Consider the following 286,240-nt stretch of genomic DNA (forward strand, 5'->3'; position numbering starts at 1 on the left):
CATCACCAGTGGCACTGGGACAGGGCAGGAACCAACTGAAACATTTTGGTTTTGGAGAACGCCATTAATCCCCTTCAATGCACAAGGGCATGAGTGAAAGGATCACCAGAGTTTGATTATGAGTGCAAATAATATTCATATATATGTGCTAAACACAGTCACTATATTGCAGTTTTCCACTATGTCACAGCATACAGAATCAAAGGTTTGCATTTTTATGGAATGTATCCAAGGTAACAGCACCACAGTAATACAGTTTGTAATCACACACCCTGATTTTTTTTCTTTTTTTCTTTTGTTTTCGACAAGATAAGCATTATCCCCGACATCCCATGTTGAATTTCTTTTTAAAGTACCGACGCATGCAAAGCATTCCATTCCCAGAAACAATGCAAAAATGAGGTAATAGGAGTAATAAAAAAAATTAGTATTAATTTCTAAATAAATAAATTATAATTAAAAATGCAAAAAAAACCAACTATAAAAATAATTAAATAAGAACCCACAATATCTACAAGTTAGTCATAAATTATGATTGTTAAATATAAGGCATTTAAACTCACAAAACCCTGTAAACTATCAATGTTTTTGTTCCTGGAGTGTGTGTTTCTATTCCAGCTCCTCCTACTGTTGTGTACACACGATTCCAACCCACACAGGAACCTGCAGGTCCTCACGCACCGCGGGATCAGTCACTCACACCGGACCATGGGAGTTTTGGTGCTTTTCTTCACCAATTTTTTTTTTTTTTTTGTCTTTTTCTTTGTTTGTTTGTTTGTTTTTCCTTGTGTGTGTGTGTGTGTTTTTCTTTTTTTTTTTTTTTTTTTTCTTTTTGTGGTTTTTCATCTAAAAACTGTGCTTGTTCATTAGGCAAATAGTAATACTTTCGCGTAGGCTTTAAGAAAACACGCAGTTTGGAAGCGGTCCTCCTTTCCTCCCTGCCCAGCCAGGGGCCCTATGGCCCTGCTCCTCCCCTGCTTTGCCCCCAGCTCACACCTAGGTGCACCAGGACAGCTTACAGTGTCTCTCAGGAACGACGACTTGCTTTTCCTGTCTGTATTATTAGTGTTATTTTTAATGCTGCTCCAATCTGCTGCTGCTGGAGCAAGCCCCATGTGTATCATTGAACCATGGAGCGGGTTGAGTTGAAGGGACCCTTCAAAGCCACCTGGTCCTGCAATGAACGGGGACACCCACAAGTCCATCAGGTGCTTGAGCCCTGTCCAGTCTGACCTTGGGTGTCTCTGTGGTACATCTCTCTGGATGCACCCATGGGTCATTCCTTGCCCCAAGGAGCCCATATCCCTCCTCACACTGGGGTCCCATGCTCATGCCAGGGTGGCAAATATATGTCCCTATGGCAAATATATGTCACCATGACCCTTTGCTTCCTCCCTTTGCTTCCTCCTTCCTACAGGCACAGAAAGAGGGGGAAGAAAGGCTCTTTGATCCCCATGTCACCTCCTTCACTTCTGTTTATGTTGTAAAAACTAGAACAGAAAACATTGGAGGAGGGCACTTCCCACTTATAGCTCACAGGAATTCCACCATCTCCCAGATGGCAATTTAGGGTCATTTCTATGTGAGGAGCATCGCTTGGCTCAGAGGAGCCAGTGCTCAGCTCTGCACATCTTGTTTTTGAATATATGAAGTTTCCACTTCATCGCAGTTGCTCCTCAATATACTTTTTCTGCTATCCCAGTGTGGAAAAAAAAATTAAGTATTTTCTTTAAAAAAAAAAAAAAAAAGGGTAGTGAGTGCTGGTTCTCTGGAGGTCTGTCCTCTGGGTGTCTGTGGCTGATGTATTTGTTTTGAGGGATGGAAATGTCCCGTTCCTCTGAGGAATGCCTCCAATTTTATGCATTATTTTAATGAACATTCATAAATTAGGTTCCATTTTAATAACCGTCTCATTCACCATATGAAAACGGAGTGAAATATCTAACAATGCTCCAACACAGGGCTAAACCAAGCCCTCCAGAAAGCAGCAAACCCTCTAGATCCAGCATTCCCCTACTGCGCCCGAACAACCAATGCATGGGCAATTCCTCACGAGCAACGAGTTTCCTCCCATCCCATTATCAGAGCTGCTCGGGGAGATTCAGCCCTGCAGACTAAGAGCTTGAGCTAATTAAGGGGAAAAAGAAAGAAAATAAAGCAAAGAAGGCTTCCACCTGTGCTGTACATCTGCTTATCCTCCCTACGCTGTGTTTTCTCAACAGGAAGGTGAAGCACGGCGTCTGCATGCAATACAGTGGTCCCCCACTCCCTTTCTCCCATCTCCAAAGGGTTGGGATAGGGGGATGGAAGTGGGGCAGTTTGTCTGCTGCTCTGCCCTGCCCAGTCACAGAGTGAGCAGTCTCTCCAAAGTCGTAGAATCACAGAATGAGTCATAGAATCATAAAACCGTAGAATGCCTTGGGTTGAAAGGGACCTCAAGGATCACCAAGTTCCAACCCCTCTGCCACAGGTTATCAGCCGCTAGATCAAATGCCAGATCAGATTGCCCAGGGCCCCATCCAACTTGGCATTAAGCATCTCTAGGGCCAGGGCATCCACAATCTCTCTGGGAAGGGACAATTAAAGGCCATCAGGTCCCACTCCCTGCAGTGCACAGGGGCACCCAGCAGTGCTCAGAGCCCATCCAGCCTGACCTCGGCTGTCTTCAAGGATGGGGCACCACCACCTTTCTGGGCAGCCTGTGCCAGGGTCTCACCACCCTTATTATAAAGGACTTCCTCCTTATATCTGGTTTCATCTCCCCTCTTTTAGTTTGAAACCATTTCCCTTTGTCCTATTGCAATGTTTCTGAGAAGCTATACCCTAAATCACAGGAGATGTCCAACCCTGGGGAGACTTGAGCCACGGTGCTCTGAAGCCAACCAGCCTCCAGCTTACCATATCAGTAAGATCATTCACAATGGATAACAGAGATCGTGGAGACAGCCCACAGCCTAGCGTGGATTTCAGCATGCTGAGCTACACAAAGAGCAAAGAAACAGCATCCACCTCAACACTGTGCCCCTACAGAAAGCATTCAGCAGCAGCAGAACAGCAGGAACGAAGCATCTCTTTATTGCTTCGTTCATTTCATTTTCAATTTGTCTGTCATTTCTTTTTTTTTTTTTTCTTTTTTTTTTTTTTTTTTTGTTAATGTGTTTTAAGCATCTCTAAATTTGCAACACTGTAAAGGCAAGGAAAGGAAGCACGCGTGGCTGAAGAAAAGAGCGCAACCCTTCTGATTGTAAACAGGATTTTGCTTTTTCGCCTCTTCCCCCCAAGGGTGGGAAAGCTTGACCTCTGCATTCCCCTTTTGCAATGTATTAATCAGGCACCAACATAAGGAATCTATGAAAAAATATTTGGTGCAAATTAGGTAACAGCAACATGTCCACCACAAGATGAGTAGGGCATCAAACACAACATTTCTTAAGCTAACATGCTCCAGCTGCCATCCATAGAAATAGCTAAAGGACCCCTATAACATGTTTCTACGTATTCGAGAGGTATATATACAATCCTCATGAAATGCAGGATTGACAGGCCAGACTACCACAACTAGTTCCTTCATGTTCAACACTAAATCTTCTGTAGCATGGGGTCTCTGAGCTCCGGGAATGCCAGCTCCCTTTCACCAGGCCCGTATCCTGCGCATGTGCAATATCTCCTACCACTAGATATTGTACTGACACCTCCTCCTCTCCCTCTCTAACATGCCTGCAGACTTTTCCTCTCAATCAAATGGCTCAGAAGGCAAAAAATTTTGCTGCAAGGGTTTATGGCCATACGACCTGATAAGGAAAATGGTGTGTCCAGCCAATTCTTTCAGCTGTCCGAGCCGAGCTGTGTTTCAATGTCCACCCTGCAGATTGGGCACTTCTTGCTGGTGGCCAGCCACTGGTCCACGCATACTTGGTGGAAGAGATGCATGCAGGGTAACCTCCTGTGGGAAGAGAAGCACCATCAACTTTTTAAAATCGCAGAAAACCCTTTGGTTTTATAGTCTACGAGCTCATTGGTTTCCTTCTGCATCCCCAGTTAGGAAAAATGTTTTCTCAGAAAGAGTGGTGATGCAGTGGAATCCTTCTGGCTTCCCAGGAAGGTGGGGGTGTCCCCGTCCCTGGAGGCATCCAAGAACCATGGAGACTTGGCACCTGGGGACATAGCTTAGTGCACATGGTCAGGGCGCTGGGGTTTCACTGGATGACTAGTGGTCTTTTGCAACCTGAATGATTCTATGATTTTGTAATTTTATTCTATGAGCCATTAGGCACAGTGTGGATGGAAGAAGCCCAAGAAATCCAGAAAACAGTATCCAGGACTGGGGAATGCAGCAGTGTAATGACATTTGTGCTTCCCAGGCCCTACAGCCTCCACCAGCAACATCAGCAGTAGGTCAGAGATTGTCCTTGAATATAAATCTTCTAGAAAACCCCGTGCCCTCCTGACCTGAGTTGCAGTGACCAACTGCAATCACCAATTATCCTGGCTGGTACTTTTGACATCTCAGGAGTATTAAGTTATGCACTTGGGTTCTTGATGGTTGTGACTTCAGTGGGTTCCACTACTCCCACTTGAGTGATTGGAGTGCTTCAGGAAATGAGCTTGCTTTTCACCCGTGTCACCTTTGTCATCTCTTTGGTGGTTCTCATGAGCAAGAGGGATCCCAAATCACAAGGATCCACAACAAGAGAATCAGAGATTTTCATGACGGCTGGCTAATGTGTGAGGAGAAGCACCAAGCAGTGCCAACTCACAGCTCTTTCACCTATGGTAGCTCAGCCTCCTGCAATTTCTTGGCCCCACCCTCTGTTACAAGCAGAGCTTCAGCACAGCCAAGAGTCTGGAGATCTCTCTGAGGGCTACCAGAGGTTTTGCTGTTGCTCAGAATGGCCCCCTGAAAACATACAGCCTGAGTAACCTCACTTATTCTGCAAGAAGATAGCTCTCTCGTGACCACAAGCCAAATTCCCCTGTACTTGACATCCATGTTATCTTTTATCATGCACTGGTCATCTGCAAAGGCCACACATTGATGACCACGAATCCCAGATAGCTTCCTGAGCCTTGCCACCCACACTTCTCTGACATTCTGACCGACAGTATGGCTTTGGAGCAGGTGATCCATACCCATGAGGTCCTACTGCTCAGAGCTCTACCTAACTATGGCCCTTACCAATGTCCAACTAAGAAGAGTTTTCTTTCCTAAACCCTGAAACAACCCAAGTGAGTTCGTCAGGACAAGAACAGGGACAGTCTCATGAAAGCACAGTGGTGTTATTGAACAAACATAACTCGGATGTCACTGAGAGACAGCCAAGTAGTGGGAAAGGGTCATACCTGACATCTTCTCCATCTTCAAGCATGGACAGACAGATTGTGCATTTCTCATCAGTGTCTGACTCCTCTCCATCCTCTTGCTCAGCTTTACCCTCCTGTGGTCTTCTCTGCAGCAAGAAGAAAGACATAATTTGGTTATGACTTGATTTTCTAGCACTCTGCTAAGCCTGTGTAGCTCACAGGCTTAAAAATAAGAGCTTAGGAGAGCCAGACAAAGCAAAATAGTCACTACCTCGTCTGTTCTCCTTGGGGTAAGGATGGCCCAAAGTATCCCTTGATGGGGACTTCTCCTGAAGATTCCAAAAATGTACAGAATCACCTCTGCCAGTAAGGGCAACCCCTGTGACCTATTGGCACAGCCATGGAACAGAGCTTGCACTTTCAGTTCCTTTCTCTCTTTTTTCTCCAACATATCCATTCCAACTAATAGAATTTTTCTGGATCCACTGGAGATGTGGCCACAGATAAGTGCAACAAAGAGCTGACTCATTTCCAGTGTGGACAGTGCAATATAGCTCCTTGTTCCCGCTCAGCTGGGAATGACAAAAATGAAATTTCTACCCAAGTGAGCAATATTATCATTTTATAATTAGTACAGCCAAAAAATTTGGCACGCACATCCTTACAGACAGATCAGCTCCAGCAGAGTTGTCCCTTGCAAAGGGGAGAAAAACGTCCTGCCAGTGCCACCTTCTTGTAGAAAAGGGTGTGCTAGCATGCGTGAAGCCCTCTTGCTGTAGACACTTCCTTTCCCACTGGGTGGGAGAAGGTTGAGAACCTTTGAAAATTTGACTTGTAATTTCCTAGCCTAGAAGCAAGAATCAGCCAGCTGAGCTACTGCACTGCATCAACCTGGGAATCCCACAGGTTAATAACGAACCAAAAAGTATTCCTCCCTTTTGGGGTATGTTTTAGCTGGTGGTGTTGGTTTGTCAATGCTGAGGATTGCAACCCACCAAAGTCCTTCCTTCTGAGCACTCCACACACACAGCACTTGGCCAACCAAGAGGGTCTGGTGGTCATTTCAGGGCACTCACCTTCTTGTATTTGTGGGGGAAGGTGAATCTCTCAATGGTGTTCTGGACAGCCCCCCGGCTCACACTGCCCAGCCTGTCCTCCAGCTGCAGCAGCTCCTGAAGCACAGAAAAACAGATGGCAAAAAAGCATCAGTGGAAGAACGCAAAGTCCCACCACCCCACTGCCAAGAAGCAAGGCTCCATCCTGCCCTGTCCTTGGTGAAAATGTCTACTGAACCCAGATCAGTTGTAATTTGATGATAGATCTGAGTTTTGGCTCTTGGGCCATCCTTCAAGGGATCAAGGCACAGAGCTGAATGCTGGATATCCAGTAGTTAAGAAATCAGGGTGAAGTTCATTTGTCAGTTTGGAAAAATCAATCATCAATCAATCAATCAATCAATCAGTCAATAAAACAAAGAACTGGAGCACTTTGTTGCCAGACTTGGGATCCAGACCCAAGCACGTGGGGTAGACCATCTTTCACCAAATCCACTCAACAGCTTTGTCTTCTTGGTTATTATTAATTGCTGCAGGTTCAGTCCTGTTCTCATCTGTGACTCCCATGCCAGAAGGCAGGGCCTGATGAGTTTATGCCAGTGCTTGCATGGATTCCCAGGGTTTGAAAATGTAATTATTCCTGTCCCCAAGATACATACTTCATAGCTCTCCCGCACAGCCGATGTGTGCCTGCTTGGGTTCAGTCCCTGAAGAGCAAGTAACTGAAGCTGAGGATAAGGGTAATTTCTGATTTCATGAACAACCTGCAAGAAGCAAGGGAGAAAAATAAAGCCACCTGTGCTAGCGCAAAGAAATCCCTCATGCACCCTGATTTAAATTTAGTGCTTAAAAAATTGAAAATGAAAGAGCAGGCCAGCACCTTCCCCAGTGGGAATCTTTTAATAAGCTAAATTGAACAGAATAATAACAACAACAAAAAGTTAAATAGATGTCCCATAAATGATAACAACCACTAGGCATGTCTTCTGAATTAACTCTTTGCTACAATAATTCCCGCTGCATCTGTAACACTGAAGTTCCAATCTCTCAACATGGATTGGCTTGAAAAGAGATTTAATTTAATTTTTATTTTAAGTTGGTGCAATTTTCTTCATCCAGGCTCCAATACTGAAAGCCTTATAGTATGTACAGATGTCAGGTTCTGACCATGGCCGGTTGGGAAAGAACATCTGTGAGCTTTATAAGGCTGCTTCAAGGATGAGCAGGGTGGCTCAGCTCCAAATGCAACTCCCTGCTAGGAGAAGGACATGGAAATGACCCTTCACGTCTAATCCCACTTCCACTGGTACAACAAGTCATGAAAAACTCAACATGTGTCATCAAGGCTGATGTTGATGGCAAACGTGATGAAGGTCAGTGTGCATGGGGAGGTGCCACCTACCACCAATCCTTCTGCCTGCAGGGAGCCCTGGGATCCCATGCTTTACTCCAGTATGCCATAATAATATTATTACCAATAACTGCTAAGTCTCACATCCTCCTAAGGCTTATGCAGATCAGACTGTGAGTGCTCTGCAGGCAACGGACGACTCTTTCCAGAGCAGCTGAGCTTTTCTTTCCTGTCTCTAATCCAGAGTGCAATGATGCAACATTATCCTTTCAGACACTCCCTCCCACGGCCGGAGATAAGTGGGATTCGCAGGAGACAGGTGATAGAAAGATAGCAGGCTTTATTTTGACTGCCTTCTGGCAGACAATGCATAAAACATTTCTCAGCGAAAGTGCTTCACTTACCATCTGTGTTGAGGATGTGCTTCTGGGGAAGTGATGCATCCGAGGTGTAGCTAAGTAATGCTGATAGGGCTGAGGGACCGGGCGGACCTGGAACGGGGCGTGTGTCAGTCCTGCATCGACACTGAGGTCCCTGTGGGTGCAAGGATGAAGATACAGTTCTGCCTGTCTACAGAGCCCGACAAAAGGGCTCACATCTCTTCTTCCCCCCTCCCCCCCAAAAATGGATCAAGGGGTTGATTTTATGCTACTTAGCATTGGTGGTAGCTAGGGACAGGAGCTATAGGATGCAGTGCGACGATTTTGGTGGCTTCATCAATCCCCAGGATGAGTAGCTCAACCTGGCCAACCAGGTCCTTTCTGTGTCACCGGAGGATGACACAGAGAGGACCTGCAGATGATTACACTTTGCCCAGAATATTTTGCAGCAATAGAGGAATGGTGGGTACTGTTAGGATATAGCTAATAGGATAGGATAGCTGCATCGTACATGCTGATGATCTCCCTGAAAGTGTCCCAACACAGGTCATGGTACAGTTTTGTGAGGAACAAGGGGCACTGCATCAAACTTGGCCTCTGGGATCCCTAGACCTTTTCTTTCTGGGGAAAAAAAAGAAAAAAAAAAGAAAAAAAAGAAAAAAAGAAAAAAAAGAAAAAAAAGAAAAACTAAAAACCAAAAAACAAAAAACAAAAAGAAAGAAAGAAATTTAAAAAAATTAGGTTTTGGGAAATACCTGGATGATGCATCTCTAGAAAGCAGCATCCCACCACCACTAATGCAATAGGACATCCCTGGAAATCCCACTCAACCACGCACAACATGGATGTGTTTTATCTTTGCGAGTTCAGACACTTGATCCTTCCAGAAATTATTCCAGCTCCATCCTGGGATTTCAAATAACCAAGATGCCTGCAAATACTGCAGCACTGCTCAATCCAGAAAGCAGAGCTGAACCTCAAACTCCATTCCAGCACTGCATGGATGGGATGAGAAGATACTTAGCACAGCACCTCCATCTATCATACAATTAGATGGTCCCTTGTCTCTCCAGTCAAAGAATCTCTCAGCAACAAGTACTTTGTATGTCATTTACTTTATCATAACTACCAAAGCTGGCACTCTGATAACCACTGTCTTCATATTTGCCAAGGCAAAGCTAATTAGGGCACGAGGGCTTCTCATTTCAGCCCAAACTTCTCCTCTCCATGCAGGAGAGTAGCAAGATCCATGGCTTACTAAGATCAGCCCAGTTGTGTCTTGGAGCAGCTGTGAAACTGCTGATGCCCAGCAACAGTTAATGGTCATGAGGGGACAATAAGTGCAGAAATCCGTTAGCCAACACGGACTGTATACCAAATAACAACTTTAGGGTGATTATTGATACCCTGTAATAAGTCACCAAGATGGAGTAAAAAGACGGTTTGTCTTTGCTGGCTATGTGCTGGCAAAACTTAGCAGAGGATAAATCACAGCAGGAGACTGGCAGGAACAAAACTGGGGTGTGAATCCACAAGAATGGGTATTTTCCAGCCATTTTTGGAGATTTGTCCCATTACTTAAGACTGTTGAAGATTGGAATGTTCTATTGGAAATGAGGAGACAGTGAGTTCATCCCTGGTGCTGGCATGAGGCATGACCTTGGCTCTCTCCTCTCTGCCTGCCCATATTCCCTGCCTACAGAGTAGATGTGATAACCCACAGGGTGAGATCAGGGACTGAAGGGGTCTCTGAGAGATGAATGGTGTTATTAACTTGCATGAGTAATTTCAATGACAACACTTCTGTTGTGCAGTGGATCTCTAAAACCACATGTAAATGTTCCTACGTGATGCTGTGGGCCAAAGCATAATGCTGGCGTTTGAAGATGAAAAAGCAGAGCACATTTGCTGAAGAAAACCAAAACCAACCATCACCTTCCAGCCTGTGCTACATGTACAGCACTTGGATGCTCTGAAACGAGGTTAAATGCCTGTAGTATAAGGGCTGCCAAAACCAAAAAACAAAGGCAACAGGTTGAATGGTCGTCGCTAGATGTGTATCAGAAAACAACTGAAGGGATGAAATGCGGGTTTCTTTCTTCTTCTCCAGAAGGTTTTAACCTAGGGTTGGCTGTCTGAGATGACAAATCACCAACAGCTCCAACTTCCATCCCTGTTTCCCGTGGCAGTGCCTACCACCTCCTGCCTCCAAGAAAGAGCCGTCTCTGCTCATGCGTTGGTAACACATTAGATGAAAGTTTTTGTATCTGTCACTGGGCAAAATTGTACATGTGCCCCGAGGGGAAGTGAGTCACCCAAATATATACACACAGTGTACGATTTCTGTCATCCTCACTCCTTAGGTTTATAAAGCTATGGAACAACGCAGGAGGGGAGGAGGGAAGAGGAAGGGATGATTAAATGACGGTTTACCAGATCCTCCTAATGATTATAATTAAGCGGTATGCACAGAAAGAGAGGCAGAAAAAAAATGGCTGTACTCAGATGATATGTGAACTGCTTTGCAACCTTATCTGAACAATGTCCCATCGGACAGATTTGTTGCATCGTGTGCCAGCAATAGGAGCACCTGAGAAGAAAATGACAAAGGGATCTGGCCATGCTTTAGGTCATATATTATTACCCTGGAAGGGAAAAATCCATGTGTTAAAAGAACGTTTGCAGAGCAAAGTGCTCAAATGTTAGAAAATGCCATAATTAAGATTTCCTGTACCATTTTATTTTTATCTTCTTGTGCTTATACATTACGATTGTCTCTAATTACATGTGCACATGCTATTTTCTGCATTCAGTGCAGAGAATGGACTTTGCTCAGCTAACAAGCAGCTATTCAGAAGCATGTTTCTATTTTCCACTTCTTCCAAGTAGGGCCCTGTGTCTTACTGAGCATGCTAATGCTCAGAACTTGCTCTGAAAACAGAGCTATCAATCGTTTCCTAGGCTTTACCAGAGTACCAGACATTAAGATGGGAGAATCATTAGCAGCTATTTATCCATGCACCCCGTCCTACGGGGTGGAGAAGCACCATGCTCTCTAATTTCAACCATGGAAAAATTGTGGCTGAATCACAAGACCACATTTTGAGCTCCTGGTGGACAACAGACCTCATTCAGACAGAGGTGCTGGTCTGTGGGAAGCAGACCCTGAGTTTTTCTTTCCTGCAGGCTGTGCCTTGCACCAGGAGCAGGTCCTGGGGAAATTAATGTATAGGTGCGTTACACAACTATGGGTGGAGAGATGTGATGAATGTCAGCGTTACCAACCACAGACTGAGCCTTTAGTGTGTCTTCATGGCCCTCCCAGGGATGGCTTTCCCCATCACACACTCTCCACACTGTATTTGTTGAACTGAACCATCAGCTCTCATGGAAGCACTGAGCCACGAAGGCATTAGCTAACCCATCCAGTCCCCTTAGGGCTTTCCGAGCACCTCATTCAACATACTGAGGAAATGAGGATGACTTACCAGTCTGTACCTTCGGCCAAGTACCTGGGCTGGGGTGCCATGGGCTGTGGGGTTTGCAGTTGGTGGCTGAAGTCAAAGCTGGGGTGCAGACGGTGAGGCTGAACGGACATGCGCTCCTGAGCCCGCCTGGGGAGGAGACCAGAAGTGAGTTAGTGATAGTGGGCACTGCTGAGCTAAGGCAACATTGATAAATGGTGGGAAAATCCAAAGCTTTGGGCTTGTGAGCATGCATCTGAGAGAGAGGAGTCTAGGTAGAAGTCAGGAATGATGGGAAGAGGAGTGCAGAAGCACAGCATTTGTCATCATGGACATGATGCAGACCTTCACTCTTGCCCCTTGCAGCATCTATATGTTTACAGGAGCTGCAACGTGAGAGGAAAAAGAGAAAGCTAAACTTCTTCCTTAGCCATTCTGTGATAGTGGCACTATTTTCTTTTCCCTGCTGTCAGCTCCATAAACAACAGTTACAAGATAAAACGTCTTCCTGGTCCAAGCATTATCCATCATCATAAAGAAGCTGCAGGTTGTCTCATCTCCCTGCACAGTCCATAAAGTCTTGGGGAACCTCATTCATAACAGAATCAGTCAGGAGAAACTGCAGACAGAATTTTCTCCCACCAATATTTCCATGGATGATGGATATGCCAGGCTGGTACCAGCTCCTCCTGCTCCAGCTCTGCTGAGTTTGGAGTGGAAATACATTGAGATCTTTCTAGGGACTTCAGTCTTTTCCCACCTTTGAAGGCACCATCTAGAATCCCATTCGTAGGACCTCACATCCCATGTCTGAAAGGTTTCTGAGTCCCTCCTGCTATGCTGGATGCTTTCAGAACCAGGCTGCGAGGCTGGGTGAGAGGCTGCTGCCCTCCTTCTGCCTGTATCACACTTCCTTCTCTCTGACAGCCCACTGGCTGAGATAACACTGCCAGTAGGCATCAAAGCAACTTCTACGTGGAGCTGTGCTCTGTGGTTTTATTTGAACTGAGCTTATGACTAAGAGATAAATGCTTGTACCATCAGTGCCTCAGCTTTGCACATATTTGCTACCCAATTATTAACTAATCATTAAATCCACCTAAAATCCAGCTTATGAAAAATAAAAGCAGGGTGAGAAGAATCCACAATTTGCAGACAGAAAAGGAAAGAAAAACCTTCCTGTCTGTAGCATTCTTTCCAAATGAGGCGTCACTGCAAAGACTCATCCCCTCATTCTTGGTCTATGGGTACAGTCCATAAATAGCTTCCATATATTTCCAAAAAAAGCACTCCTCTCCTACGTGTTATCTGAGCCTCTCTCTCAAGAAACACTAACAGGATAAGGCCAGGCATCTCTTACCACCTCTCCTGAGCTACAGTAATCCTCCCTGCAGTCATCAGACCAATATGAATCTATGCTGCTTTTCTTGATTGAAAGTGCTCCAAACTCAATGTCTTCATTCCCTCCCTGCTTTGCCTCTCTTCACAGAGCCTGGATCCAGAGGAGTGAGCTCTTCAAGTGAAAACCCAATGGGATGAGTGAATGCCATGTCTCATGTGGTTTTGAAGCAGCAGCTACGAGAAGATGGCTCACTCATTCCGTCTGTTGCTCTCTCTGAGATGCAGGATCACAGCAACATCAAGGTGCTTCCACTGTAACTGATGATGATGTGATGACTGGTCACGTCGCATTGATGACCAGCGTGATTGACTGAGAGATGACACCAGGTGACGTTTGGATATGCTAGGTGAGCACAGCATGGATCCCTGTGGGAGAGGTTCACCCACTGGTGCAACCTGGCATGCAGCTTCCAGGTAGATGTGTTTTGAGAGAACGTGGGTGATCTTATGAAAAGAACCCGACGTTATTAGGAAGTTCTGCCAGAGCTTTGCTGAAGTGACACTGACAGCTTCCCAGCATCACAGAGAAGTTGTGGATGCCCCATCCCTTGGGTGCTCAAGGCCAGGTTGGATGGAACCCTTGGCAGTTGGTGGTGCCCCTGCCCATGGCAGCAGCTTGCATCCAGATGACTTCTAAGGCCCTTTGCAATGCAAAGCATTCTGTGAACCTGTATCTTTATACACTGTAGACCACATTTGGGAAACATAAGACCCCTTACCTGGGATGGGGCATGAGCCGGCGGTGCTGGGCCTCAAGGAGCTGCTGCTGGAGGAGGTATTGCTGGTGTAGCGCCTGAGGTAGGAAGGATGGTCCGGCCACATCTTGGAAGGGCAGGGCTGGCACTGGGGCCAGGGATTGGTGCAGGGGACCGCTATGCTGGTGTGCAGGGGTCATGTGTGGGGTCAGCCCCGGCTGGGGCTGCACCGTGTGAGGCAGGGTGAAGTCGGCGGAGAGCTGAGGCTGGGGACCCAGGTGGAAATGTCGGCAGGAGGTAGCATGGGGATGCTGAGACCTTTGAAATGGAGCACCTGGAAGAGAAGAGCACGGCCGTCACCGGGGCCGGTGAGGTTCAGGGCACCTGGATGCCCATCCAGGGTTGGAATTGGGCACACAGATGTTTGTCTCCTCCTCCGAAAGGCAGAGGGGACAAAGAACAGGTCAGCTAGCGCTGATTACACAGAAAATAAATGTTGATTTTGACTTTTTTCCTCCAAAACTCATCGGAATCAAAACATGGGATTGGGTTCAAAGCTGATTTTGGCTTCAAAGTGAAGTGTGTAACTGCTGGAAACTGATTCAGCTTGTTTTGGTTTGTCTGTCTCAAAGAGAAGAGGAACAAAAGTCTCAATGTTTCAGAGAAGGAAAAAAGCAGTGTTGTCTAAAACTTGTTTCTGTTATCAGCTCAGTGAAGTTTCCAAAGATTGCTGACTTTCCATGCAACTCAAGGTAATTCTTTGCCTGTCTAAAAAGGCACAGAAATAATTCTGTTTCCTCCTGACTGCAAGACACGAAAGGGACGTGCCATCATCGTGCTTTTTTGCTGAGGCCCTTTCCAGCTGATGGAGAGTGGCAGTAGAAAGCACAACATAAGCTGCTGTGAGATCAGCCATGAGACTGGTGGGGATGAAGGGGAAATGAGGTGTGAAAGATATCCACACTGGAGGCTTTTTGCAAACATGTGGCTCTGGCTTTCACCCCCCAAAAGATCTTTGCTTGGATGAGCCTATGGCCCAAAACAGCACGTTCATTCCTACATTCCCAGAGCACTGCCAGGCATTGTGGCAAAAATTTGGCTCTTAAACTAAGGAGAGAAGCAGTTCAGCACTGGAGAATGGGACTTGAGAGAGCCTGTCCTTGATAGATGCCTCCTTGCTGAGGATCAGCCCCAGGACAGGACACCTGCCTTTTTATACATTTATTTGGACCTCATCTTCCTAAAAACCACATAATTGTTGCAATCTTTGGAAATGGCTCAAAATTTCAAGGAATAACAGCACCGTCAGGCACTGACTGCCATCCCAGACATGCACATAGTGCCTTCCCAGCTTTTTCTGCTTCCATCTCCCTTCCATCCAGCACAGGATCTCAGGGAGCCCCCAAGTACTTTCTATTCACATCCTTATGGGAGCAGAAGGTGTACAAAGAGAGCCAGATGCCAGTAAAAGGAAACAATGAGAGGATCTAGCAGAAAGAAATGTTTTGAAAAACAATGCATAAGTAACCGTACACAACATCTCTCAAATACAAACTAATCCTTCACAGTGCCCCTCTGAGAGAGGCAACAGGTAGCAAATGTGTCTGTCACCAGCAGCAGAGCTTCTTAAATTGATAATATCTCATGTTCTCAGATAACTGCATTATTCAACTATCTCATTAATTAAAAGTGCAGGAGGTGCAATCACACCCTGTATTCCTCAGGAACAGAGCTACAAAACAAAGCTCATGAGATGCCTGGTTGCCCCCAGCACAGCAGGTTTTATTTGCTGCCCTAGGGCAGGATCCAGTTCCCAGGTAAAGGATGAATACTGACATTTGGGCCTGCACTTTGTTGGCATACTGCTCAAGCTGAGCAGCCAAGGAGAGGTGCCTTCCATGTTTGTTAACAGAGCAGCTCATGCTGAATGGCTCAACATCTAATGGCCGTGGGTCCTCCCAATGGAAAATAGCTACAGCAAGTTGTGGGTGACCAATTTAACACCACTAAGTCTTCTCAGGGCCTGAAGGAAAGGTGCAAGAGCAGGCTAAAGCATGAATCCCACTGCTCACCCAAAAAGGACAGGCTGTGTCTTGTCGTACAGTGTCAGGCAAAACTGGCTTAAGACAACACAAGGCAATGGAGCTGAGTGACATTTCTCCCAGTTTGCTTAGCCAAATTCTGCAGCACATAAAAGACAAACAAACTAGACTCTCATCCTCTGCATTTCTCTCTTCTCTTGATGCTTGGTGGCAGCTTACCAAGGATTTTTGGCTTTTTTGGTATGTTCTGCGAGACCTCAATCTGCTTTACCAAAACATTTGTAGACTCTTTAATGCTGGAGCCATCATGACCCAGAGGACATAGGGTAGGCAGATCATGCTGTCAGAGCTTTGACCTGACTTTTTTTCTACCATGGCAGGACAGCTCTGTCAAAGGACTTGGTCCCTGGACCCTGTGGTCCAGAAAGCTCAAACCTTGCTTCTGGTATTTGTGTAGGAAGGATTGCATGGCCCATGTATAACCAATATAACATAAAGTAAAAGTCTAACCGTGTTTTTTGGGGGAATTGGGTTCTTTTTTTGGGAGGGGGGGAACTATGATATGGACAGTTAAGCACTTGTTTTAGGCACCAGTCCATACACTTAACTAATTTTTAGTATTTTATCCGCTGGTTCAATGATGTATTTAACTTCATAGAGAAAACACTATCAAGATTTGACTCAGACCACAGGATCAAATAACTCCCACCAATTTACATAATCCACTATCTTGTGTTGTAGCTGCTCATTTTCTAAAGCTAATCCAACTGCTGATGAGGATTTTGATAGCAAAGCTACCAAACAGAGAATATTTCAGCAAATCTGTGCTTATTAGCTGTCATCTAATCATACAGCTGGCATAACCGAGGCAGCTTGCACAACAGAGTCAATCCTTGCCAAACATGGAACTGATGGACCCCAGAAAGATTTGGCAGACAAATTAGCCATGAAAAACCGAATATTTCATACCTGTACTGTCTATTATCAAGTTTACTCTGTTCTGCTCATATCTAGCTGCAAAATGTCTGGCTGGAGAGTTGTTTCTACACGTTGATCTTCTATGGTTTAATGTGTACTATTGGTGATAGGTGGATGGTTGGACTGGATGATCTTGAAGGTCTTTTCCAGCCATGGTGATTCTGTGATCCTGTGATTCTGTGATTCTGTGCACAAGGGCTATGCAGTGTCATCCTTTTGACACTGGAGCACTATTCCAGATAACAAATATTCAGTGACTCTTTATGATTACTCCCCAATCATATTTTCATCCCAACTTAAAATTATTGTCTATAAAATGCTTCAAGAAAATATGATTTTGAATTTAGTATTTTTTTATCCTGTCTGGACATAACGTCTGTGACAACAGAGGCCAATCACCGACTCAAAGTCAGTCCAGATACCTCACTCCATGTTTTGTTTCTACTCTCCGTGACAGTGGCAGAAATGACATTTTCATTTCTCAGCTAAACCTCAAGGACTTCTCTACATCAAAGATGGTGAAGTCAGAATCTGTGTCTATCAAGTTTCAGAGCCTCTAACTGCATCTCCATGAGCCTCATTCCCCACTGCTTGCCCTGGCGGTAATTGCAGGAGGACAACGTTGTTCTTCAAAGCAGAAACCATTTCCTCAACACAATGGACTCCAGAGTTTTGGTCCTCACCCTACATCAGGATTATCCTTCTCCATCTGTAGGATCTGTATGCTCTGTATGCTCTGACCTTGTAGGAAGAGGAGCTGCCTAGCTCTGGGATTGCTTTTGATGACCGATCCTCAAATATGGTTCATCATCATATGAATCATATAGAATTGCAGAATCATAGAATGGCTAGGGTTCAAAGGGACCTTAATGATCCTTTAGTTCCAGCCTCTCAGGCTCTGGGCAGTGTTGCACCACAGAATCTTTTTTTTTTTTTGAAAAAAAGGGTCAGAAAAGCACTTGTTTTCTTTTCCTCTTCTATCAGTTCCTCACTCACCTCTGTTGACCGTGCACATCATTTAACAGCTATTTGGGAACTGCTCAAAATGAGGATGATGGTGTTACAGACTACAGTCTCAAGTTTAGGAGTGATAAATCTGTTTTTGGAAGTTCATCATCTCCTCACAGCTTCTTTCATTTTTCCAAGTCTATTTATTTATTTTTTCCTCAGTTCTACAGTTATATTTATTGTTTCTATAAACTATTTGAAGCTGCCTGGGCCTCTTTTCATTGAAGGATATGCTCTGAATTATTTAGGATTCCCGGGTGAACCATTGCAAATGAGGCAGGCACATACGTATTTTTACAGGTTGGTAGGTGACACTGAATCTCAGAAATGCACTGGTCTGCTACTGGCTACTACTGTCATCAGGGATCCCTCTTTGGCATCAGGCAGGATTTGACTGTGCATAAACACACGTGGATTTACTCAGTATTTCACCCTGAAGGATGCTGGGACGAGTGTGCTCATTAAACACTGATCCATCCTGGAGATGTGAAAGGTGGAGCAGGGGGTACCACAGGCTTTCTAAAATCAAAACCCCAGCAAAAACAATCTCCTCTCCCTCTCCTCATGGCAGGAACACTTTTGGAGCAGTCGGGCAGCTCTCTGGAGAGGCAGGATCAGGCCTGCAGCTCACTGGAGATGGGCATCTCGAGCAGACAGATGCAGCCCAGGGACCGCAGCCACGTTTGTAAGGAAAACAAAATCTGTCCGATGCTGTTAAGCTGCCTGTGATGCTTGTGAATTTTTCCCCCTGGGTAAAGCAACCTGGCCCTGCTTGCTGAGGCATTAGCAGCCAGTGTGTGAGTGTGTATGGGGCCAGGGATGCTGGGGCTATTTATACATCCCCATCCCAGTGTGGTGCAGAGGAGGATGGCAGCTCCTGGCTTCACTCACTGACAAATAGTAGCTCTGCCCTTTGCAATCTGCTGAGCCGGGGGCTGGAGACACACTGTCTTAGCCATTTGGGGCTGATTACAGCCCTTCTCCTGCCCTGGGAAGGCAGATAAAGCCCCCAGACCAAACCAGGCTTAGAATAGCATCACCGCACACCAGGCGCCTGCACTTTGTTTCTCTAGATGTGCCCACGGGTTTGCATTCAAGTCCCCCACACTGAAAGCAACTCAATTGCACATTAGCATCAGTCGCCATGCTTGAAATACAGAAATACAGATAACACAGCCAGGAAATCATGGGAGCAGCTCTGGGTTCACGTAGCCACGGGGGCTCACATCAAATTTACAGACAAGCCACAGATTGCCTAGTGCTGTGAGTTCACGCCATCCATCATATGTTAGCCCCGTGCAATTTTTTGCTTTGTTTTGTTTTGTTTGGCTTATTGAAATGGCTGAATTGACAGTGCATCTGAAATAATATAATATAATAAAAAAATTAATCTCCAGACCAATCCCACGGAGCATTCTGCTGCATGAAAATGGAGTGGGCTTGCACAGATGGAGATATCATGTCACCTCCCTGCTGTTGTAGGACAACAAACCACACGGAGAGGAGATCAGGAGATCAGACAGAGGAGGAAGAGGATGAAAGAACCGGAGGATTTATCAGATTGGAAGGAATCTGTCCCAATTTAAGCACCTTCGCCAACAGCTTTGTCATTTCGTTTAGCAAATGGGAAAATCTGTGCCAAAAATAATAGGCAGCCAGCTCCAACCCAGCCCGGGGTGCAGGCAGCCAACCCACGCGTCTAGTGCTGTGCAGAGAGCTGCAAACCTCAGCACCAGCCCTGGTGAACATTAGGGATAGATAAGGAGAGTCTTGGTCTTCCTAATGGGCTTAACCAGGGACTGAGTCAGGATTCAGCCACTGCTGTGGGCAAAGGGATGGTCCATGTGGCTGGGAGAGCGTGGCTGGACTCTGTGTGGGAACACCAGGATTTGGGGATTCCTGTGTAGTTGTCCTCCCCCTCGTGGTCTTGCATGTTTGCTGGAAACAGGCTGCAATGGATGCAAAGCATCATAAAGAATCATATCTAGATCATATGATTCTATGATTCTATGAAAAGGAAAAAGGCTGAGAGGGGTTGCTTCTCATTGCCATTTGGGTTGATCAATGGGTTCAATGTCATCAATGGGTTGATGACAACTGCCGTACAACAACCCTTACTGAATCCCACCTCTCTGGACCAGCGTGCTAGCATAGCAAAGCACAGCTCTTGTCATGAGCAGAGACTCATGTATGAACCCACAGCTCCCACCACTGCTCTCCTGAGCTTACAAGATGCCCTGTGCCCTATGGACCGCTTCCTGTCTTACACACACTGCCCACAGACCTGGGGTACCCCAAAAAGTCTCCTTCCATACACTGGGCTCAGCATTCAGAAAACTGCTGACAACCAGCATTTCTCAGCACGAGGATGAAAAGAAGCCCTGAAATGATGCTGAGCAGTGGGACACGGTGAAATGGGTGATGAGATATAGCCTGGGTCCTTCACAGGATACACCTTCCATGATTTTCTTTCCTGCAGTCCTTTTCCACAGTCTTCAGAGAGGGGAAAGGGTTTTAGTGAAGATGCTGTTTCACGGGAATGTGTTGAATTCAGCAATGTTTTCAGAGGAGAAAGGAAAAACACTTTGGCAGTGTTGCTACACTTTAAGTCATCTTTTTGCTTTTGTACTTCGCACTAGGTTTTAATTATAGCTTTATTCTAATGCATGGCATTCGAGGGTGTATGTATGCTCTACAGATCATCACACCCAAAAAAAAAGTCAAAATGTGCTGGAAGAGTTTTTTTTTTTTTTCCTAAGATCCTGATTTCACTCCATCACTGCATTTGGGTGCAGTGAAAGAAGGGGAGAAGGTGAGTTAAGGGTAGGGGGCTGCAACATCTCCTGTTTATTTTATGTGCCCTAGAGAGGAAAGGTAAGCAGAGTTTTTGCTGGTTTATCAGTGGGTACTGATTTTCTCTTCTGTAGGGTTAGACTATTAGTCCCATTCACCAAAAAGGTTGGAATATGATTTGGAAGGCCTTTGATCAACCAAAGCAAGAAACCTGGGCTTCCAATGTTTTTTTTGCTTTTAAAGTGGCCAACACTGCCATGTGGAAACGCTCAGCACCTGGTTTAAAGGATGCTTTGCTACCCACAGCAAGCTGACAGGATGTCTGCTGCCCCTTCCAGCATCCCTGCAATCCAAAAACAGGCAAAAAGCCAGAATCACAAAAACAAACAAACAAAAAAAAAACCACCAACCAAACGATGCAAGAATCCAGAGAGACACAGAGTGTTGGGCTGCATCACTCACATATCCTATTAATTCTGCAGCAGTCTGAACCAAACCCTCCACCCAAACACTGCCCTAACCTGGTGGGTTTGAAAGCCAAATTCAACTTCCACCTTCCTCTGGAGATGGTGTTAATGGGGAGAACCAATGCTCTGAGCTGTTGGACTTCATTTAGCCTCACAGCCAGCAGCAGTGATGTGGGTAACATTCCACTATCTCTGGAACCCAAGCATCAGGATGGATGGGAACATTTTCTTATCCAGACTATTTTCCTTTGATGACTTCTCCAGCAAATCAGCCCCAAGAACCAGAACGCATTGACAGATCCCATGAGCTCATCTTCTGGTCCTACAGCATCCCATCCCCCATTTACCCAAGGGTCTTTGCAAGTCAGAGCATCACCATGTGTTGGTTGGAGGGATCATGCCCAGACTAGTTTGCATCACTGGAGCAGTCAGAGATGCTCCAGAGCTGTGGTCCCATCCTGATGAGGACAAGAGATGCTCAGCTGACCTGAACTGAAGGCTGGGGAAACCTGAGGTCCTGTCCTCCCTTGTGCTGGCAATTCCCCTTTTTGCACGCCGTGCTTAAGAAGTCTCCAGCTAAAATCAGAGATCCTGGCAGCCTGCTGCCTATTAAACTTAACATCCTGAACTTCAGAGGTATGTGTCGCTCCAGGAAATGGAACTGTGTTTAAAGAACAAGTAAAACATCAGTATCTCAAGGCAGAAATAACTCCTGCTTTACATTTCTGCGTGCAGTCCTGGCATGAATTAGTGCTGCTAAGCCCTGCTGTAAAAAGACAGAACAGAAAACTACTCAGAGAGCAAGAAATACCTGTTTTATGAGGGTAGATGTAGAGTTATCCATCCAGGAAAATGCATGCTGTGAGCAACTAGCCCCTTCTGTTGGTGCCAGAGGTGGGCAGAGGGGTACCAAGAGGAGAGGATTGATGACAAGGGATGATGTTGAAGGCATTCAAGTGTCCAAGTGGATGCAGACAGCCTCATTTCTCCCTGGGGCTGGCTTCTAATACAGCCCACGAACATCCACAGCCCCCTTTGGGTTAAGACTCAGTCAATGTTTCTGTCATCAGCCTCTCTTTCATGGGGCTCATAACTCTCCACACGAATGCTGTCAGGAGGCCAAAACTTGGCACAAAAGCAGATGGCCCAGATGCAGTTTTATTTGGTAATAAATAGCTTAAATCTCATAAGTCTTCCCACCCTCCCTTCTTCCCCCTCTACCTCCCCCCCATCCCAGCTTATAGATGAAAAATCAGAAAAGAAAAAATATTTAGGGACTCTTCTTTTTTTCCTGTCTTCAGGTAATTTTGGGAAAGCAGCTTATGCTGAAGAAGGGCAGGTTGGTTTTGTTTCAGACACACACAACCTGCAGTGCCACTTCTCATAGCTCTCTCCTTTTTAATACCCAGTCTGTAACAGGATCAATGTCCTTTGCACGGCGCAGTGCTGTTCACACAGCTGAGATTTCCAGGGGTGGTTACAGCAAAGGATGTTTCGATCTCTGGCACATCAAGCCTGATGCTCAGGAAGAGCCAAAACACGAAACTCCCCAGGCTCTTTCAATCAATGTTGGTAACGTTTTGAGGATGGAGTTCTGTTTCAATTGCGTCCCTGTGACATCTCACTTTTCCTGTTACTGAAGTCGAGCACGTTCTCATCAACCCTGGCTGGGGTTTCCATCACACATCTGCTGCATTCTCTACCAGGGCCAACTACTTTCTGGTGGCCATAAAGCCAAAGAAATGCTCCAAGCCCTCAACCTGAGGGTCTGAGCAGGCTTTAGACATCTGCCTCAGCTGGATTTTGCATTTAGGTCAGCTTCAGATGTCAGAGGGTCCCGAGTGAGATGCTATTATTTGAAAACTTCTTTCTCTGTAGGGCTGGGGTTTTTTTTTGTTGTTGTTTTTGTTTTTTGTTTTTTGTCTGTTTTTTGTTTGTTTGTTTGTTTGTTTTCTGGATGCCTGGGAAAGCCGTGCTGCTGTGAGGAATGGGTGCTGGATTAGGTTGCTGCAGCATGGCCTGAGGAAGGCTGTGCAGATGTTGAACTAGGAACGCTGATTCTGCAGGTGCTGACTTCTCCCTGGGATAAGGATCTGGCCCCTCGGAACCATATTTATATTTAATAGGAAGAAGGACTGAAGGTAACCTTTCACGGTTGGAAATTTCCACCTCAGATCTGGACTTTTGACCCAACACTGTGCCTGGAGGCTTCCCATGCTGTGACCACTCCACATCCCAGCAGACCTGGTGCAAGAGAGGGACCAGAATTTTTCTAGTTGAAAGCAAGGCGGATTTTGAGGCGGCTCATCCTCATCCCTGAATGTCTCACTGCCTCTATACAGTCTCCAGAGGGACAGGAACATCTTGGAGGTGCTTAACAGCTGTAACACTGTCTTCCCACCTCTTGTTCGTAAAGAATGCAAGAAAGAGCCAAGCATGAGCCAAGGTTGGGAAAACAGCTTTGTCTTGACCTCAGGAGGTCAGAGAGAGCTAAAATGGGCACTTTGGGGTAGGATGCTGCTTCCAGAATCCCTGCCTGCACCATTCTTGATGGCATGCAGCGGGATCCTTGCAAGATGGAGCATGACCACGGAGAGAAAAGGAGCTCCCCAGAAGGCAACAAGCAAAATTCAGTGTCTTCACATCCCCTAAACGGCTGGGTTTCCAAGGCCATGGCAGGTAGTTCAGCTCCCTGTGCCACTTTATTTTACAGAGCTGCCTCCTCCTATTACATGGCACAGGAGCACACTGCCTGCCTGGCTCCCCAACTGACCTCTCATTATGATTTTTACCATTCCTGACAACGGTTTTGCTAAGCTTGCTCAGACAGAAACATTCTTCCTCTGTCACATGGATGTTGTTTTGTTACATCCACCTCAGAAACCTATGTGCTGCCATTCAGAGCAACAGCAAGCACAGCAGGGATGGGGGCACGCAGCTCACTCCCTTGGAGAAGCCTGTTAGCAGCACCAGGTAGCCACTCTTATCTTGTTTTCCAAAGCTTTTGAGAGACAAAGAAGGAACTGAGAGTGGATTCAGCTCCTGGGGCCACAGGTGCTGCTCTTACAGCAGCAAAGAAATAAAAGGCAGAGCTGTTTGGTCTCATTGCATTTGAGCAGCTTGCTCAGGTTATAGACTGACCCATAAATTGTGGTTTACAGGGAGGGTTAAGTGTCCCATAAATACTGATAGAGGCGATGAGTGGAGTGGGTGAACTGTCAGCAGGGAGGAAGGAAGGATGCTGCAGTGGCAGAATATTCCCTGGGCTTTCTGCATCACTGCTGTGCTCCTGCCAGCAGGAAGGAAAATTTTTAACCTAATCCAGAGCATCCACTCACATATTTTTGGGGCCAGTCACTACCCACCACATATGAGGTGCTAATTTTTCACACTCATTATTATTTTTTTCATGTTTGCAATTTATCATACAGACTTCTCATGGTTTTAATTGGCGTGAGGCTCAGCACCTCTTCACAATCCTGGTGTTGGACCTATAAAGGTGGTAAAAGATCCCATTGTTGGACACTAGGAACTAGACTGGGAAAGAATTGCTGAGCCCAATTAGAACAGCCATCCATGCCAGCACAAGAACCATGGGACTTGTGAGGTTGATTTGCACCATGCTGTTGGAGAAGGCTGGTGGCCCTGGTGAGACACCTGAAGCTCTGATGAACTCTTTCCACAAGATTCTAAGCCCCCATTTAACTGATGCTTCAACTCTGCTTTTCCCAGCTGAGAATCAACACGGTTCCTGCTCTGCCAACATTTAGACAAGACAAAGCCTTTCAAGAGAGAGAGCAAATTTTCAAACCAGCACTGGATCTGGTGCTGTACATGGTGGATATCTCAAAAAGGCCATGCAAATCCAACCATACAGCAGATCCCAACAGGATTGACTGCTCCCACCTCATTGCAGATCTAGACAAGCAGTTAATACTTAATTGGACTGGCTCAATCTCTCCTCCACCCCCAGAAATTCATCCTTGATAATGGCAGTCCATCCATCAGCTGGCAGATGGACAACACTCTGCTTTACAGCTGCTGATTAAACTGGGATGACGATGCTGGGCAAAAGACCAAATTACTCCTAGCCACAAGATCTAGAGGTCCCCTTTGGCTTCAAAACTTTAGAACCTCTCAGATTCATTGTCACAGACTTCACCCTCAAATTTGCTGTTTCTGAAGCTGTATCTCGGACAAAAGGGGTTTGTGCCATTTTTAAACACCACAAGTTTGAGCACACAACAAGAGGGGGTCAGAGCATTTACAACTCTTGGCCTTTCAGAGAGGATGGACTAATCCATGGCAGAGGCTTGCAGCGCAGCACACCACCTCCTGCTTGATATCACCATGACCTTTCAGCTTCTGAGGCCATTTGAAATTTGGCTTTGTCTCTTTTGCAAGGCCCTCCAGAAGATTTTTCATGCCATGGTAAATCATGGCACAGCCACCACAGTACTTTCCCAGGGTGGTGAGAACCAAACTGATTGATAGTCCCTGTTATATGGAGAAGACAAGAGGGAGGCTGGCCTGGCAGCTGAAGTGCTTAGTGGTAAACACCACAAAAAATTGCTTGTACAACCACAGATCCCTCCCATGCAGATCCTTTCCTCACTGCCTATTAGAGATTCACTGGGGACCAAAGCCACTTTAACCCTTTGATCAAGGTCTCCCACATCACCCATGCTTGCTTTATGAGTATCCCAACCCGACCAATGTGTTACCATGCCTTCCAAAGAAGAATAGCAGGGCTGATTTCCCATTAGTAGCAGCTCAACTTCATCAGAGCACCTTCTACAATGTCAACCCTGGATGTTCAAGAAGCATTTAGAAAGTTTTAGCTCCCTTTAACTGGCACTGTGCCTGCCCAGAGCTTCCTCCTGGCTCCAGAGTGACATCTTCATCTGCTCCAGACCAAGAAAAGACTCTACTTTTCCTGCCAATCAGCTGGGATGCTGAACACATTCTCCAGCTGTGCTTTCTCATGCAGCAGCTCAGTCTTGGGAGCTCCTTTTGCTCGACATTCTTGCTGCCAAAAGCATCTTAAATCCGTGCAAGCGCCCAACATCAGCCTGTACTTTCCAAGGGAGCACAAACAGCAACAGAGCACCAGGGATGGTGGAAGATCACGTTCATGCAGTGCACTCAGCTGGATTTTAGCAGATGACTGCCCCCAGGGCCAGGTGGGGACCACAGCAGCACAGTTGCTGCAGATAACACATCTCTGGGTCAGGCAAGGAGGCACCCAGTGGAACAATAGGTGCACTGGGCAGGGATTTGAGGGCACAGAGCTGTGCATCTTTGAGAAAAAAAGGAGAACAGGAGGGTGAAGGTGACAGCTATGGGACTGAGGCATCACAAAGGGTCCCACCAGTTCAGCAAAATCAGACCGTGCCATTCTCCTTCCCACAGCACACAGAAGCCTATCAAGAGTGTGTAGTTTTGAAGTGGCAAAGATAGACCTTTCTAGTCCCACCTGTGACCTCTAAGCCCCGAATATCTTTACCAATTGCTAAATTTAATATATTTTGCTGCCTTCTCAGGGCAAAGGCTTTGCCTTGCTGGGCCAGTTTTGTTTCCATTACAGCTTGCTGGCGTTCAGAGAAACTTCAAATTAAATATCAGTCACACATTAAGGTCAGGCAGCTTGGTTCCATTAACAAGTGGTGAGATTCAGCCTCTGTGTAATGAATGCTGCCCGTGTCTCATAATGACACCAGCCCACGGACTGGGCAGCACCAGCAAGCAGCGATTGGCACCCTGCTGACAGCAGGACCACACCATTGATTTTAAAAGTCCATTCATCTTCTACAAATCGAGATTTCGGTTTTCCTGACCTGTGACAAATCAGCATGAGCCTCAACTGTAAGAAAGAGCCAAGAAAGAAGAAGTAAAGGAAAATACACACACACACACGCAAAAAAAAAAAAAAAAAAAAGAAAAAGGAAAAAAAAAGAAAAAAAAAAAGAAAAAGCAAGAAACAGTTTTCAGCAAGGTTGTTCTGTCACAATCTCTGCCATTCGTTTTGTGAGTGAAGATCAAGGTTTTTCAGCCCGCTTTTATATTCCTGCTTGCCACAAAGAGGGCACAGGTGATTTGAGGATGATTCAAGATCCCCCCTGTTGCTAGATTCATGCATTTTGGGACTGGAATACTTCACCCCAGTCAGCCCCATTGAGTGCTATTCTCCGTCTGGCTTTCACAGCCCAATGGCCATCGACACCAGGACCCCATTGTGCTCTGCACACAGCTGGGATGAGGCTCTGGAGAGCAAGGGGCTGCATGGCAGGGAGATGTCACCTCCTCGTCCCTTCATGGCATGGCTCCAACCAGCAGTTTCTCCCCCTGTTTCTATTACAGAGAGGTATAGCTGCTGTCACCCGTGGGCAAAGGAGGGTCCACTGTTAAAAAAATGTCAGAATAAACTTTTCCTACTCTGTAGAATAATTAATCCAAACCCGAGGGTGCAGCCAGGGCCAGTGCAAGTGGCTCCTTCTTTTACAGCCTTTATTTATCATAGCCCCAGCCACGACTCGAGGTGAGGATGTTCTCCAACACGTAGTGCAAAAACAGCTTGGAGGAGAAATTAACTCGTACTGGGCTGAAGTCAGGGCTTGCTCCATTGAAGGAAGGTGAAAATTTTAGTCACTTGTGACACCTCGTGCCTGTTTTGTGCCCAGCATTTCAGAGATATTTTGAATGTGGTCAGGGTGGGGAAGAGGTGGTTGGGAAGAGGAGGGCACAGGGATTAGGGCACAACAGCACAGAAAGTCTGGGTTGCAGGCTGCAAGCTGTCATGTTGTCATTGCCAAAGCATTTGGGATGTTTACAATAGCTCTTTTACTCTGTAAAATTCATTCTTCCTAAAGCAAAACGTTTATTCCACTTGAGTACAAATACGAGTTAAATGTAGTGAAATCAGCTTAATAGTGTAGTTATGCCTATTAAAGTGACTGTTAAACTAACATTAAGGCATTTCACATTAATTCCCTCTCTGTGGCCCCCAGATCTGATTTACTTCGACAAATCTCCCGCTATTGAGACGTGGCCACAAGGCTCCATGGCTCTGCATCAGATGGCACTACAGAATGTAGGCATCAGACTCAAAAAGTCAAGGTCTATCAGCTGCAGAAGGAAAGCAAACCTACTGATCAAAGCAGCTAGATAAGGATGCCATGCCATCACTGATGGCAGTCAGCTTTTCCCCAGCCCATTGTTTCTAAGCAGATATCATATAGAAGATGTGGCCTTACTCACTTCCCACTATTGCAGTGGGCAGGAAGGGGGACATGCGTGACCTCAGATTGAAACGAAAAAATGTTAAAATCATGTGTTAGAGAAAAGTCTGCATCACTAAAAAAGAATTGACGATTTTGTTTTTCATTCAAAATCTCAGCTTTCTGTTTTGTTTCTAAAAACAATTACTTTCTGAAGAAAGCAGAGACATCTGACCACTTTCTTACGGCTAAATATAGTCCTTCAGTCATCTCCTTTAACATTTCCTCTGTAGGAACCATGTAAAAGAGGATGAAAACCAGATACCCAGCCTTCCCCTCTACATTTTCCCAGGAACTCTGCCTACCAGACAGCAAACTTATATTTTTCTGTTCCCTGAATTTTATACCTGGTACTCTGTGAGATGGATGCTGTGGTATTCTACAGGTGGAGACAGAAATATGGAACACCAAAAGCATTTACTCGATCCCAATGAGGGCCAGAGGTTCTGAGTGGGGTTTTGAGGAATTGAGGCCTGCATGATGTGCCTGCATGTCCATTGCCCACCTCAACAATTGAAGTCTGGTGCTTTGGAGAGAGTAAGATCTTGCTTCAGGCACTAGACCAGATCCATGCTGGTTGGGCACTATGGTGTTTTGGGGACCAGTCCCATGGGGTTTGGGATGCAACTCCCATGGTGGTTGAGAACTATCCCCATGGTGTTTTGAGGACTATCCCTGTGGGGGTTGGAGCCCAGTCCCGTGGTGTTTGGAGACTGTCTCCATGCAGATGTGGCCATGGAAGTGGATCTTCCTCCCCATGCCGTGTCCCCTGGTTTGAGAGGGAAACTTGTGCAAAGTAGAAGGAAAGTGTCCAAAGCTAAGTTTTATGACTGGGAGAAGAAAGATCTCGGCTTTAGCCTACGGGAGATGGGGTGGGAGGAGACAATTGTTTTTCTATTGTATTCTTAATTGCTGTGTCTTGGGGGAATGCTCCATCTATGACTTGCCCAGCTACCTCTAGGCGGCGTATTCCCTCTGGACTGCTGACCTGAGCAGGCAACACCAAGGTGCTGTCATCTCCATCCTTGGATGTATCCCAGCATTGATTAGGTAATATCCTGAGCCACCCTGTTCTTAGCTTGAGACTTGGCTAGAGATCTCCAGAGGTCCCTTCCTACCTGAATTACTCATAATCAGCCAGTGAAAGATGCTCTAGAAAATGCATAAAGCACTCACAGCAGCAAAATGGGGCAGCTGGATATGTGCCTCTGCATTACAGCTCTTTGAACACCAACAAGAATCCCCTCTTGCTCAGCTGCAATGGGTGTGCTTGTGAATGCACGGAGTGCAGGGCATGGCACTTCTGCATCACAAGGACTGCAGATTCTATTCAGATATGGAATAAAAATAGCATTAGGTGCATAGAAGTGAGCTTTTTTCATTTATGCCATCAGTTCGCAGCATTCCTGAATCTTCATAAAAGGCAGAAATAGATTATAAGGGTTTCTTTTTCACAGTGCTCATTGCTGAATCCAAGAACCTTCTGACTGAGTTGAAATAATGCTAACCCATGTAATGCACACTGGTTAGTGGTTCTGATAGAAATAAAGTAGAAGAAAGAAAAGCAGCAATTATAAATATTCAACCCAGGTCTGGGGAAAAATACCATCTGTTTGAGACACAAACCCTGTTGACACCGCAGAGCTTCCAGTTACAAACAAAAAGGATTTAAAGTTGGGATGTGAACTTTTAAGTTTATGTTAATTAAAGCCTGGCGTCTCTAGGACACCAGCTGAGCTGCACACTGCCTTTCTAAAATCTCTCTTGTGTTTTTTGAGAAAGGCAGACTACAAAGCATACGATGCAGTTCCTCCGTTTAGAAGAAGCGCTTTGACCAAGCAAATCAAATGGAGCCCCATTAGAAGCTGTCAGCTGGTTCAGAAGTCACCCAAGATCTGGCAGATTCAGAAACATTGACTCTGAGAGGAGCCTGCAGGTTCTTCCCTAGCTTTGAGTACCATCACACGCAAAGCTTGATTTTTGACATTCTGCACTGGGAGAGCTATTCTTTTTTAGAGTAACAACACAAGCTGTACGGATGGAAATCCTCCTCCCAAGGCCCCTGGGTTCAGGTCATTTACTGCCCTGCCTTAATGGAGTGTATGGAATTCTGCCTCCTGTGATTTGGATAGCAGAACAGTGGTGTAACCCCCCACTAGCATTAACCTGAATAGTTTTAAATGCACAGATGCCTTTGTGTTATGAACGCAGCTTTGGCAGAGATCCTTTTGAGTGCCCCATTTTCTCAGTGAAGGGTTGAGCCTCATTCAGCTGAGATGTTCAGAGCAGCTGTGCTTCTTGGGCAAATGTTTCCTTTTCACATCATTTTGTGGGAAGTTAGCAACAGCCACCCCTGCCCCTGCTCAGCTTAGACGTGGTGGATACCCATATTTCTCCTAACCACTGCCAAGTTCCCTTTGAGTACCCAGCCCATGCTGGGGGCTTTCTCTTCATTGATGCTTTTCCTTGACCTTGTGCTCCAGCATCGACCCAAGAGCTACTCCAGATATAGTCACTAAGGCACTCTTCATCATATTTGGAAAGTCATGTCTGTCAGGTGAAGTCCGTAGAGACTGGAAAAAGGGAAACATGACTCCCACTTTTAAGAAAGGGAGTAAGGAAGACACGGGGAACTACTGGTGAACCTCAATTCTGTGCCTGAAAATCATGGAGAAGGCTCTCCTAGAAGCTATGTTAAGGATGTGACCTGAGACAGCCAGAATGGCTTCACCAAGGCAGACTGTGTCTGACCCATCTGGAGGCCTTCTATGACAGTGACAGCATTGGTGGTCAGAGCAAGGGCAACTGATGTTATCTACCCGGACTTGTGCAAAGCCTTTGACACGGTCCCACATCCCATCCTTATCTCTAAATTGGAGAGAGATGGGTTTGAAAGGTGGATTATGGATAAATGATTGGTTGGAAGGTCAGAGCCACGCTGTTGTGGTCAATGCTCCATGCCCAGGTGGAAGTGGTGACAAGTGGTGTCCCACAAGGGTCCAAGAGCAATGTCTGGGACCAGTGCACTTCAACATCTTTATCAACAACACAAAAGCCAGAACTGAATGCACTGTCAGCAATTTGCTACTGACACCAAGCTGAGTGGCGCAGCTGATTGAACAGGAGGAAGAGATGTCATGGAAGGGACCTGGACAGGCTGGAGAAGTGGGATTGTGTGAATGTAACGAGGTTCAACAAGGCCAAGTGCAGGGAATTGGGTTGGGGCAATCGCAGACGTGTGGGTGGAGAGTGATGTTTTACACTGCCTGCTAGTGTAGGACAAAGGGGAATTGTTTTAAACTAAAAGAGGAGAGATTTAGGTTAGATATTAGAAAGAAATTCATTACTATGAGAGTGGTGAGTTGCTGGAACTGGTTGCCAGAGACCTGTGGATATCCCCATCCCCAGAGGTGCCCAAGGCCATGGATGGGGCCCTGGGCAGCCTGAGCTGGTGGGTAGCAACCAGCCCACAGCAGGGGCTGGAACTGGATGGACTTTAAAGTCCCTTCCAAGCTAAGGCATTCTACAATTCTATGAAGAACAAAGCACCTTTTCTTCAGCTTTCTAATGTCTGGACCTTGGCAAACAATTTGCATTTTTATGTTACTGTTGTGTTCTAGGCTTTTATCCCCCCCAACTTTTTTTTTTTTAAACAAACCACAAATCTCATTATATTTGTTGGCTTTCTCAAAACTCCAGCTTCCTGGTGTGATGTGAAAATGCATGCTTCATGGCAGCGCTAGAAACAGATTTGTCCTTTGCACTGGGAAAAGAAAAAAAATTAAAAAAAAAAGAAAAGAAAAGCAACCAGAAGCTGGGTCTATCCACTGGCTGGAGAGAAGCATTTTGGCTAACTCTGCTCCTTTGAACTTACCTTCAACAGGCTGTATTCAAAGAGGACTCCACAGGGTCCTCCTCAGTGGCGTCAGCTCCAAGTGGGGACAGTTGTTGGGTGCCCTGGTACATCCCTCCTCCCCATCACCATCTCCCTGCCCAGCCCTTGCTAACAAGAGGGACCCAACACCAATTTGAGGCCCGCTGGCTCTCACAATGGCCTGGATGTTACCTCCCCCACCTAGGGATGTCACTTTCCAACCAAGGAACGTTGCTGATGGGTTGGGTTTCTGCAAAGCATTCCCTTCAATACATTTCTTGCTTAATGGCCCTCATTACATCCCTGTTCCCATTGCGGAGACCAGAAGGCTGTGACTGGCTGTGCCAGTGCACCAAAACCAGGAGGTGAGGAAGAAAAGAGCCATCAGAAACACTTCCTCATAGGTGTTTTATAAGAAAGCATCTGGCAACTCCTTCCTCCTAACTGCAGTATTTTCCAGGAGCTAAATGACCAAAATGCCAATGCTTTAAAGCTGGAAGGTACACCCAGTTATGTGAGCAGTCCCATCACTCTGTTCCCATCATCAGTTATTGCAGCATCATTAACAGCTACCCCCGGGGCACAGGATGGAGGCTCATTCTTCAGACTCTAAAAACACAACCTCTTCATCCCTTCAGCTCCCATCTTCTGGACAAAAAATCCCACCAGCAGTGCCATACCCTCCACTCCACCAACACACACATTGCATCACAGTCCTCAAGCATCTCAGATGTCTGAGGGCCAGAGACAGCACCAGCCCTGGGGAAGACTTTGGTCTCTGAGTCAGAGGATGAGTGTGAGGAAGGAATAGTCTGGAAAAACCCACCGCATCCACAGGGAAAAGTGTAGCACATGTTTTTAAAAAACACAGTGGGAAAGGGGAGAAGTGAAGGTGAAGCAGTCAAGGGAGAAGAACACCAAGAGCAGCGCAGGCTAGGAGCACTTGTCTGGCATATGAGAGTTTGAATGTGAGGAGATGCGAGCTCTGACAATGCAGATTTGGCTTCCAGCCTACCTCGTCCAGCTCCCTGCACCAATCAGTGGCACTGAGCACCATCGGCTCTAAGATCTGGGACCAACCTCGTAACAGCATTAGCAAAAGAGCAGCAGCTGTGTCTGCAGATGGGTTCAAGTCTGTGTCTCCCAGCATGATTCATTTTGCCTCCTTCCCGTGGTCCATGTCCCATTTTTCTAAGGTCATAACAGCCCCCTGGCAATATTATCCTCCCCAGACCCTAGCACAGCCCCAGTACACTCCTGCACTCTACAAAAGAAGAACCTGGATGGCATCACAGGATTTTAAAGCTCTTTCTGTTGATTAAATACATGAGATTCCTCCAAAAGCCAACGTAACAACAGGATTTCACAGTATGGGGGCACAGGGGACTGGGGCAGTCCATCCATTTCACGCTTTCCAAGTGAGCAATGAATACTAAGCCCATTTCTCTGACATGAGGAAAATTGCAGTGAGATGAAATGGATGTATGAAATGGAGTATGAAAAGGAATGACTGAAAGATTGTGATGCAATGATTTTATTCTCTGCTTCCAGTTGATGCTGTTTTATTCCTTGCTGTAAGATAATATTCACTTCTGGGGCTGTGGCCTATTTCATCTCAGTTCAATTGAACCATTTAAAAACCTTTTTTCCTCATTTTGCTGAAAAAAACTCGAAAACAATATAAAGTCAGGAAAATAAGTTTTCAGCCAGTGGACCAGAAAATAATCATCATAATCAGAACCAGATATATCTGTTCTCACAGAGCCCCAGCCCCAAGCAATGCAGAAAAGAGACGTGTGCCCTGGGCTGTCTGGTCACCCTTCATCCCTTGCAGGTGGGATGCTGAGGAATCTCAGCCCACAACCCAAAACCTTCAGCCACCTCCTGTACACCCAGACTGACCCATGCTGTCTTTTCCCACCCAAGCCAGATCTACGTGCTTGTAATCAAAATGTCAGATTGTGCATGCCAGTCTGCAGCCCCAAATCGAGTTCGTTATGACCTCCAGGCTCTTCCCCAAGTTTGGCACACAATATACCATTATCTCCTGTTAAATGCAGATGTTTCCTTTTTAGGTCAACGAGGGCTGAGCAAAACAGACTACAAGCCTTGAAATGGGGTTCCGAGTTGTGGGTCACTGCAAACTCAGCACTTCTTCCACCTGGGAGCTTTCTTATAGAATTGCATGCAACAGATTTTAACGATAAAAAAAAAATTCTCATAGATTCATAGAATCACTAAGAGTTGGAGGGGACATTCAAAGGTCATTCTGGTCCAACTCTCCTGCAGTGAATAGAGACACCCACAGTTCCATCTCAGGGCTCAGAGCCCTGTCCAGATTGACGTTGGGTGTCTCCAGGGACAGGCAACCCACCACCTCTCTGGGCAGCCTGTGCCAGTGCATCATCAGCCTCACTGTGGAAAACTTATTCCTTACATCCAATGTAAATCTCCCCTGCTTTAGTCTGAAATCATTTCCCCTTGTCCTATCACAGCGGATCATGAACGGTAGCTCCCCTTCAGAAGCTGAAAGGCCACTATCAGATCTTGCATTTGGGATTTGCTGAGCCTCCTGAAGTTGCCTAAACTCACTGCTGGAGCTTGTCTGGGTCTCTCTGGATGGAATCCCGTCCCTCCGTTGTGTCAAAATGCACCACACGGCTTGGTGTCAACTGCAAACTTCCCGAGGGTGCACTGAATCCCACTGTTGATGTCTCTGATGAAGATACTGAAGAGCACTGATCCCAGTACTGACTCCTGGGGGACACCACTCTTCACTGATCTCCACCCAGACACGGAGCCATTGACCCCTTCTCTGCATGTGTGATCTTGCAACCAATTCCCTGTGCATCAAACAGTCCACCCATCAAATACGTATTTTTCCAATTTGGTGAGAATATTACGGGAGATCATGTAAAAAGCTCAAGTAGATGACATCAGTGGCTCTTCCCTTGTCCAGTGATGCAGTAACGCCATCACAGAAGCCCACTACATTGGTCAGGCAGGACTCATCCCTGGTGAAGCCGTGTTGGTTATTCCATGTCACCTCCCTCTGCCTTAGCATAGCTCCATGGAGGATCTGCTCCATGACCTTCCCTAGCACAGAGGTGAGGCTGACAGGTCGGTAGGTCCTTCCAACCCTAGCAGCACCCTTGTGCACCATCGGTAAGAGCAGAGAACAAAGATGCTCGGTTTTGGCCATGTAAAGCTCAATGCTCTCCCTGTCCCTTCCAGCTCCAAGTGTTGAGGGAGCTTAATTTCAATTAGCTGTTCCAGCAGTAAAACTGAGGTGGCAAGCTGTCAGGATCCGGCCCTCTGGGCTTACCACTGTGGTAATGTGAAACCAGGTTAACTGGCAATATGATGCTTATAGACCAGTGATTCATAATACTGTAGAGTTTGAGGGAAATGTAGAGCCATTCATGATTAAGAAATGGCTCTTGTTTTCTGCTAAATATATAAAATAATCACTCATCCCTTGAGCAGCAGATGCAAATTATACATAGTATTAGCCTCATATGCCAACCACTACAATTCTGGTGCAGAATGAAACCATTTCCCAAGGCTCCAGAAGTCCTTTAATCTGTCTTTTGACGTCAAATGACAAATTTCTTGCTGGGGATCATTAATGGGATGACTAATGAAAGCTGATAAGTGAATTTACAAATGAAATTAAGATATTAACACTACAGGCCATGCAAGAAGAAAGAGAAACGTGGATTTAGCAACAACAACAAGAAATGTGGTAATCTGCATGGGATTTACAGCTCCCTTCCTGCCAGGCACATTGGAGATGTGGTATTTGCTGCCTGGGGAATGTAGAAAGCACCAGACTTGATGGACACCTCTCCTGGAGCATTGGCATCCCAGTACCTTCAGACACTGCCTGAGGTTTATAAAGTCTGGGCTCCTTCCCTCAAATTGGACAACAAATGTCACTCTAGATTGAAGACATGCTGATAGCCTCGTAAAGATCATTAAACCCATACAAAAACAAAATAACTTTAGACTGTGGCTTTTGCTGCCAGTTACTTCTTTTCTTAGCACCTCAAACTACATCCTCATCTTACTCATCCCATTTTAAATCCCAAGCAACTCTTTTAAAAAAAAATGCAGGGCTCACTTTGGATTTGTGCATGCGTAGGCAAGTTTAGATATTGAAAGCTTAGTGTCCAGTCCCATATCCTAGCAGCTTCACCATGAACCTGAAACTCATTTCCAGTTTCTCCTCACAAAAATGTGGGGCTCACAGCTGAGCCTGTGTAAATCTTAGCTCCCACCAGCTGACAAGAAATGGTTGGAATGGATCAGATGCACCAAGGAGCACAAATGAGATCCCATCCCACACTGCACAAGAAAGAGGACTTTCTCTGCTATCAAAAAAAAAAAAAAAAAAAAAAAAGGAAAACTTTTTTTTTATTCTATTTATGCCCAGTTTCCAAGCAGATGTATTCACAAAAGTTGGCTGACTGGGCAAGTGCCTCTTATATCCATGGCTTCCAAAATCACCAAGATCCCTTTGCATATCTCACTGTTTGAATTCTCAGCGTGTCTGAAGGAAGAGTCAGATGCCAACCAGAAGGCAGATAAGGAAGACCAAAGACACAGCTGGGGGGTGGGGGGAGCACATTTGTTGGGAAGGCAGTTTCCCAGTGCCACTCTCCCTTGGAGGATCCCAACACACGGTGTCAGGGCAGGCAATGTGTTTCTGGATGCCTTTTAGAAACTTTCCAAACATGGAGAAGACAAAAGCAGGTTTTTGGAGCAGCTCTATCTGAACCCCAGCATATGGCAGTTGGACACCAGAGTGACTACCAGCATTGGGTGGGCTGTCCAGTGCCAACAATGCTCCTAAAGGTCCCTTCAAAAGAATGCCATATATCAAAAGGTACCTATTACCCAGCTTTCTCCATGGTTAGGAAAATGCCTGCTCCTTGCATGATTCATTTATGGGTTATGGAGGAAGAGATGAACAATAATGGCTCCAGAGCATCACCCGAGCCTTCTGAGGAAAAACAGCATTGGCTGAAAGCACCATCAAAACTGAGAGCCCCCCAAAATACCACCCCCCAAGGCAAGATATTCCCAGGAGCAATCAAATTCAAAGGAAGCTTTTGCTAGACTGCAGGGCTTCTGCTCAGCGAACCTTCTGGACTCCTCAAATCAGTTTCTTCAAAGTAGGGAAGAAAATCCCTGGCTTCAGATAGGTAGAACAAAGAGAAATGTTTGTCAAAAAACCATCTGAAATCAAAACAGATGGCCAAGCTCATCAAATCAGTGGTGCATCTGCGTGAAAATATCAGCAGCCCCTTCCAGACAGAGGTCTACTGATGATGCAGTCACCACAGGGCAGATGTTCCTTGTCAGGGAAGATGCTCTCATCTCATGGAAATGATATATTTCATCTTTTTGGGGTAGATTTCTGTACAGGGGTACCCAGACCTCTCCACACACCCACACCGTGGAGTGCCACTTCCAGGAAGGAGGTGGTTAACCTCATCTCCTGCTTTTCTTTCAGAAGAGGGATTTCTTCCTGCAATCACCAGCATTTTGTGCATCCTGCAGCCCCAACCCACCGTGGTGGCCCTCATTTTGGGGGCCATTATGGCAGGGGCATGAGAAGTTGTGTTTCTTCAGTTGTTCATGGAGAATGCTAGGTCCTTCTCAGAGACTCAGAAATCTTCATACAAACACTTCCCTATAGGCATATCAACACTTTGAAAGGACTGAGCCCACAGCCCCAATGTGCCCCTCAATGCCTCTCCCTTTAGCTGCAACTTCACTGCTTCCATCTTTGCTCCTAACCCTCTTAGCTTATTCACCTGAACCAAAGCAATAATTTTCACTTATGAGCATGCAGCTTCCCTCCAGGAACACTTAAAGGTAAAGGAAAGAAAACAACTGTGATTAAGGACACTTACCAAGAGGGCTGCATAGTATGTATAGCTCAGCAGTGCAACCCAGCTACTGCAGGGGCTGTGTAATGCAAAGGACCAGCAGGCAGGAAAATGGGTGAGAAAAGATTCTGGAGGCTGCACAACTAAGGAGAAGGAGGACAGAAAGGATTAAGCAAAGGGGGTTAGGGCAGAAATGAGTCTGATTTCACTGAATCTCAGCTGCTCTGGGGCTCAGCAGAACCAAGTGCTCCAGCACCCAGTGGTCAGTCCCTACCACAAGTAGTGCTGGTTGCGTGGGCTGAAACATGAGAAGGGGCTTTGTTCCTTTGGAGAATGAGTCTAGCAGTTCCCAAAAGAATGGAGTTTCTCCTTAAGAAGGTTTGGGAATAAGAAAAGACCAAGCAACGATTAAATTGGGATCTCCCACGGGGTCGTGTGTGGGCAGCAAGGGGAACTGTGACCCCCTGCCCAGCCAAACTGCACATCAACCCAAACTGAACCCAGAAAAGGAGAAAAATTAACACTTTCTTCAGTGGGTATAAGCGCAGCTCTTGCTGCCCAGAGCTGGCACTGGCAGGTCCCTGCCATGAGCTCCATGCAGCTGCTGTGCTTCTAAGCACTTCAAAGCTCTGCTCCTTCCTTAAATGACCGCACTGCCTTAAACTCCTCGGTGTTGCAGGGACTTTAAGCTCAGAAGTGATGTTCTGAAGCTTTTTAGAGACCACTGTTTAATGGGAAAGTGATGCTTTGTGTTGAACCTGCGAGCTGCGAGTTCTGCAAATGCACCCAAATAGGATGTTACCCAGAGCGACAATGTTTGGTAATATCACAATTCCCCCAGCTGCAAAGTCATCTCTCCCGTGAGAGATAACAGATATTGCAGATTAATGAGATACAGGGTAAGATCTACTGAAGGTCCCCACACCCCTTTATTTCCAGTATCTTTACTTGCTGCTTTCCAAAACCAGCACACCTCCAAAAACAAGGATCTTCCAGGGATGACATCAGGGAGCCCTAATGCAGAGCTCAGTGTTAAACCAACACATACATGCCAATGACTGGAGAGGGCTGGAGGGGATGTCTGTGCTCTCCACTCCCAGCACTGCACCCTTAAAAGAGCCATTCCCTCCTGTAAAAGCTGTTCTTCGGATGAAGGTGGGCCACGGGGAGAAGATGCTCCCCCCTCTGCTGCAGGGTCTGGTGCAGCAGAATGAGATGAGATTGTCAGGGATGTCACACGGGCTCCCAGGGGCAATGCAGGGTTTGTGGGGTGCAGCAAAACAGAATCACAGAACACAGAGGGAACCCAAGCTAGAAGAAACCCAAAGGATCACCAAGTCGAACCCCTGGCTCCACGTAGCACTGCCCGAACCCAAACCCTGCATCTGAGAGCGATGTCCCAATGCTCCATGAGTTCTAGCTCAGCCTATGAAGGGGCTAAAGGGCTACAGGGAGCTGTAGAACCACAAGGAGCTGTAAGATTACGAGGAGCTGTAAGGTTACGAGGGGCTGCAGGGTTACGAGGGGCTATAGGGCCATGAGGGGCTGTAAGACCATGAGGAGCTGTAGGGCCATGAGGAGTTATAGACCACGAGGAGCTGCAGGGCCACAACGGACTGTAGGGCCATGAGGAGCAGTAGGCTGCCAGGTCTCCCGTCAGCCTCCTCTTCTCTGGGACCAAACCCTGGGACCTCCGCTGCTCCTCAACCCCCAACTCTGCCCCAGCAGTTCCCTAGGAGGGATTTTGCGAGCCTCCCATCTCACCAGCCCTCCCCAGCTATGTTGTTTTTTGCACTTGGACATAACTCATCGCTTTTTTAATAACACACCTGCACAGGGCCTGATCCACGCACGGTCTGGTCCAACGCTCATTAGTCTTTGCTTATTATTCCCCCCAACAAACAGGAATAAGGAAGAGCAAAACACGCCTGCGATTCGTTTCTCTCATCCCTAACCACGATGGAAATGGTGATCATAACCCAAACCTCTTGTGAGACCCCGGCACAGAGACAGATGGGGTTAGCTCCCATTCGACAACATGGCGCTGGAATTCCTGCAGATGTGTTTAAGACCTTTATATAACCCTTATATAAAACCATCTCAGAGCCAGTTTTGCCCATGTTTGAGATTATCCTTCTTCCTGTTGGAGAAAGAGGTCATTCAGAGCAACCACGGGCTGGAAACGACCCACGTGCCTCCGTGCCCACAGCATGGGATTTCTCCCAGGCTTTCTCCACCCGTGGATGCTAAAATGAAGGAAGATGATTTCCTTTGTACAGGTGCCTTCGTGAGTGTCAAAGGAATTAAGCCATTAACGTGCGGATGCTTTTGATGGATTATGAGCCATGAAAGCCTGCTGGGTACTGACTAACAATGCTGGGAGGTGGAGTTGGAGAAGGGGGGAGGGGGGATGTTTCCTCTCGTAGCAATGTGTTTCGAACCAGACAGGTCAAAAATACGATGTGGATGATAAATTGCTCAGTACGAGCTGCCATTAACCCAGCAGCTTTCTGTATTATTAGATCACCCAGGTATCCTCAGAGCGCGTGGACCAAATGGTTTTGCTCTGGATCATTCACAAGGAAAGGAGCTCAGGGTGAACCCACTGCTCCCGCAGGGTTCTGTGGGGAGCTGGGTTTAGTGTTGGTAGTTTCAGGGTGGGGTGGAGGGAAAGGGGGTTCATTTAAATAAATTAAAAAAAAAAAAAAAAAAAAAAAAAAAGCCTCATCTCACGTGGGATGGAGGGGTTCAGTAATCATAGAAATAATAATGATAAAAAGTAATAATGAATTAAAAAAGTCACATCAGAAAATGATCAGCCCCCAACAGGCATGCATTTCTCCCTTCATGCAAGCGAGAAGCACAGCCTCCCTCCTCCTCAGGGCGTGTAAGGGATACATGTGTCACACACGGAGCCCAGCGCTGGCCCGGGGCGAAGATGGAGCGAGAACAAAGGGCCACAGCATACACTACATCCAGGGGAGCAGAGGAGCCCGCTGTTGCTCATACAGGGGGACAGGATGGCCGAACAGGCATCGAGATACACGGAAAAGAAAAGTATGGAGAAGGAAATCATAAAACGGAACAAAACGAGAACTGAGGGTAAAGCTAGGACGGAGGTGGAAAGGCACGGCCTTGCGAAATGATGCATCTCCTGGAGGGATGCTGGGGAAGGCAGGGCGGGCGCCTGGGAACACTTTTGTTTGGCTTTCTAAGGAGGGTGGAGAGGGGTTTTCCTTGCCGTTACAGCAGCAGGGAAGCACAGAGAGGCTGAGATCTGCCTTCCCCTGGCTACAAACACCCGTCCCTGTGGCTGCCTTTGGGAACAGAATGCTACCCCCAGCCCCTCTCTGCTGTTGGGAGCCGTGGCATCCACGTACCACCCTGCAGCCAAAACCTGAAGGGTTTACAGGACCTGGGGAACGAGGCCTGGTGCAGTGACCACTACTTTTGCAGCCAAACTGCCCGCTAACCACAATTATTTGTCGGTGCATCCCTCTGTGCTGTGATATCTTAAAGCTGCTAGGAACTTCCCCAAGCCCACGTTCTGATAATGGGGAAGATGGTGGACCTGGGGGCTCCTGGTAGGAAAATGCAGCCGTGGCATGAAGACCTGGGGTGGCTTTATGGGGGTCTGTGGGAATATTTATAGGGTGCCAGCCTCTGGGACCAGGCACTGCAGCTCCTGCCTGGCAGCAGATGGTGGGCAGGGCACTCAATGCACGTACGTGCCGGACTGCAGGACTAAAAGAGGAGGTTATAGGGTGTTGTTTCTTTCTTTCTTTCTTTCTTTCTTTTTTTATAATTATTTTCCAGGTCCTTTTACCTCTTGTTAATCAAAATCAAAAATGACTCCCCCCATCCATCCGCGAGTCATCCCTCTCCTTTCGGTAGCACTCAGGTGAGGAATGTGTAATGCAACTAAAAATAAGCAGCATCCCCTTCATTAAATCTCTCTGATTAATAACGAGGGCTGGGATTTATGCACTCTTTTTGCCGTTTGGTTTGATAAGAGAATTCTGCATCGGTACTCTACGGACCGTGCATGGCGTGGGAGCATGTACACACAGACTAATGCCAGGATATAGGATGGGGGAGAAAAAATATATATATTTATGTTAAATATATGTTAAAAGCCCCCATATCTGCGCTAGGGGAAGATCCACTCACTCCAACCTCACGATGGGGGGAAAGCAAGGAAAAAATCTAAACAGCAGGATACGACAATAAATGGGAAAACAGCAATAGAAAAAGCACACTAGGTTAATATAGGAAAACTAGTTTCTTTATTGAGAGATCGTATATTAGTATTAGTGGAATCGTGTGTAACAATGTCATCATGCACACAATACAAAAAGGCAAGGCCCACCATGCTATGGAAGGGCAACAGAACAAAAGCAGCGTACACTGAGCAGATGTATAGGCTACAGCACATTACATTTCAGCAGGGTATGTCTCTACAGAGAGATTTACATCAGAAACTAGGTAATGTAAAAAAATACAGACCATGCTTTAGTTTTAGTACAAGAAAAAAGGTGGAGATACACAACCAAAGGATATTCGGTACAGAAAAATTACCCACAAAATAAGAACAGGAAGTAATTCAGCACAGCAGAAAATAATGTTATCCCTGTTTAATGGAAAGCCATTGTGCCGCTCGGGGGGGTTGGGGGGGGGGGGCGTGGGGCCGGGCTCGCACCGCCGGGGCCCATTGATTCCTTTTTCTCTCCCTTTTTTTTTTTTTTTTTTTTTTTGGAAATTTGTCAATTGCGATGAATCGAAGTATCCCCGTCTGCCCACTTTTTTTTTTTTTTAATTTTTTTTTTTTAATTTTTTTTTTTTTTTTTTAATTTTTTTTCCCCCAATATATTTTTAAGGTCTTATCCCCCCCCTCCTTCTTCCCTCTTTCCCTTTCCTTCCACTCCACCCCCCCCCCCCCCCCCCCCCGCGCCCCAGCTGCAGCAGAAGGCGCCCACTCGGCAGGGATTTACAGAGCGATGCCCTCAGCTACACGGATGGCACAGAACACGGCTGGTACCAGCTACACTACGCGGGGAGGGGGGGGGGGGGGGGCGTAAGGGTGAGAAAACAACGGAAAAAAAGAAAAAATAAAAAAGGGGGGAGGGGTGGGGGGTGGGAATGGAGCTACCGAAGCGCAGGCGGGAGCGATACAAGCGGGTATCCCGGAGGTGGAGAGGTGAAAATGAGTGGGGGGGGGGAAAAAAAAGAAAAAAAAAAAAGAAAAAAAGAAGCCCATATCGGGATCTGCTGTAGGACAGGGCACTGAGCGGGGCTCGGAGGTGCAGCCCCACCGCTCCCCATCCTTTCCATTTCCCCAGCCCTCCCCCTCCAAACCAACCCAGTAACACCGAGCGGTGCGGTCCCGGGACGCGAACCCGCGGCCACCGGCGCACGACGCGGTACCTCTGTTGCGCACGGAGCCGAAGACGGGCAGCACCAGGTAACCGACGTGCACCAGGACCATGCTGCGGCCTTCGTGGCGCGCGCGGGCGGCGCGGCCCGGCCCGCCTCGCTCCCCGTCGGTCTCTCCGACGCGGCGCCAGCGGCGGTCCGGGCTTCTCCGCTCACACAAAGGCGACCGCCGCCAATGGCAGAACGCCGCGCGCGCCCGCGGGACACGCCCCCTCCTCATTGGCCGTCTCCTCGACGGGTCACGCCCACCTGGCGGAGAGCGCGGCCAATGGGAGGCGGAGGGAGGGAGGGGTGCGCGCGCGCGGGAACGCGGATGGCGGTCGTTGGGAGGGGGGGGGGGTTGTGTGCGTGCGGCGCGCGCGGGCGCACGTGGAGTGTTGGTGCTCGCGTGTGGTGTGAGCCGTGCACGCATGAGCGCGCGTGTGGCTGGTGGCTGGGAAGGACACGTACTGATGCCCGTGTTCGTGCACCAACTGAGGATACATCCCTTGGATGTGATGCTTGGGGACGGAGGGTTGTTAGGGTGCTAAGGCTAAGCTCGTGGTTGGACTCGATGATCTTTAGGGTCTTTCCCAACCTGAGCGATTCTATGACAGCGTGCCAACACACGCGTGCATGCACCATATACCATGCACAGACACGCAGTCACGCGCACACGTGCAGCTGCTGCCACGCACACGCACATGCGTGTGTGCCCCTGTGCATCATTCATGCAGGCACGCCCACCAGGTGTACACCTGCCATGCACAAAGGCACATGGACGCAGGCAGTTGGTGGAATATTCCTCCTGCACCAGCATGCACATCGACGTGTCACATGCATAAATGCACACACAGGCATGAATATATGCCCTCCTGCATCAGCGCATGGACAGTGGTGCATGCATGCATGCCCACTGCACGTGTACGCACTGTGTACACAGTCATATGCACACACATGCACCCCCCTCCCAGCAGCACACACTGCAGCAGGACGACGGCCTGTTGTGTGCATTGATGCCCTGGTTCTGGCACCTCCAGCTTAAAACAGCGCCAACCAAGCATGGGGTGCAAGCCTTCAGTGTGTGGAGACTTCTCCTTGATGGGCACAGACATGGGGATGTGCAGGAGGACAAAACCCTCAAAAAAAAAAAAAAAAAAATAATAATAATAAATAAACCCCAAATCATTGCAAGGATTTGGCTTTGTTGTCAAATCCAGGTTTTGTTCAGTGACTGAGGAGAAAACCTGTTGTTTTTTGTTAGCTGTTTTTTTTTTGTTGTTGTTGTTAGTTTGTTTCCCCAGGAGAGCAGGGACCCCAGAGGGTGACAAGGGGTGCGTTTGTTACGAGGTGCAGTTGGCCACGGGTTCGCAGCTGTTGCTGTGGGCACTTGGGTCACAGCAGAGCAGAGCATGTGCTGCTTCTCGCCCGTGGGGCTGCAGTCCCTGTGCCGCCCAGGGACTCCACTAATCCCTGCTTAGGTTTATCCGTGTGCTGCATCTGGAGGGCTTCAGCCTCACAACGGAGGCGTGCGGCGGATTTGTCTGTCTGGATTAGTGCATTTGTGGGGTTTTCAGCACCGGGCATCCCTCACTGTTTAACCCTTTCCCTGCTGACACCAGCTGGAAGAACAGGAAGGGTGAGTGTGACCCTTTTTTCTGTGTGTGTGCGCTTTGATGTGCACAAAAAGAAAATACTCTTTTTGCTAAATTTTCACTCCCACCAGGGTCTCCCCCAGTCTCCCTCGTTCCTATGGCCTGGGACAGCAGTTGAGCTGCAGTTGCCAGGGGTGTTATGCCTGGACAGCACACGCGTCCCCCCAGCAATCCAATCCCCCACGTCACACAGATGCTGCTTGCTTTTTGGCATTGAAAATAACTCGCAGCCATTCCCAAGGCAGCTTTTGGGATCCACGGTGATCCCAGCACCACCCATTTGCAGTGTCCACATGCTTTGGCTTGCCCTCATGGGAGGATTGCACGGTGTTGTTTCACCTCCTCTGCAAAACCTAGATGAAATCCTTTGGGATAACAGAGCGGGATCCATCTGTCAACTGAAAAAGCTGATGCACCACCCTCATTCCCACCTGGGATGCCTTGCAGATCTGCATGAAGATGGCCAGATGACGGCCTAGCAAAGAATGCATAAAATTGCTCTTACACCAAATTTTTGTCCTGTGTGGGTACATGATGGGCTTGCTCTGTCTGTAGCCAGGAGCTGCAAACAGGCGTGAACACGAGCATACAGACAAGGCCAGGTGCCGCGTCCTACCCAGCAATGCCATTTTTTTCTGAATTGGGGCAGTTGTTGCACAGTGGAGCTCTGCCCATGTGTCCCAGCAGAGACTTGGGATGGGCATATTGGGATCCTTTTGGTTCTCCTCTGCTCGGAAGGTTGCAGCCCAAGGATGCATCCGCAGCTCGTTCCTAGGGTGCCATCTAGTGCCCAAATTTCCCCAGCGAAAATGTCGGTGGCCAAATTGCATTAAAAACCACTGCGAAGCCCAGGAAAGATTACTACCCTGATTCTCCCTCTCGATGAAGGCATGGAGCAAGGAAGACAGCAGCCCTATAGGATGAGGTTTTAGCAGCCTGAGGCCACTGGAACATCCCCTGGGTGCTTCCATGACGTGGGGAAGGTCCTCGGATGCTCCTGAGAAGTGTGGAGGAATCAATATTCGTTTGCAGTGTGGGAGAGGAACTTCTCAATGTTTTCGATTTGCTGAGTCTTGTCCCAGACACACTGCCTTTTTAAGTCATCCCTCTTTTCATTAGGAAAATGTTGTGTTTTGTAAGCTGCTCTGTGTGTCTTTCACTCCCACTCTTCACCTTCCCGTTGTTTTCTCTGTGTGGCTGCAACTCAACCTAATGTCTTCACATCTGTAGGGTGTGGTGAGCTTAGAACCCAAGGAGAACTCATGGGGGGACTCAATTCACGGGATAACCCACAGGAGGACCCATGCTACAAGCCAAGGAAAACCCATGGGAGAACTCATGGAGAACCTCTGGGAAGAACAAGGAGAACCTATGAGAGTATTCAAGGAAAACCCATGGGAGAACCCAAGGAGAACACGTGAGAGGACCCACAGGAGAACCCGCCTACATCCTTGTCCCAACTGAGGATAAAGCTGAAAAAAAGATGACAAAAATAAAGCCCAAGTGGATTAGGAATGAGACGTTGTGTGGTTCCACAGCTCACTGCAGAAGCACTCTCCCATATCATGTCCCAGGTAGCTGGGTGGCAGAGCCAAGTCACCAAGACTTTACAATGGCAAACTTTCTTCTTCTAAGGGCTCTTGGTAGGTGCCAGCAATGCCAGTTTGTGACCACAGCAGCTTATAGAGATGTGCTGGGGGGACTCAAATGCTTTGTGTGGAGATCCCCAAAAAGTGGCTGGCTGGCTTTGGGGCACACGCCATAGAAAAACACCATGTGCTCCTCAGTTATTAAAAGGAATTCAAGCAATACATGGTCATCTGAGCTGCTCCACACCTTCTGCAAAGCCTACAGACAGCAAAAAGCCGCAGGGCACTTGTAGATACAAAGCACAGCTTGAAATTTCCAGCTCTTATCTTTCTGGAGAGAAAGAGCTGGGAAAAGTACCCTGAACCTCCCAGCACGAAGGGTGACCTCCCATCGCTGTCTGTCCATCCTGATGTTGGGATGGGGTAGGAAACGTGGCACTGAGAGCCCAAGAGAAGACCCAACGTGTGAAGAAATGAAAACAATTTGACAATATACCCCAAATTTGGATATTGGTTGTTATTTGGGGGTTTTGTCACACATGGTCCAGGGAGAGTGTGAACAGATGGAGCTGAATAGGAAGTGCAGCCATGTGGAAAAGCAATGGAATTACCCCTTTGTGAATCTGTCCTGTCCCATGCCAGGCAGGATGAGCTTTGGGTGAGAACACACAGCACACTGCAAGAGGGACAGACTTCTCATTAGAGTCTTAAAAGCATCACTCAGCCCAACCAAAACCAGAAAGGTAGCGGGGAAGGTTTGGGGGTCCTGGATTATGGCTGTCTGTCACTGTTTGAAGCTGTGGACAAAGTAGATGTGATCCTCACTGCACAAGATGGGGTATTTTGTCAGAGCTGCACAGAGGAAACGGGAAGGCACTGGCCAGGCTGCAGGTCTGCATTCTTTTGTGCAGTAATGAAAAATGGATTTTGCAGAGAACACTTCTTTCTTTTCCATCATTTTGCCTTGTTTGCAACAAAGCTGGAAGCAAACACAGGATTTGTCTGCCACAAGTTTGCATTTTGCAGGAGTGCTGCTCCTGACCTTGCAAAGAGAGGAGTAATGGAGCTCCATCCCTGCGCTGCTCTGGAAACACAGGAACTGGAGCCCACAAACTACAGCCCTGAAAAGAAGAGGGGAAATACAACAAGTATGTCAGCAAACTGCACTGATGCACACAGCAAAGGACACGATCTGCAGACCTCAAGGGAAGGAGAGAACTAAACTGCTCAGTAGAGCCTTTGCAGTTCCCTTTTCAGTCTTTACAAGCTGACATCCACAGGCTGTGGGCATTTCCTGGGTGCTGGGGAAATTGCCTCTCATCCCCCCCACATCTGCAGTGCTGAATTTGGGAGTGCTGCAAGCCAATCCTGGAGCTGAAAGGGAATTATTTTGGGGATGTGACAAAGAGAGCTGCGTACCGACCGAAAACGGAAGGAAGAAAAACAAGACAGCACTGTTTAAATAATACACTCTATTTTATTTCGTCTTAAAATAGTTTAACCTTTATGCTACAGACTTGTTTCAAAAAAACGGAAGGTCTCATCTTGCACCAAAAATATATATATTTTTATATATTTATATAACACTCTGTTTGCTTAATTATTTTTATTTTTTGTTTTTTTTTTTTCTCCGAAGACCATTAAATACCAGATGGAAAAATGAGAACTAAATAATGAGTGTCGAGAATAATCAAAAAAAATTTTTTTTAATTTTTTTTTTTTTTTTTTTTTAAGCTACAGTCGCACGTTTCGAACATTTAAATTCTAAGCAATTATTTGTCTTTGCTACAGAAGATCCCACGTTCACTCTCAAGCAATTCAGGAACTGCTGAACCAAGAAGGACGTGAGCCAATGCACAGTGCAGCTGAGGGGAAACCCCCATCAGCTCCAGTGGGTTCTGGATCAGGCCCTGCGTGCATTGGTTCTTGGCCATACAACGGCTGAACATTTCACTTTCCTGCTGAGAAGAGCAAAACTGTCCAGGCACCTTTTGCTCTTATTTTTCATACAAAAAGAATAAAATAACAATAACAACAACGACCAAAAAAAAAAAAGCAAAGTGAAAACACTTCCCTAGCTATCCAGTGATTGTGTTTTTCAGGCCACTACCCTCCTCAAATTTGATAAGGACAAAAAAGAAAATGCGTAGTGTTTTAAATAAAAGAAAACCTGCATCGGACTACAATGCATGGATTGTTGAAACAAACACAGTGCACAATGGGAGGAAGTCTGGTTAGGTTGTTATTATATATACATGGAGGTCACATAATATACAAACTTTAAAAAAAAGAAAAACAGTTTGCATTTTAATGGCAGGCCTACTGATGGGTCCCTGCAGCTTTCATTGAAACTGATCTCTACAAGAACTTCATGGAACAGCAAAAGCCACGAAACCACCATTCCAAAGTTGCAGTTTGTTGCCAACCACACCAACACTCATTAGGTTTTGGTGGTCTCTCTTTTTTTTTTTTTTTTTTTCTCCCTTTTTCTTTTTTCCTTTTTTCTTTCTATTTTTGGCTCGCAGAGAAAAATTGGTGGGAGCCAAATGTATTTAAGAAAAAAAAAACAAACAGACAACACGAAAAGGAAATGTAACTCCCCATGTTGTAAGTATCCCCTGTTTCAGCCATTACAGGCAAAAAAAAAAAAGCAACAACAACAACAATAAAGAAAAACCTGCTGATGGAGCTGTGTAAAATTTCCATCAGGAACATTTCGAATACAAGGGAGTATTTTAATTGCACAACAGACATTTAAAGTGAATATCAACCTGCGTAAGTCTAATCTTTGGTTTTTGCCTGGAGAAAAGGCTCAAAATGACAGATTAGGATAAGAATTTCCATACGTGCTGAAACTGGAGCCCACTGAAGTACACAGTTCTGCTCGTCTCGGTCAGGCAAACAGAGTGTTTCCTGGATTGTACCCTAAAAGCAATTCCAAAACTAGGATAAGAGACGTGAGCTGCAGGGAAATGGTGCAGATCTGGTCAAAGAAAAGACCACAACCTTACACTCTGATCCAGCAATACCGTTTGGGGCAGAGTCTGAAGCACGTGAAGCCTAGGTTGGAGAAGACCTCAAAGATCCCCAAGTCAAACTCCAACGCATCCTCACCGTGCACACTAACCAAGTCCCCAGTGCCACATGTACGTGTTTCCTGGGAACACAAACTCTGTCAATTCCCCAATGGCCCCACAAAATCAGGAAACTGCCCGGGATTAACACTATGCATCTGTTAAAGTGCTGTGCCAGACTGGGACTTCACAAGTGCTTTGAGATGGTCAACGAAAGCAAACGAGCAATAGCAGAAATGAAGACTAGGAGCAAGTATGTCTCCTTTCTCTCCTTTCCCTACTCCAGGCAAGATTCAGAAATAGGGAAAAAGTTTGTATACATTTAAAAAAGCAGGCAGATGCTGGGTCTTTTTATTACTTGTCATGTTCTTGTGCTTTTGCAATGGACAGCTGCTAGACAGTTTCTACTACTGCTGCTCTAAACCGTAACAAGCCGTGGGTTGTGATCAGTGAAACACAGTAGTCAAGTAGACAGAAGAATCAGCACTGAGAAGAGTGTAAACTATAAATTATATTGAAAATAAAAGTCCTTTAATTAGAAGCTGTTCAGTGCATATGTTATGGGCCTTTTGTATTAAAGACAGTCCCTCCTGCGGGTAACACAACCAAATCAGCTCAGATATAAATACTCCTGGCCCAGCTTTCCAAAGTGTTGAATACCTCCAAGTCCACTGAAACCAGTGAGGACACAGCATTTCTCAAAATCACTGATGCTCACACTGCAAAACACTAACTGCTACTTACAAACTCAATATACTGATAAATTAAAAATGTTCTGAAGTTGGAGGCGGGGATGAGTGGGAGGACGTAACTTTGCACACAATGATTTCTTCAAATTAGCACTCAAATTAGTAAATATGGATGTGTTTTAAATTTGGAGCTGCTAAGTTTTAATTCTGGGAGGAATTCTCCTTTAAGAAGGCAAAAGCAAGAAAAAGATCTAAGTGATATTAAAATTATACTGCATTCTTATGGAAATAAAAAAAAAAAAACAACAAACTTCATGAGCTTGAGTCTCACAATGCCAGGAATGGGGCTTCTGAAGCTGAAGCTATGACTTCTGTGCCACAAAAGGAGAAGGGATGGGGACAGAAACACAGTGACACGGCATTACAGTAGATATTTGCGCCTGGTGTCCTCATCCAAAGTCAGGTCTACTACTTCTGGGGGAGAAGACCAATTCTGCTGGGGAGTCCATGATTGTGTTTGCTGAGCGTTAATGTACTGCGAGCCTGAGCCATGTTTCCAGGAAGACACACTCTGGATCACACCTCCCCTGGGATGAACATACCTGTAGCAAGGCAAGAAGCAAAAAAGCATTAAAGCTACTACCGAAATCAGGCACAAGATTCTTAGCTGCAGTGTTTCATCCCTTATGCGTGTTACTGACACGTCCATCCCCAAAATTTCATTGGTGTTTTCCTATTTGCAGGGTCCATATCATCTTAAACAGCCACTGATCTGTAAGTTCACCAAGCTGAGACCAGACTTAAAGTCATCCTTAAAGAAGGGAGAGGGGCTGGATTCTGCCAGTGGGTGTAAATGCATGGATCTCAAGGATCCTGGGGAGTGCTGTCCCACCATGTGCACTGCCATGCATTATTCAGAAGCATTCAGTTGGCAGTTTTACTGGCTGGAACCTTGCAAAGAGACAAACTGGAAGTGAGGCTCAGAATCAACACCATGTTGCAGTAAAGACAAAGTGACAGCTTTGTGACAACAATACAGCAATGAAACTTGATTTTTCTTGGGTCATCATAGGTAAGATTCACAGAAATGCTGGGAAATGCTCCCTGCTATTGGCACAGCCCCACTTCAGTAAAACATTTCAGTGGTGAGGCACTGGCACAGGTTGCCCAAGGAGGCTGTGGATGCCCCATGCCTGCAGGCATTCAAGGCCAGGCTGGATGTGGCTCTGGGCAGCCTGGTCTGGTGGCTGGCAACCCTGCACACAGCAGGGGGTTGGAACTGGAATGAGCACTGTGGCCCTTTGCAACCCAGGCCATTGTATGGTTCTATGATTACAGTCAACGAAATGTATTGGAAGATAAGCATGCACTCAAGTGCCTTGCTGAAGTGCTCATCTACTGATTAGCACGACACTTTTACCTATTGTACTGATAACAGGTATGTGGCAAAGGAAGTGCAAGCTAATAAAGATGAAGTATTTTGTTACACAAACTGATGACAGGAATTAAGATGGTCCCTCCATTCGTATCTGGAAATCTGATGCATGTGCTAGTAAAACTTTGCTCCTTTTGCTCCAGGTTTTGCTCCTCTAAGTGCTGGTGGTGGCTGCGTACTCAAGCAGGACATTTTGGGCTGCTGGTAAACTGTCTCTGACATTTACATTCTATTTAATTCAAACTAGCACAGTTTAGTTTCTGCACATCTCCTGAGGTTATGTTCTTCTATTTCTTTTTTCATCCCTGGTTACAGAAAGTGAAACGGAACGGGGAAGCTTATTCTCAGAGCTCTAATTTATCCAAATGTAAATGTCTCGTTTCCTTCTCAGAAACGCTGTTTAGTTTTGGATGCTCAGAATGACTTTTTCATTACATCTTCCATCTGAAAAATGCTTACTTAAAAAACATATCTGCAAAGAATTAGCAAAAGGAGATGGGAACTCTAACAAACAGAGGGGATTTTTTAATTTTATTTCTTTTAAGCTTTAAGATGGAATATTTTAAAGCATTAACTGACAAGTAAAGATTGGAGCCAAAGCAAACTAAATACAGTGCTCCATCTCAGGGCCTATGGTCCACCCTTCCAAGACAGAACAGTCCTTAACACTTAGGCAAGGCTAATATCTTGTATGTGCAAGCAGCAGCACAGAAGTGTTTGGTGTGGGTACCCCAAGCAGAAGCTTGATCCATGAGAAGACTGTCACAGTTCTACAAGCTAAGACTAAATCTTTTCTCCTTTAGCACCTTAATATATATATATATTTTCCTATACCCAGCAGTGCTGGACTGCATCTACACTATCTGTGCAGGAAACTCAGTCCTGCACACCTTGCTTCTTCCTTTCCTCAAGAAAAGGAGAAGGAATTATGGAGAAAACTCTGTTCCTTCACCAACACACCCTTTTTCTGCTGGTTTTGTTCATATTGCCTTAAGCCAAGCAAAATTCTAAAGATTTTAATCTTTATTTTAAAGATTAAGGGAGACATCAAAAAATGCTTACCGAGGTAGCAGCCAAGGCACAATTGGATTTGCTAACCACCAGCTTGGAGGGAAACCTCTGGCTTTCTTACTCTGATCTAGTTGGAGGCTCTGACCTAACTTGTGTCTTCTTAAGGAGCTGATCTTTACGTTATCTTATCACATCAGCCACTGAAAGGTTGACAGCAGTTTTACTTCTACAATGACCGATCATTTAAACAAATTTAAAACTGTTTAAATGCTTAAAGTGAATATTTAAAATAGCAAGAACCTACATCATTATTTTTGTTTACGTATTGGAACATTCACAGCACACACCTAAAACTGAACTTCTAAAGTTTCCTCATGTCTATAAACTTGGTATCTCAATGTTTGATATTTTAACATTTCACATGTTTTGCCCATTGATATTTGGTATCAAATCCCAAGCTCAGTCTAAACACATATGACATTGATAACTGTTCTATAGAAAAACACATTCTGATGTCATTCTTTTGATGCTGTGATTCTTTTCCAACCTGAGCAATTCTATGTCACCATGACAGAAAAACAGAACAAAAAAAAACCCAAGTCTAATGTTCTCCACCTTTGGGGCATCAGTCATGGATGGATAACTAGAGAATGGGAATTTAAGAATTCTTTCTTTATTAGTTTTGGCAACACAGAAATTCTGATGAAACTAATGAAATACTGGAACTGAACATAAGTAAAAGGAATTCATACCTGGCATGCTCCTGAACTCCAACAATCTCTACTTCACTGTCAGAAGAGGTGATATGAATTTCTTCATTGATCTGGGTGTTACCAGCTGAGGGTTTGTCACTTGCAAGGAAGCCTGGATCCAAACGACCTATAGATGGGACAAATGCAAACAGACACAATACTTAACAGCTTGCATGACTCAGGAATGAGGTGGAGAAGGACTTTCTCAGGCTGACCCAAAAAGACTGGAATGCCATGATTGGAAAAGCTCTAATAGCTCTACGGATGGTGCTGTCACACAGATGTGAATGAGACATATTGTTGTGTTAGGAGCACTTCCCTGCTTTAGATGTAGTCATGCTTTCCAACTGCTGTTTTACATCAACACTAAGAGCTAGATTGCACCTAAACCTCTCTGATTTACAGCAAGATGACAATCAGTGAATCAAATCCAGTGATACTATGGCAAACTACGCCTACAGGATGGATGGAAACATCACACATGCCAGGAAAATAGAAATATGGTGTCTCAAAACAAGGGATGACAGTCAATGGGAAAACAAGAAAACAAAGCCACTGATTTCTGGCCACGCTGCTTCACATTATGTTCCATTATTATTACTATGACAAATACTTGAAAGCAATCTTTTTTTTTTTTTTTTTTTAAATCACAAAAACTCCACAATGCAGCAGGTGGTTTTTCGTGATAGCTCCTCAACAGCTATCCAGCTATCCACAGCTAGTCTGTGTTTATCAAGGACTTGTTTGACAAGAAAAAAAAAGGACACGCTTCTGTTGTCCCCCTTTAGCATTAACCTGGGAGAAGCTGGGGAGCCTGGAAGGAGCTGAGACTGCTGACTGCTTGGGAACAGCTCACATATTGGATTACATGGGGGAAGAGCCATTTGTAGAGCACGACATTTTGAGTTTAGCTGATTACAGTCTGTTATATATTATGTTATATATGCTAGAGGGTGTGCCAGAAATGCTTTCTGATGGCTGTTTGCAATGCTCAGAAAAGGTGGAGGAAAAATAGAGGGACAGAGTGAGCAATCTATTCTCTGTTTTACAAAAATGAAGGCCTTCAGTGCACAGAGTTGGGAAGGAGGCATTGGTATTGGTCTGCCTTTATATGCTAACTGCTAGGACTGATGCATGCCATTCTACAACCTTTGCCCAGGGCAGAAGACAAAGCATCCCTGAAATGAGTCCCAATAGACATTAACAAGAACCCCCAAAGACTGGGCTACTGACACAGCTTTAAGTTCAGACAATAAAGTAATCAGCAGTGGGAAAACTGTAATTAGCAGAGTCAATATTACAACATGTAACCGAGTGTAAATCAGGATTAGAGCAGGCAGGCAGATTTACAGCCTCTGGTCATACAGATTTCATGCCTAATAACATGCCTACACACTTAATATCCTTGCAAGAACATTAGGATGATGCACAACGGAGATGTTTTGTTTGCCCTACAACATCAGCTTGCAAAACAACCCAAAATATTTGCCCATGCACAAAGATGTGATAGTGTGCCCTAGTAAGATTTTTCACATAGATTAAGCTTATGTTGCTATTTTCCCACGGGAACCCATCACGTAACATCTCCTAAGCTAGATGCTGGCTGAAGATTAATTTGGGAAGGAGATGTAAGATGTGAAAACTCCGTTTTCCAAACGTGCAGTTCTAGGCATGGTATAAGGAAAGGCTGGTCCTGACAGACATACAGCCAGCAGTGTAGTGAAGTACAAGCTCTGGGGCAAATGTATGCAGGAAGTAAAAAGATTCGTCCCTACGGATCCCAGCACCAGGAATGAATTTGCCTGAACATGCTCCCATTGGCTAAAGATAAAGAGTTTTCCTGAAGGGATCTGTTTAACTGGCAACCTCGTCCTTGCAGAAGTTTGTGCCCTTGGATACAGGAGGAAGGATGACAAATTTCTACCTGCATCACAGCTTCGTACTCATAAAGAGGAAGGTGGAATGCTGCTTGGTAAGAAACCTTCATTTTTTATTTCCTTACATTCCTTTCTTTCTGCTGAAGTTCCAAGCCATCGGTGCTATGTATCAGGCTTCAATAAGGCTGGAACAACATCCCAGCTACACACTGTTGTGAAGGTAACAGAAAGAGAACCTCTCCACTAGGTAATAATGGAACACTTCTTTCAAAATGTGCCATGCATTTGCATTTGTTTCAGCTTTATGGATGCTGAAAAGCAGCTCAGAGCTACCCAGAGGCTCGCAGTATAGCCTGTATTTAAAAAACAGAGTGAAACACAAAACTCTGCTCCACCACAAGCAAGCCTCCATGTCCTACACATCTGAAAACCTTAATGGTGTACTAAAAATGACTGGCAAGGAAGGCAATCTGTTGGCACTTGGGGCTATGGGGTGAAGTCAATAGAAAACACCCCCATGCTAACATAGCTCTCCCCAGTCTTTGGAGCACCTTGTCTTACTGCGTAGCTCTTTTGTGACAAGTGGAGCTGAGCAATGTTACAAGGTTCATGAACTTCTTTACAGCCTTCCACAGTATTCCTGCTCTCGTCTCCTTGTAGGAAGTTTCAGCCCACTGATACGAAGCCCAATTACAAGCAGCACCTTTTTCCCTTTTGTCTTTAACTGAACCTGGAATGTCCAATTTTCTAGAATATGTTAAAAATGCAGATGGCATGTGGGAAAAAAAAGTGAATGCTTGTATTTTACAGAGTCAAAAAGACAAGAGAGACCCCAAAGAAGATGATTACAATAATTAAAATGAGGTGATGATTGGTTTACTAGCTATTGGCTAGCTGGCTTGTCATAATCAACTATTCAGTAGTGAGAGTAGATCACTGTCATAAGAGAGCAGGAAAACGCTCCCATCACCACTAAAACAAACAAACAAACAGAACAAACCAGATTTCTGAAGAGTAATAGGAGGGGGAGAAAAAACTGTTAAGAAACTTAGTGTCAGAAACTTTGTCAGGTTTTTATCAGTTGGAGTAAAGGTCGGACACTTTCAATAAGCACCTGTACTGTTTTATTGCATAATCCACATAGGGTGCTCTTAAAGCTGTATAAATCACAAAACCATCGAAAGGATGGGAGGTGGACACACTGAGTGAGAAGCAGGAATGAACATCAGAGGAAGGGAGCTCAAACCAACCTGCATCAGCACCCAGCTCATCCAGCAGCCCTCTGTTTCTCCAGGTAGATCCCAGGTCTTGGTTTCCTAAGGAACTATTGTGCTCTTGCACCACTGCAGCTGCCAACAGATTGTCCACGTTTACCACTTCTGGGTCTGAGTTTGTGTCTGATATATCATAATGAGCTACAACTGGAGGTCCATCTGCAAAAGGAGAGAAAAGCAGCTGCTGTCAGACATCAGTATACAGTAAAAAACACCTTTAGAAGTACAATTAAGTTAAGAATTAAATCAATCTCCTAACAAGGCTCTTTAAGGAATGTAAATTATATCAATTATTGAACTTTGAATAATGAACAGTCTGATTACAGAGACATTTTAACTTTTGCATACACAGAAAACACAAAGATGAGGCAGTTGTATCTGTGTTATCTTTTACAGTAGCACATAAACATCTCCGTATCTGACAGCATTACATTTACAATCCCAAAAGGATGGAACCTTCAATTTAAAATAAGAAATGCTGTATTAGAGGACATTAAATTCCTCAAACCATCTAGCTGAAGAATTCTACAAATAATCTCAAGCTACGGCTTACATTGCAGTAGGGCTGATTGAATAAAACTAACTTTCTAATATAAGTGATCCAAGTGCAATAATTTAACACTAACTTAACGCTGCCTTACAAAGCATCTATCCATCAGGGACAGGGGAATTCTTCAAAACTGCAGTGTTCTGGGCTTTGTTTTCCAAAATCAAGGCTAACAAGAAGCAGAAGCATGGTGTGCAGTGATAAATATGCTTTTCCCTAACTGCCATATGTGCTTTTGGCTGCCAAAAATAAGGAGAGGGAAGAGGGAGAGGGAACTGCTTGCATGATTAGTGGAAGCCATAAAGGTGATTTGTATAAAAGCAACGTATCTCATAACTGCCTTCAATAGATGTTAATGATAGTTATAAATAATTTTCTTCTTGAATTTCGTATGTCTCCAATATTTGAATAATAGATGATAACAACGGATTAAGCATTAATGAAAATAAACTGATCTTTCATATGGTGTCTTATCTGTGTAATTTTATTACGATGGCATAGATGGCGATCAAGTGAATCTCATTTCTTGGACAAATCTCACACTCGTACAGAGGCTGACAAGGACATATATGCAAGCGTTTGCACACAGCCTAGAGGGGATGTGGAGTTAGTCTGGCTGGCCTCAATGTGTGTATAAGGGTTCCTTGTGTTGTCAGTGCCTGGGAGCTGCAAACAGCCTTGGACTTGAGTGAGGAGAACACCCCTATGGAGGTGCTCAAGGGCTGGCTGGATGTCATTGTGGGCAGCATGATCTAAGTGATTGGCAACCAGCCCACGGCAGGAGATTAGAGCTCAATCATATCTAAGGTCCCCTCCAACCAAAGACATTCTGTGACTCTGAAATCTATTACTGAGGGGTAACAAAAAGGTGGTTTTGGTCCGTTTGATTACAGTGCTGTATTTTCTTTTTGAGGTGTGAAAATCTCCCACCGTTGGAAAGCACATTAGAAACAGAAGAGGCTCAGAGAAAAAGAAGTCGAATTCAAGGTAAAGATTAATGTAGGAGCAAAGAGAGATTGGACGAATATCCTAATGTTGAAAGGATGCACATCTTGATTCACACACTTTGCCTCTGCTAATTACTACAGTTTATCAATTCAGAGTGGGTGATAGCAGTTGGGGTTCTTGTTCCTCAAATGCCAGAATGAAAACTTTGTTTGGTCTCAGTTGTCAGCCATAGAAATAAGCATGAAATGCAAAAATGTTCTGGGCCAAAGGATTGCACTTTGCACAGCTCCACAGGAGTGTGAGCAGCTGCATGCCTGGGGACTTCATTACATGATACGCACACAGTATCACCCCAATGGGACAATAATGGCGTGCTGAGGAAGACAGGACCTGCAGCACTGCAGAATGACAGCAGATTTCTTTTTTTAAAAATCACAAGGAATAAAAAGAAAAAAAAATGTTCAGAATCATAGAATCACAGAATGGCCAGGCTTGGAAGGACCTCAAGGATCATGAATCTCCAACCCCCTGCCACACGCAGGGCCACCAACCTCCACATTTCATAGCAGCCCAGGCTGCCCAGGGCCCCATCCAACCTGGCCTTGAACACCTCCAGGGATGGACGGGGCATCACAGCCTCTCTGGGCAGCTGTTCCAGCACCTCACCACTCTCACAGCAAAGAACTTCCCTCCAATCTTCCCTCCCTCAACTTCAAGCCATTTCCCCTTGTCCTGCCATTATCTCCCCTTTCCAAGAGTTGATTCCCCTCCTGTTTGCAGGCTCCCTTTAGGTACTGAAAGGCTGCCATGAGGTCACCCCGCAGCCTTCTTTTCTCCAGGCTGAACAAGCCCAGCTCCCTCAGCCTGTCTTTATAGGGGAGGTGCTCCAGTCCCCTGCTCATCTCTGTGGCTCCTCTGCACCCTCTCCAACAGCTCCCTGTCTTTCTTGTGCTGGGGGCTCCACACCTGGACACAGCACTGCAGATGGGGCCTCACAGGAGCAGAGCAGAGGGAGACAATCACCTCCCTGTCCCTGCTGGCCACCCCTCTGCTGATGGAGCCCAGGATGCCATTTGCTTTCCGAGCTGCAAGAGCACACTGCTGGCTCATGTTCAGCTTTTCATCTATCAGGACCCCCAGGTCCTTCTCTGCAGGGCTGCTCTCAAGGACCGCTCCTTCCAGTCTGCATGGATGCCTGGGATTCCGGCCCAAGTGCAAAATCTTGCACTGTGCTGTGTTGAAAGTCTTTGGTCTCGTTTAGAAGGAGCAAATGTCTACTGTTGAAGACAGAAAGAATGCAACGAACTGAAAGATTCAAATCTAAGTATCTGAAGAGCTCTTCCTGGTAAGGTTTTACTGAGTAACTTCTTCTCTGAAATATAATTCAACAAAATATTCTAAGAAAAGCCAATTATCATTAGCAACACACTTCATTAAAGAGTGACCATATTTCTTAAGTTGTATTGCTTCAGTTTTGCAATGAGGTGAAGAAATTCGGGAAAAAAATAATAATAATAATAATAATCAGACCAGACCTGCCTCCAAAACAACAACTCTGTAAAATGACATTGTATTACAAACTTAAAACAGACCCGAAAAAAAAAAAAATAAATGAGTAGTTAAATGCCAATGTATCAAAGACCAATCTGTTCACAACATGAAACACTGATGATTAGGACTGGAAAAGAAATCCTGATAATTAACTGAAAGGCAATCTTTTGCTTTGGAAAAGGCAATTACAAAATAATGGCTTTCCCAGCTCAGGATTGAGCCGGCTGCCCAGCAAATTACTTGTGCAAAAGGATGGTTGAATTACAAGCAGAAGTTACAACTGGACCGAATCATGAGAGGAATGTTTCCTTTCAGTCTTATCATCAGATTCAATGTGAACACGTATAATATGGTCCATAAAAATAAACAGTCGAGTGCAGAAGATACGAGGGTCAAGTACAATATTGACTATTTGACCATTCTGGAAGCAGGTTACCTAAAATTTCAAGACCCATGTATTGCTCCTTTGAGTCTTTGTTTCTCTCACTTCTTACTAATACCTCCGAGAACAGAAGTGAGATTTGATTTAGATAGACAAGTCTGCACAAGTACAATTATATTTAGACAAAAGGCACCAATAGTCTCAAGTCAAAATTGTACCACTCCTACATGTATAATCATGCAAAAATGTATAATAAATGTATATACATGCAGAGTGATATTCTCATCACCTACCCATAGAAATAACTTGTGCGAAAGTCTTCATCAGTAGGAAATACAAGCATAAACTTGTTATCTGTAGCTCCACTCTTGTATCTTCCACACTTCCAAAGAGCACACCTTATGACTTAGCTTAAATTTAGTATACATCAAACAGACAAAAATATTTTGAATATAATTTACATACTGTAATTATATTTGTCAGCGTTACGAGCCACCGATTTAAAGTTCTGCAAACAAGCAAGCTGCCTATTCACAAAGCAACCAAGCAGAGGACCGTTTGTGCTTCTCTCAGCCTTGCCTTTCAAAAGCAGATTTGGAGTTAAAGGACCCTGCTGCCAAGGTTACCCATATCTACCACCAAAGAATGGCCACGGCAACTGCAGCAAGCCTAGAAAATCCAACACTCATAGGAGGAAATAAGCAATAAATGCTTCGGTGTGCCACAGAGACAACAAGATGCAAATGGCAGTGAAGGCATATCCAAAAATCCTCTAAAATGCCTCAAATCCCAAAAGCCTGCTTCCTTTTGCATGCCACAGGGACAGGACAGGAGGGGTTAAGCTAGGAAGACTTCGCTGGCCAACTACACCATCATCTGATGATGTGATGCAAAGCGACGGCGTGGTGCCAAGGAATCTGGGTGACTGGCTTCAGCTGGGAAATGAGAACTGAAAAAAGGCTTTCAGGTTGAAAAGGTAAAAAGATTCACTGAAAGCACAGCCGTGTTTTTTATCGGTTTGTCTTCTGTGGAGCCGCCCTTCATCACAACTGGTTCTTAAAGACAGAAAAAACAAAGGCAGGAAAACAAAACCATGATGGAATCACAGTTTAATGCAGCGGAATTAGGAGGTTTTCTCCTCAGTAATTTAAATAGAACCTTTAGCAAAAATTGCATCTTCTGAGAACTCAAGGTAGATGGAAAATGTGTGTTTCACTGGTGATAGGCTGTAACTCACTGTTAAAGCATGAAATGCTTGAAAAAGACAAGGGCTGAAAGTTAATAAGTACCAGCAGCAAAATACAGCTGTTGACATTTACTGTGAACAGGAGGAGGGAAAGACCGTAAGGATTTATTATTTTTTCTAGAGGTCATCACAGGGACAATGCTTCCAAGTGTCCGATTCTCCCTTAATTTACAGAGCTCATCAAAACTAAACGCAGTGATGCCATACAAGGCGCTGTTACCTTTGTGCTGCAATAGCTGCTTATCAATGCAGAACAGTTTATCATAGGACACGAAGGGCATCAGAACCTGAAATGGGGAATTCAGCCCTGCAAGCTGTTCTGGCTCTTCAGCTGTCTTAGCTTTGGGCACAGAACCCTCAGCTCATCGCTGGATGGAGGAACTCTGAGGGTTCTGATACAGGAATGGATGATGTTGATGGTTTGAATCTCACCATCATCTGCCTCCCATCCCAGCACTGGAGCTGAGGCTTCAGCATGGCACACAACCTCTGCACCGCTGAAGCTCAACAAGATGACAGCCAGCCCTCGGGATGGGATTTAGACTGCTTTACGTACTTCAATTCCTTACATGTTCCATGCAAGCTGAGGAAAAAGACCGATGTCTCCAGAGGACAATCCCAGTGGAAATCACTCCAAAATTAACAGGCTAACTGTGGTGCCTAGAATTGCCCTCTGGAGCCACCGAGTGAAGCCCTGTTTAGGTGTGAACAAAGCTTCCCTGCCTGCAGAAGGGACCATAATAATCACAGTAATTATTACAGCCCTTTATTCTTAACAAAGCTTTCCATTGCTGAGCTCAGAGGGTTCTTAGGTGGCTCATTTTGCCAACGGGGGAACTGAGGCATGCAGAGATGTGCTCAGGACTAACAAGGAGGAGAGCTCAGCACTGCTGAAAATGACATTGCCCTCCAATCACTGAGCTAATTTTAACTGGAAAATCATTGAGTTTAAAAATAGTGCTTGGGAATGCTTTCTTGTAACATGCAAAAGCTAAAAAGGCAGCATGGAGGGATCCAGGCATGTATGCAAGCCCAAAGAGCAAGGGCTGCTTCTTAATTAAGCTGAACTGGCTCTTAAATTTTAAAAAAAAAGAGAACACAGACATTTTAAAAGAATAAAACATCCCCAAAATGCCATCATTTACACCTCACATGGATTTAAGATAATTACATTTGCTTGGAGATTATGCAAAACAAAGAACGGACCTTGATAACCATACATAAATCAAAAGCTCCAATTATCACTGCAGTAAGCAAAGCAATGAGATTTTGCATGCCAGAAGCTAAGATCTAGAGGACTCTACTGTAAGTGAAAAGGTTTGGCAGCAGACACATCCATAAGCTTCACCTGAACAGAATGGCTTCACCATTCAGACTACGGACTAAAGGAACTGCTTCTTTTGTTCCAGGTAGAAATTGCAAACCTGGTATTACTTAAGACATAACCCAGCACTACAGCCAAAGCATCTGCAGTCCAGTGGCATAAACCAGCTACCTCTGCTGCAGTGCCCAGAGGAGGATGAGGGCAGGAGACTTTTGTTGTTTAGCAACATGAAACGCTTCATTACTATTTAGGTTTATTTATTTATTCCAGGTTACAGGAGTTACATTTCAGAATGTACAGGGTTAGGCGAAGAATACATGGTCACTACAATTAAAAAAAAAAGAAAAAGAAAAACAACAGTAGTGTAACAACATTCTCCCTAAAATCATAAGTTGAGAAACAACAACAACAAAAAAAAGATCAATGAATCAATTTCTTTCACAGTTTCCTTCATTTCACACAGTAAACTATAAAACAGTGAAGTTAAAACAACACAAGTTAAAAGTCTGTTCTCAGACTGGATTGCTTATAATCACACCAGAAGAGATCTCAAATGCAAGTCTCACTGACCAACATTCATGTTCTTTCAGGCTTTTTGATGAGCAGATGGAAAATAGCTTGGATTCGTTTCACCAAATTGCACAGAGGGACACAAAGTTATTCTCATTGTGCGTTCAGCAAAGGCACGTGGAGATAGATGGCTGTTTGCTGAGTATCAGCAGTGTGTGATTCGCATGGAGACAGAGCTCGCTTTCACTGGTGCTGCTTAATGACCCTTAATTGTGGAAGCAGACCTGTCACTCAGATCTCTTCCACTGCAAAAGTCATCTCACCCTGCTCTTGCATCTCTGCAAGAACAGGAATGCCCCTGTGTAAATCCCCCAGTGGCACAGGGCAGGTGAGCAGAGGCACCTCTCCCAAAAATATCACTATTTGGAATCAGAATCCCTAGAGTTGGAAATTTGGGGAGTGCACACTGCATCCTCCCATGCATGGCAGGGCTCAGTGCAGCACCTGATCCAGGCTCACCACTGCCTGGCTAGCCTGAGATTTAACACAGCTCTCAAAATCACTTCTAATTTAATAAGCTTGTTTTCCATGTGCCTTCGTTGCTCTGATCCAACACCATGAGACTAATAACATTTCTCAGAAAGACTAGTTTCTAGCTCAGTACTTGCAAAGTACTGTCCATCCTCATCAATCAGCCTGAGGATTTTGCTTCTACAGTACAAGTTGTTCAAGTGCTCTTAATCACACCTCCAGCACTACAGGAGCATCTGCTCAGGAATCCCAACTTACACCTCCCACAAGGCAGGGGCTCCTTTAAAGCACTCTGCATCCAAAAAACCGCTCAGCAAGTTCAGCTTTTAACGAGGTGAAATGCTAGCCCCATTGGGTAGAAGTTTTCTACTGGTTTTAATGGGGCTAGGATTTAATTTCCAATGCCTTTGGTGACGTTTACAGTATGTGATACAGGAAGAAACAAAATACATCAACGAGAAACATCTGTCATAACATAAATATGCTCCAGTTTGCAAAATAACTGCCAGACATAACCCCAGTTCATTGGAGTCAAGATTGGTCCTCCGCTCCTGAGTTTAGCACTCCAATAAAGTAACCCAACAATCCTGCAGCAACACTACAAGACACCATGAACTTCAATACAGGTGTGTACCTCTGCCTGGGTTATTTTGCCATAACACCAAAGAAACAGTCTGTCTGAAGGTCTAAGATGTTGGGTTGTCTTTTTTTTTTCCCCACCACTTTTTGCAATAGAAATACTGACTTGGAATTTGTTTTAAGCTGTGTGCTGCTTTAAAAAACATATATTTATTTCCTAAATAAGCCCTCCAAACTCAACATAATTCAGTATTAAAAATGGTAATCCAGGAGCTTGAATGGGCTACTGGAGCTCTACCTGTTTGCACCAACTGATCTAGCTTGACTCATTTGCTCTTCCAAAACCATAAAATTGCAAATATTTATTTAGGAAGCAAACAAGAAAAGATGTTTCTTTACTCCATTCTGAAGTATAAGACGTAGGAAAAGTATAAAAATTCCAAATTTGATTCTCCACCTCTGGGCAAAACTACTCATTTCTGTATGCTAGACTCAGTGGTTTTGGAGCAAAGTGTTGAGATGTGAACATAAACGTACATTCAAAACCTATCTCCAACTGGGAGTGAGAGATTGCTCCTGATACCCTTCAATAAAGCTGGACTACTTCAATGAAACACTTGAATGGACGAGATCAAAATTAATGTTAAAATTTCAGCTAAATAGGTTCTAACTCCCTGAAAGTTTCTAGTCAAAGCCCTTTGAAAATAAGCCTAAAATGGAAACCACGACAAACCAACCGCAGTCATGTACTACAGTGAGAATACTTCCAGTTCTCCAGAACAAAAAAAAAAAAAAGAAAAGGAAAATCTGAAGTTACCTATCAGGAGCCCTGAAAGCTGCTGGCTCAAAGAGATGCCCAACCTGAAACACAGAATCATCACAGCACTGGCACTGCTGCCTGCAGGGCGCTGCGTCGTGATGCTCCAAAGCCATCCGACGCTCCTGCTAGGTCAGACCATAGGATGCCTGAGCAGACAACGGGGACCTCATCTCAACAATAATAGAGCAGGTATTCCCTAACTCATGCACTGAAGGCAGTTAGGACAGCTGAAGGCTCTGATGTACGTGGTTTCCATTTTCAAAGAAAGAAAGGAAGAAAAAAAAAAAAAGCACAAGATACTGAAGATTGGCAGAGATTTCACTGGCTACATCCCCAAAGTTAATCTCCATTTATGAGATCACTACATAAAAGTCAGTTTAAATCTCAGCGAAAAATAAGTTCAGCAGATCCCCTTCCAAAATTTGTTTGGAAATGCTTAACTGTCCTATATATACTATTTTATTTATTAAAAAAAGTTAACAGCATGCTTACAGAGACACCGAGTTAAAGCAATGCCTGCGCATGGAAAGAAAGCAGTCACTGCAAAAAGCTGCTTCTGCATGCATGGGAAGGCTTGTAAAGTTGTCATGCTTTGAAATATGCTGCTCTTATCATTGTCATAAAGGCATACATAGCAAATCTACGAACAACAGAAGGAATTATTTTTTTTCTCCATATCAGTAAATGATTTTCCCTGAAAGGATTTTGATTTTAAACAAGTGTACTAAATGGTAAATAAACATAAATTAACCCGTGACAGTTTACCCACAGGTCAGTTACAAATGCAGACCATTTCAGATGAGGGAGTTTTCTCCTAAGGTTGTATCAAAATCTTTGTATCAAAATTACGAAGGTCATCTGCAAAGAATTTATTCCAGTCCTTAAAAATTGCCTCCTGCACAGTCCTCCAGGCAGGTCCTCTGAAAGTAACATGGCTCTCTAAGCTCTCTTTTAATGAAGGCATCACGTATTTTAAAAAAAAAAAAAAAAAAAAAAAAAAAAAAAAGGGGGGGAAAAACAATAATGTTGAAGCACCCGTGACAGCGCTGAGAATAAAAAGCACTTACTGGGTTTCCTTTACAGGATTGATCCAAAAACTGCAAATTGATGGAAAAACACCTGCTGACTTCAAGAAGGAAGAAATTAAGAGGAAGATACAGTGCTGAATTCCAACAGAAAGAAAAGGAATTGCACTAAAATAATTAAAAATAAAAAAATAATCAGCAGCGACTGATGTACAAGAACCAGAGCCTAAAGAGACCTACAGTGTTCTCTTTGCTTAAACCATGCCTACACAAAGACTCTCCGCTTCCTTCACCGCAATTTCTATTTCATGTGCATTAGAATCATTTAACAAGTTCTAATTGATGAGAAATGTTCATTTTTGGTAGCTATGGAGGAGTTACTTCACGTGAAGAAAGGCCTTACTGGAGAGGTGAACAACAATCCCTGTTTGTAGCGATAGCAGTAAGAATTAAATAGAGTTTTCTAATATATATTTTAAATTAATTCTACTTTAAACATCACAGTTTTGAGCCTGTCTATTCAGGATAACTATCAGTATAAAAAAATCCACACGATAGCAAGTTATTGTATTATTTAAATAAAACTAACGTCCTGGCATTCCCACTCACAGGTGAATAACAATCTCAGTGGCTTTTCAGCTAGTTTCAGAAGCTCTGGCTCTGGCAAACCACACCTTCAGACCAGCACAGTGCTTACTGATCTGTCTGTCACCCCTTCACTTAAATTCCTGTGCAAAGAACCAACCTGCCCACCAGCAGCCACTTATCTCAGGACTGACACCACTATTTGTACTGCAGCATGAAGGATGCAGATTGCTCATATATACATAAGGAAGCAGCAGTGCTTTGTGTGCACGGGTCATGCATGCACACAACGTACTTTGGGCATGATTCATCTCGCCTAACTGTAGCCCAAAGTTATCTTATCTGTTTGGAAGCTGATAACTCATGGAAGAGGAAGACATTGCCAGGGGATATCCTCTGTAGGCACTTCTCTCTTTCCTGAGATCTGCAGAACAGCAAACCAGACACCTAAAGTTAGAGGAGATGATTTCCACCCAAACTGACCACGTAGATATGTATACATGTGCATATTTTTTGCACACGCTGTAAAGACAGCTGCTTCCATAAATATGCCATATGCAACACAGCAGGGACATTAATAAAAACTCCAGACAAGAAATGATCTACTAAACAGGAGACAAAATGTCAGTTGTGCACATTGGTTATATATAGCTAAATCTTTAGGGTAAGCTTATTTATTACTTCTGCCTGAAAAGGAAAAAGAAAAAATAATGCGTGCCGTATTCAAGCTGCAGAACTTGGGAGTGAGCACAGAGTTAAGGAAATGTTACAGGTCTGTAACTAGTCTGGTTCTCTAGGGTACATCCTTAAATATAAAACTTATTTCCTTACTTAAATGTTTTACCATGCAGGAAGAGCATTTGGATGAACAGTCTGAACGCTCCTATCGTAACAAATGTAGCTGTATGGCTTCTGTAGTATTTAAACAAGGACTCTAACTTACATCTTCCCAAGTCAGGTGATGAAAGCCCACAGCATTTCCCCTCCCACCCCCTCCCTCTGCAGGTGTTTATGTCTGTGCTGGCACATGCACATAGGTATGCTGTGTTTTTGGGTGGTTTTTTTTGTTTGTTTTTGTTTTTGTTTTTTTTTTGTTTTGTTTTGTTTTGTTTTTTAATTTAAACTACATATATATTCTCTATAATTAAAACAAAGTTGCCACGGTAATCAAAGCCAGAAGGGAAAAACAAATAAATATGAAAAGCAAACCTTGTTTTTAGCATAATCCAAAGTAACATCAAGATATATAGATGTAAGTTTATGATTGATTCAAATCAGGCTCTGCAATATTCCCATTCTCTGGAAAGATAGGTGGAAAATTGTTATTAAAAGTCGCTGGAAACTCTAGCGTAGCATCGACATTCTGATAGCCCACGTAAGTATTAAACGACTGCTGAGGAAGTACTTGGCTATCAGGCATCTGCATGAAAGCCCCTGACTGTGTGGTAGGGGGGACTCTTTGGCCAACTAGTTGCATTTTAGGTTCCCTGGGCTCCAGTTGCTGCTTGCTTTCTTCATCCGTGTCAAGACGGGTTAGCTTTTCTATCCACATGCGAAATTTCTCCTCTGTCTGCCTCTGCATCTCGGCAAAGCAGTTCATGGCCTCTTCCAGGACATTGCCTATGCAGTTCCTATCCCACACGGTGCCCCTGTCAAGCAATCCTGGAATTTCCCTGGTCGCTCCTCCAGATCCCCCAGCACGACTGAAGCCAGCTTTAAAGACATTGAGGCCATTTGATGAGACATCATGAAGTAAGAACATCATCTTGTTTATTAAGGCATGTTAGGAAAACAAACTTTTCTAATTGCATCCCTTGGATATTAACACGGGAGGAATTAGCAAACATCAAATTAACTAACATTGTTCTTGTCAAAATAAATAACATTTTGCACTCGCTGAGGTTATAATAAATTTTGGCTTCAAAATTACTCTTATTCTAGAATTCTCATACAATTCTGTCACAAAGATCTTGTTGGTTTTATGAACCAAATTAGCCCAATTCCCTCACAATTTCAATTTTTATTTCAACTGAAGGCATCAGAAAAATCATACAGCATCAGGAGGTTTGCTGCTGTTAAGCTTTGCTCCAATAGACCGCAGTTTTAGCTGATAAATCTGAATAATTACAGGTTACTCAATAATTACTCAAACCCCTTAGTAATGGCCTGATAAATGCACACCAAACAGCAGACAGTAACAGGTGACTGCAGTGCCTGCAGTAGCCAAGCCCAGAGCTTACCACTCTTGGTTTAATTCTGGAAAAAAGGCTCAACACCCATGAAGAGAACACACAACAAAAACACGCACATAAGCACACAGATACACGAATACCATGCTGACACACTGGTGGAAGCAACTTCTGTCGGGTCTCAGTGGAAAACACAGCTACAGGAATAACCCACAGGACAGGTCTGTGACGATGTGGATGCCAACAACAAGCCTCACACACCAACCACGTGTGCCCTTCATCTTGAGAATTACCAGCTGGCCATGCACAATTTCTCACGTGACTTCTTCAAGTCAGTGCAAAAAAAGAGATTGGGCAAAGCTGGAAGGAAGCTGTTCTCCTTCCAGCTAGCAAAAACATTATGACTTTGAGACTACCAGGAAGAACTTTAGCAGCGAGAAGACAAAGCCATCCTTACTATCCTACTCTACATGTCAACTAAAAAACCTACAGACACCACTGCCCTTTCTAGTTCACTTGGGAAACCTCCAGGAAGCAACAAACCCCAGGACAGCTGGGCTTTGGGTCTGTTTGAGACAACAAACCCGCCTGCATGCTATCCAGCATACAAACATTACTGGTGGTAGTTCCAGAATGAGACAAACATCACATCCAACTGCAGAAAGCAGCTATCTGAACCAGTGATTTCATACGTTAACAACGTCTCAGTAAAATTAGTAGAAAACATGCTGAGAACTCACTGCACAGCCTTGCAAAGTCTACTAACAAAAGCATAAGGCACTAACTCTTCAATGGGATTCCACTGTCTATATGAAATTATGGTATCACCTATCAATACATTTTTTTAAAAGCTATTTAAATGAGGTATTCTGAAGTCTTTCAGTAAGCAACAGCCAAACAAAGCCCAATATTATTCTCTTCTTATTTTCAAGCCATAGCAATGCTACCACTTGAGGGCCAGAGACTTTCTATTTAAGACCCTACTTTGGAAGTCTCATCTGTTTACCTGCCAGATAAGCTGGAAATTCAGCATTTCGGTCCTCTGCTCAAAAACAAATTGCCGTGTAGTAATTACCTTCCATCTCCATGTTGGCATTTAACTGAAAATAATCAAGTAAAATAATACCTCTTTTTTCCTAAAATGTAGTTCCTTTTGAATATTAAATGCCTGTTGGCTCCCTAAAACAGAAAAAAATATATATTACACTGTCCACATACTCCAGTGTGATTCTATTCATTCTTCAGTCAGGGATTTATCCCAAGACAAAAGAACTAAACAGGAGTCTTTCTGCCTTCCACACGTTTAAGAGTAGAAACATGTAAGTAATATTAAGCAAGTTTTAACTGCAATTTAAACAAAAAAGTACTATTGATAGTGGTACACGATATAAAACAAGCCAGGCTTCTAAAGTTAAGAATGAATTAGCACAGTCAAAGCTGACAAAACTGTTTTGTCAACTAAAGGGCCTATGTATTGAAAGATATATCACCCTGCAATATAGTTTTTTGTTTTAAAGGCATCACACTACATCCACAATTGACAGTAGCAGCAAAGCAAACTGCTTCAAGTGCTCTTTCTGTGGCTCTACTTGTAACAGGCTCTACCCACTTCTTTACTCATTATCTTTAGTGTTAAGAAAAATTGAGTCTAAAAGTGCATTTCTAATTATTATATGAAAAAGCTAGCATTTATCAAACTGGTCCCATTGCTAACTGTGAGCTTGCAGTCCTACAATTTTAGAAGCTATGCCAAGTCAGTATCACCTGCAGAACAGTACCTAAGAAATTCCCTGCGCTGTCTCTTTATGGGATCTGTTAAATACTACCAAATAAACACCAAAGTTATTTAATTTAAGGGATCAGACAACCTAACAGCTAAGAAGATACACTGCATCTCCATCCTAGTCAGCAATAGTGGACCACATGTAGTCATTATTCTACCTTGCCTTTCCAAATGAGTATCTCACTGCAAATCTCTCATTTGTCCCTTTTATACCATTGTGTGGAACTCCAATAAAACTCATCCCTAAGGCAGATGCTCCATTCAAAGCTCTTTGTGCTCATCTTAAGAGGACGCAAACTGGCTCACACATACTGTGCTTTTTTTTTTTTTTTTTTGCTTTTCCTTTTTAAACCATTGAGCTGCAATACGTCCTTCAGCATCAGTACTCAAAAGAGATTTTTAAAAGCCTGTAACAAGAGCCTCCTCCTATTTCAATGCAGACTTCAATCTGAGTTGCAGAAAGCACAATGGTGGCAAACTGATTTTTTCACATTATGATCTGTTAAGCAAACCTTCCTCCTTCCAAAGAAAAGCATTTACAAAGAAATAATTAATTCCTAGACTCGTTCTTATCCTAATTTCATTCAGAGTTAATTTGCATGATTAAATTTGAAATTGTTTAAAGAAAAATCTTTCACCAGCAGTAAGTCTAGCAGAACCAGTTTCAGGACTCAAAGATCATCTCCTTATGCTTGAAGTGAATGCTATCTGGTATTCCCTAACGAACAGCACAGTTTTAAATGCCAACAGAGAGGCTCAGTCATTAAGATATAACAGATTATTCCTCATCTGCAATAATTAAAAAACATTGCACTGAATGAAATAAAGAGTCCAAACGTACAACTGCTCAGGTCAGTCAAAAAATTCTCAGGAGCATCCATGAAATTTTGATCGAGCCTGTATTTTCAGGTTGAATATATATATTATACGGTGCCAAGTTAAGAATAACACACCACACTGAGCTTGGTCCTTACTATATGACCAATTAGATCTCAACTCTTCTCTCCAGTCTTTGTGGAGAAGAAAAACAAGCCAGAGCATTTTAATGGAGTTCAGCAGAGGACTGTGACTCTATTGCACAACTGCTTAGTTCCCAACTTGGGTGCACACACAACAAAATGAAGCTAATAACACTACATCTATTCAGCACACCATCGTGCACCCATGTGAATGTTTTCCTTACCTTACTCTCCTATCCTAATGTATTTCAGAATCAGTCATGTGAATGGTTTAAAAAAAAAATAAATGACTGCACTATTAGGATGGAAGTGGTGATTGACATGAAAACATTATTGTACTCTCAAATTTGGCACTTCAAATTTCATACTTTACACAAGTGAACTGTCTTCTGTTATAAGTTTCAGCAGAAGGTTAAGAGTTAGATACACACAGCCTCTGTTATAAAGGCCATATTAAATGAACTATTGCTAAAAGTTTTACAGCATCTCTGTTGGCAAAGCTATTTTCCAGACAACAGACAGGTTTGAAAATCAGTCCCAGTAATAAGCCACATTGAGGCTGCAACAAAAAGTACTGCTGAGGCATCCAAATGCAGTAAGACTATGGGAAAAACACAAACTCCTCTGCATCGAGGGGTACGGACTTCTTCAAAAGTAAATGACAGTGCTTTTTCCTTGCTTGTGTTCCGACAGACGTACTGCAGTTTCTGGACAATGAAGTTCAAGTGTGAAGTTAAAAATGAAGTCTGTTACTTTTTGACTTTGTGCAGAGGATACTCATGGCTGAATTTCCAGGAAAGCTTACCCTGCAGTATTTTCTAATTGTTAATTCCTAACTTCTCAGGCTGTTTAGAGCCCAGTGCTAAGAGCATTAAAAATGCTTTCTGTTCAGAAAAGTGACTTCAGCTAAGCACTCTGTAAACCCACCAAGAGGGACCACAGGAAGCACATGGATCTGACACTGCAATGGAGCACAGGGAGTCCCTGCCAGGCTCATGGCTCCACTGCATCTGTGAAGCCCACGCTTTATTAACCCAGAGGAGCACAGGATGCATTTTTGGCTACCTTTGTCCTTGTCTCTACAGAGCATGTTTCTCTCTTGTACTCTTGTACTTGCCAGTTTCCTACCAAACATCTACCAAAGATGATTCTGCCTCAAAAAAACCCACAATCTGCCAGGCACACATTATGCCTGATTCCAGGTTAGTCATAATGTAATTTATTATTACTCGGATGATAGGAGCTATGAACTAACAATAAAGGTCACTGTTCTCCAGGCTGGCTTTTGCACACCCACATACTGCAACGAAGGCAAAAATCAAAAGATGTGTTTAATAATCATTAAATTTACAAGTTCTCTATATACTACAGTGGGATCATTTCACTACACTCAAATGCTGGAGCCCAGTAGCACAGAAAAGTACTCAAGAATGGTTTCCAAACTCAGCAATGCAAGTCAAGAATCTAGGCAGATCTGACAAATACCAAGTGGGACCTTTCTGGGTCAAAAGGTGCTTTATGACTTCATAAAAAATAAAAGCATATACCCTGGGGGATTTGGTGAGGAGTTTTTTTGGGGAGAGGAGGGGTTGACCCATCTGAAAATTGAATGAAAGTTTTCTTCCATGGGCTTTATATTAAGTCTTAATTGCCCTGTAAAGTGTAAACATAGCTTAAAAAAAAAAAAAAAAAAAAAGCAGTTAAAAAAAAAAGGCACAGAGCTATGAAAACCAGAAGTTTGACCAACTACTAAATTGGAAAAATAATTTTAAAGCATCTATTAAAAGTTTACTACACGTTACAAGAAGAATATGCCTTTCCCAGACTTTCCAATAATAAACATTAACTTCCTTTGTGCAACCTGCTTCCTAGCAATATGTGGGAGAAAGGCCAGTTCTCATGGCAGCAAAATTGTTCACTGTCATCAAGCCAGTTAGAACAGAGACCATTATGTGCAAAATCTGATGCAGATATTTTAAATAAGACATCTAGTAAACAGTTCAGACAGTGAAGACCAGCTATTGCAGTTTTCCTTAAAAGTTTTCTCACCCTATGTAAACTTAAACTGATCTAAAAAAAAAAAATCTTCTAGCACAAAAGGCAAAAAGTCATGTAACTCAGTAAAAATTGGCAAGCCAAAAACTTTATTCTTACGTAGTTTTATTTCTGATTGTCATGTGATGATGGTTCTCTGGTATAGTATTCTGTAAGAGCAGTATACACAATCCTGTCCATGGCACTTGGGCTAATAAAACAAAGACTCAGCAGACAAGAAACTTCGAGAATTTATCCTTCTTTCAACTAATAAAGCTATAAGAATCTCCCTATAATTTGCTGCCTCCAATCTTTTAGCACAGACGTGTCAGCAAATTAAAAACATAAATGTTATAGATTCTTATCACACAGGAAAATGATAACAGCTTTGTCTGAAATGCTGCAAATTTATAAATGGAAACAGCTTGGGCATCTGTGTAAACAAATTCATATTTATGTCCTAAAATAGGTGACCAGCTGCAATCTGCAAGAATTTGCAATAAGGCTAAGTACATTTGTCATGCACTGAAACGGAGAGCTGAAAGCACAGCATAAGTGCAACAGTAAGTAGGGCCTTGTTGTAACACAGGCAAGAGGTATGCTATATTGTTCCCAACACAGCTGCCAAGCTGTGGTCTTAGTGTATTAAAGCAAAGCTGGCCACTTATCTTAAGAATGAATTTATTAGATTATCACCAACTAATGGGATTTAACAGCACTGATAGGAATTCATATAGCCTTAGAAAGGAAAAGATCTGAAAATTCCAGAATTCAGACAGTCCTTCCTCCAATTTACCACTTCTAAAATTTGTTGGTGTGCAAAAGTGCACTAAAACCTCAGAACGGATTTTAAAATTTGCCCATATCTTGCTAATACACTGCAGTCTTCAAATTTACACAGAGCTGCAGTTCTCCTAGGCTTTCTCAAGCGTCACTCATCTAACTTAACATGACAGCTGAGAAACGATGCCAGATGCGTTACAGTTCAGTTTAAAAAACATCCTCTACCTGGTATCTCTGCAGTGATTGTCTTGCTGCTCCCTGAAACCTCTTCGTCATCATCTGATGAGCTCGTGCTCGAGTCACACGTCAGGTCACTATCACTGGTACTGCTGTCCTGCAGCAGGTTGTACTTCTTGCGAGCAGCTGCTTCCCGTTTCTGCCTTAGCAGCCGGATTCTTTCTTTGTGCTTTTGGCTTCGGTGACCTTTTACCTTGGTAACTCGACCATTCTGCTTATCGACAGACTGTCGGTTTTTCTTGGCAGCCATTGTTGAAGTTTCACTTTCGGACCTGGATCGCCTGGATTTCCTCCCAGCTGCACCCCCAGAGACCCCAGAAGGATCTTCTTCCACAGCAGCTTCAGCTTGAGAGGGCTCATTCTCTTCTGTGGAAGACAACGTATCTGAGTCAGCCAAATGCCCACTGGAAGAAGGAGAAAGCATGCAATGATTAGAAGAGTCACTCTCATAAACTCGACCGCCCGCTGGCTTATCACTCTCTGTAGATGCTAGCTGAGACTCTGAGGAGTCTCGTCTCAGTTCCATCAGTAAGCAAGGCATGGAAGAGAGCACTGCAGAGTCTGATGCAGTGGGCACGCTGTCTTTCTGAGTATGTGTCTCCAGTTCTATAGGTCCATCTTCATCAGGAGCTGTCTCCTGCTTCTCAGAAGCCTTCTGTGGAACTTCTGAATCCAAAAGTTCTTCTGCTTTTCCCACTGCCTCCATCTTCATTTCAGAACACCAAGGTCCCCTCGGTCTCAAAGCATGGAGCACGCAGCCTGGAAGACGGGGTTAGCTAGTCGTGGTTTTCAGCAACACAGCAGCCTGCACAAGAACAGAATGGTAAGAATAATTGACCCAAGCAACTCGGTCCAAATCTTACAGTATTACCTAATCAACTAGTTGCTTTCAGTTACAGGCAGCATGACTCAATACCACACTGGTTTTCTCTATTTACTTTTTCCTCGTGAACTCATCCTGTTACAGCAATCCATTCCTCCTTTTTTCACATTTGTGAAAGATAGGTGGGAATCACTTCAAATGGGGCTCATCCCACTGGCACACCAAAGCAGATCAGAAAATGACAAAAGCATTTCTAAGCATTATATTACGAAATTTAAACCGATGTGTTCTAAGCAACATATGCTAACTTCTTCACTCCTTCTCTAAGAACTTCAAACATTTTAATGGAGAATTTCAGCACTTATGAACAAAGCCAGAGTGAAAATTCCCAGACTTGGTAGCCATCTGCCTGAACAGACCAGAACGCAGGTCTGTTTCCATATCGATGAGAAATCTATTTTCAGTAGATCAGGACTTCAAACTGTAAGACTTTTAGTTTTTATGGCAATTGACAAATTTACAGTACCAACGTGGCATAAACAAAATCCAGACGTTTTGGCTTGAAACCAAGTTGCTGCTGAATATCACAGAGCAAGACTAAAAAGCGATACCATATTCTCAGGGACGTGGGATTTACAATACTTCAGGCAACGTCTATAGAAGTCTTGGCTATATAATAAGAGATTTCTTCTCAGAAGAGAGAAATGCTGGTAAGCCATGCATAAAGCTTATTAGGAGCATTTAAAAAACCAGTCGGGTGCTTCTCAAAAAGCTGCCATAAAAGCCTTGGCTGTATGAGAACCTACAAGCTGGCCTAGACTGTCTCCTAAATCTGCCAGGAAAACAGCATCAAATAGCATGGGCTGCAAGCAAGAAAAAGTATCCACCCACATCACAGTCCTACATTTACTTTAAATTATATTTTAACAAATTGCATTTCTTCAGCACAAGTATGAAAAATCAAGCTACTGATCTGCCTGATAACCTGCACATTATCAACCAAAAAGCACCTAGAGAACTTTTTTTTTTTTAAAGCAATACAGTATTTATCATTTTATCTTAATTTTTCACGCTCTGCCTTTGACCCAAATTCTCATTTGTAATTGAGGGCAGAATAAAGTGAAGGAGGATCTTTCAATTATCACATTCACCTGCAGATGAATCGTAGGGAACAAATTGCTCATGGGTTTAGAGCAGTGAAAAACAAACGTATGGCTCTTAAAAAAAAAAAAAAAAATGGCACAGACACATAAGGAAAAGCAATATTAAGCTTTAACCTACTGTTTTGAAAAATACATTTAAGTGCAAAGGGTGATTCTTCAGCAGCCTGAGATGGTTACCTAAAGGAACTCACAAACAGAAGAGTTAACCCTTCTCTTTTCAAGGGCAGATAATGGCAGGACAAGAGAAATGGTTTCAAGTTGATGGAGGAAAGATTGAGGTTGAAAGATTCAGGGGGAAGTTCTTTGCTGTGAGAGTGGTGAGGTGCTGGAACAGCTGCCCAGAGAGGCTGTGATGCCCCGTCCATCCCTGGAGGTGTTCAAGGCCAGGTTGGATGGGGCCCTGGGCACCTGGGCTGGTATGAAATGTGGAGGATGGTGGCCCTGCACACAGTGGGAAGGTTGAAGCTTGGTGATCCCTGAGGTCCTTCCAATCCAGGCCATTCTGATGGTATGGATTTGAGAGATTCTTCTATCCCTTCTATCCTCCTTCAGTTTCCCAATCCATCCCAGCTGCCTGTAACAGCATGCTGCTTATCTACAGCAAGACTTAGAAAGATTCTGTCAAAAGCTCTCTACTGTGCCATTTGCCCCATCTCACTTTGAAACTTCATTTTTAAAAGAATATTAAAACAGAGCTTGTGTTTCCTTCGGGCTAATGAATGAAACGATGCAAGAGAATTATGAAAATATTTATGGGAAATACCAGTTATGGAAAGAAAACTTAGTAACAGACAACACAAGAAAGACAGGGATGACAACCCTACATCTACTGTATAAAATAAAATAAAAAAACAGCAACAGCAAAAAAAAAAACACAGGCAAGTGTATATAAAGGAAAATGTCCCCAATACTTGCACTGAGCAAAATTATCTTGAAAGCAACTTAAAAAAAGAATTTATGGAGATGGTAATTTAAGGTAGGTAATAAATATCACATAGGAGCCCATTTATTTTCTTGGCCACAGCACAGTATCAACAAACCCACATGATGAATTTGCATATTTTGAGACAAAGGCATCCCAATACTCTAATAAAAACAGAATTTCTACACATTTCATCTGCAAATCCACCTTATCAAATAATTTTCCCATTTTGAAGTGAAACATGACTAAATGGCTTGCCAAGAATTACAGACAGTGGGGTGTGCAGTAAATATACGCCAGTGCAACTCCCGGCTTTTCCTGTGGTAATATGCTTTGAAAAGAAAAACACATTTCCCAAGAACTCTGAAATCTGATTTCTGCTTATGCAAGGAAAAATATGGTTGCTCAAATACATAAAGAGATGTCCCAAAGAAATGCATTTTGAAGTCCAAGCTGGGAACCATAGAACTGCTTTCGCCCCAGCTATCGTTTTAGCACAAAGAACAGAGATTAGCACAGAGGATGGAGCTCAACACAAAGCTAAAGGGCAGCCAAAATGAACGAGAGATTCATTTTTCACAGACGTCTTTATTTGGGAACATCATATACCCCAGAGCTCCCAAAGGGAAAACAAGAATATCAGTACTTGACTTTCCATCTCGCTAGCCTACCAGCCAGGAAAAAACCAAACAAGTCTCATCTACGTGTTCTGACCTTGATAAGAACATAATTATGAAAAGAAGCTTTTTATTATTACTAAGTAGGATCTTATTTTGACTGCTCAAGCCATGCCAGATCTCTTCCAACTCCTGTTGTGAAAGCATCTAACGTAACTGTAGAAGTCCCTGTTCGTTGCAGGGGAGCTGGACTAGTGATGGCCTTCAAATGTCCTTTCCAACTCAAACAATTCTGTGAACAACACCAAAAAAAACCCAAGCTCTAACAGTCCGAGTTCTGACAGTAATGGAATCACAGAAACTTTCTGTACGAAGAAGCTGGTGCAGAGGTGTCTGCTCCAACCTCCTTGTCCTACTCAGGACTGATCGGATCAGGTTGGCTGCAGCTTGTCCTGTCAGATTTTAAGCATGTTCACAGACAGAAACCACCCTCCCCCTCTCCCAGCTTCCCCTGAACAAACTAAGCTGTCCCAGCCTCTCCTCACACTGTGCTACGCTGCAGCTCTTAGAGTTTCTGTCAGCACACTTCTCCAGCCCACTGCAGTCCCTCTGAGTAAGCAGCCTGCCCTCCAATATAGCAACCCCTCCCTGCAGCGTGCCATCATACACAAACTCAGTGAGTGCACCTCATCCCATTGTCCAGGTTGTTAGGAACAGTCTGTGTCTCACTGATGTGACCACAAGAGCGTAACAGCAAAGGTCTTGCTGAAATCAAGGGCAATGCAAGCCCACTGCCCACACAGCCACTGACCCCAGCCCAGAAGGCACCAGGTTGGTCACACGAGAGTTGCCATTCACAAATCAATGACAGCTGTTTTTCGACCACCTCTGCATGCCTCACATGCTTGTGAATGGCCTCCAGGAGAACCTGCACTGTGATTTTCCTCACACTGAGGTGATGCTGACCAGATCTTTCTCCTAGCAACAAATCAAAGAAAAAAAACTGACTTAGTTCTGATTGAGAAATACACAGATCATAAAGAAGAATACTAAAAAAGTCCTGGTTTTTCTTGCCCCTCTTTTTTCTAATAATAGCATGGAAAAAAAGGTGATCTTGAGGTAGAATTAGAGAAAGACCAGTTTCTTTCTGAAAGGAGAATATAGCATCGAAAAAATAATTAATGTGATGATTATAGACACAGATGGATACTTAATTAGACACTGCTCAGAAATGTCATTCCTTTTTTTATGCAGATACAAAAGAAAAAAAAAAAACACAGCAATTCTATAAGAACTTCTGTGCTAGATTTTACTTTTTAACCATACAAAGTGCCAGTGTGCAGAAACCTTTAAGTATCAACCCACAGCTTTACATGGGAGATACTTTTAAACCACACAGTCATTTGTAAAGGCACATAATCTGTACTCTTAGAAAAATGTGCTCCTGTGAAGAAAGCCAGAAGGATTCCAAAGGTCAGCTCAGCAGACAGCCCACCCAATCTAACAGCTCAGTGCCACCAGTCCAGATCTATTTTTACCCCCACTCACAACTGAGCAGTCCTGTTCCCTCCTTTGTACCAAAGCGGGCCTGCTGTTTCTTGGGTAAATTCACTAAGCCAGAAGAAAACAAAACCAGAAGACAAAAAATGTTCTGCCAGAGCTGGCAATAAGACCAGGGAATGAAGGCAAGGAACAAATTATCCCTTCAGATAAAAATAAATCTGATGGAAAGCTACCTGCTGCTTGCTCCCATCACACCTTGAGCTCAAACTAGGCACAGGAGGGGCTACTGAAGAGTTTCTTTCACAGCACTGTTTCATCTGAGAAGAGATTTTTGAAGACAAAAAATGGATTAAAAAGCAGGAAATGAAATGTAAACTTTAGTAGATCCTGAATAACAATAATTCTGAGAACAACTGTTGTAAAATTTACACTATTAATAAACACTAGCACACACAGAGCTGTATCAAGGATGGTATGCACGCTCTTTATCAGTCAATAACTGGACATGTATACATCCTTCATGGGATTTTGCTTGTTTTGTTCTCAGCAAAATAAATGTTTTTCAGAGTTGTCATGCCATTAGGAAATTAGTTTCATCAGAGAACATGATAAGGCCTGACATACTTAATAAACATCACAATAGCTTCACTTTAATTGTACATCACCTTTTCGGGTGCAGTTGAACTGACCATGATAAAGAATGCCCAACACACACAAAGTGCAAATCACCTCTCACCTCACCAGCTGTTGTAGACAGAAGAACAAGAGTTCCTCGCAGCAGCTTTCTCTTAAAAGCCAGCTTAGCTTACTACTGACACATTTCACAGAACAGCCCAGACTGGAAGGAACTTCAAAAGACCACCAGCTCCAACCTTTTTATGGGAAAGGAACCTAGTTTAACTACCACCATGCCCAGTCACACCCCGAAGACTGCTTTTCCTTGCCTGTGACCACTCTTACATCTAAGAACTTTTATAACATATACAGCAAAACTTTGTCTTTTAATACCATTTTAGCACTGACAGAAAAAGAAAATTGGAACCCACCTCCTCACACCACAAGTCATTCATTACAAGTTATAATTTGAAAAATGAGAAACTACCTACATTTTCACCTAAGTGAATATAAAGTATGGACTGTGACTACATAAACAAGAAATCAAGCTGCAGTGCTGCACAGGAGTTACTTGTTTAGAATACAGAGCTACAGAGGTCCATCCAGAGGAAATGTATCTTGCAGTTCCAATGTCACAGATACCAATGCCTTCACTTGAATCTAAATATTTTTCTATTTATATGGAACTGAAGAATACAGTGACTCAGATTCACATAAACAATTATTTCCATTACCAGTGGATTATCGCATGTTTACCAAAAGCAATTGAGCATGGATGGAATAAGAGGTAAAAGAGTCATGCACAAACGTATGCTACTTAGTCCTATACCACTTCAAAAAATAGTGGATTTTTCTTCCAATTTCTTTTTTTTTTTCCTTTTAATAAGATAAACACACTGGCAAGAGCAGCAAGAACTGAACCAAGCACTCGATGGATTCTGCATCTAAGGGAAAGGGAGAGAGAAAGGACAGACACAGAACACGGCCTGGATACTGAGGAGCTGGCCATAACATTCAGGTCCACCTCATAAGACAAAAGGGAAAATTCTGGCAAACACCAGATTTTCTGACAGAGAACCACAAGATTCTGAAGATGTGGAGTACAACCGACTGGCTGCTTCTCAGTATTTGCCTGAACTTTTCTGGGTTTACCCATATGTTTAGCATGCCTTCTTTTCTACCCCAATTTGCTTCCTTAACATTAAAACTAATCAAGTTATTAGACTGCTATAAAAAAAAAAAAAAACCTATTCTGCATCATGACAAAGGAGGAAGTACCAATGCTTTCTGGTCTTTTTAAATGCTGTCTTTTGTATTCCTTCTCCTTCTGTGGGATACAGTACATTCTTACAAGATGCCTTTGATTTTCTTTAAGTGTCACACATACCTTTGCACTTAACAGAAGTGCAAGCAGCACTCGATCTGACTGAAGCCGACTGACTCAGCTCTGTGTGGATGTGTGCACGATGCTCTAGAGCAGATTTCTCATAACACTAAGCCACCCCCACATGGATACTGTGTAATTTATATAGCGTTCCTTTGAAAATGCTGCCCCGAAGCTGACTCACCAGCATACAATTCTACCTAAGGCACATTTCTGGGAGTGGAGTTGGCTCTTTATCAGATGATTCACAAATCAGGCCTGGTAGCAATCCTAAAGAATAAGACCCTTTGCAACAGACATGCTAAGAGAATTGAGGTGTGAAACAAAAGAAGAAAGGATTAAACTAATGCTCTGTTTCAACTGGTTTTGCATAAACAAACCAAGGTTAAAAATAGGCTGCTCCTACTGAGTGCTCAGCAGGCTGGATACACAAATTATACAACACAGAAGAGAAACTACACGTATTAAAGCAAAGGCTTCTGAAGCATCCTTAGCAACCCTGAAAAGCAACATTTCTTTCATCGTTAACAAGAAACAAGTTTTCACATTTAAATACAGGTCTACACATTGTAATTTAAACGCACATGTTCTGCCTCTTCCAAGCAAATTGTAACTACCAGTACAGTTACTTTACCAGCTGACACACAGGCTTCCAGAAACATACACCAGATGCACTGGAATTCCACAAAATCACTGTGCTTGTGAAAATAAATTAATTAGCACACAGACAAGGGCACAGAGGTTGCATTTAATCTTCTACAATATCATTTCTGTCTCAAAGTGCAACTGTTTTTCTCGAGTGATTTAAAGTCCTCAGCACTCTACATTCCATTAGTTGCCAGAGGCGTAATTTTTCCAACCCTGTTCCTAAAAATTTGGGAGATTAATTTGCAGATTATCATGATTCCAACAACAAAACCAGTTGAAGAAATCAATACTGGGATAGCTATGCTACATTTCTTGCACAGGACCAACTTACTAAGGATAGCCATACAGATGCACCATCTCCCCCTAGGAACTGTAGTTTAACAAAACCCCATTTTACCCCCATTTTTCTGTTTCTCAAGATAAATGCATGCTGTGCTTCCTCCATTGATTCATGCCATTTTATGCAAGAGACTAAAATAGCCTGTTAAACAGATCAACCGGAAACGTTGGCCTATTGTTCTGCTGTGGTCAATAAAGTAATGCTCCCAAAAATACCACATATTAAGTTGTTTGGGTACAGTGGAAACACTTAAATTAATCCTGATTGCCACAGTGGAGATTTGCTTTCTATTCAGAAAGTGATCACACACGTAGTTATCTGCTAGTAGCTTCAAACAGATCAGAACAACAATGCAGCTTTGATGTACTACTAGTCACTTCACTGCTGTCTCCAGGAAAGTTAAAGCAGATCTATCCTAGGCAGGCACAAACGAACACTCTGTACCCTACTGGTATTCGGAAAATTTGAAGCAGCAGTGAGTGGTATGGGTCACAGGTTCCAGTTCCATGAGTCCTTCAATCCCTCTGGCTGTCTGCTGCCACTGTAATGAGGCAGAACTGCCCACTGCTGCTCCTTCTGTAGCCTTGCTCCCTGGAAGGAAGCTCTGCACCTTACAGAAGACTAAGGCCTGAGAAGCACAGCTCAGGAGAGCTAAGTGAACACACCAGACAGCAGCGACAGGTGTAGAATGAGGGGAGCACCAGACCAGTCACTGGGCCTAGCAAATCATAACCTGTCAGTTCCTGACAACAGGAGCACAGACACTTTTAATAGAGAAGTGCTGCTCGGCAATTATTTGCAACTTTTCCTTTCCTGGAACAGGACTGCCTGCCTACCTTATGCTAAGATCTGCACCTCTGCACAATCTTGCACTACTCCTCTAGCTGATGTTGGTGATCCCTTTGTCTGTTGCATCTCATAATAAAGTCATCAAGAGAAAGTCATCAAACTAGACACTGCATGAGTTTATGACAGCCACTTGTTTATAACAAAGCTGAGTTAGCAAAGAGATATTAAGCAACCATACAGTTTGTCTGCAAGTACTTCACAAGCAGCCTGTTTTACATGCTGGCATAGAAGAAAAAAAAAAAAAAAAAAAAATCAGCTTTGGGGTATTTTAAAGCTTAAACAAACAAAAAAAAAAAACCAACTGTCATTCAGCAGCAGTTTTGCTTCAGGCAAAAACACAGTATCTTCCTGTCAAATCTGGCAGCAACATAACTATTTTATGATCTGGCCAACTGAAGAAGAGAAATTAGGTGATAGGCCTAAGTTCTACACGAAGTCTGGAAGGCTACACAAGTCAAAACAAGTCCTCAGGTCATTTTCACACTCACAAGCTATTAATGCTTGTTGTTATTTAACTATTAAGCTAGTTGTACAAGATCTAAATGCTGAACATGAAACTGTAACAGAAATACTAGTGGAAAAAAAAAAGCCTTGAATACCCTAAAGGTAATGCATGTTGCCTTCAAATTATGAAATTTCAGCATCTAACCATCAGCTGCTGCTGGGCCGTTCCTGGCACCAAAGCATTGGTCAAAAAAATGCTCAAAAAGAAGACATAACATTTGATTTTGTTGTCTAGCAGATGTGTAATGCAGTCTTAACATGCCTAGTGTGCTCTGCTGAACGAAGTGCTCATGACACTTGTCTGTCATATCAGTAATCAATAAGCAGAAGATACAGCTCCAGTGCAAACAACCTGCTGGCTTCTTACTTAAAAAAGAACTCACCTGTGCTGCTGGACCCAACTCAAGACCACATGCAGAACGACAGCCAACCTTTTAGTGTGCACCTTTACAAAACCCAGTGCACTGCACCCCATTCCAGGTTTCCTAAGAAACTGTTCCAACAAAACAACAGAAAAAGGAATCCTCACAGGACATAGAAACCACAGGCATCTGTGGACGCAGGCAGAATTAGTGGTGGACTGTGGCACAACCTGCACCTGAAGGAGAAAAAAGCATGGGAAGGAAAAAGGACTGTGCAGGAGAAGGTTAATTCAGAACAAGCTTCTGACAAACAGCAGATGAAGAAGTCGATGCAAAGTACACTCAGATTTATTCTAAAAAATGGTCAAAAGTTAGTCTGGGTATTTCTGAAACACAACCGCGTCAAAAGCCAGTTCCAAGTGCATTATAAATGATGTCTTTAACACTGCTGTCATTATCAGATACTCCTTACACTTACTCCTAGTCAGCATACCTCAAGAAATTTGACCCCCGCTTTGAAAGAGCGGCAGAAAGACTGGTAAACATAGAGAAGGCTTTGCATATATTTGACTTGAAGAGTTAAATCTAAGAGAACACCCAGTTACCTATTATAAAGAGAGTAAAAAAACAACAAACTAAGAATCTAGATGGTAGTTGTAGTTGGTACTGTGCAGGTATTAATGGAAAAAATCCCCACGTGCCCTTAATTAAAAGCACTATGCATCCTAAAATGATTTGCTGCATTATTGTTCTTTTAAGAATAGCTGGGAGAGCTTTCTTAAGAATTAAGAATAATTGTCAGTAGAAGACATGTAAATGATATATATGTACAAATTTTCTAGCAAAAGCAGAGGTAGAAGGAAAAAAAGACCACTGATCTGATGTATTATGTCCAACAAAATCTTACTGCTGGAGATTTATGAATTCCACATGAATTTCACTGAAATTCACTACAGATGTTAAAAAGTAGAAAAAGCATCATCTTGTAACACAAAAAGGAGAAATCAAGAGTCTGTTATCAACTAACTTCTAATTGCATGAGGTCTGTAGCTGCATAATCCCCCCAAAATTAAAAACCCTGGCATGATACTCTCTAGAGTTCATTGATTTAATTTTCCAGTGCTCAACAAGTTCTGGATTTTCTCTTGTGACAGTAGGCTGAAATAACCTGTACATAAAGCATGGCCTGGGATCCAAATGCTGTAAATTACCTTTGAGATAACTTATTAATGCCAGTAAGTGAAATCACGCAAAGTAAAACTTGCTTCACTGGCTTTTAAAAAATAATGGTTAGAGAAATGCTTGTCTGCTTTAGCTCCTCACAGCCCCTACAGTGTTAATCAAAAGACATTACAAGCTCTGTGAAAACCACAGCTATTGACAGCACAAACTGTATTTATCAGCCATTCAGCTTATGGGCACAGGCCCGTTCTTTCCCACAATGATAACTACATTTTCAAAAGACATCTTGTTGAACAAAACGAGGCCTCAGGCTATCAGAATTTATTCCAGCTTACCTCCTTAGCAGAATGTTTCCTAAAAAACAAGAACAACATCTTATCTTACATTGTCTTCCAATCAGAGTATGTGGAACTAATAGACAACTCCCTGACCTTGTCATCACCACTTCTTCCCCAAAACTCTGCTTGTGCCAGCAGACTTAGATCCCTCTCCATAGCAAGAGCTGGCATACCCAGAGAACAGGAAGTGGGAAAATAAATGGAGGGGTCAGGAGACTACCAGTTGATTAGAAAGACACAGCACATACTATCCTAACCTTATGTGGCTATCATGTTGACTTCCTTCTTTTCACTTCACTGCGTTAGACAATATTGTTTGGAGCAAGCAGTGCCAAACAGTACCATGAAAATGTAAGGTTCTCAATGAAAAGCAAATTACTGATATGGTGGAAGACACATCATTTCACAGACAACTGATACGACAAAGTCTGGTGTTTAGTTATTCTGAGCTCTGCTACTGTGAATCACTTGGACTCTGCTCATTTGGGATGAACGAAAGTGAAATCTGCTTTCACCAAAATAGGCTTGAAAGAGTGATGACCAAGCACAAGGAAACAAGACGTTACACAAGAAAAGCAGCAGGAACACTATCCACCCATAGTCAGTCTGCCTGCTTACAAAAGCTGAAAAGCATTCTGCAGGACACTGCAGAAGTTGCACTGAAAAGTCAAAGGTAAAATCCAAGTATATGGAAGCAAAACTACAGGCTTGAGTCTTAAATACTTGGAGTTAATTGAAGCGACCACTTGTTCTTATGATTTAAAAGCTCTCAGATTGGGTACTAACAGCTTTTAGCTGTGTTACTGGAGACGACTATCACAAGGCTAAAGCCTGTTCAATATTTTTCTAATTAAATTTTATCCTGAATATTCAAGAGGCAGATTAAGTGGTAAAACTGATAAAAAACTAAATACCCTCTTAAAAATGGGTGCCATATTGGACCACAGCGAATCCAAAGCTGACTCACCACATGACCACAGCACGTTACTTGACCTCCCTGTGCTTTCATTAATGCATCTGCAATGGTGTAACAGCAACACCTCAGAGCTGCATCTCATTTCAGTCCTGAATGAGTAATCAACATGTGCCTGAGCTGCAGAAACAAAGTCACATCCGTGGAGAAACTGCCATACTGCACCGACTCTACTCACATTGATCAGATCTGTAATGAGGGAACACAAACAAGTGTCAACAAGCAATGAACCACAAATTTAATTTCTAACTCATAGCAATAACTGAGTGCCACTGCATCAGTCACTCCAGTCTAGTTCAGAGATGGATTTATGATAAAGCAGCTGCTGAGGCTAATACTTATGCTACGTCCACTTTTTTATTTACATCTTTCAGCTTCCTTTATGATCAGAATTGCCCACTTGTAAAAGTTATTTTCTAGATCTCAAATTCGAGAGTCAAATGCAGCAGTTTTTTGTTGCAGCAGATTCCAGTGTCATAGCAGCTCAGCTGTGTTAAGGGCACAACCATTCGTTACCTGCTGAGCTTCAGTTCATGCACTGAAAAACTGAGAGTTTCCTTACTGTCCTGCACACAAGGAAACAAGACAAGCAAACAACACAGCAGCACGTAGAGCACAGAGTTCTTTCCCAGCACTAAGCCAGTCCCTCTCTCCCTCTGCTGTTTCATTTTTGGTTCCCCGCTGCTACTCAAGCATGTTCAGGTCAGTAAAAACCTACCAAGTTTCAGAACTTCTTTCCAAGTGCCCCTTCTGAGGCGCTAGATATGTGCCTGCAACTATGCTGCTTAAATCTTTCTCTCTGATCTGCTAAATATGTTATTAAGTCTTCTGCTGAGTTTCTGACAACGTTTACAGTTTCATAAGGCATCTAGTCAAATGCACATAAACTGATCATTGATCCAGCTCTGTCTAAAAGTACCATCGACACATAAACAGACGTTACAGAAAGTGAAATACAGGTTGCTTAAACATCTATTCATTTGAAAAGTTCTCACACTTAGATGTTTTCAGTGGTAACGGCCTGGCCAGAGTGTAATCAGAAGTCCTTGTTTCAGTTGGGACAGTATTTTTTCCCCCCCTTCACAGTGTCTGATATGATGCTATGTTTTGGCTTTAGGAGAAAACCAAAGCTGATAACACACGGATGTTTTAGCAGTCACTGGGCAGTGCTGCACATAGCCAAGGACAGTTTCTCAGCTTCTAATACTATCCTGCCAGCTGCAGGGCTTGGAGGCACAAGTTGCTGGGAGGGAGCAGAACCAGGGCACACTGACCTAAACTGGCCAAAGGGGTCTCCTACACTGCATGGTAGCATGTGACAAAAAAGGGAGAACAGTGGGGAGTTGGGCAGGGGAGGCTGCTGCTGCTCAGGGACTGTCTGGGCATCAGTCTGCAGGTGGTGAGCACTTGCTTTGTGCATCACCTATTGTGTCAACATATTTATTACTGTTATCTCTCTCTTTCTTTTCTCTCTTTGTAAATAGTTCATAGCTCGGCCTATGAATTCTATCTTTTTTTCCCCCCCGATTCTCTCCTTTGTTCCTGTAGAAGAGGGGGAGGTGAGTACATGGCTGTGCAGCGCTGAGTGCTTGCCAGGTAAAACCGCAACAGCAGGCAGCTCCAAACCCAGCTCATGCACCCAGGAGCCACTTCAGCAGGGTGTGTGGAAGCTCACACCTCACTAACAGATGTTTGAGATTGGCAATAACCTCCCAGGTCCTGCATGGCACATGCATTTTCAGTGGAACGCAGTGTTGATGTGATAATATACAAGAGATAGTGAAGCAAGTGAACAAAACTAGTTACGGACTTCAAAGCAAGATGGGAAAACTTGGACTTTAAAGGTAAATACCATAAAGGAGATGGGCATCAGGACAAAGAAGGCAGTTATTTCTCTTCCTGTACTGATCAACTTATTTCCCAAATGCTTAGCATTCAAAGCCCCTCCTGATACTCTGTATCTGCACTTAGTTCATCTAGTCCTACCTTACCTCATTAATCCCACACCTCCTCCACACTGTCAGCTGCCAGCATGATCTGACCACTTACCAAACACACACCAACATCCTTCCTATCTCCCTTTTATCAGTTAGAGCAGAGCTCGGTTTGCATGTGTGGTTACCATTGCACGTATGCCATTCTCAACTGCCTCGTGGTTGTCTTCAGATTCCTTTCCCTTCTCCCAGCACCCAGCTTAACGCCTCCAATCATTTCCCAACCTGTTCGTGCCCTTCAGATTTCACCAAGCAGGCAGCCTTTGTGCACTTATCAAGTGCAAATACAGAGGGCCAGGCCGTGCTAAGACACGTATCACGTTCTTGAACGTGCAAGACCACAGTCCTTTCCTCTTCCTGATTTCTAAGGAATTTCTCATTGCAACTTTTTGTGATGCCTATATGCTAGCCAACCAACAATTAGTTTCAAAAGCAAACAGAAATAGTCAACACGTTTTAATTAAAAAATGTAAGTGCTTAAAAATGAATCAGAAATGTTATCCTCACAGTTGAGCATAAATACTATCTGCCTATGTTCATGCACTACCTTCCCTCGCCCCTACAGTCACCCAGACAAAACACTACTATCACTGGCACTCCAGAAAGCAGCACTGATTAGCAGCCACACAACCACCCTCACTGGAGCTTCTTTAACCAGCACCAAGCTCCTCCAGATCACTGGGCACATGAAATACTCAGAGAACTGCTGGAGAACTATTGCTCACAGGTAGATGACTTCACAGCACTTCACCTCATTGCTTTTGTACTGTGTGTTTACCTGTGATCTGAACTCCACATAAACTTACTGTTCTCCTTGCAAGCTGCTACAAACTCATTCAGTCCACAAAGGCAGCGTTTCCCTGAGAAGCTGCACGGCTGGGACTGCCTGACTTCAGCTCTTCTATCATAGAAAGAGCAACCGCAGATATTAACTGAGGCAGGATGAACACTTCCACAGAGCACCATGCCCTGTTTTAAGCACATTACAATTGGTCAAGCGTGAAATTATTGATAGATTTAAGCAACATAAAGCACTTCAAAACAAACATTTGAATGTAACAGTTTGCCTGCTGTTTTTGGGCAAGAAATAATATTGTTTGCACTTTAAAATCTTTCCTAGAAAACCAGAAATACCTTAGCACATGCCTAGGAGTGGAACTGCTATCTGGTTCTATGCTTGAGAAGTACCTGAGAAGACTTACAGTCTATTTGTAGTGCGGGTTGTTCAGGAAGAAAACTTACATTTTTAAAGAGATGATTACTTAAAAGACGACTAAGGGTCTTTACTGCTCATTCATTTCTTTAAAATTACAAAATTACAGCCAGCAAAAACAAGAAATCAGGACTTACACCTAATCACAGCATCTCTATATACAAGTTCTTTACTATGAGAGTGGTGAGGTGCTGGAACAGCTGTCCAGAAAGGCTGTGGATGCCCCATCCATCCCTGGAGGTTGGATGGGCAGCCTGGTCTAGTATTAGCCCTGCTGTGGCAGGGGGATTGGAGCTCCATGATCCTTGAGGTCCCTTCCAACCCTGTCTGTTCTATTGATTGTTACAGCCCCTCCAAACGCAGTGAGGCACTTTATATGTAAGTATACTTTGTAAGTATGGGAGTAGTTACAATCAGGACCTCGTCTAATTCGGCTGCTGCAGTTATAGCTGCACAAAGATACTGACAGATGCCAACACAAGTTGCCCAGCTCCACAGTTAATAAACCAAGACGTGTTCACAGCTTGATGCTACTGAACCACGGTGGGGGCTTTCATTACCACTTCCACTCTCCCAACTAAAAGAAGGACAAACACCTTCCACCAAGCAGCCATTCAACACCTGATAGCATACCTGAGAACATACCATTCAACTTGCCTGACAGCAACTATTAGTGCAAAGTTACAAGCCTGAAACCGAGCAGACATAGCCCAGCTATCACCAGTCTGTGCAGTCTGCCTTTTTGCTCATTCAAACAGGAGCAGGCAGCACAGCCGAACTTCAGATTCTCCTTGCTCGGAAGCACACCTGCAGCCCGTTAAACCCTACGAAAACGAAAGGAGAGATAAGCAACGAACCAGCTGAACTTTCTCCCACGTAAGAGCAAACACCAGCGTGTCAAAGTCCCGCAGCCGAAGCACAGCGGTTCGGTTCGGGCAAACCCCAGCCGGGCACAACGCGTCGCTTCGGTTCGCCGTGCGAGGCCTCGCGGACCTCCAGCCGTGCCCAGGCGGTCCGTGACGAGAGGCCCCGCTCTCCACAGCCCTCAGCCGCGGATCCCGCTTCCCTCCTCCTCCTCCTCAGGGTGAAGGGGAACGAGATCGGGACCCGCCGCCGGCTAACGGTAACGGCTGCAAGCGGCACGGCCCCGGAAGGGCGGGAGAGCCCAAGCCGCGTCGGTTCGACTCACCTGAACGGCGAAGGCCCCTTCTGGCCTCCCCCCCGGGGGGGAGCAGCTGGAGCATGGGCGGCCGGGAGGAGCCGGGTCTCCGCCGCGCCCCCGACGCCAGAGAAAATGTCAGCGGAGGCCGCGGGGCTCTTCTGCGGGACGTCACTTCCGCCGCCGGAGCAGCCGAGCGACGCGTAGAGCGGCCGAGTCCGACTGCGCCCCCCTATGGCGGAGAGCGGCGAGCGGCGGGCTGGAGGACCGACCCTCCATCCATGCATCCCTCGTCAGTCCGTCTGTCGCGCTGCGGGAGGGGAACGGCGGCGTCCCGCTGCACTGCGGTGGCTGCTGGTGCTACAGCACCGTGTTTGGAACTCCCTTCAAAACTCCGTGAATGCGTGTGTGTGCCTCTCCCCCTCCCACGTCCCACCCGTGAACTTGGGAAACTGCCTTTATGTACATGTAAGGAGAATTAGAAGCACTCAAGGTCGGGCTGGATGGGCTCTGAGCGCTGCTGGAGGCTCCCCATGCACTGCAGGGAGTGGGACCTGATGGCCTTTAAGGGTCCCTTCCCACTCAAACCATCCTACGATCTGATGATCTAGCTATGAATTCTGCTTAGCCTCATGGGCACGTCCAGCTTTGGTGATGCAGGCAGCAGAGGGAGCAAGATCCAGGCGTTGCTGCTGGAAGTTCTGACCCAGAACCGCTTCAAATCTTGAAGCCGTGCCCAATCACCAACATAAAAATGACCTTCAGAAGCCAGCAGTGTTCTGGTGAGGTCCAGAACCTCCCTCTAAAGGGAAGGATGCACTTTGGAGGCACGACTCAATGACACCCACGTGTTGTTGCACACATGTTAGGACAGCACAGCAAGGAACAGGCAATGCAGATTTGGATGGTGTACAAAAAGGCATAACAAGGCAGGACAACAGGGATAGATGGAAAAGAGCTCGAAGAGCTGCAGCCGAAGGAATCAGCAGCCTGGAGGCATTACAAAAGGAAAGAGGAAAAAAAAAAGAAACAACATACAGATTCTGCATGTAATAGGTACAATATAATTAGTAAACTAAGCAGAGACACGTAAGTAATCTGTAAATATTTGAATGAAGTATATGGCATTAAAGGGAGAAGACTGGTGATACAGTAATGATTTTAATGGGGTAAAATTAAGATGGGGCACGTTTAAGCTGAGAATCAGAGTGGAAAGCTTTTGAACAGAGAACTGTAGGCTGGAAAATTGTCTCCCTAAGGAAAGTGGTGAAAGCTTTATTGCTTGAGACTTTAAATGCAAGATTAGGAGAAACACCGGGGGGAAGATTTTGAATTTTCAGAGAGAATGGACTGAAAGATTAGGAGAGGAAGAAGAAAACCAAGTGCTAATGCTATCTCCAGGAATTTAAGGAGTACGAACTAGCATCTCCCTTGACTCTGCCTTATCACTCTTAGACTGCATCTGCTAAGAGTGAAATTATTTCAGCGCTAGTTATTTCCACAAGGAAGTGATAAGAACTCATCTGCCATGGTTGAAAGCTGTGAATCTCCGTGGGACACCTCTAGAGATGAACACTGGGGAAGCACAGAAGGTTCTTTAGTTACAAAAGGGTTTGGAGGTGCAGCCTGGTCTTCCAGAGGACAGTGACATCATCTTTGTGCTTCCCCGAAGACAATTGGAGGAAATTAGCTCAGTGCTTGCTTGAGACGTGACAGTGTCTAGAAAACAGTGGGAGTGACCCTGAACTATGCTCCCACATCAAAGTAAAAGCTGGCTGCAAGGCAGCTGTTGCAAGTAAATGTTCCCAGGTTTTTTCCTTCATTGGGTTGTGCAGACAGAGCAAAATTTCTCTGTACTTGTTCACATCTCTACCCAAGGTCAAAAGTTTCGCTCCATCTCCAGACTGAGAGAATGCCTTTCCTTTGTCCACCACTCCATCACAGAAGGCCACCAGATGGGTCAGGCAAGATCTGCCCTTGGTAAAGCTGTGCTGGCTGTCTTATATCACCTGCTCATCCCTCAAGTGCCTTAATGTAACTTCCAGGGGGATCTCCTCCATAATCTTCCCTGGTACAGAGGTGAGGCTCACCAGACTGTAGATCCCCATGTCTTCAAATGGCCTAATGCCCAGTGAAGACTGAGGCAAAGAACTTTTTGAGTGCCTCAGCTTTCTCCGTGCCTGTTGGAGCCAGTTGTTCCTTCTCTTTTATCAGAGGGGACACGCTCTCTCTCCCTGGTCTGTGTCTTCTGACCACATTACTAAGCATCCATCTTCCACTTCTGAGTAACTTTTGAGAAACACCCGTTTTCCAAGCTCAGCTGTGTGCTGCAAGCATCTGAAATCACAAATGTGATGCTGTTAACCATCCAAGCCATCCCCTTACTGCACTCCTGCTCCCTCACTGTGTTGTACTGTCTCCCCTGTTCTACCTGTGCGTGCAGAACAGGGACCATGGGAAAGGCATCCTGGATACCAGCAAGGTAGTGGCAATGCCCCACAGATCCCCATGGAGTTAAACCCATCCTCCAGCTACAGTCCTCATCTCCCAGAGAAGGACGAATGAGAAACATTCTTTGCTGCTGGATTTGCCAGCTAATATTGTCTAATTAAGCAACTGTGCCATGCTGCTTAATTAGAATTAAGGACACAACTAGCGTGGGGCTAAAGGAAGCATTTATTAAGTTAGCTCACGGTTTTGGAATAGATTTTGTTGTGGGTTTTTTGTTGTTATTTTTGTTGATTAATTTTTACTGGAGATTACATGATTGAGTAAGGACAGTATAATACTGAATTACTTCAAGGCAGATGGAGGCAGTGCTGTGTCCTACCATGCAGCTGGTACTCAGCTAAGAGAGAAGGAACTGCAGCTTTGACTTTAAACACACACTTACTGGTAAAGCCTCTTCTTACTCACTTGTTTTTTTTTTTTTTAATTTTTTTTTAATTTTATTTTTTTATTTTTTCCAGGAGAAATATTTCTGAATTGGAGAAAGAGGAATCCTCCCAGCCTGGTATAGAATTGTTGAAATGAGGTTAGGTATCAAAATGTAAAGTGTTTTCAAAGCCACTTAAAGTTACTGACAGCAACTGCAGACTCAGAGACAAAGCTGAAGGATTTCCTGCAGTGTGCGAGGCTACGCAGACCAGAATTAATATTGTTTCAGTGCTGCCCTCTTATTTAAAAACTCAAAGAGCTCAGAAGTAAAAGATCTTTGATATGGTGCTGTATACAATTAAAAAACAAAGCAAGCAAAAAATACACACTTGAGTACATTTACAAGCATGTTGGTACATCATGATTTTGTTTAGAAGTTCCCAAAATGGAATTGTGCATTGAGAGAATGTCTGGAGTGCTTTAATCCAGGCAATACAACACACAGCCAACTTCCTCTTCAAATATATCTTGAAACTGTTTTAAGACTTTTAAATGTATTCAACTCTCAGTTCAACCGTGGCCTCAAGTTGTGCCGGGGTGGTTCAGGTTGGATATTAGAAGAAATTTCCTGTCTGAAAGGGTGGAGAGGTGCTGGCACAGCTGCCAGGGAGGTGGTGGGGTCACCGTCCCTGGAGGTGGTCAAGAAACCTCCAGATGTGGTACTAAGGGACGTGGCTTAGTGGGGAAATACTGGTGGCAGGTAGATAGTTGGACTGGATCTGAGGTCTTTTCCAAACACGGTGATTCTATCATTTCTATGATAACTCCATATCATTATTCTGCATTTACTAAAGGACTGAGATGAATGAAGAACGTTTGGAACTCTTTCAGCCAAACGAAGGTTGAAAAGCAACCTGAACCATTTGCAATGAGAATATTTATGTAAAATGGACTAGACAAAATATACAGCCAAGAGATTTCACATACGTCTTTTGACCCAATGCATTTTGAGTAAATACTTACACATTTCAGCCCAATACCCTTAATTTTGCCTCATGGTTTGGTATTTTTTGGTATTTCTCTGTCACTTTGCTTTTATTACTGTCTTTTTTTTTGTATGCAAATGTTTTCCTTTACATAGATCTGAATCATTAAACCAACTTGAAGATTGTTTTTTAACTTCCTAAAGCAGTTGTTACTTTGCATATTAGCATAAGAATAGTGTATCACTTTGTGATAAAATTCCTTACCCACTTATGCAAGTTCATGCTTGAAGCTGACCACTGTTTTCACATCTAGCATTTGAAATCCTTTTCTATAGGTGGGGTTTGGGTCCTCTTGTTTCCAAGGGGAAGCAATTGATCACTCTGTGATGACGCAGGCACATCCCTTGCGGCTGGGCACAGAAACGGAGCAATGCGCTGATCTGCAGTGCCTGTGCAGCATCTCACACCGTGAGTGGTGGCTGTGGGAACCTCACGTGAAGCTGTGAGCAAGCACGAGCATGTGCAGGTGTTAATAGGCAGCGTCTCCAAAAATAAGGCTCAGAGCAGAGCAGCTGATGTAATTTGAAATTAGGCTGAAGAAGCAAAAGCGTCCGCAGGCGTTTGTGTCATTCCCAGTTGGGTAATTATTTCATAACATACAACAGAAAATAGCGGTCCAGCTGGCAGCCTCCCTCCCGGCTGTGCGCAGCTCCTCCGTGGAAACACTCAACAACTGTCAGGGCAGAGGGCAAAGCCCAGAATCAAACATTTACTCATCCAAGTGCTCAGACTGGCGTGCTCCTGTCTCGGCAGGACCTTTGTGTTGTGTTCCTGAGCTGACATCCTATCCTCACTTTGGAAATGCTGCACTGTCCTGTCCTACCAACAGCGAGGACAGATGTCTGGTTGCACTGCAAGGCACCCTGCTCATGCAAATGTGTGACTAAAGAGCTGAGTAGCCTTACTGACAGCCAGTTTGCTGTGTAAATCTCATTTATTTGACTTTCCCCATTCCCATCTAAAGCCAAACTGTAGGACCTGACAAGTGGCCCCTGATTTGTGCTGCATGTGCTGCAGATGGTTCAGCTGTGGCACACAGCTCGCGTGCTGCTGATGGGTATTTTTCTCTGCTTATGCTCCCAGCCATAGGAAGAAACAGACAGCCATTGCTGGGCATCTCTCGAGTCCAAGTCTGGCCCTGCTGATGTCTGTCATCGGGCTCTTTGCCAGTGAACGAATGGGCCACAGACAGGAACCAGCACCTGCACTGTAGTTGCAGAGGTGGAGACCTCTCCAGACAAATTTCAAAACTAGAGAGGTATTGTGTGATGAAGTAGCGCTAAGGGAGTGCCACCGCCACAGGAAGTCTACCCAAGCCTTGAGTCATCGTAATACACTGCAGAGATCTCAAACAGTGTTAGCTGAGTAAGTCCTGAGGCTTTCTTTCATAGACAAACAGGGCAGGCAGCATCCTCAAGCAGTCATCCATCTTCCTATCTCAAAGCGTGATCAACTCTCCTTAGCATTATAAATAATTAGGCAAAGCAATTCTGATCTGCTCTTAAAAGCTTCAAGTGATTAAGGTTCCTTAACTGTCAGGTCACAACCTCCAGTGCCTTACAATGGCTTTCTTGTTAAACAGTTCTCTAACATCTGCCCTCGTATGTTCTGATGCCTCACAAAGACTGTATATATATATATTTTTTTCCCCTTTCCACAATGGGAAAAAGAGAGTTCAGATTACACTTCTTCTCTTTCCAGATCCAAATACTTCACTCTTGTCATCTTTCAGTCTGGTTTTTGGTCAGCAGTAACTACTTGTAGTCATCCCTGCACTACTGTCACCACTCTAGACTTCACATCAGTTAACTCAGAGTAATTTCCCCTTCACCTCTTCAGCTCATGTAAAAGCTTGCTCCTCCACTTAGTCTTGCCATCCTGATTTTTTTTTTGCCCAGAAAGAATTGAAGATACTACTCACAAAACTGAGGCTACTAATCCTTTCCTACTTTTTAATTTAAAAACCCAAAGCTCAACACCAATTTCCTCTGGCATTTGGGGAGAAGAGACAGAAGATCACACGAGCATCAGCTCTTTGGATATTCTTCAACTCTTCTGCATCAAGGTGAAAGAAATGAGGTGAGGAGAGCCACAAGCCGATGAGGCTGTGGCACTTTACTGACACAGCTGCCTTCTGAGCTTGCAGCTTCTTAGCAATCATCAGAGATGCATCCTAAGTACAATTGTCAGATGCCAAACTCATGATCCTATTGCTTCCAGGGAGGACATGAAGCAATAGGAAGAATCTCTTTTCCTTCAGATCAGTGAAATCAATTTCTGCATTGAAGCAAGCAGCAGCTCCTAAACCATGCTTAACCATTAGCATAATCTTTTGCAACTAATTGCCAACAGATGTCACAGAAGGCACCACAGCTGTCAGTCTGGACACTGCCTGGCACAAATAGCACAAAGGATGTGCCTTTAGGTGTTGACACAATTTCTAGAGAAGCACTTTTAAGAAGTCAGATGCTTATAGCTCCGTGTGGTGGCGGCACATGAAGAGGAGGGCTATGGGGACCCTTCAGGAAGGTGGCATTTGAGGTAGAATTGGAAAGCACAGTCCGGCTTCAAATTGGCCACATCTCACAGAATTTCTGCAAAAATACCCATGTATCTTCAGGCCTTGATAAAGTTCATCTTGAAAGAAAATTAAAAAAAAAATCTCAGAACTATCCACAAAGTTCTAAAATGTAATGGTTAATGCAACCATGTTAGGAAGGAAAAAAATGTAGATTGTTGACTGCTAGCTCTTAATGTGCTCAACATGGGCAAACCTTACTGGTTAGCATAGTTAGTTTATTTTCCTACTGAGGAAAACAGAAACCCCAGGTTCTCAGGCAGTTGATGTGTGGCAGTTCATCCCAGCTCTTACTTGTGTGAGCAGTGGAATTTGATGTGTGAAACCAGTACTGTAACCCCTATGAAGTAAATAATTAACATTTACATTCCTCCTGAAAGAAAAGCCCAAAGAAGCTATTTGCAAACATCTAGAACTCATCTTCACTTGATCAACATTCTATGCGTGGAAAAAAAAAATGGTGAATCCTCAGTTCTGACTCTTGCTCTTTTTATTTCAGTGATGTAGGAGATGGAAAGAATCACTGTAATTGCCATTGCAATGCTTGCACCACCAAAGCAAGGGCACCAGGGAAGAAAAAATACTGGACGTGCAGAAAGAGGAAAGGCAGATTCCCTGATCAGTCGTATTCTAGGTGGTAAAGGCCTATCAAGTCCTGGTAAGAACACTTCCTGGCGAAGAGCAGAGAACTGCGTGGCTTGGAGGGATCCTAAAGCTCCACCACCCCACCTTCTGCAGTGAGCTGGGTGCCTCCCCCAGCTCAGGTTCCCAGAACCCACCCATGGCCTCAGACACCTCGAGGGATGGGGCACCCACAGCTCTTGGCAGCAGTGCTGGGGCCTCACCGCCTTCTGCGTAAAGAATTTCCCCCTCACATGTGACCTAAATCTGCCCTCCTTAGTTTAAAGCCATTTCTCTTTGTCCTCTTACTATCAGTCTGTTATCAGCTGGATGAAGTATTTCCACCACATATGGGAAAAAAAAAAGAAAAAAAAAGAAGTTTGGGAAGAATTTTATTGGAAAAACAGCTGACATTTACAAATGCACTGCTACATGAACCACTGAAGAGAAGAGCTTGCTTGCTGAAAGGTCACAAGCACGCCATCCAACCACGATAAGAGCAAGGCAGAAAGCTGCAGAATATACTGAGTCCAATATATTTCATTACTGCAAACAAACAGACAAGAAGGAAATCTTCTATTCAGGACACTTCAGGTGAACTAGAGTCTTCTGGTTTCCAGCACATCATAAATCATCATTTCAATCTGCTTTGAGAACTCTACCTCCAAGGCATTCTGGCAGGAGAGAAAACCGACAGGACTCAGTAAATGCAAAGCAGTTTTCATATATTCTTCTTGCACAAGCACATCTACAATGATCAAACCTTAGGATACTATTGGCACTGATTAACCCAAGCATCAGACTGGTAGTTTTTCACCAATCCAAGCAGCAATGGTCTCAGTAGTCACCTATGGAGAAATCTCCAAACAAAGCACTAAATCTGCTCAATGGCCTTTATACCGTGCCCTAATGGGACATCAGGTATCTTCAAGTTGAACTACAGAATGCACACACCCAACAGAAGCCTGGCATGCTGGTAAGGTGAGCTTGCACTATGAAACAAGTATCTCACCAGTCTGAGCAAACCCATCTGAAAATGTACAGAGTATTTAAAAATGCAATTAGAAATTTGAATGGTGTATCATTGAATACTTTGTGCTGTGTCTATGAGCAAGTAAGTACTAACACAAAGAAACAAAGACAGCTTTTATGCTCAAATATGGACCAGCTCACTCTGGAAAGCTTCATACAGACCTTCTAAACATTGCCAGATTAAATGTTTCCCACCAATGCCTGCAGGGTATACACGCATGTATGAAGTGAGTATTATGTTCTGTAGGGAAAAGTCCCCGTTGCAATCTACAAGGCAGCTGTTCAATAATACCTGGGCCTTACTACACTCTGAGAATTGAGGAGCAGTAGAAGTTTTGGAACTAAAAAGCTGCAGTGGAGTGAATAAGCATTCTGACAGATGAAGCAGACAAAAATCCAGAGACATATACCTAACCCCCATCATGTCCCACTGCTTCACCACCGTTAGCTATCACTACTCCAGCAGTTCCTCCTACTGACATGCACTGCTTCTGCCCTACCATAGCAAAATTACCCTCTAAAGATCATTAAGATCACAATCCGAGGTTGATAAATCCACAAGCAATTAATGCATATAGATTGTTTTAGCATGATGGCACCCATTTAAATATTTGTGAAAGATAAAATCTCTTACCAGTTCTCGTTTTGCTTCTTCAATCTTCACTCGTGCAAGGGAAAGATTCTAATGAGAAAAAAATGGCATGAAAATCAATATTTCAATTTGAATTACAGAGTTCCTGAATCATTGCAAGACTCTAATTATATGCCACAGGGGAATTCAAGGATAATGAAATCAGTTTTGTGTATGCTTTTCACATACGAAAGGTACTGACATTAAAAGCCTATTATCAGCTTCATTTGAACAATCAGATATTTTTCAGAAGTCTGGTATGGCCTAATATCTAAAAAATACCCACTTTTCCATGTTAGCCAATCAACAAACTAGTTTTTAAAGACAGCCAAGAATGAATCTTCCAGAGCACAACGTGCTTTTAGCACAAACCATCCTTCACTCTGTCTGCACCAGAAGCAGGGCACCAGGGCTCTCCCTGTCTCCTCTGACAAGGAGCTGGGGGAAGGAGGAACTGGGAAACCTAATGCGATTTGAACGTCCTATTTTGCTTGAGATGAGGCAGCTGCTTCTTTGACTAAGATGAATTTAAAGGAGAAGCAGTCACAGCCTCTACCTTCATCCATTTCCTTACAGGAAGATGTGTTAAGGGGGAAGACCACTATGGAAGGGTTGAAGAGGTGAAGAGAGAAGGATCGTGCAGCAGACGAGTACCTTAGTTCACAACACAAGTGATGCAATTAATCACAATTTCTGTGCAGCTTTCGATAAGGTCCTTTGTTTCTCTGTACCCCTGTGCTCAATTCAGAAAAACTGGAACAAGCCATTTTTAACTCTCAGAGGTTAGCCACATCACATGCTCTGGGTTGTCAGATAAGGAGGTAACGGGCAGTATTAGGTAAGTCAAAACTGTGACTATTTTGCTTACTGTTCTATTTACTAAACCTAAAACCCATTCAACTCTTTGCTCTACTTTTTACCACATCTTGCAGGAATGCCAGTCCTTAATACTCATCTGTAAACGTACAGGCATTTTTCCAAAGATCAGAAATATTTGGGTTTAGCTGTCTGAAGCATTTCAGATAGCACAGAACAGATATCACACAAAACCAAGGCTCCCACTCCCCACTCCCCCAGACTAAAGCTCTGTTTGCCCATGATTTCTTTGAGCCGCTATGAAGTTGTTAACAGAATTACTCTCAACTGAAAGTCTTCTGTAACAATGGTTCTTCTTATTTGAAATAGGTAAATTCTTTTTTACAAAAGGTGCTTTGCAGAGCAGCCAGATTGTAACTCCTGGCATGGTGACCAGAAGCAGAAAAAGCCAGAAATTAAAGCAATGGACCCAGACAAGGTCTCTCAAAACAGCAATTCAGAAAGAAAACGTGCAGGCTTTCTTGGCTGCCTTTTGTTTTCCAAAAGGGCTGAATACCCAGGACTCTCAGAGAGAAACCAAAGATAATAACTGAGCTGAGCAGACAGTGCTCCTGCAAGATGGACTACATGCTTAGGGGACAAAGTCTGTATTTGTATTCAGGTATTTCTTCCTAAATTTATACCCTAATGTGTTAGTATACCTACAAAATTCTGTTAAACTCAATAATTGTATTTTCTAATTTTCAGCTTTTTCAATTTTTATAAATTGATACCGAGTTCAATTCAAATCTGCTGAGATCATACTCCTACATATTTTGTTAGAACACGGTTTACCCGGTAAGCATACAATTAGTTTTGGCTTTGCTTAATCAATAAATAGCGTTGTGTTGAAGTACAGTTTTTAGTTAACACTGTTAACAGATATTTAGAGAGTTTTCTAGCCATTGAAATATAGCAAGAGCTTCCTTCATATTGTGAACTCTGTTAAAATTAATTTGATTGCAAATATAAAAGAACCATGGAAAAAATAATTACAGGAGGTAGATCAAGATAGCACTCAAGGTCCCTCTTCAAATGCACAATTTCTTCCTGCATTCCGGCCAGTTTCTGTGAATAGAGCAAAGTAGATCACATTCTATAGTCTTCCTTGTACTGATTTACACCACTTCTACATTAACAGCATTTTGGAATGCACAGATGTTGGTTACAGCTCTTGTGATCCTTCTCAAAACATACAGAAAACTAAAGATCAAACATTCACTCGGCAGTGAGTCAGTTAAACCCAGTGTAAGTCTTACACAGAGGTATTTTCCTTTGCTTTCTGAAAGCACACAGCACTGTTTCTAACAGCAGAACCACCTGATCTCACCTCCCTGAAATAAGAGATTTCAAAGGAGGTTCCACCAGGCAGACAACTTTCAGAGTTAACATCTCTGCAGGTCACATAAAGAACAGAGCCAAGGAGGAAGATACATTCTCATGCTCACGGCTTATTTGTGAAAACAAAGTCTTGCACACACAGCAGAAAAAAGAAATCCCCAACATTTGCACCACTTTGGTCATTCTGTTAGTAAGAGGAGGCAGTTTCTCCTGGAGGCTGAAAGTTAATCACATTACAAAGCACTTAACCCTTTTCAAATATTCAATCTGAAGTAAAAATAATAAAAAAACATTCAGAAGAGGAAGTCATTCATGCTGGCTATTTGAACTGAACTCTTGGCAAAGCTCGTAGAAACGCCTGTGACTCAAATATCCCCTTTACTCAAGTTTTAGAAGATGACAGAGGTCAGATAAAGACTAGAAAGGTCCCTGTGCCTCTTTGTGTGTAGAATTCCAACTCGAATCATTTTTGGTTAGTACTATTCTCAAATGTTGAGCAATGTCAACAATGCCACCCAGTGTTGCATCCTGAGAATGACAGTGTTAAAAAAGAAAGAAAAAATCAGGGAATCTGCTTCCATTGTTCAGCTGAATAGGCAGAAAAAGCTAGAAAAAGAAACAGGGAGGATTGAAGTTCCCATTAGAGTAATAGCAAATAATGTCAAAGAGTGCTGAGTGCAGAACAGAAACGTGGCAGCTATGTAATGAAATATATTCCACAGAATGTCCACTGTTTAGAAAATGGATCATTGTAGAAACCTCCATCCTGTACCTACCTCAGACAGGCCCACCAGTGACTCATGCAAAAGTGATTGGTCTAACCCACTGCCAGTAAGCTGCTCCTAGAAACAGAAAAGAGCTCATACATAACTGATCACAAAATCTAACTGAGAGGAAAAAGATTTTGCCATTTTGAGTGAAACAGGCAGACGAGAACACAATTCAGTAAGAGTACAAGCATGTGCCATCTGAACCATAGCTCTAGATGTTATATGAAATCAGTTGCTACTGAAGTTTATAGTATGGTTAATAAATCTTTACAGAAAATTAGCTGGAGAAAAGCACGTGGCAAGGTTAGGAAGAGGCTTCTCAGTAAAATGCTTTCTATCTCTGGTATTTGTCAAGACACTGGAGAGCATCCGGGTGAGGCAGTGCAACGGGTTTCCCAAGGAGGTGGTGGAGCCACTGTCCCTGGAGGCGGTCAAGAGGAAAGTAGATGTTGCACTGAGTGACATGGTCTAGAGAGGTCATAAGCATTGCTTGATGGTTGGATTAGATGATCTTAGTAGTCTTCCCAACCTGAATGATTCTATGATAAATAAATTATTCATGTATCCATCATCATACAGGAAAGGCACAACTTCAGTCTTCAACATTTAATCATTTATTGATCTCAAAAAAATGTCCCTACTCAGAATTTTGACACAATTTATCTCAGTGAAGCATATACTCTACTGATAACTCTTCAGTAGACCTTTACACTATGGCACATCACAATGAGCATAAAGTAGTCTGAGCTATTAATGTTTTCAGTTATAGAAGGAAAAGTATCCTTGCATTTACCATAGGAAGTTCTGGAGAAGGAACATAAAAATAGCAGAAACAACTGAAGCGTGGTAACTTGTCCTATGAGACCAGAAGTCCGAAGTCCAGGAGTTTAAGAGGCTCCAGGGATGCCCTTAACTACAATTTTGGACCCAACCAACTATGACTGTTGCAACCTGTCACAGCATTATGTTAGATAATTCTTTCTACTTACCTCAGCAGTCTTAATCCTGATTTTTAAATCCTCACATTTGTCTCTCAGGAACTGCAGGTTATGAGATCGGCTCTCAGATTTGGCTTCTTCAATCTCAAGATGTGTCTTTACTTTTTCAAGATCCCTTAAATAGAAAAGAAAGAAAACCTTACATTCAAAGAAATATCTGTACACACACACACCATTTGGCCACCTATGCTCAAGCTGAACTTCTTAATACGACCAACACCAAAAGGAGAGAATGAAGAAAACACTTGCATTTTGCTGTGAGATTTCCTAGTGGAAATACCCATGGAACTATCCATCCACCTCCAGACTCAAAGGCCACGCTCACACTCAATGTTCTCTAGAGGCTCCTTCTAACCTTCTAACCTTGAACACTTTTGTGATTTGCCTTCAACCTCAGTGGAAGATGGAACCTCAGTGGCTGGAAGATGCCAGCCCACATCTGAAAACTCCTTGCAAAACTATTTTCAGTTTACAACAGATACAACTGTATCCCAAAACTCTTTCTGACCCCTGAAAGTGTCCGTAGAATACAGCTTTTGAGAGATACTCCCCAAAATTAAGTAGAAATGTGTCAAAAACCTAACAACTAAATTACTCAGTTATCACAAGAAATGCACAACATCACAAAGGTCCACAGTATTGCTCACATATTTCCCCTTTTTCATCCATTACTCACTTCTCTAACTGCTCTTCCAGCAGCAGTACAGCAGTCATTTTTTTCTTAGCGTCGAGCAATTCTTGTTCCATTTCTTTGTTTTTTGATTCTGCTGCATGTAGTTCCAAACTCCTATTACTGATGGCACAGAAGAAGCTGGAGAAAAGAGTGGGAAGGAACAACTCAGAATTAGTACTGTTGTTTCCTCTGCCCCTACCCTTACCACAAAACACTTGATTTCCCTCATGTTATGATATATCTGGTAAATAGCAAGTGTTTAAAAAGAAAAAAATATAATACATCTCTGAAGGTCTTTTGCTTTCTTTAAGTAACAAAATTTTATCTGGGAAACAGCCCAGCAACCTAAGCACTGGGAAATGCTGAACAAGACCTGTCGTTCTAGTGGATGAAACAGCCAGGCCTGTAATAGTTACATGATCCACTCACAGCTTGCCAGATAGCCTTTGAGAAAAACCCTATTTAGCCCTTGAAAATCTATGTCCCTAGTACACAACAAGAAGCATCTCAGTCACTTACTCTTCCCAATGGTTCATAACTGCTTGCTCCTCTAGCTCAGAAAAGAACAGTAAGAGCAAAGTTCTTAAACATGAGTAAACAAAAAACATTGGATTTTAACGCAGATTTTGCCTTCTCCTCACTGACAATTCTCAGTGCACTACTGCTGTTACGGTTTAAAGTCAGACAGAGAAACCTGAAATAACAGACTAACGGCTGCCATTTTTCTGTGTCAGAGCCAAAGAAATCTCCTTACATGAATTGAGGCCAGACAACAAATGAAAGAGATGTGGTGAAACTGAGTCACCAGCTACATTTTCATAGTCCTTGCTTGCCTAGACAGTTTGAAAGCTGCTCTAGCTTGTGCTACCTGGCATGACAGTCCTAGTAACAAAATTCTACGACAACTGACCACAGAATTATAAGCCGAGAAGAGATTTAACTGAAGTTCCTGTTGGGCTTCAGATGCTTTCCTTAATGGGACGGACATTAGAGCTGTTAGAGTTTTGTGCTCAGTTTCTGCGCCTTCTAAAGCTGCCCAAGTGGTGCAAAAGCTGGATAAGTAGGATTCCTAGTGTGAAAACTCACTTTGAAATGGCTGAATTGAAAAAAAACAGAGGGAAACAGCACAGATCACCAACTCTGCTGCACAGTGGGAAGAATTACCTAGTAAGATAAGCGTCCTCTGTTTCAAGTATCATTGCAATGTCTACCAGAGTTTTAAGGTGGGCAGTGCCTTCTTCGGACAGACAGGATGGTGAAAGATCGAGGCTTTCTGTGAGAAGGCTCTGCAAATGCTCAGCTAAAAAACAAACAACCAAAAAAGATTTATTTTTAATACTGCTGTTCTTTCAGGTTCTAGATGGGTCTATCCAAAGCTACAACCCAATTTCAGCCTAAATGGATTGCCTTGCCTTACAGTAAAAGCTGTAGCACAACAAATGCTTAGCCTACTGCTATTTCTTTTTTAATATAGTTGAGCTTCGCATTTTAACAGTCTACAAGATCACTAGGAAAAACCCCTCTAAAGAAGCTAACAAGTGGAGCCTTTAGCTCACCATCTGCATCGTATTCTGCTGCCCTTTGCTTCATGTCTTCTATCAGAAATGAAACATCTCTCTCTTTTTCTTCACTGTATTCCACAAACATATGCAAGAGATCAATGGTCTGCGCGTTCGTTTCAAACTGCGGCACATTTTCAAATGTTTTCTTCAGCCATGAAGTAATCTAACCGGGGGGAATAAAAGAAGAGGCCAGTGAAAAGACAGAAAGTAACAGCCGGACATAAGAAAAGTGATGTGCTGCAAGCTCTGCATTCCTGAGAAACGACCCCTGCGACATCACTCAAAGTACAAGTGTAAACAGACGGCATCCCAAATCTCCGCTGCAGGCACTTCCCGAAGTTTATAACACCGTTTCCCGTCTCCATCCCCCGGCCCCACCGTTACCCGCAGCAACTTCTCCGTAAAACCTTCCCTCGAGCCTCCCGCCGCCATCCCGGCATTCCCTGCGCTCGGAGGGCGCGCTGCACGGCACGCTGGGAGCTGCAGTGCCGCAAGGCCCGCTGGGAGCTGTAGTACCGGAGGGGGGGGCTGGACTGGGCGATTCGTCAAGCACAGCAAGCTCTTGTATAACAGCTGATTTTAAAGCTCTCCGTGTTTCCAGAGAATTTACTTTTCCCCTTATGGACCCAAAGCTTTTAAGGAAATAAGGCTTTTAAGTAGTACAGTGATTTGAGGTGATTTCTTTTTTGATGGAATTGTGTGTTTCCATTCACATCACGTCAAATCCTTTAACCAGAAGGGACGAAAATCATTTTTAAGCTAAAGGGCAAAATACGTGTGTTTATTGTTTACATTTAAAAAGTCAGCGTCCTTCTTGCAAAATACATCATCAAAGCAGCCGAGCTGCTGCGGTGTCACACATTTTCGTCTGGCTCAAGGTCAAAGCCCTGCTTTAAGTCCCAGGTGTCCTGCTTATCTAGGATAAGCAACCTTCCCAAAACTGAATGCTTCTCCTCAAAGATCCAAGATGGCTATAAATAAGAAACAACAAGACACATCCCTGAAATGAGGCACAAGTCCAGAACAGTAACAAAGCAGAAGAAATTAAGTGTCCTTGCACCCAAGTGTGTATAAAATGAGTGGGACACCTCCCCAAATGCCACTGAAGACCACCAGAGACCCCAAGCAAGCACAGAAGATTCAGTTACATTACATAACCTTGTACTTACATAATGCTGTGAATATGTAGTAGGTAGGACTTACACATTAAGTAGGGTGCGGTGAAAACTTTTTGGACTATAAATATAAGCTAGTATGAAGAGTTGGCATGCTTGATTTGTGGGAATATTCCACCTTACATCTTGTGTGGAATAAAACAATGTCACCTCTTGAAACCCATCCTTTTTAATATGCTTCAGGAGATTGACAATTAACAACAATATAATTAAGGAGTCTGGCGAGGAGCTGCACACTCTCAGCCCCTTCCCAGACTGCAGGAAGGATTAAAGCGCTTTTTGGCCTCGTTTTCACAGAATCATGAGATTGTAGGTGTTGGAAGGAGCCTCTGGAGATCACCTAGTTCAACAGCCTGCTAAAGCAGGTTCCCTACAGTGGGTTACACAGGAAAGTGTCCAGGCAAGTTGTATCTCCAGACTCCACCACCTCTCTGGGCAGCCTGTGCCAGTGCTCTGTCTCCTTCAAGGTAGTTTTTCCTCGTGTTCATAGGGAACTTCCTTCAGAATCACAGAAATATGCTGAGTTTGAATGAATCCATAAGAATCATTGAGTGCAGTTCCTGGCTCCACACAAGGCTGAACAAGCCAAAGGACCTCAGCTGCTCTTCACATGCTTTGCCTTCCAGATCCCTCACCATCTTTATGGCCCTCCTTTGGACACTGTTTAAGTGTTGGCTTTGTATTGTGGTGCTGAGAACTGTACACAGTACTTAATGTGAGGCTGCAACAGTGCAGTGCAGACTGGGACAATCACTTCCCTTGGCCTGTCAGTAGTGCTGTGCTCTATGTATCTCAGGACATGGTTGGCCTTCCTGGCTCCCTGGGCAGATAGTTGACTCACGTTTAACTTGCCATCAGCCAAGACCCTCAGATCTCTTTTAGCAGGACTGCTCTCCTGCACCTCATCTCTAGTCTATATGTAAAGCTCGGTGCATCCCCATATGCTGAATTCAGAACTCGCTGTTAAACTTCATGTGGTTGGCGATTGCTCAGCTCTCTAATTTGTCTGTGTTTCTCTGTAAGTCCTCTCCACCCTTGATGGAGCCAACATCTCCTGTCAGTTGAGTACTGCCAATGATTGTGCTCAAAATACCACCTAGTGCTACATCCAAGTCATTCATGAAAACATAAGGAGAACTGACTCTAAAATGGAGTCTGGGGAGCTCTGCTAGAGGCTGGCTGCCACTCTGATCACAGAATCACAGAAATGTAAAGGTTGGAAGAGACCTCTAGAGATCATTGAATCCAACCCCATTCTAAAACAGGTTCCCTACAGTAGGTCACAAAGGTGGGCATCCTGACAGATCTTGAATATCTCCAGAGCAGAAACCCTTTGTTTTCCATACTATAGGGTTACTATATCAAAGGGTTAATATAACTCTTTGGGCCCCATGCCTCCCCCAATTGCTCACATATCATGTTATATTTCTGTATGAAAAGACAGTGTATCAAAAGCTTTACTAAAATGCACAGAGATCATGTCAACTGGGTCCTCTTGGTCAACAATATTGGTGACCTTATTACAAAAGGAAATGAAGTTTGTTAAACATGATCTTCCCCTTATGAACCCATTGTGGCTGTGATCAATGACCACATTATCCTTCAGGTGTTTTCCAGTAACTCCCAGCACAATTTTCTCCATAATTTTACCAGACACCAAAGTGAAACTGACAGGTCTGACATTGGCAGATTCTTTTTTCTTGCCCATCTTCACAATCAGAGCAAGTTCACCAGCTTCCAGCCAACTGTGACCTCTCCAGAATCCTGAGAACCATGAAAGATAATTGAGATGGGGCTTGCTATGAATCGGACAGCTTACTGAGCACCCTGGGCCCCATTGGTCCCATGGACTTACATGCAGCCAGATGGAGCAGCAAAATCCACACAAGCTCAGGGTTTGGCTGAGCATTCATCGTTACCACAGACACGGTTTATGTTTCAGTTTATGCCCAGTGCCCTGTGTCCTGTCCCTGGGCATCACCAAAAAGAGCCTGGCTCCATCCACTGACTCCCACTCATGAAGATATGGATAAGCACTGATAAGATCTCCTCTCAGCCTTCTCCATGCTGAAGTGTCCCAGCTATCTCATCTTTTCTCAAATGGGAGATCACAGAATCACAGGATGGCCAGGGTTGGAAGGAACCTCAAGGATCACGAATCTCCAACCCCCTGCCACACTCAGAGCCACCAACCTCTACATTTAATACCAGACCAGGCTGCCCAGGGCCCCATCCAACCTGGCCTTGAACACCTCCAGGGATGGACGGGGCACCCACAGCCTCTCTGGGCAGCAGAGATGTTCCACGCCCATAGCGATCTTTCTGTTCTGGATTCCCTCCAGCAGTTCCTTGGAACTACGGAGCTCAGAACCGGGCACAGCATTTTAAACCTTGCCTCCGAAGGGCAGAACGGAGGGGGAGGATCTCCTCCCTCGATCTGCCGCCCTCAACACGGCTACCACAGCCCTCCTCGTCCCCCACAACCCCAGCTATGACTAGGCACCGGCTCAACCCCCCACCACCCGCAGTTTCCGTGCTCTCCCCCCGCCCACGCCCAGGGGGGACGTTCTCCAAACGCCGCACTTCGTACGAAGCACCGCATCCATTGGCCGGGCCGCAAGGCGGAGCGCTGAAAGAGCGGTTCTGCTCCCTGACGCCCAACGGGGCGGAGCGACGCACCGCCATTTTGTAGAGAGAGCGAGCGCGCCGTGGGCTGGCAGCTGCATCCCGCCGCGTCTCTCTGCTCTCCTCCGCTGCCAGCGCCATGCTGTCCGCCCGCGTGGCCGCCGTCCTCGCCCGTTCCCTGCCTCGGCAGGCCGGCTTGGTGAGCGCGCCTCCTTCGCTTGTCGGGCGGGAAGAGGGCGGCGAGCTGCCGCCATCTTGGGACCGCGGTGACATTGAGGGACCGCGGCCTTCTGCGGCCGGGGCTCCCGCTGAGGGTCTGCTGGGGGTTTCTGGAGGGATGGAAGGGGGGTGATTCGGTGCTGTGCCCGCTGGTGTCCTCAGCTGGAAAGCGGGCGGGGAACGAGCCCTGTGCCCGGTGAAGGTGAGCCCGTGTGCTCGTGCTCCTGACCTTGTCGGAGTATCCTCTCACATGAGTGGGAGCTGGGTTTGATGCTGTAAATGCGGCTTTTTGGCCTCGCAGCAGGACGGCTCACAATGGAGACAGGGTAGATATCTAAGCCTCATTGAAAAATTAATATAGCCTTCCTTCTGTGTGATCAAGGAAACCTTACTGAAACAATTGTTTATTTTAGGTTTCCAGAAACACCCTTGGTGCAGCGTTTGTTGCTACCAGAAACATCCATGCCTCCAAAATGGGTTTTCAGAAAACAGGTAAGTCTGAAGAAAGGTCTGTACTATAAGAATATTGCTTAAAAGCATGATCAGTCAGCTAGTTAGGAGTGTGAGGTGTGTGTGTCAGCTGATAAAATCCAGCAGGATGTCAGTGTACTGTGTAGGAAAGCAAAATACCACTTACAGGGGTCACATCCAGGAGATGTCACTTTAATAATTGTTCAAGTTATGCCCAAACCAAAAGAATGATCGCATATCAACTTAAATGCCCTAGAGAGATCCGCCTCAGTCTTTAAGCTCTGCAGAACTATCTGGAAAGAAAGAAAGAAAGAAAGGAGAAGAAGCAGAAGAAGAAAAAAAAAAAAAAAAAAAAAAAAAACCAACCAAAAAACAAAAAACCCGAACCACCTCAAATTGCAGTTTCTTATCTGCTTGGTAGAGGAATATTAGGGAACGAATGGCTTTCTCAGGCTTGCTTGAATTTGACCTTGTGTCCTTGGGTATAATTCTTGTGGCTGCCAGCATCTCAGTGAGGCTGCAGCGCTGCGTAGCAGTATTTGGTTCTGGCCCACCTCCAATTTTTGACACTGCTTAGACTAAGGATACTATGAAGAAACAATTTTCACTGTGATCCTTGGGGCATCTCAGCTGAGGAAACAAAATGTTGTTCCAGGCATGCTACCAAATTAGAGAAGATAGAGAATACTCATTAATAATACATTACATAGCTTGTATTGAACAACTTGCTGCTTACATGTATTAAGTGCCTTTAAAATACATTTGGTTATGGGGTTACCAGTGAGTTGGCAGTGTTCTGATGTATCCAGTTCTCTGCCTGTGAAACTAACATGTCTTCTTTCTTAGCTAAATATGACCTATTCAGGCTGATGTCTCTCCAGGGAGAGGAATTGACTGTAGGGCATTCTGAAGGAAATTGATGACTAAACTAAATGTCTTTCACTGTTTCGATTGAAACTGATTCAGTAATGAATTGAAGCTGCTTTTATTAGCTGTGTGTACAGAAGCTGTCACTTGCCTCATGCATCATATGTAAGGAAAAGCGTTGCTTTCCGTGTTTTATGACAGATTTAAGGGAAGCTATGTTAACTTGTGAATTTGAGACAAGCTTACTGTGTTCATACTGTGCATTAATTCACTGAATCTGGTTTGAAATATCTCCTAGGCACCGCTGAGGTATCTTCTATTCTTGAGGAACGTATTTTGGGAGCTGACACCTCTGTTGAACTTGAGGAGACTGGCCGTGTGCTCTCGATTGGTGATGGTATTGCCCGTGTGTATGGCCTGAGAAATGTCCAAGCAGAGGAAATGGTTGAGTTCTCGTCTGGGCTGAAGGTTAGCTTTCACTAAAGCGATTTATGTACTGTAGAAGGAGAAAGATGGCTTTTGTAAGAAGAATCTGATACAGTTTTTGGGATAACTCATGTGGAGTTTTTACGGACTTAATTGTAACTTGAATATTTGATATTTCAAAATAATGCTACAAAAAGCAAATTTTGATTTGTGTTGGTTTGCTTTTTTGGTGTTGTTAACTGCTTTTTGGCCAGCACTTCAGCTTTATTTGCTTTCCTATAGGAAGGATTAATCCACTGTCAAGTTAGCTCTTTTGTTTTTGTTGGTTTCACACAGGCTTTTCTGATTACTGTTGAGAAACAGACTCTGTGATCCAGTACATTCTTCCATATGCTGACTTCTTGTAGTCTTAAGGGTAGACTAAAGCTAGAAAGTTGACTGTTCCCTGGGAGTTCTGCAGTATTTCTTCCAGTGTTTTTTTTTTTTTTTTTTTTTAATGCTATAAATTGCCTTATGTAGATAATGCAGTTCTTTTCTCTTGCTGAATTCCTAGGCAAGGTAAATTTATTTGAACCCTGATAATCCTTTTAGTTTTTCTTAGCAGGAGTGATGAGTGCTGGAATTGCAATTAAAAATATCATAAATTCAAGGTTTATGCAGATATTGTTGCCTGTATGGAAGGATATGCAAGCAGAACATTGGTGATTGCTCTGAATTAGATTGAGATCACCAGTGGTCCATGTTAACTGCGTCAGCACTAAACTGTCAGGAGCTCAGCATGGATGCAGATATCATTCTTCTCATGATACCACGATTGCTATCCTAGGGGATGTCCTTGAACTTGGAGCCCGACAACGTTGGTGTTGTCGTGTTTGGTAATGACAGACTGATCAAGGAAGGGGATGTTGTGAAGAGGACTGGTGCCATTGTGGATGTTCCAGTTGGGGAAGAGCTGCTGGGCCGTGTTGTAGATGCCTTGGGCAATCCAATTGATGGGAAGGTAAGTATAACTAAGTCTGATAACACTAAATCTTAAGCTTGCTTCTGTGTGATAGAGACTGCAGCATGTTTGTTTCCCCCCCCCCCCCCCCCCCCCCCCTCTTTTAAGGGTCCTATTACATCTAAGACACGTAGAAGAGTTGGCTTGAAGGCCCCTGGCATCATTCCCAGAATCTCTGTGCGGGAGCCTATGCAGACTGGTATTAAGGCTGTGGACAGCTTGGTGCCCATTGGTCGTGGCCAGCGTGAGCTGATCATCGGTGACAGGCAGACCGGGTGAGTTAAGGGCTCAAACTAAAAGTGTTTCCATAAACAGAGACTTGTGTTCACCTTTATACAGCATTCTGTACATAGCTGAGTGGGAGACTGGGAGAAAGATGGGCAGCTTAATTTAACCTACCTCTGCATTATTTAGGAAAACTTCAATTGCCATTGACACTATAATCAACCAAAAACGATTTAATGATGGAACAGATGAGAAAAAGAAGCTGTACTGTATCTATGTTGCCATTGGCCAGAAGAGATCTACTGTTGCTCAGCTGGTGAAGAGGCTCACTGATGCAGGTAACAGGCTTTTTCCTGATACTTGAGCTTGGCTAAAAGTAACATCTTATATAATAACATAGGAATTTGACAGGCAGGCATGATTTACAAGCTGTGTCCCACAAGTATTGATGAACATCAGTATGAATGGCAGTTTAGTGAGGAGTCTTTACTGCCCAGTCATGCAGATTGCTTGATAACTTCCCTTCAGAAACAGTAACATGTCTGACAAAAGTGGCTGCATATGTAACCTATACACATGGCTGCAAATGTAGCTCAGAAGAAATTAAGTAGATTACCTCTGGGCTGCTGGTCAAGCAGAATCATGGTTAGTAGGGGGAAAAAATATATATATTTCAGTAACAACTTGGTCTATGAAAGATTGTAATACTTCATTTCAAAAGCTAAAAGCTCAGACACCTTGGGCTCAGAATGACTTCTAGAGCTTAAGTGTGTCTTTAACTGAAGTTTAAACCACACTTCAAAGGAGAAAGATGTCTGCAAGTGCTAGACAATAGCTGCCATACATTCCCTCTTGAAAGTGCTTGAGTTAGTCAGGCTGATACGTTGTTACAGTGTCCGTCCATGCAACAGTGCGGTGGTGTTGTCTGGTGTTGCTTCAGCAATGTAGTATTTTGCGTATTGAATTTGTTGGTTATTGGCATGATGATGTAATGGACTTACGGTGCTCTCTGTCACATTTTTTCCAGATGCCATGAAATACACAATTGTGGTGTCTGCAACAGCGTCTGATGCTGCACCCCTTCAGTATCTGGCTCCTTACTCAGGCTGCTCCATGGGGGAATACTTCAGAGACAATGGGAAACATGCATTGATCATCTATGATGACTTGTCCAAACAGGTTAGGAATCATAGTTTACAGACCTCAGTGTCCAGCACTGGTGCTTAGAGCAGTGTGAACACCCAAGGCTTGGGAATTCAAAATTCTAAGTGAGCTGCTGAAATCTGAGAGATTCCTTTGTGTTCCTGTGCAGGCTGTTGCCTACCGTCAGATGTCGCTGCTGCTGCGTCGTCCACCTGGCCGTGAAGCCTACCCAGGTGATGTGTTCTACCTGCACTCTCGCCTGCTGGAGAGAGCAGCCAAAATGAATGATTCCTTTGGAGGTGGCTCTCTGACAGCTTTGCCTGTCATTGAAACTCAGGCTGGTGATGTGTCTGCTTACATTCCAACCAATGTCATTTCCATCACTGATGGGCAGGTAGGACTTGCTCTTTGTATACCAGTACTTCTGAGTAGTTCACTCTAAGGGATGCTTGTAGGCTTCTGAACAAGCTAGTAAGACAATTTTCTCTTGCAGATCTTCTTGGAAACTGAGCTGTTCTACAAAGGTATCCGTCCAGCCATCAACGTTGGTCTGTCTGTGTCCCGTGTAGGTTCTGCTGCTCAGACCAGGGCAATGAAGCAGGTAAACATGAAACTTCTGCTTCTTATAGCATCAGAGATGAGTAACTTGGAGGATGTGCAACCCATTTCATTCTTTCATAAAGAGTTACAAACACAAAGGAAATTAAGCTTAGAGTTCCTGACATTATGAAATAAGAACAAAATTATGGGATCTCCTTTATATTTCTATTGCTTGCAGGCAGGAAGCAGGAGGTGGAGAGTGAGGGGAAGATATCTGCACGGAGATGTTTGGCTCATAAGATTCACTGTGTTGAAATGGGTGCTGAGCTAGCTAGATGCAGAAAATACTCTTAATCCCATTTTTTTTAATCCTGGTACAAGTTAGAAAGGCCACATCTGGAATACTGAGTTCGGTTCTGGGCTCCCCAGATTAAAAAAAAAATGGCAGGGATCTCCTAGAATGAGTCCAGGAAAGGGTGATGAAAATGATTAAGGGACCCGAAGCATCTTCTGTGTGAGGAAAGGCTGAAGGATGTGTTCAGCTGTTCAACCTAGAGAAGAGAAAGCTGAGGGGTCTTAGCAATGTTTACAAATATCTAACCTGTGGGAGTCAAGTCAGTGGATGTGGACTCTTTGGTAGTGAGCAGCAACAGAACAAGGGGCAGTGGACAGAAACTGGAACTTGGGAAGTGTCATACTAGCGCAAGGAAGAACTTCTGCACTGTCAGAGTGACAGAGCACGGTCACAGGCTGCCCACAGTCCTGGTGCAGGCTGCTTTTCTGGAGGTGTTCAGGACCCATCTGGTAGCCTTCCTGTGTGACCTGCTGCAGGGAACCTCCTTTAGGAGGGGGGTTGGACTCAGTGATCTCTGGAGATTCCTTCCAACTCCTGCAGTTCTGTGAGTGAAAGGTCCAAAATCAGTTACAAATCTTTCAGAGAGGCATAAAATGTTAAAAGGCCAAACGGTACGGGATTTTTAGATAGTTGTCAGGTCACAAGCAAGCTGAAAGCTGTCTTCTGAAGATCTGACTACTCGATTCAGTGGGTGGAACTCAGTGTGACCTGTGTCTTGTAGGTGGCTGGTACCATGAAGCTGGAGCTGGCTCAGTACCGTGAAGTGGCTGCCTTTGCTCAGTTTGGGTCTGATTTGGATGCTGCCACACAACAGCTGCTGAATCGTGGTGTGCGTCTGACAGAGCTCCTGAAACAAGGACAGTACGGTCAGTGTCCAGGATGTGACGTGTCTGCATTTCCCAGTCACAGTTGGTCTCTGTGCCAGCATTAAGATGTTCTTTGGACATCGTAAACGAAAGCTTGAGCTGTGTTGCATGCATTCAGAGAAAGCTTCTGTGTAACACTGATGTATTGTGGTAGAAAAATTGCTGATGGTGTGAATGTTTTCTTTCATGTAGTTCCCATGGCTATTGAGGAACAGGTTGCGGTCATCTATGCTGGTGTAAGAGGTCACTTGGACAAGCTGGAGCCCAGCAAAATCACTAAATTTGAGAGTGCTTTCCTGGCTCATGTACTGAGCCAGCACCAGGCCCTCCTCTCCACCATCAGGTATGACTTTTTTTGTTTTATTTCATTGCAAGAGTACTGATGTGAGAGCAGGAACACACAGAGCAATCACTGAATCGTTAAGTCAATGTATCCTAGAGCATGAGGCCATCTGTGCTGCCTCTGACTGGAGGTTAAATCAGCTTGTCTTATGTCCTTGTGCTGTTATCTAGAGCTGAGCATTTTACAGTTAAGTTTAGAAACCCTGCTGGTGCGTAAAGCAAACCTACTTCTGTGCGTGTCCTGTAAGCTGATACTGAAATGGCTTTGTGCAGTCAGTTCTCATGTTTTTGGTAGCCTTAGTGCTGTAGATGAAGTGCTGCCTAGTGCCTTGTTACTGAGCTGACTATGGGGATTTCAGTATTAACATTGTCCTGCTCTGTGAGCTGGGTCTAACTTGCTTTATCCTAAGTTGGATCAAGTGCATTCTTTCAGGGGCATAGCTATGTAGAAGATAGCTGTACTACCTAGCTCAGTGAGGCTCTGCTTTGAGAGTGTTTGTTGACAAAATTTAGTCCTTGAAGAGAGCAAGCTCTTTTAGAGAAGGGGTGGTAGTAGTTTTTTTTTCTCCTAAGCAATTGACTGCATTTATTCCCATGTCAGACGTTTAATTAAACTCTTTTTTGACAGGACTGAAGGGAAGATCTCTGACCAGACGGAAGCTAAGCTGAAGGAAATAGTCACAAATTTCCTGTCTACTTTTGAGGCATAAACTCATCATCTGTTCAAACAGACCAGGCTGTTTTTGTTGTTATGTGCTTTGGCTCCATCGAAGACCTAAACATATGTGCGACTTGAATGTACAGATCTCACTGAGAATAAAAGTTTCCATGTAAAAAGGCTTGGATATGCTGTTCTTAATTACTGCTTTTCTGGCTGGCTACTTTAACAGTGCACTAGAGGAAAGTTAAATTTCTCTGGATGCACTCTTCCTCAAGGAAACCTGAAAAATTGGGAGACATCTAATTGTTGAGGGGATGAAGCTAGGATGAAAGCCTATATAAAAACTACCTGTAGGATTATGTGGCTGACTGCAGTTTCCGTTATGACTACTGTGGTTGGCTTGTGCAGCTTTTCTCCTTTTCTCCAGGTAACTTTCAGAAAGTGTACAGCTGTGAAGCTGTTCACACTTCCTTGGCGTGTGTGGTGGCTGCCTGCACCTCATAGTATTGTCCACTAACAGCCTAATGCTGTGCTACAGTACAGCATGTTTCAGAACTGCAGTCATGCTCCTGGTGGCTGGCCTTCAGAGGTGTTCTTTCAACGTTATTTTCCTTGTATCTCAGGACGCAGCTGCACATCTAGAGATTTAAATGTGGTCTTCTGGTTCACTCCAGTTCTGTCAAAATAAGCTTTTCAGCTGTGACATGGGAGAGGTTATATTGCCGAACATCCATTCCTGGCTTCCTGGAGACGTGAGGTGTGAGATCCCAGCGTGTGGCTGGAGTGGGGAGAAGCTCCCTTCCAGCTCTGGCAGTGAGTGGAAGGATCTATTGGGAAGCGCCAAGCAGCTCTATGGGGCTTTGTGGCCGCAGGGTGGTGCTGCGAGGTAAAGAAATTGTGCGGGTTGTGCTGGAGACTCCTGACGAGCACTGCGGGCTTTGGGCCCTCTTCTGGTGGAAGTATTCATTCCCCTATTTCCAGCGACGCATCGCTGTCAGCACTGCGGTAAGGCCGATCCCACGTGCAGGCGGTGCCCAGCCGTGCCATAGCTGTGATGTGTGGCTGCTGCCGCGCTGATGGTGACAGCTGCCTGCTGCCCTGAGTGCTTTGACCATTGCTGCTCTGTCCTGCAGTCTTTCTGTCTCAGCTCACTTGGGTGTACCTGCCTGTCTCAAAGTGTGCTCTTCCAGTGCTATCAAATCAGTTGGAAAGTGTGTACGTGAAAGGAAGAAATTTGTTCTGGGACGCAGATTTTAGTGCGCTGGTAAGAAACCAGATTGCACCACAGCTGATACGTTATCAGATTGCTAAAACCTTCAGAGCCTTGACCTGAAGCGTGGACCTTACACATCTGAAACAGACGTGACATTGCTACTGGGGCAGAAACTGGAGACATGGGCACTGAAAGAGAAAGCTTTGCTATAAATCTCAGCTTCGTTGCATGCACACAACAGGGCCCTTGGGTCACAAGTCAGCAGATTTAAGTAAGTGGAAAATGCTTTTTTTTTTTTTCTTTTTCCTTTTTTTTTTTTAACCTCACAGGGCTATCTCAGTTGTCCCTTTGTCAGAGCAGAGGCAGCACGTTACCGCTGTGGGTTCTGAATCAGGCTTTCCTGTGCCTGCGGACGCAGCGGGGTGGGAGGGTGTGGGGTGGGGCAGTGCTGGGAGCAGCGGCGGTGCTGGCAGCAGGAGCAGCATGAGGGAGGCTTGGTTCCGGGACCACTTCTGGGTGAGTTGGGGTCTGGGGGAACATTAAAGTGACCCAGGGCATGCAGCAGGACACCTGGTGCCCTGAGGGCTCACCCTGTCCTCACACTGGCTCAAGCCCCTGGAGGAAGCTGAGCTGTTGATGGCGGCAGACCCGAAGCCCGCTGCGTGGTTGAGGGGTTGTGGGCATCCTTTGGCTGGTGCTGCTTATCCACTTGCACCTGAAAGCCACTCAGTGCCGTGGCTTTGCAACCTGCCCTGTGCAGCTGAATTAATAATGTGTGGGCTAATTCTGCAGGGCTGGAGGAAGTTGGTGCTGGACCAAAGGTTTGATGTTAATAATTGGCTGCTTGTGAACTATTTGAGAACACTGCTGTCAAAAAATGTCTTTTGGTGAGTTGCTTCTTTTCGGAGCTGATTTGGCTTGCTGCTGATGAGCTGCAGAAGAAAAGTCGTAGCTTGGGGGAAGCTGTGATTTATTCTTTTGAGTCTGAACTATGCTTTTGGGCACAAGAAGTGCCAAAAAAGTGTTTATCTGCTGCAGAGTATTGTGGCTGTTTGGTTCCCCTTGGTGCCTCAGCTTTCAACGGGGTACAAGAAATTAGGAAACTGGTGCCAAAGTGTGAGCTCTTGGGACTGTGCCTATCAGAATGGCAGATGAGGGCGATGCCCAGGGAGCAGGTCCTATGTGCTGAGATTAGGGTAGGTGAGGGTGCTGAGGAAGTGTGCGTGGTGATTTTAGCCAACACCATGAGCGAAGTAGCTAATGCAGAGCCATCAATATGCATATCAAACTGCCTGGGGAATTAAAGCCAGCTTTGCGTATGGCAGCTGTTTTTCTCAGCCAGTCATTGCCAAGAAATTTCCAGAGTGCCCCTTTTGTTTTGCACGTGTACAACAAGGGAGGGCAGACAGGGTGGTTGTGGTGGAAATGCTGCCCCAGTGCCTGTCTGATGCCAATGGATGCTCTGTGTCAGGGGAAATCATCGCCACGCCAAGTTGAAATGCTTTGTGCTCGAAAAAATGAGGTATCGGCCAAAGAGCCTACAAGCACCACAGCAGTATCTACATTGCCTGCAAGGAAGAAGGAAGGGGTGAGAAATGGGCAGAAAAGCCCAAATTTGGCCAGGTGCAGGGCTGCTGATAAAGGTTCCGTTTGCTGTAATGCAAAGAGAGAATGCAAACTTCCTCCTGTGATTTTTCTCTGATGCTTGAGGCAAAAAGGGAAGAGGAAGGAGAATGCTGCTTTGCCAAAGTGAAGGATTACACAGGGCTCAGGACAGCTGGGTGGGAAAGGGTGGGTTTTGGGGAGGGCTGTGGCTACCCCAGGATGCAGTGCAGGATAGAGGTGCTGCAGAAGGAGAGGATTCAGTACTCCAGCTGATGGAACACCATGTCATGTGTATGAACAAATGTACGCATGGTCAGCTACATGATTTAGGATATAATTTTGTTTCTGGGGTCACAAAAAAAAAAAAAAAAAAGGTAGCCCCATTTGCCCTTGAACCTTTTCTTTCATTCCCCTGTTTTTCTGCTCACTGTTAGGTCTAAGCATAAGGTGCTAAATTCCCTTCAAGGGCTTGGCACCCCAGGAGCTGCTGAAGCTGCATGCTGCCCCAAATGCCCCTGCTTGCACCGTGCCTCGTCCTGCCCATGCTTGCTGCAGCCTCCTACAAAAGTAAGAACATGCCAGAAATGCTCTTTGTTTGCTCTTGCTCTGTCTGCAGTGATCTCTGAGAGTTGAGCAAGCACACCATTGTTTTCATCTGTTTTTTCTTTTCTTTTTTTTTTTTGTTTTGTTGTGGCCTACTGTTCTTCTTTCACTGTACAAACTCTCTTCTTTCATTCTGATGCTTTCCATGGCAAGCACCCAGTTCTCCTCAATCCTCTTATAGCAGCTTCTTTTGGGCAGCTCAGCAGCAAGCGTTGGGTATCACGAGAGCACTTGTTTCTCATGAAGCGACATGGAGAAAAAGGGAAATTTGGCCGAACTTTGCCTTTAGGTATGTATCCGTGTGGGCTGCTAGGCCATGGGGGAAAAATGCACTTTGGAGTGATGTAGACTGCTTTCCTTTCCTCTAGCTCAGCACGTGTGGCCGACTCAGTTGTGTGCTCAGTGCTGTTCCCACGCAGGTGTTACTGCATGTTGCAATGCGACGTTGCTGCCCGTGGGACCAAGCTCATTTCTTTTCCATGTTGCACGAAAGAGCCTCTCTCCGGGTTAAGGCTCAATTACTTCTGCACCCTGCAGAAATCCTCCCAAAGGTTCTTCTTGGTCTCAGCAACCTCTGCAGGACCAGGAGCAACTTCGAGATCACTCATAGCAAGCAGGGCACGGCTGCGTATTGCTCGGTGTTTCTAAAAACAAAAGCAGACATCTAGCTTCTGCAGTGCTTCTCAGAGCAGATGTGGTTGAGTATTTCAAGCAGTGGTCCACGAGCAGCTCTTTTTCTCACTCCTTTGTTCGCATACGGTTTGAGTCTGGAGTCTGGGGATTGATGTGAGGAAGCTGAAAATACGTGAGCAATATTAATATTTAGCTATACTTAATATGTAACTTCACAGCGGTCTGAAACACTACACTTTTTAGAAGTGTCACTTTTCCACCCGTGCTGCAGTGTGAACCTCACATTTCTCACTGTGTGAAGCCTTGTGTTATTTCTCCTCGCTAGCATTGCTCTTGGCCATGTGAACTCCTCCTTGAGAGCCTTGGGGGTATAATACAAACCTAAAAAGGCAGGAATGGGAATTTCCACTCCTCAGAAGCCCTGTGGATCTGGGAAGCATCAGCTGCTGCTTTGTCACCTTGAAATCATCTGTTCACAGTTTCCATGGGCTGTCCTCTAAATAGCACATCTGCTGTTAATGCTGTGGGAGCTTGTACTTTGCAGACCCTGCACTGGATGTGGACTCTGGTTTGGTGTACCTAGACAGAAACCTACCCATTACACCCATGGGGTGCATTCCTCCCAGTGCATTTACTCCAGACAGAGAATCACAGAATGGCTGGTTTGGAAGGGAGCTTAAAGCCCACCCAGCTCCAACCCCTGCCATGGGCTGGCTGCCCAACCAGCTCAGGCTGCCCAGGACCCATCCATAGTTTTGGGCACCTCCAGGGATGGGGCTCTCACAGCTCTGGGTAGTGGTGCCAGTGCCTCACCATCCTCTGAGCAATTAATTTCCTTTCAGTATCTAATCTATATCTGCCCTCTTTTAGTTTAAAACTGTTCCCCTTTGTCCTATCGTTGTCTGTCCGTGTAAAAAAGAAATCACTCTCTCTCCTGTTTAAAAGCTCACTTTCAAGTACTGGATGGCTGCAATGAGGTCTTCCCAGAGTCTTCTCTTCTCCAAGCTGAATGAGCCCAGCTTCCTCAACCTTTCTTCAAAAGAAAAGTGTTCCAGCCCTCTGATCACTTTACTGTCCCTTTTAAGGACCCACTCCAACAGCGCCACAATTTACTTGCTCTGGGTGCCCCAGGCATGGATGCAGTACTCCAGATGGGGCTGTACTAGGGCAGAGCAAAGAGGGCAACCCCCTTCCTGCCCTCTGTCGCCCCTCTGTTGATGCAGCCCAGGTCATTATTGGCCTTCCAGGCTATAAACTCATGTCCTGCTTTTTGTCCACCAGGACCCCCAAGTCCTTCTCTGCAGGGCTGCTCTCAGTGAGTTCTTCTCCAAGCCTGCAGGTACATCTGGGATTGCCCCACTCCAACAGCCTGCATTTGGCCTTGTTGAATCTCATGAGATTCATGTGGGTCCACTTGTCCAGCCTGTCCTGGAGACATCTCTTCCTTCTGCTGTTTTTGACTGCACCACTCAGCTTGGTATCATTGCTAAATGTCGAGAATGAACTCCATCCCATCATCTGTGTCCCTGATAAAGATGATGAAGAGCAGCAGACCCAGACAGACCCCTGGGGGACACCACTCTTCACCACCCACACCTGGACATAGATCTACTGACCACAACTTTTTGGTGTTGTCATCCAACCATCCAACCAATTCTCCACTGAATAGTCCAGCCTTCAAACCCACATCTCTCCTACTTAGAAATGAGAATGTAGGAAACTAAGAATGTGGCAAAACCCTGGTAAGTGCAAGAAGCTCAAGCCATTCAGGTTAACTTATTTCCGACAGCAGGTGCTCAATGATTTGCCTGTTCACCAGCATTTTCAGCATTGCAAGCCTGGTGTCATGCTGCTGGGAAGATGCTGTTTAAGGTACAGCACAGCTGCTGCAGCAATTTGTGCCCAATTTTTATTCTCTTAGATGACAACAACACATCACCCATTTCTTTTTTTTCCCCTTCTCATGGGGAACCTCTTCTCTCATACAGCCTTGTGCCTTATTACTGCGAAAAACTGGAAGGATTCTGTGGGCTGTGGGGGTGAGGACTTTCAACGTTGTTTGGTGAATGCTTGGTGCTACTCTGGTTTTCCAGTGCTCTTTTTGTTTTAGTTTATCATGGCTTTAAACCTTGTCCTCGTTGCATTCCCTATCCTCTTTCACTGCTCTCCCAAGGGCACCCATGGTGGTTCTCTGTGTTCTTTCCATGCTGACGTCTACCCAAAGGCTGCTGCATATGACCCTGCCGAGCCCAGCTCCATCACAGCCCCTTCTGTGTCTATTTTATTTCCTTTGAAATGGGGTAGGAGGCCAAGTTAGGATGTTCCTGAGTTTTGCAACTGTCGTGAAAAGCCATTTCAGTGCAAGCACGCTTCCTTCTTTTGCAGATCCGATTAGCAAAGAGGTGACCTAAATTGAGAACTGGTTGTGTGTTTTCAGAAATAAGCTCATTATGGGGGGAGGTTTGTGCTCAGTAGAGAAACTGAAAGTGTTTGGAGATCTCAGAATGTCCTCTGTTCCCCCTCTCTCATGTATGGACTAAGACTGGCCTGGAATTCATGGGGATTTCCTGCTGCCCCGGCTCTGCTTTCTCTCTTGCTTTTTTGCCACTGATTTTAAGTTCCTGACTGCTAAGGAAGTCCACAGTGATGAAATCCTACATTTACCACAGAGATCAGCCTCGTTCCTCCTCAGTTCTTGCTCTGGGTACAAATTCCTGAAAAATCCATCTCTCTGCTGTCAGCATTTTCACAACCAGCTATCAGCTTGCTGTCATATAGGCTTGGAACACTTCCTGCATCCTTCCATCCTGCTGTTATTCCTCTTTAAGCTTCACAGTAACTATTTGTGGCTTTTGCTTCCTTTCTCACAGCTTTGTATCTACTCTTGCCATTGCTTCCTTTCTGCAGCCTGCTTCCCTGTTCCTTCACGTGATCTTTCACACAGCTTTTACAGAAGGCAGCACCTTTTGCTCAGCCACAAATACGTGTACATACCTGTTTTACTAACCATCAGAATAAAATATGTGTGATTTGTGAAAGCAGTGATTCCTCAGAAGATCATGGGAAGCCTGTATTGGCACCGGGGATTGGGCTGGGACTTCTGAGTTTGGTGGTGATGGGTGGCAGACTGAGGACCTCTCATGGCCCTATGTGACATGTTAAAAGCCATAGGGCAGTGTGTGGGAAGGACTTGGTGCTTAGGGAAGTGGCCTCTCAGTGGTGTTTTGAACTGATGTGAGGGAGTGTCAGTTGGATTTCACAAGGCCACAGAGAAAGCTATTGCAGCAGTGCTGCTTGGATGCATCCACACACTGTGAGTAGTGGGGGAAGCCTGTAGCTCGCTGATGATGTATATTTTATTTTGTGAAATTAGAGCTAATAGTTAGGCTCGTCGGAGATGTCCCCTGGGTCCATGTGGCCATGAAACCTGTTTTTAATTGTATCTGCAGGCTAAACCTGTATGATTCATGTATGTCCCTTTTCTCCTGAAAGCCATCTAGGTTCTGGCATTTTTATAAGAATCCAAATCTGCTGGGGCATCTCTGAAGTCCTTCACTGCACAGTGAGGTCAGACATCACAAGGTGGAAGAAGGGAAAGTGCTGCAGCAGTTTTTGGGGGGCCACAGTGCATTGCAGGGCCAACGATGCTGAGGAAGTATCAATAGAATGTAGTAGGACTGGGCTTTGCTTTGTTCCAAATTTAAGGCCAGCTGGGATAGGGCCTTGGGCAGCTTGATCCAGTGGGTGGCAGCGTTCCCCATGGCAGGGAGGTTGGAACTGGCTGGGCTTTAAGGTCCCTTCCAACCCAAACCATTCTATGCTTCTGTCAAACTGTGATCACCATTCTCATCGCAGAATCATAGAATGGCTTGGGTTGGCTGGGACCTTAAGGATCACGCAGTTCCAACTCTGCCACAGGCAGTGCTGCCAGATGCTGAATCAGTCAGATTGCACAGGACCCTTTCCAACCTGGCTTTGGACACCTCTAGGGATGGGGCTCCACAAACTCACTGGGCAGCTGTTCCAGCACCTCACCACTCCCTCAGTAAAGATCTTCCCCTTGACATCCAACCTAAATCTCCCCTCCTTTAGTTTAAAACCATTCTTCCTTGTCCTATCACTATCTACCTGTGTAAAATTTGATTTCCCTCATGCTTATAAGCTCCCTCATCCTGTACCCTCACCCAGTCCAGAAAGAACAAGACAGTATTTCATGTAATTTATAGGCGTGCTTGCTCCCAGCAGAGCCATTTGTCATATCAGTGCTGGTGGAGGTGCCAGCGGTCATGGACTGCACTAACAGGCATGTGAATCCCATTCTTGTGTTTTCAGAGCACGGATCTGACTAGCACAGTTGGCTATGACAGCATCATTCAACATTTGAACGATGGCAGGAAGAACTGCAAAGAGTTTGAAGACTTTCTGAAAGAAAGGTACAGAGCTCTCTCTGACAGTGGGTTTGGTTGGATCTGGAAAATGAGGCAGTGACACTACTTCTCTTTCTTGTATTCTCATTTTGGTTTCCATCATGTTTAACTGTCCACTGTCTTAAAGCATCTTTGATTTTTGACTCATAAGGAACTTGCTTTTTTAACATTGTCCTTTACCTGCACAGCTGGTCCTGTGGAATCAAGTCTATGCCTGGGTCTCCTCACTTGAGAGGCAGTGATGGCATTGGTCACAAAGCCCAGGAGCATACTGTTAAGGGCATTATCCAAATGTCTCTTGAACACTGATAGGGCATCTCTCTAGGCAGTCTGTTCCTATGTTTGCCCACCCTCAGAGAATTGTGGAATAAAATTTGCACAATCACCTTCTCAGCATTTTGCTCATCAGTATCTGTCAGTCCATCCATATGAAGTATTTAAACAGCTTCCTAAAATGTCTGTATCTCTAACACAAATGCACATGTCCATGTTGTTGACTTTGTAGATGTAGATTCATTAGACACCTTGAGGCAGGTTCTCCTACTTTGCTTCCCCAGGCTATTTTGCCCCCAGTCTTGTATTCACGTTTGCTTTCTCCAAGCTGTCAATATTGAAATTACAATAATTCAGGATTTTTCTACAATGGTATTGATAGTTAGCTTACCTATCTCATTTGGTTGGCCTTGAAGTGATCAGGCAGTTGAACTTGATCTTTGTAGGTCTCTCAGCTCCCTTCTATTCTATTTAACTCCACACCGTTCTGTTCCATCCAACTCTGTTCTACTCCAACCCATCCTCCAGGAGACCTTCTAATGCAAGTCACCAGCAGTACTTATTTCTCTCCACTGACCACGGACATCAAGGTCATCTTGCCCAGATGGAGATACCTATATTTGACCAAGCAAGTGTAGCCTTGAATGTCTGTACAGAACTTAAAGCAAATTCTTAAATGACAGCACATGGGTTTTCCTCGTTTTCCCTCTTTTCCAAGAGGTGAGGGCAATGCAACTTCCCAGAGATGTTTATACTTTACCACAACAAGGTCTGGCCTCTTCAAATGCTGTCTTTAAGGACCAGAGGCAGGCAGGAGAGCATATCTACTGGCTTCAAAAAGTGCTGCACGAGTTTTGAACAGCTGAAACATCCAAGCTGAACTTCAGGCAAGTGTAGGGAAGCTGAGTGTCTATGAGATGCCTGTTTCATTCAGTCACATTTGACTGAAGTCAAGCAATACATACTTCAAACAGATGGACTGACAGATACTGATGGGCAAAATGCTGAGAAGGTGATTGTGCAAATCTTGTTCCCATTGAAAAACAGAGATAAAAATACTTTGATGGCTTACATGGCTGCATTCATCTAGCATCTGCTTAGTTCTCCATCCCTTGGGAAGGTGGTGGTTATACCTATCAGCAACAGGGATACAGGGAGGGCAGCTGGCAGGACCTTGAGTGCAGACAAAACAAACTGCAAGCTCCAGGATGATTTGTGGTGGTCTGGGAGGTAAGTGTCCATTCTGTCACTCTGATGTGACAGCCTGGGATATTCTGCACACTCGCTGTTCCATTATGTGTGGTGAGGGATGTGATTATGAAACTCCTTCTGCTCGTGTAAGCAAGTTTTGGTTTCTGAAATGAGGTTTTTCTCTCATTTCTCTCTTTCCTCAACAGGGCAGTTATAGAAGAAAAATATGGCAAAGAGCTCATTAACTTATCGAAGAAGAAGCCCTGCGGGCAGACGGAGCTGAAGTAAGTTCAGAGTCCAGTGGCTTTTGCTTCTACACGTGTCAATAATTGTAACAATGAATGAGGAAGAGGGAGAAGGAAGGAGGCAGAGAGGAAGTAAATAGCGTTGGGATGTCACTGGGACATTGCCAGATATTCAGAAATCAGTCTTGTGAATGAATAGTGAGTTGGCCTTTGCCTTTTCTAGCAACCAAGTTGGAATTCACCTACTTCCCACTAGATGTAGGCCAACCAAAGTGTCATGGGCACTCAGGAGAGAAGTAGGCTGGTGTCCAAGGATCATGAGGCCTTGGGTTTTCTCCTTAACCTTTCTGTGGCCAAAAGGAAGTCCATGTACTTCCTCAAGTCAAACCATGTGAACATTCAAACCTAGTGCTTTGTCACCCTGCATGGATATTGTGGCTGCTGTGGTTGGCTCAATGAGTGTCCCTTGGCATCTTCTGCTTGTTATTTTGGTTTGATCTTCCTTGGCCATTTGTTTAGAGTTTTATATTGGGCTGCCACTTTTTTTTGTTTGTTTGTTTGTTTTCTCTGAAGTCTTCATGGATTCACCTTGTTTTAACAGGTAGAAAAGTTCCTCATATTTCCAAGCACTCACCTCATGCAATGTGTGGAAAATATTCATGTGTTCTGAGTGATACATTTTGGAGTTTGCTAATAACGTTTGTTTTGAAACTCAGCATTTAGTAGCATCCAGTGTTCAGGACAAAGGTGTAAGGTCAAATTAAGTGAACTGCGTTATTCTCACTGATAAATGAAAACCTGGAAATGTAAGGACAGTAAATAAACCTGTTTTGAGCTCTCTGCTCTTGAGTGTGGGACTTGCTCTCCAGTTCAGAAGTGCTCTGCTGTCACCATTGAATCCTGCACTTGCATCTGGTAGTGATCTCTTCTAATGCTCTGCCTGTGTTTTTTCAGTACCCTGAAGAGATCCCTGGATGCTTTCAAGCAACGTAAGTAATTCTTCTTTTTCATGTGTTGAGACACTTGGCAGTGCTGAAGCCTTTGTACTATAGCTTAGGAAGAAGCAGAGAAACCTCCAAAACTGTATGATATGAGATCAGGTGTAGGCTGTCCTTTTGGTCCATCTCAGCCCAGAGCATGGAGTTTGGAGCAGAGTGTTCCAAGGCATGGGTGTCAGAGTGGAACCATGATGATTCCTTTTTGGGATAACTTGGGCTTTTGGAGCTAGCAGCAGCTTGTAAGTTGTGTGGCACCAGGAGCCGTTCATCGAGAGTTCAGCTGAGTTTTTTTGGGGGCTGGCTCACCTTGTCCTATTCACACAAATGTTCAGTAATCAAAGGATTGAAATGGTTATGCTTTGCCCATCTTAGTGTCCACTCCTCACCATGCGTTGCAGCCTGCTGTACTCTGAGGGTTCTGCTATCCTGTGCCAAAATCTGGCAGCTGCAAATCCACCACCATCTGTCCTGGCCACATTTGTTAGCTGCCATGTTCCTGAGTGGATGTCCTTAACAAATCAGTCCTCCAGCAGCTGAGGCATTAATAGTTGGGTCTGGAACAGCTTTAGGTGTTGAACCATGAGCTACAGCCTGTCTTACCTGCAAATGAGCTGCTTTGCTTGCTGGGTGGATGTTTCATGGCATGGCTGCTCTCCTGCTGGACCTGCTCAGTGTGTCACTGAGCATGAGCCAGTGATTTACTCAGCAATAGCTCTTCTGTGCTCCAAGGTGCTTCTCTGCTAGCCTTCCTTCAGACTGATGCTGTAGGGTGTGATGTGCTGAAACATGCCTGAGTTAATCCGGATGAGGAGGGAAAGCAACTGTGCTCATTTAATCGCTTTTCTTAGTATGAATTTTCCTAAATAAAATACAAGCTGCAGCATGACTGTGAAACACTCCCTGCATAGGCAGACCCTGCTTGGAAGCTGCTTTGAAAGCACTGCTGCAGCTGCAAGGAAATGGATGAGATCGGACTGTGGGTCATTGAGTCAGTTTGATCTCACCAAGAAATCTGGCCTGAAAAACACAGTATTTTTGGGATATATACATGCACACACAAACACAATTAAGTCTTTTTTTTTTTTTTCTTTTTCCTTCGCAGAGATAGATAATGTGGGACAAGGTCACATCCAACTGGCACAAACTCTACGGGAGGAAGCAAAGAAAATGGAGGAATTCAGGGAAAAGCAAAAGCTTCATCGAAAAAAGGTCAGGCATTGCACTGGAACCTTCACTGCAGGTCACTGTCTCACCTGGTGTCCCACAGATCCCTTTCTGTCCTTGTGCCCATCAGAGTGAAAATGTTCTGAACTCCTTCCTACATGTTGTAACTATGCTGTAAGTGTGCAGCAACCTCTGACTTCCTCATTCTCACCAATGTCCTTCAGGGTTCTTTAAGGGACAGAGATAGAAAGCATTCCTCCATTAATGCCAGCCTCAATTAGGAATTTTTTAAGATGTATGGATAGTGTTGTATGATCTACACAGTGCCTGGTAAAATCTGTAAGCTCTTAAACTTCTTATGGCTTGAGATTCCCTTGATTGGAAAATGAGGAAAAGCTGTCAGAACCAGAGGCTGATCAGGACTTAGCAGAGGTGAGTGAGCTTGCTAGTTCTATCTGACTCCATGGAGGTGATACAGTACTACATGTTGTTACTATTCATTTGTACAGCTTCTCCACATACGGAATGGAAGTTTAGATAGGAGTATAGAAAGATAAATGTTCTGGATGGGTTTTGTGAAGTTTGAAGAGTTGTTATCCTTGTCCATGGCAGCTGGATTGAGGCTAGATGATCTTTAAGACCTCTTCCAAGCCAAGACCTTCAATGATTCTAAGACACGGGAGTACCTAATTCCAGGCAGAAGAAGGTCCTTACAGCCATTGTTCTGTAATGCCATCATATGGTTCATGACTCTTCCTTTCCTAAGCCATGCTGACTCTGGTTCTGTTGTCTTCACAGATAGAGCTCATAATGGAGGCGATTCACAAGAACAGGAATTTGCAGTACAAGAAGACCATGGAGGTAATGCAAGCGTACTGCTGTCTCTTGCCATACGGGTTAATGCTGCTAAAATACACAAGCATGCAGCCATATTTGCATCTCATTTGCTTGCTGACACATTCCTGCTCCATTTGGTGTCTCTCCAAGGCCAAGCGGCTCTATGAGCAGCGCTGCAGGGATAAGGATGAAGCAGAGCAGGCTGTGCACCGCAACGCAAACCTTGTCACACAGAAGCAGCAGGAGAAGGTAAGGATTGTGGCTGGCTGTGCAACATGGGAAAGGAGTGTCTCTTCTCACAGGTTTCCTATCCCAAGTCCTTCTCTCAGTTCTGGGGTTAGAATGGCATGAGTGGGCTGCTGACCTTCCCTGGTGGGGCTACTCTGCTGTGAGTGATCCACCAGGGCTCTCCTATACCTTTCTTCTCTCTCCCATCTCTGGCAGCTCTTCCTGAAGCTGGCTCAGACAAAATCAGCTCTGGAAGATTCAGGTGAGTGTGGAGACACAGCATACTGGTTTGGAGGGGCATCTCGTGGGATGGGAGGAGGGAGAAGGAAGCTGAGCTATAGATCCTCAGAAACAATAGGCAACACCTATCTTGGAGAAGCCCATGTGGCCCCACCATATGGCCCCACCATACTCCCTGTATTCTCCCCGGACATGACCTCAGTCTTGCTGTGGCGCTTTGCATCCCAGTGAATTGTTCACTGTAGAGAACCCACTATTACTGGGTTCTCTCCAGGCCCCTTCAGCCACTTTTGGCTGGAGAAGGTACCATCCAGCAAAATATATATATCTTTAATTAATATTTACCAGTTGACAATTTGGTTTCCCTCATAGACAGGAGTTACCAGCAGAGCATTACTTCACTTGAGAAGATCCGGGAAGAATGGCAGAAAGAGCACATCAAGGCTTGTGAGGTAAATGCCACAGTGCACTGTGGTCCCATGATATCCATCCCCTTGCTGCAGGACATAGGGATAAAGTGCCTCTGTGTTCCCTTCATGTACATTGGGATGTATTGCAGCTAACCCTGCACGTTTTTCCTATTTGGATTCAAGATCCCACCACTTCAAGGTTTCTACTACGTCATTTTCTTTTTTTTCCACCACCTTTTAAAACCAACAGAGTAGAGGTACTTCATGGTGACGTTTTTGCCTGTTACCTGCTTGCATGTTTGGTGTTGCCATCATCTAGCTCAAACAGTTGAAGTCTGAACACCTCTTGACTTGAGGCTACAACCACATGAACACCTAGCAACATCTGTCTTGGATGCTGACACCCTAAATGCATGGAGCATCCATGCCTCTGTTTCCATACATCCTTGGCTTTTTTAAATTTCTCTGCGTATGTGGGAGGGAGGTGAGAGGACAGCTGGGACTATAGGACCAGAGGGTCCCTTCCACACCAGCACAGCAGAACACTGAGATCTTCCTGAGCTTAGCACCCAGCTTGGAAATACCTGGTTGCATAGAGGAATGGTTTATCCTCTAGGCAAGCTGGAATACTTGTGGATTCATAGAATCATTTGAGTTGGAAGGGACGTTTAAAGGCTATCCAGTCCAACCTCTCTGCAATGAACATCTAAAGCTAGATGTGCATCTGCCCTGCAGTAGATCAACCCCACTTGTTCCTTGCTGACACAGTCATCTTTTTCATGTTATTTGGGGTAGAAGAGGATCTTAGATGTTACTGGACAGTGGACTGTGGGGTCATAGTAGGTGTCCTTGCTCAACCCCTTTTCTTTACTGCTAGTCAGAGAAAGCTTTTTGGAACAAAATGTGATCAAGAGGTGAACTTGAATCAACTCAGGACATGTGAACAATAAGTCTCCTCAGTTGCATTCATGACTGTACTGGCATGGGAGCCACCAACTTGTCCTTGTCATTGCAGTTCTTTGAGACTCAGGAGTGTGAGCGCATCAGCTACTTCCGCAATGCCCTCTGGCTTCACGTCAACCAGCTTTCCCAGAGCTGTGTCCAGAATGATGAGGTGAGTCATTCTTTCTGTTTTGGATCAGAGAACTCTCCTTTTGAATGCTCAGCTACCTGGGTTCTCTTTTCCAAGTTTTGTCAGGCTGTAGGAACAGGAATGATCTCCTGAGTGCAAGCTTTTCTCATATTAGCAGTTGGAAAAACAGCGAGTAAACAGAACATGAATGAAAATGTATCCTCAGCTCTCTGCCATCAACACCACACAAAAGCACTCACTTCTCCCTGGTTAAAGAAAATTGTGGTTGAAAACAATGAGACAAATGAAAGGCAGAGGGAGGTGACCTTGCCAAACATTACACAGGATCACGTCTCACCCCATGTGAGAGACAGCTGACTGAATAAAAGACCTTTTGGTTTCTGACATATAGGAATGCTTTTCATTTTCTTTCTGCAGAAGTATGAGGAAATCCGCAAAAGCTTAGAAATGTGCAGCATTGAGAAGGATATTGAGTTTTTTGTAAATTTACGCAAGACTGGAAGTTCGGCGCCAGGTAAGAGCTCAGTTCAACCTCCTGAAGCAGCACTGACTTGCTTCTATTCCTCATCTCTCTGTTGTGCTCATCAACATCAGTTTGGATGCAAAAACCACTGATTTTGTAACATCCTCCTCTCATTCTCTGGCATGCAGCACCAGCCCCTGGAGATAATCTCCACTTTTTGGAACACTGGAGTTCCAATCAAACATTCTCCTACAGAGATAGGGGGGAGAGGGGGAAGGACAGCTGAATGTTTTTGTTGGCAGGTAACAAATTAAAGGTCTGTACTTTGCTGTTGTTACCTTTTCATAGCTCCCATTGTTTATGAAAACTACTACAATACTCAGAGGAATGTGACTCCTGTGAGAAGTCCAGCTTCTGTACCTATATCAAGGTAAGGCACATAAAATGAACAATTGGAATTGGTCTTGCAAATTATGCTATCTCTCTCTCTCAAAAAAAAAAATAGAAAAAAAGGGCTAAAGTCTCTTGCCAAGGATGAGTATTCCCTCTGGCTGTCACATCAGGAGAGAAGTCATGCACAACTATACTTTCATGATGTCTCATCCTGGGTGGAGACATGTGAAAAAGCATTCCCTGGGGCTCACCTGTGGATGGTTTGTCAACAAAGTGCTTGTTTTCCTCTCCTGCACTAGACTGCTGTTGGTGAGCTAGCCGTGACCTGCTTTGGTACCAGTTATTCAGAAAACCTAGGACTGCCAAAGCTCTGCTCTCTCATGGGCTCTGGGAGGATGATTTGGGACCTGCAGAACCAGAGCAGTTGGGCTGGTGCCCTTGGATATGAGGGGATCCCATAGTCACTCAGATCCTCAGCTCTGTGTTTGTTTTTTTTTTTGTGTAGGAGGGGGCCTCTACCCACCCCGACCAGTGGACCAGGTGAGTTCCTTGGGCTTCTGACCCCACAGAGTATCTCTCTGATCTTGTTCTTCCCCATAGGATTACAAACTTGATCTTTCTAAAGGGCTTGCTTGCACTCTAGCTCTTTCTATGAGTCTAGTCTCCATGAAGGATGGTGGGAAGTTGGCCACTGACTTTGGATACAAGGCTTAATCTAGAAGATCTGATCAAAGCCCTCTGCATGAGAATTTCTGGAGACTTAGAATGCCCAAACTTGGAGTCTCAGCAGGCTCTGCAGTTTAGGCTCTTCTCTGTTTAAATAGTTGTATCACTTCCAGGCCACTTCAGGAATGGGATTCTGCAGCGAGACTCAGAATAAACACGTTCTGCTTTGGCATTCTGGCAAATCAACTGATCTCTCTAAGCACCATTCACTCCTGGCTCCCATCCCTTTAACACAGTTGGCCAGTGCATGTTGCTTTTGCCCCGCATAAAATCCCTTACTACATCTTTGTGCTTTCTGTTTTAGGTGATCCTGATTATGCCACAATTGATGGCTACAGCTTGATACACCATTAATAGCCACTGTAAGTACTAAAGGAAGGGATTAATAATAGACACAGCTGCAAAATAAGAATGGTGGTAAAAGAAAAGCCACCATTCAGAAGGATGATACTTGGGGCTGATTAGTGGGAAGGGATGGTCATGTCAGCTCTCTTGCTCTTGTCTGAGCTGAATCTGTGACTGAGACTCTGCTGATCCTGTTCTGTAGGTTCTTCAGGCAGAAGATATTGTTGGTCTGGCCAGCATGGCAGAATTGGTTTTTCAGTTATTCCCAGCAACACAGAGCTGCAGCGCTTCTCCATTTCAAGAAAATATTTGAGGACTCTGATAATGATTTGTACATGTAGAAAGTACCTACTAAAAATCTTCTCCTTTGATCAGAAGACTGCTTGGACGGATATCCTGTCTTCATACTCAGGATTGGGGGGGGGGGGGGGGGGGAAGAAAAGGCAAAAAATAAAAGGCAATGGACTGGAACATTATCTCTGTCTAAAGGAGGTTTTAATTTCAAATTCTTGCAGTGTGCCACCATCTGGGAGAGCCTGAAGCCTTTTTCTCTCCAGAAAAGTAACGTGCTGAGTGGAACTGTGCAAGGCTTTGGGCATGCTGGCTTGTGTCAGAGCTAAGGTTGCATTTTGTCCTGTCTCTAAAATCTTTCATTAGTAGCGATCAAACTTGTAATTTGGGTTTAGTTTCAGTTATGTTTCTCAAGCAGCTTTTGCAGAGGTGCACCATGACTTAGACTGTGGGTAGGCTATGCTGTTTTTCAGGCTCATGGTATAACTTGTCCTGGTAGGCTGTGTCTAAATCTGTGACACCAAGAGCTGCTGGCTGTATGAACTCCAGGTTGAATCCACATGACTTCTGTGTCTCATAGATTTACATTATTTCCTCATTTGGAAAGTATCATAATGAGCTTTAAATTCTGTCCTGCTACACTGTAATGAAATGTACAATAAAAGAAATGTTTTGTCCTGTGTTTTGTTTTGTTTTGTTCCATTTTTTTTTTTTCCCCATAATCTTTTACTTGATCTTTCAAGTATACAAATATACCTGCTGTGGTTTTAGTTCTTTAAATACATATATATTTAAAATAACAATTCTGAGTTGTGTGCTGGATGTGTTATTTTTTTCCTACAATATCCTGTTTGCTTTCTGTCAGGGCTGAGGCTGATACACTTTCAAAGCATCCTACTGAATCAGGCCAGCTGTTGAAAAGCAGCTTTCCCTAGCTTTCTGTTTTTCGACTGAATTTTTCCTTTTGAGGGTTGGATAGGATCTGTAATTCATCAGACACGTTTGCACAGATTCTGGACATGACTGTACCACTTGTAAGCAGCAAAGCTTCCTTTGTAGCTCCTACAGGCTGCTGCTGCAACAGGGTTAGCATGGCAACTATCTACTCCATAACACATTGCACAAATTCTTTTTGAGGTTTTTTCAGCGGACAAAGTACAGTAGAGGCTGTTAAGCTGAATATTGCTGTCCAAGAAATTTGGACAGAGCTCTCAGACTCAGGGTTTGGGTTTGAGTGGTGCTGTGTGAGAGCTCAGTGATGCATTCCTTCCATCTTGGGACATTCTATGATTCTACGACAGTAGTGGAGATCCTCGTAGGGTGGCCGAGCAACTTCCCATACCCGCATAGAAATACTCCCCTCCGAATAGCCCGCGGGCCCGTCCTCTCTTCTTTTTTGTCCCTCCGCGCATACCGTACCCATCCTCGCAACCGATTGGCCAAGCGCGCCGCCGTGGGGCGGGGCCAAGCGGCTCCTCTTCCGGTTGTTCCCGCAGCCGCCGGGGTAGCGGCGGGGTCATGGCTGAGGCCGTGCGGGGCCCTCGGAGGGGCCGCCCCAAGGGCAAGGCGAAGGTAGGATGGTAGGATCGGTGGCGGGGATGAGGTGACTTTTTTAGAGGGTTGGAGTTTCTCTGAGACGTGGGGGGGTTGAGGGCGACGAGCGTGATGTAAGGCAGAAGGGCGTAAACAAGGTTTTTGCCTTGCCGGGTAGCGGGGGCTGGCAGTGTGCCTACAGGCCAGCGGAGCTCCTCGGTGGTTGGCAGCGCTTTGGTGCGGGCTGGGCTTTGAAACGCCCAGAGCTGGAGGCAGGAGGCAGCGTGTTCGGCGTCTCTTCAGCGTTTGGTGCTGCAGCCGTGGCTGTGCTTTCGTTCTGACCGCTGCTCCCTGTCCTTGCTTGCTGCAAGCTCTCGTTCCTCCTGGAGCTGCCCTCAGGGTTGAGTCGAAATGGAAGTGGTTTTTTCCTTGAATGACATTTCCCCATGCCGGACTGGTCAGCGTGTCGTAGTTTTTGTTTTGATTCAGCTCAACAATTTGTGCCAGGCAGTCAAATTGAAAGATTGCTGTCTGGAGGAATCATTCTCCCAGGAAGGGAGTGAATCACAAGTGATGGACAGACAGCTCATTAAAAACGTGTGCAGTGACGGCTGTGGCCACTGCCCTTTGACATCCCTTCCAGGTGTAATTAACTGCTAAACAATTCCTGGATGATGTGTAATGAAGCGTTGTATGTGAGAACCCACTGTGCTTCAGCGTTGCATGTGACCCATTGCTGATGTTTGTGTTGCTGTTGTTACAGTCAGCATCCTTTTGAGGACTCATCTGGAATGCTGTGTCTGGGTCTGGGGTCCCCAGCACAAAAAGGATGCAGTGATGTGGGAGTGGGTGCATAAGAGATCCACAAGATACTCAGAGGGCTGGAGCATCTCTGCTGTGAAAACAGGCTGATGGAGCTGAAGCTGTTCAGTCTGGAGAGGGGAAGGCTCCAGAGGGACTTCCAGTACTGACAAGAAGCTTATAAACAGGAGGAGACTCACTTTTTGCAAGTCTGGTAGTGACAGAACAAATGAAATGATTTTAAATTAAAAGAGGGGAGATTTAGGTTGGATGATAGTAGGAAATTCTTTACTCAGGGATGGTGTGGCCCTGGCACTGCTGCCCAGAGAAGTGTGGCTGCCCAATCCCTGGAGGTGCTCCAGGCCAGGCTGGGGTGGGAACTGGGTCTAAAGTTCCTTTCACTCCAAGCCCTTCTGTGATTCTCACAGAATCACAGAACATATGGGGTTGTTTGGAGATGCAACCTGAGCTGCAAATCACATCAAGGATGGTTTCATTCCTGTGCCTTAGCAACGGTTGTAATCTTTTGAAAACTAGATAACCTTTGAATTTCCTTCTAATTGAAGCCATTCTGCGATACAAAAAGCCAGAATGTGTGCAAGCTGGGAGAAAGGCTGGTTCAGCTGAGGAGCTGCTAGGTAGAGGGATGAAACTTATGGTGGCCCCAAAGTTGAGCCTGCCCAGCACTGGTAACAACAGTGTAATAAAAAGTAGTGAGGTGCTAAAACCAGAGGACTTGTGACTGACCATGCATCTGTGAGCATCCCAATGAGTAGCACTGAATTACTGGATTTCATTCTCTGAAAACAGTGCACTAAAATGCTAGACAAGGAGGACAGCTAGGCACAGGGCATGTTTGTTGAGCAGGTGCCATTTTTGACTTAAAGGATAAACCCTCAGAAGCAGACTAAAACCTCAGAATGCATGATTTGCTTTTTTTGTTGGCGCAGGACCTGACTTATCTCATCCTTTCTCAGATGAAAAACTTATTAACACGATGACATTTTTTTGCTTTGGAACGCAAGAACTGAAAGGCACTTCATAAATTTTACAAGATTTTTTTTGGTTTTTTGTTTTTTTTTTTTTGGTCTAACAATAGCATTAGAGTGTCAGAAGTATTTTGTGATCAGGAGTGTTTGCAGGTTTTAGCACAATGGAAAGTGCAGTCTGAAAGCAGAGCTGCTCTATTTACCATGTTGTGAAGAAGCTGTGAGCATGTGGTTAAAATCAAAGCAGGCTTGAGATTGCACTTCGGAAGGGCCTTGCCTTCTCATAAGGCAAAGTCTTATCAGCTGCTTGGAGAAAGTTTGTGTGAAGTTGTCACTAAGTTTGCAAAGCACTTTTAAGTGGGTAAGTGCACACAAACCACTTGTAAGTCTACGCTTAGCAAAAAATCTTTGGTGAGTTCCCTTGCCACATTATTTTCCACGCTGTGCTTTGAGAAGGAAGCTACTGATACATCAGACTGGATTCATGGGAATCTCAATCAGATAACTGGTTACAGTTTTAATGTCACTTCTGAGTTGTGCTGTGTCTCTGGTCTGTGATGCCTGTTTTCAATGGGTATTATTTCAGGGGTTGTATTTGGTGTAATCAGAAGATGCGTTCTGGATCTTTGCTCTGAAATGGCTTTTTGAAAATAATTTTCTAAGTAATTCTGTAAAACTTGAGGTGAGTTTCTTTTTGTTATGTGGATTATTTATAAACTGGTGGAATGCCTTGTTCTGGGATGTCTGTGGCTTTTCATTGTAGAAATATTGAAATGTCTTTCAAGAGCTGACCAAAAAAAAACCCAAACAAACAGTGATGCACAATATTTGAAGGGCAATTAAAGACCAAGGATCTGTGTGATGCATTTCCTTTTACCTTATTATTGTGAAAATTAACCTGTTGAGATGCTTTTAGAGTTGTGTTGATTAATGGTGTGTTTGGTAGTATTGGTGGGGTTTGGGATGTGAGGAAGGGGGATTTGCTTGTTAATAATGCTATTAATTTTAAATTTCTAGGAGAAGAAGAAAAGAAGTAACGAGGACTCCCAGATACAAGAGCCTGATGATGTTTTCCTCCCTCCTGTGGCAGAAGTGTCTTCTCAGGCCACTAAAGTGCAAGTGGAGCAACCAGGAGAATTCACAGAAATTAAGCTCAGCGATGAAGCAGAGCATGGAAAAGCTGTGACTGATTCGTGTGACACCTCCCTCAATAATTTAACTTTAGCAAGCCAAAGATCTCTGACAACAGCTGCAGAGCCTTCAGCAGATGGAGGAGAGAGTAAAGCTGGTCCTTCACATGAGGAGTGTGGAGGGGACGTTGAGAAAAGTGAAAAAAGCAAGCTGGACAAACCTCCCAGCTTTGTGGAGGTGGTTGCTGGTGGATCAGAAAACTCTGATGCGTTGGGCAGTTCCTTTCATTCCAGTGCAGCTGCTTCTCAGGCGGTAGTGGGCATTGCAAGGGGCAAAGAAACTGAGAATGTACAAGATGCTAAAAGTCCTCTTGTCAGTTTCTCAGAGAAGCCTCCTTTGAGTCCCTCGCAGCCCTGTGAGAAATCCAAAACACGTGTTCAGCGCTTGGGGTTGAAATCAGTTTATCCAGACTTGTCCACTGAGTTGTCCTATGAGAGACCAACCATAATGGCAGTCAAACCATTGCTGCACAATGAAAGGCTTTATCCGGAGCTGCCAACTGAACCCGAACTCATGCCTTTTACCAGAGAACAGCTGAAAATTTTTGAACCCTGTTCATGGCTTGAGAACGTTGACTCCTACACAGAGGAATTTGAAAGTGTTGCTCATCAGGACAGGCACGAGTTTTATGAGCTGCTCCTCAACTACATGCGCTGTCGGAAGCAGCTTTTGCTGGCGGAGGCGGAGCTGCAGGCTATGATGACAGACTGCCAAAATATTAAGGGGAGGTTATGGACTTTTAAGGAAGAGCAGAAGACTGTGCAGGTGCTGTTATGAAGCTACTTTTGTGGCATAACTATCTGGATGTGATTCTGAATGCTTTTTTTGGTCACTGTTCTGAAATTAATGTTTGACTTTGCTTTTTTCTTCCACCAAACCCAGCTTTGAATTCCAGAGTATCACCCTGTTGCAATTTAAGACAGTTTACTGTTTGATATAAAATCAGGTATAGGGTGTAGGATCTTTTTTATTGATCTCATTCGGATCCAGGCTTGTGTTTGAGCTGTGTCTGTCAAATTCTGCCTGTGGTGTTGGATTAAGTTTGTGCCACAATACTTGCAGAAAATGGAAGGTGTATGTAGTAAGATAGGGCTGTCTGTAGACTGTCAGAATGACTGTAGTGGTGATGTCCCATCTGTCCTGCTGCCTGTAGTGATAGTTTTCACTGCCATCGTTCCTGGCTGTGTCCTACTGTCAGAGGTGCAGATGTTGAGGAGTTGGAGTCATACAGTCTTGCATGTCACCCTGTTACTGGGAGCACAGGGTGTATGATGTACATCCACCTTCAGGAACAGCTGCTCCACGTGTGTATCTGTGGTTACAGTCACTGCTGTGGTGCTCATGTAGTCCTGTAGCATTGCTGCTTACAATCCAGAAGGGATCTGAGGAACTTCAGAGGAATGTTCCCCCCCAAACTCATTCAGTGTAGTTCATTTTTGGAACTTTATGGTTGTTGTGGGAGTGAGTGAAATTGTCCTGGTGCTCCTGTGCTGTTTCTAGCCAGTGCATCATCAAAATGGCTACAAGGTGTTAAATACCTATGTGTGTGGTGGTTCTCACTACTCCTGTGAGTTCACATCTAAAGCTAGTGCTCTCTTGTGCAGTTCCTCAGAGTTTAATGTTGAGTGATATCTGCTGGGAAAATTGGAATCTTTTTACTTGGGATGTAGTGGACCTGTATCACTGAACCTCACTGGACTCTCAGCTTTGTGCAGTTAAGCTCCTACATGGGTGCTTTTGGCTTCACTCTTAATCCTTTTTGTGCATTTTGTGGTTGGCTAAGCTTGCTGCCTGCTTTATTCTCTCCTGCTTCACTATTTATTGTATATCCAGAGTAGTTGTTTTCTGAATACCAATTTAAAATTCTTATAGTTTAAAAAATACAAGACCAAACTTTCAAAGTGCATGATCTGGAAGTGTGTTTTCTGGTTGCATAAAAGGATAATAGAGGTGTGTCGTGGCTTTCTTTAGCTGAAGAATTGGAGATAGGAAGAATAGAATCACAGAATCACAGAATTGTAGGGGTTGGAAGGGACCTCCAGAGATCATCGAGTCCAACCCCCCTGCCAAAGCAGGTTCCCTACCGTAGGTCGCACAGGTAGGCATCCAGGCAGGTCTTGAACATCTCCAGAGAAGGAGACTCCACAACCTCCCTGGGCAGCCTGTTCCAGTGCTCCGTCACCTCACTGTAAAGAAGTTCTTGCGCATGTTTGTGCAGAACTTCCTATGCTGCAGTTTCTGGCCGTTTCCCCTTGTCCTGTCTCCACTCACCACTGAAAAGAGTCCGGCCTCGCCATTCTGCCCCCCGCACCTTAGATATTTATAGACCTGGATCAGGTCCCCTCTCAGTCTTCTTTTCTCAAGGCTGAACAGACCCAGCTCACTCCGCCTTTCTCCATAGCAGAGATGCTCCAGGCCCTTCACCATCTTCGTGGCCCTCCACTGGACTCTTTCCAAGAGATCCCTGTCTGTTTTGTACTGGGGAGCCCAGAACTGGACGCAGTGCTCCAGATGAGGTCTTACCAGGGCAGAGCAGAGGGGGAGGATCACCTCCCTCTACCTGCTGGCCACGCTCTTTTTAATGCTCCCCAGGATGCCATTGGCCCTCTTGGCCACAAGGGCACACTGCTGGCTCATGGCCAACATGGCCACCAGGACACCCAGGTCCCTTTCCGCAGAGCTCCCCTCCAGCAGCTCATCCCCCAACCTGTACTGGTGCATGCAATTATTCCTCCCCAGATGCAAGACTCTACACTTGCTTTTGTTAAACCTCATCTGTTTTTTTTCTGCCCAGCTCTCCAGCCTATCCAGGTCTTGCTGAATGGCAGCACAGCCTTCAGGCGTGTCAGCCAATCCTCCCAACTTCGTATCATCAGAAGATTGTTCTCATCTTCTAATTCTAGTTTGGGAAGATGAATGCAGTTCATTTCAGAAACCTTAAACTAATTATGGGGAAGCTGCTATAAATACAGAGTTCTGAGAGTTTTTAAAAAAGATTAAACGTGTTCCAGTTTAAAATATCAGACTTAAATATTTATGGGAATCTATAAACTGCTGATCACGTACCGTCACTGTGAGTAGAAGGATCTGAGTTTGTTCACGTCTGTCAGTGATACAGTCAGGTCAGTTCATGTCTAAATTTGATTTCATTTCTAAATTTGAGTTGTTGAGGGTTCGTAAGAATCATTTTCTATGAAGTCCAGGATATGCATCTTCATTGTTCAGTGGTTATGAAAAATATGTAGAATGTTCCCAAATGTTTGCACGCCTGTAAACTTTGAAATCTGCTGAGGGGAGCGTTATGTCTGGGTCACTTTCTGTAAGCACGTTTGACTGAGTGACAGAATCACTGACTTGAAATAACTGCTTTCTTTTCAGGGTGTCTGTGCAGATCAGTGCAAAGTGACAGGTCACCATCGCTACCAGACGGTGGAGATGAATGGAAGTGTGTTGGGAGAACTGAAAAAGTTGTTTGAAGCCAAAGCAGAGCACGTGCATCAGACACTGGCACTGCACTCCTACACGTCGGTGCTGTCTCGGTTACAGGTGGAGTCCTATGTCTACAGGTTGCTCAACAGTTCCTCCCTGCTGAGATCAGTGGCTCTTCAGCAGCAGGAGCAAGGTGTGTTCCTAGTCCACTGCCATGCTATTGGGGCTGCCCAGCACCTTCTTCACCTGAAGTTTTAGAGGCTTGTTGGTGGGATTTGTGTACTGGCGTGTAGCTCCTGTGATATAAAAACCTGTTGATTTTTATGGAGGGATCAGTGAAACGCTTTTCTCATGTAAGAACTCTATTTTTATTACCTTGTTGTCCTGGAGAGTGGAAGTTGAGTGCAGGATTCCATTCTATCTAGGCTATATACTGCCATTGATTACTCTAGAGGAACAGCAGGTGGGATGGGACACCAGGAGCTCAATCTGTTGTTATTAAGCTGCCATATAATAATGCAGTCCCTTTTCCAAACTGATGATGCACAATTTTAGAAATAACTTCCTGCTGTACTGCTTTTGGAAGGCCGTTTGAAATCTTGCAGCTCTAATACTTGAAAATCATTTTAGTTTTCATCCTATACGTATCACGTATTTGGATTTCTGCCTATATCATACTTGGACTAAAATGTGAATCTCTCTGGTACTTATCCTTCTTTCACATCCTCGCTTTGTCCTCCACCTCCTGGTTGGTTTATATGCGTAGTAAATTGGCGATGCTTATAAAATTTATGTTGAGGGAAGGTCTTTAATGAGAGTAAATGGAGTATTCTTGTAATTTAGCCTTCAGTGCTTGATTGTTAGTTTGCTAAGTAAGTGTTCTTTGTCAGTTTTAACAAGCGTGTTAAATACAAGTATGTCAGTTTTAACAGGTGTGTTAAAATATCTTGGTGATATAGAGAGGAGGTTTTCTATATAGCCTCAGAACAACTATGTGCTCTACTATTCTGAAAGCTGTTGGTGAATGCTCCTTAATTCTTTTATTTTTATTTGCAGTTTCAAAACAGTCTGAAAATCTTTCTTCAGACTTGAGCCACTTGAAAGAGTGCATCAGCGTTCTCTTCAGTTTCACTCGCAGAGTTATTGAAGATCCTCAGTTTAAGAGTGACCTTCTCATGTGGCTGCAGAGACTGGTGAGGGTGTAAGCAGGGATGGAGCTGCTAGATCCAATGCATGGGATGAATTACAGAATTAGTTCTGAAAATGCTGTTGTTTTTCCTGCTGACCCATACGCAACTGATCTTTTGGGCTTGTGCTCTTTTGTGAGCAGAGTGTCTTACTGGATTAGAATGAGTTCCCTGGTTTGATGAAGTCAGTGAAGGTCAGCTGTAGTAACGAGGTCTGGCACACGAACAGACAACACTGCGCACATTGGATTTAAGTTTATTTTTTGTAATGCACGTGGAGTATTAATGCTTTTGCTCACTTTGTAATTTGGATCAGCATTTTTGAGAAACTTCTGTTCTTGCTTATTTTTAAATGAGAAAGTTTTTAATATAGTTATAATTAATTTTCTGCACTGTAAAGAATGATTATCATTGTGGCTTATCAGCCAGGTCTTTTAAATACTGTTCTACTGCAAGTTGCTCTGGAAACTGAGACTTTGTCAAAAATGTGAGAGGAGAAAGAAAAATGCAGTATTATTCAACTTACCAAGACTACCTTGAAATTATTTACACCAGTCCAATATTTTTTTCCTTTAGGTTTCAGTGTTGCAACGAATTGGCTGTCCTGGTGACCATCTCTTCCTTTTCAACCACATCTTGCGTTGTCCAGCTGGGATTGGTGAATGGGCTGTTCCATTCATTCAGGTGTGAATGTTTAATTCTTTGGTTTTGGAAGGCTGGAATGGGTGAGGTGAGATTGGAAGCACCTCTCTGTGTGAGTTACAAGGGTTGAGAAAGAACAGTTTTTACAGCATGCCTATTGAAACTTGTGTTTCCCTGAAAAGTTCATTACCTGGGTAGATTTGAAGGCAAGGAAGAGGATTCACTTTGTATGGTTTAAAGAGGGCACACATATCCACAGGTATTGGAACTCTGTTTCAAAGAGGGAAAGACATTGGAAATCTAGCCATAAGAAATGATCCCAATTGTGCTAACAGGGAAAAGGCAAGCAATGAAGTAAAAAGGTCATTAGGTGTAGCACTGTAACTTCCCCTGTGCTCAAAACTCCTAGCTTCCCCTTTAGTGCCAAGATGTATATGGGAGAGGCAGAGAATTGTTATTTTGTGGTCCTCTTGGTGTTTTTTGTCCTTATTTAAATTCCTTTCCATAAGTACTTCACAGTAGTACCCAATATTGTGCCATAGCAGCACTACCTCCTGAATGTTGGAACTGTCTTTTATGAATAGTTTTTGGTCTGAACAAGAAGCTAGTAGAAAATGTGAAACTCAGAATATGAATTTTGCACTTACAACTGATTTTCCCATTGTTTTACTTGGACTGTAACTTAGTTTTACTTAGGTCTTTTATGTTTAATTGCAGATCAGAGTCTTGGATAACCCATCAGGTGTCTTTCATTTCATGCAATCTCTTGCCTTGCTTATGTCTCCTGTTAAGTAAGTATAAAAATAAAATTTTGCAAAATTCTGCTGATTTAGGAGTAGAAAACACCATGGTAGAAAATCTTTTTTTCCACAGCCCTGAAAGTGCTCAAATAGATTCACAGTTAAAGATTTTTACTCATTCACCTTGAAATGCAGTCTTGGCAGTACTTTCTCCTTCTGCACAAGGTGTGGTTAAGGCTTGTCTCTAACCATGAAATAACTGTTTTAATGAACTGTTTTAATACTGATTTAATGGTTATTATTTTCAACTGTGAGTTCTGAAATGGAGTTCTTGCCTTGCATGATGACCTGTTCAGAATACTGTTTCTGCAACAGATGGCCTTGAATAAAGCGATTGCTAATTTGGTGTAAATTCTGGTTATGTTTCCTAGTTTGTTTTTCATGTTTTTTTAAAATCTGGATGGAATATGTGGTGCTTGGAGGGCTAGCTACTGAAACCAGTCATTAGTGAAAGCTCCTATTATGTGCTTTAGATGATATGTATTACTTTGACTCTCCGACTCAGATGTTAATGTCAGAGGAGCAATCTGCTGGTGTTTAGGGTTTTGTGAACTTGATCCGGAGTCAACAGGGACTTCTGGCTTGTTGTAGAATATTGTTTTAAAATGTTTTGTTTTCCCTTTCCAGTCTAGAGCTTTTTTGTGTCCTTAGGGTGTGTGTGTTGCTGGTGGGTTATTAGGATGTCCTTCAACAAAAACTGATGCAAAATGTCTGGAGTGGCTCTCTTAACTGTTCATACAAGAGCATGGAGACTCCACATGGCTTTAATGTCAGAGGTCTGACATTTATCTGGTATACCACCCGTGTATCAGGAGCCAGTTTAAATTTTAAACCCAATTTAGAATAGGCTGCTAGTGTTGTGAAATTCGTAATTGTGAAACTGGTGTGTTTCTATTATCAGTGTAGGTATTCAGAGGGTAATGTGGTGCCAGAATTTTGCTGTGTGTTCAGAGTTCTGCCACAACATTCCTACTTAAAAGGAAGCTAGCTGTTACTATTTTAACTTCTTATATAGCCTTTCTGTATGTTTGTTTAGCTTGCTGGTATATATTTGAAAAGCTAAGGGTTTATGTGACAGAGAGTCTTACAACTGGTGTCCCAGACTCACAGAAGCATAAGATGGAACTGGAGCTGGCTTGATATGAAGCAATTCTTTCCTGGAAGTTCTTTGGTTGTGATAGCTCAATGTACTAACGTCGGCATGGTGTTAGTTAATGCAGCCTCAAAAGTAGTGTAGTGAAGCTGACCTGCACAAGTCTTGTAGGACACCAGGTTATTTAACATTTCTTGTTGTTTAATTTGTTTTGATTTGTCTTCTTGGATATGGGTTAAACCCAGAAGGCAGCTAAGCTTCACACAGCTGTTTCCCCTGTAGTTGGAAGGGTAAAAAGTAAGTGCAAAATCTTGTGGGGTACAGGTAAAGACAAATTAATAGGTGAAGCAGAAGTAGTGCAGTGCATGCAAACAAAACAAAATAAGGAATTCAGTTCATACTTTCCTGCTGGCAGGTAGGTGTAGAGCCATTTCCAGAAAAGCAGGACTTTTTGTATGTAGTGTTTATTGGGAGCACAAATGCCATCACTCAGAATATTCCCCCCCGCCTTCTTCCTTCTTTCCTCCAGCATTTACAGCTGAGACATGGCACTGTAAGGTGTGGGATATCTGTTGGTCCATCTTGGTCAGCTGTTCTGACTATGTCCTCTCGCAGCATCTGGAGCACTCCAAGTTGGCAGGGTAGCATGGGAAGCAGAAAAAGCACTGTGTGAGCACTGCTCTGCAACTAAAACATCATTGTTTTACCAAGGCTGCTATCGTTGTTCAAAGCACTGCTCCATAGAGGCTGCTGTGAAGAAAATCAACTTCTTCCCAGTCAAAACCAATACAGTACAGTCTTGTAAGGAAAAGATAATTAAATTCAGGGTTTGTAATCTTATGATTTCCCTAAACTTGATTTTTGTTTTAAATTAGAAATCGGGTGGAGTTCATGTGCCATATGAAACCAAATGAAAGGAAAAGCTCCTCTTCCTCTGGGAAAGAATCTGGAAACTGGACACTGGTAGATGAAGGAGGAGAAGAGGTACAGCAAATGACTTTTTTTTTTTCTTCCCTTTATGTGCTTTTATGCAGCCTTACTGTATTGATCATGTGAAATGGAGTAAGAAAGACTGACTTGTTTAGTGGCATCATGTGAAATTCAGATATTTTTAATTCTCCTTTTACATCTGTAATGTAATAATAGATAATCATGGTAGAAAATAGAGTTTCTAGGAATGACAAATAACAATGGATTTAAGGGGGCTGTTGCATGGAAGTAGTCCATTTGAATTCTACTTCTCTTCATAAACCACATTTCTGAAAAAAGCATTTCCAGTTCTGTTTCCTAGTTGGTGAGTACACAAACACAGCCAGGAATTCTGGAGCTTATGCATGTAGGAGGAAGAGTTTAGTTATACTTTGTTTTGCTCCCTCAAATAAACTGGAATTAGTGCAGATTGTGAAGCCCTTTACTGTGCTTTTTGGTGGAAAGGAAGTTACACTGACTGAGTTTATCTACAGGATGAGGATCCTGAAACAAGCTGGATTCTGCTTTTGGAAGATGACCTGATTGTTCTGTTGTCCCAGTTTCCATTTCATGAACTGTTTCAGCACTTCCTTGGGTTTAAGTCTGCAGGTAAAACAGCTGTTTTTCTTATGGTAATTGTGTTAATGATTATAAAGGCCAGGAATACTGCTGCGTTATGGGAGTCTCTGATTTGAAGTTATAATGAACACGTACAAGAACTCACAGACTAAACAGATAAGGTACAAATGTATGATATTTATATGGGATAACTTAAAATGTTACAGCAACACTAGCAAGCAAAACACTGGAGTCCCTTAGTGTTATTTTCTAAGTGTTTATGCTCATAGATGTGCTTTCAGAAATGATTTTTCTTTTTTGCCTATGAGCTGTGCTGTACTGTGACTGTTCTCCAATTATTTCTTCATTCTTGTTAAATCTGCGGCCTGTTACATAAAGCAACTGCTTGTTAGAGATTTTAAAAGCTGCAGACTCTTTGTACTTTCATACTTAGCAGGTATTTGTTGTCTGTTTCATAAAGGAAACATAAATCTTAATTTATGTCTGTCTGACAGACAGTGAAAATGATCTCTGTTGCTTTGAGTGTTTCTGAAGGAAAGAATCCAGAATTTATGCATGTTTTTTTAGACTTAACTTCTTCTATCTTGACCTTAGGTACTTATTTTCCTGAAAAAACAACTTCTCAGGAGATGATGAAGATTTTTGCTTTTGCAAACTCCTTGGTGGAACTTCTGTCTGTGGGATTAGAAACATTTAACAGAGCACGGTACCGACAGTTCGTGAAGCGAATTGGTCAGCTGATCAAGTAAGGGAGTATTTCCTCTGTGGTGTAGTTGAATCTTTTTTCATACATTTAAAATTTAGATTTCTTTAATGAATAAGCTAGCCAAGAGCTGGTTTGGGTTTATTTTTATTTTGACAGTTGGTTTAGGGTTAGCTGGTCTGTTACCTAAAGTCCCTGCGTTCTTTACTTGAAAACTACCTGTGAAGTCTAAATGCTGTAGCTGCAGAAGAGAGCCGTATGAACTGTGAAACACCACCAAAGTTTCTTTAATCTTCCTTTCTTACAGACTGTGCTGCTGCTTACTTGCAGTTATAATCTAGAATTGTTCTAGTTTTAGGTTGGTGTTTTTTCTTTTTTTTTTTTTTAATTGCACCTTGAAAATGTTCTTATTACTGCACGAAGCAAGTGTAACTGGAAGCTAAAAGCTGCTCTTTATTTTTAAATGCTTAGCACTCACTTGTCTTCTATGAGTGTGCTTTTAAGGGGGATGCATTTAAATTGCTTAGTGTAATTAATCTTTTATGGTTTTGTTATGTGCTCTGTGTTTTGTGTGGTGATGATGTGCTTAATGATACCTCTACAACTTTGTTCTGCTGTGTAGGATGACACTTTGTCATGTGAGTGACCACTGGGCCCAGTACATTAGTGGCAATAAGCTGTATGGATCGATAGGGCATCCGTACTCCATGGACAAATTACAGCTGGAGTTTGATGAGCTGTTTTTCAGAGCTGTTCTGCATGTTCTGAAGGCAAAAAGGTAAGCTGTCCAGCGTGGCTGATACTGGCTTCATTTTGGAGGTGTGAGATATTTGAAACTGGGAATTGCAGTAATTTTAGATACTTCATGGTTTAAACAAGACTGTAATATGCAGGATTTTTCAGCACATTGGGAGCATTAAGATGGGAAGAATTACACCTTGAATTCTAGTATCTGGCTGAAGCTCTGGGGACTTGTTCAGAAATAGGTTAACTTAAAATCAGAGGTACAAAACACATCTTCACATTCCTAATTCTGTCCTAACTGTATGGCAGGGGTGTGGGCATATGGCTGTTTTGTGTTGAGGTTTATCAGGATGAAACTCTTTTTGCTCGTTTCTTCAAACCTAACAGGCTGGGAGTCTGGCTCTTCATGTCTGAGATGCCTTATGGAACATTATCCAGTAATATGCTCTGGAAGCTCTTCTTTGTCATGCACTGTGCAGAGAGTGAGAACCTGGAAAAGCTCTGCTCTACTTTACAGCCTGCTGACTTCAAACAGAGACTGGAAGGTAGGATTTCTTCACTCAGAACCAATTCTAACATATTCAGCTGCAGTTGCATGAGCAACAGGTTTAATTCTTTGCAGGCTCCACTGTTAAATATACCCTCTGCAGCATGACTGGTCCAGTGGCCTGAGAATTGTCTTGGGTAGTGTAACAGAAATTAGTTTTTTCTCTCTCCTAGCTGCATCAGAAAGATGCAAGAGTGCCATGCAGCAGGTACATCTTGTGTGTTCTCATGTCTAGTTCCATCTTGACCTTCAACAGCATTTGCAGAGTGATTTAGATGCTGAAATACAGCATTTTGTATTACTTGGGTTTTTAAGAGCTGTTTTTTGTTAGAATTGGAATTATAGGGATTGGAAGCGACCTCTGGAGACTGAGTCCAGCCCCTTTGCTGAGAGCAGGTTCCTTATAGTAGGTTGAGCAGGAAAGACTTAAATCTTCAGCTGTAGCTAGCTGTATAAATATTCCTTCATCTGTTTCTAAACTTGGTAGTTCTGGTTTCAGCGGTTTGTGTTGTTGGATATTTGCTTATCTTCCACAGCTATAGACACTGTCTACAGATGCTTTTTTTGTTCTATGTGGTTCCTCTCTCTTTTCCCTTAACTTTGATCTTAGCCATCGTGCAGGCTTCAGCTATAGCAGACTTGCGTAGAAGCCAGTTTGAATGCTGCCCTTCCTTTGCTTCTTTCTTCATGAGAAAACATTTCAGGACTTGATTAACAGGGAGACAGATAACCAAAGCAGTGACTGCCTACTCTGCAACCTCTTTCCTATCTCAAGAAAGAGCAAGTCTCACTGCCTGTCAGTTTTACTTTTCCACTAGCTGACAGTCCACCTTTCACCACGTCAGCAAAATCTTGGAGAAAATTGTGGTCTTGAGAAATTACTAAGTGTCTTAACTCTGCTTGCAAGGTAGCTGTCACTTAGAGCAATGAATACAGAGTGCAAGAGGGATGTCAAGACGTCCTTTCTTTCCCTTGTTCTTTCCCTTTCCCATGTGGCTTATTCTGCTGTGCCTTTTTATACAGTAATGACCAAGTCTTTTCTTATTCTTAAATAAGGAGATGAGTGGGTGGGACATCAGCTGTGTGTCTACTGTATCTTTCAAGACTGCAATTTGTATTACTGTATGGAAAAACTCCTCATTAAATTGCACAGTTCTCCAGCACATTGTTCATGTGTTGCGTTGGCTGTAGCAGTTTGATCTCAGGCTGAAGTACAGTTGCAAGATTCTTGAAAGGACTTGATACAGGGCCTAACCTAAGTGATCTGCTCAATCACAAATGTGAAAATGCCTGCCTGTGCCAGCTAAGTGCTGGCATACGACAGAGTGCTTTTTCAGCATGTCCAGGTGCTGTGGTAAGATCACTGTAAAATGTTTATGGTGGTGTGTTTTGCTTCAGAGGAGGCAGGCCACTATGCAAACTGCTTGACAGCTGAAGTGCAGCTTTCAGTGTGTGCTTTGATTTTGAGAGAAATAAAATAAAATACACACACACACACATATATAGTTAAAATCCTGTTCAGATTTCTTTGTATTCTTCTCTTTCTGTTTTCTTCCACTTGGAGGATTGTTTTTGTTTTTTTTTTGTTTGCCTGCATTTCACTCTTGAATTTAAAGAACTTCAGTCCTTTGCTTTCAGATGTATTTTCCAAACAAGTGTATTCAGTAATTTTGTCATATTGAGTTTGGGAAGCAGAAATTAATCTTTGTAACTCGTCAGCATGTCTTAGGCCCAGTGCTAGATGTTTGTAATCAGCATAGAATGATCTCTCTAGTTTAATTGCTACTTGAGATCATGGTATGTAGAATTAGCACAGTCTCTTGATTTATCTAAATCTCTCAGCTCAGCTTGGGTGGGCTTAGTTTTAGTCTTTTCTTGGATGTGACACTGGTTGAAAACAGGATGTTTCTGTGTAATTTAGACTTCATCTGATGAACTTATTGCTGCAATCTATCATGGAAGCTGAAACCATGAGAACATTTTTAAAAAAAACAAAAACTCAAGCAGTTCTTCCTGTGGGTGAGCTTTTTTCGAAGCAATCTTAGCTTTCACTTTGGATGTCTGGTATATTTTCTGAATCACATGGGCTGCTACACATTACTGTGTTCCTTGCACCTTTTTTAAAATCAACTGGTACTGGTCATTTCTGAAGAGAGGATCATGACTTGCAGGTTACATTAATGATAATTCCTTTGTAACCAATTTTTTCTCTGGGGTCAGACTGTGTAGAAGTGTTGATTATGTATGTCCTAAAACACCAGTTTGTGACTTTTCTAGACCCACACCACCTCGAAAGTTTTGAAAAGTATCTCCAGTCAATGAACTGCTCAGAAGAAATCTGTCTGCTCACCACGTTTGCTCAGATGGCACAAACCAAACGAGCTGATGTTGATGAGGATTTCATTAAAATCATTGTTTTGGAGATATATGAGGTAAGAAATATTACTGGTCCGTTTGGCAGAGGATGGAGGTGCTCATGTTCATTGTAACTGTGGGAGCTGTGTCTGTTTAAACATGAAACATTCATGGTTTCTGTAGTTTTGCAGTTAAAAAAACAACTGATATAATCCTGCTTCTGAGGTTTATAATTTAGTACTGAATTAAAATATTCTAAATTGTTGTTTTTTTTTCTTTTTGGAGCAGATTTTCTAAGACTAAGCCAGAATGAAACACAAACAAAACCACATGTTTGGTTTTTTTTCTTTAACTTGAAGCTCTAAGATTCCTTGTGTAGTGTGTTGGTTTTTTCGTTTTTGTTGTTTTTATATGCTTACTTTTGGTCTATTTCTCTGCTGCTGGCCTCATAATTTCATCAGCTGTTTAGACAATTGTTTCTAATGTTGGTGTTTTTCAACCTTTTGTCCAGAATCAGGAAGAACAACTTGGTTCTGTGTTTTCACAAAGATGGTAGATTGCAGTGTCAGTGCAGGTCAGCAGTAACGAGTAACTTCTTTTTCCTCATCTTCTCAGGTGTCGTATGTTAGCCTTTCAACTAGGGAGACATTTTCAAAAGTTGGTCGAGAGCTCTTGGGAGCAATTGCCAGCATTCATACACAGATTATTTCTGTGCTGTTGGATCGAGTTAAAGAGACAATTGAGAGAGTTGGAATGGTAAGTGATAACCTCTGTCATTTAAAGCAGGTGCCCAGGTAGAAATCATAGAAGCCATGTGCAATACAGTTCAGTATGAAAGGGTCATGTTAAAGACCTGTCCGGGCTTTTAATTTTTGTTGTATTACTGTTTAAGGCATAAGAGCATAGTACAGGTTATTATTCCATGCTAAATACTGAATTGCCTTTTATTTTCTGTCCTCGAAGGTTTCTCTGTATCTGTTTAAAGAATTGCCTTTGTACCTGTGGAAACCTTCTTCATCTGAAATAGCACTGATTCGAGACTGGTTACTGAATTACAGTCTAACCACTGTGGAGAATAAACTGGCCTGCATTATCTTGGAAGGTCTCAACTGGGGATTGGGTGAGCAGGTATGTGTTAAAGCCAGGATGCTCGAACCTGGGTGGGTTTCCAGAGGAGAAAGTATTACTCAGCTTGGGACTGTAACTGAATTCGGAGACAGTTATATGCTGTTGATACTATAGCTGTACATTTGAAGGCATGGGATGGGAAATTCACAGTGACTTTGTAGCCTTCTGCCTGAGGATTTGCTTGTGTTGGTTTCCTGTAGCACTGTAGCTGAAATTGAAAGAGACTGAAGCAGGAATATATTTTTTTTGTCTCCAATAAGGGAAATAGCTGACAAAACTGCTGACAGGATACTTCTTGTGAGTCACTTTATAAAGATATCTGTGACAGCAGAAAATAGAGGGATCCCCCCAGTGGTGTTTATGAGGGTGGTGTGACTGTAGTTTGCAGGATTGTATCCAGATATGTTTTCACAATGTAAGAAAACTCATGATTGAAATAGAGGTTTTGAGCCTTCACATTTTTTTTTTAAATGATGTGGAAACGTTGCATAATAGGTTTGCTCTAGAAGCTTAATCTGGAGCATTCAATCCAAACTGAGTGTATTTTTTTTTTTAAAGAGAAACAAGGAATAGAATTGGGAAAAATCCTGTAGCTTATGTTCAGTCATTTTGGCATTGTAATGATTGTACAAAATTCTTCCCTTTGCTGTGCTGGTAACTGGAGTACTTGGAGACAAAGTTTGCTTTACTCTTTCTCCTTATTTTTGACTACAGTTGAAAACAAGTGAACGGGTGGGAAAATTTAACTGGGAAGTCTTTGCAATAGCAGTTGTGTCAGAGATGGGAGTGAAAATACTTCACTGAAGTTGCAGAAGCCTTTTAAATGAAGCAGAATTCTGATGTGATTCTGGATTCTGTTTTTAGAAGGATGCCCTTCATCTGGACCCAGCCATCCATTCTGAAGTTGCATTGATGGTCCTTGAAGCATACTTGAAATATCTCCCCCAGAAACCGTATGCTGGATTGCTTTCTGAAAGCATAAAGCAGGTATTCCTTCTTCAAATCTACAGGGAAGAAGGTACTGCTAGCGACAGATAAGAAGAGCTACACAGAAGGACTGTTTTGTTTCTTATCATCCTTTTAGGAGCTACACTATCAGGATATTATCATCATAATATCCCAAATCTGAATATTTTTTCACTCACAGTGCTGTCTGAAAATAGTGCTATTTTCCTATGTGAGAAAATAAGTGTTTTTAATTTGTTCTCTTGTAGATTTGCATTGTTGTCTAGCCTGTAGTTACGTTATTACAGTCTATTCTTCCTAAGCATCATCTGCTCATGCAGAGTTGGGCAGCGCTTGCTTATTGAGAGGGTATTGAATGCAACTGGTGAACATAAGAGGCATCCTTCCAGTGGCTCCAGTTCTTAATTTTACTTCATTTGAAGACTGGAGTGTTCATCTCTTTTAGGAGCTTTTTAATAGTGATCAGTGCTGTGTTCCCTGAACACCCTACAAACACTTTTATATTGATTTTTACAGCACACTGATGACTGAGGAAGGTATGGCTGCAAGTTACAGAAGGGGAGTGGAAGGTTAGAAAGACCAAAGTTAAAAATACCTTTTTTAGATATTCAGTCCAAGATGCTTGCATGTATTTATTCAAAGCTCCTAGCACTGTGTTGTTGCTTTGTCTCAGTATTTCCTGTACAGTGTTTTCTCTTCTCCTGCACTCCTGTGCTTCTCCGCCCCCCCTTAAGTCTCTTTTCCCCACACTTTAGCACTTCATTATTTTCTCTGCAATTCTCTGTCTTCTTTCTCTGCTGTACTTAATTATATTTTGTTATTTTGTGACATCTAGATGAGTTCTCTGCCCAAGCCTGCTACAACCTAGGTTGCTACTTGTATTGTTGGGTCTGTACTAACTGGAGCTTGAGGAACATTTCTCCTTAGGTTTTTCTATACCCCCAGATAAAATGGAAGAAATGTCTGCATTGACTCATAAATCTGAAATTTACACTGATCTGTCAGAGCTTGTACACTACTTTTCCTAAAGAGCAGATGAAATTTGAAATCTTCTGATCTAAGCAGACTGTTCATGATAACAGGCACATATGTGTTGCACAAAGACTTTTCCTGTCCATGTTAAAAACATCTCTTTAAGAGGAAACTAAATTTTTAGACTTTGTTGACAGGAGGTAATTTTTATGTGTATTTGTTTATTTTAAAAAATGCCAAACATCTTCAAAGATGTGTGATGCTTGGTGTTTGTTTTTCCTTTTTTGGGTAAAAATATTTACTCAATCAGGCTGATATTTAGTAGGGGAAACTTCAGCACAACAATATGGTTTGATAGCTTTTAACAAAAGAGATGGGTGAAGGGAGAGAGGAGATGGAAATCAAGGTCACGGAAACACAGATTTGAAGTTAAATTAATTGGTGGTGACTCACAAAGTGAGTCTGAAAAATAATTACTGCTGTACTGGTCCACTGTCATGGTATTTTGAAGGGATAAGCTCATCCAAGCTGACTGGAGTCCTCCCATATTGCTGCCGTATGTGACGTGGTATGGATGTGCTGCCCCTCATTGCTGCTACTTTTGCTTTGTTTCAGGTCTCTTATCTAGCTAGCATTGTTCGTTATGGAGAAACACCAGAGAGTTCCTTCAACCAATGGGCATGGGGCTTGATTTTGAGATTAAAGCTTCACAGAAATGACCGTGGCATACAGTGTGGCTGGCCTGCAGTTCCTGTATCTGACAGCGTGCTTGACATGACAGAATCAATCACACTTCACCCCCTTCTGAAGGCTGTTAAAGCAGGCATTCCTATTGGCTGTTACCTTGCGCTGGCAATGACCACACTAGGTCACAAGTAAGTGTGTTTTCTGGGTTTGCTATAAATGGATGACCTGGGAAAAGAGGACCCTGCTCACTCTAGTGGTGAGCTAAGAGCTATTAACATCATATTAAGTTGGAAGATGATAACAGACTTCTGATGTGAGGGCTTGAGCAGTCTTAAGGACAAACAGTTTTTAACACTACAACTACCTTTATTTTCCAAAAACTTTTCCAAAAGTTGCCTTTTCCAAAACATTAGGATCAAAAAAGTGATTAGAACTAATATGGAAACTGAGGCATTATTTCTGGCCATTATGATCATATTATCTTTTAACCACACTTAGCTACAGGACAACTCCTAACAACTTTCTAGCTGAGCTGCCATAAGAGTAATCAGAAAATACTGAGGAAGCCACTCAAGCTGATAATAATCAATGAGTAATTGAGAATTTTATAACCTTGATACTGAACCTCCTAGTTGTTTCCAGTACTTTCAGCTGGTTTGTAGGTATAGCTCTTGGAAATAATCAGGTGTACTATTTGAATAAGGTGCAGAGGCAGGGATAGATTAGATTTAATTAATCACTCTCTCCCAGGTTTTGAAAATATCTCTTGCTCCTAATAGAAGTTCTATTTCCTTCATATAATACTGCTGTACTTTTTCCAGACAAATTGTCTTGTATTTCTTCTTCCAACCATTGTTTGGTGCTGTGGCTATGCCATAGATTCATACATGCTTATTTAATAGTGCTAGGTTGACTTGGCACTACTCTGAAGGTATTCTGGTTTGAAGATGGATGTTTTTACATGACTGAATGCAGAATGAAGAACAAGGAACCTTTTTACTTTTGATATTTTTTTCCAAACACAGTTTACGACCTTGTTAAGAACCATTTCAAATAATCTGCTATCTAAATAAAAGTGCTGGTATTTCTCAGACAAAAGTATGAGGCCCGTAATGTTAATAGAAAGAGGAAATAAAGAGCTTTAATGTATGCTAGTAACTTAATACTTAATAGAATCACAGAATATCCTGAATTGGAAAATGCCCACAGGGATCAGTGAGTCCAGCCTGTGTCCCCCACACAGGACCACCCGACATCCAAGCCTGTTGTTCAGATGCTCCTCAAGTTCTGGCAGCTCAAGGCCATGACCTCTGCCTGGAATGGTCTCTCTGAGCCATGCCCACCACCCTCTGGTGAGGAATTCTTTCTTTTTGCCCAGCCTGACCTTGCCCTATGCAGCCCCATGCTGTCCCTCTTGTCCTGTTGATGTCACTAGAGGGGACAAAGCTTAACACTATCCCTTTGCTCCCCTGCAGGCTGCCATGAGTCTTCCCCTCTGCCTCCTCAGGGCTGAACAAACAAGGGACCTCAGCTGGTCTTCATAGCCTTGCCTTCGTACCCTTCACCATCTGCATAGCTCTGTTTGGACACTCTCTAGTACTTCTATGTCCTGCTGGCATTGTGGTTCCCAAAACAAAGCATCCAGTGCTGCAGCAGCACATAGCAGAGCAGGGCAATCCCTCCCTTCTCCTGGCTGGCAGCCCTGGGCCTGATGCACCTCAGAGCAAGATTGGTTCTTTGGGCTGCAGAGCACATTGCTGCTCTGATTCAAGTTGTCACCGACCAGAACTCCCACATTCCTTTCTTTAGGGCTGCTCTCCAGCTTCTCATCCGTAAGTCTGTACAAATAGCTAGGATTGCCCCTTCAGAGGTGCAGAGTCTGGCACTTGCACTTTTTAAACTTGGTATGGCTGCTGATCATTCAGCCCTCTAATTCACTAAGATCTTTCTGCAAGGCCTCTCGACCCTCCCAAAATTTACTTTCATCTGCAAACTTGGTATGCATTTGAGTCCTGTGTCCAAGGATTTATTAAAGCAGTAAAGATAACTGACCCCAAAATGGAGCCGTGAGGAACCCCACATTTCTGTGGCTACAGATTAGGCATAAGATTAATGTTTACTGTCTTGTCTGAACAAGCAGTACTTTTTTCCCCTATCAAAACCTGATGCAGAGCAGTGTGCCAAGACACTCAGTAGTCAGTTTTCTGGACAACAGTGGTAAAGTTCATCAGATCTAGCTGTAACTGCAGTACAAACTGTAAGGTAATGCTTGAGCTTCATCCGTAGGGAGTGGAGAAAAAAGTCCAGAGGATCATCTATCCTAAGGCAATGTCAAGGCAGGTAATATGAAACTCCTTCTGTAGATATTGCCATTGTCTTGAGGGAGAGATTGGTTGACAAGGTTAGGCGGGAGCCATGAGCTTTAAATTATTGTTTATTTTGTTTTGTTTTATATTGTTTATTATTATTATTATTGCCTTGGGTGAAGGCTCCCATCTTCATTGATATATGGATGTATGTGTATATGTGTAGATATACATTTAAGTCCTCCAAAAGACAGGAAATACTGAAGAAATCTTTCAGCTATTTAATAACTCTTCAGCTGAAGAAAAAAGTTCTGAATTTAGCTCTTTGGGATATCAAAGTTTGTGTAAATCTATGAATGTCTTTACAGAATCACAGAATCACCTGGGTTGGAAGGGACCTCAAGGATCATGTAGTTCCAACCCCCCTGCCTGGCAGGGCCACCAAACATCCACATTTAGATCAGGTTGCCCAGGACCCCGTCCAACCTGGCCTTAAACACGTCCAAGGACGGGGCATCCACAACCTCCCTGGGCAGCCCGTTCCAGGGCCTAACCACTCTCCTAGTAAAGAACTTCCCCCTAACATCCAACCTAAATGGTCTCATTTCACAAAAAAGACCAACATTCCATGTCTGTTTTTTTTTTTTCTTTTTTTTTTTTTCAGTAATTTACATATTTTTCCTTTTTTTTTGTTGTTCTGTTTTTACAGCATTGAGAAGTTCTGTGCTGAAGGGATCCCTCTTTTGGGTGTACTTGTCCAGTCTAGATACTTGAGAACAGTAGTCCATGTACTGGATAAAGTTTTACCCATATTTTACTCTTGCCAATATTATCTCCTGAAGAGTGAACAGTAAGTATGATATATTCCTAACATGTTTATTGCTTAAGGCTGGTGAAAGTTAGTCTTAAGTGTATTATTTATTCTGGGTTTTGTGTTTAGTGAGAATGAGACGTGACAGGGAAGAATATCTGCTTTTTTTGCCAAAAGACTTTTTGTCTTGTTGTTGAGAAGGCGGTTGTGGAAGCTCCTAGCTTGAGGTGATTGGGAAAGATAAGCACTTGATACTGCCTAACTGTGTCCTTACTGGAGCAACAAATGGGAATGTTCCCAGGTGCTGGGCCTCACTTCTTTGTCCTGGTAAGTTAGTAATGTGGTCTCTCATGTGCTTTTGGTTTGTACCACATGGTAGCTTCTCAGACAAATCCTGGGCTGGACTTGTGCTGTTATGGGTCAAGAACTATTCCCAAAAGACAGCCTTGCTGTGACCCACCTCTTTAGGAGGGTAGGAGAATCAACTGCAGATGCAAAGTTTGTTCTGTTTGTTCTGTTTTAGTACCAGGCAGTGATCTGAAATGTATTTAACTGAATAGATTGAATGAGTGTCTTTCAAAGAGTTAGAGCTCTTCTGTGGAAGTTTCTGTGACTGGAATATCTGGTGCAGCCCATCTGTTGCTTCCAGGAAGCACTGCCTTTTCTAGAAAGCTAAATGGAAACTACAGGCTACTGCTTGCTGTCTGCACAGCTGTACACTTGCAGTTCCCAGTTTGGCCACGTTTCAAGACTTATGCTGTGTCATGTACTGTTCAGTTCTCAGGTTTTGGAAGCATCCCACAATTTCAGATGCTTTCATTTCTGGTAAAGCAGCCTGGAACTACAGTCTGCTTTGAACTGCTCGTACTATACAATGTACGTATTGTACGTAATGTACATATACAACGTACGTAACCACCTATGATGTGGTTAAAATGGAGCTATTAACTTTGCAACATGGTTGTGAAGCAAAACCTTAGTATGTGGGTGTCATTAGTGCTGTTGAATTTTTGTGCTCAAGTTTTAAATTCTCCAGAAAGAGTTCTCCTGTTTGTCATGCTGTACGATTTGTTTTAGGATTAATTAATGGAATTTAATTTGTTGATATTCTTAGGTTTTTATCTCATGTCCAACTGTTCCTTCAGCTGGATAGTGGAGTCCCTCAAGGCATGACCCAGCAGGTCACCCATAAGGTAACACAGCACTTGACAGGAGCGAGTTATGGAGAAAATGTTAAACTGCTCAACAGTATGATACAGGTAAGAAGATTAAAAAAAAAAACAAACACAACAAAACAGTTGTGGGAGAAATGCCTAATAACATGTATGTGTGTATATATGTGTGTATGTTTACATTTTATATAAATATTTGTATGTTACACTAAGGTAATACTTAAAGTTACAAAGGTACTGAATGTGTCAGTTCTGCAACCACAGAACGTTCTTTATTGGGCTTGAAGTGTTGGCTTTGGTTTCCTGAAATACTTTGGTTCAAGCTTGCCTAAATTTGGCAAGGTCAAAAGGTCAACAGGTCAGCAATACATGCATGAAAAACTACTTGGAAGATAGATTTCCTACTATCAGAACTCCTTCTGAAAAGGGAAATTGGCACAAATCACTACTGTCTCACTTGAAATAGTTGAAGAGTGAGGTAGATGCATAAATGTTTGAAAGCTTTGCTTTTAACCATCAATTTATAACACAGCATGACAAAACGTTTCTGTGTTCAGAAACAGCAGTGAAGAACCAAAGCCCACTATCATCTGAAAGTAAGGACTAGGAGATGCTTGTCTGCTCTGGGAGATCCTTTTGCAGGAGCAGCAGGCAGCACTTCAGACACAGGTGCTGTTTGTGTCTGCAGGTTGTAGGGGATCCTGCTCATTGCGGACTTTGTTTTTGCTAATCCCATCAGATGCATAGAGCTCTGAGATGCAGAATCTCTTTTGAAGGTTGGAGATGACAAAGCCGTATTTTTGCACAGGTATAGAGAGCATCGTGTTAAGGACGTGCCCGTAGCCTCATGCAAGCTGAACAGTTGTTCAGCAAATCTTTGTGCTTCAATTCAAGCTGAAGGAAAGCTCTTGAATAATTCTATCCTTGAATTTGTCAGACTCACATTTTCCGAAGTGGCCAGCCAAACGGAGTGGGGCCGACTGCAGTACTGGAGTTCTGGGTTCAGGTCCTCATCAGCCAGCAGCTGTGGCACAGGGACCAGGCAACTCTCTACTTACTGGATCACTTATGTAAAGCTGCTTTTCAGTACAGCCAGGAAGACTGCATACAAAAGCTGCTTTACCAGCAGCACAAGGTATATGGGTGTGGTGTGTTCCTGTGACTGCTGGATAAATATAATTTTGATATGAATCTGTTTTCCTGAAAGGCAACAAGAACAGTTGCAACAATGAGTGACAATGTCGTTATGCTGTTTGATTTGGTTCTGAATAGCTCAGGGTGAGTGGAATAACTGATAATTGATCGATGATTAAAACCTATCTGAAACTCAGATTTCATTCAGAGGAGTTCTACCATAGTATTTTAGTTGGTATTCTTTGCATTTTGTATGTTAAACAGTATCTTTAGGGCAAAGTAGGGCATCCTGTCTTGAAAAAAACAGTGTCACTGTAAAACAAACTTTTCACTGATGAGAAGTAAGGTGCAAGCATGGGATTCAATGGTAACTGACTGAGCTGTGGTTGGAAAGTAATTCTATGGGTCAGAAAGGAACCTCAGGAAAAGCAGCATGATATCTCTGTAGCTTGTAAATCATCTATTAGGCCTCTTAGGGGAAAAAATGTTTTGTGTTTCCTTGCAGAATGCTTTAGGGTATCATTGTGACAAAGGTCTGCTGTCTTCTCTTGTTAGCTGGATTGTGGCAGGCAATGTGACTCCCTCCTTTGTTGAGGGCAGTGCCAACTCATCTCAGGTAAGTGTGGTGTTACATAAACAGCCCTGGGAAAAGCAACGCACAGGTGTTTGTTTTTTCCTGCTTTCATGGGGTTTTGTAGATTTTTTTCTCTTGCTCTTTCTTTCTCCCTACCTCTCTTTCTACAAGTATTGTGATAAAATCCTAATTTAGCTGAACAAAGTGTTGCAGATTTCTTATACCCGTGAGAGCAGGGGCATTCTTCCACAGAAGAGTTTTGTTAGATCTGTGTCCAAGAATGCATGAGTAGAATTAATTTGTTAAGACTAATACAAATCTTTAGTTGCTTTTGATATATTTAGCAGGAGAAAGTGTATAAAGGCTGATTCTTCTACTAGATTCATCCATTTCTGATTAATATTTTCCCTTCTGCTCAAATATAAAGATGAACAAAGTAAAGCCTAGCAGTACCCCAGCTGGAGGTGGAGTGCTCAACATTAGACGCTGAACAAAAAGGATCTGTGCCTGTAAATAAGGAGGAAACTGTTTTTCAGTTTCCTTTTCTTGATGTGACACTACTTCTGCAGATTTTTAATGAGAGTCTGGAAAAGAAAGAAAACAGCAAGCAAGTTTGTTATCAGTATTTCTGTTGTTATTGTGTTGTACAGGTCTGGTTTTCATGGATGGTGTTAAATATTGAGTCCATATTTGAAGAAGATTCACAGCTTCGCAGAGTTGTGGAGGGGGAGTTAATTATTAATGATTTGTCTCCTGATCAAGCTTTGAAGGTGAGAGAGCTGTTCATTCTCTACTCATAGGGGAACTGCTGTAGTAAAATACTCTTCTCTATTGTGCAGTTTTTATCTCTTTCACTTTTAGGATAAAAGCGTAACTAATACCTTACCTGCTTGGCTTTCCAGGGGGCAAATGTATTTAATGGAAGCTTTGCTTTGTGTTTTGAGTTGAATATTTAAAGACTACTCTATAAATCTGTTTTTAATATGTAATTGTTTACAGAAAACTTAATTCAGTAACTGTTGCGTTTATTTGATATCCTGTGTCATCTGAATGCCTTTCAGTCTGTGGGGCATTGATTCTGTATCACTGAGATGAGTGCTCTTGTTTTACAGGTGGGAAAATGTCTGTCAGAAAATGTTTTAAATCTGAATTTTACAAAAACTGAGTGCCTTGTTTCTCCCTGCTGCTGCTGTGTTCTCTAACACCGCCAGCCTTATTGGAGCCTAAAACAAGAATGTCTGCCTCTGTGAGGAAGACCTGTAATTGCACCATAGGCCCTTACATTGGCTTTTCATTACAGTAGTACTCCCATTCATGCTTTTATAATTTTTTCACAAGCTTTAGTGGCAGCAGCATTGTTCTCTAAGAGCCATTACATGGTGTATAGATGTATCATAAATTTACATACGAACGTATTCAAACTTTCAAACTGAGTTTTCATGCTGTGCTGATCTGCTGGGATAAGCTGTTACAACCTGCTGCAGGGAACTGCACCAGGGCCCTTGTCTGAAAACATTTTCTTTGCAGAAAGCCCAGACCCAGCTGAAGCTGCCTGTTGTACCTTCGCTTCAGAGGCTCATGATTTATCGCTGGGCCCATCAAGCCCTTGCTACTCCTGCTGATCACCCTCTCATGCCACTAATCTGGCAGAAATTCTTCCTGCTTTACCTTCACAGACCGGGACCACAGTATGGGTGAGTCTGATCATAAAGGCTGTGGCAAAATAGCGAGCACTGGGATGCTTGCAGTGTAGTAAATGCCTCACTCATCTGAGAGCAGTGGTTACCAGTAACTACTCCACAGTCAGTTTAGTTGCAGATGTCCTGATTTGGCACTCGACTTTTCTTCTTTATTTATTTTCAGATTACCTGTAGATGGCTGTATTGGAAGACGATTTTTCCAGAGTGCAGCCCACGTTAACTTATTAAATGAAATGAAGCAGCGCTTAACAGAGGTGGCAGACTTCCACCACGCTGCCAGCAAAGCACTGAAAGTGGAGAGTCCTGTAAAGAGCAGTGACAGACCACTGGAGAAGGCGAGCTGCTTGCCAGGTTACCTGACTTCACCAGAATTGCATAAGGAGCTTGTCAGGTAAAGAAGGCCTGCTTTGTTCAGTTTCATTCAAGACAAATGCTTGAACTGCTGGCTGCTGTGCTACTGGAGCAGTGTTAGCCGTGGGAGATGTGAAGGGTTGCAGCTCTTGGCTGACCTAGAGTACCTAAGCACTTGTTACGTACCAAGTTGTGGTCATATCTCTGTTGATACAAGATGTTCTATTGAAGGGAGTTGATCTTACTAATTAAAGCACAACATTATTGATAGAGTTGTCACTCTCCTTAAGGGAGAGTTTTGTTTTTTAATTAATGCTATTCTCATTTTGTTAAAATACTTCTTGTTTAGGCATATCTGCTACTTTTATGTGCATTACTGACTATCAGTGTAAGAGCTGCATTCTGTGTATATATATATGTTTGACACAGACTGGGCCCCAGCTTTCATCTGGATACAGCAAGGAATCCACTGGGAACTTCAGCACATGATTCAGTTAGCACAGTTTACCAACTTAGTGTGCCAGAGCTGAGCTGTGATTGTGTTATGTGCTAGCCTGAAAGTGGTACGTCTGCCTACCCAAAACCTTAGTGAAAGCATCTCCTCACTTTTGAGTAGGTTAAGGAGATAATCAGTCATTGCAACTCAGCTGATGAACACTCATCTTTGTAAGGAAATTGGCTGTTTCTAGAGCCATGTATCTCAATGAAACCATAAGTAAACACAGAAGTGCATATTTCTGTTGCACAGACTTGTGATTTGAGAAGTGTACCTTAAAAAATATTTGCAGTGTTACAGTGTCTGAATTCTCCTAGAAACTACAGTTGGAAAAGATAACTAGGAAGGAGTCCCTTGTTGAGGGGGTTGGGCACACAGCATCTGCTGTATGAGCTGCTGACAAGTGATTCCCCCCAGCAATCAATATGTACTGTACAAGCAAACAAGGGAGCTTATAAATCCTTCTCAGTCATAGATGAAAAATAATCTAGAGACATTCACTGACTATAACTTGATTAATATTTTGTCAGCCTTTCGTTTCAAAGGATTTCCCCACTCCATCATAAATCTGGAGTGTTCTACAGCAAAATAAATCTTATGCTCAGAAAGTTTAATGGCCATCTAGACAAAAGAGAAAATATGGGCTGAATTAATCAGGGCTGACTTTTGAACTTCCATGTTCTCATCAATGACATTGATGCAGAAAACAGGAGTTTGTTTGTGATATTTAATACTATGGTACGAAGATGTGGTGATGGTCTTGTTCTCCCCCGTATTCAATCAGGGAAAACTTGGATGGTATGATTTGAAAAATAGGTAGCACTCATCATAGTGAAGGATGAGATATGTATATTTTTTGAAGTACAGAGTTAGGAGAGAAAGAAATGAGGGTAATGTTGGTGTAAATCTGAATCTGAAAAGAAAATAATAGGACAACACAGGTGCGAGTTTCAGAGCAGGCTTCTTAGGTACATATACATCTTCCTTGGTCTTTTGCATGGGCTTATTGGGGGGTTGGACTCGATGATCTCTGGAGGTCCCTTCCAACCCCTACAATTCTGTGATTCTGTGATTCTGTGATGTAATTCTCTAACTTAGGACCCAGGGTTTGAATCTTTTCGTATGTACTGTTTAGTGTAAATGTCTTGCTGTTCTAAATTTGTACAGTTACTCTTGGTTATTGCACTTCCTGAGTGTTGAGTGTGGAACAGGCTCCCCAGGGCTGCTGGAGCTGAAGGAGCATTTGGACACTGCTCTGAAATGTGGAGTTAGGCATTTGAGCTGTCCTGTGTGGAGTCTCGTGCTGGACCCACGGTGTTTGTGGGTCCCTTCCAACTCAGGATTCTCCATGGCTCTAGTTTTTTTGCACTGCTGCTCTTGAGCTCAGACTTAGAAAACTAGTCAGAAAGCCTCTGAAAAGTCTAAATTTTGACCCATATCAACTCTTATAGAGGTTGTTGCCTTAACTTTAAGCCTGCAGAATGAGACTACTGTGTAATATATGCTGTGTGTATTGATTTATTTTTTCATTTTTTGTTTTTCTTCTCAGGCTTTGCAATGTTTTTATCTTGTGGTTAGAAGAAGAAAGCTTTCAGAAAGGAGACACATACATTCCTTCTTTACCAAAGCAGTATGATGCACACAGACTTGCTAAAATCATGCAGAATCAACAGGTGATGTACTAATGACATTGGCAAGATGGGATCCAAAATTTGCTTCATTTGCTAATGTGGGTCCTCTAAGGAAGTGAGAGACTTAGTGTCACTGATCTTCAGTACTCTATCATGTATGGTAGCTTTAGGAAATAGGTCAGAACTGTAAAAATCCTGTGCTCTCTAAAGTTGCCTTTCTTTATATTTAAGACAGCCTCATGTATAGATTTTTAGCCTGTGTTAGTGAGAATACAGTCCTTATTTTTTTACTATTCTACAGTTCTTTCTATGTTGTAACTTTAGAGAAATATCTGATCTGGATCTTTAAATTGAAAGTACAAATCTGCTTATGTTTGTAATCCATAAAATATCAGGTTCAGATTTAAGCTAGTGAGCAAGAAATACATGTTGTTAAACCTCAGTAATCATCAGAATTTAAATGCCTGCAAAAGAAAGATTTTGGACGAGCATTTCTTTGTGCCTGCCTTATTCTCATTCCTCTAGCATTTGTCAGATTTCTTCTCTATCTTTCATTGAATCGTATGTATATGTGTTAAATTTTTTTCATCACTTCAGATACTTTTTTAATAGAATTTTCCTATGACTTGGAATTTCAGAGTCCGCTTTTATCTGTTTCAGCATCCTAGCTAATGCAATGGGTACATAACTTATGGTAATTACCAGAATTATGGTGATTTAAATTAGCTGTTCTGTCCCTTTAGGATCTGTGGATGGAATATGTCAATATTGAACTGATACACCACGAGTTTCAGGAAGCTATAAACCTTTGGACACGGGCTCAACTTGAATCATACACACCAGCTGCTACTTCTGCAGGGCAAACAGATTTCACCAACCCTTTGTCAGGTAAGAGATAAGAATGTTGGTGGTGAAACTGGGATAGGAAGGGTTATATTATGGGTTAACTCACCCAAAAAAGCGTCTTCCAGACAGGCTGGATCCTCAGAAAGTGTAGGTAAAAGGCAGCTGCAAGCAAAGATAAAAACCACTATGACTAATCCCAGAAAGTTTGTTTCTGGTATTTTTGTTAGCTGCATGCTTCCTTGCTGTTTGCTTGGAATTTTTATGCAGCAGAAGCCTTGATTTAGTCCAAAAAGGGATAATGATCATTGTAGGTGTATTAAGGATATGGTGAGATAGGATTTTTGGGGGGCTGATTAAAAAGGGGAGGGAGGGAGTAGAAGGAGTCTGGAATATCTTTATAGGTGAGTTGGCATTATTTGGGTAAACTGAGTGGGAATCAGCAGAGGAAGAGAACTGAACTGGAAAGAGGGTGTGCTGTGGGAAGGAATTGGAGCTGACAAAACTAGAGACAGGGCTGAATTGTAGGAAAAGGAAGGTAATTTAGAAGGAATAATGAGCCTCTGTCAGAGGAGAAGAATAAATGGAGATGGTAAGAGGAAAACTGAACGATGTGTAAGTAGGAGTGGCTAAGGATAAACAAGGAAAGCTGTAGCTCCTTGAATCCTCACAGTGTTTGATGGAGCAGGTCGTGGAAATTAGCTTTCTGAAATAAAAATTGTTAACAGGAATAGGAAGATTAAAGGGGTGGAGTACTGAGAGTGGTGCTAAAAGTGTTTCATGTTATAAAAAGAAAAAAAAAAAGACAAAAACACAACCAACCAACCAACCAACCAAAAAAAGATACAAAGAAAAACCCCAGAATGAGATAATTATTTTGTTCAATTTATTCTAAAGTTTTTTACTGACCAAGTGATTTCTGCTTTCTCTCCCAGCCAAAGAGAGGATAATGAATAATTTGAAGAAGTTTGATTTGCCCAAGCCTCCTCTTTCACTCCAGCCTATGAAAGCCCCTGTGCCAGTTATTTCCTCTGCCAGTCTGATAAATCAGAAAGAAGCAATTCATCTCACACACACTGACCTTAAAGTCTTGCAGGGACATGCCAAGTAAGACTTTGCTGTTTTCTTTCTGCCTCCCATCTGTCCAAGAGTATCTTCAGGTCTCTTTTGCAGCAGTCTAACTGGTGATGTTAGCACAAGGCTGATGGTATTTGGCTTCTCCCTGTTTGCCCAGGTTATTTTTTTTGCTGCTGCATTATTCTTTATTCTACTCCTATAACTGACTGCACAAGTTTTATCTAATGGCTGAGATTACATCAACTGGCATCTGACAGCTACATATTCTTTTCTCATTCAGTGTGCTTCTTAATTAAATCTTCCCTTTAGCCTAGGCTTACTGAAAATTAGTTAACCATTTTGCACTAGTTTAGTGGTGATAATCTGAAGCATAGGGGTGCTGGAGAAAGAGACTCCATTTCTGAGAGAACTGTTAGATCTGTGGATGAAAGAGAGGAAACTTTATTACTATTCCTACTAAGAGAATTCAGGTAAAGTATTTTTGAAGTTTCAAACACAGCTGATGGCTCATAGCCACTCCCACACAATGTCATTGTTTAATAATATTATTTAGAATAAATTAAAAAAATCCTCATTAAGCCTAAGGAAGAATGTACCTTAATGATTCCAGCAGCAATGTCAGGTGGGCACTTTTCTGTTGACCGAGTCATTTCACAGTCCAGTTTTTTTGTTGTGTTTTTTTTTTTTTTGCCTGGCAGAAAATTTCTTCTGCAGTGAATGGTCTATTTAATTTTCCATCTGGTCATTGGGAATAATTAAAATAAATTTCTTATGCAGGCTTAAGCAGTTTTGCTCTTCTTATGAAGCATTTTCTGTTAGAACTTTGACGTTCTATCACTACAGAATTATTAACACAATTTCCTAAGTTTCTGTTTTCTATTATATAAATATACATATTTCTGTTATGAGTTTTTGCATAGCCCATTAAATTGAAGCCTCAGCTCTTCCTTTTAAATTCCTAGCATTACTATTCTTGCTCAAGATTTCAGTAACCTCATTAATAAGCACTTTTCAGAACTGCAGCTCTTTGGGAATCCCAACATGTTGCTCTGAACAGTGAAATACTGGACACCATACCTAAGCTGTATGTCAATCGGGAGGAGCAGATCACCCTCCACCTGGAGTGCCGGGGAGCTTCAAGTAAAGGCTGCCAGGGAGCAGCTCTTGTAACAATCCAGGTTAGAGACAGGGCATCCTTTCTGTTTTGGGGCTGGTGGATGTGGGTGATGGAAGTGAAATGGTTGGACGGTTAACAAGAATGGATTTATTTGGTGAGGTGCTGCCATATGCCTGTTAAAATAAGTAAATATTAAGAAAAATCAAACAACTGAAGCTTGAAATCCCTCATATGTAATTCTCTGAAGGAGATGCAGATCAACAGAAGAGCAAATTATTGTGTAAAGTTTTGGATTACTTGCAGTGTCTGTGATAAATTGCTTCCTAATGTGTGAATGTAGGAATGTACTCACAGATATGAATGAAGGCATCAGAATGTTCATAGATTAATTCTTATATTGCTTGCTAAGTGAATGTATTGATCTCACCTAGGGTTCCTTTCCTGTGGATTAAGTCTTTTGGCAAAGACATTGATTATATTAATGTGTCATAATTAAATGAGAATGTGACTAAGGGGTAGAACGCAGTAAATCTTATCAAAACTCACAGGGCAAAACCTTCTGTAGTCAAGAGTTCCCTTACAAGGCTCTGCTTCGTTTTTAGTTGCAACATCAAAGAATTTTTGGAAAAGATGCTATTCTGAAATTAATGTCTCTTTCTGTCATTTAGTTTGAGGGGAAACATAAAAACGAAGCAGTGAGCCAGCAGCTTCATGCTCTGCGTAAAGAAGTGAGACAGCTGCAAGCAGAAGCCACAAAGCCACCTTCTCTGGGTGTTGTGGAAGCAGCAGTACACGTGGAAAACTTCATAACGTAAGTTGTTCAGGCAGTTTTAGGTAGCAACGTCAAACCTATTTGCTTGCTTTTTATAATGGATACCAGTGTAGATCAGCAGCAGAGCTGGAACCCTGAGACCTGCATGTTTGTGATAGACCTCTGAAGGAATAAGCCTGTGTGTTATCAGAGGAGCTAACTGCTCATCATTCAAGCATAATATGGCATACAAAATGTTTTCAACTTATTATTCTCTGCATTAGAGTACCCTTTTTAACCATGGAGCAGGAGGAGTGATGGCAGTCATGCTATGTAAAGCTTTAAAATATGACAAATTTTACTATTCTGAGGGTGAAAGGTACTGGCTCTGGTTGCCCAGAAGAGTGGAGTTTCCCTCCTGAAGATCTTCAGAATCCACCTGTTCATTGGCCTGGATTCTCTGCCCAGCATGACCCTGCTGGGGCAGGTGGGACCAGGGGGGCACAGAGGTCCCTGCACAACCCAACCACTGATTATCATGTAAACCAGAAACATTTATCTTAGTGTGATGTGTTGAGGCAAGAAACCTTTCTTTAATAACATGGATTACTTTCCATATGCAAATTGCATCTGCTTTTTTTTTTTTTTTTTTTTTTTTTTTTAAACAGGACCTTAATAAATATCTACAAAGTGCAGCCTATGCCTGCAATTAAGAAAGTTGGAATTAGTTTGTTTTTTATCATAGTGGAGTATGTGTGTGATGAAACTCAACGCAATCCTCCCACGAGGCAGTTCTTCACTTCCTGCATCGAGATCCTAGGCCAGGTGAGTATATTCTCTAGTACTGTATGCTAAACACTTACCCTGTTGCCTGCTGATGTCGAGTGTCTAAAACCTTCAGAAGCCTGAACTTTAAATTCTAAGCTTCTATCCCATTCCTCACTCAGCAAGTTGTGTAATGTACGTGGTATATTGGACAGTTTAGGCTTGCATGCATGCAAAACAAAAACCTCTGAGATGCTTGCTGAAAGATGCTCCCTACTAATTACATGCTACACTAATTAAATGCTGAAGCAGGCTGGATTTTCACGGGGATGCTTAAATTTTGGTACATAAAGGAGTGGTTTGGCATGTGTTTCTCTGTTATGGATCATTTTCTAGCTGACACAAATCTGTGTTTAATTGTTTTGTCTTCTAAAGCCTTGCGGAGTTCTTTGTGCACTGAATTGGCAAAAACTTTGCTGCTTCTTGGTAGTAATGTTTGCAATGAGATTGCATTATGTAGATGCTCTGTGAAAAAGCATTATCCTCTGCTGTGTGTCCAGATATTTATTTTGATCTCTTAGTTACAGTGTTTTTCCTATGTCCAACTGTACACTAGAAATCTTCTTGCAGGGCAGCTTTCTATACCCACAGTTCTATGTAAATCTTTACTAATGTCAAACAGGGCTGCTGAAATCTGGATTCACTTAATTTAATTAATTTATCAGAAAAATTGGATTTCTGAATATGTTTTATGCAGTGTTTGTGGTCACAAGTGCTATTCTTCAATGTGCTAGGGAAGCAATGTTTATTTTACAGTTACCTTTGGTGGAATGGCAGTATTTACTTGAAGTTGCTCTCAGTCAGCCTTTGCTTTTTAGAATATACATTTTTTAAATATACAGTTGTTATTATCTAAACAAAAAGTTGTAAGGGGTGTGGTTTTTTTTCTTTTTCTTTTCTTTCTCCCCAGTAGATTCATATTGGACCGTTTTTCTCATTATTCCTTAGGTGTTCATCAGTGGGACCAAGTCAGAGTGCAAACGTCTCCTCCAGACAATCCTGCACAACCGAAGGCTCTGTACGCTTCTTTCTCCATACTTCACTCCTGTTGCTTCTCCTGATGAGTTTGTGGCTTTGTATGAAAAAGTTGTGACCTTCCTGAGTGAGGACAACAGTGATGTTGTCTTCATGCTGTTGACAAAGGTAAAATTCCTATATGAATACTGAATCTGTTTTATGGGTTGCTTATGTGAGTCTTCTTAAAGCTATGGAAGAGAAACCTGGTACTTCAAAATATTTTTGACAGCTTTTATGTATTGCTCATACTAAATGCTGTTTCTTATATTTAAGATAAAGAGAGGCTGGAAGCAAATCCAGATGGGAATGTTGAATTACTCTTTCCTAGCCCAGATAGTATCTGTGTGTGCTTCCTGTGGCTTCCTCTTTGGTACACTCTTATTCTTGAGGTGAAATCAAAGCAGGCACTGCATGGTATCTTCTCTTTGATATCTCTGAGGAGGTATTCATCCAAATTGCCAGTAAATCCCATCTGTCTTTAAAAAAACAAAAACAAAAACACAAAAAAACAAAACCCAAAAAAGCAGATAAACAGAAATCTTTCTTCTCATTAGATTCCACAGAGAAGGAGCTCTACAGCTGTAACTGTCAGCTGGTTCTGGTTTGTGCATTACTGAGCTTTCCCTGTTGGCATAAATCACCACTGTCTCTGCTGAGCCAGTTGGAAACAGATTGCCTGGAGGCTACAAAAGCTTTGAATCTCCATATTAAAACTTAGGGACTTCAAGGACTAGTCCAGCATAATGCTTTTAAGTGTTTGATAGCAGTACTGAAGCGTGGAAGCTCATATGCGTTTCTATAAATTGGAGAACCCCCTGATAAAAGTCTCTGTATAAATTCAGGGACATCTCTAATGTGCTGAATCACAATCTTTGTAAAGAGTTACCTTGGTTTTAGGATGGGGGTTAGTAAAAATGAAAATTTCTCAGGTTTTCCTTAAGTGTGTACTTAAAAACCTAGGCAGGCTTTTCACTCTGACGGTTTTTCCCTTTTCCTGAAGGTGCTGTGGCCATGAAAGCTTCAACTTACAAATGCTTCCTGTCCTTTGTTCTAGTTTGACCTTATGCAGTGGTTAAATGTCACTAAGCCGCCTCTATCTGAACGTACCAGGCTTCTGGAATCTATTCACTTGGCTCTCAGTGCATGTGGCCTTGAACCTGAAGAAGATATTTTGATGCCGTTTAATATCTTCTGCAATCATTGGACTAACCTTCTCCAATATCAGTTCCCTGATCACTATAGTGATTTTTTAAGACTGTTTGTGCAAAGTGAGTATCTGAAATGATAGTGTGCTAAGCTTTTTGTACCCTTCTGGGTTATTTACAAAGAGAGAAGAGGAGAATAACAAGAGTAGTGTGATATGCCCAGCCAGTCAGAACTGGCCCTCCTGACCAACTTCACAGTGTTTTCCTTTTTTGTCACATGCTGCCATGCAGTGTAGAAGATCCCTTTGGCCAGTTTAGGTTAGCATGTCCTGGTTCTGCCCCTGCCCAGCTCCTTGTGCTCTCCAGCCCCACAGCTGGTAGGACAGTATGAGAAGCTGAGAAGATGAGATGTTCTTGGCTGCGTGCAACACTGCCCAGTGACAGCTAAAATATCCATGTGTTATCAGCTTTGGTTTTCTCCCAAAGCCAAAACATAGCACAGGTCATTGTGAAGGGAGAAAAAAACATGTGTCCCAGCCGAAACCAGAATGCTTTCTGTTTCTCCCAGGTTCCTCAGAGCAACTTCTAAGCCCCGACTGTTGGAAGGCAGCACTTAGAGCTTTGGGATGTGGTTCACCAATGGCTGATCAGGGCAGCTTCAAGAAAAGTGATTGCACTGAAAGTCCTGTGTTACGAGATGCTGGAGAAATTCTCCTGTCTGCAGAACAAGTGAGTAGCTCTCTGGTTGATTTACTGTGTTCTGCAGCTGAACAAGTGTCCCAGCAGTGACAAATAACACTACTGTGCAGTCTGTCTTCAGCTGATTAGTGTTTTTCCTTTTTACAGGTTAGAGAGACAATAGAATGGCTTTCTACCTCTTTCTGCAAGCTTCGTCTAGCTTCAGTGGACTTCAGGACCTTTGGTCTCTTTTCAAAATGGAGTCCTTATGTGCCTGAAGTAAACACATTTTTGGAGTATCTTACTAAACGGCTTATTGAAACTGAAGTTGTCAATTTAGCCCAAGAGCCTGTTGGCAGCAACAGAGTTTTAGCAGGTAATATGTCTTAAGAGCACATCACAGAATCACAGAATGGCCTGGGTTGGAAGGGACCTCAAGGATCATCAAGCTCCAAATCCACTGCCACATGCAGGGCCACCAACCTCCCCATTTAATACCAGACCAGACTGCCCAGGGCCCCATCCAACCTGGCCTTGAACACCTCCAGGGATGCAGCATCCACAGCCTCCATGGGCAGCTGTTCCAGCACCACACCACTCTCATAGGAAAGAGCTTAAATGTTACTTACTCTGTAAAGAACTTCACATGACTTGAAACTGAGTGCTTGTTTTGATTTCTTCTGTTTAAGGCCTTTTAATTTTCTCTTTATTTGTATAATGATGGCAGCCTTGAAATACAAACAAGCTCTGCAGAGAGCCAGTTGGGACTTCCTTTGTTCTTACATTCCTGCTTGCTGGAGGATCCTTCTTTAAATTTCCTGATCCAGAGTTTGCTTTCAGATTATTTTATGGACTGATCCCTCTTTAAAGAAAAATACAATCGTTGGCACTGAGCACAGGTTTGGAAACAGGGGAGAACTCAGTGTCATCATGGTTTCATGCTATATGGTTTTTAATTTGGAGAAAATTGTCTGTGCATCTTCTATTTGAGTATGTGGACAAACATTTTGTGAGTTACTATTACACCTGCTATCTGAAAGATATTGTAAAGAAAATAACAATAAGAAAATCTAAACAGTACAAAAAGCTTATGGTTGTTGTTGAAACAGTCATAATATTGATGAAAGTCACAGGCCTTGTGCATCCAATTCTTGATTATGGAGAACCGATATAATGTTGTAATAAGGAGAGAACATTTTCTCCAGGTTTGGAGAAGTAATTTGTTCGTGGCTGCCAATTTGAGACATAATCTTCTTCACTTTGTTTTTTCTAGCATTGCAGTCCTTGTATTCAGTTATTGCTGGACTCTTTAAACCATGGATACTAGTCTTAGACAAGGAAGATGCAAGGTATGAATTGCATTAGCAAAAATTTAATTTTGAATAGGAAGAGCATTAGCTCTGTAAGAATGGCTTTTACTATTGTGATTTTTTTAATTTTGCTATGACTTTCTGCTTAAATAGCTGTTGTGTGTGTCATATTGTTAATCATTAGGCAAGTATTTAATGAACTGTATAAGGAAGTTGTACAGTACTTACACTACAGTGCTTCAGGTACAAGAAATAGGTACAGAGATGAGAAAAATAGGGAGCTAGTTCTGAAAACACTCAGATTTCATTTTTTAATTCATTTGTTTAATAACAACAACAACAAAAAAAAAACCACAAAAAAAGAAAAGCCTAACAAATGCAACCTCATGTGCTAGTGCTGTATAAAGGAACCCTAGATTAGATCAGTCCTATGATGATCTGCTAACTTGTTATACCTTTGTTTTCACACAATTATTTGTAGTGGTAGGCACCTAAAATTGACTTCATTCCAGAACCACAGGCTTTTTGAGCTCTGGGCACGTCTCCTGTTTTCACCTGAACGTTGACTGTTGGTGGTATGCACTATCATCTGGGAGTTCCTACAGTTTGCTCTTTAATTACTGTAGGAAATAGCAAACAAGTAATTTCCACTTACTTGATGGCATCATGTATCTTCAGTGTAGCATTAATGTATGCAAGGAAGGGAAGAACAGTCCTGAAGTGTTGAGTTTTGAATGAACGAGCTGCTGATGCCTGTACTATACTAAATGTCTATGCTGTACAATATGTCTACACACCTGTATGGTTTCCAGTAACTAACTCAGCACTGACGTTTTTGTTGCTTTATTTCTGCTTTCAGTAACCAGCCCTGCTACCCTTGGTTGGAGAGTGACACTCCTGCAGCATCCAGCATGGTCCATTTGTTTGCAGATTGCATCAAGCTTTTGCATGAGAGCTTTAAAGGTACGTGAAGGTCCACGTTGTTTTAAGGTAGGGGCATGTCTCATCAATTGAGATGTGGACATGAGGGGATTTTGTTTGTCAGGACCTTTTGGCCACAGTGATCACTGCTGTGGTACCAGTAGCATGTTTCTTTTTTTTTGTCCTTAAAAGACAGCTTTTTGATTTGGGGAGGGCAGAGGATATGATTAACTTTGTCATCCAGTAGATATGTATTTATATGAAGGAAAGTGAAACAAAATGATAAGCACATGACTTCATTCCAGACCTGAGTTTTCCATACAACATAAAAAGCAGAAGTGTGTTGTGATAACAAGCGATGTGCCTCAGGAGCTGGCCTTGGGGACAATTTAATCTCCAGGTCTGATCATTTTGAGCTGGTGTTTGTATTTGTGCATTGTTTCTAGTGCATAACGAGGCATAGGAATGAAATAAATGAACTTCACAAGTACCTTTTAATTGCTTTTAATGATGAGCTGGATTCAAACCTAGTTTGTAGAAATAAATATGTAAAAATAACGTGTTCTGTAAGACTTCAGATTCGTAAGACGACAAAGAAATAAAATAATGCAACTGACACAGAGAACACCAGCATCGTAAGAACAGGGAACTTTCATTGCTGGCCAGCGTTTGCTCAAAAGAACATAACATAAAGTCATAAGCTGCCTAACTTTAAGGGAAAAAAATGGGAAAAAAAGGAAAACAAAAGTGCAACACTTTAATTTTATATTATTATTATTATTTATTTTTTTTTTGCACGTGCATTTATGGTTTTTCATCCTCAAAATTGGATCTTCTTCTGTACTCATGCCTCCCTCAATTTTTATCCTGTTGCTAATTCAGTTATTTCCTTTGGATTTAGATAAGCTGCTGCCAAGCCATCATGGTGCTCTCTGGTTGCACCTGATGCATTACTGTGGATGTTGCACAGCCCCCAAAATGCCAGAGTTTATTCTCTATACATTCCATACTGAATTCAGGAGGCTTCCATGGAAGGAAATGCACCCAGACCAGATGCTTATGGAAGAGTTCTTTAAAGTGAGTAGATAGCATCAGTTGAAATAAGGCCATAATTACTTGCCTTTGGAAATAACTGCAGTGCTGGAGAATGTCCTGTAAGAAAGAAGCTTTTAAAGTTTATTAATTTATGAATTACTCCAAAAGTAAATCATAGCTACTCGTTTTATGTTTCACAGATGCTTATGAAGGAGTGCTATCAAATCTTGTGCGAAGTTGTGGGGAGCTTTAGAGATGGCATTCTTTGTAATCTATCACTGCTTTAATTGCTATAAACTCTAACTAAATATGTAATAAATATGTATTTTAGTATTGCTGTGTTCTTATGAATGCATTTTTATCTTACACGATTTTGCATGCCTTTTTTTTTTTGTTTTCCTTTCTCCTTTATAGGTTGAAAGAGGCAGCCCCAAGAGTTGTTTCTTATTCTTGGGTTATGTTTTATGTGAAATAAACTGGGTCAGTGTCCTTTCTGATGCCTGGAATCCCAACCCTCATCCTCAGACTCACAACATGATTGTCTGTTTGCTGTATATGATGGTCCTGTTGGCAAAGGAGGAACAGCTTATAGGCAAAGAGGTACGTTTTGAAAAGGTTTATTCCTGTCTGTCTTTGAAGAGGAATAGTCCTTTGACAAGGAAACAGGCTGTGACTTCTTGCTCACTTGCAGAATTGCAAACTCTGGAGTGTTTCATAAAATGCCATAAGCAGTATGCTTGTTATAGCACTAACAAAATCCTTCTGTGAGGCGTTCTGTGTGAGCTGTGTGAAAAAGGAAGTAACTGCTGTTTGTTTTGAGACGCTTCTGTAGGAGCTGTGATCCAGTAGTGGTGTAAGGAATAAACAAATAAACACAGACTGTTTTCTCTGGTTACAGAATGACTCTTTGAGTTTTGGAATGAACAAATACTTATGGTGGTGTCTTTTAAAAATCAGCAACAACAATAAAAAAAACCCCTAAACTAAATCAAACCAAAACAAAAAACCCTGTTGTCAAGTAAAACTGCTGTGCAGTTGTCTCTTGCCATCGTTAAGCGTGGAATGCTGCAAAGTTCCTCTTGTCTCTCAAGTTAATCCTTAATTCAAATGTCTTTTATCCTTTTTCCTATTTTGGTATATGCACACGGGAAGCAGAGGTAGCAGTAGCAAGGATATGTGCATATGCACACATGTAATATATTGCATATGTGTACAGTGTTTTATATATATATGTATATGTATATATATATATAATATGCATATATATTATATATATATAATATATATATGTAATATATTGCATATGTGTACAGTGTTTTATATATATATAAAAGTGAAGCTTTTTATGAAAATGAGTGAAAATGAGTGTCTGAATCATAGTAGACTGATGCTAGCAGTCTGCTGGACTAAGTGCAGGAAGGGCTTTGACTGTGTGGCATTCATGCCCATAATGCATCTTTAAGAACCTTGTCACTGCCTGCTTCTGGTGAAGTATTGAACAGATACCACTTTGTCTTTTGAATCTCGGTTTTCTTCTTCTTTTACTCTGAAAGGGTATTTCACCAATACTTTTACCAGTTGTGATTTCATTCCAGTATTTGAGTTGTCAGAATAAGAAGAAAGAACTGGTGTTGAGAACTTTCCAAACCCTGCTTTTGCTAAGCACCGTGTGTAGATAATTCTTGCATGATACAGTTTGATTCAGTGGAGTCTTTCTGGGAGACTCTTACAGAAGGGCTGGTAAATCTTCAGGGGGTCCCATTTCATACCTGCTGGTCTCTTCCCACCTGTGGTATTTTCTTGTTACCACTTTGAGGCATTGCGTGCTGTTATGTCAAGATATCACCAGGAGTTGATAAAGAAACTTACGTCTTTTAAATCTTTAGGAATCACCACTCATAAATCTTCTTGGACAGACCAGCTCCCTTCCTTGGCAGCTTGTGGGCATTTCATCTTATCAAAGCATCATCAGCTATTGTAACAGTCACTACCCTCCCTCTGTTATCCTTGCTAAGGATGCTGCATCTGAACTGATAGTGAAGCTCCTGAAAATCTCAGCAGGCTTTGGCACGTCTTCAGATAGTCACATCCACCTTGTAAGTAGTATTGGTTTTGTTGGTTGTCTCTAAGCTGTTCTTCTCGTTTACAGTGTTCTCCTTTTATAAATGAGTGTGGAAAGAATTTCAGATGTGATTGTTGTATTTTTTTTTTCCCTAATTATTTTAATTTTTTAATTAACAGGATGCAACACTGAAGTGCCAAGCGTACATCCGCCAGGTGGTTCAATTCCTCAGCACCTTGGAACAAAGTGGAAAGATTACTCTTGCAGTTTTAGAGCAAGAAATGTTCAAATTGCTGGATGATGTAGTCATCTTTAATCCTCCAGGTTTGTATTAAGCAGTGCAAATTACTATAAAACTGTTATGATCCTTCATTCTAGTGCGTTGGTCTCTCTATGGGCAGGGTGTGTTGCTCTGATGTAAGTGTGAGATAGATGAGCACAAAACAGAAGTAGGATCGTTTTCTCAATGAACTGTCAAGAGTGGCAGCACCAGCAGAAGAAGCAGGAGTTTTAAGTAAAACTGACTATTACACAGGAGTTTGAGGGTTGCATTTTGTTTGCTGTCTCGTTTCTGAATTTCTTTATTTGGTGCTACCATCTGTTTTTAAAAAGTAGAGATGACACTTAGAAATACACGCCCTGAGTCCCAAGGGATGGGGTTTTAAGAACAGATTCTAAAACCCTGCATGGTCAAGATGACTTGCAGTGTAGAGTTGGTGTTGCAGTTACATTCGTGTATGCTGATGGCATGATGTGTCTGTATCCATAGCATTTATATTGATCTCAGTTTTTAGTGCTAGTGCCACTCTGACCTTTCTTTGTCAAAATGAGATCACATCAGCTGTCTCACTGTGTTACACCGAAATACTTGTCAGGAGTCATATCTTTTGCTGTCTGTGACCTACACATAGTGGAAACTATTAGAAGATTTAACTGATACATTAGAAGATTTGACTGATAGCCATTTCTCAGTGTTCCTGTTGTACACAGGGAAGCTCTCTAGGACAGCCCCATTGTCAGAGAACTTGTGACATGGCTGTAAAACTGTGACCATAGGCAAGTCAGGTAACTTGCTGGCATGATTGTTTTCAGTCAGTTTGTGACAAGAGACATTTACCTTGGTGACGAGTTGTGCAGTGATAGGTGTCTTGAGGTCTTTTTTTTTTTTCTTTTTTCCTTCAAATTTTTCGTATTACATTGATGCAGACAGAATGACTTTGATTGAAGTGAATCTCTGGAGGTCTGCAGTGCACCTTCCTCCTCAAAACAGGGCTAGCCAGTCAGATCCTGCCCTTCAGGGCTTTGTCCTGCCAGCTTCTGACCATCTGCAGGTCTGGAGGTTTCAGTCTTTTAGGGCAGTGCTTTTTCAGTGATTAATCCCTGTTTGTATATAAGTCGAAGCTCCAAACCCCTGCCATGTACAGGGCCACCAACTTTCCCATTTAATACCAGCCCAGGCTGCCTGGGGCCCCATCCAACCTGGCCTTGAACACCTCCAGAGATGGACGGGGCATCCACAGCCTCCATGGGCAGCTGTTCCAGCACCTCACCACTCTCTTGGTAATAAGTGTCTTTTTGTGGCTTCTTAGATATACAAACAGGGAAATGAAGAGTGTAACGATCAAGAATCTTCTCCCAGTATCTACAGAGAGTATTCAGTGATGATGTTAAGTTCAGATCGTTTAGCTCCTAGTGTCTGTTTACTGCAATAATTCTTGAATTTGACTTCCAGATATGGATCTGCAGACGCGTCACCTGGCCCTCAGCAGTCTCTTTACAGAAACCCTGATGATGTTGAACAATTCCAGCGTTACAACAGCTGAGTCACTACGGGGCAGCTTACGAAAGTGGATTGACAGTAAAGTGCATGGATTGCTAGCAATGCCCCTTCTGACAGCAGCTTGTCAGAGCCTGGCCTCCGTGCGACACATGGCAGAGACAACAGAAGCCTGTATCACCTCTTACTTCAATAAAGGCAGGAGCATCTATTGTTCTGCTGCTTAAGTCAAAAATGTTGATAGGTCTTTGGGTGCTCTTTAAACATGAGTCACTTAGAATCCTAGTAGCTTAATGCTGCCTCATACTGGAACTGCATTTTCAACTGGTTTTCGTAATCAGGGCTCTGTTCTTTCTATTTATGACATTTTTAATATCCTGTAATTTAAAGGAACACAGTGAGGAGGCTTCAGTTTGTAGATCTTATCAACTGCTGCTTACTTATATGTTTCTTTCTTCTTTATAGATCTTCCTCACCATCAGGATTTGGGCTGGGGCCCTGTGCTTGCCTCCCTCCAAGTTCCTGAGCTAACCATGGAAGAATTCCTGCAGGAGTGTTTGTCCTTAGGAAGCTACTTGACCCTCTACGTCTACCTGCTGCAGTGCCTGAATACTGACCAAACTCTTACCAATGAAATGAAAATCCTGATCACCATCAGCAAGTGGCTGGAGCAAGTGTATCCAAGGTATGGAGCTCAGGGCTTCTGTCTGTACTCTTTCAAATATGGCTATGATTGTATAGTCAGTATAATCAGTCAGGCTGCTGCCTGAAATGGCCAGTCCTTCCATACCTGCTGTTAGTCTGCTCATCCCTTGATGCCAACACTAGTTCTATCTGGTGGAACAGAAGGAGGAATTTTACATGAACGTTTCTTGTTTCGTTTTGCTTGGTTTCCATTTGGAGAGGCTTGATTTTGCTGGCAGCCTGGATTTGTGCTCAATTCAGATTATTTCGAGCAAATCCTTAATCACTGTGAGTTCCATTTTCCTGGATGTCCACTAGGTGGGATGAACTATTTGTTAAGTATTCAGCTGACCACTCAAAGCTAGGTGTTCAGAGCTGCTTGGTGTGGACCAAATATGAGCCCTGTGAAGTTAGTATTGCTGTAAAACAACTCAGTAGATAATTGGATTCAGGTGAGAATGGATAGATGGTTCGTAGTAGCTTTGAGTTTAAAGCAGTGGTACTTTGTATTTAAAGCATGCAACAACTGTCTTTACTATTGTTGCTGAATTAACAGAATTTAGCAAACTAATGATTTTTTTTTTTAATATTAATGTTGATAATATTTATGTTGCCATGAAAGAGCATTGTAAGAAAGTGGACGTTCCTCTGTTTCTTGAAATCAAAAGAATACTTTGATTCTTGTAGGCACCACATAGTTGCACTACTTTTATTGACAAAGTGGAAAGAAGATAGCAAAGCCACTTTACATTGCAAATTAAAACTTGTTCTTAACATCAAAGCTGAGGGTGTCTGGGATGGGAAGTGACTGGGTGGAGTCATTTGATGATATTCTGATGCAGAAAACTCGTGCCTGTGCTATATGTGGAAACTCTGAGCTTGTTAATTTAAACTGCAGTTTCAGTCTGTGTGGGGAAGGATTAAAAATACCACAGGGGAAACTTGACTTTGTGCTTTGCTCAACTAAAGCCTTCAGTATTTCCTTTCTGAGAAGAATCTTAAACTGTTGTGTAAGCAACAGCTATTCCTTTCCTAAGGAAAGGAAAGAAGGACCAAGAAGCTTCCCTAAAAATTTTTAGACAGATTTAAATCCATTTCTGGCTGCAGTATCATTATTCTGAGATTTAAAGCCTGAAAAGAAGCCTTGTTCATTGTTCTCTTACAAGCAATGAAAAACCTGCTAGCTGATACTGGCACTGAGTTTGTAACAATAGCAGTTACATCAATGTAAGTGGGATAGTATAGCTATATTGGCTTAATATATTAAGATTACCAGTCCTTAGTTTACCATCTGAATTCTCCATGGTCCTAATGGGGAGAGGCACAAACTTCTTAACCAGTGTTCCTGCCCTTTTTAAAATCCATGTGTTGTTTTATTCTTGAACTCTTGCTTACAGCTCAGCAAAGGAAGAGGCAAAGCTGTTCCTTTGGTGGCATAAAGCTATGCAGTTATCCTTAATTCAGATGGAGCAGGATGATGCCATTGTGATGGAATCTGTCATTCGGACACTACTGTCCATCCAGAGCAGGCAGAGTCAGCTGGCTGAGGAGAGACTCACTTCTGGAATTCTTGGAGCTATCGGGTTGGGCAGGAGGTCTCCTCTGTCACCCAGGTAGGAATTGAAGCTGTAATGAATTAAATAATGCAATTATTAGTCATAAACAATTATGACTTGTCATATTAAAACAAACAAAAAAACCCACGAGAAGAAGCTGCAACTTGGATCCAGATAGCACAGGGCAATCTCAAAAGATGTTCTGAATCCCAGTTGCCCCCCATATCTTTGGAGTTTAGACAGAAAAACTGTAATGAGTGTTTCAGTGTGGTTAAGAAATGCGTATGAACTTCTTGTTCAAGTCTGTAGTGCAAATATAAAGAAAGTGCAGCTTTTGATTCTGGTTTAATGTTCATTTCTAGTGAAGTTGTGGTTGACATCACAAGAATTTTGTACGACCACAAACACATTGCCTTTTCTGCCTGGGCTTTGAGCTGCTGCAAAATATCAAGAGAAAATCAAACATCTCCTTACTTACTACTCAGTTTGTTTTCTAAAAAACATGCCGAGTTTGGTTGTCATGTATTAAAATGAAGTTCAGCATGAAGGCCAGTAAAAAATACATAAACCAATTCAGCGTAGTACTTCAATAAACGTAAAGTTTTTAAGAACATCTGAGGTAGATCCCTGGGCTGAAATCTTAATCCTGTTCAATTCATCTTTTAGTTTGGATGGTGGGGATGTCTCAAAGTTTACAGAATCACAGAATCACAGAATGGCCAGGGTTGGAAGGGACCTCAAGGATCATGAATCCCCAGCCCCCTGCCACACGCAGGGCCACCAACCTCCACATTTCATAGCAGCCCAGGCTGCCCAGGGCCCCATCCAGCCTGGCCTTGAACACCTCCAGGGATGGACGGGGCATCCACAGCCTCTCTGGGCAGCTGTTCCAGCACCTCACCGCTCTCATAGCAAAGAACTTCCCCCTGATACCCAACCTCATCTTCCCTCCCTCAACTTCAAACCATTTCCCTTTGACCTTTCCAAGAGTTGACTCCCCTCCTGTTTGTGGGCTCCCTTTAGGTACTGAAAGGCTGCCATGAGGTCACCCCGCAGCCTTCTTTTCTCCAGGCTGAACAAACCCAGCTCCCTCAGCCTGTCTTTATAGGGGAGGTGCTCCAGTCCCCTGCTCATCTCTGTGGCTCCTCTGGACCCTCTCCAACAGCTCCCTGTCTTTCTTGTGCTGGGGGCTCCACACCTGGACACAGCACTGCAGATGGGGCCTCACAGGAGCAGAGCAGAGGGGGACAATCACCTCCCTGTCCCTGCTGGCCACCCCTCTGCTGATGGAGCCCAGGATGCCATTTGCTTTCTGAGCTGCAAGAGCACACTGCTGGCTCATGTTCAGCTTTTCATCTATCAGGACCCCCAGGTCCTTCTCTGCAGGGCAGCTCTCAAGGACCGCTCCTTCCAGTCTGCATGGATGCCTGGGATTCCTCCAGCCCAAGTGCAAAACCTTGCACTGTGCTGTGTTGAACCTCATCAGATTTACCTGGGCCCACCTTTCCAGCCTGTTGAGGTCCCTCTGAATGGCATCCCTTCCTTCTACCATGAGGGATTATATCAGATGTGACCTCAAGGCTGCAGCTCAGCTTGGGTCAGGCATTACCTTTCGTATGTATGGTAGCTTGTAGGTATGATGTACATACATATATTGCAGTGATGTTTTTTTCTTAATGCATTGCAGATGATCTTCTGAAGCTGTTCTGAAGTATGCTCCTCATGCGAGAGATCTCTCGTGGGATAGAACTTGTAGTTTATCTGCTGCTGAGGACTTCACAATTGACATCACTTTCTCTCTCTGCCTTCTTTCCCTCTGCCAGGTTTCGGCTGGTTGCCCGCAGTTTGTCTGCCTTCCTGCTGGTGCAGATTCCTGCAGAGGGGCAGGCCCGCCTGAAAGCTGGCTCAGAACCAAAGCTGACACAGAAGGCCCAGCAGGTAGTGTGTCCCAGTCTTTGGCTTCTTGAATTGTCCTCTTCCTGTGCTACAGTGACAAGTCAAGTTGGAAATTGTAGTGTTATTAATGGGAGCAAAATGATACCTTGATAGAAGTCAACTGTTCCTTTCAGGCTATCCTTAATGAAATCTTTAAGTGTGTTATGTTTTGTGTTTTGGTGTGGTTTCTCTAAAAACATGTCTTGAGTTTGTGAAATAAACATTGGAGCCATCATTGCAAGCCTTGGTGGAGCACTTGTTGTGCTTGTGTTGGAATGGCAACAATTTTAAAGAGGAGCTGGATTGAAATAATACGTGTGACTATATTTTATGAATGTTTTGTTCAAAATGTAGCAGGCTCTTTAATAGATAATGTTCTTCCGGTGGAATCTTCCTTATGATGTCTAGTGAACTGGTTTGTTGCAGGCCAAAATGCAGACAGCTAACATAATTTTTTCCTTGTGTCTATAGGCACTGAGTGCTCTTGAATCAATGGCATCAAACAAACAATATATGGATTTTCAAGAGCAGATCTCCCAGGCTTCTTTGTTCATCAAGCATCCAGAACATTGTCTTCGGGATGGCAATAATCTTTTGTCTCTCCTTGTAAACACGCTGTACCCAGAAGTGCATTATTTGGACTGCATACGGTAGCAGCACTGAGCTCACAAAAGGATCATGCAGTGTTGATAATTATGGTTTACATTTAAAATTGTTCTTGCACAAGTAATTTTTACGTTAAGAGTTCCATTTGAAGTAAGTCAGAAGTGTGAATGGGAGCTGCACCCTGGCAGATTTTATCCTCTTTGAGGTTTCTTTTTTTTTCCCCTTAAAGCTCTTAGGATATTTAGGCCTGTGGAATTGTTCAGTTTTTATCAACTGAAAACAGTTGAATATGTTCCTGTGCAAGGTGCACATCTAAGGGGATACATGTGCAATTAGACAGCAAATTTTAGACAGCAAAACCCACTCTTGTTTCTTGTAGCATCTTTTTCTTTTTTTGTGCCTTTTTCATTTTCCTATGTGTCATTATTTGAGCCAGTGCAAAGTGAATGGGGGGGGGGGTTGTGTGTTAAACAGTTTTTGACTCTCTTAGTAGGATACCTCTAAAGCTTATGTGAGTGTGTGAGTGTGTACAGGGAGATTTGTCCCTGCATTCCAACAGGTGGTATTTTAAATTTAGACTCTTTTGATATTCTGCAGAACTCTGCAGTTTAAAGGCATGCCTACAATCTTCTGCCATGTCAATACAAACTGAAAATTAAGCTTAAGGACTTTGCTTTTTCCTACTTCCTAAATATTACTGAGTCTGCCTCCATACTGGTTGGTTAAACAAAAGTGTTTTATGGCCGTGTCGTTCCTAAGTCAGGTGATGTCTACAGACTGATTTTTCTGCTTCTCAGTGTCCAGGAGAGTAGCAGTTATGTTCTTGCTGGATAATAAATCCTTAATTCTGAAAACCTGGTTGTTTAGGAGTAGAGGTTTAGTAAGTGGACACTGCTGAAGTTGGTTCTTCCTAGCTGGGCATAGCATGGCAGAACTTCAGATGACACTGTGAAAAGCTGTTCAGCTTCAATGAAATCACTTTGTTAAAATTGTACTATGAGCCTGTAAATCTGTTGTTTCAGCTGAATGATCACTGTTTTTGTTGCTTTGTCTGATGTTGCACTTTCTGTTCGGTGGAAGCAGAAAGTGAATTTCCCTGCTTGCTCGTGTAACGTTGGCCTTTCCATGGCTGATCTACTTGAGGTTGCCCAAGGTCCTACATTCTCAATCTGTGCACCTCTACGAACGAAGGAACACTGAAAGCTTTTTCTCTTTCTGCATTGATTGTGCCTTTGTGTTTAGAACATGTAACCGTGTTTAAGCATTTGTTCAGGTCACATGGGGATAATAGATGTTCAATAATGGATTATTTTGCAGTGTTGCTCTTAACTGTGATTTTGGTGCTGGAGAGCAAACCACCTTTTTCTTCTCGACAAATTTGGCTAACTGCGCCAGCTGTGTCATCAGATCACCCACATCTGTGTGTGGTTTTAGGCTCAAAGGTCGAGCAAAGAACTCTATGTATATATATGTACATCTCTCTGTAAGCTAACCAGGTAAGGGTGCAGCATGATTTCTAATAGACTCCTTTGGGAAAGCGATGCCTGGAAGAATCTTCTTCTGCTTTTTCAACCCCTGCAGAGAGTTAAAAGCACTGGTTTATTAGATTCAATGTTATTGATCAATTGCATAAAAAAAATGTGAAGAATTGAGAGATACATGCATTTGACATGCACTTTTGAAAGAAGGTATTGTTTCAGCTGTTGAGTTTTTACAAGTGTGTTTATAACATGCTATGTCTGGGAAAAAAAAAAGTGCAAAATAAAAGAGGAAAAAATGGGTAATTTGTGACAAATGCTGTGGTATTTTCAGCTTGCTGGAAGAGGCAGTATCTGGTAATACATGCTTGTTCTCAGAGATTACCTACACCTACAACAGGTGGTGTCGATCTGCCTGAGGGTAGGGAGGCCCTTCAGAAGGATTTAGATAAGCTGGATTGTTGGGATGAGGTGAATGGGATGAGGTTTAACAAGGCCAAGTGCCGGGTCCTGCACTTTGGGCACAACAACCCCATACAGTGCTACAGGCTTGGGGACGAGTGGCTGGATGAGTGTGAAGAAGGAGGGACCTGGGGGTGTTGGTTGGTATTCTGTGATGCTTAGTGTGAAGTCACTAAGAGGTGGTCAAGATATTTTCATGTAGCACAGGGATGGAAACTTTAGAAGTAATTTTTTCTTTTTTAATGAAGTGAAAGTTGTTTTCTTTGTTTGTCTTCCCTGCCTGGGTAAAAGAGGTTGATGGACAGGACAACATGGGTGCCTTGATTTCCAGTTCCCATCAAAATGTCTCTTTCTGTAACTTCTTTAATATGAGACAGATACACTGTGGTGTTTTATCCGAATATACCCACATCGAGAAGCCATTTCTCATCAGGAAAAACTGCAACACAAGATGGGACCAACTACAACTCGTGAATGTGTCTGCTACAGAACTTTGTGACACAGGTTAGAAACATGCAGGTTGATTAGAACTGGCATCTCACATAGATTTTCTGCTTTTCCAGCTCCACCACTCTTCACTTTCTCTCTTTTTTCTTTTGCAATCTGTCTTTGCTTTAAAGTCTTGTGTTAATTTTAAGTCTCAGCAGAGATGGAAAACATGCGCCTACAAGGCTCGCTTGACCCGTTCATCAGTCAACAACAGTCTTATGTTCAGTGGGAAGAGGCACCCTCAGATGATCCAGCTTTGCATAGAGCAGACAGGGGTTCAGACCATGCAAGTGGGTACGAGTGGGACAGCCCAGGTCTTCAGCTGCATCTTGCTGCAGGTTGTTCTGTTGGCAGGCTGTGGCTGCCGTCGCACCTGCGGTCAAAGTTCTCGTAGGTGGAGTCCTGTGGCTGCGGCCTGGTGGTGGAAAAAGGGAAGCTTTCATCTGTGTGTTTACAAATGCAGTTGGCCGTGCAGTATAGTGTAGATACTAAATCAGCAACGCCATGCTTCTGCTGATAATTATTACAAATTTAACTCTGGGATTAAATTCCCTATTGCCTCTTGGGCTGCAGCCTGACGCTGCGCACATCCTGCTGAGATGAATGCATTTCTAAGGTAAGGTGAGGGAAACGTATCACAGATAACTAGGGCTGGAAGGGAGCAAATCCAAGGATATACTGGCCTCATGTACAGTTTCTGTCTGTTTAACCTAAGGGTTGTCTTACATTTTTACCCATCTGTCACCAGTTTGGCCCCTACAGATGTCAGGAGTCTCCTTGCTTTGGGTACTGGGAGATGCTGGTGGTGCTGTGGGAGGATGGTTCAGATTCTAGGTTTGGACTCTGCCACATCTCAGCTGGCTCTGACATGGACTATTTGGTTCTCCATACCTTCTTCCACTCTTGGCAGAACACATCAGCTCTGGCATAGACTCTGGGCAGCCTGGTCTGGTGATTGGCAGCCCTGATCATAGCAGGGGGGGTTGAAATGATGATCATTGTGGCTCTTTTCAACCTAGGCCATGCTATGATTCTACAATTCTATGAAGGCTCTCCTGCCTCATCAGAAACTGGAATTCTTATGCTAGTTTAATGTGATATCCTAACATTTCTGGTCATCCCCTGCTTCTGCTGCATCCGTGTCTCTCCAGGTTCCTTGTCCTTGAGGTCTATTCTCAGTTGCCCCCCAAGATTTGGTTCTTTACACCAGCTTGCTTGACTATCAGCCCAACCCTGTCCTCATCCCAGGAGCCTGCTATGAGGCCAGAAGTTGTAGCCAAGACAGAGGACAAATTGTACTCCTCTCCTTGTCATCTCTACCCTCCTGCTGGACAACATGAGTAGAAGGTGGAGTACTCTTACCGGGCCAGGATGGATGGAGCAGTGGAAGGGCCTGTTAAATGAGAGCAGATATACCAGTTAGCAAGATGATCTGAGGAGTCAGGACTGATTGACAGCCATAGGCAACATACACTAGAGGATAACTGATACTCTGGTGAATGGTTCACTGTTGCCAGGATAGGAATCAACTTTGTGGCCTGAGTCACAGAGCCCTGTGCACAGCAGGGATACTGGCTTGAACAGGTGTAAAATGGGATTACACTGCTGACTGGAAAGCATGCAGATGGAGTTGCTCTGGGGAGCAAGAAGGATGCTGACTCCAGGAGATCTAGCTGCTGTGAGGTGTGCAGTGGAAGTAAATCCTGCCCATGGGCTGGGGAAGAAGTAGTAATTAGTCTGTTCAATAAAAATCTGATTGTGTAGGCAGCAGGTTCCCTAATTACACACCTGTTGATTTATTAACCTTTTTCACTGGGCACAGGGAAACTCCTGCTTGCTCTGTTTAAAGATCCCATCCTGAATGACACTTGGCACCTGCAGACTGTGACCAGCCAGCCAGGAGGTCCCTCTTATTTGTTCTTAATATTCCATTATGCATGTCATTTTCCTAGGGTGGAAATGAAGATAATAACAGACTTCCCTCTCCCTTGTCTGATTTTATCTGCTGCATCACATCATGTTACCAGTCTGATGTTGGAAATAGAGAAACGTACCTCTGGGGAACAGGGTCATGCCCAGTATCACCAGCAAAACAAGGACCTTAATTCCCAGCGGCACAAAAATCAGGATCAGGAAAAAGGAGCTGTTGGATGCCTTGAATTTATAGAAGTAGACTGTCCCCTCTGCTCTTCCGTGGCTGTTGACAGCCGTACAGGTGTATTTGCCGTCGTGTGTCAGGTACTGGAGCTCCTTGGTGACGCGGTGGTTCGTGTTGGTGACCGAGGTGAGGTTGCTGGAGTGGGGACTGGTCCATGTGAGGGCAGGTGCTGGTTCACCCTCGGCGGTGCAGCGGGCTTTGAAGGTGTGATCCCCATTGGAACTGACAGTGATGTTAATGATCCTGGGGGAAGCTGTGGAAATTACAGGAAATACATTAGGTTTCAATGATAGGTTTGATGCACAGTGTAACAAGATTGGCGTCAAACTTCCTCTTCCTTATTTTTTTTCCTTGGACCCCAGCCCTTCCAGAACACTCAAGGAAGGATCTGCTCATGTGAGCCCTTTCCTTAGTGTCTCAGGCTTGTCAGAGACCTCTCTGAATGGTGGCAACATCCATCTAAGGGATGCTCAAAATTCAGAGGCACTGTTGAATTTGCAGCCTTCGAACTCGCTCTCTAAATAAGCAGGGCAGACGTGAAAAATCTTGTGGTTTTCTTCTGGATCTGTGAACTATTTCATACACTTAGTTCTCAGTGGCACTGTGAAGACTGAGAGAAACAAAATGAGCGTCCTCACGTGGGACAAGCAGGTGCTCAGAGTTGATTTCTTTCATTTGTCGGGCAAGACAGCGTGGGTCGTTGTAATGAAAGAAGACCAATCCATATCATAGATCACAGAATGGTTTGAATTGGAAGAGACCTTTAAAGGCCATCAGGTCCCACTCCCTGCAGTGCACGGGGGCACCCACAGCTCCAGCAGTGCTCAGAGCCCATCCAGCCCAACCTTGGGGTCACCAGGAATGAGGTACCACTACCTCTCTGTGCAGCCTGTGCCAGGCCCTCGCTATGAGAACCAGCTGTGTTGTATATCTGTGTGTTTTGGTGTACAAGCTGCTTTAGGAAGCATTATTTAATTCCTGCCCTTTGTACTGCAGGGATCAGTTCCCAAAGCAGGGAGCAGTGGGGACACTGGGTCTATGCAAGCACCTGCGCTCTGCTTCTCTCATCATCAGCACAGCTTGTTGTTGCCCTGCCGGACCGGTCTCTCTGTGGGATATTTCAGATCTGCTCCACAGAGGCAGAGCCCTGACTGCTCAGCACTTCTCTGCAGTACATGAACTCCTTCTCAGGCCTCGCCTGGCTGCCTGCGGTTTCACTTCAGAGACAAAAGCATCCAACACACAGTGTCTGTGCACTGCTGGTTAAGTATGAGCCCACTCCTGAGGCCGCATGGGTGTCCTGGCACTTGCTAGATCAGTGAGGACACCCTCTGAGAGGGACCAAGCACTCTCCTTCTGCACAGCACGGCGGAAACCCTGAGATGGAGGGCAGAGGCAGAGTGCTGGAAACCCACCTCTAATTGCTTAGCTCTCTGCCCCTTCTCCAGGCTGAACAAGCCCAGCTCCCTCATCCTGTGTTTGCAGGAGAGGTGCTCCAGCTCTCTGAGCATCTTCATGGCCTCCTGTGGACCTGCTCCAACAGCTTTGTATCCTTCTTGTACTGGGGGCCCCAAATCTGGACACAGTGCTCCAGATGGGCCACACCAGGGCAGAACAGAGGGGGGCAATGCCCTTCCTGCCCAGTGAAGCTGTGGAAGATGTGGAACACAAGTCTTGTAAGGAATGGCTGAGAGAACTGAGATAGTTCAGTCTGGAGAAGAAGATGCCCAGGGGAGACCTGATCACTCTCTGTAGCTCCCTGAAAAGAGATTACGGAAAGGTGGGAGTTGGCCTCTTCAATCATACAACGGTGGTAGGACAAGAGATAATTTCCCCAGTTTGTGCCAGGCAGAATATTAGGAAAAACTTCAAAGAGTGGACAGGCATTGGAATGGGCTGCCCATTGGACAGAGTCCCTGCATCTTGAAATGCTCTGGGAATGTTTATAAATGTGGTACTTAGGGACGTGGTTTAGTGGGCAGCATTAGTGGTAGGTGGATGGTTGGGTGAGGTGATCTTGGAGGTCTTTTCCGGCCTTAATGGTTCTGTGATTCTATCACTCAGGATTCAGATGTCGTTGCCATGCAGATGTCCACCCTTAAGAAGGGCTTTTTATCTTGTGCTGCCACAAGGATGCTGTGCAATGCCTGTTCAGTGTGATTTCTCATCACAAGGCTGCATGGATCTCTCCAGAGGGACAGAATCATATGCACTGAGCTAAGTGTGACCATGCTGAGATGCTGGTGCCATCCAGGCCTGCTTGTGCTTACATCTCCTAACACCTGCTCAGCAGCTGCATTCTCCAGCTTAAATCCTGATGAAGAGCCCATCTGTAGCCTCACTCCAGGAGCTGCAGAACTCAGTTTTCCTATCTGCAGTCTGCACTGATCCCATGCCGCAGGGACAATATGCAAGACTCGCCAGGCTCTCACCTGGGCAGCCACAACCTAGCTGTTTCTTTACTTCCTGCAGTGTTTAGCTCCTGTTCCCTTCCTTGCAGTGTGCACATCACTTCAGACTGGAAGCCTGCAGTGAGTATTCCCTGCCAATATGTTACAAGTCCTCCTCAGGGCTGACTAGACCTGGAAAAGACAACGTTTTGGAAGAGCAAACATCTCAGATAACCTTCTGTTACCACCTCATCACTTTCCACGTCTCACGGCTCTCCAGTTTCCCTCTGGGATGACTTTGCCTCCCTGGGCACTTGATGCTGTCTTACCAATCAAATGCAGCTTTATCCCATTCCTGCTTTCGTACTTGTCGTGGATGTCCCCAGAGAACTCCACACGGCAGAAGTACCTCTCACTGTCACTCCAGGTCAGGTTGTCGATCCTGATGGAAAGGTCTTTGTGCCGGGGGTTGCCAAAGAGTTTGTATTTGTTTTTGTAGCTGACGGCGGTCTTGCAGAGCTCGCTGGCACTCTGGCTGGTGCACTTGAACACTACAGTGCCATTGTACGGCTCCTTGATCCTCCAAATGGCAGTGAGGGTACGGTCAAAGGTTTTGTAAGGGTGTGTGAAGGTACAGGGCAGAATAACCATCTTTCCGAGTTCACCAGTGACGTCAGATGGGACGTGAATGGACCAGCTATTGCACTGCACGCCTAGAAGCAACAACAGATAATCAGGACTGATTTACATAGGGTATTGAAGAAGGAAATTGATCATCCTTCTTGTACCCTCTCTCTCATTCGTCAGAAAATGGATGCCCTTTGTTCCTCCCCCTGTGCAGGGGACTTGCAGGTGGTTACTCAGCCCACTTAGTGGGGCTGGGTTTGGTACCAGCCTGCAACAGAGCTGAGGGGGCTGCCTTGCTCATGTTGAAAGCAATTTAATTTTTAAGCAGGCCTTGCCATGTCAGCAATAGCTGACCTGTAGATGTCCACTGTGAGGCTGTGTGAGTGTTTGCAGTTTGAAGACGTTTGTGTGCTTGCAGACACACACTTCCTAATATATGTGTGTGTACTTACATATATATAACGTACTCAGAGATCTGGTGGCTTCAAGCACTAATCCAATTAAATGCAACCGCTCTGTGTTTGAGTGCGTGCACACAGGAGGATGCACAGCAAGCAGCTCCATGTTAATAGAGCAGGTTGACAACACGTGGACTCCAGCTGCCTGCATCTTCCCGGACAGGCCTTGTCCTGGCCTCACAGGAGGAGAAGTTCTGGGTTTTCCAGCCAGGATGTCACAAACAGTTGGAATTTGACCACTGTAAATCCTTGTCGTGGTAAATGATCACAGTAAATACAAGCCATTGCCACCAGACCCAGTTTCTATCAGTTCTATCTGGTGATGAAAAGAGTCTTTACCTGAATGAATGTTCTCCAGCTTTGAAATATATCAGGAAAACTCAGCGTCTCATCCATTTCCCTTCTCCAGTAACCAATAATACCAACAAATAGCACTCGTAGGCAGCTCTTGCTGTATAGATACCTATATCCATCAACTGCATTTCTGTTTGCAACAGCTGCAGCACCAGAGAGTGGTTTCAGGAATGTCTGTGGCTACATTCCTGTCTTACATAACTTACTTGGTGGCTTTGTTAAGTCAGGAGGTTTATCCTCCACAGTTGAGAATAATTGGAGAAAAATGCAAATAATTTGCCTCGTGTAAACAGATTGCTGACTTTGCTGTGATCTGTGGGCATTCATCTGTCAGGTTGATCAAGTAAAGGCTAAGTTAGGATTGGTGCTTGTGTTTATGTCTGCTGTCCATAATATTTGACAAATATCCCAGTGGCTGTGCAGGCAGAATTAATGTTCTTTTGTGTTGCACAGTGAATAAAGGCTGATGTAGGACTGGTTCTCCTCCATTAAGTTATTTAGCCGGAATTTGTGCCAAGCCAATATTTTAATTACTGAGGTCTGGAGTCGTGGTGCCTTTTGTCACTCACTGTAATGATGTGATTACCTTTTGCAGCCTGGATTATTTACTGTACAAGGCTATATGGCCATAGGCACTCCAGGAAGCTCATGGGCTCTAAGTACAATGCCCCACTGGTAAAAACAAAGAACTCTAATTATATCTACTAGTTGTCAGTGGAAAGGATTTGAGTTCTTGATAACCAGATCAAGAGCTGGAGCCCACCACAGTCATTAAACTTTCTCTATCAAACAGTCTGACAGTATATGTAACCAAATCCTGTTGACTTTAATAGAACTTAAGTATACACTTGAAGTTAACCATGGGCTAAAGTGCACAGTGGAGCAAACTGTATGAATTTCATATCAACTCTGAGGAACATGAAGCAGTATGAAACAGGGCTTCTGAGTGATGAGAAAGATGAACCTCCTGCACGAGTTATAAAAGCAGAGGAAAAAGGAAAAAGAAAAAAAAAAAAAAGCCCTGATCAGACGGAACTGTAGCAAGCTCAGAACTCACCCTTCTTGAAGATGGAAAGGACGAACAGAAGAAACAAACTGTACTCTCTCATGCTGGTTGAGGTTCTCCACTGGGGTGTATCAGCAAACCAGAACTGTCTCTGCTACATCTGCGCTGCTGATCTTGTCATCACAAAAGGTTTTTCCAGAGATGGAAGAAGCTGTGGTTTTCCTCTCCTTGGAGGGAATGAGTTGTCCAGCTGAACCGGCTCTGGTTATATTAATAGTTTTGTGGTCAGTCATGTGAAAAATACAACAGAGGCAATCAGCGTGTTGCCATTTTCCAGCTGAAGGAAAGAGTCTTAAAGATGGGGCTGCAAGCACCCACTCCATGAGGGGTGTGGGATAGAAGGGATGTTTGGGGCTTTCAGGTGCTCACTGGTCTGGAGGAAATTCTTGCAATCTGCCCCAGAAAATAGCAAGCACGACCCACCTGCGCTTTGTTTGAGGCAGTGGGGCCTGCAAGCCAGTGGGGCTTTACCACTTGCACATGCTGTTTGTCACCATCCCTAGGTGTAAATCCCCCTGAGCAGGCACAGAGGTCGGGCTGTGTGGTCTGGCTGGTTGAGGTACCCTGCTCTGTCCATCTTTCTGTGACTTTGATGAGCCCCCAGCACAGGGAGGATGTTGGAGTGGGTCTGGAGGAGACCACGAAGATGCTCAGGGAGCTGGAGAACCTCTGCTAGGAAGGCTGAGGGAACTGGGGCATGGATGGGGCCCTGGGCATTGTCGTCTACTGGGAGGCACCCAGCCCATGGCAGGGTAGGGCTGGGTGGGCTTTAAGATCTCTTCCAACCCAATCATTCTAAACCAGGATGCTGTTGCTGAAACAGAACTTGTGGAGCAGGATTAGAAGGATATCCTTCATAGGACAGACCAAAAATCCACCATGCCCAATAGTGTCAGCCTGAGAGGGAGCAGGAGAAGGGAGTTATGGAAAACCTATTGGAACAAGTAAGGATGCTATACCAGCACTTCTGAAGTCCCAGTCACTCTCCCCTCCCAAATAGTGACCCTGCGATGCTGAGTTTAACCCAGCAGCACATACTCCCCAACAGGTCTTAACCCGCGATTTGGTGCCCTCCGTTCCCACGTAGGAAGGGGTGATGTCTGACTGCCCTTATCTCGGCAGCTGGGCCACTGCAGGGCCTTTCTTCCCTCATCTCCCAGCGCAGCACCGGCTGGGCTGCTCCTGCAGCAGGCAGCAGTGGGTGCACGGCCGCTGGAGGGCTCCCGGAGCCCAGCGAAGAGGATGCTGCTGGGCTCCCAGGGACTGCGCTTCCTTCCCTTCGGTACTAAGCACCCGAACTCTTACACTGCTTTACACCCTCCCCGTTCCCATCTTAAATCTTTGTGCAAATACTTCCAGATCTGGGACGCGGAGATGTGGCAATGTGTCAAAATTAGCACAGAATCATAGAATGGTTAAGGTTGGAGGGGACCTTAAAGGGAATTGAGCTCTGATCCATGCCATGGTCTGGTTGCCCCCCACTCAACCAGAATGCCCAGCTGGACTTGGATGCCACCAGAGATGGGGCAAGTTCACTGTTCCAGACCCTTCTCCTCTGGGTAAATATTTCTTCCTAACGTCTCACCCAATTCTCCCCTCTTCAGGTTTAAAGCTGCTCCTCCTGCTTGTAAACTCCATTAGTTGCTCTCCAGATGCCTTCAAAAGAGAAGGGTTTTCTGTTTTCCCAGAGTTGTTGGAAGGAGGCTTTGAGTACCTCACTGTAACTGTCTGCAGTGTGGGTCTCTCGCTGCCCTGCAGAGGAACCCGAGGACAGAAACACTAAATGAGGAACCTGCACCCCGACATCAAAAGTTCAGCGCCTTTTCTGCCTTCTGCATTTTTCTTCATGTGCTATTTGATTTTATCTTTCTGTGAGGTGAGCTTTTTGGTGCTGTCTCTCAGCCCTTGGCACAGAGGATATCAGTGGACTGATGCAAAAGATTAAAGGGAAGTCCGTGCTCAAAACGTGTTTTTCAGTGTAAGGAGTAGATGCAGCTGACTCCTTTTCCTCCTCGATGTTATGCTCTAGTATCTCCTGGTCAAGTATCTGGTAAATCAATGCATTCTTGGACACCCCGCACGCTGTTAGAATTGCATCTTGCCTAGGTTAAGTGGCTTGCTGCACCTTTGTTTTTAAAAATAGACAGCAGGAATACCTTCATCTTCTCTGTCACTCTTTTCAGCAGACAAATTTCATTGAGTTCTGCCATGCACATAGTCTTTGTTTATTGAAAACTCTGACAGTGCAATGTGTGCAAGCAAGAAAGCATCTCTACTATCCATCCTCTTATTTCCACTAAGCCAATGGTTGTGTTTATAGCTGTTTATAAATATCTAAAGAGAGATGGGAGACAAATGGTTGAGGCGAGGCACTTCTTGCTGGTGTGTAGCAACAGGACAAGGAGCAATGGCTTAAAACTTGAACAGAGGAATTTCCACAATAACACACAGAAAACTTATTTGTGATAAGGGTTTCAGAGCATTGGCAGGCCAGATAGGTTGTGGAGTCTCCTTCTATGGAGATATTCAAGACCAATCTGGATGCTGACCTGTGCACCCTATTCTAGGGCACCTGCTTTAGCAGAGGGTTGGACTCGATGGTCTCTTGAGGTCTCTTCCAACCCTTTTGATTCTGTGATTCTGATTTGGTGAACAGGTAAACAGGGGAAGGATCTTTGTTACAAAAACTGTTCTGCAAACAGTAGTTTTTCCTTTCAGGCTGTGATTTCGACTTTCTGGTAGGCACTGGATCGCAGCAAAGTAAAATGGACGTCATTTTCTTGCTCTTCACTCCTGTAAAACGCTTGTTAGAGCAGATTCATGGGGAGCAAGGGAGCTTGACTCAATTTTCTCCTCATGTGGTATCAGTGGGGTTGTTTACCAAGTTTTAGGAAAATTCACTGTGAATGATTCTGCTTACAAATCCATCTTTCAGAGCAGTATTTTGCTCATGTAGCTTGTTTAAATGCCATGGTACACACAAAGCCATCTTGATTTTCAAGGTATGGTTGAGGTTGGGGATAAGAAATGATTCTAGTCTTCTTCTGTTAGTGCTGTATGATTCAAAATCTGTTATCTATGATTTTTTCTTCCAATTCTGTGCTTAAGTAGTATCTAAGAATGTTGCTTCTGGTCTAGCATCAAAAACAGTGTGCCTTCCATATTCGTAGAATCATCAAATCATTAGGTTGGAAAAGACTCCAAGGTCCCCAAGTCCAACCCCAACCCATCCCTACTATGCCCATTATCCACGTCTCCAGGTGCCACATCTCCACAGTTCTTGAACATCCCCAGGGATGGAGACTCCACCACATCTCTGGGCAGCCTCTGCCACTCTTTCTGAGAAGTTCTTCCTAACATACAATATGCATTTGGTCCCAGAGACTGTGGATAGTCCTCACATCACTCAAGGACCAAACTGGTGCCATTTCTTCCCCTCCTCCCTCCCTTTGAGTCTTAATTCCAGTTCCAGTGTTTTCTACTTTGATTACTCCAGCAGCATCTACGAGACCTGCCCCTAATCCTTCAAGTGTGTCCATCTGCACACATTCTTATGATTTGTCAGATCTGGCACCGTTCCCTGAAGGGATTGGGCCTATGAAGTAGCTAGGAGGTGAGATTGGGGAACCAGAGGAATTTTCCTTCCTTCTAGTTTCTATTGGCAGGGACACGTAAAAGGTGAGTCATGCTGAGCTTCTTGGAGCTGCTATGGGCTCTGCCATGCATCCCTTTGGTCCTCAAACCAACAGCAAAGTACCTAGAGTGCAAGGAAAGTGCAAGAGGAGGGAGGATGAAGGGCATCAAGCCAGGAGCTGCTCCTGTAGGTGACACTGATCCTGCTTCTTGGCACCAAGTGAACAAGTAGAACATAGTCATCACTACGTCAAGCTTCCACTGATCCAATTTGAAAGTCTTGCAGGTTCACTCACTTGACTGTGGTGTTTGCTTAGCCTATTACAAATGTTCCTGACCTGAGAAATTCTCCTGCTTGCCATATCGTCACTGCTACGTCTTGGGCTGTTCCACTGCCAAAGCTGTGGCAGTGAATTGATGAGCAGCTATGGGCTGCTGGTGAGCCCCTGTCACCTCTGCTTAATGTCAGCTACAGAAAGTCAGGTGTGTACTAGGATACTTCTCACCTAACAGGCAATTGCTGTAGGAAAAACAGCTTGTATCTGAATATGAACAGAACATCATGGATGGAAGAAGAAATAGCATCTCACTGTTAATGTGTTTGTTGACTTCTACATGTTCACATATTGAGATGGAGAACATTTCATCTCTCAGACCAATGTGTTTCTTTCACCTTTCAAAGCTCCATGCTCTGAGCAGCAAGAACTGGGCTTGGAATGCACATATTCAGGCAGGAACATGGTTTATTCAAACCTTGCCCATACCAATAGGACAAAAATTATATAAAAGAAAGAGCCTGAGGCTATGAGAACACTAACACCTACCTTCTCTGAGCAGCATTAGAGCTCAGAATAATGCAAGCTTTCATTACAGACTTGCAGATGCTAAAGTGGGATTGCCTCGTCTCAGGATAGGCCATCATGGTATTTCCTGCGTTGTTTTCACCAATTTCCTCCTGAACTTTATTCCAAAACCTGAGCCTAACATAGCATCAAGGTACCATGAATGGTAGAAAGGAGCAAGGGAGGGCACAGTGCCTATGAGTCCTCCCAGGGAAAACCTGGGAGGAAAGGTGAGTTGTGGACGTCAGCTCAAGCTGTTGAGGTAAAGAGTGAGGCACTGTGATGAGCTGCACCCAAAAGCAATGTTCTTTGACAGCCTCGACCTGGTTGTCCCAGGGTTGCCTTCTGGACTGGACAGGCAGGAGAAGTGGGCCCATGTGAACCTAATGAGGTTCGATAAGGCCAAGTCCAAGGTGTTGCACTTGGGCCAGGTCAATCCCAGGTTTTTATGGGGAGGATCTCCTTGAGAGAAGGTCTTGGGAGTCCTGGTGGATGAGAAGCTGGACATGAGCCAGCAGTGTGAGCTTGCAGCCTGGAAGGATACTGATACTGGAATAAAGTGAGATGAAAGTAGCACCTTTACTTGCCCTGATTGCACGACCTGTCCCAAAAGAAGAAATCATTTTTACTATGTATATCAGGTTTCCTAGATGGCAAGATGAGGATGGGATTGTGTTGCTGGTTTTTTTTTTGGAGTTATTGTTCTACAGTTCAGTTTGCTGAGAGGTTCTGATATTTTAACTGGTGCAGACAACATAGTTAAATAGAACATAGTGGTAAAATGTTACTGCCTGTGTGTTTATTCTCTGCCTTCACCTCAGGAAACATTTATGATAGCAAATGGAACATATAGCAGCAACAAACGGCAAACAGTTTTCAGCATTTCTCCAGCACGCTTCCTGCCTTCAGAAAGTGACTGTTACTAATTCCTATATTGGTAGGTGTCCAAGGCTGGTGGTTTCTCTTTCTGTGCTGTTCATAGTGGGATCTGCCAGGTGGGAAGGTCCCAGCAACGGAGTGCCAAGAAGAGGCATGTGGGCTGCAGGCTGTATAAGAGTTTGCTTTCTTTTTTTGATCTTGATACCAGAGAAGTGTTCCCAAAGGCCAGTGCTAACACTTTCCGGGCAATGTAACCTTTACTTAATTGCTCAATTGCCATAACCTTGCACTGTGCTTTAGATACCAAGTGAGATAAGGTCCCTGCCCAGGGGAGCTTGCACTCATTTAGCTTGATGCATTATAGCACTGACTCCTGGAATGAAGATCAGAGGCTGATAACAGGGAGAAGTTCTTTGAAGAGTTCATTGTTCTCATCAGTTCTCACCACAGTGTGGTTGAAGCAAACAATGGATCAATTTGCACTGCTTCATACACCCTACAAGCAGACAAGTGGCTGTTGACTCACCAGTAGGACCTTGCTGGAAGCTTGGTGTTCCTGTCAAGGCAAGATTAGAAAGTGAGGTTGCACCAGGGGAGGCAACACAGAACACAGTGGAAAGGCTGAGACACCACAGTTGGAAAGTGAGATGAAAAAGAGAGGCAGCTTGGGGCTGGGACCAAGTTTGGGTGGCCCTCCCATCAGGTGGACCTTTTGGTAAAGGCAATTCTCTCTTCTCTGATCCTGAACCCTCTTTCTGTTGCTTGATTTTAGGCCATGGTCCTTCCTTGCCTTAAAGTGATTAACTTAAAGCACAGTAGGATGGAATAAGGGCATGAGGGAGATTAAATTTCGTTGTGCTATAAAGTAAATAGAATGCTGGTATTTGGAAGCTGGAAACTGGGTATAGCTGGTGGGGAGGATAAACTGCTGGTTAGGAGTGCATGTGATGAATGGAAAGAGGAGTTATGGCATGTGAGATAGGCAGGTTTGGCACAGATTCCTACTTCATATGACATCCACAGAGAAGATCTTTCTAAGATCTTTTCTCTCAACTGGAGAGGCTCTGCAGTCCCCAAAGGCTGAAGATAAACTCCTTAGATTTCCACAATCTACTGGAGCAGGTATCAGCTTACCAGTGTATGTTTGAAGATTATTCTGTCTCTTCTTATCATGTCGTTAAGTGAAAAATACATGGCCCTATGATTCCCCATATTGTACTTTCCAGCAGTAAGAAGGGAAAGGAAGTTTTTCATTTTGTTAGGGACCTGGGTGATTAACACTGTCCACAGATGTGCTTTGAAGGAGTAAACTGTATGTGACTGTCACACAGAGGGGCTTTGATCTAGCCCATGTTGGTGGAACAGCCACATTCTTCCAGGCAAAAAGCATTACCTACTTTGTAACTGATAACTGTACCATGGGTTACCAAAGGTTACTGTACCAAAGGTTAGACCGTGGCTTAGCATGGAGGGGAAGAACAGTCACATGCCTTCTCTGAGGTGCCATTATTCATTTCCCCGTTGGGCTTCATTATATTGAATAACGAGGCCTTTGGCCCTATTTTCTGTTTGAGTGTGTAAGTCATTCTCAGCTAACATTTGAATGCTTTTGGATGTTTTCCCAGAAGAACTTACATCCTGGAAGGCTTTGTGACATGCGTGAAAGCACCTGTCTTCTCCAGCATTGGTGTAGTTACTTCCCACATCACCAGGAGACATTTGGCAAAGTGTTTTAGAAGAGCACGTGTCTGAAGGCAGAGCTGTTTGTATGGAATTTGTCCATTGCTTGCTAAAAGCATGGGTTTCTGCAACCCTTACAAATAGCCATCATTCTTTGAAAGGACAATGGAACAAATGAGCTTACAGAACTTGCCAGTGTGATTATCAGTTACAGGCAAATGGCTCCCTCTGACCTCCTTAGCTTTATTACGCAAATCTACAGCACACGAGTTAGTGGCCTCCTCTGGGAGCAGGAAGCTGTAAGGACAATGTGCCTCCTGCATGACATTCTTGCTGACATTCCTCTTCTGATATTGTAGACTTCAAACCCCCTTGGCGTGCTATGTGCTTCTAGCTTGAAGGACAGATTGGATTTGCATGATTGGTCTACGTGAGCCCTATGAATTCCTGCTTGTTTGCAGAACTGCCACCCTGGGAGGCAGCAGTGCTTACAGCTGCAATTTTCAGCCCTGCTGGATGAGAGATGATGGGTGGCATGACTTGCTGTGAAGGGTCATTTCACATGATCCTAGCAGAGTTTGGGCTGGAGCTATGAAGACTGCAACGCTTTTCTAGCACCTGCTGCTCTTGACCCCTGCTTGGACATGACAGAAGTTTGCTGAAGACGAGGCCACTTCAGCTTCCAGGAGGCATCAACCAAGGAAAAGGCTTTTCTTTTTGAATTTTCATATATAAAAATAAATCTAAAAGCTTACCATAATCGGTGGAGATGGTCTGGCTGTCTCAGGCTAGATCATTTCTCAAGCACACTGGTGAGCTTATTTCCATGTGTCCCAGCCCCACCTTGCATCTCACTCCATGTGCAAACATCTCAGGGTTAAGAAGAGTTTCCCTTTTTTGCCCTGTTCCTGTCATTCTGCTCTTAACCCTCTGCACAAATTCCACTTTCCAGCTTATGTTGTTTGGTATGTTGATGAGCGTTTGATCTTCTGAAGCTAATCAAGTTCTTCCTCCTTTGCGTCGTATCAGCTTTCATATTTGGCTTAATTAAAAAAATATGTATATGTATGTATACATATATATATATATGTATATATGGCAAATCCATCCAAAAACTGTATCATTTTTGTTTGGCTAAATGCAATCTCTACACTTTAAAGTAGAATCACTACACAGAGTTGGATGGACCAGACTGCTGCACTGCACGGATGCTCTCTTTCATAAATCCAATTTTGTGTTTTTCAGTGTAACTAATGTACTCAAACAGGATATTCCATGTCATGTGAATGAAGAGTCATCAAACAATATATAACCTGTCTGCATGAGTATCTCTGTAATAGTTCTCTTGCCCTCCTGGCCCTCTGGTACCTGGAAGGAGCGAGTGTCTGGTCATACATCTTTCACTTTCAGAAATGTGAAGTTGTTCCTTTGGGTGTTTTGGGAGACAAATGAATGGTATGTACTATTTACCGAGCTGCAGAAGGCAGCAAGGGTTGAGTGAGTGCCAGAATGGGTCCTGCTCATGACTGACAGGTGGACACTGCTGAGCAGGAGCACCATACCATGGGCTGCATCCAAAATAGCTTGGCCAGCAGGCCCAAACATGGTGTGGTACAAGATGCACTCTTGCAAAAGCAGTTTCCTTCCTGTTTTGATGAGGAGCAATAATGAAGTGATGAAGAATGAAGGAGCAAAAGATTTAGTAATATAAAGAAAATATCCCAAAAGGTGATGGGAAAAAAATACGATGTGCTCAGAGGGAAGATAAGCCAAAAGACTTAAAACAGGGAAGGAAAAGGAAAAAGGTTGTCTCTGTTTGGAAGACCATGGTTAAAGCAGCTGTCCTCTGCGATACGGGGAAGCAAGAGAAGAAAGTGAAAGTGAATGTAAAACGTGTGAAAACAGCAGAAGTTATGAGGAGATGGAGCTCATAGATATGATGGATCAAAGGGAAGATGGTGTAGAACTGGGAGTGTTAATGAAAATTGCATGGCAACTCCAGGTATAGAAAACTTCTGTATTTTGTTGCCCTGCAGATGATAGAAGCTCCCAAGAAAATCTTGGAAATATGATTACTCAAAACTCAAATGCTCAGGTTTACACTTAACAGCTATTATTTTTAATGCATATGTGTTGCTCATACCAAGCAGCTTTACTACTGTATTTATACACCACTTTTTCCTCGTTTGTAAATAACTTTTTTCCTCCTTGAATCTAGCTACCAGTGGCTTGCCAATACAAACCCATCTATCATACCTTTGTGTGGGCAGTAAATTTTAACGTCTAAAGCAGTGTTTTAGAAGTGGAGAAAATAGTAAGAAAAATATGCTTCTCTTTCCAAACGTTTGCAAAACTAACATCTGGTTGCAAGGAGATTCATGTCAGGAGAGCCAGATGTCACACAGGTTATACACACAGATCTGTCCCAGGAACTTGGTTGCCACTACTGGGGGCAATGGGTTGTCCTCACCTTCTTCTCTAGTCAACAGAGTTGTAAGCTGTCCCAAATTAGCTATCTATTTCAGCATTGAAGCCTTTATTGCCCTGTCTTGAGTCTCTGTCTTGCAGTGAATTGTATGAACTCTCTGTGGCTACCAAACTCCAAATTCTGGCCTTTCACTGACTGTCCCTGAACTCAAGTGGGATGTACCTTGGCCTTAGTGGGACAGCATTTAGAGAGAGCAGAACATCAGGAGATGAGCATCACCTGAGCAAAGAGAAATCTAAAAGTGAGAACAGGCAAGGCAAGTTGAGAAGGTGATTGACATGTCTTCCACTGAGAACAGAATGTCCAGTAACTGTGTGGTCAGATACTTTGGATATTTTTTTTTTGCAAGATATTCGAGTCATGCTCCCATCTTGATTTTTTTTTCAGGAATAAGTCCTACACCACTGTGTGTGGATGTATGTAGATACAGTGATAGTCAGGGTGTTAGATTTGTAGCTCACAGGTGTTCTGGACCATCCTCTTAGCTTTGGGGACACCTGGGAATGTGTCTGCCCTTCCCTGCTCCATTTTCTAGATGTGTAATCATCTTGCTCTATACATTTGGCTGCAGGGTGTAGCACATTCAATAGACATCACAATGTCTGCAGTACCAATGCAGAACATCTCTAACAGGGTAGAAAGTCCCATGCTGTGCAGGGGAGTGAATTCCAGGATGGATTGCAGTGACAGTGCAGGAGGGGAACAGGGAGGTTGTTTTTATTCTCATCAGTCTGCAATTTCCCATTCTATTTCCTAGGAGCTGTGTCCATTTTTGTTATATCTTTAAATACCCTGCTCTGTCTGTGTTTTACAAGGAGCTTATATGGAAATGGGAGTTAATGTGCGACTATTAGAATGGCCACTTTGACAGGGAAGAAAGAATAAAGATTAAGGGGAGAGATTCCCATTTTTCTTCATTTGTTTTGGAATAGAAAGCAACCCATTGTTAGGAGACCATCAAAAGCTTTTCTATAGATCTGAAGTCTGTGCTATTGTGCTGTCTCACGTGTTGCTGTGTCTATGCATACTTAGTGCAGTATGATGCAATGAATGCTGCCTTCACCAGTCACAAATGCTTAGAGCAATGTGGTCTGGAGTGGATGTTTCTTCACAGAGTATCATGTCCTCTCCCACCAAAACTATATCCTATACAGTGTTTTATAGCTTCTTTGTGGCTGAAGAACTGGGACAATTTGCAACAGCTGCTGGAAAATTCCACTTGAAAAAATTCCTTCCTTTCCTTCCCAGTGCACAATGCCAAGGGCACACTTTTCCTGGTATTATTTTTTTTAATCATACTAACGAACAAATCTAGACCTTAGCCTCCCACTGATCTCAGACTTATCCGATTAGACTGATGAGCAATCCAAGAATGATTAAAGTGTGAGCGTGGTGTGCTGTGCTCTGACAGTGATCCAAGCCTGGGTTTCCCATCTATTTCCAATCTATATATTATGGAGGTAAGCACGAGAAAGGAAAGCAGAGGTATTCATAGAATGTGTTCATATTTAATGTCCTAGATCTGCAATCACACACAAATGTGGTTTTATTTTACTCAAAAATATAATCTCGTTAACCTCACTGGGCTTGAAAGGGGAAAAGATTTCCCCTATGCTGCAAGTGCAACTGAGCTGTTTTCCTACATAGTGCTTTTGTTTGATTGCAGGGCTGATTTCGTTGCTCACTTGTATGCCTTGGAATGTGTGGTGAGAAATTCTGATGAGTGATACCAATCTCTCTGCGCTTTGGGCCAACCTTCAAGCTGTGCTGCTCCTTGCTGTACTTTGAAATACAACCATTGTGTGCAGGATTTCATCCAGCCTCAGACTGGATCTCCTTGCCCCAATAGCTGAGGCTCTTGCTGTAGAAAATAAAGCAACGTGAGCACCTCTGTCACATGTTTGCTCTTTCAGCTTTCCCTAATGAGTGAAAAGCATGCAGTGTTCTCACTGGCATCCTGCTTTGGTGATGCCCATGGGTGATATTTGCAGGCAGCAGCCTAGATAGTTGCTCATATTCCTTTATATTTCTGCTCCTCTTTCTACCCCCAACTGAGTACTTCTGGAAAAGGGCAGGGATTCAAATGAAAACTGCAGATTTGTTTTTACTTTGTGTTGAAATGCTACAGGAAGTTGGTCAGGAGGCTCAATCCCAGGTAGACAATTTAACCTTCAGAGCTCATTTGCAAGAGAAACAAATATCTGGACACACTGGCTGGTCTAGAACTTGCTGAGGAGCTGAGAGAGATTCATGCTACCAGCAGAGACACGTTTGAGGGTATTTAGGGTGCGCTGGTGTGAAAGATTGGGGCTGTGCCAAGGTAATTGCTTTTTTTGCCTGATTCTTTTTCATTTATCAGTGTTTTTCAACGTCTGTATCATTAACACAGAAAACGGGATCCAGTGCACCCTCAGCAAGTTTGCTGATGACATCAAGCTGAGTGGTGCAAGTGGCATAACAGAAAGAATGGATGGCACCCAGAGGGACCTGGAAAGGCTGGAGAAGTGAGTCCCGATGAGGCTCAATGAGGCCAAGAGAAGGGTGTTGCATTGGTTTGGGGCAATCCCATATATGTGTACAGACTGGGAGAAGAGCTAACTGAGAGCAGCCCAGTAGAGGAAGGCCTTGGGGTCATTGTGGACAAAAAAGCTGGACATGAGCCGTCAGTGTGCACTTATAACCCAAAAGGCCAACAGCATCCTGGACTGCATCAGCTGAGGGGTAGGGAAGCCCTGGTACTGCTGCTTGGAGCTGTGGGTGCCCATCCCTGGAGGTGCCCAAGGCTGTGGATGGGGACCTGGGCAGCTTGAGCTGGTGGATGGCAGCCAGCCCATGGCAAGGAGTTGAGACAGGATGGGCTTTAAGATCTCAAGCTATGCTCTGATTTTATTATTTTATTACTCCTTCTAGAGCAATTTTCATTTGTAAGCATGGGATGATGCTTAGATCCATCTGCTCCTCTTAGAATAAGCAGAGTGAAGGTCTTGAAGCATCAGAGTCCTTTCATTTTGAGATTTTCCCTCTCTAATTCAAAACCTCCTCTAACGTGAACTGGTAACAAAAAGGGTCTTCCAACAACAACTTCCCAGTTGAAGGCATTATTTCCATAGCAAGACAAGGAGAAAGCAGCAGAGAGAAGTTCATTTGAGTCTAACAAATCCTAGCAGACATTGCGATAGTTACACTCTGAGAGGGGGGAAATATCTAAGCAGAGCTGCCCTGCTTCCTTGTGGCTGGCATTGTTCTTAGCAGGTGAGTTCTTCCTAGTTGTGGCCAAACTCCGTATGAATTATATCCTTCATGCTAAATGTCAAGATTCAAAAGATTAGGTAATTATCAGTACAATCACTCTTTATACTGGTTATACTTCCTGTACAGCATGGCAAAAACCGAAACTAAGCAAAACCCACAGCAATCCTGAAGGTTTCAGGTTGCCCAGGGGAGCTGTTGGGTGCACCATCCCTGGAGGTTCCCAAGGTCAGGTTGGAGGGGGCCCTGGGCAGCCTGGTCTGGTGCAGGGCAACCAGCCCACTGTAGGGAGTGGGGCAGAGGGGCTGTAATGTCCCTTCCAACCTAAGCCATTCTGTGATACCATGGTTCTATGATTTGGTAAAGGGGGACTGAATTGTTGCACGACTCCAGATGTATACACTTAAAAACGCTGGTTTTGGTCCTGACTCTGCAATCTGTTGTTGGGTTTGATCTTAAAATCACCTGGGCTGAATGTTTCCTCCTCCCATTTCAGCTTATCCAAGGCTGTAACCTCTTCACTACTACATTTGGGAGCTCCACTGCCGCCCAGCATCCTGTGACTGCTCATCTGAAATTTTAATTCACCATTTCCCTACCCGGACCTTTGATAGCAAACCATGTGCAAGACTGTTGAGTAGGATTGAGTGGCTGCAGCCAGACCAGCAGGCAGCTGAACCCCAGCAGAAAATTCTGTGGGGCAGGAGACATGGGAATAATAAAAGGTAGAGACTGGGATGACTGTTTGATGTGGGACTGCAAGGACTGGGGAGATTTATGACCATTAGACGCAGAAGTAATGACAGTGGTGTAGGAAATGACAGTGAGGCTGTTTATTTGAGTGAGACTTTGGGGTGAAGTCTATTTCCCAAGGAGGTGTCCTTATTTTGAACTGGCTTATTTTTATAAATGTTTAATGCAATGTGATTTCTTTGCTGGCACAGGGAGGGAAGCACCAAAACTCCAGCCTAGCATACATGCTTCTTAGGATTCAGATATCTCCTTTATTGTATATGCCAAAAACAAGAATGCAAATAGCACACTTGAAAAATTTGTGAACTTTGAATAGCGTCTATTTGATGTACGGAAAAAAAACAACATCAACAGCAAACACAACTGTTCCGATAATGACATAAATTAGGTTTTTTTGGCAAGGACTGCTATAAATGATAATGGCAGAAGCATGATATGCATATTCCAACTGTTATACATGACATATTACCAAATAACTTACTTTGCACGGGGTAATGGGGAGTCTGAATTCTCTGGGTAGGGCAGAATGAAGAATTAATGCTGAGTGATGTGCAAAGTCTTCCTAATGGCTGAGACGTGGCCTTCATCATTCGTTGTATTTCTGTTCTGTGCATATGGTTTCTTTACAGTACTGCTGAAATGGCTCTGTTGCTCAGCAACAGCAAGCTGAAATAGCAGCAGTCAGAGAAAATCTGCTGATTTACACTGGTCATAAAGTGTGTCTTCTTACCAGAGTGCAGATTTTGACAGAAGAGTGAAAGCCAGCCCTTGCCTTTGACCTTTTGTATTCACGGTACCAGCTGGGGAGATGTCAGTCCAGATAAAGAAAGCTAGCCTTTACCTGAGTTTTTGACAGATGGACTGGTGCATCCTCTGGGCGGAGCAGAACCTACTCTGACACCAGTCTGGAGAGTCAGTGGCTTCTCTAGGATTGAGTTCTGACTTTCTGGGCTCAAGGAGGGCTTCAGCCCTGTCTGTAGGTCTGCAGGCACAAAACCATGCCTTTGGCATGCCTTAGACAGGAGCAGGCTGAAAGTTACTATTGCAGCCAAATGCCATAAGTGTAATGAACAGAAGTTAGAAGTTTCCTAAATATCTACACTCCTGCCCTGATTACATAATTTTACTTCTCTACTTTTCTTAGCTATTTAGGTAATTTAAGAGAGAGCGTCACTTTGGAAACACAGAATCACAGGGTCTGGGAGGGATCTCTGGAGATCACTGAGTCCAACTCCCTTCACTAATGCAGGTTTCCTGGACTAGATTGCACGAGGAACTATGCAGGTGGGTTTTGAATACCTCCAGGGAAGGAGATGGAAGCCCTGTGGAAGGGCTTAGAGACAATAAATGGAGAGAAACTTATACCAAACTCAAATAAATGTTTGTTTAAAAAAAAAAAAAAAAAACTCCATGTGGTATAATGCGGTTATTTACCAATTAAAATACAGTAAATAACACATTTTACAAGCGATCTCCGGGATGTCAATCATACAGAAAAACTGTCAAATACATGAAAATGCAAAGGTTCATCAGAAAATGCTGCCAACAATTCATCCCAAGTGCTTCTCTCTTGGGTCTTTTTGATGCTCATAAAAAGGTGTATTTTTTTTTTTCCCCAAGCTCAAAAATCAGCAATATGAATTGTAAGCTACTTTTCTTTTATCTCTGCCTCAACAGGAACAGGAGTGACATTATGATCAGCGGTTGACAACTCTGCCTTTGTCAGGGGAGTTGGATCCAGGTGAACTTTAAGGTCCCTTCCAACCCAAAGCATTCTATGATTCTATGATTGAAGTGTGTAGGCTAATGCCAACTGAATGACCTAAGCATGGAGGAAAATATCTGTGGTGAAAACGTCAGTATCTGGCCCGTATTCTCTAACTGGTATCTTTGCTACCAATTATTGCCACAGATCTATGTTCAGTACTAGCTGTGCATCTCTTGGAGGTCTGATTAATCAATCCCATTATGAATGATCTGGTGTGCTGGTAGAAGTTATTATGTTGGGTAACTCCCATTGCCTTTTATAAAGGCTTTGAGGTAAAACTGAATGCTCATATTCCCCTAACTGCTTTGCATGACATCATTACTTGTAGTTGATTACATCAATTCAGAGGCTGAGAAAATCAGGTCAAGTTAGTTCTGCTTGTTGGTTGGGCTGAACAGAGCCATTCATTTTTCATAGAGAAGAGGTAGCAGTGGCTTTGCTGCTGTCCCCTCCTTTGCTAACCCATAACCAAGTTTGAGTATTAAGTAAAATGCTGATATAAACATAAAATCATTGCACTTATTGTTATAGAAAAACGTTATTTTTACTGGCATCTACATTCTTGGCCTTGAATTTTCTGTGCAACAGGGTAGGATTGAAACAATTTTTTTCACGAACTGTTGTAATCTAGTACAAACTAGAACACCTCAAATCTGGGGCTTATAGGCAATTCCTTCTTTCTCCTTATTTTGACTTTCATCACAAGACTTGCAAGTATTAGCAAAGCTGCTTGCAATTCATCTGTGTCCATCATGTGTGATGGTTATTAATTCACAGCTTTCTCCACTGGGCTTGAAGATTCTCCAGGAAGATTTCTTCATTTCCTATTTCCTACTTAGCAAATGGTACTCTGTGTTCCAGTTCTCTGCCACTATGAAGCTCTCTAAGGTGAATCCTATTGCTGTAGCAAGCTGGTCTTTAAGCCTTTAAATAGTACTCCTAATAAAGAGCTGAGATATGCTCTGCTCTTCGTTACTTTACATCTGATTACAGTGACTCAGATTTCACAAATAGAATTTTCTTTGCCACCTCTGAGTCATTTCCCCACTTTTTAAAACTCAAGTGTCTTTCCAGGCATATGTGCTTCTAAACTGTGACAGGTTGGTCTTATGAAAATCCTTCCAGCACAGCAATTTTCTATCTAATCAGGACAGAACAAAAACTTGTGATGGAAAAAGTCTCCCTGTTCAAAGATGATGGGGCTTTTGGGGTTTTTGGTCTTTCTTTACTTTAGAGCACATAAATATTTATTTATTTATTTATTTATTTATTTATTTATTTATTTATTTATTTATTCTTTTTAGGAGGGAACCTTGTGCTCCTGCCTTACAATTTGTGAGGGATGTCTCTTATTCCGTCTTTATACGTCACAGCAAGACATGTGATGTTTCTTCATCTTCAGATAATATGCTCGATTGGCTTCTGGATAGGTGACTTTGGAGAGCGGAAGCTTGTAGATGGCTGAGTGGTTTGTGGTCATTAACAGAAAGGTCAGCGCGGATAAACAGAAAGACCAGGTTCCTGGTGGCACCCCGAACTGCACAGAAAAACACAAAACACATATTTTACTGTCTGTCTTTCGTTTGGCCTCTCTGTCACAGGAATAAGTTGGAATAAGTTTTTTCAAGGAAATCTTGGCTTGGCTTTGTACGGAAGATCTCTGTGGCGATGTAAACTTTCTGTATGAGATTTTGATGTTGTTCACTGGCCTTTAGCATCTATTAGCTTTGGTGAGAAGGGTGATTTCTCTGTGCACCTGCAGAGGCTATGGATGGACCTAAGATAGGACCTAAGACTTTGGCTTCATCAGGGGAAGATCATGCCTTTCCAATCAGGTGGCCTTCTACGGTAGAGTGACAGCATGGACAAGGGAAAGGTGACTTCCCCAGGTCATCTACCTGGAATTGAGCAAGGCCTTCGACATGGTCCCCCACCACATCCTTATCCCCAAATTGGTGAAGTGTGGATTTGATGGGTGGATCACTCGACAGATAAGAAACTGGTTGAAAGGCCACTGACAGAGGGTGGTCATCAATGGCCCTGTGTCCAGGTGGAGGCCTGGAGTCGGTAAGGCTCTGTCTTGGGACTGGTGCTCTTTGACAGCTTTAGCAGTGACATCGATGACGGAATCGAGTGCACCCTCAGCATGTTTGCTGACAACACCAAACTGAGTGGTGCGGTTGACATGGTGGAAGGAAGGGATGCCATTCAGAGGGACCTCAACAGGCTGGAAAGGTGGGCCCAGGTAAATCTGATGAGGTTCAACACAGCACAGTGCAAGGTTTTGCATTTGGGCTGGAGGAATCCCAGGCATCCATGCAGACTGGAAGGAGCGGTCCTTGAGAGCTACCCTGCAGAGAAAAACCTGGGGGTCCTGATAGATGAAAAGCTGAACATGAGCCAGCAGCTCTTGCAGCTCGGAAACCAAATGGCATCCTGGGCTCCATCAGCAGAGGGGTGGCCAGCAGGGACAGGGAGGTGATTGTCCCCCTCTGCTCTGCTCCTGTGAGGCCCCATCTGCAGTGCTGTGTCCAGGTGTGGAGCCCCCAGCACAAGAAAGACAGGGAGCTGTTGGAGAGGGTCCAGAGGAGCCACAGAGATGATCAGGGGACTGGAGCACCTCCCCTACGAGGACAGGCTGAGGGAGCTGGGCTTGTTCAGCCTGGAGAAAAGAAGGCTGCGGGGTGACCTCATGGCAGCCTTTCAGTGCCTAAAAGGAGCCTGAAAACAGGAGGGGAATCAACTCTTGGAAAGGGTAGATAACTGCAGGACAAGGGGAAATGGTTTGAAGTTGAGGGAGAGAAGATTTTGGTTGGATATCAGGGGGAAGTTCTTTACTATGAGAGTGGTGAGGTGCTGGAACAGCTGCCCAGAGAGGCTGTGATGCCCCATCCATCCCTGGAGGTGTTGAAGGCCAGGTTGGATGGGGCCCTGGGCAGCCTGGGCTGCTATGAAATGTGGAGGTTGGTATTAAATTGGTGGAGGTTGGTGGCCCTGCCTGTGGCAGGGGGTTGGAACTTCATGATCCTTGAGGTCCCTTCCAACCCTGGGCATTCTGTGATTCTGTGAAGATAGGAGTGCACACAGAAACGTTCATTTACCTTAACTTTGTGCTGTTCTACTGACTGACTTTTTGTACTTGGTCAAAGGAACTAAACTGAATTTAAGGTTTTTTTACACACGTGGACAAACCTTTTCTCAACTACTGCAGGCAAAAAGTATGGCCTGTGGAAGATCATACAAGCTTCTAGGAAGAAAAATGGTAAATTTAAGTGGGAACACCATCCCCTGGATAGCCCATGATTCCTCATTCAGATCTGTTCTGCCTTCGGCTGAATTGCTTTTTGGATCTTCATGTTTCACCTCAGAAGTCAGGAAAATATAGTATGTGTTTAAACCTGTTTTTGGAAACAAAATCTTAGCTAATAAACTACTTACCACAGACAACATATTCGCCATTGTCGCTCCCAGATAGGCACTGAAGAGTGCTGTGAAAAAAAAAAAAGATAATTTCAGGTGAGTTTGGTTGCTCATAGCATGGAGGAGACCAGCAGGAAGAAACATCTCTCACGCTTCCTTGGGTAGCTCAACCAGTGCTTATGAAAATGGCTGGGAAGCCCTCTCTTAAAAATCTTTCCTTTGCAGCATGCCCTCCAACCTCCTGTGGAAAGGGCAAAACAAAGAAGACGTGAAGTGATAAAAAGTGTGAATATGGAAATAGAATCTTCTGAAACATGCACTGACATGGAAATAGGTTGATGGATGGAGTTAAATGGGAAAATAACCCTTCCATTTCTCCTGCCTCTAGGGCTAGAAGGTGGGTCAATGAGATACAAAGCTAAATCTTTTTTATATGCACACTGAATGAGCAATAGTTTAACTCCCAGCTCACTGTGATATTGAAATTTCATACTGAATTGCCTTATAAATAATTCTTCAATCATTCTGTGTTGCTTAGCTCATGCCTCTGGTATCCATTTCAGTAGACTGGGAAAATTATGCTGCCTAATTCCAGATGCAGACTGATCTTGAGCTCCAGTTTTCTTAGTGTACATAATTAGCCTCAAAATGAAGCATCTGATTTCAAAGATGTTAGTTAATCTACTGATTGCTTCTTTTGTTTTGAACACAGCTCTTAGCTGCAAGTCAACACACTGTTTTTATCTTGTCAGGGTGCATTAGAGCAACAGCTCTAACATCCACCTCCACCGTCTGTCTGTCTAGCCCATGTCTGTCCAAAAGTGGCTATCTGGCTTCAGTCCACCTCTAGTATCAGTGCATCTTATCTTGTTTCAAAAGGAAGTCATGTTAGTAATGAAAATCCATAGGGTACATACCACAGGCAATTGCCAGCAAATGTGTCTGCCAGGTGAATGCGTAGAACATGCCCCCAATGGCAATGCATGAGAGGGAGCTGTTGTAGCTCCATAAACCAGAGTAGATCGTGCTAAAAGGTGTTGCTAAGCTCAGTGCTGCAAAAAAAAAGTCAAAAATATATCATTTCTTAGCCGAACAGCTGAGAAATAGCCCAAACTCTGTTTTTGGGAGCTCAAGCCTGCATGTCTATGCTGAATTCTGGTTTGTTGCCATGTTGTGACAGTCCAAGACTAAAGACACTTCAGACTAATGTACTCGCTGTGGATTTTCCCTGGTACTGCTGAGCTGAATTTGGCCTTACAGTTGCAGCAGCAGATATATTAGTCAGCGAGCGTACATTTAAACTCTGAACGAGTCCCTAAGGCCTGCACAGTCAGACTTGTGGCAATGACTTTTATTAAGCTGCTCCTAAAAACATCAGGATATATCCAGAAATGAAGTATTTCAGGATAGAAAGCCATTTCAGCCAAAAGTGCATTACTTTCTTCCGAAGATTTCCACCGTCATAAAATGGGGTAAGAGAATGTGGAAGTCAATCAAAAGAATTCTTAAAACAGAAGAGCTCGTTTTTTTTTCAAGCAATATTTCTCCAGTGGAAAACACATTTGCAACTATAAATGTTCCAGCCACTCTGCTTCCTCTTTTATTCTCTGCATATACCTGTGGATCAAATAAAGTCCTTACCTGCCAACATCCCCACTGCTGATCCGATTGCTGCATGCAGGCAGATGAGTGGAGATGAGATAAATAGAGCAAGCAGGAAAATTCCCCCAGTCCAGGGATTATCACAGCCATAAACCTGGCCCACCCCAATTGGAATGGATTGCAGCAGCTGAGTGAATGAAAGAGAAAAAAAAAGACAACTTTTTTTTCTTAATCCTCTTTGTTGCTTTGTTAAAAAAAAAAAAAAAAAAAAAAAAAAAAAAAAAACAACCACCAAAAAAACAACAAAATCAAGCCAAACCTAGTTTAGGTGGTCGCTTTCAACCTAGTTTGGCTGAGTGGTAGAAATTCTGTTTGTTTCAGGAGGTTTTATGAAAATGGTGGCTTGGATGGGAAGAAAATGATGGACCATTCCCAAAGGAGTGGATGTTCCCCTGCTTTGGACAGGAGAGAAGAACTCAGATTGGCTGGAGGTATAGAGATGGTTTAGAGAAAATTTCCTTCAAACTGCTCTGCTCCATCAGCGTGGAATGGTTCATTTATAGTACCCATAAAATTATGTGTCACGGTAAAGGTTCTTTTGGAAATGCAACCTGTGTGGTTTGCTATTTAGTGCCAATTAACTTCCTTAATCACTCCCTGGGAACCCCTTAAAATAGACCACTGAGCCTTAGGGGAAAGTGCTAACTCTTCTGTCTGCTGTTTACTGTGCTATGCAGCAGAATAAAATGCTTCTTTGGAAAGGTCCCACTTGATTATTAACTAAAAAAAGTTTGTAACATTTCTGTCTTAGTAATATCTGCTTTATCATGCCTCCTCAGAAAGACTGCTTTCTGATGCATTTTCACAAGTACTCTGAGTGGAAAGCTAAAAATGACTTATGAGTTAACTGACCCTTAGCATAACCTTTGCTATGAGGTGGTCATCAGTATCTGCACAGTAATGGATAAATATGTTGCAGACAGCCTTTGAAGACTGTACTATAAATATTTAGATTCAACTGCAAAGAAATGATACTATATCCCCAAAAATCCTCTTCTTGTTTTCAGGATATCAGAAATCTCAGTTCCTGGAGTAAAGCCTTATGTATTGGATAAGACCTATTTTGTAAGTGCAGTGTAAATGTATTGCCAGGCCTTATTATGGTGATGTAAAGGGGGATAAGACGGTTCCATAACGCTTTTAATGGAGAAAGCTGTTTAGGGCATTCTACCATTGACATGTCAGCGTCTGTCCAGGTGATGTTTGGTGTTGTTGTTGCAGGCTGAATGACGGTTGTAGGGAAGAAGAGGTTATGGGGTCCTGATGCAGCCAGATAGAGGGTCAAGGCCAAGTTGAAAGGCAAGGTGAAAACAGGCAGATCCCACTTAGAGAAGACTGAACCTAAAGCGCTGGTGAAAACAGGGCTGAAAGAAGAACAAAATGGTCTCACTAGGAGATCAGCAAATTCCCTGCCTTCCACAGGTCACTTAGCAATGTATAGATTCCTGCTGTGCTATGCAATATGGTACGTGGTGAATTTGGTGAACCTGAGGGGACTAGGGTCCTCTGGTCCTCCACTGGTCTGGAGTTATTCCCCAGATCAATAGCTGTGCTTAGTTTTTTATTTAATTTTTATTTTCTGAAATACCTGATATGGATTGTGTAGAGGGTACTAATGCCAGGTCTAACTGACCTGGAAAGAAGGCTGTGTGCCTTTGTTCAACCTTAGGGATTGGGTCCATCAGAAGGCAGATATCAAAGGCGTACTTATTAAGGTGAGTATAACACTACATGAACTTCTGGCAGATGGATAATATATGGAATCTAGAAATCTCCAACTAGATATCTGGGGACCAAAGACCAGCTTTCAATATTTTCATTATCCAAACACCTGGCAGACTATGGTGCCATATTTATCAGTAAAGTATTATTAGCTCTTTGTTTCCATAAGCATCAAACATCTTATCTCGTGACCACTGAGCAGCCTTTGTGCCTGGTGAGGTAAATTTTCACGGCACTTTTACACAGCAACTTAAATAGATGAAATGCTTGTGGTTGATGATGGCAGGGAATCACAGAATCAAGGAATCATAGAATGGCCTGGGTTGAAAGGGACCACAACGATCATCTAATTTCACCTGAGACAAGAATGAACTGATGCATCACATGGCTAACGTTTAGGGCACTGAATTACATAGGACCTGCCATCAATTTTCCTTTTGCTCGTTTGGTTTATTTATGATTATGGGAGTACTACACCTGTTTAAAAGTATAAATTGTAATCCAAGATTTAGAAGCACATACATGTCAGTCATGTTTCTTTTCCACTGTAGAGTGCATAGCACATAAAGACACAATGAATCACAGAATCACAGAATTGTAGGGGTTGGAAGGGACCTCCAGAGATCATCGTGTCCAACCCCCCATGGCTCAACCATTCCTTCAGTTAGGAAACCCTGGGGCTGGAGTTAGAAGCAGAGATGTCTCACTTACCATGTCACTGACACCAGTGCTACCGGCAGTAGAAGCCACCAATGGTAATCTCCCTTAGCAGAGAAGACTGCTATGAGCAATCCCACCAAGACCCCATTGTAGCCATACAAGCCTGCTGCTATGGCCGATCTGAAGAGAAAAAAAAACCACAACAAACAACTATCTTGAAATCTTTTCCCTGCAGGTGCTTCACCTGCATCATCCCTTCCTATCCCATATAACCAAGACTCTCTGATGCTGACCTGCCAAGGCTTGTGTACTGACCTTCAGCTTCACACACCTGAGTACACACTTGAATCCTTTAAGCACCCCCTACTCTTTCCATCGTTCATAAGTGTCCTCGCAGAGCAGTTGTAGCTGGTGTTGTTGAGAAGATCAGTCTAGCCCTAACAGTTTCAACTAAGGATAGGTGCTCCTTTCATCCATGATTCTTATTTCACACGTATGTGAAAGTCTAATACAGTTTGACACATATGTGATAGTCTTACCTGTCTTGACCCAGAATAAGTGCTGTTAAGGTTGAGACAACTGTTCCTAAGCAGCCTGTGAGTGTCCACCATGGGTTCTGCACCAGGAAACCAGCGACTACGATCAGACCACTGAGGGGATTATTGACAAACATCACCTGGGAGATCCCACGCAGCACCCAGTCAACAAACTGGATCATGATGGGCTTATCTGGAAGAGATCAAATTAAGTAATATGAATAACTAAAAGCACACGGATGAGACTGATTTGGGATAGGTTATTTATTTTTAAACTCATAAACAGTTTTGGCAGAGTGACTTTGGCAGCATGACTGAAGCAATGAATCAAAAAGACTCTAAAACCTGACTGAGAATGGTTATGGTCTGTATTGAAGTCTTGCATCTGGAAAGCTGAGATGAGCAGAGTGGTTGCCAGAGTCCCGTGCTGAAGAGTATCCTGGACCAGTTTCATATACACTGGCTAATTTATGAGGCCTGTGCCTCAGATGGCAAATTGTACGTGTAGCCAATTGCTGATTTATTATGGGGACCAAAGACACTTACCTATGTGTAATTTGGCTTCACAGTGGCGCTAGGCTTGATAGAAATGGATCAGCTGGTAGGGGAGGGAATATTCTGAAGAATGGCAGGGCACAGAATAACCATCCTAGCCTGTGTTCTTTGGTACTACATTCATTTTATCCGTGGCATGTCAGGAGGTAAATGTCACCTCAGCCATCCTCAAGATTTAAGCAGCAGATGTGGCTCTCTGCACAAAGCTGCATTTTTCCCATAGCACAGAAATAATTCAGGGCAGATATCATTTCTGTTCTGCTCCAGCTTGAATCCTGTTACTGAGAAGTTAGTTATTACTCTTTTAATATAATTCTTCTTTGGACTCCCCCAGTTAGTTATGGTGAAATAATAGCTTTACCTTTCAGCCAGGCACCAAATTCCTTCATGTCTCCTGTGATGTACCCAACAGCTCTGCAGACTCTCTTTCCGCCTTTACTTAACTGACTTTGCTTTCTTGGCTTTCTTTCCCCCCTGGTTTCTATCTTGACATCAACGCTGTTTTCCATGGTGAGGATCTGAGCCTTTGGTAGAATCCAAGGAAAAACAAATAACATGCAATTCATTGCAATGACTCTTACTGGTGTCTGCTTGTCCTTTTTTCTACATGTTATTTCTCAAATAGAATCATAGAATCATCATAGAATCATAGAATGGCTTGGGCTTGAAGGAACCTCAAGGATCACCAAGCTCCAAACTCCCTGCTGCATTCAGGGCCAACAGCCTCCCTATTTAATACCAGACCAGGCTGCCCAGAGCCTCATCCAACCTGGCCTTGAACACCTCCTGGGACAGGGCATCCACAACCTCTCTGGACAGCTGTTCCAGCACCTTACCACTGTCCTGCTAAAGAAATGTTTTTTTTTTCTGGAGCTGAAAGAGGAAAATTCTTCGTCTGAACACCTGATTCCCAGGTTTCCTTGAGCATGGTTTCTCTCTTCATGCTCACTTGGGACTTTCCAGACATTCATACAGCCATGGATTTGAACACTCAAAGGAACCACTGCCATTATGTCAGTGTTATTTCACCTGATCTTAATGCCTTGATCAACTGTATTACTTTTTTTTTTCAGAAATCAAGCAGTTCTAATTTAAAAGGTGACTTTAAGCAGAGCGAGGTGGCACTAACAGACACTGGTTTCACACAAGTTGAAGTTCACCTCAAAACCCAACTTGTTAAGAGTTTCTACCACACTTAAGAAACTGCTGCAATTATTCCATACACCTCACACAGCTCTAGACAACTTCATTCAGTCACATGGCTCAGAGGATTGCACCTAACTGTAAAAACTACTTAGAAAAAATGCCTCATAGCTGATTTGTTACTTGTTTTAAGGGCCAGTTCTCAACATGAACTCAGCAAGTTAAAAGCATCCAAACTTGCCCTGGAGTGTGCTCATTTTTTTGAGGAGGAAAAGAACTAATTGTTGGTCGTTGTTTAGACAAAGAAAAAATAAAGACCATAGAATCATAGGACCACAGAATGACCTGGGTTGAAAAGGACCACAATGCTCATCCAGTTCCAACCCCCCTGCTATGTGCAGGGTCACCAACCAGCAGACCAGGCTGCCCAGAGCCACATCCAGCCTGGCCTTGAATGCCTCCAGGCAGGGATGGGGCATCCACAGCCTCCTTGGGCAACCTGTTTCAGTGCCTCACCACTCTCTGGGTGATGAGATGAGATTGAATGTTGAATAAATATAGAAGCAGAGATGCCTTGGTTCTCCCCAGTGAGTGCAAGAAGTAAAGAACTTTGGTTGTGAGTTAGTAGTTTAAGTAAGGTGATAGATGCACTTAAGTATCGCAGTTGGTGCTCAACTTGCTCAACTCGCATCTTTAGTAAAAGCCTTCTTGGCAGCTGGAGAAAAGAATCTGTATTTTAGAAATAGGGGTGAAAAACAATTAAAGCAGCCTCCTTCCTGGGCATTAAGCTTGCAGATGGGTGGAAGATGTACATCCTGGCCAGTTCCCTGTTACTGCAGATATTATACATAACAATGAGCATTTTATGTCTTTGGGAAATTCCCAACTAATTCAAGGATAAGACCAACATGACACTAGCTGAAGGCAGGACCAGTATGTAGAAGAATGTGGAATCTGCCTTTGGGTAGGACACAAGGGCAAGGAGCTTAGCTTGAGGAGGGAAAAATGAAAAAGATGAGAGCACTGTTAAGGACAATGTCTCAGTGCTGGAGGGCTTTTTCCTGGCTCAGTTATAATTCATTACTTTGATTCATTAACCTTTGCTTTTACCATATTTTATTCTGAAATAATGGAATAAGTGAATTGGATGCACTTTCACTTAAATCAAAATTTCCAGCCAAGATAAATGCTCTTCATTTGGTGAAAGTGCATTTACATTTTCAATTTAAAGAGTCTTTCTCCCTAGGTAACTTAGGCTCTCTCTGACACTAACTCGTAAAACCACATGCTGTTGCTATTGTACTTTCAAAGAGATGCTCTGTGTCCATGTTTCCCTGCATCCTGAGTAGATACTTTTATTGAGAATGTGCAGAGATATGGAGATGCTCTCCCATGTGGAGTGAAAAGTGCTGGAGCCACTTTCTGGTCCACTTGAACAGTGGAATTCTGTAGTGAGTGTCTGAATGGAGCTTCATTTCTTTCTCATTTTTACCTTGCAGCATGTAATAACTGCATACTCCAAGCCCTTTTATTTTAGATTGGATATAAGAAGATTTACAGTAAGGGTGGAGAGGCAGTGGCACAGATTGTCCAGAGGTGTGGTGGATGCTGGAGACATTCAAGGTCAGGCTGAGCACCTGATGGAACTGTGGGTGCTCTGCAGCAGGAAGTTAGATTAGATGGTCCTTATGGACCCCTTCCATCTCAAACTATAAGCTTGGTTGTGATGTGTGCTGTGCAGCTTGCACAAACTTTGGAAGGCAGCACTGCACAGTGCAAGAGAATTACCCAATACCCGTGTTGCACCAGGGTAAGTTTAGGTTGGATATCAGGAAAAATTTCTTTACAGAAAGGGTTGTTAAGCAGTGGAATAGGCTCCCCAAGGAGGTGGTTCAGTCACCATCCCTGGATGTGTTTAAAAACTGCTTAGGTATGGTGCTCAGGGACATGATTTAGCAGAGGGTTGTTAGAGTTAGGGTAATATAGTTGGATTGTGGTTGGACTTGATGATCTTTAAGGTCTTTTCTAACCTGAGCAATTCTATAAATTCATTTGCTCTGGATTTTAATGGACTGGAATGAAGTCAGCTCAGTGAACTGGCATGGCAAAAAGGCCAGGTGAGCCACTTCCACTATTCTGGTCTGAATTTCATCTCTGATGAAGGCTGTGTCAAAGCCTTGCATATCTGTTCTTCCAGAATATTTTAAATGAGAATGCTTTGGAGGTGATCATGGGCATCACCTGGTTAAATTCATGTCATTTTTTCCCTGCTTGTCAAGTGATGTGTCTACGAAGGTGGGCTGCTGGAGGGACATCACATGGACATCAGTCCAAATTTTCTATTACACAACACATGCTACAGTGGAAGGGTGTAATTATGAAACACCCCAGCACTTGCAGAGCAGCCTGGTGGTTAAACCAGACACACATTTTGGGTTTTTGTGACACAGTGGAGGTCCATACCCAGTTCTGTTGCTGGCACGCTGAACCACACCCCAGAAGCTGCATGGTGGTTTCCTCCTGTGCAGTGGTTCAGCTGCCACTGACTGTGGTGATAGGTATTTCTGTCCCTTGGAAACTCTTTTCCATAGCTACATAGCTACTCAGTCATCCTGAAAAAGTATGAAGTACCAGTGAGCCACTTGGAAAATGGCAGCAGCGGAGGTAGAAGAGAACCTGTGGGTCTCTTCAAACAGCTTGTGAAATTATGAGACGTGGTGGCTGCTCTGCACGCTCATCCTAAAGGTTTGTGAGCACATTACCCTGCCATACAGAATAGGTAATGGCAGCTCTTTAAGAAAGGATAGAGGACAAATGGCACCTCATCCCAGAGTAATAGAGATGTTCAGAGAATTTCAGCACAGAGATGTCTGAATTTTAATTTAAGGTGAAAAGTGTCCCTGCTGATGGGGATTGCAAGAAGGCTGCTCTACTGCAGGCCTTCTGAACAGCCATTCAAGTGGAGTTAATGTGTCACTTTCAGTCAAAGCACTCTTTTTCCTAGTGCACAAAGAAGGAAAATGGAAATAATTCTGAAAGTGCTATTCTATAGGTACAGAGTACTTGATTTTTTTATTTTTATTTTTATTTTTTTTTGTAATTGCTTTTTTTAAATTCCTTAAATCCATTTGTCTGTGGTATGTAAAACACAGTGTTGGTGTGCAACAGCAAGTACTGATTTGTGGTCTGCTGTCAGCACAGAGTAACAATCAAAAGCTTTTTTTCCCCATAGTGTACTGTGCCAGAAAGCTGGCTTTGGGGCACTGCTGCTTTCCTGCAATGATTACAGATTTTTTCTGCCTCCCCTTGCCTGGAGGTCTTTGTGCTGCCAGGTACAGATCTCACTGATGTCCTCACTGAGGATGTACATGTAAGCAAGAGTGAGAGTTCTGCTGCTAGAAGTATCCAAATACTTTTGTATCAGCTGTTAAAGAAGAGCAGAAAAGTAAGATGTTTCTCTTGCACGAAAGTGAAATCATCACAGAGGCAGGAAGCCAACATATCGGGTTTCTTTGTCATCTTTTCAGAGTTAATAAATGTCCTGCAGCAAAACCCTGATGTTACACAACCTCATGTTTCCCTAAATCAATTTCTCTTCCACTTATGTACATTTTGACCACGCCATGCCGTACCTATGGCATCTCAGCAATGCCTCATTAAAGCTGCAGCAGAGCAGACTCCATGCTGCTTGCTTTCCTACAACATCTGGCCTGCAAGAAGGTATTCATTCACTTGCTAAAATTAAGGCAAGCCCTGGCATACAGTCATTATGTACATACACAGTAATAGCAGTGCTGTGCTTGCAGCTGGGAAAAGAAAAGGGCTTTTATATGGCTAATTGTTCAGTACTCATAGGTGATAGTTATTCCCATCTTGGTGTCTGTGTTGCTCAGTGTTGTCTTTTACCTCTGAAAATGCAGCAAAGTTACATAGGACTTCCTCTTCTTTCTCATTTTTTCCCTTTCCCTGTTAGAATTTCGCTACAAAATCAAAGGGATAGAAAGTACTGCTGGTATTTGTTTGCCCAAGGAATTGCTGCCACACAATTACAGCCATTGTATCTTGCATTCTCCACATTGTTGCTGTGAAGTGTGCAGGCAGCCAGCTCAGTGTGTGCAGCAAGTTTTTAGAGGAATTCCTGCATCCAAGCACAATAGGAGGAAAGGGCCAGATCCTCAGCAATCCAGATTCTTACATGAACTCTATAATGTTAACAGGGTTTTAGTAAAGCTGCTAAGTGCTGTGTTACATATATGCGAACACACGCATGCATGAGCATCCACCCCATAACAGAGAGATTATAATGCACTTGACCCTGACTGAAAAAAAAATTAGCTCAGGTTTTCCCACAGACCATAGATTGCAAAGCATTTGTTCAGAAGGAAGCTCATCCCTCAGATTCAAATACTCATTAAGCCCATTCCCAATTCAATTTTCAGAGATCTGTCTCTGGGACAGAGAAATCCAGAGATGCTATCACATTAACCACGTACTATTACTATCTGGGCATTTTTCATTTTGTAGAAGAGAAAGGCAGTGAAAGGAGGTGTTAAAGAGTCCCAGCTTTTTTTTTTTTTTTTTCCTCAATGTTCAACCAACTGTGCTAAGAAGTCCTAATAAATCCTCAGCCTGCTAGAAAATTGTCAATAATTGAAATTCCTGTGACATTCCCTAATCTCCATGTCTCTCTTGAGCCTCTGCTGCTCTCATTGAGGACTTTTAAAAGCTCTTTGTTTCATGTTTTGGGGAGGAAGACCTGGGTAAGTTGGTCACTAAACCATTAACAGGGTGCATCTTTTTGGCTGTGCATTAAAAGGAAGGAACAACGTGCTCTTACCTTTTGGATGACCTCGGGGACAGCTGTCTCTTTGCTGGCTACTAAGGAAAGCAGGGATAAGAGTGGAGAAAAGAAAATGCCCCACCAGTTTATATAGGCTAGCATGGCTCCTGTTCTGATATTACTAATTAGTTGGTCTCTCCTCCCACTTTGTGAGCTCCAAACAAATATCAAGAAGGTTCCCTCTTGAATTCCCCACCTTTCCTCTTGTTCTGTCCTTGGTCTCTTGCCAAAAGCCTCTCCAAATGTCGTCTTCCCTGCTGCTTTTTTTGTTGTTTTTGAACTAAGTCTCCTTTAACTCTGTCCTTTCTCCTCCAAAATTAAGAGGGACTCCAAACTTCCAAGCAGACTCTAAGTATACCTACACCGGACCTCTCCAATGTTAACCTCCGTTACCCAGGACCTCTCAGCATCCTTCTATCCTCCCCTCCTTCCCAAAATGTTGCTTTTACGGTGGTGAGGAAACTCGATTGCAGATGTGTTGATGTTCCTGCTGTGAAGGTTTTAGAGCTACCACAATAACATGCAGCCTGCTGGATTCAGCTATTTCTGGGCAGTTTTTGGAGCCACTATTCTGTTAACATACTGGAATGGAAGACTTGGTTCCACTGTCTAATTTTTCTTTTTTTTTTTTTTTTCTACCAGTTGAGGATATTTTGTCTCTCTTTTTTTTTTTCTTTCTTTCTTTCTTTCTTTCTTTCTTTCTTTCTTTCTTTCTTTCTTTCTTTCTTTCTTTCTTTCTTTCTTTCTTTCTTTCTTTCTTTCTTTCTTTCTTTCTTCCTTTCTTCCTTTCTTCCTTTCTTCCTTTCTTCCTTTCTTCCTTTCTTCCTTTCTTCCTTTCTTCCTTTCTTCCTTTCTTCCTTTCTTCCTTTCTTCCTTTCTTCCTTTCTTCCTTTCTTCCTTTCTTCCTTTCTTCCTTTCTTTCTTTCTTTCTTTCTTTCTTTCTTTCTTTCTTTCTTTCTTTCTTTCTTTCTTTCTTTCTTTCTTTCTTTCTTTCTTTCTTTCTTTCTTTCTTTCTTTCTTTCTTTCTTTCTTTCTTTCTTTCTTTCTTTCTTTCTTTCTTTCTTTCTTTCTTTCTTTCTTTCTTTCTTTCTTTCTTTCTTTCTTTCTTTCTTTCTTTCTTTCTTTCTTTCTTTCTTTCTTTCTTTCTTTCTTTCTTTCTTTCTTTCTTTCTTTCTTTCTTTCTTTCTTTCTTTCTTTCTTTCTTTCTTTCTTTCTTTCTTTCTTTCTTTCTTTCTTCTTTTTTTTTTCCCCCCCTTCTTCATTTTTAACATTGCCTCCCTAGCCTGCTGGAGGAATCTGGACTATCACAAGTGTGGCATATTTGAGAAGTTTATAAGACTGTGAAATATCTGTGAAAGGCAGAGATGAAACTGGAGAGGAGAGTTTTGAAAGAGTGAATAATAGGAGAAACAGCAGCAAAAAATCTTGTGAACTTAAGGAACCTGTCAGGCTAATTTAAACCACAGCTACATTCACTTTAGGACTCTAAAAGAGTGATGGCTTAGAGAAGCAACCCTGCAACTTCATCTGACTGCCAGAGTAATGAGTTGTTGAATAAGAACCCATCTAGCTTTATGACTTTGCTCCCAGCTCAGGGGAAATAGAGTGTGTGTTCCGTGAATGAAGTGATGTTGTTTGCATTGTGTTAATTCCCAGGATGCATCTCTTTTGATGGAGATGTTTTTAACAGGAGACTGGATTCTCTTTTTCCCCTAGTGAGCAGGGTTTCTGATGATGGCTGTTGGTTTAATGCTGCTGCATGAGCAAGTGCTTCTCTGATCTCACAGGCACCAGTCAGATGCTGCCAGACACTGACTTCGTATCCAGCAGAAAAAGTAGCATGAAGAAAGGAGGTGCTGCTGAGGAAGATGCTCTGCTCCACTTCAGTACATTTTTTCCCCTTCACTATTTGTTTCTCCTCAGGCTGCCTTTGCTCTCTGTCTTGTAAGATGCAACTCAAAAGAAGAGAAATGCAATGGGTAACTCGCACGGGAGATCCCCATATGAAGTGTGGTGGGCTTGAATTTTAGACTTCATGTTTTTCATGTCCTCCAAGAGGCAAGATTCAGGCTGCTGTGTCCAGTTCTGGCGCTTTAAAGAAGTTGATGTGAGATGCAGGTGTGGGATGGATGTCTTGGAGTAAAGCTTTTTGTAATCAATGAGCTGGGTAATAAATAACAAGATCACATTCTGCTGATATCTGTGTAGGAATGAAGCCTCTGACACAGCCTGCTTGGTTAACTGCAGGCATAGGAGACATGAGATTCACTGACTTGTGACAGGGCCACTGGATTGTAGATACAACCAGCTAAGGGGAAGGCTTAACTGCTGCAGCATCTGCATTAGGAAATCTATATGTTTCCAACCATTATCTTCCGAAAAGGACTGGGCTCATTACTAGCAGGCTGAGAGCAGGAATCACTTGCAGGAAGACCTGCCTGCAGCTCTGTGCCCAGGCATTGCCTAAGGGTGGGACTGGTGCAGAAGAGTGGGAATGTTGGAAAATGTTGTATGTGTGTGCAATTAAACCTATGCCAAGTTAGGTGCCAACCTGCCAACCTAAATGCTTGATGAAGTATGTCTTCATGCTCTGATCTTTTGGGATTTGGGCTTCAAGGGAAGACTGGAAGAGGCCATTCCTTGAGATGGCTCTGAGAAGTCCTCCTGGACAGAGATCAGTGGTTGACATTGTCAGAAGAGGGTTTGGTGGCTGGATCCCAATCAGACTTAGTACTTGAGCTATTTGGAGAAGTGCCAGAATGATCAGGCAGGAGCTGAACTAGCTGGGTACAGTGTTTGAACGTGTCAGCTCTGCCAGGAAACACTCATATGGCCCTAACCCAGCTTCACACGCTCTGTTTCCGTGCCTTTCTCAAGGCTCTGTTGCCTTCAAGAGGGAAAATCACTTAGCAGATTGCCATTATGCTGATGGTTTTGGCTGTGTTCCTTGGCTCCAGTTGCACTGCATGGATCAGTTCTTCACAGGGAGTTGCAGCAGCTCCTGGACTCAACAGGTACTTTAAAGTGACATAAATCCACATATGCAGCTCTGCAGATTGCTAAAACTCAGAACATATCCTGACTCTGCTAGGCTGGGCTGTTTGTGAAGTGTGGATGGTATTTGCAGGTTATCTCTCACTGGTGTGCAGGTCAGTCATGGGATGCCATTAAAAAGAGTCTGACTGCCTTTTTTCATTCTCTCATCAGATATTTGCACACAGCGATAAATATTCCGGCAAACATTCTCTTCTCCAGGGGAAACAGTCTCATCTCCCTCAGTCCCATGTACTTCCCAGCTGGGTGCCCTGTGGACCCATTTCTCCAGCCTGCTGAGTTTCATCTGCATGGCAGTATGACCCTCTCTTTGGTGTATTTGCCATTCCCCTGAGTTCTGTATCTTCCATGGATTTGCTGATGTTGCAAATTACCCTACATCCCAGATCATTAAGATAATTTTTCATGCAGAGAGTGGTGAGGCACTGGAACAGGTTGCCCAAGGAGGTTGTGGATGCCCCATCCCTGGAGGTATCCAAGGCCAGGCTGGATGTGGCTCTGGGCAGCCTGGTCTGGTGGCTGGCAACCCTGCACATAGCAGGGGGGTTGAAACTAGATGATCTTTGTGGTCCTTTTCAACCCATGCCATCCTATGATTCTATTTTTGTTTTGATTCTATGTTTGAATTTTTGTTGGGTAACAACACTATTGACTGGCCTCTATCTGATTTTGTTCCTCTGATTACAGCACTTTGGGTTCAAGCATTCAGGCAGTTTTCAACCCACCTTTCTGCTCACCTATCTTAAGCACTTCATTAACTTTTCTATGGAGATGTTTACAGCAGACAGCCCCAAAAACAGTGCTCCAGTGATTTAAGTCTGTAGGATAACACACGTTATAAGTCATCTCTGCAGCTCACCTAGACTAGCCTCCTGCTGTAATACTTACTGAACTAATAACTCAGATTGCTCCAGTCTCTTTTTTTTTTTCTATAGGTAGGTGATACTCAGCTCAGCTGCTGGCTGGGGAGGCAGAAATCGTAGCCAGTAAAGGCTGAGATATCCTGGAGGCCAGGTATCTGGAGGAACACCAGCAAGCCTGTTCCCATCAGTATTTGTGGCCACATTAATTTTATCATCTTGTTTTTATGAGTAAAAACAGAGTGGAAATTTTTGTTTCAGAAGGGAGCATGCAAGGAGTCTGTCATAATCTTGCATTTGTTTGCTGAGCAAAATAGCTTTGGGTTTACATAGAATGGACCAAAAGCCATGCTAATGCAGGCAGCTTCTGACCCTTCAATTGGGCCTGTAAAAATTCTCTGGACAAAGCTGTTATTTGACATTCCTCAGCATGATGGCTGCACAGTACTTTCTCTAGCAAGTTGCTATCAGGAATACAGGCAAGGAGAGCCGTCCAGCTCTGCTGTTCATCTCCCTCTTGTGGTATGTCTCTGGTACTGCTGCGTATACAGCTATAAAAATCAGCAGATATTCTGTCAAGTTCCAGAAGCCCTGTGAATATCAATTCCCTGTCCCTGGCTTAGCTCCCCAGGTTCTGGTGACTCTGGACACTACTAATGATGCATGCTCCAAATATTAAGTAGGTCTCATAGCACACACATTCTATGTACTTGCTCTGGAGGCCCTCTCTTAGGTTCATACTCTTCCTGCAGACCAATGTGCTGAGTGTTGGGTTAGCAAGCAATCCGTGACTTATTTGTGGATTTTCCAAGGTGTGTATTTAAAATATTGCTAACAGGAGTGAAGAATAGCTTTGAGAGTGCCAGCAGCCCAAAGCCCCACCTGACAATAATTGTGCTTTTGGTTCGCTGTCTAGGTAGCAATGATGAGCTGCCCCCCAACACAATTCTATTTACTAGCACAGAGGTGGCTGTGGCATTGAGTACAGGAGATATCTTTGAAGGATACCCAAAAAATTGAGTGATGTATCTCAGGAAGCCTGGTGGAATACAAGTAAAAGAAGAACTAAGTTTATTTATCTGGTTGAGTCCCCCCTTTTGAATTTGTTTTCCATTTTCCTGGCAGTACCATCCCTTTTCTTAAGAGCAGTGGGCACTTCTGGGCACAGGCCTGGAAACCTGTGCATTCGTCTGGAAGACAATAATCTCTGGTACAGCTGTTTTTACCTTCAGAAACCTTCATATCCTCTCCTCTTTCCCTGTTGTGTACATCTGTCCTGGAGGAGGGAAAATCAGTTCTGCTGGCACTTGGTGTGATCCTGTTTGTTCTTTGCTCAAGGTTCTAGGAGCTGGTGGTGAGCAAAGCTCTCTGCCTCATGCCGTGCATCTGAATCTTGAGGCTTCTTGGTTCCAATGTCACTTGTTCCTTTGTAGACTGTATCAGCCAGATTGAAACCTCTTGAAATGCTAGAGAGTTTGAAAGCTAAGGCTAAGCGTATCATTGTGTTTCGGGACTTCAGGAGTGGAAACTGCAACTCAATTCTTAATTTCAGCTTCATAGAATTGTAGAATGACATGGGCTGGAAGGGACCTCAAGGATCATGAAGCTCCAACCCCTCTGCCACATACAAGGCCGTCAATCATCACATTTAATGGGCATTAAACCATTGAACCTGACCAGGCTTGCCAGGGCTCCATCCAACCTGGCCTTGAACATCTCCAGGTCTGGAGCATCCACAGCCTCTCTGGGCAGCTGTTCTAGCACTTCACCACTCTCATAGTAAACAACTTCCCCCTGATACTCAACCTAAATCTTCCCTCCTTCAAATCCTTGCCCTGTGTTTCTGGCTCCAAGAAATAGCCCAGATCCAAAGGGGCTTCATTTTCCAAATCTATCTCAAGACAGCCTGAACTTCATGAGAATGTTAAAGCTGGCCACATTTTCCTCATTTTTATGATGCAAGACAAAGTGTTTTTTTTGCTGCTTCATCCAATTTTGCAGTTTTAGGCAGTTCACTCAACACCCCTGCATCTCATCTCAGCTTACTTTGAGTTTGTCTTCCTTTCTCCTTTGTCCCTGATAACGGGGATTTCAGTCCCTCCCTGCTTTCAAGGAAATAATCCAATCTCACATGCCTGTACATTATAGGACAGGCAGCTGTTGGGCCTTAGCAAAGAGTGGAACACTGACTTGGTTCCAGGAAGAAACTCTCTTAATATATAAATCCCAGTGGCTACTATTTTCTTGCTAAGCAGGCCGTAATAGAAGTGAAAGCCACTGTGCATGGCACGAGTTGCAGGTCTAATCAATTAAACAAAGAGGACCAGTTGCTTCTGGAATTGGATCATCAGACAGTGGGAAGAAGTAGAAAGTTAATAATCAGTGTAATGTTTAGTGGTGTAGCTGCACTGGCTGTAAATGCTTGAGGGATTTTGTAGGCAGAACTCCACAGCAGCATTTTCATATATGCACATAAGCACACAGATATTCATTTGCTGTGAAGATTCACATTTTGTAGTAGATAATAGAAAAAAAAAAAAAAAGTTATGGCTGCTGGCTAATTCAATTTCTGGGAATGGAAAATACCCTGAACAGGACTTAATTTACTCAAGTGAAATAAAGTCACTCAGCTACAGTAAGAAAGCTGGTTGATAGCTTGTCATCATCTTTGCTTTTCTGTTTTTCTCCGCAGCCAGGAAGTATCTGCCTGACTTCTGGCTGAGTAGTTTTGCAGAGGTTTGTGGATGGCAGAGGAAGGAGCTGTCAGTGCCGAGTTAAATGAGATAAGAGCAGAAAAGCAAAACATAGCACAGGCAAGGGTGCCCTGAAATGAGGGAAAATGAGGGAAAGAAAGTGCATAGCGATATTTGTGCAATGAAAGGATCTTTCCATCTGTCTTGGCCTTGTGCATAATTTGTTCTGTGGCTGCAGAGATGTGCTAGTCAGCCTGTGCATTATGTCTAGGCATTCTGATGGTTGAAGTATCTGAGTGTTTTTGGAAGTGCTCTCACCTGTCTGTGTGCTTCACTCCTTCTGTTCTGAATGAAGTTATGTATTTTGGGAGCATGGATTTAGCTCTACCTCAACATTTTGTGCAAAGGGTTGTCCCTGGAGAAGGATGTGAGAATGCAGATCCATGGCAGCTTAAGCTGTTAAATGCTCTGAGCTGCATCTGGATATGCCCAAACACAAACTGTTCTTGTTCCCAGGCAGAGTGTAGTAAAACAAACCTTTGCTTTCCACAGGTCTGTCCCTGGTCTTCTCATCTTGCCACTGGGACGTGTGAATTCCTGCTGCTGCAACAGCTGCAGGAGTTTGTAAAGGACCCTCTGAGAACTGAAAAATCATCTGCAACCAAGAGTTTGTTCCCTTTTTGAACTCTGCAACTTCCAAATTAAAACGTGCACTTCTGTTTAAAGAGAAGTGAGGGGAGAGGATTTGGCAAACCGATCTCTAAGGGTGGTGGCACTTCTGCTACCTTGCAAATGTGATCTGTTAATAAAAAACAAAAAACCAACAACCCAAAGCTCACCAAAAAAGACCAGCCTCCTGTGCTGGGGAATACAACACAGCATTGCAGACTGGGGATATCTGGTATTGACAAAGCACAGAACAACTTCCCAGCAGCTGGAAAATTTAGGAGCTTATCATACTTGGACATGCAGTAAAGTTCTGGTTTTTATTCAGCTCATGGTGATATCCTGTATTGCTTTAATGTCCCTTTGGAACATAAAACCTTTCTTAGTATTTGCTGGTGGCTGCTAGTTCACCTACCCTCCCTGTCTGATCACTTGGTACTCCTGCTTGCACTGAGACACCAGTCTGTAATTGCAGCTGTTGATAGAAGAGGTGCTGGCATTGCTGAGGGGCTTTATGACCAGTCTGTAATTGCAGCTGTTGATAGAAGAGGTGCTGGCATTGCTGAGGGGCTTTATGACACTGTCTGAAAGAATTACAGTATTTATTTTAAGCTTGCAGCAGTACTGAATGGAGTTGGGAGGGAAGTGCCTTGGGCTCTATTACAGAGCAGCTCTGACAGTGTGGCAAGAAAATCTGCTCAGGGAGAGCAGACTAAGCCACCTTGTTCTGTTTGGCTTTCCCTTTCCGCACAACCTACCAGGCACTTCTTGCCATTGATATTTGAAAGAACAAGCATAGGTTTTCCGACTTCACAACTTCAGGTACTCTTCCTGGGCAGCTGTCACCATCCTCTGTAATGACGTCCTTCTGTACTGCTTCTTCAATCCACACCAGACCCCACTAGTACATAAGGGGTTGCTGGAAGTTCAGCTTTAACTCAGCATGAGAATAAATTCTAGTAGATGTCAGCCTGTGGGACATCTCCCAAGCTGCTTATTCTCTGCTTGTCTCCTTTGGAATTTCATCATACGTCCTGGTGTTCACTCTGACCTGTCATGGTTGTCCTTGAAGGAGCTGCAGACTGCCATGAGACCTCCTGTCTGCCTCCTCTTCTTTGAGCCAAACAGACCACAGGACCTCAGCCACACCTCACACATCTCTCCCATAGATCCTTTGCCATCTTTGTAAGCCCACTCTAAATGCTCTCTGATTGCTTCATGTCCTTCATGTATGTGGTGATGTTCTGACAAGGGTTCAATTGGGTATGAGTCTCAAGAGAGAGAGCAGAGTTTTGCTGGTTCATGGAAACGTGTCTGTACAATATCTGGGGGAAAAAGCAATGGCTGTTTCTGGCTGAGAATGTCCCACAGACAACAAACCCTGAGCAGACTCTTGATGAGACAGATAGAAGACCAGGAACCGTAACTCTCTTTCCCTAGATGAGCAAGGTAGATCCAGCCACTCCTGCAGATAATACCTTCGGGTGCCTCTACAGACTGGATTCACCATCCAAGATCTGCAGACCTAAGTATTTCTGTGGCTGAACTCAAACCCATGGCCACACTGTGCACCGCAGGCCCAAAGCAAACACAGGTCAGTGAAACACGGTTAAAACATTGCAGAACTGTTTTTGAGTTATAAAGCCCTGCCGTGCCAGCAGTGAGCGCTCACTCCATCTATCAGCAAACATGGAGATACTAGTGCTGTGCAGTGAGTGGATATTGCTCCATGACTGGCCAGACTTTGTCTGAAATACCTGGTTTTAACTTTGGGCTAAGATTCAACAAGATGCGAGAGGTAGTCATTTATAAAATGCATTTTTCTTTATGCATTGGCTGGGTGGATTTGAGCATGCTCTGTGCCTAAGTGTCTAGAGAAGTGTGTGGCCCCACACCAAGCCCCGACTGATCTCAAAGGTATCCATAGGTAATGATTTCTGTTAGTAGAGTTTCCATCTCATGTCCCAGAAAGGCCTTCAGTGGTTTCAGGTCGCTCACGTCACGGTTTCCACTATTGACTGCTGTCAAAACCTCTGCTCCAAGAGAATTTCCTTCCACAGAGGGGTCTCACAGAGGTCTCTGATAGCCTTTGGCTAAAAATCTCTTCTTCCTGTCAGCTCTTTGCAAACCACCAGTGCCCCTGACTTGTCAAATTCTTCCTGAGGCTAGTTAACAAATTCAATCCTAACAAACCTCTGAGACCTAGCTTCAGCTGAACTTATTGATGAAAGTAGAAAGGAAAGGAATATTTCCAATCTAAGCCCCTGCAAACAACAAATAGCATAAAAAAAACACAAAACACAGCCACCCTGTTTTAGGTGCTCACGTTTAACTTGAATCTTGCTTCAAGTTAAAAAAGAAAATAAGTACAAGGCCAAAAATGGGTGGCTTTGGTTTGCTTCAATTTGGCAACCGAAGTTTGCTGGAGGAGGGCTAGAGGGATTCGGCTTGTGTGCTTCACCTGTGATTGCAGGTCTACTGGATGCCTGATTTCCTGGGTCTTGCATCATGTCCCATGTTTAATAAATCACCTTGGAAAAGGGTCACCAGGTGAAAAGACCTAGTGGGCAATGAGATGCTCAGTATGGCTCTGGCCTATGCTGTAGCTAATGTCCATTGGGAAGGCAAATTCCACCCCTTCATGTTTCCCTAGATCATTCTGCAGTCATCAACACCCAGATGAGGACATCTGAAGCACGGACCTCGTGTCCTTGTGCCTATGTGAGGAGAGCTGGAAGAGCCATCTCAGAGAATAAAGATATATTTCTTCTTTTAACTGAGGGTTTAGAGGCAAATAGATGACCTTTGAAGAAACAATGAAAGCATTTTTTCTTGGAGTCATGTGGAATATGTAGTGGTACTTATCCAGTTATAACAAAATAGATGGCTTCTCTGCTCATGGGGGAGGCATCTTATAATTCATTCATGTTGCATTGCCTGTTCCCATTTGCACTCTTTTGTTTCCAAAGGCAGACATTCAGGAAGTTGTTCTGTATATACTACTGCTAGGCTGAGTGTTTATTTGCACAGGAATATTTATTTCATTTACTGCAGAGGTAAACTGGCTGGAATGACTGCTCTAACTATAGAAGAGGTTTAGTTTTTTGGCTATTCTTTTTTTATAGGTACATTTAATTCATATTAGATCGCTGGCACTTTTGGGAACAACTGAAATTTGGAGTTGTGGCTGCTGATAGCTTCAGTCAGTGATTTGATTGTCTACTGCTCCCATCTAGAAGACATTTGATATTTATCTTGCCTGTTTTCAAGAGTTGTTAGTACTGGCCATAGTTACTCAAATCTTTTGGTTAGCCGGGGACAGAACCACCCTGTTTATTCTCTATTCCTTATGGATGTCTTCAACCTTAGAAATAGCTTTGCTAATTGATTTCAGGATGGATTTGCTTGTGGCTGAGAAGTTAATGTTTGTAATGGCTCTTTCATGACAAATTCTTTCCAGTAGCCATATTGTACTTGGACTCCACTCTTTTTTTTTAAAAAGAAAATAAATAATATGCTTGACATAATTAACCACAGTTGAGTTTTCTGAAACATTATTTCAGCTGAATTTATTATAGAATTTTTCTAACTGCTGCTTCATTTCAACTCTTCCTCTGAAGCTAGATTGTCTACGAGGTAAATTAAACTGTAGAGCAGATGAAGAGACACTCTGACTTTGTTTTTCTACAGAATTTGGAACCTTGTGTCCATACAAGACTGTTTTTATTTTTTCTTTTCTGTTTTAATGGCACTGGCATTCTTTCTTTGTGTGGCATAAAGGATGGATTACTAACCTGTTCTCCTGTGGTTCTCTGCTTTCTTCACTGTCTACTGATACTTTTCTCGTGGTTTCTTTGTTCCCTATTGCTTTTTTTTCCCCTCAGTTACCATACACGAATAAGTAGCTGCATGTGCAGCCTACAAAAGTCCTTTAATCATGTCTGAGATTGTAGAACCATCTGCAGCAGCCCTCTATGGTATTTTGAAGGCTTTATTTCTTGTGTTCAATGCCTGGATAATGTTTCTGCAAACAAACTTTCTCCTAAATCAATGGTTCCCCTTCACCTGCGTGATGAAGAGAAGTAACCTATGCCTTCCTCTTGTCTGAGCTGAGCATTTTCAGGAGGTTCCTGGGATTTCCATGGGAGCCTTTGGTTGCTGTAAAGCATTTACTTTTCTGCCTATTGCAGTTGAATATTGGTCAGATCTTCCTTTTGCTTGTAGAGGTAGGCAAGATATCAAGCTAAGGTCAGTCCCACACATCTAAACAAGACAAAAGTCTCATGACTGAATGTACTGAATAGGCTGTTCAGATTCTTGCTCTTTTATTAATCTCTAAGAAAACTTATGGTATGCAGGAATTCCCACTCATTCCCTTAGTGCTTTCCCAGAGGACCTCTGTATGGCCAGACTCAGAGGTTATCCCGAGGTCGAAAATGGGATAGAGATGTAACCTAGGTATTCAAGTCTGAAGGGTGGAACAGACTGAAAAATTCACTGGAACTCTGCATAGTCAATGTCAGGATTATCTTGTCTACTAAAATTTGGTCTTATCTGCATGTCTGGGGCTTTCCTCCCAGGTAGAATGTCATATCTGTTGTAATCCAAATAGAATAATAAGAAAAAACTAAATTCCCTTTTTAAGTATGTTCAGATTTTCTAATTGCACCATTGTCTCCCATTCAATCCTGGATGATTCTCCTAAGGATTGTTTACAGTGACTTCAGCTTCTGGTGCTGCAAATCTGGTGTTTATAAAGACAGAAATTCTCTTGGGTACGACTGAAGAACGTCTTTTTTAAGAAAAGTTCAAAAACAGCACTACAGCTTGCTTCCAACCCTTTGCTCAGACGGACTCAAATGAACGTGCAAAACAACCCCACATCAAGATGCAAAAAGGACAGCATCTAATCTAAACAGTGACTGATACTCCTTTGAACTTTGACCTTAAATCTTCGAGATCCTTTGTGCTTACAATTTTTGAACTGATCACAGGAAATGACTTTAGAATGTGGAAGCCTTTCTCCTAGGCTTGCTTTGTAGTGGCTTTTGGAAAGGTTCCCAAAGACAGCTCTCTTGTGGGCAATTGGACCTTCCCTGTTAAAAGGACTTGGAGGAAGATTAAAATAGCAGTGTTTCGCTTGTACCTTATGCCTGTTAGAAACCACCACACTGGGTGACACAGCAGCAAAGCCACCCTCTATTCCCATGACGATGACGATGGTGTTTCACAAGATTTCTCTTGGACAGCTGCTGAAAACATGGAGAAGACCCCAGACCAGTCCAGCCCCAGCAGACAAGGGCAGTATTTGACTTGCTTATTGCTTGTGGCTTAATTCAAAGGAAGCGTTTCCCTGGGAAAGGGAGAGAAAGAACTACAGTAATTGCTACCAACAGTAAATGTTTATCTCATTCTTTATGTAAAATGTTTTCCACTGGATGCATGCCACGATTCAGACCTGCAATCCTGCCGTCAGCAGGAGACAGGTCTTCTATTTCTAAGACAGAAGATGATGCAAAGAAAAGAAAAATGCTTTGATCATGTCTAGCTAGTCATTTCTGCAGTATGATTAAAGCACGTATATTCATACTTTCATTGTCTTGACACTTAATGGGGAATCAGGAGATGGCACAAAAAAATAGCATGCATTCTGTAAAAATATTTACCTATGTGTGCTGTAACTGTTAAGACACAGAAAGAAGGCAAGACACTGATGGGACACAGGAAAGGAAGAGATCAGTCTGTTTATTCTATTTTCAAATATATATGTTCTTAATTTAAAGTGCAGCACTTAATGTACTTCTTACATTATTTATTATTATTAGATACCAGCTCCCTCTCGGCATATTTATTTTGTTAAATTACACATCTAAAATTAAATACAGCTCCTTGTCAGTGTTTATGTTCTTCTGCCTATTCCTATAATTATTGTTGATAAGGGGTGGCTTTCAAGTTAACAACATGTGGATTGATAAGACAGCCATTATTATGTTACCTGAGTGCTTTTTGGAAAGCTTGCCTCAAGGGCAAATTGTATTTCATCCAGAAAGGGCAGTGCTGAATCCCTGGCTTACAGGCTGCTGCTGAAGGTGATATTTGCTGCATCCAACCAACTGCTCAGGAACTGCTAACTCCTGGGCATTTGAAATCAGTGATTGTGACTGTTTTTGGGGGTGCACAAGGGAGTGCCACCTGTGCTTATTCTTGAGTCGCCAGAAGGTTCCTGCTCCTTTCGCTTCTGCTCTTCTCTTCTGCTTTCTGATGCTCTTCTCTTCATTCTCAGATAGTAGATCCTGTTTGCTTCCGGGTAGGTGACTTTGCAGAGGGGGATTTTGTAGATGTTCGGGTTGTCTGAGGTTAACAGCAAAAAGAGAAGCGCCGAGAAGCAAAAAGGCCAGGTACAGAGTGGTAGTCCAAGCTGGGAGAGGAAGGTGGACAGATAGGTGTGTTTTGGAACCTCTTTTGCACCCAGCTCACATGTAGACATTTCAACTGTCTAAGAAATGACCAAAATCCTACCCTTGTGGTTCTGTAAAACTTGTTCTGAGAATACTGTTCACACACCTTCAGTCCTCAGTGCCCATGAATTACTGGCATTGCATCTGCCCAACAGTCCTGCTCTGGGACCCAGACGGCTCACCTGTCCTGCAGCATGCTGAAACCAAGATTACAGGGAGAAGAACCAGTTGTCCTCTTCCCTAATCCATATCCAAAACAAAAGGTGTGCTTAAAGCAGCCTTTTGCATAGGCCTACATGATATTAAGAGAATGCCACATGAGTATATTTAATGCATTTAAGCTGTTAGTTCTACTTTTTTTTTTTTTTTTTTTTTTTTTAATCATTGTAAGTTACTAAATCAATTTTATTAAAATGTGGGTTTGCTTTATTCTCTCAGATCTTGAAGAAACAAAGCCTGGCACTTCTAGCTTCTTTTCTTTCTTGAATTGCCCAGATACAATGATTCTGTATTTAAGACAGCAATGGCCTTTTTTTTTTTTTTTTTTTTTTTCTTTACTCTTAAATAATTATAGTTCTCATTTCCAGACCAAACTTGAGTCAAAAATTTGAGGGCAGAGTAGGAAAAGCAAAGAAAATTTTAGACCACTGGGATTCATTTTAAAATGTTGGCTGCAGCTTAATATTGCATCTCAAACCATAAGCACTTGCACATCTATGTGCAAATTCCCATTCTGGATTATATGCTCCAGAGGTTTTTGAAGTCATATTGTCAACTGTGGAGTTTGCAGGTGCACGGTCCAGCTGATGCACCATCTATAAGAAATGCTGCTGGCTGCAGCACTCTCATTTTGGTACTGTCAGAAGATGGAGAATTTTGGAGCATTTCCTCAGCATTATATCATGAGCAAATCAGAACACAGTTCACAAAACAAAGCTCACAAAATATTTAAACTTACCACAGATAGTGCATTAGTAAGAGCTGCTCCAGAGTAGGCACAAAACAATGCTGACAAAAGAAGACCAAAGAGTTCAGGATTGTCAAAGAATAGCTCAGCTTTCCAAGGAAATTATCAGAAATAATAAAAATATCCAAATGCACAGTAAATCATTTCATCTTATATGATTAATGTTAGAATTCAACTGTTGGTTAATATGCTCCAATGTTGTGTCTGGCCGTGTGGTCTACAATTGGTCTTATCTGCTCTGTAACGGTGGATGGTGAAAGAAAATGGTTTTGCCAAGAGCTGGTGATGGTAGTATTTCCTTATCCATTTACACAACTTGACCTGTGCGTTGTGGGGATCCCTGAGCAACTGAGAAGGGATGTTCAAATCAAACATGACAAATGGCTGGAGGCTGGGTTAACCTTCATTAGGAATTTCTACACTGTACACTGTTCTTAAACTTCCTGTATTATCTGTTTTTGGCTTTTGCTGGAAGTGGGTGTCTTTGGCTAAATGGATTTTAAACTGAACTTGTACAACAGCTCTCATCCTGTGAAGCAAATCCTCTGAGGATAATTACAATTTTTGAATGGCTTCTATGAATCTCCTGAGTGGATAATTTGTTAAACTTCTGTTCATGGCATAGCTTGTCTCCTTACAAATACTCCTTCCACTGTTTCTAGATGTTTCTCTTTATCAGAAGACTTGTTATCTAGAAGCCTTTACTTCTGCCTTTGTGGTTTGCACCTCCAAGCTCAAATCTGATGCCATGACAGAAGTAACTCTTGGAAAATCAGAATCCCAAAATTGATTCAGAGTTGTCCTGTACTGCTCATGTACTGCATAGATGCAAAAATTTTTTGCTTCCCTTACCATATAAGATACATACCACAAGCAAGGGCCAGCAAATGAGTCTGCCAGGTCAGGGCATAGAACATGCCTCCAATTGCAATGCATGCGAGAGCGCAATTGTAATTGTGTAAGCCAAGGTAGATGCTGTCAAATGGTGCTGCAATACTCAGTGCTACAAGACAAAAAAACAGGGGGCTGAGGTCAGCTATGGGAAGTATTTGCAGGAAGTAAATCTTACCTGTTGGAAATTCAGTCTCTTCCCTATGATATCCAGCCAAATTTACAGCGCTCACACTTGCACAGCGTTCATTTGCAGAAAAAGGGTGAACTCTAAAGGAACTCATTATTTTGGAGCTGTGATAGAACAGCAGTGGTTCAGTGTCAAATGCTTCTTCAGGTAAAATTTCCTACTTACGCCCCATATTTGCTCGAGCGAGTCCCTAGGATATCTGGATGGGAGATTCAGCCAGAGTGCATGAAGGCTTTCTCACTTGGGTTTCTTCCTTGCAGAAAGCTGTGGTCATGTGTGTTGTTTAAATCTCACATGTTCTCATGTCCTGAGTATTGGAGGCACAGTTTTGGTAGGAGTAAGCATAATTTTCCATCTCTTCCTCATGGCTAAAATGCTAAGATTTGCCAAAATGCTAAATGTGTTCTGGTCCCTCCATCACTGCTGTGGAAATCTTCCAATGGGACGGGAGCTGAGGTTTTGCAAAAAAAGCCTGACATCCTAAGTACTTCTGCAGGACTTCCCATATGTATTGGGACTATCACTAAAAACAGCATCATCTTATGTATTGCACAAGACACCTTATTCTTAGGGGCAATACTTTTCCTGCTGTAATGTCCTCAGCTGTCTCCTGTCTCTCATCACCTTGCTTATATTTCCACATATTTTCTCCAGACCCTTCTCTTCTAGTTAAATGTCAGACCTGCGTGAAACTTGTCAAATGTTTTTAACCATATAAATTATGGATCATTTTCTTTAAAACACAAACTCAGGGCGGGTCACATCTTGTAAAAAGCACTTCAGAGCGCAAATCAGAACTTTGTGTTGGACGTCTGAACCTTTGTCAGCCTTTGTAGTTGCCTCAGACTATGCTAATTTTACCATATTTTTCATTAAATTTGCTCACATAAATGGCACTGGTGTTGTTTGTATTCGGGGGTCACATTCATCTTTGTTAAATTAGGATTGTTTCTCTGGTTAGTGGAGTGAGGCTGTGCTCTCTGTTCATCCAGTGGCAGTGGGTTAAGCAAGATGGAACAAACTACCTGCCAGAGTTACAAATTTAGTTCCAAATTTAGAGCTTGTAGAAAACCTGCTTCTGTTCTTCCCTTCACCATGCTGAGTGACCTTTAAAATTAAGACCTTTAAAATTCAAAGACACCTTCAAAAACAGGAGTGCATTCCCTTATCCCATGCAACTGTAAATCCTGGACAGAATCTCATATTGGCTTGGATCAGTGTATTTTCTTAATTGAGATAATGTTGGTGAATATTTCTTACCTGCAAGCATTCCAACTGTAGATCCAATTGCAGCATGTAAGCAAATAAGTGGGGAAGAGATGAATAAAGCAACAAGGAAGATGCCTCCAGTCCAGGGGTTTTCACAGCCGTACACTTGACCAACACCAACTGGGATGGACTGCAAGAGCTGCAATGGCCAGTAGAGAGGGGACATGTTATTGTAGCTCTGAGTGGAGGACACAACAGTTATTTTGTCCAAAGTATTGATTAGAAAGGAAAGGTGACAACCCTGGCTCTGAGAAGGTCTATTGAGTGAACACAGGTTCTTATGTCCTTCAGTCCAGAGTTAGTTTCTTGTTTGGTCTGAATTTCATCAGTCCAATATGGGCTTTTATTTGTTCTGGGGTAATATGATCAGCTTGTGTTTGTTGTGGTTTTGTTGTAAATGACTTTAGTGAAGGAGAAAAACTGTTACTCTCCTAAGCAGTAATCCTGTATTGGGGCTGATTTGAGATTTTAATATAAGATGAAGCATATCTGTTCCTCTTAACGTTTCTTTGAGTGTGTGGATGTAACAAGACAATTTCCAGTGCTAAAGCTGGCCAGAGGAGAATGAGTGTAAATTAATTTCTGCCCCTGTGAGATCATGATGTTTCTTCCCTCTTTTCATGTTTTCATTGACAGTCCTGCTGACATCCTGTTGACCACATTTGGACAGTGAGTGTGCATATTTGGATATACTCGTGTGATAACAGCAGCTGTGGCATGTTTATAGGCAATCTAACTTTGGATGGAGTGAGAGGTTCAGGATCTCTGAGATCTGATCAGTTTCTCTGCTGGATTAGCCAGGACTGCCCCTGGAGCCTATGTGACACTCTCTTGTATGAAATGAACTAAGCCATTTATTTCTGCAAATGGATGCTGCTCAGAATGGGCATATGAGAAATTGCTACCCAGAGATAAATGTCTTCATGCTCACATTTTCAATGAAACAACATAAACGTGTTGGGGTGAAGCTTACCAGAGGCACATTGATTGCAGACCAGGTGATATTGGGCACCGATGCTACAGGCTTGATGAGGGTTGTAGGAAAAAAAAGGTTGTAGTGTCCTGTGGCTGCCAAGTACAAAGTCACCGCAGTATTGAAGGGCAGAGTGAGTACAGGAAGGTCCCATCTACTGAAAATAGATCCCAAAGCACTGGACAGGACTGGACTAAGAATGAAAGGAAAAGAGAAACAAGTACAGCTTGTTCATCATATTTACAATAGTGATTCATCCTACCATTTTGGTCATAAGCTCTGGAAAGTGGATGCCAGTGGTATTCCTTTGGAAACACTAGGCAGTGAATTCCTTCGCATAGCAGATTGCATCTGTCCAATAGTTAGAGAATGCTGTCTGCCCTTTTACAGCAACTATCACACTCATTAGTGGATGTAAGCATATAGTTGAGGAGTCTTCTCACCACATAAGTTACTTTTTGGTCTTTTTTGGTTAAATGGGGCCCAGAAAATATGTGAATGAGAGTGAAGGTCATGTACTTGATGGAAATTGGCTGTATTTTGATGGTTTTATCTGAACTCTGATGATGCAACCGGGCTGAGCCACCCTTACAGTTAGCTTCAGAGTTGCAGTAGGCATTGCGCAGCCTACAGAAATACAACTTAAAGACCTGAACTCTTCAAGAAGCTGGATTCAAGTCCCAGAAGAACATCAGACTGGTTCTAATCTAAAGCAAAACAAAATAAAACAGCAAAACAAACCGGAAAACAAAAGAAACCAATTATTTGGGATTTCAAAAGCAACTTCTTGTGTCCTGTTGTGAAGATATTATCAATGGAAAAAAATGCTTTGTTCTGCTTTTGTTTTCTCAGATAAAGCCTATTCTTTTATGATGAATTTGGTTTCGAGAGCAGTTTAAAGGCTTCCTTGCTCATTGCTGTAGAAAATACCCACCACTTCAGTGAAAACAGTGTCCCAGTTTCTGTGTTGAAATACAAAGCTTCTGCCAGCTATACATCTTGTTAGGAAAAAAAGAAACAATTAAAGAAATTCCGACTTCTAAAGCTGAGATTCAAGCTACTGGTTGAAAGAGAGAATCTCTGAAAAGTCTAATTTTAAAACCTTTCAGCTCTACCCTCGAGCCCTGCGAACTAGAAAAACAGGGAAATGTTTGAATAAAAAGCCTCAGGGAATTCTGGCAGACAAGACAGACTAAACATTCTTGCAACATGTTCTGGATTTTGAAAGAGTGTCTCAGAATGACCTTCGCCGGCAGTGACTAGTGAAATAAAATATTGAAAAATCTGATTTCAAAAGCAGTGAAATGCAGTCATGATTTGTATCTTGTCACTGATGGTGATTAAAATCTGGCTTTTGAATTAATTTCTGTTGAGGCTGTTAAATAGATTCTGCAGTGCTGTTAAGGTCTGTATGTAGAAATGGTAAATATAGTCCTGAAAGGATGCTGTATAGCTTTTGGAACTAGTTGTAGGGAAAAATTTGATTCGTGACTGGTCGCACATCTGAGATGGGAAGGTGGAATTCAGCCTGAAGAAGGAGCTTCAGGTCAGTTCAGCACCTGGGTAAGGGAGCATCATAGGAGTGCTGGGCACAGTGACATCCACCCCAGTGCAATCTGATGAGGTCCATAAATGTGCACTGAAGTAGGGTTGCTTTGTCCTTCAGGTATGATTGATTTTGTTGTTTCACTTGACTTCCTGCCAGTGTGTTTTATTCAATAAAGAGCTTTCTCCAATGCTACCTTGTCTGGAGCTACTGATGTAGGGCACTGTGCAGACAAGACTTGTAATGTGTACAATATTCATATAGCAGAATTCCTCATTCTTTGAGAATTGTCTCTAAGAGAGACGTGACACTTACCAGGCCATGGATATAACTGCCACAGGGGTAAGAAGCCACCAGTAGTAATCTCCCTTATCCGAGTAGACAGCCATGAGCACTCCCACCAGGATCCCATTATAGCCGTGCAGCCCTGATGAAATGGCTGATCTGTGACACAAAGAAATGTTTGCAAAGCAGCAAGCTGTGCAGGAGGTGATCTGCCACAGAGACTTGCTGAAATGCAACTTGAAAATATCCTGGTCCTGGTGAAGGGAGTGTAGAGGCAGGATGGAAAAAGCAGTGAGGTAGTTGCCAACTTTCATTGCAGAGGTCTGTGGAATGCATGATTTTTTAAACTATTATTAGAATCATAGAATCATAGAATGGCCTGGGTTGAAAAGGACCGCAATGATCATCTAGTTTCAACTCCCCTGCTACTTGCAGGGTCACCAACCAGCAGACCAGGCTGCCCAGAGCCACATCCAGCCTGGCCTTGAATGCCTCCAGGGATGGGGCATGCACAACCTCCTTGGACAACCTGTTCCAGTGCCTCACCCCACTCTGTGTGAAAAACTTCCTCTTAATACTTAATTAAACGTCCCTTGTCTCAGTTTAAATCCATTCTCCCTTGTTCTACCACCATCCACCCTCACAAACAGCCGTTCCCCCTCCTGTTTATACGCTTCCTTCAAGTACTGGAAGACCCCAATGAGGCGTCCATGGAGCTTTCTCTTCTCCAAGCTAAACAATCCCAGTTCCCTCAACCTTTCCTCATAGGAGAGGTGTTTCAGTCCTCTGGTAAAGAATGATGATCCAGAAAGCTCTGTGTGATCCAAATTGTATGGGTGTGGTGATAGCAAAACATAATGGCTATCAGGGAGAGAACAGGACTTGCGTTAGGTGACATTATTCTCACAGTGGTGGCCAACTATCCACCTCCTGAACCACAGCTCTGTCCTTACCTGACTTCCTCCAAGTCAAGTGGGGAAAGTGGGTCTGCTGGCTCTAATAGGGTTGAAAACAGGACTACAACCTATCAGCATGCTCCTGATATCATAATGATCATCTCAAAGATCCCACATACCTCTCCTGACTGAGAGCCAGAGCAATTAACGTTGATGTGACAGTTCCAACACAGCCCGTCAGCAGCCACCATGGCTTCTGGATGAAAAGCCCCACTAAAATGATGAGCCCGCTGAGAGGGTTGTTGACAAACATCACTTGAGAGGTGCCTCGCAAGATCCAGTCCACCAGCTGAAACATGAGGGGTTTATCTGACAGAGATAAAATAAAAATGTTGGTGATAAGGCACCATTTCACTGGGACTCCTTCAAAGCACACTCAGCTTGACAGTTGTTTTCTTGCCACAGAATAGAGGTGATGTATCAACAGGACTATAAAAACAGGCTCTGATTTATTGCTGTCTGAGCATATTTTTGCATCTGGCACTTGAAATAACAGGGACTGGGCACTGCTATAGAGTCTGTGGAGGGATTAATAAAAAATGGTTTATTTATGATGGTTAAAAAAAAAGTCTTTGCAGAAGATTCTGCTATAAATTTAACAAGGAGATAGACCCGTTTCTGTGCATAATTCAGATGCAGAGAGGGACAGAGGCAAAGACTGAAACTAGTTTTTGTTTGGATAAGGAAATATAAAAGAAACACTTCTGCTGTTTTATGGAGAAAGCTGGTGACCCAGAACATGGAAAAGTCAGGTGGTAAAATTCTGTTGAGACAGGGTGTGATGCAGGTCCCCATAGCAGAGGTGGCTCAGTGCTCAGATATATGAGGTAGCAGGAATTTGCATGCTTGCTTGCATCATAGTGTAATGTTCAGACTCAGGATGTGGTGGACAGTCCTGTGTAATATCTTTATTCATGGTCTGGATGAGGGGTTTGATTACACTCTCAGTAAGCTTGCAAATGACACCAAGCTGAGAGGAAGTGCTGATCTGTCTGAGGGTAGGAAGGCTCTTTGGAGAGAACTGAATAGGCTGCATTGATGAGCTGAGACCATTTGTACAAACCAGATAAAGTGCCTGGTCCTGTACTCCAGTTAGGGCAAGCCCATGTGACACCATGGGCTTGGGGCAGAGTGGCTGGAAAGCTGTGTGGCCAAAAATGATCTGTAGATGCTAGTCAACAGATGTCTTAATACGAGCCAGCACTGTTCCAAGGTGGCCAAGAAGGTCAGTGGAATCCTGGCTTATAATAATATAGTCACCAGCATCAGGGAAGTGATTGTATATCTGCATGTGGCACTAGTGGGGCTGAACCTCAACTGGTATGTTCATTTCTGGGCTCCTCACTACTAGTAAGACACTGAGATGATGGAGCATGTTCAAGGAAAGTCAGTGAAGATGGAGAAATGTCTGGAACACAAGTCTTACAAAGAGTGGCTGAAAGAGCCAGAAATGTTTAGTCTGGAGAAGAGAAGGCTCAAGGAAGACCTCATCACTCTCAGATCCATTTTGCCATCCACCAGTACCCACAAGTTCTTTTCAGCATGGCTGACCCCAATCCTCCAGCTTGTACTGATAGTGGAGGTTGCCGTAGCCCTGGTGCAAGAACTGCTTGTCTTTGCTGAACATCATGAGGTTCTCCTGTGTTCACCCTCTACTCGAGACTGTCTAGGTCTCTGGATGGCATCCAGTCCCCTCAGGCATGTCAACTGCACCACACAGCTCAGTGTCACCTGAAAACTTACATTTAGTCCCAACGTCAATGTCATTGACATAAAGATTAAAGAGCACTGGGCCCAATCCTGACCCCTAGGGGACACCAGCCATCATCTGGCATTGAACCACTGACCAATACTCTGCAGGTAGTCCATCCATCAAATCCACGTCTTTCCAATTTGAAGAAAATGTTATGGGGGAGCATGTCAAAAGCCTTGCTGAAGTCCAGACAGATGACATCAGTGGCTCTTCCCTTGTCCATTGATGCAATTATGCCACCACAGAAGGCCACCACATTGCTCAGGCAGATATTGCCCCTGGTGAAGCCATTATGGTTATCCTGTATCACTTCCTTCCTTTCCATGTGCCTTAGCATAGCTTCCAGGAGGATTTGCTCATCAGTAGGTCCCTGGGTTCTCTTTTCTACCTTTCTTAAAAAAGGGCACAATATTACCTTTGGTTTTTTTCCAGTCACCAGGGACTTCACTGGACTGTCATGAATTTTGAAATATCATTGAGAGTGACTTGGTGTTTGCACTGGCCAGTTCCCTCAGAACTCTGGGATATATCTTGTTAGGACCCATAGAATTATAGTCAGGTTCCTCAAGTGGTTGTGAGCTTGAGATTTTCTTACAGCAGGAGGAACATTGCTCCCCCAGTTCCCACCTTCTAACCCACTCCACTTGAGGTTTATGAGGTTGTCTGAGGGCACCTCTGTGCAGTAGTCCATGTACAGAAGAGGGTTTTGCAGCACTGCAGTAGCTGTGTTCCCGACCCTTGTGCAAATTGGCTTGAGGACAAAGTGGAAATGGCACTGTAATAGTGTGTGTTATTAAACACAGTGTAAGAATATGAAAAAGAAACTCTGCCCGTGCCTTTCGTTTTCTTAAATATTTGAAATTAATTCAGTTACTCAGTTGATACTGTTAATTAGACACAGAGTGAAGTGCCAGGCTGCTTCTTGAATCTGGGCAATGTCTTATTCGTAACAGCTTCCTACCACCCCCTTCTTTTCCACTTCCCTTCTCTGTTTATTTACAGTTGGGTCTTAAGTTCTGCTTTGTGATAGAGGTAGCTCAAAAAAGAGGAACTCTCAAGGGACCGACACAACTCTGCATCTATTCAGCATCCCCAGGAGAGACATCCCAAAAGGCTGCAGGGTATCTTAAGGGGTGACTGCACATGCATCCCTTTAGAAGTATGTTGCTGTTGATCCAGGAGGTTACAACCAGGGAGTGTCTTCTTTAGAGAAAAATGATTGGACTAATTAGAGATAATTTTTACTAATGCTTGGTATTGAGCTATGAAGCATGTCAGCAATGCTTTTGGGTTTAGGCACTAGTTTTAACTATATTCAAATATCATGAACATGCAGGGGCAGGAAGATTTTCAGGACACCAAGTAATAAAAGCTGTCTATCAAGCTAGAGGTAGCAAGGAGTTAACAAAAAGCAAGAGGAGACATTCCTTTTTGCTAAGGAACCAATCTGGGTCCACAGGGAACAGGTTGCCCAGTGAGCTGGTGGAGTCACTATCCCCAGGTTTTGAAGAAGGGTGAATGCTGCACTGAATGAAATGGTCTTGAGCGTTCACAGGCATGGGTTGATGGTTGGGCTAGATGATCTCAGTGGTCTTTTCAACATCAGTGATTTATGATTCTATGAAACTGCCATTCTCCTGAGCTCCCTGAATGGAGGTAACTCAGCTCACCTCCTCTTACATCTCTCCCTTGGTTGGAGCCGTGCTGCTAACGAACCTTGCCCTGACAGAGGAGCCACAATTTTGCATAGCCTCTCAAAGCTCAAACCCCATAATAATTCAGGGTAACACAGAACATCTGCTGATGTATTGTTCCTGCCTGGACAGTAAACCTTTGAGATCAGTACTTGCTTTGTACTTTATAGGAACGTAACACTCATGGTGCTTATTACTCCCCAAAGGCTGGTAAATACAAAGCCTTTGCCTGTACAGTCAGAAGTCAAGTCCCCATTGCCAGCCCACACATGGACAGGGAGATGGCTACTGATCCAAGACACTTACAGACAAGTCCAAATCCTCAGCTCTGACGTGTGATTCTGGGCATTGCTATGAGGAACATGATGTTAATGACATAACTGATTAAGTGTAAAAGACATCTTTTGCCTGTGCTGAATTATTTGTGCAGCCATGGTAATGGCAGTGAAGTTTCTTTCTCAAGAACAACACAATTTGGGCTAAAGCACCAGAAGTTCATACTGAGTTCAGGCCATGCCTTCTCTGTTATGTCTTAGAAGGTGAAGTGGTCTTGTGGACCAGGATGTATAGTTGGTGATGTATATGTTCCCAGCGTGCTCCTCCAGAGAGCCCCAGCATACCCCTGTGCTTACTTTTCATCCACTCTCCATATTCTTTCATTTCTCCTGTGAGATACTTGATAACTTGGGGCATTTGTTTTCCACTTCTCCCCAGCACGTCCTGGCTTCTTGGCTGCTTCTCTGCACATAGGTTCCTCTCAGCCGGACTTTCAGCCACAACAATTTCTCCAAGATCCATCTTTTTTGAGTAGTGAGAAGAGGAAACTGTAAATCACAAAATCCACGTGTTAGTAAACCTCTTGTTTTGTGCTCTGGCAACCTTCTGCTGTAGTTTAGAGACCCACAGTGACATCATTTTTTAAATAAGGGAGGTTTCGTGGATTAGACACCTGCCTGAGCCACTGCTGAGGACGGTACGAGCTGCCATGAGAGCAATGTAATCTTCCATCTAGAACTTGCTCTAGTTTTCTTCTTTTGGGGATGATGACCATAAAATGATCTAATACTGATATGGAGTTGTGGCGCAGAGCTGCAGTGGGCAAACTGGACATGGTTTGTGTGCCTTGCAGGATCCTAGCCAGGGATCCTCATTCCACATCTGCTTTTCATAGACCACCAAAAGCAAACTGAGGTAGCATCAAAGCCTTGCTCAGAAATTGGCGTCCAGATGTGGCTCTGAGCGAAGATGAGCCCCTTGGCTCAGGGCTGTGGGCTCTTTAATAAGCAGATGAATATACAGGCAGGACTATTTGTTTATAAAATTCCAAAGTACTACAGCAGATCATTAAGAAGATCATTAAGACATAAACCCTTCAGAGAAAACACACTGCTTTGCACCCCAGGGAGTTACACTGTAGATGACATCTGCAAAGATTCTGACCAGTTTGCTCTGATCATTTTGGAGCAGTGTGTCTGGGTCTCTAGATGCTGACCAAGAGCAGATGATACTGCCAAGAGCTTGCCCCATGTTTTGTGGAATGTGGGCCCCACCTTCTGGTGGAAGCCTGGGTTTTGGCAGGTGGCTGTCAGTGCACAGCCTGCACCAGAAGAGTAGAATGAGAAGGGACGCCTAGCTGGGAGCAAAGCTGTTGTGCCTGACAGGCTGATGGTAAAAGTATCCACGGTTCTGGATGCTCTCAGAAGAGGATCCTTGACCACCAGAAGATGTTTTCTTTCATGGAGTACAAATTTACATGCAGCTCTGGAAATACATCCTGCAGTTCTTGCTTCCTTGTGCTTTGGCTCTCTCTGCTGGCAGCACAGCTCTTTGCAGTGGCCTTTGAACACAAGCCTCAGCCTGGGGCTGTAGATTCAACATGTATATGTAAAAAAACAGCACTGTTTGCTTGATCCCATGGGTAAGGAGGATTATAAGAAGCACATGGAGCAACTTTTAGGATCTCCAAGTCACAAGATGCATCAGTAAAGCAAAGTTAGTGGCCCCTTAGCTATGAACAACATCCATAACCAACAACAAAGCGCAGCTGTAACCATCAGGGAGAATAAGTACTGAGAAGTCGTGTCTGCCTTCTCAGCACCTGAGTATCTCACGTTCATTTTGAACATCACCATCCGAAAAACAGTTGGCTTTTACAAAGGGGAAACATCACTGCAGAGCATATAAAGTCCAGATTTACAAGACTGCACTGCTTAATTCCCACTGAAATTGAGATGTGGGACCTGGATGTTTTTAAAAATTCTTTCCCTCTCTCACATAATTTAACTATTAGGGGTTAAGTGCAAAGCAGTCATGTGAGAGCCTTTTGCCATCAGTGCAGAGGAAAGCTAGTACCTCAGGAGAGTGATTCATGTCACTTTTCTCATATGCCTATATTAGATGTGAATAAGGGGGTGCCTCTCTCTGGCAGGAGATTGCCGGAGGGAGATTGGCTGCTGAACTTTGAGGACTATTTTTAGGTGAGAGAAATTCCAGCCATGGAGATTTTTGCAAGGTCAACCATCATGTTTATGGAAGAGGGATCTGCAGTCCCAGGACAGTGCTTTAAATCACCAGGCCATCTGCAACATGCCTGCAATCTGCATCAAAGCTCAGGAGCTAGGAACCAGTTCTGGTCATGTGATTCTCATTTCTCTATATATCAGAGGGGAATTAAACCTCTATTTGCAAGGTAGCATGCTCATCCACTTCACAGGGGAAGGCAGCCTGGGAGGAGATGGCTGAAATTCCCAAATTTTTTGGAAAAGGAACAGTGCTAAAAAGATAGGAGGATACTAAAATCATCCGCACTGCCACAGCAGTGAGCTGTAGGGCTTTGCAGCAGTGCAGCCCAAAGGGATGGAGAAGGTCCTAGAGGGCTGTGATGGGCACAGTGATCCCTGCAGCACACTTACCCTGGAAAAACATACTTTGCATTGAGCACCTGTCAAGCAGCAGACATGTGCTTCGTGCTACAGGCTCCAGGAATAATAGAGAAATCGTTTGAACAGTTAGCTAATTAGGGCTAACGAGAGCCTGAATCACTTATGGCACACCTACTGCTGATGGGGAATTCCTTGAGAAAAAGGCCTTTTGTCAGCAAACACTGATTCATCACTGTCCTTAAAAGACATCCCTCTTCTCAGGAGCATCTGTCAGGCCGTAAGGTCATGCCTAGCAGTTGTGATTCATCTCTGGACCTACCTGTGTCTATTCATTCCCAAGCAGACTGCTGTTCTACCATGCTTTTGGGGTGCAGGACAATGATAGCATAGAGCTTTGCATTTTTAAGCTTCCTAGAGTAAACATGGGCTTTTCTACTGGAGAAAATATTCATGGTATTGCACCCTCATTAAGCCAGCAGATATTCTGTAGACCCGCAAACAAATAATAGTACAAGGTGGCTGTGAACAGTGGAAGGGTGCATGATCCAGGGGGGGTGAGTAACCCATATTATTTGAAACCTCCTTCTGATCAAGATGTACCTGGAGATTCAGCTGCACATCGTGTGCTCATTTCTGATTATTGCAGGGAGATGAGCATTACGCTAAGGCAGCTGAGACCAAACCTGAGCAACTGGTTTTTCCTTCTTCACTGGTATGGTGAGCAGGTGCTGTAAACTCTCCCATTTGAATGAAAATCCTGGCTCTAAACAAGTACTGAATTTGTGTGTCCACCATCAGGATGCAAATCTTTCATTGTCATGCTTTCTAGCTTGGGTAGGCAGTCACCCAGGCTAGAAATGTCAATCCTTTCTGGCTTGAATCCCACAGTATCACCTGCCTCCAAGATGTGCAAAATGAAAGGAAATCAGTAGGGGAGCTGGGAGGGCTGAGTGCATAGAGGTGACTAAAGAAGTGTTGACTTCAAGGGACGTGGCCTCACAAGGGTTTTTGAAAAGAAGCAGTTTGTAAAGGCGTGTTGCTCACAGCAGAAGCCATAAAGAAATGGAAAGGAAATAGACTGTACAGCTAGAGGGCAAAACTTTGGGATGGTGACAGAATGCTTGGCTGACTTGTAATGACTTTACTAAGCAAAGCTGTACCAGGGATCAGTCCGTGACACTGGAAATAAACGGAGAAAGCAGGGCATTTCAGAACAGCCATGAGGTTGAATGTAACACGCTTGCAGAGAGCAGGTACAAAACACTGTGTTGGGTTTACATGGCAAGGTTTTGGTAGCAGCTGTGTTGCAAAGCTGGCCTCTGTAAACAGAGCACAAAAGCTGCCCTTTTTCAGCTTAGAGGAGAGAGAGTGAGAGCAGCGCAGTGGAGCTTAGCTGCCCATCAGGATAAAATTACCAGACAGTCAGACCAGGTAGATAAGACAGGCACAGAAATCCTATGTTCTTATCCAAGACACCTAAATAAAACAAATCAGCAGCAATGGTAATAATAATAATAATAATAAACAACAAACAGATCAACCCAAAATAGTAGGGTAATTTTTTTTCCTGTCACTGGCATTAAATAAAACCATGTTCCATAGCAGTTCTGTCATATCTGTACAAACACAACCACCATGAAAAAATTAGCTATTGGGATAGTTTTATGGGGTAAAATGACTCTTACATCTGTGGTTAGATGCTTTTATCTGAGGATGTGGTCTTGTAGACGTTCTGTATCTTTCTTTCCTGGTTCTGTATGGAATAAAATGCAATAACTTTCCTTCTCTCCAAGGCAATCCTTTACTGCTTCCTCTTTTCCCTCTTTTGCTGTGGTGTCTCCTAATCTGCCAAACAAAAGGACGAAGTTTAGTCAATGGATTGTCCTAGCATACTGAGTAAGTAGTGCCCGTGGCACCATTTGTGCATGGTTTGTACGAATACACACATGTGCATGTGTAACTATGGAAGATGGTCTGCCTTCCAGAGCTCCAAAATGATGCCAGTAGAGTGGAACTCCTCCTGACTCTCTTTAACCATGTAAAACCTTACTTTTTTTGCTTTTTCTACAGTCAATATGGAGAGGTGAACTCCCTTTCAGAGACACCTATCTCATCCCTTTAGTGATACAGTGAGATTAAGGTGGGGCTTGTGTTGCTAACCATGGAGATTTCCAGCATAAGTCTCTACCTCAGCAGCTCAATTGGTCTCCCTTTAGCTAGTCAATACATGGATCTAGAGCATGATTCACACTCTCCTGTCCTGTACAGGTGAATCATATTGTAAACTCTGTAGCATTTGGGAAAGACAGACAGCTCAGGTGCAAACAGCTGCACTGCATATGTGGAGGGAGAGGGATGATGAATCTCAGCAAAGCGACTATACCAATGTCACTTGGGAAATTTGAGATATCAAACAAGGATATGTTAAGATTTGAATCCAGTGTCTAGTGTATAAAGAATTTTCGAAACACAGTATTTTTTTTTTTTCCTTTTTTTCCCCTAATAATAAAAGTAGTTAGACCAGGTAGATATTTTAAGACACAAAAATGCTGGTTTCTTGCATATGGTTTCAGTTATAAAACCAGAGGGGAAAACAAATAGAGAAAATATGAAATATAAACACCATCGCTTCTAAACAGAATGTTTTTCAAAGGTTTCCATGAGGTGTTGGCTGCTCTGCAAAGCAGACTGTAAAACAACTTTACAAGCCACATTTATTCTAAGAGCTCCACTTATTGAAGTACAATTCAAACTCTTGTTCTGCGGGCCAAGTCTCATAAATTAAACACTTGTCCAATAACACATACCTCTCCACTTGGATCCTCTGTTTCTTTTTGGCTTTGTGGGTCTATGTCTCTCCCTCCCTCTCTTTAAAAAATCCTTTGCGAGTGGGAACAAAAAAGGGTCTGCTTGTTTCAGGAATGAATTTAAGAAACAGGCGAGGAAAATAAACATAAAGAGAGGAAAAACAAGCAGGTCAACTTTTAAATTTAGCTAACCGAGGCTTTCGGTCCATTATTTTACATCGTGATGACACTGATTTAAAGGTAGGGTGAAAACTGCAGCGTGAAGCTACACAGTGTTAAATGCCTATGTGATGAGGCCACATTGCACAAGGAGGTGGGTTTGGAGGGACTAGAAGAGGGACCTGGAGCTGGATGGCAGGTTGGATCTGTGCCCTGCCTTCAAACATAACTCAATTTTGCTGTGATCAGCCTTCTTTCAAGGGATGATGGCCTTAGAAATGTGATCCTAAGCAGGGCCAGATTTTTCTTAGAAGGGAAGGGACAGCCCCACTGAGCTTTAGCTGGAAAACTGATAGGGATGGTCTGAGATGTTTTCCATCCTGTCTGACCTCGAGTAGGAATGGGTCCGTGCTCAGGAAAAGTCGTGCTGCTGGGCTCGCTACAGCTTCCCATTCCCATCTTTTTGCCTTCTACTCTCTGTCATCACTCTAAATCCTGCAGATATTTTTTGTATGATGTCTTTCTTTCTAAGCCCTATTTTATTTTTCACCCAAGAAGCTAGAGATCTCATCTCATCTCCCTTTGTAGCATTTCTAGTTTAGCACATCTGTCTCTCTGGTCTTGACAGTCATTCCTGCCTTTTGTATCCCTATTTTAATAACTTTCTCTTTGATGCAGCCCACTGTATTTCTCCTTCTCATTGACTGAATGCTTTGCTCTCAGAAACAGTCATTGCTCTGTCTCACCAGTGGGGAAATGTTAATTTCTGCACCCAGCTGACCTGTAAAGCTTACTCAGTTTTGCCATAAATATTTTTAAAGGACCATGGAAATATAGACTGATTGAGGTTGGAAGAGATCTTTGGAGGACATCTGATGAAAGCGCATTGCCCAAGCAGGGTCACCCAGTAGTCCCAGGATATGGCTGGACAAAACTTAGGTGTCTCAAGGGGGAATACTTTTTTTCTGGCTGGGATGCTACAACCAATGAAAATGAAAGAAAGAGTGAGGAAGGAAATATGTTTTAAGGATATTTCAGTGTGGAAGAAACAGATTTAGTTTTGCCACTGTGCCAGGTGGTCTTAGGATGTCTTTTTGTGCTGCAGTGAAGCTGGAGCAGTTTTGTGCTCTGTCCTGAATGCTGAGCTATGAGGACATTGCCCTATATAATTGATGGTGGTTAAGAGTGATGATGACTTCTTAAGCTGTCACAGAATCATAGAATCATAGAACAGCTTGGGTTGGAAGGGACCTCAAGGATCATGAATCTCCAACCTCCCTGCTGCATGCAAGGCTGCCAACCTCCATATGTAATACTAAACCAGGCTGCCCAGGGCCCCATCCAACCTGGCCTTGAACACCTCCAGGGATGGACGGGGCATCCACAGCCTCTCTGGGCAGCTGTTCCAGCACTTCACCACTCTCATAGCAAAGAACTTCCCCCAAACATCCAACCTCAATCTTCCCTCCCTCTACTTAAAATCATTTTCCCTTGTCCTGCTGCTATCTTGTAAAGAGTTGATTCCACTCCTGTTTATAGGCTCCTTTTAGGTACTGAAAGGCTACATTGAGGTCACCTCGCAGCTTTCTCTTCTCCAGGCTGATCTTCAGCAGCAGGACTGCCTGAGGTACAGATGGCTTTTGTGATATCTCTGTGCCTACTTACGTGACACTGTATGGTGAACCCTGGAACATCAATGGCATGCTGGAGTTGGAGGATCTAGGTCTTCACCACTGACCTATTGGGCCTAAGTGATCTTTGACCTGCCTGAAATTCAAGGTGCTTGTGCAGAATATATCTTTAAGAAGCTGTACATAAACTGACCAGAGGTGGCTAGTTGCTACACCTGTAAACATTTCTGCTGGCATCAGATCACCTGCACGAGTCAGTAGGAATGGCAAAAGAACTCTGCGAAATGTGCTGCTGTTTTTTTGGCAAGCATGAAAGGATCAGACTTCTCTCCAGCAAAACTTTGCCTGTAAATATTTTAACTGCAGAAACAATTGCATGGTTGCTGATATTGCTGGGCCAGTCCAGCTGAACACTGGACTGTCTTTAACAACGTGTGGTAAACCACAGTTTGTAATGTGCTCGCAATGAATAAAAGTGCCAGCACTTGGCCAACATTTGGTTAAAACTTGAAACAAAATATGCAGCATTTTAACAGGGTAACTGTAAAGACATTTCTCCATATACTTCACATCTCTTAGTGTTTAATAGAAAGTTAGCAGGGATTTTCTTTTTTAGATAGCAACAATTTATTGTGTGTTTCCCAGGTAACTACAACACTGCAAACCTTCCCTGAAAACTCCCCTGGGATTCCTGCAATGTTAGTGAGCATAATGAATGGTAAATGCAAAGCAAACCCATTGAATCGCTCTATTTTAAATTCTGGCAGAGACATAATTTCCCACAGTTCATAAACATTTACAAAAAAGGAGTTTACATGTAGAAAAACAGTTGTTTTTATCACTCAGATCAAAGAATACATTTATCAGGATGTATGGGTGCACTTTCAGCCAGCTTTTGAGGAGCTCAGGTGACAGTCTTTAAGAAGCTTCATAGTCTAATACCGAACCTTTGAAGTCTGCAGCTTTGCTCACCTGGAAATACAGACATCAATTCTGCTCTCTGTTTTGCATGAGTCTGAAGTTTACACTTCAAAGATCATAGATGACAGACCAAATTTCCCAGGTTGCTCACAGCACTGGAACTTATCAAATAGAATAAAATGGAAAAATAGGGCGCATTACAGGATAGAAGGCTTTGTACCCAATCCCACGCAGCCATCTTGCTGCTTGGGAGGCAGTTGGATGGCACTTGAGCCCTGGGAATGTGGACTTATACCTTTTGAAAGTTCAGCAGAAGGATTCCCTTAGTGTTAGTGATATTGCATCAGGCCCTGAGATGGAGGAAGCAGAAGAGCAAGGGCTGCAGATAACAGCAATGCAGCTGCCAAGGGTCCTGGCAGACCCTGGCACCACTCCATGGTCTGCCTTAAATTGCAGCAACTCAAGTCCAGAGTTTACTGGATGTTGTCTGGTTTTCATCTCGAGTTTTATTCCTCGGTAGTTAATAGAATCACACTACTATAAGTGAGAGAAGGGTCATACCCATCAACCCCAGTGGAGCAGCTCTGTGTTTGTGTTGTTGTATACTGAGAGCAGATGGAGGCAAGTATGCGCTGCTGGATCAGCGCATGTCTGCACCTCCTTATGTTGTGACTGAATCTATACTCTGTATCTTTGTTATGAGGCATATCCACCTGGAGTCTCAGTGTTTCAAGAAAGGCTGGCATTTTGGGAAGGCCTGAGGAATTTAAAAATGGGGTGTCCAAACCCCTCCTTTTATAAAGCCCCTAACAAGAAGAATACAAGTTATGATTATTTCGTTTTCAAAATTTTTCATTTTGCTTTAATCCTCTAAAAAAATGTGATGCATCTGTAATATCAAGTTACAAATAAAATGAACTGTGGTTTCAAAATGGGGAAATGGTGCACTGCAGGCTGAATAGCATTAGAGATTTTCAGGAGAGAATTTCTGTCTCCTGAGATTTCCACATTTCTGTGGAGTTCTTTGCTTTGTGGCCACATTTTTCTTTTTCCCTGTTTGGTTCTTTGTTACTCTGCTGAGAGAACTGCAATTTCGTATAACTGAGACATCAAATCACACCATCAGAAGATGTCTCTGGCATATTTTGGTTGCCAATGTATTTGTGTTGAAGTAGGATGCTCCATTCACACACAGAGGATCTTGTAAGGCTGAAAGCACATGAAACCTGATTAAACGATGTTTCTAATTAGAGGTGAGTATTATCTCTCAGAAATACAAGAAGTTTTTAAATTGAATTTGAGGGCTGAAAGGGTCAGATGACAAATGCACAAATTAGTTTAATCTTAATTCTTCTTTGAGTGGAGCACGTGATCCAGGAACTCTGCCACAGCAAAGCTTTTAAATGGGGGATTTGTGGAGGAGGTAAAGGAAATTTTCCCCCTCCTTGCAGAAATGCCAGGAAAATTGTTCTTTGGGTGTTTTTAACAGTGTCTTGGCCGTGGTGGGAGCTGGGGCCCATAGGAGTGACTCCTACTGGGAGTGGGATGAGTGCCCATGATACAGGGGAAGAATTGAACTAAGATTTGTGCAGGGATATATTTTAGCTGAAACACCGATGCTTGTGAGGAAAGGGATGGGACAGAAAGAAGAGCATTTAGCCAAGCTTCCTCCTAAGTTTCATTTATAGATGTTCGGGTATGTTCGGGTTGGATGTCCAAAGAAGAAAGGCTGGAGAGCCAGGATAAGGATTAGGTTGATGTATGCCTCATCCAGAAGAAAGATGTATGACTATCCAGATTACTGATAGGAGTTAGGATGTGTGTGAATAGGGAAGCAGAGACAAAGCCATGACACGGTTCATACACAGTTATTCATTGGCAAATAGGTGGAAATGCAGCACTGGTGCCTGAGTGAGATGTGTTCCCAGCTTCACCCTATGTGAATAATGCCCACTTCTCTCTCATTGTGAGCGGGTACAACATTTTGGGGCTCATCCTTGGGGTAGGCAGCGTGCATTGCCTGAGATTTGTGGTTAGTTGCTCCTATAGGAGAGCTTTGGAAGAACACAGATGCAGATATTGGGAGTTTAGGAACTAAATTTATTGGGAGTTTAGGAACTAAATTTATTTGCTGAAGTTGTTTGCTTTTTTTTTTTTTTTTCCAAATTAAAATACAATTTGAAATTTCAGAAATTGCTTAGTGCAGATTTCTTCAGAATTTGTACCTTTTTCTAAAACAAAATTCTGTGTTCTTGCTTTTGTGTGCTTGTAAGAAGACCAGTGGGGTGACAGCTGTGAAAAAAATTGCCATAGAATGGGAAGTAGAGTTGAATTTTGTTATCTCCGTTGATTTGGTTGCCTTATTCTGATTTCGGTCTCCATATATATTCCTAGCAGAGGCTGGTCTTAGATAAGGGATGATAACCTTTATGAAACTGGTGATTACACAGCTACGGTTATTTTCAAATTTGCTTCTTCTGAGAATTGGGGAATATTGGTATCACTTTATTTGGTATTAAGCTCTATGTGATATTAAGCTCAATTTTTCTGTGGTGCTTTATGTCTTTTTCCTTCTGTGTCTTATTGTTCAAGTTACTTTTATAGGACTTGAAAGAAACGCTGCAGATCCAAGCTTATAGCTGAACTTTGGCATGACTGTGAAGGAAAATATAAAGTTTGCATCAGCTTGTTATATTCGCAGTGAATTTTCACATGGAGGAATATGCCTTTTCTATAGCCAAGGTTAGATTTAGTGCTAGGTTCTATTGTAATGCTTGATATGCACATTTTGTTTCAATGAAGACTTCCAGTTGTCTGGAGGAAATGTCTAACTAGTGTCAGTTTATATAATCGCCATATTGTTGGGCTTGTGTGGCCTTGAGTGCCTTGTTGACAGCCAGTGCTTAGGTAATACAGGGTTGTGAGACTAAAGGATGCATAATGAGTCTCATAATATAAATTTGCCAGTTGTACTGAGGCCAGCACAAAGGTTGGGATTAGTTTGGAGGGTCATGAAAAGTTGAATTGGAAAGCCAAGGGTTTGGCTGTAGTTTGCCAGCTGCAGAAAAAAAAAGCTGAGAGCTGCTTCCCCTTGGTTTGAATCCCTTAGTCTGAATGCTTCATCTGGAGCCAAAGTCAGGGTTAGATTTGGGGTCAAGATGTACCAAGGGTCCTTGTTATGCACCAAAATACCTTTCCCAAAAGCTGCTCTGGGACTTCCTGTGTTTCTAGGAAGAGCTGAAATGCTATGGTTGACACCGCCAGTGAAAGAAACACACTATAAATAATGTTGAACTCGACATCAGCTATGTCATCTCTGAGCCACAGATTATGTTTTCTACATCTACGGTATAAGCAAAACCTCATGATAGATCCTCATATCCCATCTTGAGTAAATACTGCTTTCTAGGCTGGGCAGTGTGAGTTTCATCCTCTGCTGTGTCCCTGGCAAAGCCACATAATCCACTCATCCATTTTTACCATCAAAATTCCTACCTCACAAGCTACCAGAGGGATTTTAGTGAAGAATTTAGAGCATCTTGTCTACAACGCTCATGAAAGAGCAACGTATCATTTTGTTTTGTGCTGTGAGAAGAGAGGAAAAGGTTTGATTTCCTGCTCTGTCCCTTTCTTGTGATATAGAAGAGAAAAAGATGCACTTTATTGTTAAAAAAGCCATTTCAGTCACTCAATTTCTACCATTAACAGCTGTATTTAGCAGAGTAATTTGTCAGAAGAAAGCAAAGAGGATCAAATGCAGGGAGGGGAAATCAAACTGTTATGGTTTGGTTGTTTTTTAAAGCCTACTTTAGCTAAATTCAGTGATAATTTTTCAAAGGAGAAATATGCTGCAATAAAACATTTATTGTGTTTTTGTGCTTGTTTTCATCCCTTTGAGAGAAACGAAACAATTTCTGACTCATCTAATGCTATTTTTTACTCATACTTTTGTCAGTTCAAGCATTAAAAAGTAAAATCAATTATTCACACAGTTCTCATTATAGATTATGCTAGAGGTAGAAGTTGTAAGATAGCTCTTTGGATGGCGTGACTGAATACCATTCAAGAAAGCTTGGTTTAAATGGACGTTGGCAAGATTCTTAGTAAGTATGTGAATGATTAAAGAAAACCAGACATTTGCAAGTTAAAAGAAGAAGAAATCTCTCTGTGTGAAAAGACCTAAAAGACACATGTGAGAACTCATCTGCATGGCTGGAGCTCAGACATTTGGTGGAGAATTGTTGAGACCTGAGGCACAAAAAGAAAGATGTTTGGGCAGCAGAAGCCAACTTGGAGGCTGTAGAGTGATTTGTTTCTGTTTTCTTGTATCAATTTGAAAAGTCAAGTCAGCTTTACAGCTCTGAAATAAACACAGTTGGGAGTTTATGTGAGTTCAGGATGGCGTAATTTGTATGTTTTGGACATGCTAGGGTAAGGAGAAAAAAACATTTGCAGCCAATTTGCCAACATGTTCCTCATCTGACATATCGACAAGTTGGTTGAGGTAATGGGAGAGATAAGTGTTTTAAGTTGTAAATACTTAAGAAGCTGAGAATCTGGAAAAAGGAATTAGTTTAAAAGTACAGCAGCCACTTACAGCCAGATTCAAAGGACGGTTGGAGGGGACTTGTAAATATGTCAGTGCCCACCATACTGTCATGTCCTGCTTGAAACTTGGGGCAAGAGATGTTTAACCTCTGACTAATTGACCTGCACAAAGAAGAGGGCAGGCAGGGGCCAGAAATGCACGTGCTCTGGACTGCATACAGCTGCCCAGATGTTCATCCAACCTAGCAGCTGCCTCTCCCGGTTCTCCTGTCCTGGGGCACTGGCAACTGCAGCAGCTGATTGAGCTGCTCCTGGCTGCCATTGTCCTGGGATGAGGTCTGCTTGGAAAATAGTTCTCCTCTGTTGTTTTCCAATGAAAGATGGAAGAATTGCCTGTTTGTTAAGTGAGCTGAGATGTAGGAAAAAACGGTGTTGTTGACACTAGTGTTACCATGCCTGCATTTAATTCATGTCGTGAGCACTCAAGAACCCTGGGGTTGGATAAAGCTCAGGGTCTGTCCAAAGCTCCTGAATTTGCTTGTGATTCAAAGATGCTGGGTCCTTGTCCAAACTCCAGTGAAGTCAGAGGAAGTATGGGTTGCTCTGATGTCCTCTGACAGCTACTGGAACGGGCCATGTACTGAACTGGAGCTTTTGGATTTTTATCAGTTTTAAAAACAGATTGATATGAATCATGATAATAGTGGGTTTGTACACCTTGCCTTTGGCAATTAATGAAATCACGTGCAGAACTGCAGCCTTTATGTGTCTGTAGATTTCTCATCTGTGACACAAAAACTGAAAAGCATCAAAACTTTCAGACATTTATTAACACAGAGTGATTTTTTTTCCAGTTTTTCATATCTTTGGGCTTTTTGATCATGCTTATTCATCCCGTGCCTTAGGCATCAGCTGGCTCTAGAAACAGTCCTATCCTAGCCTTAGAAAGGCCTGATAAGATGCTCTTGTTTTCTGTTTTACAGGAGGGAAACCTGCGAGTAGGACCATTTAAGGCTGGCATGTTTGCTTGTGATTGTGGAAATATTTGTAATTGAGCATCTTAACTGTCACTGTGATTTTATGATGTTTGTATGTGTGGTTTAAAGTCCGTCGAAGTCAGCAGAAGGCAGGGAGGCTTAGCAGCAGGGAAAATCAAGCCATACACATTTGAGTAGATTTCAACCTACCGCAAGGCTGCTCCTGTATTTACAGAGTATTTCTGAAACACAGAAAAGTAGCTGATGAAATGCACATAGGCAAACGTTGATAAGTATCCCATAAAGCCTCGCTTTAGAAGTTTAAGTGGGGTTAAAGCATCCGAGCAGTCTCATGTAAAGAATGAAATTGCTGGAATTTCAGTGTTGCTATTGGTAAAATGGATTTCAGATTTTTATTATGCAATCAAAATACTTGAATCACCATTTGAACTAAATGAAAGTTTACTGTGTGTGCACATAATTGTTTTTCCTGCTACCTATTGCTTGATTGGGGTTGGGTAAGGTTAGCGAAGGAATTAAATTAATTTTCTTTGAAAGTTATGCATTATGAAGTAAGAGGTATAAAAGTTACATTACACATGGCAAATGTCTCGAGGGTTTCGTTTATAGACTTGTTTATATATTCATTTTAATGTTTATTACTTTCTCAGTGTCATTTCCACTTTTGCATCTCCATACTCATTACACTTTTATTATCTCTTTTATAAAATCAATGGCCGCAAACCAGAGAATTTTGTTGTTGGAAGAAATAGGTGGAAATATATCTGCCCATAAATTATCATGGCTGTGAAAGGGACTTTTCTGAAGTCACTAAGCTTCAATTGAAGACAATTGGTAGCTGACCTTTCATTTTTATGGACCATGCCATACAGCACACTCATCTGACTTTGCACATTTGAAATTATCCAAGAGATAGTTGAGCTGCATTGAAAAATGCATTAGTTAAATTAGTGCTCATGAAAGGCGACAGATCAACAGCCTCAAACTGAATCCTCACAAGCTAGATACAAAGATTACTGAAGTCAGTTAAAAGTCTCTCAGCTCCAATATATTCTTGACGAGGGCCTTTGTTACCACAGTGTACATGGCACTCTTAAGTGCTGTGCAGATTTCAGCCAATGGTTGTCCACTGTGGAACTGGACTGATGCGTGTGAGACCTGTGGTTGGAAAGGGCTGTCATGGAACAAAATAGATCTGAACACACAAACCATCAAGCCGAAGTGATGGGAGGAAAGAATGGAAACACTCAGCAACCAGATGGCCACTGTGAGAATGGAAACACTGATTTAGCTCAATTGTCCTAATACTGTCACATATGTCAGCATTATGGAATTCTGTGCCTGATCAAACAACTATGGATATTTATTGTTGCTCCTATTATGAAAATAATCCCTGGCTATAGGGAAAGACATGATGAAGACAGAAGTATTTGTAATAACTCTGTGAACTGGTTGCTATTGTACTCTTGATTAATCATCGAATGATGGAATCATAGTATGATATAATCACAGAATGGCTTGAGTTAGAAGCTTCTGAAAAGCTGGTCCAGTCCTAAATCCCCTCCTGTATGTTGGGCTGTCAACCATTAAATCAGACACTAGATCAGGTTGCCCAGTCTTTCTCCACAAGGCTGTTCAATTACCTGGGATTTCTGCAACCCCAGTGCAACACCTTGTGCTTGGCCTTACTGAATCTCGTTAGGTTCATGTGGAACCAGTTTTCAAGACTGTCCAGGTCCCTCTGAATGGCACTTCCTCCTTCTAATGTCTCAACACAGCTTGGTGTCATTCCCAAACTTGCTGAGGATGTACTCAATCTCACTGTCTGTGTGACTGATAAAGATTTTAAAGAGCAACTGTCCCAAGACTGACCTCTGAGAAACAGCACTGGTCATTGGTCTGGACATAGAGCCACTGACCACAACTCTTTAGCTGTGACCATCCAACCAATTTTTTTATCTACCAAATAGATCACCCTTCAAATTCGTATCTCATCAGTTTAGATGTAGGGATGTGATGTGGGACCATGTCAAAGGCCTTGTCAGATGTCTAGCTAGATGACATCAATTGCCCTTCCTTTGTCCACTGATGCTGTCATTCCATCACAGAAGGCTACTGGGTAGGTTGGGGATGATCTGCCCATGGCAAAGTTGTGCTGGCTGTCTTGGCTGACTTGGCTTTATAGTTTCATGAGTGTTGTTGTTGACTGAGGTTGTGGTTTGCTTTAATTCTGTTACTTTGATTTATTTCTAGAGGCTACTATATACTCCAGGAAGTATGAAATTTTTCACCAGAAAGGAGTCATATTTCTGGTGCGTTTAAGATGCATTCAAGCTGCAGTTCTCCTTCAATGATACCTTCAGGGAAACGCAATGTTTCTGCCTCTCTCCTCTGGCCTCATCTTGGGTCACAAGCAGGCTCAGTCTCTTGGAAATGTGGGCTGCTCTTATCTGTAAAGTGAAGGAAATCTCCAAGGTAAACTGAAGTTTGTACCTCCTAAGCTAATGAGATGGGGCCCCATAATTCTCTTTGGTATTTCAGAAGTATCATTAATCCATCAGTAAGTCATCAAAATCAGACTTACAGTTGCCACCACACAACCCATCCTACGACTCCATATACAGACTCATCTTTGGGGAACTGAGAACTAGGCAGGTTTTTTCCCCTGGTATTTCCATATAAAGGCTCTCCTAGAGCTTTGTCAGACTTGCTATCAATCATTCCTTCCTATTTTCTCTTCTTCCATCTATCTGCCAGTCCTCTCCAGGCCTACTAGGAAAATGACTTGGTGCTAAGGAAACAAATTGCCTGATTAGAAGTGAGTTGCACAAAAATAGACCAGTGAGCAGTGAAATGTAGAATTTGGTAATGATCAGGCTTCTGGCATATTGAGATCTTGTGTATTCATCTGACTGGTATTGCCTTGTATTGTGCTCATGGATTCCCATCTGTTTGTCTATATCAATTTTTCTTTTGTTTCATGTTTTAATCCAAACATTCTTTAGAGAAGAGCCATCTTTTTTGGGGGGGAGGGGTATGTATAACATCTTTCCTGGTAGATAAAGGCTTCCATAAAGAACACAATATGAACAATAATAAGAATAAAAATAGGCAAGATAACCAAGCTTGTCGTAGAACATCTAATACAAATCCTATATCTAAAAATAGAATTCCACAAGCAAGAGAAACATTAACATTCATTTAAAGGTTTTTTTTTTTCTTCCCCATTGGAATTTGCAAGAGGACAGGAGAGCTGTATTTCAACAGATTTGTATTTCCAGTCTTCTAAATTGGATTTTTAGGAATTGTTGAACTGTATCCATCTCTGCTACTCCTCAGTGAAACCCCCAGTGCCTATTAAGTAGGATGCTAGTAATGGTGTGGTCATTTTGAATTGTCTCATTGGAGTTTTGCCTGAGGAAACAGAGAAGGCTTTGAGACCTAGCTTCTTGTGTGGTGGACAAAACATTTCATTACATTTAAGCAATGAGCACAGTGCTCCTTTTTAAAAGATGTTATTGTTGTTGGAGAGGGAGAAGGAAGATTGATATCCAAAACACTGTTTGAGGTAATGAATAGCTGTGGTAGTGTGAATTTATGGAGCCTTTGGCTGTTGCTCCCAAGCCTGATGATGAGTATTTCACCAGGTAGTATTACTTGTGCAGTGGTAGCATTTGGTGTTGATCAGGGAGTTGGATGCTCTGGAAGAGACTGCACAAATGGTCATTTTTGCTCCAAAAAATTTACAGTTCAAATGCAATAAGGCTGGAGACTATATGTGGCAATGTGCAGCTAGATAGGAGACTTACAAGGGAAGTGGTCTGCAGACAGTCCGGTGGTCCAAGTTAAATACATTAGGGGTTCAAGTGAGAAAAGTGGTTTATGAATCTTGTTTTGAAGTTATTAGCCTTAGTTATTAACTTTGAGCTCTGTTTTGAATGTGGCAGTGCTTTGCTTCTGTATTTTTTGCTATTGTAGTAGTCTGAAATTTTAAAAAAGAGAGTTATAGGGAAAACTATAAAGACCTGTTAAATCTACAATATTTTCTACTCGTTTGAAAATACTAGTCAAGTAAAGAATAGTCTCTTTTCAAGAATAAAAGCTCTGGATGTGTGAGGAACATGGTCATCTGCTGGTCCTGACGAGATGGCAACCTGACAGAGAGAATGAGACTACAAAAGGACGTATCTCTCCAATCACTTCAGTGATTTGGAAGAAGGACAAAACGATCATAAATCGCAGGGGTAAATAGGATCATGGTTTGACAAAAAGGCATCAATCCAAATTTCAGGAGGCTTTGGAAGAACAAGGCACAAAAGAACAGGGATCAAAGGGAGTCCCACATAAGATGTGTCCGCAGATGTGTCCCTGTTACCCTGTGTTGATGGCAGAAAGGGCTGGGGTAGGAGTGAAGAGGCTGGGATGAAGACAAGAATCTCCCAGATTCTCTTTTCTTACTGCATGTCCAGCACAATATTCTCAGACTGTTTTTTTTTTCTTCTTTGAACAGCCTTCCCTGCTAAAATGCAGAGAATAGTAAATACATGACTCTCATAGCTTTGGGGCACATATTAAGATTTGTGTATTGAATTAGTAAAGCTTAATACGTCCCCCATTAGCTTGTTGCACCATGGAGAATACAGGTACTTTTCTGCATAAAATTTTCACACAGCACAGCAGGAGTTGCACTTTAAGCCTAAATGACTTGCACTCAGTTATCTAATTTTTGCATGTTAATCCTCTCAAGATGTCTGTTAACATAAACCTCATTAATTAATGTTCCTTGCATCTGCAAATGAATGATTCAGTGTTTTAAAGGAAATTGGAAGACCACAGAGTATTGTATTACGGATCATTATATCAATAACATTTGAAGGCATGTAAAATAGCTTAGCTTACTCTTTGACACTAGTGGCACATAGAGCAGGAATATGCCATCCTCCAATATAAAAAAAACATATCTCTGCTGTTTGTGTGCTTACGTTTCTGAACAATCACAGCAACTGTAAGACTTTGGCAATTTTCTTCATTTGAATGTGTTTTGTAAAGGAGCAAATCACCCAGAATAAACATCTAAAAAGGCATAAAAGTCTGAATAAGATGCACTAGACTTCCTTTTTGGTCACTAGAGATAAACAGGTAGCTCCAGAAAGTAATTCACCTGATCAAACCTAAGAGAATTCACATCTAACTCTTACAAAAACATCAGCGTTGAAACAAGTTCAAGTTTAGAACTTTATTTATAAAAAAAGTGAGTACCTAAGGGACTTGTGGAATTTCTTTGCCTTTCTTATTTTGAATGGGAAACAGCCTATTGTCTCTGTTTTGGCATATCCGAGGCCAGAAAATGTGTCAAATATGCACTGTGGTCCTGAAATGTAAGACTTTATTTCCAAACCAGAGGGTTCTGTGATTTTTAAATAAATGAACAAACTTCTGGATATTTCTTTTGCAAAGAACTTCCAATTCTGAATTTCTGTATTACTAGTAATAGTACCTTTCATCAAAAGATGTGAACCTATTTAATAAGCTACAAACCCATGCTGATGCAAAGCTTAGACAGCAGAAAGGGGAAAGATTGTTCCAAAATTATGATGATATATTCACGTGCCATCAACGCTGTACATTTCTCCACAAAATCCTAATTGTTACAAGGACGGGATGGAACAGAACTGATAGAGACCAGGAAGAGAAAAGAAGGCAAATTTTCATTGGTTTTGCTCAAAAAGGTTGGAAGTAAGTCTCCTCTGGACAATCTTAATTATAATAATTACGAATGCTGTCTTAAACCCTGGGGCTTATTTATTGTGGGTGATGTCTTTTTTAAAAGAAGGGCGGGTTAGCTTTTGGAGCAAACTATCAGGAAAAGTAGTGGATTCCACTTTTCTTGGAAGTTTTCATCTCAACACTGGAAGTCAACACTACTACACTCAATGTAACATCTACAGGATAAAATTTACAGTCTGCATAAAACGGGTTGAATGCTGAAACGTTCCTTCTGGTCTGAATCTTTATGAATTTCAGTGTTTCTAAAGTACCTGCAGATCCTTGAATAAAAGGCACAATTGGAAGTAAAACGTATTTTACAGGAAAGCCCCATTTGCCTCATGCAGAGGTAGAGAAAACCTCACGCAGTCGTGTAGTGAACTCAGGTACACACATATTTTATTGAACCTGTTACAGCTTTCAGCCAAGTGGGTGCCTAGACAATCTGGCAAGGCCAGATTGGTTTTACTAAAATACATTCATCTTGCACCTTGACAGGCATGCTAGGGGTTGCAATTGCCTGTGTCTCAAGGACAATTTTAACAGCAAGACCATTCACCTCAGGGGACCACTCTCACTTTTTATTTAAAAAAGGAGAAAAGAAACCCAAGCTTAAACATATGATGGCTTTATTATGTGAAATCCAATAGGAAATGAAGTAAGAATATCAGCCTGCTTTCATTTGGGTAGTTTCCTAGCAAGGGATTTTGTTTTCACTTGTAAGAAGGCAGCTGTGTCGGAGGTCAGCTTCCCTTCACCTAAACATTGGGACCTCTTCAGCCCTTTAATTGTGTGAAGGCTGTTGGGTGAGCTGGGTGGTAGAAAAGTTAGAGCAAGCTTGATAGGAAATGTCTCCCAAGGTTGGGTTTAGTTTCTGCTGTTTGGAGAGGAACATTCAGCTGTAGAAATGGAGGGAAAAGACCCCTGTAAAGGACTGCTGCAACTCCTGCTGCTCATGTGCAGATGGTTAAGTGTGTTTGTGCACACTCGCTGTATAAGCAAGCCAGTTAAATTCCATCTTCATGGACAGTTCAATGGAAAGTTAGCTTGAAAATGCAGTATATCAAATTTCATGAATTTAATAGGGTTTTCATGATTTTACAAAGTGCTTCAACCAGACACTCACGGCTGGAGGCTGCACAGCAGGAGACCTAAAACACTGCATCTGTGTTTTTCAACTCTTGCCAGAATCCATTGAATTTGATCCGGAATGACTATGCATCTTTGGAATGTACATTCACTTTTCTCCTGCCTTATCCAAATAAAAAAGGGAGGGGAGAAAAAAGAGTCCTATGAGAATTCCATATGGAAACACTAAACTAGCATTATAAAGGATTTCCTATAAACAAAATTACGGCCACAAATTTTGGACTTGGACCACATTCGAAATAAAGGACCCTTTGTCTCCCACTTTTTAATATATTATTTTATCTATGTTAACACACACATTTTTATTTTTTATAGATACAAACACAAGCACACATATACACTCATGCGAAAATGAACAGATATATTAGTTTGAGGTCCGTTTGCAGTTTTTCTCCCCTTTTTTTTTCAGATTGCAGAACTCCTAACAAGAGCAAACTTTAATCGTTCTGTGCACTAAATCCCCCGAAAATAAATATCCAGGGCAACTTCAAAAGCCCTTAATTAGAAGCACATGTGTGGTGTTACAAATTTCTGGCTGAGGCGGCTGAGTTGTAATTTAATGTTATGATCTGCCATAAATATTATCCATAATGAGCAGACTTCGTGTTACACTTCTGTACGTCAGATAACTGCAATATTTTTTGTCTGCTTTTGTTCAATCACTAAACCTTAAGTGAAGTTTAAAATTAGAAAGGAAGAAAGGAAGAAAGAAAGAAAGGGCCATTTTTCCTCACCGGGAAGCTGGACATTTTTGTCCTCCTAGCTGCAAAGAGAGATATTGATTTTATTCTGTTTTCTTTGCTATGGTTTAAATCTGTGGTAAACGGATAATAATAACTTGGAGATGTCAGAGGAAGGGGAATAATAGAGACCAGAGGTTAGTGAGGTTCCAAACATCTTTCTGATAACAGCTTCCTGGAATGAGTGCTGTATTTCCTCCCCGGAAACATCTCACAGCTTCTTTCCATGTGAAAATCCAGACAGGTTCTGTCCCTGTGCTGTACCTGACCAACGGGCAGCTGTTTGTCATGCTGCAGCTCTTGAGCATTTTGTATGCTAATTGCAAGCAATGTTTGTGATTTGGTCTTGCAAACTTGGCATGGCCTATCCATGAGTATACATGTGTGTGGAAGGAGAGCCTAACGAATCAGCGGGTGAATTTTTTTGTGTGTGTGCAAATATACAGCTGTAAGGATTATGCACTGGTTTCCTAAATGTGTGTGAAGCGATGAAGAAATAGTGTGGGGCCATGGAACAAGTCCACAGCCTCATGACTCATGCATAAAGAGGCAGTTTGGTTTTGGATTGCAACCAACAGCACGGGCTGCATGGTTATTCTCAGTGCAGAGTGCTCCAGGAGCCTACCGTATCTATTTAAAATGACAAGCCTTATCTGATGTTCATGACTTAAGGTATCTGAGCTGTGCTTTGGCAGGCTTTCCAGGCAGCCACATCTTTTAGCAGCAGAGCTGCTGTCTCCCGGGCTTGCTCTCCTTGACAGGCAACATTGCATGTCCTCAGCCTATGTTCCCTCCTGAGCATCTCCTGCATTTTCTCCCACTGTAACAAGCCTTTAGGTTGCAATCACTTTTATGCTACATCCAAAAAAAACTACTGCAAGAATGAGCTCAAAGAGCTCAGGGTGTGGATGGGTCTCTGTTATTCACTGTAGCAGAGCATAAACTTTGGCTCCTGTGGCTGCATGCTGACAGAGCTATTCAAAGCAGGGAAGCGGTGAGCAAGGACATCATGGTTTCAAGCTGCGGGCACTTAAGTCCAGTCATAATGCAAATCGATAGCTGGAACAGCACTCTCAGTGAGCGTGATGGGGAGAGGTCTGCTGGCAGCAAGGCATGAGTCCCTGTGTGTTCAGCTTCTGCCAGATTCTCAGAGCGCCTGCCTGGCAGTAGGAGGAGCTGCAAATCCAGCTCTCCAAGGTTTCTTCTGCAAGATTCTCTTTCTCAGCTCTGCCCTTCATTCCTGGGATGCCTATATGCAATTTTACTTCTTTTTTTCCTATGCAGTTGCAAAGCCTGGAGTTGGATCACATCTGATCAGATTTAGCTAACATCAGATACAGAAAACCATGGGTCAGGTTTGCTCTCTCTGCTAACCCCTCTCAGTGCAGCCAAATAACACAGAGATGAATTCAGCCACCTCCTTTTCCTCTTTAGGTGCTGCGGAGCAGAAGCAAGGCATGTGGCTGTAAACTTTCCCAGTGACAGGTTATCTCTGGAAATCCTGCCAAGTTAAACTTGAGCTACACTGGAGAGAAGATAAAAAATGTAAGGATGCCTTTCAGTTCCCACGATAGATATGCTGTTCATTTTCAGACTGTGTTGGATGTATCTGATCAAACCTTTTATTGAAGTCCTGAAAATAAAATACCTCTACATCCCTACACCCCATCTATCTTCTAGTTTCTATAACCAGAAATGCCAAGAAATGGAAAGGCCCTTTTCATGCTATTTCTCACAGAAGTGATGGAAATACCCATTTCTCTGGCTGTCAGCATCAGTTTGTAGGCTGGTAGTTTTCAAATAAAGCCTGGAGACCTGCAGAGCTGCTTATAGAAACACTTATAGAAGCAATGCCCAGTAGTTTGGACTGTACACCAAACAAACCTTACAGTTTTGGAATTTAAAAGTATATTGCTGGAGAACAGTTTCTAAGTCCTTGTTTTATGAAGTTATTAAATGCTACACAGGTATCTGGCAATGAGGGGTGAAGATATTATTTAAGAATGTGAATTATTTCAATGTTTCAGAAAAACCCACCATCTCTGGCTGACTGCTGAGCCTTAGGTGAATTCCTGACAGATATGATGCAACTCTTATAGAGTCTCCCACTTGCATTTATTTGCAATCAATTGTTTGAATGATTGCAGCTCCAGGTAGGATGGTGATTACCTGACACATCTTCCTGGAGGGAAACTTAGAAAAACTGTGTGAGAGAGACAGGTTAGTAGAAACACAAAGTGAGAAAGTGATTTTTCAGCTGAGGTCAAATGCTGGTAGTGAGCTTGAGCCAAAAGAGAGCTCAGATTTCGTGTGTCCTGGCACAATTCCCCCTGCTCTGCATGAGGCTGCTCTTCTGCACATTCTATGTCCTGTACCAGCTCTTCCACAGCCAGAAAATCTGACTCCTAAGAAGGGCTAGCCAAAGGTATAAGGTCTCTGGGACCTAAAGCTGTGCTCTGGTGGACATATTCTTCCCAGAAAATCAACTGAAGAATTGGAAAGTACACAGGACCTTGTGGCAGGTTGTCAGATATCAGACAGCTGATTCCCGTCTGGCTGGCTCTTTCCTTCCCCAGGTGTCTCCTCCACTTTGCAAGGGTGACAAAAAAGAGTTTATTTAGGAATAACTTCACAGTTTGCTCTTTCACAGCAATCTGATTATTCTCTGTTGGCCTAAAAATGCCTTTTCTTAATGAAGGAAGGAAAAAAATTCTGAAACAATAGGGGAGAGAAACAGATTGGCTGCCCATTCTTTCATTTTCATTTCTTCATGTCTCTGTAGTTTACCCTTTCTGCCACCACTGTCCTGGTAGACTTTGGGTCAGATTTACATCAAAGCCATTTTGGCTACAGTAACATGGTGGTTCTTCCTTTGGGTTGGCTTATATTCAATTTGGCTAAAGGACATTTGCTGGTGCTGCCACAGTCCAAAATTTTTCTACTTGTATTTCGTAATGTGCGGCTCATCATTACCAGCTGGCCCAAAACTATGTAATTAGTCATGCTCTTCAACCTGCTACAGCACTGTCAGGGGAATGGGCCACCAGTGTATGAAGGAAGCTGAGCAGTGCATTCAGGGCAGACTGGAGAGCCTTGCTGCCTGCCCCAGAATACTCCATATTTTAGGACGCCAATAGGTGGAGCTGAAAGAACAACACAGAGCACGCGGGGGAAACTATACATGGATTTCTTTGCTTTTCTGCGTGTCAGAAAGGGATTGTGCTTGTGGAAAAAAAGATGTGTGATTTCATAGAGCGTAAAGGACACAAGATTGCTTCAGAGAAAGGTGGAGGAACACTAGGAAAGTAGTGAGATGCATGGAAGTTTTCATCTAGGGCAAAATACCTTTGCTCAGTCTACGGAACTCTCCACAGTGTGTTCTTATTCCTATACACATTACATAAAAATATTAGTAAAAAGACATTAATTTTCTTATTAAATTACCTACAGAATGATTTTTAGCATATTCTTTGCATATCTAGCTTAGACTAGACAAACATTCAAGAGCTTTGTCCTTCAGAGGTATCTGCCATGGTACTTCTTTATGATCTAGACGTTATAGAATACCCTGAGTACGAAAGGGTCCATAAGGATCACTGAGTCCAACTCCTTGTTTAAGGCAGGTTGTTCAGGTGCATTTAAAAACTCCCTCCAGCCAAATAAATCACTTCGTGAAAAGAATCCTTAGTATTCCATGTAAATAAGGATTCTCATGTCATGGTTTGCTTAGTCTGCTAATCAAAACATGTAGCTCTGAGCATTTGGCATTTAGTGCAGCTTATGAAAATCAAGCATCATTATTGCTGTCTGATACATTATCACCAGCAGCCATATAATGGGCAAAATGTTCCCGGGTTGGAACAAGTGCAATTTATGATTCTAAATTATTATGTGTAAAGAAGGAAAAGTGCAGCTGGATATTCATTAGATGCATTCAGTTTAAAGTACTGAATACGGTAAAGAATATGTTTTAATTAATAAGCCAATTGCACATGGCATGGAGTCTGCAAAGAGAGCCCACAGAGCTCTGCAAGTTCTCTTCTGCTTACTGGAATCTGAAGTGGCAAAGCTATTCTATCCCTGGAGGCAGTCAGTCTACACTGACATACAAACTAGAATTCACCTGCTTTGGTTGTCTTTCCTTTATTGCCAGAGTTATCTGATTCTATCCTTCAGACCCACCAGAGATACAAAACCCAGCTGATGTTTTTATGTGCCTTGGTGTAAGGCCAACCAAGTTGCAAGTTGCAAATCATTGCTGGCTTTTATTTATTTTATTTTATTTATTTATTTTATTATTATTATTTTTTTTTTTCAGGAGGAAGACAGCTGACATGTTCCTAAAATCTGGACCTTTGCTGAAATTATTTTGAGAAACGGCAATTAAGAATCATTAAAAAGACATTAAAAACATTGTAAACATTACCTCTGTGCTGAGGCATTTGAAGGAATGAATGGGAAAAAACAGCACAATTTCAATATCTGTGGAGAAGCCCAAATCCCTACATGACCTGCCATATGAATACCCCATCACTGATATTTCCCCTAAAAGTTATAAATGTACTGAAGATACTCACCAAAGGATTATTTATTTATTTATTTGTTTATTTATTCATTTATTTATTGTGAGGGGTTCTTAAAAGCACCCCAGATGAAAATGTGGCAGCATGAACAACTATTACATTTACTATTGGGACTGGAACTTTCATTCTGACTCAAAACGCTTTTTGAAGGAATTTTTTGGCACCTTGAGTTTTTTATAAGCCAGAAACTGAATCACTTTGGAAAGTCTGAAATTTCCAAAGCTTCCATTAAGCAAGGGCAAACAAAGTGTATTTCCACATTATAACAATTTTTTATGTGATATTTAGCTCATAGCTACTCATTCAAAATCAATCAATTCTTGGTTTGCACTGAGTTGAATATTTTTGACTTCTCTAATGCTTTGTTATTTGGAAGAAAAGGTGAGGGCTGGGCTACAGCGTTAGACTACTTATATTCATAGTAGGACATAGGGTCCCTGATCAGAACTGCACATCATTAGGCATAGCATTTCCCTTCAAAATCTACAAGACCTACAAGACAGATATGAAATGTGTCACTGCTTCACAGACTCAGAGAACCATAATTTTAGGGGTTGAAAGGGACCTCTGCTGATAATGGAGTCCAACCTCCTTGCTAAAGCAACTTCCCGACAGCAGGTTGCACATGTGGGCATCCAGGAGGATCTTGAATATCTCCAGAGAAGGAGACTCCACAACCTCTCTGAGCAATCTGTTCCAGTGCTCTGTTACAGTAAAGAAGTAAAGACGTAAAGAAAGTAAAGAAGTTTTTTCTCATGTTCACATGGAACTTCCTGCGTTCCAGTTTGTGCCTGCTGCTCCTTGTACTGTCTCTGGGGACACAAAAAGAGCCTGTACCTATTCACTTGACTCCTATCTTTTAGATATTTATAAGGAGTCTTTTCCTCTTCCTCTCTCAGCCTTTCCGCATAAGGGAGATGCTCTAGGCCTCCGATCATTGACCTTAACAGGATAAAGTAGAGGAATAGGATAACCTCCCTTGACCAGTTCTTTTCAGTGCACCCTGGGATACCATTGGTCTTCTTGATCACAACGGCACACTCATGACTAATCTATTGTCCACCAGGACACCAAAGTCCTTCTCTGCTGAGCTCCTTTCCAGCCAGTCCTCCCCTAACCTGTATTGCTGCATGTGATTTTTCCTCCACAGATGTAGGACCCTGCTCTTACTGTTATTGAACCTCACAAGGGTTCTTCTCCACTCAACTCTCCAGCCTGTCCAGGTATCACTGAATGGCAGAACAGACTTGCCAGTTCTCAACTGCGCACTCATCTGTCTTTCAGTTCCTAAGCTTACTTATGAGAACGTCATGGGACACATTGTCAAACACCTTGCTGAAGCCAAAGTACACAAAATACACTGCCCTCCTCATCTTCTCAGTCATGTCATCATAGAAGGCTACCAGGTTGGTCAAGTTTGATTTTCCCCTTGGTGAATCCATACTGACTACTCCAATAACTGTTTTGTAACTGGAGATGTCATCCAGAATGAGTTGTTCCATCATCTTCCCAAGGGCATAGGCAAGTCTGACAGGCCTGTATTTTCTTAGGTTCTCCTTCTTGCTCTTTTTGAAGGCTGGAGTTTCATTGGCTTTCCTCCAGTGCTCAGGGACCTCTCTCATTCTCCATGAACTTTCAAAATTGAGAGAGCAGTTCAGCAATCTCTTCCGAACTTTATTACAAATGAATTGGTATCCCCATGTCTTAATGGCCTCTAAAGGGAGTCATATGCACACCCTACATGCACTAACCAAGTACTCATGCAAAGTGAAGAGTGACCAACCCTTTTCTCTTAGAAAGCTGTATTTTAGACTATTGACAGTGCCAGTGTAGAAGGGAATAACTTTAATGGCTGTGATCTGTTTAAACTTCTAGAGATTAAATGATGTTAAGGGAGAATCCCCTTAGAAGCTATAGTATCTCTAGAAATGTAGTCTTTGAGTATGCAGAGTTCTTGTGAGGCCCTATATGGAGTATTGCATCCATGCCTTTTCTATAAGACTTTATGTACTGTCAATTGTGTCTTCAGTTGCTGAGAACTGGAATGGAAGAACTCTCATCCTTGCTATTAGTTTCAACAAAAGTCATTACTGGGAACAAGATGTTCCACAAGACGCAGCACTAATGAAATCATGTTTCTTGTGGCTCTGTCTCAAGCTTCAAGTCTCTGGTCTGCAGTTTTGCTCCTTTTGAAGATTGGAGTTGCATTGGCTTTCCATCCCCTCAACATGGGTTATCCAGGATCTGATTAAGGGTAACTGTAGCCTGTGTTAATCTGGCTAGTACAAGTAATTAAGTCCCCATATACCCTAGGCTGTAAATTTTCATGAAAATTCTACAGTTCTATGAAAATTGATTGACACAGGTTCATAAGTTGTCAGAAGGATATAAAGATGAGTGGATGAAGGCATAGCTGAGATTGTGTAAATCCTTGTTTTCCTTGGTAATCAATGTGTAAGTAACATCCATATGCATACTTTAATGTAGAAAAAGTCTATTTATGGAAATCTTTATATTCTTTTCTTTCTTATAAAGAGATGCAACTTGACTTCACTCTTCTATATGATTGATGACCTATAGGGAAATGAATGTTTAAAGGTATTCTGCCACAGATTTTCAACAATTGCCTCTTTTCCTCTTACAAGTTTCCTATATTACTTTAGTCCTTTTTGATGAACAGAAGGTGACCGAAATATTTCTCTTTTTTTGCCTGTTTAGTGATTTTATTAGGCAGCATTTACCTGCATGTTCTTACTGAGACTTTTCATGAAATTCTTTGAGCTGCATCATGACGACTGTGTGAAGCAACATAAATGATGTTACCGTTCTACCACAGACTTTCTGAAAACTAAAATTTAAACACTGTTGTTGAAGAAATTATTAAAAAAATTTCGTTCAGTTACTCATCATCAGACTTTTAACTAGACTCCAATCTAGTCACAATCTATATTACCAAAGTTAAAAATCAGCTCTTTCAGGGAATAGTTTTGTTTGTTTGTTTGTTTGTTTAAATACTAAAGAAAGAAAAAAACAACAATTACACAGGAACAAGTTTTTAATATATCAGCCCAAAGCAATGTCTAGTCAAATCCTAGTGAGGTTAATGTTTTTGTGTTGTCTACACAAATTCAAAACTAATAAGTGATGGGTAACATTAATCTTAACACTGATCTTAAACAGATTATTCTTTCTAGGAAAAAAGCTTCAAGTGTCATTGTGTCCTAAATGGATTACAAAGCCCAGCTCTACTTTTCATTTTTGGACTTTAGACTTTCAGAGAGTTTAACCAATTCTTATTGTGACTGATGTCACATTGATAGCGCTGAAGTCAAAGGAGCCAACACAAAGCAGTGACAACAGTACTCCATCACTTTGACCTGATTTTTCTAACAGGGAATGTAACTTCAGGCTTGAAGAGCAATCATTGTAATTGGAACATTTACCTCTTAGAAAGCTTGTCTGATAGTGCTTTAGTTTAGGGGAACCTTGTTCTTATGCATAATTCACAATTCTTTCTTCTTTCTGAACACTGGTTCAAAGAGCACATTACATTTTTGATGCTGACAAGGGTAAACAATGCTATTTCTCAGCCTTTTTCACCTACTCTTTCTGTTGGCATCTGTGAACATGAAGGATTCCCATTCACTGGGAAATGGGCAGAGCTTACACTAAATGGTAGGGAATTCTCATTCATCAACTCCTCCCCTACATTTTCCTTGCAATTCAGAGTTATTTTTGTTTGCCGTATGTTTGTTGATATTCTCTCTGTTCTATAATACATTTGATACCTGCTTTATTACCTCTCAGAAAACTGCAGTATTGGACCAGCCTCTATTACTGGCTTATGTTACACACAGTTGTGTTCTTCGGTTCACAGCTCTATCACAGCTGTAGTGATAGAGAGGTTAGATTTGTAGAAGATCACGGCAGCAGGGAGGCCCATAGGTACCCACAGTTACAACAGTATAAGTGCCTTACTACACAACCTCAGAAGGCTTCCACTTATGAGAATAAAAATAGAGGATAACCTCCAACACTCCCTAAGCTCCTCCAAGCACCAAATGTACTGTTCCACACTGCTTTTGGATCATCTGGGGTGGAAAGAGCTCTGTGAAGTGTGGGAGATGCAGGCAGGAGATGAGTGGATTTTCCACCTTCACAGAAGTATATAATCACAGAATGATTGGGTTGGAAATGACCTTAGAGCCCATCCAATTCCAACCCCTGCTGTGGGCTAGGTGTCCCCCCACTACTTCAGGCTGCCCAGGGCCCATCTGTGGCTTTGGGCACCTCCAGGGATGGGAACCCACAGCTCTGGGCAGTAGTGCCAGTGCCTCACTGCCTCTCAGTAAAGAATTTCCTCCTACTATCTAACTTAAATCTTCCCTCTTTTAGTTTAAAACTGTTCTTGCTTGTCCTACTTCTATCAGACTGTAAATAGCTGGTCTCCTTCCTGTTGATGAGATGACTTTAAATACTGAAAAGCTTCAATAAGTTCTCCTTCGAGCCTTCTTTTCTTCAAACTGAACGCCCCCATCTCCCTCATCCTGTGTGCACAGCAGAGGTGCTCCAGCCCTCTGAGCATCTTCATGGCCTCCTCTGGACCCTCTCCAACAGCTCCACATCCTTCTTGTGCTGAGGGTCCCAAGCTTGGATACAGTACGCCAGATGGGGGCTCATGAGGACAGAGCAGGAAGCATCTCCTTCCCTGCCCCCCTCTTTTGATGTAGCCCACTTAATACTGAAGTTTCCAAGGTGCAAAGGCAACAGGACCTTATCTATTTTTTGTACCTGTCTTTCATTCTCCTCCAACCCCCTTGCAGCAATCACCTGCTCCAGGCGACTACTTGCCTTGCCTGCACCAGAACTGGCCCTGGCTTCACCACCTGGCCCTAGGCTGTTTCCAATCCCCTCTGTTTTATCTGTTGAATCCCTGGCAACAACTCGTTGTGGAGTGATAGGAGCCTGACAGAGGGTATGCGAATATCTCACTGTTGATTGACAGCCCCTCCATCACAGAGTCTGTCAGATTCATTATCTGCACTTTAGAAATCCCTGGAGATCCCATCACCATTTCACAGGGTGCTGTAGAAGCATGTAACAAAGATGCAGCCCCCTCTCCCCAAGAGATGGTAAGCTGTTGCAAAGATAAGAAGCAGTAGATAGAATCAGTTCATGGACAGCAGCAAGGAAGAAAATTGACTTTAATGATCTGGGAGATACACAAAAGCCAAAAGAGCCTTGCTCTTTCTCTTTTGCTCATGGCAAATTGGGGTTTCCCAGAGTCCTACGAAAGCTGTGGTCTCCAGAATTGGACCTGAGTCTTGAGTCCTTACTGGGAAATCTCATCCTCACAGTAACAGCGAGGATCACATTGGATAAAGGCCCAGAAATGTGGGTACCAGTGCTTGAGCCTGAAGGTGTTCATTCCGTTGGTAAAACAGTAAGTCTAGGTTTTATTAGTACTATTGCTCTAACGTCTGTCAAATAGAATTTCAGGAAAGAAACTTTCAAGCAGTGTTTACAAGAGAAATCATTTCTCATGGAAAATTTTTTTCTGAACATTTCCAATTTTGTTAACAAAGGAATGTTTATAAAGCAAAGCCCCGCTTGACACACTGACATTTCTGAGTTTGGACTTGCTGTTGTAGCAGTTGAAATTGAGTTCATGCATCAGTTTGAGAGCACAGAACACATCCGAGTGGAACAAGGAACTGCTTGTTGTGGTCATGGGAGAAAATATTACTCATGTGGCAATGGGGTAAGAACTGAGAATTTAAATAAATGCATCTGAGATGGTTTGGTGAAAGCAGTTTGTTGCAGAAAATATTGAACAAACCTATTATGTATTTGGCTCAATACACGACCAATTTTATCTTGGGTAAATGTTTACAATCTCTAAAAGTGAACTAAATGTCACAGAGCTTGTTGGTACTATTAACTATTCAATATCCACCTTGAAACAGTTATTTTATTTTATTTTTCTGTGTAGAGACCAGATCCCTGATGCAGACTATTTAGCCTAAAATTGAGTTAAATCTGGTACTCTCATTGAAGTTAAACTAATCTTGTTCTGTCTTCATTTGGTTTTTACCCATTTTTCTGTTGCTTTGCCTCTGAAGAGTCAATGATAAAAAGCCTTGCTGCCACTTCTTCCTAGCAAATTATAAAAAATCCACCTTATTCCAAAACACAGCCATCCATAAAGACAGTCCCATACCACTGATATTCTCATGATATCTAATTTAACATGCTGAAGATTTACTAATATGAGACACCACGTATTACTGTTGGAAACTGTTGGTGATTTGAACCTTCATGTCCTCTTTCACTGAAGGGCAGTGAGAATGTTTTGCAAAAAATAAGAATGCATATCCTCATTTTGCAACTGGAAAATGGAAGGTAGGTAGGTATCTGAGACCACACATTGAGGCACTGATGGAGCTAAATCGTTGCACAGGTGCAAGGTGCCATGGACCTTGGGGCTGAATGCCAAGGGGCTGGTATTTCTTAATATTCCTTTCTTGTTCTGTCATTCCCAGCTCTTTCTATACTCCACTAGTGATCAACTACTTAAACTCATCTCTGTGACAGTGTGCAAAGCTAATGAGAACCAAAGAACTCAAGTTTGACAGAGATTTTCCATGAAGCTTTTGCCTTCTGTGCTTCTGGGATGAGAGACTAAGAATTAGGGAAACTTATGACTGTTGTGAGCACAAGGACATGCTGTAATATTTGTTTGTTTGTTTGTTTTTTATTCATAGTGCTTGTGGAAAAAAGAAGATGTGGATCTCCTAGCAAGAAAGATAAGGATGCAGAGAAAGAAAATTTTTCAATGTCACCTTCCTAACAGAAACTTCTCAGACCACCCCAAATATAGCTTCCCTGAAGTTAATGCTATGCAGATCGCATAGCTTGTGCTATGTCACCAAGGTACTCAGCACTTATGAGGTGTATATTTTAGTAGATCATGTGAGGAATTAGGCATGAAGGTGCCATTTAATTACACATTTATGCACTTGCTTTTTTTTAAGCAGACTCTCTGCTGAGCATTTACTCCTTTGAGTTAATGACAATAATTACATGAAAATCCATTTGGGCTTCTCAAGATGCTGAATTTGCAAACTGGCAATACAAATACTTTAATACTTATTCAAATTCACTGTAATTGCTCTTGATTCTAAGTAGTGGTGTTTTAAAAATCATTCCATTTGTAAATACTTGATTTCCTCCCTGCCCCCCCTCCGCTGTAACATCAATCCTTTGCGACATACAGTGGATCTGGTTGGTGTCAGTCTTGATAAATGATTCTGCTGAAAGAGCTGACCATAAAGAATAACATTTTCCATTGAAAATTAATATATTCCCATGCCACAAGTCTCTGTGTAAGAGCAATACAATAGTCTGTATTGTCTGTCTGTCAGCAGCTCCGTGCCTGATTTGCAGTTTACCTAGGTTCTACAAAGTCCTGAGAAAATTACAGCTTTGATATCTGCCATCGATTAGTAATATTTATATAGCTATTAATTTGCACGATGACCAGTGGCACCTGCAGTATGCTGGCTGTCACACAAGCTTGCAATATGAAAGAAAGGAAATGACTATACTGAGGGAAATGATCCGAATTTTGATGCTCAATTTTCCAAAGAAACTGGTGCACTGGAAATTTTTATAGGATAGGCATGGATATCTGCTGTCCTTTGGAAATCCAGAGCAGCAGAAACAGTCATGAAACTTGATTCTCCACTACTACAGGTACGAAATCACATCACTGTTCAGAACCTGACCAAGTATCATATCATCCTTTCAAAATGGATATATCAGGACTTAATTTCTCCAGTGCATAGGAGTATTCTTCTCATGATATTCGACAAGACCAAGTGCCAGGTCCTCCTCTGTGGTCACAAAAATTACAGCACAGCACTACAGGCTTTGGGCAGAATGGCTGGGAAGTTGGCTGAACACAAGCCAGCAGTGTGCTCCTGTGGCCAAGAAGGCCAATGGGATCTTGGCTTGTATAAGAAATAATGCGAGATATTGGAACAGACTGCCCAGGGCAGTGATGGAGTCACCATTCCTGGAGATATTCAAGAAATGCAGAGATGTGGAACTTAGGGCATGGCTTAGTGATCATGGTGGTGGTGATTGGGTTGATGGTCGGACTAGATGATCTTAGAGGTCATATCCAATCTTAAAGATTCTATGATTCTGTGACTTTCAGACTAAATACAGCATAGGAGAGTTTAAACTCCTCCTGTATTTCAGCAGTACTGCTCTTTACCTTACTTTTACAATATACCTGTGAACATGTAAATGTTGACAACGCTTCATTCTGTGCTTTAAAGTTTTTTTTTTTCTTTTTTGCTTATGTATGCACGTGTTTCTTTGCATTTTAATTGATTCAGAAAAGTTCAGCCGAATATTTTATCACCTGCGGAAGTAATATTGTAATGTTTGTGAGATTTTGTTTCTGAAATTCATCACAGAAAGATTCAAAAATGTCTACACTAAGACATTTTTTGGATGGTTTGAATCTTTTCTAGTCTTGTCTGGAAGAAAAGAGAATATGAGGCAGAACATTTATTTTGCTATGCAGTAATTATCTTCTGAGAAGTAGTCACTTAGATATGATACCTTTTCCAACTTGATTCTCTCAAAAGGAGAAAAGTGAATGGTGCCTATGATGCTGGGTAAAATATTGTAAGAGATCTGTACAATGAATGTCTTCCAAAGGCAAAGAATAAAGTTGATTGTCTATCAGCCAAAGGATACTGGATTTTTCATTCTATTTTTTTTTTTTTCCCCATTCTATTCTGTGCAAATTTGTGGGAATTAAATCTCTCTCTCTCCTTTCTTTCTTTCTTTCTTTCTTTCTTTCTTTCTTTCTTTCTTTCTTTCTTTCTTTCTTTCTTTCTTTCTTTCTTTCTTTCTTTCTTTCTTTCTTTCTTTCTTTCTTTCTTTCTTTCTTTCTTTCTTTCTTTCTTTCTTTCTTCTTCTTCCTTTCTTCCTTTCTTCCTTTCTTCCTTTCTTCCTTTCTTCCTTTCTTCCTTTCTTCCTTTCTTCCTTTCTTCCTTTCTTCCTTCCTTCCTTCCCTTCCTTCCTTCCTTCCTTCCTTCCTTCCTTCCTTCCTTCCTTCCTTCCTTCCTTCCTTCCTTCCTTCCTTCCTTCCTTCCTTCCTTCCTTCCTTCCTTCCTTCCTTCCTTCCTTCCTTCCTTCCTTCCTTCCTTCCTTCCTTCCTTCCTTCCTTCCTTCCTTCCTTCCTTCCTTCCTTCCTTCCTTCCTTCCTTCCTTCCTTCCTTCCTTCCTTCCTTCCTTCCTTCCTTCCTTCCTTCCTTCCTTCTTTCTCTCCTCTCTCTCTCTCTTCTCTTCTCTCTTTCTCTCTTTCTCTCTTTCTTTCTTCTTTCTTCTTTTCTTTCTTCTTCTTTTCTTTCTTTCTTTCTTTCTTTCTTTCCTTTCTTTCTTTCTTTCTTTCTTTCTTTCTTTCTTTCTTTCTCTTTCTTTCTTTCTTTCTTTCTTTCTTTCTTTTCTTTCTTTCTTTCTCTTTCTTTCTTTCTTTCTTCTTCCTTTCTTCCTTTCTTCCTTTCTTCCTTTCTTCCTTTCTTCCTTTCTTCCTTTCTTCCTTTCTTCCTTTCTTTCCTTTCTTTCCTTCCTTTCTTTCCTTTCTTTCCTTTCTTTCCTTTCTTTCTTTCTTTCTTTCTTTCTTTCTTTCTTTCTTTCTTTCTTTCTTTCTTTCTTTCTTTCTTTCTTTCTTTCTTTCTTTCTTTCTCTTTCTTTCTTTCTTTCTTCTTTCTTTCTTTCTCTTCTTTCTTTCTCTTTCTTTCTTTTCTTTCTTCTTCTTTCTTTCTTTCTTCTTTCTTTCTTTCTTTCTTTTCTTTCTTTTCTTTCTCTTTCTTTCTTTCTTTCTTTCTTTCTTTCTTTCTTTCTTTCTTTCTCTTTCTTTCTTTCTTTCTTTCTTTCTTTCTTTTCTTTCTTTCTTCTTTCTTTCTTTCTTTCTTTCTTTCTTTCTTTCTTTCTTTCTTTCTTTCTTTCTTTCTTTCTTTCCTTCTTTCTTTTCTTTCTTTCTTTCTTTCTCTCTCTCTCTCTCTCTCCTCTCTCTCTCTCTCTCTCTTTCTTTTTATGTTGTTTTCCTATTTAGGAGTTGCTGTTTCCAAGGCGCAGTGGTCCATTCAATCTGATGTCATTCTGGATTTCTGAAGTATTTACTTATTTTATGTAGAGGTAGAATAGAGTTTGGAGAAATCCTTACACACAGTAAGAGATTTGTCACCTATGTAAATGAACAAGTTATTTCCCAAAGAGATTTCTCATTCTGTTGAAACAACTTGATTTCAGAATTGTGCTTAGGTTCCATATACAGAAATTTGCTTCAGAGTGAAAATAAATAAAAATTCCTATTCTGTGGAAAAGTTTTTCCCAATGTCTGCTGGCCCTTGCAAGGTGTTTTTATTGAGTTCATCTAACCCAACTCAAGCATCTAGAATGGAGATCTGAAAAATTCACCCAACCAACTGAAAAGTGATCACAGCGAGGAATATTCCTCCCAAGAGCCATCCAGGATAGGTTAGGCATCATTCTGGTATGTTGCAGGACATATTCTTAAATCCTAATTTACGTGACCTTATGTACTCACTGTAAATACATCAAATACAAACTATGTGTACATCCCCTACTAACGGACACTTGGTCTGGTTTTGCATGGAAAATCTTTCTCACATGTTTGTGCACATGCTCAGGCATTTAAAGGTTGCTCATTTCCCATTTCTTCTTCTTCTTACAAGGTTGGTTTCTGAAGGGCTGATTTTTTTTTTACAATGCGCCAATATTCCACATCAGGAAGAATGAGAGGATCAGCTTTTCAATAAGAGCCCTTTAGATAAATTCCCATGCTTGAATGATTAAACTCAAGGACAAAAATATCTTTTACAACGTGTATTTTTTTTTCCCTTTTCTACAATAACTTTAGCACAGGAAAGAGAGGAGGGAGGAAGAGAGAAAAATAAGCTTATATTC

The 286,240-nt window shown here is 43.1% G+C and overlaps 9 protein-coding genes across 13 annotated transcripts; 3 read left to right on the plus strand and 6 right to left on the minus strand.

The window, feature by feature from the left end:
• Positions 1-802: 802 nt before the first annotated feature.
• On the minus strand, positions 803-43,551 carry RNF165 (ring finger protein 165). Of its 2 annotated transcripts, XM_048931634.1 has the most exons (8): positions 43,408-43,551; positions 13,672-13,981; positions 11,576-11,701; positions 8,112-8,241; positions 7,016-7,120; positions 6,378-6,473; positions 5,341-5,447; positions 803-3,943 (listed from the first exon to the last, which is right to left on the minus strand). In XM_048931634.1, the coding sequence occupies exons 1-8, from the start codon at positions 43,466-43,468 to the stop codon at positions 3,826-3,828; spliced, it is 1,053 nt and encodes a 350-aa protein (XP_048787591.1). In that variant the 5' UTR covers positions 43,469-43,551; the 3' UTR covers positions 803-3,825. The 2 variants fall into 2 exon arrangements, with proteins under 2 accessions (XP_048787591.1, XP_048787592.1); XM_048931635.1 differs by lacking the exons at positions 13,672-13,981; positions 43,408-43,551 and having other exon boundaries at positions 8,112-8,198; positions 11,576-11,647.
• Positions 43,552-48,331: 4,780 nt separating this feature from the next.
• CZH18orf25 (chromosome Z C18orf25 homolog) lies at positions 48,332-91,547 on the minus strand. Of its 3 annotated transcripts, XM_048931628.1 has the most exons (6): positions 91,404-91,547; positions 80,046-80,129; positions 74,773-75,589; positions 56,728-56,910; positions 53,601-53,727; positions 48,332-51,004 (listed from the first exon to the last, which is right to left on the minus strand). In XM_048931628.1, the coding sequence occupies exons 3-6, from the start codon at positions 75,494-75,496 to the stop codon at positions 50,824-50,826; spliced, it is 1,215 nt and encodes a 404-aa protein (XP_048787585.1). In that variant the 5' UTR covers positions 75,497-75,589; positions 80,046-80,129; positions 91,404-91,547; the 3' UTR covers positions 48,332-50,823. The 3 variants fall into 3 exon arrangements, with proteins under 3 accessions (XP_048787585.1, XP_048787584.1, XP_048787586.1); XM_048931627.1 differs by lacking the exon at positions 80,046-80,129; XM_048931629.1 differs by lacking the exons at positions 48,332-51,004; positions 53,601-53,727; positions 56,728-56,910; positions 80,046-80,129 and adding an exon at positions 62,004-68,512.
• Positions 91,548-98,870: 7,323 nt separating this feature from the next.
• Positions 98,871-106,848, minus strand: HAUS1 (HAUS augmin like complex subunit 1). Its single transcript, XM_048931641.1, has 9 exons — positions 106,742-106,848; positions 106,352-106,520; positions 105,960-106,095; positions 104,799-104,933; positions 104,114-104,237; positions 103,131-103,196; positions 102,010-102,081; positions 100,162-100,209; positions 98,871-99,169 (listed from the first exon to the last, which is right to left on the minus strand). The coding sequence occupies exons 1-9, from the start codon at positions 106,787-106,789 to the stop codon at positions 99,095-99,097; spliced, it is 873 nt and encodes a 290-aa protein (XP_048787598.1). The 5' UTR covers positions 106,790-106,848; the 3' UTR covers positions 98,871-99,094.
• Positions 106,849-110,180: 3,332 nt separating this feature from the next.
• ATP5F1A (ATP synthase F1 subunit alpha) lies at positions 110,181-117,450 on the plus strand. The gene is made up of 12 exons (XM_048931607.1): positions 110,181-110,356; positions 110,790-110,868; positions 112,013-112,182; positions 112,967-113,140; positions 113,249-113,415; positions 113,555-113,703; positions 114,393-114,544; positions 114,678-114,902; positions 115,002-115,109; positions 116,125-116,269; positions 116,462-116,612; positions 117,240-117,450. Exons 1-12 carry the CDS (start codon positions 110,297-110,299, stop codon positions 117,319-117,321), a joined length of 1,662 nt encoding a protein of 553 aa, XP_048787564.1. The 5' UTR covers positions 110,181-110,296; the 3' UTR covers positions 117,322-117,450.
• A 1,479-nt stretch (positions 117,451-118,929) lies between these two features.
• PSTPIP2 (proline-serine-threonine phosphatase interacting protein 2) lies at positions 118,930-134,782 on the plus strand. Of its 2 annotated transcripts, none has more exons than XM_048931636.1 (15): positions 118,930-119,001; positions 125,659-125,759; positions 127,424-127,501; positions 128,417-128,451; positions 129,563-129,669; positions 130,423-130,485; positions 130,612-130,710; positions 130,906-130,951; positions 131,302-131,381; positions 132,355-132,453; positions 132,850-132,946; positions 133,244-133,325; positions 133,794-133,828; positions 134,319-134,376; positions 134,562-134,782. In XM_048931636.1, exons 1-14 carry the CDS (start codon positions 118,969-118,971, stop codon positions 134,366-134,368), a joined length of 1,005 nt encoding a protein of 334 aa, XP_048787593.1. In that variant the 5' UTR covers positions 118,930-118,968; the 3' UTR covers positions 134,369-134,376; positions 134,562-134,782. The 2 variants fall into 2 exon arrangements, with proteins under 2 accessions (XP_048787593.1, XP_048787594.1); XM_048931637.1 differs by lacking the exon at positions 118,930-119,001 and adding an exon at positions 124,563-124,639.
• Positions 134,783-136,121: 1,339 nt separating this feature from the next.
• On the plus strand, positions 136,122-187,263 carry EPG5 (ectopic P-granules 5 autophagy tethering factor). Its single transcript, XM_048931551.1, has 44 exons — positions 136,122-136,222; positions 138,991-139,929; positions 142,543-142,786; positions 143,650-143,786; positions 144,357-144,464; positions 145,140-145,213; positions 147,191-147,299; positions 147,779-147,893; positions 148,458-148,608; positions 149,189-149,344; positions 149,698-149,855; positions 152,135-152,289; positions 152,828-152,968; positions 153,176-153,340; positions 154,205-154,327; positions 155,894-156,153; positions 158,981-159,121; positions 160,197-160,341; positions 161,192-161,389; positions 161,894-162,004; positions 162,613-162,732; positions 163,490-163,656; positions 163,826-164,053; positions 166,059-166,182; positions 166,884-167,028; positions 167,919-168,090; positions 169,076-169,238; positions 169,846-169,988; positions 170,597-170,753; positions 171,702-171,896; positions 172,825-173,038; positions 173,484-173,644; positions 173,762-173,969; positions 174,867-174,942; positions 175,763-175,866; positions 176,726-176,901; positions 177,274-177,459; positions 178,746-178,955; positions 179,101-179,245; positions 180,654-180,896; positions 181,164-181,383; positions 182,780-182,995; positions 184,762-184,876; positions 185,345-187,263. The coding sequence occupies exons 1-44, from the start codon at positions 136,169-136,171 to the stop codon at positions 185,525-185,527; spliced, it is 7,755 nt and encodes a 2,584-aa protein (XP_048787508.1). The 5' UTR covers positions 136,122-136,168; the 3' UTR covers positions 185,528-187,263.
• An 890-nt stretch (positions 187,264-188,153) lies between these two features.
• On the minus strand, positions 188,154-195,004 carry SIGLEC15 (sialic acid binding Ig like lectin 15). The gene is made up of 5 exons (XM_048931810.1): positions 194,953-195,004; positions 192,786-193,169; positions 189,963-190,319; positions 189,271-189,301; positions 188,154-188,323 (listed from the first exon to the last, which is right to left on the minus strand). Exons 1-5 carry the CDS (start codon positions 195,002-195,004, stop codon positions 188,227-188,229), a joined length of 921 nt encoding a protein of 306 aa, XP_048787767.1. The 3' UTR covers positions 188,154-188,226.
• A 16,601-nt stretch (positions 195,005-211,605) lies between these two features.
• On the minus strand, positions 211,606-224,892 carry LOC125686704 (urea transporter 2-like). The gene is made up of 9 exons (XM_048931029.1): positions 224,789-224,892; positions 219,170-219,332; positions 218,257-218,446; positions 217,769-217,897; positions 216,507-216,699; positions 215,315-215,462; positions 214,591-214,725; positions 213,692-213,741; positions 211,606-211,790 (listed from the first exon to the last, which is right to left on the minus strand). Exons 2-9 carry the CDS (start codon positions 219,315-219,317, stop codon positions 211,614-211,616), a joined length of 1,170 nt encoding a protein of 389 aa, XP_048786986.1. The 5' UTR covers positions 219,318-219,332; positions 224,789-224,892; the 3' UTR covers positions 211,606-211,613.
• Positions 224,893-238,212: 13,320 nt separating this feature from the next.
• Positions 238,213-253,762, minus strand: LOC125686703 (urea transporter 2-like). The gene is made up of 9 exons (XM_048931028.1): positions 253,614-253,762; positions 249,679-249,870; positions 245,719-245,908; positions 244,674-244,802; positions 242,813-243,005; positions 241,831-241,978; positions 240,358-240,492; positions 239,481-239,530; positions 238,213-238,482 (listed from the first exon to the last, which is right to left on the minus strand). The coding sequence occupies exons 2-9, from the start codon at positions 249,842-249,844 to the stop codon at positions 238,213-238,215; spliced, it is 1,281 nt and encodes a 426-aa protein (XP_048786985.1). The 5' UTR covers positions 249,845-249,870; positions 253,614-253,762.
• Between the last annotated feature and the right edge of the window lie 32,478 nt (positions 253,763-286,240).

This window comes from Lagopus muta, chromosome Z (genome assembly GCF_023343835.1).
Source record: "Lagopus muta isolate bLagMut1 chromosome Z, bLagMut1 primary, whole genome shotgun sequence".
NCBI classification, from domain to species: domain Eukaryota; kingdom Metazoa; phylum Chordata; class Aves; order Galliformes; family Phasianidae; genus Lagopus; species Lagopus muta.

Bases quoted from the DNA above. Each gene is read 5' to 3' on its own strand.
- RNF165 (XM_048931634.1), bottom strand. From the start codon at position 43,468: ATGGTCCTGGTGCACGTCGGTTACCTGGTGCTGCCCGTCTTCGGCTCC. The intron at 13,982-43,407 runs GTACCGCGTCGT...CTTCTCTTCCAG, and splicing joins CGGCTCCGTGCGCAACAGAG to GTGCTCCATTTCAAAGGTCT. The intron at 6,474-7,015 runs GTATGTATCTTG...TCTGTGCTTCAG, and splicing joins CTGTGCGGGAGAGCTATGAA to GAGCTGCTGCAGCTGGAGGA.
- CZH18orf25 (XM_048931627.1), bottom strand. From the start codon at position 75,496: ATGAAGATGGAGGCAGTGGGAAAAGCAGAAGAACTTTTGGATTCAGAA. The intron at 53,728-56,727 runs GTTGGTTTGAGC...TCCCATCTATAG, and splicing joins TGAGCTGGGTGCTGATGCAG to GTCGTTTGGATCCAGGCTTC. The intron at 51,005-53,600 runs GTATGAATTCCT...GCCTTGCTACAG, and splicing joins GGAGTTCAGGAGCATGCCAG to GTATGTTCATCCCAGGGGAG.
- HAUS1 (XM_048931641.1), bottom strand. From the start codon at position 106,789: ATGGCGGCGGGAGGCTCGAGGGAAGGTTTTACGGAGAAGTTGCTGCGG. The intron at 106,521-106,741 runs GTAACGGTGGGG...CCCCCCGGTTAG, and splicing joins TTACGGAGAAGTTGCTGCGG to ATTACTTCATGGCTGAAGAA. The intron at 103,197-104,113 runs GTAAGTAGAAAG...TTCTGTTTCTAG, and splicing joins TCAGGATTAAGACTGCTGAG to GAGCAGCTTACTGGCAGTGG.
- ATP5F1A (XM_048931607.1), top strand. From the start codon at position 110,297: ATGCTGTCCGCCCGCGTGGCCGCCGTCCTCGCCCGTTCCCTGCCTCGG. The intron at 110,869-112,012 runs GTAAGTCTGAAG...AATATCTCCTAG, and splicing joins AATGGGTTTTCAGAAAACAG to GCACCGCTGAGGTATCTTCT. The intron at 113,704-114,392 runs GTAACAGGCTTT...CATTTTTTCCAG, and splicing joins GAAGAGGCTCACTGATGCAG to ATGCCATGAAATACACAATT.
- PSTPIP2 (XM_048931636.1), top strand. From the start codon at position 118,969: ATGAGGGAGGCTTGGTTCCGGGACCACTTCTGG. The intron at 129,670-130,422 runs GTCAGGCATTGC...TTGTCTTCACAG, and splicing joins AAAAGCTTCATCGAAAAAAG to ATAGAGCTCATAATGGAGGC. The intron at 133,829-134,318 runs GTGAGTTCCTTG...TTTCTGTTTTAG, and splicing joins CACCCCGACCAGTGGACCAG to GTGATCCTGATTATGCCACA.
- EPG5 (XM_048931551.1), top strand. From the start codon at position 136,169: ATGGCTGAGGCCGTGCGGGGCCCTCGGAGGGGCCGCCCCAAGGGCAAG. The intron at 147,894-148,457 runs GTAAAACAGCTG...TCTTGACCTTAG, and splicing joins CCTTGGGTTTAAGTCTGCAG to GTACTTATTTTCCTGAAAAA. The intron at 162,733-163,489 runs GTGAGAGAGCTG...TTTTCTTTGCAG, and splicing joins CTCCTGATCAAGCTTTGAAG to AAAGCCCAGACCCAGCTGAA.
- SIGLEC15 (XM_048931810.1), bottom strand. From the start codon at position 195,004: ATGAGAGAGTACAGTTTGTTTCTTCTGTTCGTCCTTTCCATCTTCAAG. The intron at 193,170-194,952 runs GTGAGTTCTGAG...TGTTGCTTCTAG, and splicing joins CCTTTCCATCTTCAAGAAGG to GCGTGCAGTGCAATAGCTGG. The intron at 190,320-192,785 runs GTAAGACAGCAT...TAATTTCCACAG, and splicing joins GATAAAGCTGCATTTGATTG to CTTCCCCCAGGATCATTAAC.
- LOC125686704 (XM_048931029.1), bottom strand. From the start codon at position 219,317: ATGGAAAACAGCGTTGATGTCAAGATAGAAACCAGGGGGGAAAGAAAG. The intron at 218,447-219,169 runs GTAAAGCTATTA...GATCTCTTCCAG, and splicing joins ATTTGGTGCCTGGCTGAAAG to ATAAGCCCATCATGATCCAG. The intron at 215,463-216,506 runs GTAGAATGCCCT...TCATTCACTCAG, and splicing joins CAGACGCTGACATGTCAATG to CTGCTGCAATCCATTCCAAT.
- LOC125686703 (XM_048931028.1), bottom strand. From the start codon at position 249,844: ATGGATCTTGGAGAAATTGTTGTGGCTGAAAGTCCGGCTGAGAGGAAC. The intron at 245,909-249,678 runs GTAAGCACAGGG...TATCTCTGTCAG, and splicing joins ATATGGAGAGTGGATGAAAA to ATAAACCCCTCATGTTTCAG. The intron at 239,531-240,357 runs GTATGTATCTTA...TTCTTTTGTCAG, and splicing joins TTTGCTGGCCCTTGCTTGTG to CATTGTTTTGTGCCTACTCT.